Consider the following 288358-nt stretch of genomic DNA (forward strand, 5'->3'; position numbering starts at 1 on the left):
TCCCAGTAGAGGCAGGCAAAAACTGTGATTTCCTTCTTGTGTACCGCACCCGCATGGCTGTTCTCTTGGTTGCTTGTGCCCCTCGGCTGGGTGGCATCACTCAAGAGGGGTATTTCGTATGCAATACCAAGGTATCACAGCCCAAGCCCATCTAGGGTGCGAGCTAATTTGAAACATGTGAATTTGGACTTTCTAATGCGTTTTATAAGGTTAAGGACAAGAGTAATGCTGTGTTTTGGACTTGCATTGCTTACACAATAGGGTCTACAGTTAATCGAGAATTTAATATTTTGGCACAATTTGTGTTTGTGGAAAAAGCCTGCAAACAAGCTGACAGAGCAATCAAGTGTATATGGTAGGAATGATAACATACATGGTATTTTTGCCAAAATATTCATTTGAAGTGGTTTTCTCAAATTAAATTTCACCCTAATTTCTGTTAAGGACAAATCCTGAAAAACACTGTAAACCTCTTTGCAAGGGGACCCCAGGTCCTCCCATTGCCATCGACTTCCCATGACCTCCAGAACAATGAGAGTCTTCTGACACGATCATCATCTTCATCCATAGGAATGTGTTTGTGATTTGCCACAAATTAGGCAATGATAGGCAAAGAAATGCAGAAAATGTCTCTCATTTTTTAAAAAATTCCAGTGTCAACAGCTGGTTTTCATACAGCACTCTGTCCCCTCCCTGCTTCAGCCTTTGCAATTGAATCCACAAGTGAAACTTAACTGTAAATAAAAATGAAATCAACTTGATTATCCAATCTGAGATTTTAAAAAAAAAAAAAGTATAAGCTGACAGAAGCACAGAAGCCAAATGGATCATGTGGTGGGGTGTTCTGGTTTTTTTCTTTATTAATAGGATTTTCAACTCTCAACTTGAGCAAGTACATTTATTTTTAGCCCATTTATTTGGGCTGTTAAAGTCACACCATCTTTCTAATGAAGCATTGAGTATGGTAACAATTGGGATAAACAAACCTGTAATACAAGACAAGATTGTTTTAAAAAGTGCAGGCACTGCAGCGCCACAGCACTAGATCTCCCTGCTGCTGGAGGTAAGAGCAGGAGGCTTCAGTCCTGAAAGAGAAACCTGCAATTTCAGCCTCCTGCTGCCCCAACCACCTTCTGGAATAAGACTCACTCACATCGTGGGGCCACTCGTTGTGGTATGCTTTTACAAAAAGTCTCACACAGCAAATTGGACGAGGGGTAACGGTTTTAAATTGAAAGAGGGGAAATTTAGATTAGACATCAGGGAGAAATTTCTTACTGTGAGGTGATATTGTGTACGTTATCATTCCTACCATATCCATTTGATTGCTCTGGCAGGTTGTTTTCAGGCTTTTTTCACAAACACAAATTGTGCCAAAATATTAAATTCTCAATTAACTGTACAGTCTTTATTGCGTAAGCAATCCAAGTCCAAACAACCGGAACAGGTTGCCCAGAGAAGTTGTGGACGCCCCTTCCCTGGAGGTGTTCAAGGCCAGGCTGGATGGGGCTTTGAGCAGCCTGGTCTAGTGGGAGGTGTCCCTGCCCATGGCAGGGGGGTTGGAACTAGATGATCTTTGAGGTCGCATCCAAACCAAACCATTCTATGATTCATCCTCAGCCTGTTGAAGCCCAGGGAGATGGCTCCTAATTATTTCAACTGGTGCTGGAGGAGGGATATTACTGCACCTAACAGGAAAATGAGAAATTTCTGAGGAATCCATGCTAGCTTCCAAAAGGTACATTGTCATGCATACGGTGAAGAAGGTTTCCTACATAAGGGACAATTGTCTGCAAAGCTTGTTACCACAAACCCCACAAACAAAAACCAAACAAAAAAGCCAACAACAAAACAACCACAAACCCCAAAATACCCAAACACCAAAACCCCCACCACCCCCAAAAAGACAACCGCAGAGTAGTTACCTGGGTAAGAATGTGCAGAACTGCACTAGTGTGTGTTAGCAAAATTCAGAAATGCCTGCATCAGTAGCTGAAGGAATCCCCAAATATTGGAGATGGGTAAGAGATCAGGTCAGGTAACCCCATATTTAACCACTTCTTGATTTATACATGAGAGTTGTATTTCCCCAGGGGAAGAGCAGCAAGCTAGTTGAACAGAAACTTGCTCAGTTGCTCCTTTGTCCGCAAAACCACCCATCTGCTCCATGTAAAATTTCCAGGTTTGTTACCCCTACTGCCCCTCGTGATGGGAGAAGATGAGCAGAAAGTTGGCGGTGCAGTTCTTGGTCATCTCGTAAAAAGGATCCTTCAGTCTCAGTAATTGCCTTTGAAGGCCCAAAACAAATTGTGGAGGTGTGAAGGGGCAAAAAGATAAAGGGCAGAGGAAGGAGAAAGTGGGATTTTTTGTTTCTCACATAAGAAGTGAAAGGATTGGTTGGTGTGATGGGACAAATGAATGCCCACCCTGAGCACCCTATACCTGCAGCCTTGCTTGGTCTTCCCTTACGCGGGGACTTATCCATCATCTATGGGATTTATTTCTTGTGGAAGGATGGTTTGGGTAAAATAAGGCACTTCATGCATTTACATGAGGAAAACAAATGCTTTTAAGGGCATAATCTCCATCTTTAGAGATACTCAAAGGTGTTCTGGATGTGGGCAACAACCTCTAGGTGACCCTGCTTGAACAGGGGGGTTTGACCTGATGATCTCCACAGGTCCCTTCCCACTTCAACCGTGCTGATGGGTTTTCACTGAAAGCTTGCAAGGAGTCCATGTCTTCATGAGGAAATGGTGGGCGCCAGTTTCCAATGCGAGAAAGAGAAAAATAACAAAGAAAAGAATGGCAGAGTCTTTTCAACGCCTCAGGGTAATGAAAAGTGAACTCCCTTTGTTTTAAACCATGCTGTAGTAATTGTGTGCGCGCTTTCCGTCTTGATGAATGTCTCCCTAGCTCTGTCTGCAGCTTCTCATAACAGGAATATCGGGGAAAAAGATTAAATATGCATCTAGCAGCACAACTAAACTAACAAAAAAACCCACCCTCAATGCAGCCTTTTCCAACCCAAAGCCTGGAACACAAAAGGGGAAAGCATGCCAGAATCCACTCCATTCCTCTAAAAGCTGTCCGTTCTCTACAATTTTACTTGCTCTGGAGGAACTACAGGAAAGACATGACTTTGACATTTTTTTAAAGTTCTTTTTCAATGTCGGGTACTGTCTGCCTAGGTTTTCTTTGAGCCTTGCAATGCACACAGTGTTCGTTAAGTTAGAGAAAGACGTGATCAGTCCCCCTACATCTGACAAGAGCAATGGCTGAGGCAAGTAATTAATGGATACCTGCTGGTATCAACTTTTCCCTCTTTGCTGCTGAACAAATTGCTGAAGGTCCAGGAGACATAAGAGCAGGCTTTGCCAAAGACAATGTAGGGTAGGCACTTTATTTTGGAGAGAAGTGGCATGGTAAGCCAAGGACTAGTTGGAAAATATTTGAATCCCGGATGAAAAGTTGAAACCCTACTACAAGCAGAGCATTCTTGGTTCTCGCAGTTTTGCAAAGAAGTTTTTTCGCAGAAGTCTAGAACTGCACCAGCCCAAACTTTTCTGTAACCCTGTATGTGGCCCATTTCCTTCTCCTGCTGGAAAAAGAAAATAAAAAAAAAAAAAGAAAAAAATATTTTAATCTGTCACTTAAGGATAGCGGGGAGTTTGGTGGCATCTTTGCTTTCTTGCTGGGGAAGCATGAGATGTGGCAGCAGGGAACAATGTTGTGGAGTGACTAATGGAAAGGGAGGTACTGTGATTTGGCATCTTCCATGGCACACAAGCAGTCCTTTTAGAGACGCTTTTTCCGTAGGGATGAGTGTCAGCATTGCTAGCAGTTTTTTCTTCTCTAGCTGTAATCAGCGCTGTGAACAAGACCCAAAACTGTATTCACAAGTGACTATACGTATAAGCATGGCATACAATAGATGTGCAGGCTTGAAAATGAAATTCAAAGAACTGAATCGTCTTTGTGATTGTTCTTGTTATAAAACAATCTTATGATGATTCCAGTATTTTACTGAAGGGATGATGTGTTCTTTCCCAAGGAGAAAAAAAAAAAAAAAAAGAAAAGCTGCTCTGTCACTGTTTCATTTCCCCGGGAAATGAAATGTAGAGTTTTCCACCTGGCAGATCAATAGCTTTTCAACCTCTTCCTTTTTCTTGCGTTTCCCGAATGCGTGCCTGTTATTTGGAAGCATAACAGAAATAAGACAGAAAATGACTGCAGGAAAATTTGAAGCGAAGTCTTTCATTTAAGCAACGGCAATACAAGAAGCAGCAATGGAATCTGATTTTTTGTTTTGTTTCTTTGTAGTGAAGAATGCTATGTTACGGCACAACATTCTTGGTTTGTGGGTGTTGGGCTGAGCAGGTCCTTTTCTAATGGCAGGCAAATAGCCGGAGTTGGTGTCTTGGCATGCCACAAGAGTGGCATTTCCAAAACATTTAACAAAGATGTCCCCAGCTTTTGCTAGTTACCTGGTACTGAATGCTCTGGGTAGGTTTTGGTGGTGTTTTTATATGGACACCTGAGTGGATGCAAAGAAAAAAAAAATGGTTTTACCCATGGCTGCAGAGAGGTCTCCGGGAAAGTCTGAGTTCTGCTCAGAGGGAGGAAGAGAATCTGGCTGAGTTGTTCAAGCAATAATGCAAGGACATTTGTCATTCTAAAACCTGTCAGTCAACTCGATCCTTTTGGGGGAACAGAGTTGCCTACATGTTTTTCCTTTTCCGGCTTTATACTCATCTGCGGCGCTGCACCTCTAACCTGATACGTTCGTTTGCCTCCTGCATCCTCCCTGCTCATGTGCAGCCCTGCTTTGCTGGTGATGCCCATCCACTGGTGTGAGCAGAATAGCCTTGCGCAAAAGTGCATCTGCCAGGGGTGTTAGAGCGGCATGGTGTTTTCAGGGAGTTAACAAAGCAACGTGGATGTGTGGTATGACCAGCAGCGGTCAGGGAGCAATTAATGGGGCTACACAGAAGTGGAAACTAATTTAAAAGCGTGGCCAAGCCCAGTACTCTTGCCCTACCAGGTCTTTGAGTGGCCATAGTGGGGTGGTTGCTTTGCTGAACAGATGGGTGGGTGGTAGGAGGGTTGTTGGATGCTCTGACAGTAAGATTTGGAGTGAGGGGGTGCCTCACCTGGATGGCTAAGGAGATGCCAGCAAAGAACCTGCAGACCCAATGGCCGCATACGTGCCAGGCCACACTGCCCTGCTACCCACTGGGCCTTAGGTGGATGACTGTTTGCAAGGAAGAGGGATCTGGTCACCAAAGTGTACGTGGTGCAAGGGCAGCACCTCAGAACTGCTTAGTTCCTGGGGCAAGTAGCTTGTTCTCGTATGGAAGTGGGGACTGGTGTCTAAGACAGGGCTGCAACAAGCTCCCAGCTGCCTGGAAACCCCTGAGATGGTCAGAAAGGCTGGGTCTGACCCTGATGCCACAGCATAGAGACTGGTCGTTACATTATTCACTCTCAGTCCTTCTCTTTGGGAGAAGGGAGTTGCTCCCCCATGGTGCCAGGGGCGGCAGATTGCCCAGAAAAGTTGTGGATGCCCCATCCCTGGAGGTGTTCAAGGCCAGGCTGGATGGGGCTTTGAGCAGCCTGGTCTAGTGGGAGGTGTCCCTGCCCATGGCAGGGGGGTTGGAACTACATGATCTTTGAGGTCCCTTCCAACCCAAACCATTCTATGATTTTACGACCCAAAGAGAAGACCTGCACAAGTGACAAAGCAACAGTTGTAGCAGGCAACCACAGCCCACCCTGGACAAATCTGACAGAGCCACTGCAGAAAGGCGCTGGTCCTGGAAAGTGTCCTTGGTGCAGGAGCAAAAGGAGCCACCCCCCAGGAAGCAGGGCTCCGCAGCCGCAGACAGTTTCCTTAGGGGAAGCGCGTGCCGCTCAGGAATGTCAGGGGTATTTTTACACTGCCTTTCCCCAGCACCTGCTCTCTACTGACCCCACTATCCAGAGGCGGAAGGAAAACAGAAATGCCAAGGGCTGGAGTGGGGAATGCCTGAGGAAGGTGCAGAAATCCGGGAAGGATGAGGAGGAGCTTGGGTGAGCACCGTGGAGCACAGATGGGCTGTGGCAGCATCCTCTGGTGGGTGGGGACCTCTTGCAGGGCCAGGTGAGACTGGTCTAAGGGGTGAGCAGGACTGCTTCATGCAGACCCTACCAACCCCTCAGCCTCCTTCCATAAGCTGTTCCCCTTAACCTTCCCACAAGGCCTAGTGGTACCTGCTTGACCCTGAAGCAGAGAAGGGCTCAGATCATCCATCAGTGCACCTGTCCTCAGCTTATGACCACGGTCAGCTAGTATATGTTTGGTATTTGCACCTCCCTCTGATTTCATTTGATTTCATTTTAAAACCTCTGAGCAGCAAAAGGTTTTGCCTGCCTCTGGTGGGTAAGCCACAAAGGAGGGTGAGGAGACTGCTGGAGGGGGAAAAGCAATGAATTTGGGTTTCAAAAACATCTGGTGGGTGGTTTTGAGGACACAAAAGGGAGATGATTTAAGGAGAGATGGTTTTCAGCAGGCTGTGGGCCACTTTGGCTATATAAGGCTTATGAGGCAAGACTTGAAGTCACTAAAGTTTGCATTTCCAATCTTGGCTATGTTTTATACTAGCCATCACCCTGGATGAATGTTGCCTTTTATTCGGGACAAGTTGTCTTTTCAGCAGTGTTTAAATGTATTCTTAATGTGAATTATCATGTTTTATGGTGCAGCCTCTGAAAAAAAGAGAGGGGCTTTAAGAAGGCTTTTTGCTGGCAGTAAATTAGATCCAAGTTTCTGCGATAAGCTGTAATAGTTCTTCAGAGCAGATGTATTTTATCAATTTAAGAACACAGACTGAGAAAACGTGCTACGCTCAGGCTTTTAAAAATGTATTTTCATGTTAGTGTGTACATAGTCAACAATAAATCTATAGAAGCTATTATTGTCTTTCAGTTAAACATGATGCAGCTTGCACTGTGTCCAGTATTTACATATAGGGTGACAGAGGCACTTTTCAAGCCACACGTTGCTGCTTAAGGCAAAACTGGGTACTGGTGGAAATGATGGGCTATTGGCCCAGGTTTGGTCGAGGGAAAACGCACCCTCCAAGGCAGATAACCCACATGCTATTTTTTAGACCCACAGTACATGGGAGACACATCTCATAGAATCATAGAATCATAGAATGTGTTGGGTCGGAAGGGACATTTCAAGGTCATCTAGTCCAACCCCCCTGCAGTAAGCAGGGACGTCTTTAACTAGACCAGGTTGCTCAGAGCCTCATCAAGACTGGCCTTAAATGTCTCCAGGGATGGGGCCTCCACCACCTCTTTGGGCAACCTGTGCCAGTGTCTCACCATCCTCACGGTTCTCTGCAATCCAGTTTTCTGGCATGGAAGCCGTCTCAGCTGCTGCGGTTGCTGATACACATGGTGTGAGATGTGCCACTGACACCACCTTCCTCCTCCTACTCTTCCACCTCCACCCAAACATCTGTGCTCCCAGCCCTCAGGAGGGGAGGCTGGCATTAGCTGCCAGTTTGGGTTGTGTGGACCCGAAGCCGCATCCCTCATGCCAGCAACGCGTGTGCATCCCACCTCACCTGGGGACAGCTCTGATGGTGATAAGGCTGTAGGTGGTGTGGGAAATGACAGCTAGGTTGTCCAGCCCTGTACTGCTGGTCCCCTGAAGAGTCGACATAGTCCCAGTCTCCCAGGTGCTTCTCTGGCAGCTCACGTTTGTCTGAGGTTTTTCAGAGGAAGCAGATTCACCTCTTCTGGTGTTATACAGTAGGTGTGGGACATGGCCCTCTCCATTGCCTTGTCATCTTCTTATCTTTCAGTGTTGATCTGTAAGCGAAGGTGGTTTTGCTCACCCCAGCTATAAGGGTTGGTGAACACTGCCAACCATCATTTTTCTTGCTTTTAAAATATTTTTTTTCTTGAGAAGAGCGTATTTTCAAGAGAAGGCTGCTCAGTTTTGCAGAAATTTTTATCTGTTTTTCAACCGGGCTGTGAAAATAGTCAACAGAATTTTCATGATGTATTCTCATCAAAAAAAGCAGGCAAACGGGGGAAGGTTTTGCTAAAAGAAGGATTGATTTCAGCATCTCTGTGGAACGCAGAGAACCTGTAAATTGAGACAGAGGCCTTGAATCTCTGGGGTCTTGCCGATACAGCCTGAGTGACTTCTGTGAACTGAACAGTTTTCCAGTTGTAAAGGCAAACTAGTGAGCTAGAATTAGAGAATTAAGAGAACAGAAAAGCAGCTACTTGAATTTTATTATTTTCTAGCATGGTTTTCCTAAGGAAGCATCTCTTACTGAATCATGTTGGCTGCCTGGCTTGGACCTCTCAATGTTTAAATCCTTTGGTCATTTTCAGGCACATTTTTCAGAGGGGAAAAGGTCTGAGACATTAATAAATTCCATCAGTTATATGAAAATTAGAGCCCCTGTAAAATAAAAAGACAAGATGTCCACCCCGGTTCAGGCAGCATCTGCAACATGATCTCATATGGTGTTAACTGCTTGAGCACCCACATGAGAGAGAGACTTTATGAATGTCCCAACCACAGGAAAAGCCTCCCTGGGAGGCTGAAATCAACCACAAGACACAGATCTGCAAGGAGCCAGAGTGACTTCTGTGAATTGAAGTGTTGGATTGGGGTGTATGAGGGAGTAGTTTTCAAATGTCTCCGTTGCCAGTGCTATCCCTGTGTCATTTGATTCACTCTGCCTCCCTGAGAAATTCGCTCGGATCTCGAACATCTAAGAGAGATTTCCCTAAGCAAGATAATAGATGCTGATAGGTGTGCACATTTGGAGCACGCAAGGAATTTTTCAGAAACCCTGCTGAGCTGTGGTCAAGCGGAGTGAGAAGGTATTTTATCTCTTTCTTTGTTCCCTCATTCAGTCTTCTCCATTCTTCCTCCAGGGCAGGCAGACCTGGCTTCTAAGGTTTCCAGGCCAGCTCCACTGACGTGACATTACTCTGGCTGTGTCATTTCCTCCCATAATCACATTTGTTTCTGTTTCACTCTGCGGTTGGACAAAGACGGGTTGCCCGGGGTTGGGGCTCTCAGCTTCAGTTCCTCCTTTCAGTGTGGAGGAAACTTGCAACTTCTCCTTATGGCATGACGTGATGTGGATCACGACTATCTCCACGAAAACCCTTTGCTTGTTCTATTCCGCCTTAAGCTTCACGAGAGCGACCAAACCAGATCTGTTCACGCTTCACTATTTGCACAGAGTAGAACAGCTCCAACTAGAAATGCTGAACCTTAAGGCAGAGTAACCAGCAGCCCGGTCGTTCGGGCATCGCTGGGGAAGGCCCATGTTAAAATCCCCTGTCTGGAGCGGTAACTTGAAGTGGGTCTGTCTGCTGGGGAGCCCATCACTGCCGGGGTGAGGGCTGCTGTCCATCGGACAGCCCTTCTTCCTTGAGGATAATAAGCTTTAGACCAGGCTTGGGTCAAGACCACACAAGCCAGTAAACGCCCGTATCGTGCCTAGGAGGAAGAGCCCATGCCAAAGAAAGCCACAGAAAACATAGCTTCACTTCATCCCGCCCCTGCTCCATCCGTGTCTGATCTGGCCACTCAGGCTGCTGGGCTGAGTCATCGTGGGCACGTTTCCTCACCAAACTGGGCTTCTCTTTTCTTCTCTCTGCTTAGACTCTGGTGCTCCTCAGGACAAGTGTTGCCTCATATGATGGGTTTCTGTAGGGTCTGTCACTGCAGGCACATTCTAAAATGCAGAATAACAGCCCCCACAGGCTCTGTTAGTTGCCTGTAGAGGCCTGGCGGGTGTCTGAATAGGCTTGGGAGGAGAAAAAACTGCTTGCTTCTTTCTGGGCTGAATAGCCTTCTGGGTGGCCGGGAGCTTTGCTGGCAGTGAAATGTGACATTTGCCTTTTTTTCCTTTACCGCATTTGGCCCCAAGGGGCAGCAGCCGGAGGCTGTGGTTTCTGCAGTTGGTGATTCAGTTTCCTAAATCACTGGTCCTGGCAGACAGGTGTATCTACATATCTACTCCGAAATGTGGTGATGAGGTGCTTCTCCCTCAAGGTGCTCTCTAAGGACTAAAGATTTGCAAAATTCCAGTGCTCGTTTGGCATTAAATTCGGGGCAGGAATTTCATTTTCCTTTAGATGCAACCACCATTTAAAACAAAATCCTGACTTTGGGGTTCCAGAAGGAAAAGAAAAATAAATTAGTCACATAGTCGTAGTTGTACAACACCATTAACTCTATTTTCTGCAACAGCTGAAACTTTCCAAGAGACAGCAGTTGTAGAGCTCAGACAGATAAAGCTTCTTGTTCTCAAGCATTAAGTATCTTCTAGACATGTCAAAGAAAATAGAGTTCAGAGGCGTGAATCCTCTGTGATCTGAGAGGGAGAGAGTTAGAAGACTTTCTTACAAGGACTAAACTTCATACATCATAACAAGTCCCCCCCACCAGAGAAGGACGTTTGCTTGTTAAATACCTCCAGCATCGAGGGTGTTACTGCTGCTGCTAAAAGGTTGAGACTTGTGTCAGAGTTTGCATAGGAATCCCTTAACTAGAGCAAGTGAAATGGTAAACTCAAAATGGCCCAAAAAAATTCTTGGCAAAGCTACAGGATATTATTGTGTTTGGGAAAATTCAGGGACACGCAACCTCAGGATGAAGGGAGCCAGAATTCCTCTTAGATTAGGGGCAGACCTCCTCTAAAAGCTCCTGTCACAAATACAAACAGCAGATGACCTAGCATCAGAGAGAGCAGAAATAGTTTTCTGGACATCTTTCTATTCACAGGTTCTCCCAGGATCAATTTTTTTAATTGAAAAAGCCCTTGAAAAACCTGGATTACTTTCTAGTGTTTAGCCTAAAACTGCTCTGCAGGTCTACGTACGACACGCGTGTGTTCTACGTGTCAATCACAGCTTCGCACACACAAGGTCTCTCTCCCACCATTGCTCTGCACAGGAGACGGAGGAGCCCCGGCCGTTGCTGAGTCACCACCGTTGCACAAACAGGTTCTCTGTTCTCACCGGTGGGAAAATATTCGTCCTGGTGGTGTTTGGACTTTCCGTAGCTCCAAGGACGCTTGTGGTGTTATAAATAGCAGCGGTGGGGCTACTAAAGAGCGTAGGGCTGTGACTAATGCTCTGTTTGAATAGCGCGCTCTCTGTGGCAGATTTATGTTTTTATTTCCAGTGTACATCCAACATTTATAACCTTCCCTTCCTGGAGTTCATGATGAATTTGGAAGGGAGAAGACTTGACTGCTCATTTCGTGAACTGGAACGATCCTGGTACGTTGGGCCTGTTACAGATCTCTGCCCAAATATAAAGCAGTGTACTTTATCCTCCTCCTTTTTTTTCTTGGTTGCTTTAAAGTGTGCATTTCACCAGACAAGCCTGAGTGCTACTTCTCTGCCGACTGTCTCTGAATCTCACCCTCCCACATGTCATCTCTGACAGCGTATAGAGGAGTCTCCCCCTTCCTGAGGGCTGGGAAAGAGGCATGCTGAAGGGAAGAAAGCCTCTGCCAGAGGCTGTAGTTGAAGCAGGCAGTGTCTGATCTGCAACACGTGGCAGGTCACACTCGAGCACGGGAAGGTCTGAACTTGGCGTAGGACGTGGTGAAGCTGCTGGGTGCCTCCACAGCTGGCAGGGTGCAGGCGCAGACGGCATTGCCCATGGCTGGGAGCCCTCCCTGCAGTGGTTTGTGGGGCTGCTGCTGGAGTGGCAGGGGAGGAGAAGGAACTGAAATCCAGGATTTCCCCAGTGCAGCCAGGCACGCCAGGGGAGGCTGGGACCCGGCAGCGCGCAACACCAGGACCAGGCTGACACTGAAGAGGTAAAGCACCAGGGACATGCCAGGTCTCTCCCTCTACACACAGCTAGTGCCCAAGGTACCTCTTCTTGTGAGCTCATCTGACAAACAAAATTGGAAAAAACACTACAAAACTCAATGCAGACGAGCTGATGCAGATTAGACCTCAGCATTAGGTAAAATATTCAGCAAGATTCCCTCCTGCTGGGTTAGCTTAAAAAAAAAAAAAAAAAAAAAAGAGGAACAAAAATTAAGTGCAAAGGAAGAGTATAGATTTCTAGATACGGATGTGTGGACTTGAAAAGCCTCTTCCTTTAAGTGAGAAGGACTCTAGGGTGATATACAGACTAAAATATAATCTGGAATATTACTCAGAAAGATACACAGATGTTAAAGTATCTTTCAGGATTGGACTTTCAGTGTTTTTTGTAATTAAGTGGAGCTGAGAAGCCCTACTGGCACAGACCTCATCTAGCAAGAAACAGTCTAATGATTCCTCAAGATTTATGGCTTTTAATGAAGATCTCAAACCTCAGCAACAGGAATGGAAATATCCATCGGAAAACATATTCTTCATCCTCTCAAATGAACATAGAAATCCCCGCTTCTTAGTGGGATCAAGGCTGGCCTTTGAGGGACAACTGCAAGCAAATAGGATTGTTAGAAACACCTTTGAAAAAGCCAACAATGACATCTTCGCCCCAAATTTTCCCATGTGTTTCACATAGGCACCATTTTATTAATGCATACGAGTGTTACCAATTGCACCCTAAGAAAGAATGTCTAGTCAAGCAGAAATCTAGTTTACATACTTTGCTTTCACCTCTCTCTGATTATTTTGCTCTCTATTAAATGGTTAGTTGGATTACTAATTAGAAGGCAAAAAAAGGCTTTCCATTTGCAATCGTTTTGGAGCCTTAATTTCCTCGGGGGTCTAACAGCGTGTACTGTTGACACAGCTCAAACATTCACGTCTTGGTTATCCTGAAAAAGCACTGCAAATACGATAATGAACTTAGCACGTGTATCAACGTGAGAAGTCGGAGAGGTCGACTCCAACCTGTTGCGCTCCTCCAGCAGGAAACGCTGGAGGAACATGCCTGTCACGGGAACATCTGTGAAAACGAACGCCACCACGGCTATCAAGAGACATCCTGCCCCACTTCAGTGCTGCGCTTTGTCACCAGGGGCTGTCACCAGCCTGCATCGTGGCCCACAGCCTTGCGGGATGCTGAGCTCTGGGGACGCGTTGTAGGGTGGCAGCTGTTTTCCCACGGACATGACGGGGTGGGTGAGGAAAGGAAAGCCCTGCAGTTACCCCAGTGAGACCAGCAGAAGATACTGGCAAGGCGTGAGACCATCTGGCGAATGTGGCACAGAGGCTTCCCGTTGCATTTCGCAGAATCACAGAATGGTAGGGGTTGGAAGGGACCTCTGGAGATCACCTAGTCCAACCCCCTGCTAGAGCAGGGTCACCTAGAGCAGGTTGCACAGGAACGCGTCCAGGCGGGTTTTGAATGTCTCCAGAGACGGAGATTCCACCACCTCCTTGGGAAGCCTGTTCCAGTGCTCTGCCACCCTCAAAGTAAAGAAGTTCCTCCTCATGTTGAGATGGAATTTCCTGTGTTCTAGCTTACTTGTCTTATTCTGTCTTATTTTAAAGCACGTTAGCAGGTCTGCGTGTGAGCTCATACCTGCTCAGCTCTCTTGTCAGTGAGCAGGCTTTGCCAAAACACACCATTGCTGCTGTGGGACATATTATTTCCTTCTGCAGAGACCATGATCCGGTGGCTGTGACCACTCTTCAGACTGATACGAGTCAAGAGCTTGTAAAGCCTGACAGAACTGAGCTCTCTATGGAGGCGAGAAGTGAAGTTGCAGGGGCAGGAAAGTGGAGCTCCCCAAAGGCAGTTGCTCTCTGGTAAAAAATCAGTGTGCTTAATTGTGCCCTTACTGTAGCTCGGTCCTGGGGGTCTTCTGCCATCACGCAGGAGGCTCCAGGCAAGGTATGCCTGAGCTGGCTGCCCCTGAGCCAGCGGGACACCCCACCGGGGGCGGCTGGGCGGGGAAGAACAGCTGCGATCTGAAGCTCTCGGCTTCTCTGCCAGGTTGCAAGCGCAGGTTGTGGGGAAGTGAGATAGTGACTGGTAACCCTGGTCCCGCAGACTCTGGCGCTGGGGGATCGCTGACAGGCTCCTGGTGGCCTCTGTACGCCTTGTGTCCCTAAATGTTGTGAAGGGTCCTGAGGGGGATGGCGGGGGGTGTGTGTGTGTCTTTGTCAGTTATTGATCGCAGCCCTCCAGCCTCTTCAGTGCAAGCCATGCGTCTGACCCTGAGGCTGAAGAGCACGGATGTTTGCTCTCGTGATGCAAGACAGGTGAGATCATTGCTCAGGGATTGCCAGACAGTGCTGTAATAGTTTCACATGTTCATCTTCTGCACGTGCTAGTTTTGCTGAAGCTTCAGAAGACAACCTTCTTGTCACCTGCAAGGTGGTTTCTTTCCAGAGAAGCTGATGCAAATGGCAATAAAATTTGCCTTCTGTTCTCTGCTTTCCAGATAAGTGATTCTCAGGTCAGGGTAGCACCCTATGGGCAGCCAAGCACTGCAGTGATTTGTGGCTTGAGGGCTGCCTGACTGCCATTGCCACCAGCTCTGCCCAAGGAGGGCTGTGTAGCTCTTAAATAACACAGCTCTATTCAGAAGACAACCCAAATCCAAGCTGCTCAAGTGCCTTTCGCACTGTCCGGCTTGGTAGGAGAAATGGAGGTGGATTATCAGCAGAAAGGGGATGTATTCTGCCTACCAAGCTGCCAGCGCAGTGATCATGGGTCAGGGATCATCATCCCACGCTGCATGGGATAGTTATTCGCTGGCCTAGAGATAACTGTGCAAGTGTATTCACTTTTCCTGGACAAAAACGGGCTTGTAGTCAACATTCCAGTTAATGTCCCAATACCCAGGCTTCAGAGGGGAAGGCAGAAAGACCCCAGTGGTCACACTGTCACCTCTACGCTGTTGGCTATGGCCTCTGGGTGATGCTCGCTCACGTCCCCAAGGACAGTGTAGATGTCCAAGACGGTGGCCAAATGCTCTAAGCCCCTGTGCAAACGGGGAGGAGCAGTGCTGCCCTGGGCAAGGTTTAAGGCATGAGAAGGAGTAGGAGAGAAGATGGAATCTGCTGAAATGGGATCTGCTGATAGAGAAATGGTCACAAGGGACCACAGCGACAGTGTGGCCAAGCTTAGCTCAGAGTCCAGCCCTGTGGCTGGGCATTACGAGTGACAGGGGCTCATTTGTGAGTCCAGCCTCTACGGTGTGTGTTTTTATAAATGTACGTACTGCCCCCAGGTCACAGTACTGATTTCGGCCAAATTTCTGAGAAAGGAAAAGGTCCTAATCGTGCCCAGTTTACCACACATTGCTCTAGTTCTGTTTATTATTATTATACTGAAGCAATTTCTTTCACTAGGTCACTTCCTCTTTTCCAAAAAAAAAGAGCGTCCTGACCAGATCATACATTATTCAGCAAATATTCTCGGTTTTGTTACATAATTTATTTAGCTTTTTTTTTTTCCTTACTATTCAACCGGCTCCAAAATTTACATTGAGGAAATTAATTTCAAGAGCTGTTTTTCTCCCTACCTTTGAACTATTGAATGCCAATACAGCTGCAGGTTCCTGTTTCATAAAAACGGATTAAAGATAATGTGGAGTGTAACCTCCTTTGTGCCCAAATAGAAGTTAGTGGAATTTCATTGTTTCACTCTCCTATGGTTATAAAAGTGCTGCTTTATGTTGAAGTCTGCGAAAGCATAAATAAATCTGTGTATTTATACACATAGCTGGTCACATAACAGGTTCAGAGGAAAGGATCTTCCAAGATTTCTTGTCTGGGTACAGGAAAAAAAATTATGAGTAATGCTCCATGTGATGCAAAGTTAAAGCAGCAGCAAAATAGCAATTCTAAGTACCCTACACTAAAATACCAAATGCATGTAGTAATTGGTATTCGCTCCACTGTCTCGCAGTGGATAATGTTACAATATGCTTTTGTCTCTGTTGGGATACATTTTGCCACGGCACAAGCGTGAGGAAATAGTGCATTACAGGTAATACCTTACTTTGAATTGTCGATAACCAGCTTTACTTGGACGTATGTGACTTCTGCGGGTCCCCGGTCATGCAAAGGGTAAGCATAAGAATAACAGTGCAGTCCTTCTGTCTGAGCTGATTTACTGCACGAGTAAGTCTATCACTAATAATAGAGCAACTGAAGCCAAGGAGAACTGTAAGGCAAAGTAGGGATTTACAGCAACCAGAAAGCAAGGATTTAAAGCAGCCAGGAAAAGAGATAATTGCAAGTTGTGGCATAATGAAGTCTTAGCGTCAGGTGCAAAGCGTTAAGGAGCTAACCTAATGGCATGTATCCGTGCAGACTCGCACAAAACGCTTGTCTGTTTCTTAAGCGTTTTGTTGGCATCCACCTCAACAATCCCCCAATACAGCCTGAGAAGAGATCTAATCCAGCAAGGCCCCAGACGTCCCCAAGGACATACTTGCAGGTTGAGAGCTCTCGGCATCCTGCAGTGCCAACCTCCCGTTTAGGATTGATTTGACTACTCAAACGTTCTGTTAAAATTGCTTTGTTAATAGATCCGTCTGGATAGATGAGCTTTATTTACTAGGCAGACAGTCCTCTTGCCATATGCACTTTCATAGTTGATGCATGTAAGATATCCTACCACTGGAGAAGACCACACTTCATGGCGGATTTTAAAACAGAACAGTTATTAGTAACTTGGAAAAGAAAAAAAAAAAGAAGCCATTTCAATAGCCATTTGTCTTTCAGGACTCCATTGTCACCACTCCCTGTTACTTAGCATCAGGAAAGGACTCTCTTTGTAATTTTTATTCTGCATTATGAGAGCTGAATGCTGGTTTCTGGTCTCTGGTATGGCACTGCTTGAGGCTGCTGTTTTTTTCTGCTTTGGATGATCTACACTTCAATTTACTGCTGCGCTTGTAGAGAAAGCCTTGGAACATGCCCCTTTTTGTCCACCTATTTTGGGGTTTTCTCTGTTTACTAACTATACGTGTATAAAAGCAATGGCTTTTAGCTTAGTTTTCTATTAAGAAACAGAAGTCTTTGAGTTGCTGTTGCTGTGCAGGAGCAATCTGGCTACTACAAATTAAGGCAAATTTTAAAAATACTCATGGGCAGCCTGCCTTTGAGAAGCGCTCAGACAAAGACTTGGAGAAAAAAAGAATAAAGACGGCAGAATAACAATGCAGGGACTTAAAAGCGCAGGATCTATCTCCTTAAAAATGCTCGCTACTTTTAGCACTAAAAAAATTGTTAAAATAACAACGCCGCTGCTGTGACGTGCCATGCTGTGTTGCACGCTGGCCTCAGAGGATGGTACGGAGGGTGATATATGTCATGGGGAAAGATGGGGCACAGGACCAGGGCTCTCGTCCCCGCTTGAATTTGCCCACTGAACTCGAGTGGGTCAGTCAAGCCTAAATGTACAAACCTGCCTTAGAGTCAAGCCCCCACGGCCACACACGAGAGGTTGACCTCCAGAGGTGCTAGGACTTTGCAGCTCCTCTGGAAATCTGCTTTTTTTTCTGGTGGAAGGCAATCCTGTATTTGCTCAGCGGCGCTGAAGTTACAGATCTTTTTTTTTTATTTTTATTGCTGCTGTGTGTCAATTCCCTATAAACTATTGAGTAGGACAGAAAAATTTTCTTCTTGGAAAAATGACTCAGTTGCTCATTTAGAGGGATGAGAGCTGTAACCTAATCTCTGATCCAGCATAGTTTTGTTTTCCTAATACCAGGCCTAGTCAGAAAAGCTGCTGAGCTGAAACTCTTTCTTGCTTAGATCTATCAGGCCACGCATCAGCTGGTGATGCCCTACCCAAAACATATTTAAGCGATTCTCTCCCTGTCTCAGAAATGATTAGTTTTGTCAAATTAACCCCTTGGGCAGTACGCCACGTCAGCGTTTCTGGCCACACAGACTTTATCTAAACACGTTGGCAAACTAGTGCCAACAAATCAATGTTTCTATGCCAAATCTTCACCTGGTTTAAATAGACATGATTTTATCTATTTTAAAGCTATGCTGGTTTACACCAGTCAATATAATAGCTCTTTCTTCCCAGCAAGGCTTCCTGAAAGCTTTATTAGACTGAACTTAACTGAGATGTACCTCCCAGATGATTTTGCAAAATCATCCATGCTATCTTAATCCAGAAAAAAAGGAATTTTACTGTTATTGTATTAAGTTCTTTTGTTTTTATCTTGTCAGGGTAATTATTTCACTTGATTATCATACAAGAATTTCATCTGACATTGAGTTTAGGTGTACCTGAATTCATTATACTGTCTAATTTATATTTGATATAAAATGACAATAGCTTGAAACTGTATTGACAGATCTTTATTGAAGATAATTACTCAACAGGAATCATTTTGAATGAATTAATCAGATTGAAAATTCACTTCAATTTTACAGCACTCCAGCGGTAAGAAATATAACTATACACATTTCCTTTGCTAAATTGTAGCTATAATTTTGTTTAAAACTCTTTGAATTCTTTCAGGTAAATTTGAGCTCCCCAGAGAAGCCTGTAACACCTAAGCTCAACTTCTGAGATTTGATTAATTCACGATTCAAGATGATACTGCTACAGACAGATGTCTCGCTCGTTTCCCTGGGATGGCAGGCTGTCACTTGTTTCAGGGAGATGGTTTAGCAGGAAGGGTGGGAGAAGCGACCACCTTCCCTGCTGTTATCAGGAAGAGGGTTTGTTCCCCGTTTGTGGAGCAGGTGGGAAACCGGCCACCGCCACGTGGGTCTGGCGGTGTCTCTCCCTCCATCCAACCCCAGGGAGGAGCTGGGGGGCCCAGGTTGCACCCCCCAGCCCCTCTCATCTGATGACTTCAGTCACTGACCTCCATGGGATCAGCCATAGGGTCATTTTTAAGCATCTGCATAACTTGCTTCAGGATTTCAGGAGCCTTATGCTCAGCGCTTCCACAGAAATTAGAAATACTGCTTGTAACTTCAGTGGCTGCACACATTGTACCTCAGTAGATTGTAATAGTTCGTTCTCTCTATTTTGATCTATTTCCACTAAAAAGAGTTGCCGTAAGTGAAAACCTAAAAATTATGCCTTCTATTTTCTTAATGTATTAAAATTCATTTGGTAACACAGGTCACATGTGTGATGTAATGGGTGTTCTCCATCTTTTATTCTTTGGCTGGAAACTGGCATGTATGGAACTATATCTCTGATAATTACCTTCTAGAGAAATTTTCTAGAAATGATATTCAGCCAGGATATAAAACAGCATAAAGGAGAAAAAAAATTGAACAGTAAACCATGGTGGGCAGGGAAGAAAGATGAAAATCTGGCAGTGCATCTGAGATACGGCTGTGGTGTGTTCACACAGAGGCGGCATTCAGCGGCCACAATAGCTTATGTATGCTTGACCTAGTAAGTGGTGTAATTGCCACTCAGACACATTGAAATAGTACTTATTTCATGTCATATTTAAAAATGAATTGAGTCACAAAAGTGAGAAATGAAGAATAGTTGAAAACAGGAATATAGAGGTAGAAGACAGACAAAGAGGGAATGATCATGCTGAGAAATCACATTGAGAGTAAGTGTGCTATGGATAAGTTAATTCTTTCATAGGCTATTAATTAAAGGTTTAACTCTTTGTGTTGAAGCCTCATTGTCCTAATGTGCTTAGACAGAGAGGAAGAAAAAGAAAGGATGGGGTGGATGCACCATCAGGAGAAGAAAGCCACTCCGTGTAACGCAGTCCCTCCTTCCACGCATTCTGTCTCTCTCTCCTCTCCCAGTAAAACATTTTTAGATTCTCCTCAGCATCTTGGAAATCATTTATATTACTGTGCTTCAGCTGGTTTATTTGTATTCATTTTCCTCTTAGCCAAATGGGATTGTTTATTGGGAAGCATTACAGCACATCACTGTGTACTTCAGTTATTTTAGTTTGGCTGTGGTTGCTTCCTGCAGGTCTCGAAGGTTGCCAGCTGATTTTTCTAAGGGTCTGAGCCAGCAAATTATCAGTACCCACCTTAACATTGATTGCTGAACTCTATATGGCTCTTCACAGAAATGAGCACGAAAAGCTCCTGTGATTTTTGTGTTGCTATTGCACGTTGTACCAGCCCTGCAAAACCCTTCATGAGGGATCCTACCCGCAAGGCACCATCTTTGTGGGGAAGAGATGAAGGTGATCATTGCCTTAGAGGCTGTGCAAATGCCCTTTCCTTGTTCTTCACCCCCAGAATGCTCATGGGACAGCTTGTCTGCTCTCCACTCTAGTTTTAGTCTGCTGGCTTAAGTGAAGTTCTCCTGATCTGTACCATTGTGAGCAATGAGAGGAACACTGGTCTTTTAAATACACACTGATACCAGTCCTCCTCTTGCTAACAGCACTTGGACAGCTGTGTAATTCTATTAATTTCAGTTGAATAAGTTGATCGGTGCTGATTTAGGCAAGAAGAGAATCAATCTTGCTACTGCAAAAGTTGCTAATAGATTTGCATTACTTTATATCACATTTACTTTCCTGACTTAATATGGTTTTGCAGAATTTCCAGTAGACCCTGATAAACCAACTGAATATATTGTGTGAATTTGTTCAGTCTTTCCAGGAAAAGAAATAAAAATATTACGTAGGATTATGCAAAGGCATTTTCCATACATTTAGGCTAAGCACAGGTGTAAAACATGGAATCTGATGTGGGAAGCTGGCTCTGTGCTTTCCCTTGCTTTCACAGCCCTAATTACAGACTGGTACAGACGCAGGGGAAGCTAAATTTCTCAGCTGCACTGATGAACTCTGCGTCACGTTTTACTGCTAGTCAAGTATTTTCACACATGAGTTATTATATAAAACCTCTAAACCACAGAAGGAGAAAGCAGAAACCTCAATGGAGAAAGGTGCCTGTGTGTTGCCAGCTGTTGTCCCACCAGGAACCAATTTCCTTCCAGTACCAATTTCATTGTAGAAGCTAATTTGGAAGCTGCTAAACTTTTATCCACACAGATATTGGAAATAGAAGGTGAGGACAAATGGCCCACAGTTCATCAGATTAACTTAGTCTGCTCTGTGGAAGACAGGAGCTGGTGGAGAATTCTCAGATGTCTTAAAGAAAAAAAATAGTAGACATAGTCTAGTCAAATATTTGGTATTCCACTGATACAGTGTAAGTCTGGCTTCAGCAGAACTGCTGGTCCGTAAACTGTGTTCTACATCTTTGCACAAGGAAATGTAACCTGGCTTAGCCCAGTAACGCTGTATTTTAGAAGCATGATTTTAAAATACAAGATAAAAATCAAATAAATTTTAAAATTTTTTAGATCCTACGGAGACACTTCTTACAGGGAGAAAAAAAATCAACCACCACCCCTGAACAGAATCTTAGAGAGCAGGAATATCATTGGGTGAAAAAGGGAGCATGGACTCCAGGATGTCTAGTAGGCGCAAGGGCCAGGAGATTATTTCAATCAAACCATCAGAAAATTAAAATTCTGCTGTATTAAGCCAATAAAAAGAAATTAAACTACAGCAGGAGGTATGGAGGGAGGGAATCAGAAGAGCTAAAACAGAAGGGTCAAGTGTCAGAAATATTTAAGGGGAAGAAGCACAAAACTGAAAAAAGGGTAGCAAGAAATCCTTGAAGTGTATGAGGAGGACAGAACTTGGAAAAGAGTTGGATTACGGCCAGTTAAAAGGATCGGTTCAGAAACATGGATGTCACTGAGCTTTGAGAAGGCACCTACTCTAGGATGATTTATTTTTCTTTTTTTTCTGATGGTAGCTAGAGGTACCATTCAAAACTATACAGAAGAAAAGGTGCTGAAAGAAATGGACGAACTAGAAAGCAGAAGATCTCTAGACCTCTTGAGCCTGCTGAAACACAAATATGATGAAAGGGCTGAGTTAGTAGTAAAAGCGTTCATCCGTTGTCCAAACAAGCATTATGCTGGGATGCTAGAAGGTGTCAAATGTCCTTGATGTTTGAAAGGCTCTTCTGGGGAGTAACACGACTGCAAAGGACAGTGTCTTATTTGTGAACTTGGCAACTTAAATCACAAAAGATCACAGAACAATTGGAACATATGGTAATCAGATAATTTGACAAGCAAGTAACGAGATGGTATTGTAAGACATGTTCAACAGGAAAATCACAACTGGGAGTAAAAGGTAGATGAAGGAAATGGTGGAGAATAAATGGAGAGAATGAATGTATTTGTTCCTCAAGAAGACCTTGGCAAAACAGTTCTCACTATTAGAATCCAGAAGCTAGGCTTTTCACATTGTCTTTCTTTGTCTCTCTGTGTTTAAACCTTTCCAACCTCAACTGGTCTAGGACAGATAAGTCAAAAAAAAAAAAAAAAAAAAAGAATATGGCACTGTAGTGAGGAGTATTTGCAGAAAGGCTGCAGAAAAGCTGAACAGAGTTAAGCTGGCATTCATAGATGGTGAAATTGTGCTGGTGGCTTCCTTTGGGTTTGGCATTTGGTGAAAAGAAGCTCAAGAGATCCTAGAGTACTTCAAAGGGTGGATGTGAGGGTTTGGGGTTTTTAAACAAATCCGTACTTGGAAGAGAAGACAGCATAGTAGATCCCTGCATTTTCATTTCCGTGTGTCTTGCAGGTTTGTAATAAAGTGTGCTCTATTAAGTGAACAATTTTAAAAATGAAAGTGATTTTAGAACATTGTGAATGATGGATATGCCTTCACCTGGGACATAACATTGAATTTTAGCTAGCCCTTGTTGAAAGAGACAGAGCACGTAGATTTGAGGGAGAGGAGAAGAAAACAGCTGAGTTTTGGCAAGACTATAAATTCTTCTTCCCCAAGATGTGTGGGCACATTTGACTGATGGAGCATTAGAAAGAAATTTTTGTAGGAAGAAGGCATCCCCTAGTTGTCCACCACAGAATTTCTTGTGTGTCCTGCGACACTACTTGTATCATGGCAATACAACTTCCAGCAAAGGAATTTTGATGGAAACTTTTACGCTGCATGTTCCCACTGAATGGTAGTTTAAGCTGCAAAGCACCATGTGACAAAAGTAGAGATTCAGATTGTGCCCTTTATTTTTATTACTCAGTCTGTTCTACAGCACTGCCCAAGTCAAATTTGCAAGATTAGGCTCTGAGTTACTCACGCTTTATGATAAATCTGAGACTAGCACTGAGGTTTAAGGCTTTCATCCCTTTGCTAACATTCTTATCTTTCAAGGTCTGTGATAAAGAGTTGGACCTACCCAGGGTCCCCTGCATCACTATCTGTGTTTGAGGCAAGTCATTCTTGGGAGCGTGGATATAATTCTACTTGATTTCGGTATGAGTTTGCCTCTTGTTTTTATTGGAAAGAGCATTGGAATCAGCTTATGTTCTAAAACATTTTATCTTGTGGTTGAAAACTGGACTTTTGAATTGTATATATGTTTTTGCTTAAACTCGTATCACACCATATGTGGACTTTCTGAACTATTTCTGTGGAGATTTGGTAATTTACTACTCAAAACAACTAACAAGTTAAATCCATGAGATCCAAAATTATTTCAGGTGTTGTCTTACAGATGAGGAATCTCGTACTGAAAGAATTAGAGGTAATTTGTGTGGTTTAACTGGCAACTAAGTCACTGACGTTGATCTTACAATGTGCTGGGCAGGCAGTATTTCTCCAGATTGTTGTGGACATACTTTTTCTTACCTTGACTTGTACAGAGATATTCCAGGAATTGAAGGGCTGAAGGCCAGATGCTGAGATCAGATGACATGAAGGATGTGTAACTACTGCACAATAATGGCTTTAACATAAAATAAATACCTATTAAGAGAGTGAAGAACATCTGTGCTGGAAATGCCCTACGATCTGATCTTGGTTTATGGTAGAGCTTAACTGGTTAACCCCCAGCTTTTTTCAAATGCAATTATGCCAAACTATCAAACTGAAGTATACTGTTTAGTAGCAGTAGTCAGACAATGCACTAAAGATGTACCAGCACTGAGATGCGCAGTGCATTTCAGAAAACCAAAAAGCACAACAGCTTCCCATGGACCATCCCCTCATATTCTTTAAAGAGGTAAAGTCCTTTATTTGCCCTAACTGGAGTAAGGGCAAACTGCCGAAGTAAGAAATATGGGGCTGGGTTATGTATATGTTATCAACCTCCCCCTCACCCTGCCTGAAATGATCCAGCCCAGCTTGTCTGGTAGCAGAAACTTATGAGTCATTTTTGCACTACTTGACCTCAACACCAGCAAATAAATCCCTTGGGCTGGAAGGGACAGTTAGAGTGAGAAGAACGAGAAAACATAGGGCCAGATGAAGAGATGTGTCTGGTGTGTAATCTGAAGAAACAGACCTTCAGATTTTCCCTCTTGCTCTGAAAATGCTACTCTTAATCTTCCTACTGCCACGGAAAAGCTTGGTCACCCTTCGCAGATAAAGCAGTCTACTTATCTCATCAATTCCCACTCACCCATTATTTATTTCACAAGTTAGAAAGCTGTCAGCATTGCGTAAGAACCATCAGCATGAATATTTGATGACCACAACTCCCATAAGCATAACAAATCTGATATACTGCTAGCAGCCATTAAAAATTCTGTTTACTCCATAAATGTACGTTTTTAGAAATCTGTTGAGAGACACTGTCCAAGGAGATTTGAAGCTGGGTATTTATTATGAATCTTAGTTTTGAATATAAATTATACACTTCCCTGGGAGTCTAGTCAACATTTACATCCTCAGTGCATATTTCTACATTTAATGAATGCTTAGAACGCGACATCCCTTTTGCTTCTGGCTATTGTGCGATGAGATGCAATGGCTTTTCAGTTTACGCTCTACTGGGATTCATTGGAAAGCAACATGAATGTACCTGAGTTTTAATAGGCACCAGTATTTTTAAAAGGTGGAATAACTTTAAATTGTATTTTGTGCAATACTTGGTTGTAATTGCATATTTTTGTAATTTTTAATCCTTTTAAAACTTTAGCAGCTTTGCCTTTATGCAAGAAAATCTCTCTGGATTTGTAAGCGGACTTCTTCATGGTTTGCTATCTCTGCTTAATGCAGCAGAGATTTCATTTATCTGCGCTGAAATGTACACCTCCAATGACTGCGTGTGAATAACACCAGCTCTTTTTCTGAAGTTTGGAGTTACTTTTAGATCTAAAAAAATTAAATTTGCAACCTGATTTGGATTATATTTATGATTACATTATTATTATTTATTATGTTATTATTATTTAATATTTTTATTACAGAACTGAAAAATTTGTTAATGGTTCCAACCAGAAAGCCAGTCAGGAGCGTTTGTTAGGGACCGGTGCTCAGCTTGTGTTAAGTGATGATGCGAAATGGGGACAACGAGGGGAAGAAGGTTTGTCACTCAGTAATTCCCCCATAGAGAAGCTGTTGAGCTTTTTTGAAAACCCGGCCTTTATTTTAGTAAGGATGTTGGCTACCAAGTATTTCTGAAAATATTTTCATTCTGGCCCAAGAATGAAAATAGTTTGCCCAGGAGCCTGGGAAAACAGGGAATAAAAAAGGACAGTACGTAGCCAGGCAGAGCAGGCAGAGATGGTTTTCCAGGAGGTACCAAAATGAGCACCACACACAAATTGGTGATTTACAATGATGTCCACCATCCCCACGCCCATGGAGAAGGGCAATGGTATTGTCTGAAGCTTTTACATTTTTTCCCAAAGGCTACAAGACTGAAAGGAAAATCAATCTGGTGATACTTAGCTTGCAAGTTTTACCATAACCGATGAAAAGTTCTTTCAAACAATATTTTTGTATTGACAGATTCCAAAAATTGCCACATTTTCCAGAAACGTCTGTAAACTTTTTAGCCACACTCACTGCTTTGCATACATCTATAGACTTTTGTGGCAGCATTTATGACAGACATTCTGCAGCTAATATCAGATTTTTTTCGTGAATTTTGTGTGAAATCTGGTGTGACTAATGTGCAATTAGGTGTATGCAGTTTAAAAGGCTGGAGCAATGAGCAGAGTTACCTGCACCTTATTCTTAGTGCTCATCAAAAGAAAAAAAAATTCTCTGGTTCAACTACATGCGTCAAAAACCAGGGCAACGGTGGCAACCTGGATACATTGCGCCATGTTGCCTCTCAGGAACACAAGCCTTTTCTTCTTTGCAAACAAAGACTATGGAGCTGATTGAGATGGATATTTTAAATCTGCACCTTTTGAAAAAAAATTGTTGACACCTTTTTAGTAGACAGGGAAAACAATGCAAAACATTCAGAAATGAAAGTGAAGTATCAGTTGTACCTTTTAAAATGTTTTTTTTCTCCTCCTTGCCAGTGTTTCTAGCATCGCTCTAGGAGTCTGAAATTAAACCATTTCCCTGTTGATTTGGGTTGGCTTTTTCCAACTGGAAAGAAAGAAAAGAATATGCTTTCCTCTTTTCTTCTTTTCCTATCATTGCAAAAGCCCCGCAAGGATTCCCTTCAAAGAAATCTGATCAGTGATTTAACACAATATAAAATGTTATGTAAAAGCACTAAGAAATATTCTCATAGAAGCCATTGGGGAACAAAAAGAGACAAAAACAAATGTTTCAGCCACATTTCCAAAGGAAGACCTGTCATTTTTATGATTATTATTTTTAGACTCAATTTTTTTCCTCATTCAAGCACACGAAGAATTGACTTTTCATACGTGTCTCGGGCCAGAACCCAAGCTGGGAACAAGGTGTCTGTCTGGTCTTCAGCATTTGATATGGTGGACCTGAGGATCCTGAGGAGAGGTAACAAGGCTTAGAAGCAAGATTACAACTCTGGACTTCAGGAGAGCAGGCTTGGGCCTCTTCAGGGATCTGCTTGGAAGAATTCTGCAGGAAATGTCCCTGGAAAGATGAAGGGTCCAGGAGAGCTTGTTGATTTTCAAGGATCACTTCCTCCCAGCTCCAGAATGATCCATCCCAATGAGCAGGAAATCAAGCAAAGGTGGCAGGAGGTCTGCATGGATGAACAAGGAGCTCCTGACAAAATTAAAATGTAAAAAGGAAGTGTGAAAGAAGTGGAAGTAGGGCAGATGACCCAGGAGGAATATGGAGACACTGTCTGAGTATGCAAAAATCGGATAAGAAAAATCAAAGCCCACTTGGAGTTGAATCTGGTGAGGGACGTGAAGGGCAACAAGAAGAACTTCTCCAGGCTCATTAGCAGGAAAGGGAAGACGAGGAAAAATATAAGCCTGATGACAAAGGACATGGTAAAGGTCAAAGTTCCCAATGCGTTCTTCCCCTTGGTTTTTACTGTAAGACTGGCCTTCAGCAACCGTAGTCATATAATTGTTAGGGTTGGAAGGGACCTCAAAGATCATCTCGTTCCAACCCCCCTGCCATGGGCAGGGACACCTCCCACTAGACCAGGCTGCTCAAAGCCCCATCCAGCCTGACCTTGAACACTTCCAGGGATGGGGCATTGACAGCTTCCCTGGGCAACCTGTTCCAGTGCCTCACCACCCTCTCAGACCAGAGGGAAAGTCTAAAGCAAAGACTTGCCTTCAGTGGAGAAGGACTGGATGAGGAAGCGCTTACACAAATTGGAGACACTCAAGTCCATGGGACCTGAAGGGATGCACTCAGGAGCGCTGGGGGAGCTGACTGATAAAATTGCGAAGCCACTCTTGATAACCTTTGAAAAGGCATGGTGTTTGAGACAGGTTCCTTAGGACTGGAAGAAAACAAATGTCACCCCCTGTCTTCAAGAAGGAGGATCTGGGGAACTACAGCCCAGCCAACCTCACTTAGACCCCTGGGAAGATGAGGGAAAAAGTCCTCTTGGAAATAATTTCCAAACATACAAAACGCAAGAAGGTGGCTGGGAGTAGCCAGTATGGACTTAAGAAAGAGAAACTGTGCTCAACCAACCTGATAACCTTCTACAATGAAATAACTGGCTCACTGTGTTAGGTTATGTGATAAAGATCATCTACACACCCACAAAGGTGCTCAGGGAGACAATGGCAGCGGGGGAGCCTGGATTATATCCTTCTGGGCTACACCCAGAGCCATCAACCCATCAAAGGCCCATCTGCACAAATCCAGAGGAGCACAGGGGCACAATGGCAGGTGGGAACCCGGATTGAGGACTCCTGAGGAACCACCATCTTGCCTGGGCCCCTCCCAGGGCTGTCCCAGCAGATTCTCAGCCCCAGTGTCTAGGAGTGAAACCCATCACCATGAGTCATTGGGAGTATCTTTCTTCATGTCTCAGGGGCTCTCTACAGTCTCAGGGAGTTGCTATCTAGGGGTGGGATATTTTATGAAATACAGGGGAAAAGCAGTTCGTGATCACACAGGACTTTTTACGGCAAGTTTAGAGGAGGAACTAAAGGCAGGAGAAAGGAGGGTTTAGAATGATTTTGGGAGGAACAAGAGTGGGAAAATAGAGGGGTAAAGGTATAAAAAGAGCTGGTTGCGTATAAACAGTTGACTGGTCGGTACGCTTGTCTGGCCGTGTCCTGCACCTGCAGTCTGTCCTGAGCGTCCTGGGGCTGTTTCATCTATAGAAAAGCAGGCTCTTATCGATGTGTATAAATACCTGAAGGAGAGGTGTAAAGAGACATGCTCTTTTCGGCATTTCCCAGTGACAGGACAAGAGGCAATGAGCACAGATTTAAATAGAGGAAATTCCATTTAAGCCTAAGTAAAAGCTTTTTTTCACTCTGAGGGTGGCTGACTACTGGGACAAGTTCCCAGGGAGGCTGTGGAGTCTCCATCCTTGCAGACATTCAAAACCCAACTGGACATGGCGCTCAGAAACTGGCCGTAGTTGCCCCAGCTTTGAGCAGGGAGATCGAACTGGTTGATCTCCCCAAGTCCCTGCCCACCTCGACAGTTTTACAATTCTGTGACTGTGGGTGTAGCTGGGGTGCAGCACAGCATCAGTTGGGGATGCAAAACATCCCCTCCGGTGCTGTCACCTACCAAAGGAATGGGTGAGGGCGTCGCTTGCCTCTGAAGGAAGGAACAGAAGAGGTAACAAGGAAGAGCTGCAGCCTGCCCCCCTTCCTGGGGCCACACATGATGGCAGGGATGCTCCGGCTGCGCTCCCGGGGCTGCTGCACACCTCTGCCCCTCACCCTGCCCCAGCCCCAAGGAACAGCTGCCTCTTGGCTTGGGCACGGGCGCAGAGCCTCCTGCTTTTAGATGGGTCAGGGCGTCCAGGGGTGCTGCAACAAAAATAAAATCCAGGCGCGAGCGGCTTCCCGGCTTTGCAGAAGGCGATGCAGCCAGGAGGGTTTCCCAGCCCGGCGGTGTCAGGGCAGCAGCTGCCCTTCCCTGGCCACGCTGCTTGGTCCGGAGGGAGAGGTCAGCCATGAGGGTCTGGCTGCCCTTCACACCCCCTTGCCAGCCACAGGCCAGGCTCCTCTCTGGAGACTTCCCGCTTTAGCACAGGGTAAACATTATTTAACCTAGTAAAATTCCCCTAGATAGCTCCAGACTGTTATAAAAATAAAATATATAAAAAAGAAAAAAAAAAAGAAAAGAAAAGCTGACAGCTAATTTTGGGCGGTCGTTACTGAGAGAGTTAAAACCATGGGGAATTTTATTGGCCTGCTGTGATACAAGTTAAATATAGGGGCACTAGGAATTTCCCTCTGGGCCAGATAAGTCCCACATAAAATATTTGAACTTTGCAGGCATGCACACCCCATAAGGCAATGCCGAGCATTTCATGTGAGTAATAATATAATGAGGACCTGCTCTCCAGTATTGCAGCAGCCCTGTGTGAGAGGGTGGCAGATTCCTTTTGTCTGCATTTTATTATGTTGCTATGCATGAGGTCTGTACACCATCCTCCTTACTCCTGCCTGTGCACTCCTCTTCTTTGATCCTTCCCAGCACCCTGGAACCTAATTCACACTTACTCCTTTGTGTGGAATTACTTCAATAATTTCACCTGGGTTACCAGCACACCTGAGAGAGTAATCAGTTTATTTACCTATTCTTTAAAGTTCCAGAGTTCACACTCTCATTTCTTACAACTCCAGGGGAGGCGTTCATTTTGCTTGGCGTTCAGTGTAAAGTTAAATTACAATAAAACAATAAAAGAGAAAAGATAAGGAATAAAAGAGAACATAAAAGAAGAAAAGAATGGCTAGCTACATTTCCCACTCCTAAATGAAGCAGCTAATTGGTCTGTCCTGGAAGCGCTCCTCTTTGGATAAATCACAGACCTTCACTCCCTGCTCAGATACCTAGAAGTCCCTGGAAAAATGTTACTGTTCCAGTGTAAACTACTACTCGTGTAAGTACTCACGGACAGCTTACAGCCCGAAGAGGACAGGAACAAAAGATGTCTGGTATGAAAGAGCAGGTCAATGGAATTATTCCTAGAAACTTTTCAGATGTTTTTAAAATGAGCTCACTGTGTTAATTGCTACTGCTTTTTTTTTTTTTTTTTTAATGGCTGTGAACTCTGGTAGGGTAGAGGAGGAGTGTGCTACAGCCATGCACTTGGATTTTTTTGTGCCTTACAACCTCGGCCAAAGAGAAATTCCTGACTTTTTTTTTTTTATAGGTTATTTAGGGGTTAACTGAGATCCGAGATTCCACTGAAAAGATACGTATTGCTCCAAACAGTACCTGTCTTGGTAGCAAGATACTAAGTGGATTAAACGTATAATGTTTCCCAAAGGAAGGAGTATGTGTGTAACAAATATGACTCTTAAAACCCGATATTTCTGAGGGATAAAGGAAGACAAACAGTTCCCATTAGCTTTCCTCCCTCCAACATGTACATGTCACTGTGAATGAAAGTTCCCAAGTAATTAGATACCATAAGGATGAGGCGAAGTTCCCAGAGAATATTGATTTTTAAGCGGTGAACATATTTTCTTGCTTACATTATTCAATACAGACTTCCCCTTTTCTGACTGCAAAAAACCTCACTGGAAGCATGTTCTTTTGTTCGCCTTGCCCATCTGGATGTGAGCAGGGTGACACAGGAGAGAGGTCTATGCCCAACGCGAGTGCTCGGTTTAAGGGTGGGCTGCAGGGCTGGGGCTCGCACTGTAGAACTGCATCCTGAAAAGGAGCATTTCGGGGGGGCATAGAGAAGAGGGGGGTGCTGTACCGACGAACACCCACAGTTTAACTGATTTTAAACGATTTGGAGCATTTTGTCATTTGGTGTCTCAAGAAGAATCTTAAAAGAATCTAAATCATAGTGGGTTATTTATTTCATTGACACCTATATGAAATCTGTGCTGCCTGTGCGTGAGTGGCTCGGAGGAACAGATTGTGCCCCAGTTCCCTTAGATGGGGAATTTCTTCAAGGGGGACCCATTTCTGCTCTTCTTTTAGGGGAACGTTGTCCACTTTGTTGTCGCTGCTGGAGCTAAATGGATTAATAAGGGGAACAAATGTGGAAAATCATAGCAAGCTAGCAACGCCTACGACAAAACTGACAATGTCTACATGTAATTAAACTCAGGATTTCTTCCAGAGGTGAATATCTCGAGAAAAAAAAAAAGAAAACATACAAGCCTGATTCTTTGTTTTGTAAGCTGTATTTTTTCAAAACACATCATTTAAAGTTTATGCTTATTCTCTTTTAATCTTCTTCCAGCAAAATAAAAGGTAAAAATTAAATATTCTTAACCTCTCCTTGTGCCTCCAGCTCTTGGTACTTAAACGGAAGTGAGTTTAAATTAATCATCTTGTACAGCATGGGAAAAGTTGTATTGTCTCAATCATGTCTGCAGGTTTTCCGTTTCAAAAATATTACTCTGCAGCATTCTCCTGAGCCTGCAGATAGTAATAACACTGTGTCGTTCAGACCGGACTATCAAATGAATTTACCAAACTAACTGCAGAGTCGAATTAATTGAACCTTCCTCAGAGTCGAGTATCTTATCATCCCTACACAGGAGGTAAGCTGGGCAACTGCTGGAAAAACTGAAGCCACGTGCGTGTGTTTAACAGTGATAAACGGAAGTAATTAGTGTGCAAAAACACTTGGTGCAACATTCCTTCGTCTACAGAATTCCTCCACCCTCGGTTCACATATTCGCTCTCTGCCTTCAATCAGATACTTTTACCGGTGAAAATAGGATGACCAAAATGAAGGAGCAGACGAGGAACAAACCTGCTCGCTGCCACGCCGCCACCTTGCCCACCTGCTCCCTGATCAAGTGCACGGGGACGCGTTGCAAAACTTCTTGCAGACAACGCACAAAGCAGCCGACTGCTCTGACCTCAGCCGCACCACATACTCACCGAAATTATGGTAGTATTACTGCCGGTGGCATGAAAACAGTGGCACCGAAAGAACCAGGTTGTAGAGCAGAGGGAAAGAGACTCTCACTGTGGTTTCCTCAGACCAGGTGCCCCAAGAAGCAATGAGCCAGCAATGTGCCCTTGTGGCCAAGAAGGCCAATGGCATCCTGGGGTGCATCAAGAAGAGTGTGGCCAGCAGGTTGAGGGAGGTCATCCTCTCCCTCTACTCTGCCTTGGTGAGGCCGTATCTGGAGTACTGTGTCCAGTTCTGGGCTCCCCAGTTCAAGAGGGACAGGGAACTGCTGGAGAGGGTGCAGCAGAGAGCTACCAAGATGATTAGGGGACTGGAACACCTCTCTTATGAAGAAAGACTGAGGGATTTGGGTCTCTTCAGTCTGGAAAAAAGATGGTTGAGGGGGGATCTTATCAACACTTTTAAATACTTAAAGGCTGGGTGTCAGGAGGATGGGGCCAGGCTCTTTTCAGTGGTGCTCAGTGACAGGACAAGAGGTAACAGGCACAAACTTGAGCATCGGAAGTTCCACCTAAACATGAGGAGGAACTTCTTTACTTTGAGGGTGGCAGAGCACTGGAACAGGCTGCCCAGGGAGGCGGTGGAGTCTCCGTCTCTGGAGACATTCAAAACCCACCTGGACGCGTTCCTGTGCAACCTGCTCTAGGTGACCCTGCTCTGGCAGGGGGGTTGGACTAGATGATCTCCAGAGGTCCCTTCTAACCCCTACCATTCTGTGAGAAGGGAAGGTGCAGCGTGTGAACCCGACCTCCCCAGAGAACATGTCAGACCAGCGGCAGCGCCCACCGCAAAACATATGACATTTTGCTGATGCTCTGCCCCATTTCGTTTGCTCGCCGCCTTCCTGCAAAACTGCAGATGTCAGTTTTGCAGTTAATGGTGCTCTTGAAAGTGACAGACCAGGAAATTCTGATTGAAACGCCCGCTTAGGAGGTTCTTCTCAGTTACACGCAGTCTGCATCAATCAGCAAAGCTGTGCCATGAAAAGTCATTTCATTTTGTGGAGGATTTCGATATAGCAAAATCTGGTTTCATTCCAATTTGGAATGAGACCTAAATTTCAACATTTTCCATGAAAGGGAAAACCCTTGGGGTCACTGAATTTCTGGCAGGCTGCTGGAAAAGGGAGGGTGCTGGAAACCCTGGGTCTCCCATCTCGGGGCTTACTATCTGACTGGCAGGACTGGGACCAGTGAGCCTGAAAACGGGGTCTCTCACTTTCCTGGGAAGCTGCAAGGCTGCAAGCAGGTGATTCAGCTCATGGTTCCCCAGCAGTCTGCATGGTGAGCTCTGGAGAGCTTGGTGCTGTAGCCCTAGCTCTTCTCTCCCTCCTCTGTGTGTGAGTTGGTCCAGCCTGCTGCATCTGTTTGCTTCATGGCTTTGGATTTCTAGACGTGTTCCCAAAGTGCTGACCCTCTCTGATCAACCCCTTCTGAGAACTGAGACCTTCATATCCAGCTCCGTAGGGGTTTTGGAGTCGAGTGCCAAGTTCATGTGCAAAAAACATTGCAGCTGATTTGTCTTTGGTGCCAGCTCAAATCTTTGTCAGGGCTGAACTTGACCTCCATGTAATGGGTTCCTGTCACTGATGCAGGGCCTGAGACTGGTGTCAGGTCTCAGAGACTCCCTGATGGCTTAATCAACCCCTTTCCCAGAGCACCAGTTCTGTGGGTTTTCTGGCAGATTGCCTCTTCAGGGACACATGATAGCTGAAGTGTATACTGCAGCCTTTGCATGAGGTTTCCAACCACATCCCAGTCTTCCCCTTTATCGCCCCCTCCACACTATTTATTTTAGGCAGCGCAAGAGAGACACAGATCTAGGCAAAACAATAACATATCTGTGTGCCATATCCATGCCTCAGTTTTCTCATCATACTAGGACATTCTTGAGTGCTTTCAGGGGCCGTGCTCTTGGGAACACAGAGCCTCTTCTCTCTGGACCTGACTCTACAACGTGGTCCACAGCAGTTTTCCTCTGCCTTTGGTGAGTTCTAACCTCTTCTTTCTTCCAGCATTAACATCAGTCAGTCAAAATGATGCTACTTGGCACTATTTTCTTTAGCACATCTATCGCACTGTCTAAACCTATTGAAAGTGTCAGTGACCCATCCAGTCCCTTACGTAAGATAGACCTTCACCTCTCTTTCACATTTATACTTCATCCATCCACCCATCTCCTAAACACTAGCCCCAGGAACAACCTCTGAAAGCAAGAGGTCACGTAGCAAACAAGAACTAGACATTTTCTGTAATAAGAGTCTCTTCAGTGGATTTGGTGTAGGTGAGTCAACGTTCTCCAATGGGCAGAAAATACTTCCTTCAGACAGTTTCTGACCGCAGAGAACTATTAAGTGCTGTACTTGTGATTCACGCTGAGAATGAGCATGCCACGTTGAAGTGACTGGAAGAGGGAAAAAGGTTTCTGAAGATGTGAAACGTTGCCACCATTTTTAATTTTAAATGTCCCTGAGGGCATGAGGTGTCCTGTTAGAATCTTGCGTCAATGTAGACAGACTCTACATCTACCTCAAGAGACAAATCATGCTTTTAAGGGCCCTGTCTGAGCATCTTCAGCTCCACCTGAAGTCAATGAGGGTTGATGCTGCTTAAAATTTCTGAAAAATAGGCCTAACATGCGCTGGGTTGTGTTGGTGTTTAGCCAAGAGCTTAGGAAGCACAGTCGTCTCCCTCCCTCTGCAGCTCTGGGGCAATCTGTTTTCCCGCAACAGTACAGAACAGAACAGAAGAGTACTAAGAATTTATATGTTTTTTGAATGGTGGCAGACATTTGATGGAAACCTCCATATGTAGGTCTGGATACAGGTCTGTGTTTTGGTGTTGTTTTTTTTTCTTTTCATTTGACCATCTAGAAACTTTCAATGGGAGGACACCAGAAGAGTTTATCTTGTTTACCTTGTCAAAACCCAGGCTGCAAGAGGTTATGGGAGTGGTGTATAAATACTGGGTAAACAGTGGAAAGATCATTGGCGCTAAAGGACGATGTTTGCTAAGAAAAGCTCAAGCTGGAAACGAGGCGTTTCTAAATGGACAGTATCTTTCGAAGGGAAATAATAGAGTTTTCCACCCCCTTCATTTTAAAGACAGAGCTTTATAATTTTTTCAGATTCAGATACAGTATGCCTGGCAGCCACAGCAGGGAACAAAAATCAGACACCCAGAAAATCTTCCCAGCTTTAAGGTCCTCTAAGTATCTTTTCTGCAAAAGCCTGTGCTATTCAACTGATAGAAAGCTGCCAGAAAAGGAACGCTATTTGAGCCTAAGCCTGCTCATGGTGAATTCATTTGAAAATTCAAGCAGATGATTTCAGGGTAATTATTATTATGTTGCTTGCTTAGCTGCAGCTGTGATTTGCTTTTTGCATAGTGTAGACAGAGCTTTACAGAATGTTTCCCAGCACCTTCTGTGGTAATTGACAGCTATATGTAAACCCTGCCTATTGTTTCAGATAGCACAACATGTTCTTAATTGCATGTTTCAGATTAGAAACGGATTGAAAAATGAAACGACAAATAACGCAATAAAAACTTCAGAATTTGTTTCACTCTTTCACTTTTTATATATACTCCTGGGTATACTCTCGTCCTGTCACGTGCATGTGAACTCAACTGGTGTTTAACAGAAGCCTTGTGAAAGAGCTGAGAAAAGACCATACTTCCCCAAAATTCAAGCGGTACTTTTATATCGGGTTGTACGTGAATATATGAGAGAATTTTTCTATCCAAAGGAATACTCTTGGTGTTATTTCCTTTGCCCTATTATCTTTGGAGATTATTGATGTTTAATAAAGTGATGACATCAAAAAAATTCAGGCCTAGATTGTGCCACCTACGCAGAATGGTGTGTAGGAGTCTAATGATGTTTTTTTCTCAAAAGAAGGTCCCACAAGCGTGCAACCTGCCCCTTGGATGACCCTTGCTAGGATGAAGGCTAAAGACACACAAGCCCCCTGCAGAAGGTTTGCCGTAGTTGTTTAAGACATTAATCTGTAGGAGATAACGAAATCATGGCCTCTATTGAGAGAGACCTGCAAGCATTGGTCAAGGCTCCGTGTCCAAGCTACACCACCTCAGGAGCAACTGCCTAAGCTTACGTCACTGCCATGGCTAATCCCCACCCCAATTAGCTAAAATGGAGACTTTGCTGAAGCATGTTTGAGGAGAACTGTGTAAATGCGTGAAAGTAATGCAGTGAGGAGACATGAGGAGCAGGTGGAGATGACAAAAAGAAAGTTTTGGACGCAGACACCCTCCACCATTAAGAGAATGCTTGCAACACAGGCTTGAATGGAGGAGGGAGGGACTTATTTTTTCAAATTGGAAAACAAAAAAAATAAAATTGAAACACCATCACTAACCCAGTAGACCAGCAATAATCAGAAAGCCAGAGAATACTGTATGACACTGGAAAGGATTTTATGCAGATGATGTCATTCTGTCTTTGAATGAATGCTATTAATCTGCATCTGAAGCGTAAAACCATGAGGTAATGGAATACATTAATTGCTGCAAGCTGCCAGTGTCTCTAGGCCCGTAGATACCAACATTTTTGGAGCCAGCCTCTTAGCACTTTTCCTCCCCACCCTCGTCCCCAGCGCATAACTTCCACCTTTGCTCACAGGTTCCCATGTCAGCTTTCCACCAGCCAGAGCCTTTGCTGCTACCTCCTCTCCTGTGTCCCATCTCCCCACGCTCCTGCTGCTTTTTCCTACAGCCAGCTCCAGGGACAAGAGCACAGACCCCCAGCAGAACTTGTCCACTTGGCCCCTGTGCTCTGCTGAGCCGCACCTTCAACATGGGCATTCCCTGCTGCTCAGGAAAGGAAGTCCTAAGTTGCCTGAATCGTCCTTCTAGCTCAACTGCAATGGGGAAAGGGAAGGTGAAAGCAGAGAATCCGAGTGGCATTTTTTTTCCATCGCAAATTGAAGTGTGTGGGAGCTCTTTGGTTCAGGTGGGAGCTCATTATTGCATTTTTTCCAGGTTCTCGGCTTTTGCTCGGGAGGGAACCTCAGGGGATTTTCAAAGCGTTGTGTAAATGACCTTGCAGAGCAAGCTATTAGCATTCACTGAGTATGCCCAATAGTAGTAACTTGCACTAAGGTAATAACACTTCCATTAATGTTTGGATGGTTTTGGGGGTTGGGTTTTTTTTGGGCGGGGGGAATGTCTAGTTAGATTGTACATCCTTTGGAGAAGATTCTTCTTTGTCTAATATAAGTACAGGCAGATAACTGATACTCAAGACAGGTTTTATAGTAATGTATTAGAAGGACAAAGATAGTCCTGGCTATTTTTACAGTGGTATAGGCGCCAGGTCATACTGACCCCAAGGTCTGGGCTGCCATTCCCTGAGGACCAGAGCTCAGACCAGAGCTCAAACTCTGTATCTCAAGTCGTAAGCAAGCAAGAGAATTTTATTTGTGCAGCTGACATGCTAAGGTACTTAAGGTGTCTGAGACCCGGTTAAGATGTCTGGACACAGCCAGCAGCGGCTCCCACACAGGCCTGGGGTGAAAGGGGCAAAACCAGACTGCTTCTGTAGTTCCTGCTGCAGGCTTTTTTGGACAGAGCTAATTACCAAAATCTTCAGAGCCCCCTTCTCTCCATCCCTGGTAATCCATCCGCATGCTGGCAGCCAAGCAGTCTGGAGAGAGAAGTTGTGGAAGAGGAGGCTGGGATCCAGACTTTAAAGGGTGACCGAGATAGACGAAGCTAAGAGGAAGATAACAAGCTTGATAAGGAGATGGAGCCTAATGAAAACAGAGGAAGAAAATGGGAGCTGGGAGAGGGGAGTCAGAACTGGTTCACCAATGTGAGACTGATTGGAAAATCAGTCTGGCAGTGGGACGGGATAAGGAGTTAGGATGAGACAAGGTAGAAGCCTGGAGTTGGATGAAGGATCTACAGAGGGATCCTAGTGGGCTGAGAGCTTTGGGGTAGAGCTGGGCAAAGAGGGAGAAGGCAGAGAATCCATCTGGGGCAGGGAGACTGTACAATAAGGGGATGCTGGTGAAGAAGAAGGACTGAAGGGAGGAAGAGACTAAGTGACGGGAAAGCGTAGTTGGGCAAGGAGCCTGGGATGGAGATTTGCAGTCTAAAGGAGGAAGGAAGAGATTCGACTGGTAAGGAGGAACGGATAGGGATGAAGAGTGCATTGACGGAGAAGAATCAAAACAGGAGCATTATAGTGGGGTGGGACAGAGTCAATCAAGCGTGGGAAGGAAAAGCAGAAGAGCATGTGCCTCTTGTAGCGCATCTTTCTTTGGTTCATCCTTTTTGATGTTAGCAAATAGCACTGAAAACCACTGGCGAAGTGCGCATCTGTATGTGTGTCATACACACACACACACACACACACACACGTACGCAGAGAGAGATCCTGTCAGATATATAGGGCAATGGTCAAATTCTGGTGGAAGCTGTCCTTCAGCTCATGTGGCAGATGTCTTCAAGAACATCATTATGCCAGTTCCTGTGTGCTGGATTACTGAGAGACAACAAAAGCATTTTTCTAGGCTTTCAACGTGCCTTTATAAGCCTAGGAAATAACGCTCATGTCATTTTAGTTTTTATTTTATTAATGTTTAAAAAAAACATGTTCTTAGTCATTGGGCAATACTAGAAATTAAGGTTGCCCATGCAGCAAAATCCTCTCATCCATGAGACTCACGCGGCTAATTGGATGATCGTACATACCTTCTCCCCTCAGAACTCTTCTTTGCTAAAGGTGCAGGGTAGATCTGCTCTGGGATGGATCCAATCTTTACAGGGTTCCCTGCTTTGTTTGATATACAAATTGGCAGATGTGTATTGCCTGAGACAAAGGACTGAGGAAGGGGATTGTCAGAGCTGTATCTTGGCCTGGAAAAATAAAAGTCTGTCCTTGGTTCTGCTCTAATTCCTATATGAAGTTAATCAAGTTTTGCCAGTTTGACAACTTATTTAAGAAAGTGTGTTTCTTACATTCTATATTCCAAACTTCAGGTGCTGATGCTTATGCTTGCAACAAAAGTCAATGTAAGTCATTCCCCGATCAAGTCAAGTGCTGTATAATGCTAAAGCTTCTGAAAAAAATCAAACCGGGCATTTAAAATTAATGAACAAATGGGTATTTGTGATACTACAGTGGTGGGTGTTACAGATATTAGTAATTCTGTCTCCACCACAGGGTTTGAATGGTACCATTACTAAGGCTTTGGTACCATGCCTTGAGCAATATGGTGAAAAAGAAATATTGAACACGAGCTCATTAATGGTGCAATCAGACACAATGTTCTGGCTGCAGTGGATCCTGTCTCATGGGTTGCTGATCCCCCAGATCTGCTGGCAGAATAGCACATCTCGCTGTTCCTCAGCTCTGCAAAAATGATCTGTCTTAGCAGGGGCACTGTTATGCCTGCCCTTTAAAAGCATATACACTCTCCCTCCTCTCCTCAAAAACGAGATCATTTGACAGAATTTGAGTTAGGAAATGACTACAGATGGAGCTGTGCTGGCAGATCGGAAAGTGTGATTATATCCCTGGCAGAGAAGGGGTGATGAGTAGCTGGCAGTAGGGCCAGGGCAGTAGACTCTTACTTGGGATGAGCTGTAATCAAAACACGACTGACCCTGCTCCGCTGGAGTCCCACCACCAGTGACAGGCAGGCCTTCACCCAGAGCAAAGGAGCACAACGTTGGTCTCCAGTACTAGTTCCGCATGAGTAACCTTTCTTGTAGTGTTTCCTAACTACTGAGCGGTGAACTTTACAGTTCGAATAGTGTTTTCTGAGCATGCTTTTGTGCGTAAGTACACACAGAGATATGTGATACATAAAATATGTGTACTATGCATTTGTATGACTTTCCACAGAAAACCATATCTTTTGCTACCTTTTCTTTGCCATGCATTAGGAAATACTCGAGGGGCAGATGAATCAGTCCTACGGCACGGCCAAAATCACGATGAGTCTATCAAGTGGACCTCACAGGGAACATTTAAATCCCATAGGTATTTTAGAGACACTTAGTAACTTCTGGTGCTCCTTAAATATTAACAGCTGATCTGGACTGTTGGATGAATGGTAGTTTGGAAAGCTTTATGTGCAGATCCATGACATAACTGTCTCAGCTGAAGAGGAATGCTTCCTTTAATCAAATCATTGTGTAACACGTCTGATTCACCATGGAGTTGCTAAGTACTGTGTCCCAAGTGTCTGCAGCAGATACAAGGCATAATTTGGGGGTGGAAGTGGAAAAGGGAAATGTGGTTTTTTAAGCCATGCTCACACTCTGAATCTTAGGCCGGTGAACAAAAACAGTTTCCTGACTTAAACTGGGGTCTGAAGGCTTCTTTGATTTGTCCCAATTGCTCGTGGCCCCCAAGAATAGTTTGAAAGGAGAAGTAAACACGCTGAGTGCAGCAACCAAGCATTGACTGGCAGGGGGGATGTCCTAGTCTAAATCCTAATGCCATCCTCAGAGAAGGTATGAGGATACATACGGTGCTCTGCTAACTTTGTGATAGCGAGTTAGGGAACTCCCCCAGAGCAAAGCCGGATGTCTTTCAGAACATTTTGAGTTGTCTCTGTTATTTCAAAAGGCTGCAATGCAGATATGTGGGCTAAGCTGGGAAACCTGCCCCTCTGCTGTGGTGTTCCTTGAGTGATATTCGTGTATAAAATGCTTCTGTTTTGATTGAGAAGGCTTTACCAACTGAAAGGAGGTTTAACATTGGCAGAACTACAATTTCCACCAACTGGTATGGCTTTTCTGCACTGAAAGAAGGATTAAAAGGTAGTTACACCTCAAGATCCATTTTATGGAAGTTTAAAGTCATACGAGTAGAGGCTGAGAGAGCTGGGCATGTTTAGCTTGGAGAAGAGGAGGCTGAGGGGAGACCTCATTGCCCTCTACAACTACCTGAAAGGAGGTTGGAGAGAGGTGGGTGTTGGCCTCTTCTCCCAAGTGAATAATGACAGGACCAGAGGGAATGGTCTGAAGCTGCGGCAGGGGAGGTTTAGATTAGATATTAGAAAGAATTACCAAAAGAGTGGTCAGGCACTGGAACAGCCTGCCCAGGGCGGTGGTTGGGTCACCATCCCTAGAGGTGTTTAAGAAACATGTAGATTTGGCACTTCAGGGCATGCTCTAGTGGCAGAGATTGTAGGGGGTTCTTTTGTGTGTGTGTATGGTTGGACTCGATGATCTCAAAGGTCCCTTCCAGCCATGAAGATTCTATGATTCTATGATTCAAAAAGGCAACAAGAGCTGTAACTCTAGGCACAGGTGTTGTGTGCAGGTCTTGAAATGGCTTACAAGACCAAGAGGGCTTGGGACACATTACCAGCACTTACACCTCCCCTACATCTAATTTTGCCTGTTGGGAGAAAAATAATCTATTCTCCTTTGAAAGATAAAACTGAGTTTAAAAATGGAAATGGGCTCCTGATAAACAGTACCGTAAAGCTGGAGAAAGCTTCCTGGGGCACGCTGGATGTGATAACCTGGAATAAATGTCGGTTGGTTGAAGTGTCTATCCACATGGTAACCATTCAAGCCGTGTACAAGTGGTGCGATTGATTTTTGTAATCCCAGACAAAAGAAGACTCTTCTGAAGCGTTGTCAGCCTGTGAAAAGCTTCCAAAGACCAAAGCCAGTGCTGAAAAGCCAATGGGGTGGCCAGCTTCCAGCTTGGCATCTACTGCTAATGTTCCATCTACCTAAAATTGCGATTATAACATAGTTAGAAAAGGCGTTTTTCATTTCCTGCTCCGCACTGATGTGTAGAGTTACTGTGTGCTGTTAGCAGCTAAGTGCTGGTTTTCACTTCAGAAACAGATGCCTTTTATTGAAGGCTGGATCCTGGCAGCCCCTCCATGACTACGGAGATGGAAAAGGGTGCATGTAGCTGCCTGGACACAAATGTGCATGTACGGTTCTCTTTCCATCAAGCTTGGTTTTCTTTTTCCACTCTCCTCAGCTTTAGTTTCTCTGATGTGAGGTCTCTACCCTGGCATGACCACACTCACGCAGTGTGAAGAGGAGCACTCACTGGATCTCTCTGGCATGTAAAGAGCGCTCCAGGATGCGCTTAGCTGCAGTCCCTGCCCAGACCTTCTTCCTACGTGAAATGGTTGGTGTAAGCGCCGTTGGCTGCTCTGTCATTTCTAAAATATTTCAGACCTCCTCCATTAAGACGTGCTATGCAGCAGCCAGTCTCTACAGGTCAGAGCAGGATGGACACTCGCGGTGGCCGGAGTTCAGTCTGAACCCAATTCGTTTTCTCTGAAGCTGTTTCAGAAGATGAAACTGCCCTTCTCCTCTCCCTGGATAATCCCCTTCTGCCAGTGGTCATGAATCACCCTTGAATAATTCTTCCGTATAGATGGTTTTGAAGTTCTGTCGAGTCATTTGTGCAAGCTGGGAGGGTTTGCTGTACACTGGCTCTACACCTGCGTTTTCCAGAACAACCCAGAGGAAACTGCCCTGCGTGGCTGCTCGTGGTGTCCCACAACACTCCCATGCAGCACCGTGCATCATTCTTCTTTGTCACCCCCACCTCTCTTTTCAAAGCTTAACGCAGCTTTTGCAGCAATCTTGCGTTCCAGGTTTTAGTTGAGTTAGGTCATAAGCATGTGTTTACTTCCCGACTATCTCTGCCGGTTGAAGATGTTGCTGCCCCAAGGTTCCCATTCCCACTGATCTGCCATCTGGTGAAAATGTGTTTGCACACACCGTTTGCTTCTCTACAGAATTAACTGGGTTAACTTAAACCACGAAAGAAGGCAGTCTGAGCTAGCCCACATGCAATGGAGCAGCAAGCTCTTCTGCTGGCACAGCAGGAGCTGTGAACTCCACGCGGGATTTAATGCACTCAATCCCAATCCCTAAAAAGTAGAGCTAGTAGAAGACATTTTTCCCTAGCCTTGAAATCCGGCTGCCTTCAACTTGGACCGCTGGTGGAGGTGCTGCTAGGGTATGGATGGGATTTTAAATATTAAATAATTCCAACATAAACTAAATTAAAATCTAATTACACAAATTTGCAATGAAGAGGGAAGAATAAATGTAATATCTGAACTCTATTAAAGGATTTGCTTTTGTGTAGGAAAATTTGCAAAATTAAATGTTTTAAAAATTGTTTCAGATTATTTGACCAGGAATAATTATGACATAAAACCAGACTGTGAATACCGAGAAAACCAAATTAAGCTGGGACATGAGGTAAAGGAAGTTACTTATAACTGTTTTATATTCCATATACCTTTTTTTCAGCAGCCCTGAGATGTCTTACTGCAGGATAATTAGAATATAACCTTGTCCCAGGAAACCAAACAGTTGCGAGCATGGTCCTCTGTGTGTGTGCGCGCATGTCTGCCTGTACACTGCTTGTAACAACCCAACCGATGGCAAGGGTGACTCCTGGGAATGGAAATTTTTCTCAAAATTCAGGCTATTTCAGGATTCACTGTGGAGTCCAACCTGGTCTCCTAGTGAGAGGAGAGAAAAGGCAAACAGCACGTGAATTAATTTTTCAGTTGATTTTTAACTTAGGAAGGACTACTGGTGCCACTGAAGACCACAAGTAATAGAGAACAGCTTAGAAAGGTTACACTTGTGGAATGGAAAGATCAAAGGGAGAATCAACTTAGGGAAAATAGTCTAAAAAATGAACATAACAGGTAGTAGTGGGAGTCGAAAGCAGTAATGCAAATAAAAAGCAAGGATGTAGGAAGGATGTAGGAAGTGCAGAAGTATTCTTTCCAGATTTATAATGATTTGTAGCCAGAAAAAGTCCCTGAAGAAATTTTAAAGTAGCCTGGATGTAAATTTGAATGCAGGCCATATTATCTGCAGCTTGGAGTTTTTGTCTAAAAGTACTTGTGGTCCCTTTATTGCAGCTGCGGCTTTCTTTAACTTCTGAATCTTCTTCTTGCTGTGTGGCATCAGATACATTTTTAGAATTAAGGTCTATTCCAAGCCTTAGAGGATCTAAAATCATAAGCCAGATGCTTGGAAATGAAGAGAGTACACTTAAGAAACAGAATGTTAACATGGTGACATGTATATGCTATATGTACATACATGCGTGTGTTATATAAACACAAGTATGTTTTGCAATTTCTTTTGCTCATTCTCTCCCTCCAATCCTTGAAACCACTGAGAGTCCTTAATGGCCCTGACCAGCCTCACCTGGGACCTCCACCCACCCACCTTAAAAGGGCCCAGAAACTCTTTTAAGTTCAGCTGGGGACCATTAGCCACTGCCTGAGCTATTTGGAGAAATGCTGGTCTACAGCTTTGGCTGGTTATGGTAGTTCTTTTCTCTGGAACTTGACACATAGATTGGTTTCCCAGCCTGAACCCGGCTCTATCTTGTTACCATGGCCCTACCTGAAGATCACTGGACCTGACTTGTGAACTGGCTTCTTGGCTTAAACTTGGGACTGCCCTATCACCGTGCTTTTGCCTTACGGTCTGGACTTTTGGTTGGACCTGGCCACAGTCTCTGGGCCTGTCCTGCTTTGCTCACCTGGAGCTATGGGGCAGGCTATGGGATCACCTCAGCTCCTGGCTTGCCATCCTGTGGGGAACAGACCCGCTTTCTGACATGGTCCTCAAATATGTATGTGAGCGTGTAAGGATGAGCTAGTGTGGCCATCACTACCAAAATGACAGAAGATGGTGACTGTTGTCCCCTCTGCAGAAGTGCTGTAACAAAAGTCACCTTTTTGCCTAATGAAGGAGTTGTCTCTCACTGGCTCCTCTTCCTCTGGAGGCAGGAAAGTGACAAAAGAAGGTAAAAGAACGGAAGTCTCTGGCGGCATTGCTGTAATAACTGCAGCGCAGGAGAAAATCTAGATAAGGCTTTTATTTTCAGATGTGAAGATCTGTGGTTCAGATTTGGCTAGAGGAATTTGCCCACAAATAAAGATAATCCTGTTTTCAATGTTTCACGTCATTGGCTTGAGCCTGTGAAGCATTGCTTGTCTAGGTAAGAAATGTGCACGGATGTGGTTCATGTGAGTGTTTCCAGAGCTTGGCGTTTGGGTTGTACTCGCTGTTTCTTATCAGTCAGACCAGCGCACTTGTGTTTTACAGGTCAAGAGGACTGGGACTCCATAGCTGATGGTATTTCTGCAGTGGAGTTCCAGAATCAGCTTTTGATTACTCTTTGTCACTTCATCCAGCCAACTCCACAATATGAAGGAATGGTTTTGGTCTCAGCAGTAACAGGACTGGGCAGTGGGTCCCAGATTTTAAAACAAGGAAGAGTCGTTTTGTACCTCCATGTCCTTTCTGTGCTCCTGTTGAGAGCTCCTTAAGAGGTATGCGCCAAACGGTCAGCCAAGGGGAAGGATGATAGAGAAGTGAGTGAAGGAAGCTTCTGTCTTTCCTAACCTGCAGCTTCTCAAAAAGACGCATCCAGATTGGCGGAAAATAAGGTGGAACACCTATCTCCCCGTGTAACCTGGGTAGGGAAAAGGTGCTGTGGAGTTGGGAGAGAAGTAGTGTGGGGAAGAACTAGATAAAGAGACAAAACACACAACAGCAAGATGGGCCCTGGGAATGGGAGGAGGGAATGAAAGCATAATTTTTAAAAGTGTGTAAAAGGAAAGGGTATTAAAAAAAAAAAAGAAGAAAAAAACCCCAAAACACACAAAAACCCCTTTTGTTTTTATAGGCAGCTTGTTTTATAGGCAGCTTGTAGGGAAAAGGAGAGATGCAAAGGTGGGTACCATGAGCTTGGCCTCCTTAAACCAGGCTGAAATTATCATGCTTACTTCATTCTACAGCCCATAGCAGTGGAGTGAAGTGTTTCTGCATCTCTTGGTTTGTGTGATTAAAATGTTCTTGGCATCAGCTTTGGTTTTAATGTGATTGGTTTTTAAACATAATTAGAAGGGTTTTTACAGCTTTGTGTATTCCTATTTAAGACACAACAAAAGTAATGCACAGTTGTGTTTTTTTAGCAGAGAAGGATCTCTAAAGCACTACACCAGCACGGCACTGCAGCCTTGATAATGAGATCATGCGTGGAGAAGCATTGCAGAACAGGCCCTGAATGTTTGCAGACAATGCCTCTGACTCAACGAAAAGCGCAACCTGTGGTTTGCTAGCCCCATTGATCTCGGTGCCTCGTTGTGCAAGCTGTTCACAGGATCAGATACACAAAATGGAGCCTTAGATGGGGGGGAGGAGGGGTTTGGTTACGTTTCAGTTCCCTGTGAACCTTGTTTGATTTAGTAATATTCACTTTCTTTTTCCGTTTGAAGTTTACTGCTGAGGCTATGGCAAGATCATCAGGGGCTCGAGGCACGAGGGGTCCCACTAAGCCAAGGGGATAACTCGCGTGCTTAAACGGTGCCTGTAAAACTTGATATGAGAAACCCTCAAGCATATGCTGTGGCTTTCTGCGGGCGCGCTCGCTGGCATTAGCGGGACTTAACAGACACGCAAATTCTTTCCTGAAGATAGACACAGGAAAAATTACTCCATGAGGGAAATACCTCCCTAGAGAGGGATCCACAGCTGTGCTGCATACTCTTCCCCGTCTCTGCACACTGGTGCCCGAAGCCTTTAGGGAGATGAGCTGTTCTTTGCCAGTTCCTCTCCTACCTCCACCCCCAGCGTCTCCCTCCCATGGCTGGGTCTCTATCTCAGCAGGTCTGGCCTCCAAGCTGGATTTCTTCTGGTCCACTATTGACCTGGGCTCCTGTCACCCGTGCCAAACTTGGTATTTTTCAGAGGTGAGCACGTGCCGTGTTTGTGGTTTTATGGGCTGGCCAGCCGCTCCTTCTGTAGGATTTCTATGGCAATGATATAATGTACATATCTTGGAGAAACTAGGCCAATTTAAGCCAGTGGAGGATCTGATGTCTTAACTTTTGCCTTCCCTGCGTTGCCATGAGCTTACCTGCAAGCTTCATTGTGCATCGGTGTCAGATTCTCCTCCCACAAATGTATGCACATTTGATCCTCCAGTATGGCTGTTCCACAGTTTGACTGAAATAAGATATATGTAATATTTCTGTGATGTAGAAAAGGCCTTAACGCTTGCTGTAAAGACAAGGCTGGGGAATGATTCACCTTTGAAGTAAACAAAGTGTACTTTTTCTGTTGTACCATTTCTTAAGCCAACAGACAAACAGCTTTGAGGCCGGCTGTTGCACCCTAGACCACATTTTGGTGTTGCCTTTCAAGACATTACAGTGTTTAAACAGAAGACATAGTCAGTTGTGAAATGTCTTATCCCTTGTTGGTGAAAAGGGGCTTCAGCTGGGACGCGATGAGCCCACGGCACAACTTTCTGGAAGAGGTCTGCAACAGGCAACTGGACCTGAAGCCCAAGAGGAGACTTCCAAGCCAGCCTGGAGCAAGAGCCCAGCCAGGTGGGAAAGAGGGCTGGATGTCGGCTCCCTGGGCTACCTAGCAGCCTTCGGCTGATCCATGAAAAAACAAACCCAAAATATTTCTCTCCTTTCTGCAGCGAGAAGCCAGCCTTGAAACAGGTCTCTTTTATTTATATCATCATTGCTCTCCTACGCCTCGTTTTCCTCTGTCTTGTACGCTACGTGGGTAATTGTTTATTGATGTGTGAAAATGGGTATAGGATGCAGTCATGCTGCTGTGATAGGATTTTGGAAAATGAGATCCATGGCTTCTACAGTGGCAGCCTTGTGAAATTTTGGGACAGCTGCAAGACTGCAAGTGCCGTGTTTTCGACTTGCATTCATTTGCTGAAGTGTGTTTTGAAAATTTTCTACAGTCCTCGGCATTGGAGCCTGACACTTGTTAGCCTTAGTTTAAAAAGAATTAACAGAATCGCTGGCCACAGCTAGAGGAAACGATTTTTCAGGGGACTCCACAAAGAGAGGAAATTACATAGCAGGATTATTAAGAGAAAGGCACTGAAATAATTCAAAACAAAACCATACATCTAGTTATTGTTGTAGACATTTGGATTTAAGGAGGACTGAACATCTTTAAATGACAGAAATAGCACAGCTTACAAAAAAGAGGTGCTATCTGTCTGGCTTTTGAAGCACCACTGCAAATACTCCGTATATGACTTTGTTGCGTGAAAAGGGGCCAAGCAGTTTTGGCAGAAGATAAACCCCCTTGCGTTCTAACACTCCTCACCCAGGCGGGAGGCTAGGTGTGGCTAGGTTTAAATTCTGAGTGATGCCCAATTCAGCACTATCAGTCCAATCGTGTTTAATATGTATTAAACTATTACGATTTGGATACACTAGTAGTGGACTGCACCTTCAGTCTAGTCATGCTCCTGAACTAGCACGGCCTCTCTCGAGTTTTGGTCGCGTTCAGTGAGAAAGCGAAATGACTAGTTACTCAAACAGTGCAGTTTATTTAAGCAACAGATATACAGGTTCTTTAGGATTGCCGGTGATAAATACACTGTCTGCAAAGCACGTGCAAATAAAGATATTGTTAAGTATACAAACGCACGACAAATTATAAACGATACAGCCTGGCTATAAATGTAGGGTAGAGATTCTCTAGAGAAATTTCTAGGTCCCCGAGAAAGCGCTCGGTGTAATCGAAGTCTTACCCAAAGGCGTCCCTATGGGGGGGAAGAAAGGCTCAGCCCGTCGACTGATCCCAGAAATCAGCAACGGAATTCTTCGCAATGGTGTCTTCCCCGGCATCCCCTCTCTCTCGGGCTATTTTATACTATTTTTTATCTTCAAAGTGGAGTTTGAGTGACTTTAGTCATACGTACTTTTATTATGATTAATGTATTCAAGGAGGAGTGTTCACACCTCGGGGGCGGATAGCCTCCGGGATGGAGGTGTGTTTTGGTACATTGTGGTGAGCAAAGTTCGCACAAAGGACAGCATTTCATCAACATTTGACGAAATGTTGGCTTGGGTAGTGTGTAGGCCGCTTATCTGTTCCGTAGTACCATCTCGTCCCCATATCTGCTATTCGTCACAAGGGAAGGCCACGGAACAAGTGCGTTCTGTTCCATCCCTCGTGTAGTTTCGCAAATAACCTTGTACAGGGAATCACAGATGTGGCATTCTTCGCGTGCTAGCTGCGGCTGTATTCTACCTCAGAAGCCTCTTGATTTTATGACTTTCCTTAATGTGTGAACAATGCTGTATTTTTGTATTCTTGGCCAATTTAGTAATTATTCCACAGACTTGTATGACACTGCACAGTCAGGGGAACAAGGCTAAAGGAACTTGAAGCTTTGTTGTTGATCTGTGCCTAATGATCTGCAATATGCCTAGCAAAGTAAACATACCAGTAATCAAAGAAATTTTAACTTGTGTGAGATTTTTCAATAGAATGGGGAACAGAATAGAATCGAATCCTCTCTGTGGATTTCTGATATTCATGTCTGTACTGGGAGGGAGGCAAGGGAAAGCATTTCCAGAGAAAATAATGATGTTTTGCTTATTTCCTTTTAACCCTGCAACCTTTGAGCTGCTAAGCTAACTTAATGTGCTCAGAAGGTGATATTTAGAAGATCTCTCCCATGCGTGTCTGTGGCAAACACCAAATGAGAGTGCCACAGAATGGCAAAAATACTTGTGGAAGAAGGCACGGGATGAAATGCTTTTTAATCATTCAGATATGTTGAAGTGTTTATGGTTGAATCTAAAGAAAAAGCATACCACTGAAAGCATCTTGGCAAGATGCACTTGCGTTAAATGCATGTGTCTTCTGTTTCTTTAACAGATAAAATAAAAGGCTTAGCAAAAAAAAAAAAAATGCTGGCAAACCACACCGTATTTAAATGAACAGTTCAGAACCTAGAGCTACTGAGAAAGAAAGATCAGAGTGATCTGGCGAGCTGAGGTGAAGGGGAGATGCAGTGGAAAATATGAGCAACTTCATGAAAAAGTTCAGAGATGGCAAGAGGCCTGTCTACCTCAGTTAGGAGTAAAAATAATGGGTGCAAGGGAGTAAAAGGGCTGTAAAAGCACAGAGCCTGCAGAGAAACTGTTCTTTCTGAAAAGACAGAAGCAATTTTCAGTGGAAAGCCAAAAGGTCTGTGACTCGCTTTTCGTGGCTACATCTACGCTAACTTCAGAGCACCGGCCCAAGCTCAAACTTGCCTCGTGTTTGGACACAAGACTGTGCTCAGGGCCTTGGGTGAGCTCCATCTTGGGGAGGAGGAAGGGAGTCTGAGCTGGGCTCAGCCCTTTAATATAACCCCAATGGGATGGTATCCTGCGCTGCCGGTGAGCCTTTGCCTTCTCCCGAATCCTCCACCTCTCACAATTCTGCGTGGCAATCACGTCCCTCCCAGAAGGGCTTGATGTCACGTCCCACAAAGCCCTGCCAGGCGTGTGGTGTGCTGAGTACGAGGCATTCATCACATGGCGGTGGTCCAGCCTGCTCCTCATGCTCCTCAGCGCAGGGCAGCAGCAGCGGCATAGGCACAGCATATGCCAGCCACTGGGGCTGCCTCTTGGAGAAAAAGGCAGCACTGGTTTAACCAGTTTGGGTTTAATTTCTTCCTTTTTTTTTTTTTCTCCTTAGACTTTGGCATGCCATCATGGGAGGTTTGGACGGGCAGGGAGGGCGGCCAGCCGGCAAAGTGTGCTGAGGATGAGTCTCTTGCTCTTGGCCTCGTCCAGTGTCTCTGCAGGGAGGATGCTGCAGGTGGTGTGGGCACGGCGCTAGTCTCGCCAGAGCTTGTAGAACCAAAGGAGACCTCGAAGGAACTCTGCTAGAAGGCATTCTCCTCAGCAGCTGCTTCGCTCTGCGACCGGTCTCTTGTCTGATCTCTTGTCCTGTGACCAGAGACGTGAGGTCTCGTGTGCTGGGAGGAAAGAAGGCTGAGGTCAGGCTGTGGTGGTGGTTTAGGTAGGGTGAGGATTGCTTCCCCTGCCTGGAGGAGCTGTTGTGGAGAGAGCTCCTCCATCATTACCCCTGGGGGAGCACCACAGCAGTTGGGGCTCTTCCAAGGAGGGAGGAGGACAAATAGTCACCAAAAGAGTTTTTAGCACAGCACCTTAGACACAGGGATTCTTGTCTGAGACACTCTGATATCATTAAGATGAACATGGTGTAAATAACTAGATATGGCATCGGCGATCATGAAGTTCATTGAAATGTCTGGTTGATAATGACTGGGAAAAAGATGACACTCTGTCAGTAAATTGTGCCCTAGATCACTTGCTTAACCTAAAGCTGGACAGATGTGCACCTTCCCTTGGCCGCTGGGGTCCACGCCAGTGACCACCACACAGAGCTGCGGTGTATGTGTGTAAGTAAAATGTAAGGCTGGGCCAAAATTCTTTGGAATAGAACACGTCTCCATTATATAATGCCAGTTTCTCCAAATCCGAAGGAAGAGATTTGATTTAGGGGACTAAGGGATGTCTCCCTTTAGGACATCCTGCCAGGCGAGGAGATACAGGACGCTGCCATACAAAATGTCCCAGCCAGGACCATCTCCTTGCTGGGAGCAGCAGGCTGCGGGGAGCAGGGCACGGCCAGGTCCCTGCTGTCATCTTTGCCTGCCTCCAGGGAAGCGTCTGGCCGCTGCTGACAAGGGAGAGTTGCGAGTATCTGGGGTGACAGCTACGGCTGGAGAAAAGAGGGGAAAAAATGACCTCCCCCGGCAGCAGCGGTTGCTGCCCTATCTCTCCGGCCCTGCTGCAGGGGCGACAAGCTCTGGAAACGCTCTGAGCATCGGCTCCTTATGCCAGGTAAGCCAAGATCCTCTGGCTTTCATCTGAATAGCGCCGAGTGAGGAGCCTCAGAGCACAAGCTAATAGATAGCATTTCTTTTAGCGAAACCTTTATGTTAATTCAATACAGACTACTTATGGAATTTCCCTTCTCTGAGAAAGTCTCAACATCTATAGAGAAATAGTGCTCAGTCTTGGGTTTTGGGTTTGTTTTTTTTTTTTTTCTTTTCAGAACTTCAGAAGTTCCCTCAAAAATTCCCTGAAGCCTTAATAACAAAGATTCTCGGTTGCGTGTCAGGATGTAATGTACAATTTAAAATCTTCACATTTGATGCTCAGCATAGTTGAATTTGCCACAGTGCTTCACATTCAATATATACCAAGAGTTCTAGCAAAATCACATGCTGTTCAACTAGAGATTTATCATGGGGTGCTTAACAATGAATTATTTAAAAGTACCTAATGTATCATGGTTTCTTGAGAGCCTAATGTGTGTATGTGTATATACTTATACATAAAATACCTGTGAGCCATTACAGAATACTAGTTTCTGAGCGTAGGGGTTTTGAGCGTAAATCTAGAGGATGTTTAAAAATAGGTGTCCTCCTGAAAATGCAGTGGAGTTTTAGAAAGAAAAAAAAAAGCCTTAATAATCTTCCCCGTTCAGATACAGACACAGTCATTTAAAGGGCTCCTTTTAGGTGAAATTTTAAAAGTATCTAAATTCTGCCACAAAGGATTTTTTTTTTTCCAGTGTGCATATTGATGTGGCATTTTAGGTCTTGCTGCGAACTTTTAAAGAATTCCACTCGTTTGCAGGTTTGAGAAGATTACGATGTGCCTCCTACTAGCAATCATCCGCAGTACTTTGGGAAAAGTACTTCCCTGAGTGGGTATGCGCTTCCTTTTTGCTGATGGAAAAACACAGAAAAAGACGAAGCGGTCTGCTCTGCCTGGGATGAACAGCCTGGTATTGCCATCTCTTCCAAGCTTTCCCAAGGCTGCCCTTGGGACTGTATTTTCTACTTGCTGGGGCAGGTAGGGGAGCTGCTGGAGCAACCCGGAGCTGGGCTGGAGGTGGCTCTTCAGCCCTTAGCTCTGCTGGCTGGAGGTGCACAGGCTGAGCGTCGCCAGCTCACAGCTGCCTCCTCGTCCACTTCTTCCGACGGCCGTGGGAATAACCTCACGGGGCCAGACTTTCAGTTCTGCGTTTTTGTCCTCTGACCCAAACTGACCTTGAGATGGCTGGGTTTAAGTTCAAGGGTGGATCAGCTGGCACCATCTGACGTGCCCCAAGCCTCCCTGGGGACCTGTCTCCTCTGACATCTCATTGAGTCATTCTTGTAACTTGTGCTCGTTTGTGGAGTAAGGGCACCTATTATATTCCTGTGCATATCCATGTGGTGAGAGCAACACGTTTTCACGCTGCTGGGCGGGATGCAGTTTGACTACCTTTAGTAGAAGAACAGTTTCCCGCTGGCTCCAGGGGGTTTGCTGTCGTCCTTCATTTCAACCTGCATGTTGGAGCTCCTACTCTGAACTTATTCAGGTCCGTGGCAAAGAGCTGGGTGACCTAGGACTTCCTTCAGCAGCAGCTGCGGCGAATCCTCTTTTCTGAGGCATCTCGTGAGGAAGGGCCAGCATCTAATGCTTCCTCCCTGATGACAACAACCTGAAGCTTTCAGACAATGAGTAGGAGAAGAAAGAGCCAGATGCCATGTATTGCAAAGGCCAGTGGGACAGGCTCGCTGGGGCAGCTGGCCAGAACAAGTCGAGGTCTAGACATCGTTTCAGAGGTCACTCGACCTCAGGTTTGTGACTGGTCAGACTTGGTATGCCAATTTAAGCTTAGGGCACCTGCAGGATCACATTCATATCGATGCGTTCACGCTAACGGCAACTCTGTTCTTCAGCACATCAGAGCCCTAAGTCTGACAACCAGAAGGGGAGACAAGCACAGTTGCTAACAAAAAAAAAAAAGTCATCGCTTTCTTCTCTAACTGGGGTAGTAGTACAACATTTCTCCTGGAAGATACTCTTTGAGGGTCTGGTTTTTCATAAATCTCTAATTCTATGATGAATACCGTCTCTGTCCCTAACCGCCAAGTTGCAGAGCAGCCAGGCAGGGTGAAGGCAGGTTGTCCACTGCCTTTTTGCCCTCTGTGTAGTGAATACTTCTGTTGCCTCCAGGCAGGAGGCAGGACAGGTTACCCACAGCAGAGAACCTGCCACCACTGTAAGCCATAAATGTTTTCAAACGGTAATTTAAGTGAAGTCAAGAGGAAAAATAGCCCAGAGACACGGTGCCTGTGGCCAGAAGCGGTCTCGTGTCTGTGTACAGCTCTGCACTGAGCTACTCTGCATCCTCCTGCCTTGGTTTCTCCCATGTGAAATGGGGGTGAAAGTACTTGCCTGTCTTAAGAAAACCTGGCGTGATTAAATGGGGCTTGAAAGAAGGCCCTCGGAAAAACTCAAAGTCTCTGGAAACGGTGGTCACGTTCTCTTAAGGCAGGCGCTGGTCAGGGTCTGGCATGGACACCAAACTCACAAGGGAAGGCGGTAGGGTGGTCACAGCTGAGGACAACAAGGGCTGCCAGGGGCACGCAGACACGGGAGGCGGAAGGACAGCAATATTTAATTGGGTTTATTTGCTAAACCCATCACGTGCTGCCTCTGAACGCCAAAAAAAAAAAAAAAAAAAAAGATGGAAAACCCGAGTGGTCACGAAAAGCTGCCAGCACTTCTTTGTCACGGACTTTGGATTTTTTTTTTAAATAATTAGAATACAAAAGGCCCCCCCCCACTTCCTCCTCAGTGCTAAAAAGCCCAGGCCCCCCCTTCCCTTTTTTTTTTTTTTGGGGGGGGGGGGGGGATGTTGGCGCGGACGGACAGAGGGACACAGACCACACACACCCCACGCACAGCTGATGCAGGAGCCCGGCGTCCAGGCCAGGCCACGCCACGGCCGGGCCCCCACCGCCTAAACCCCCGCCGTCCGGGCCAAAAAAGGGGCGCCGCGGCGGAGAGGACGAGGCGCCTCCTCCTCGTATTTCCTCCCCCGCCCACTTCCAGCGGCGGCGGCGGCGGCCGAGGGGCTCTGGCTGCTGCTGCTGCTGCTGCCGCTGCCGCTGCCGCCCGGCATGAAAAGTTACCGCCGCGGCGGGCAGGATGCGCGGCGCCACGGTGAGTGTCCCCGACGGGGCGCGGCGGGGCCGTGCGGCGGGGGCGTGTTGTGGGGGGGGAAGCCCGGCCGGGCAGGCGGGGAGGAACCTCCGGGATCTCCGCGTCAGCCCCGGCTCCCTGCGTGTGTGCGTGTCCGGCCGTGCCGGTGCCCCCGGGGGCGGGGGGGTGGTGGTGTGTGGGGGGAACCGGGCGGCGGCAGGGGGGAGCGCGACGCGTACCGGCGCGGCGCTCGCAGCGCCCAGACGCAACTTTTGCCCGCGGGGGCGGCGGTACCGGGACCCCCCCAAGGAGACACACATACCCACCCACCCACCCCCCGGGGCTGCGGCGACGAGGGGCGGCGAGGATCCCCCCCCACTGTCCCGGGGCACCGCACAGCCCCAGTGCCGGTGTTTGTGTGTGTGTGACCCGGGATGCCAACCGGGGAAGCGGGGGGGTGGCGGCGGGGAAGCCTCTGTTGTGCCTCGCGCGGCGCCGCCCGTCCCTCCCCTCCCCCCACCGGGCCGCGAGGAAACCCCCTCGGTGACCCCTCCCCCCGACCCCTCCCCCCACCCCCCACCCCCCCGCCCCGGGGCCGGGGAAGGGTGGGGGCGGGGCCGGGAGACCCGGTGACGTCACTGCTCCCCGGCCCCTGCTTCCTGCAATAGAAAGTGAGAAAAGGGTAAAATACCCTCCCCCCCCTCATCCCCCCCCCCCCCCCGCCTCCACCTCACCCCGCCCCCGCGGCCCGCGCGCCGCCGCCTCCCGCCCCTCCCCCCACCAGTGACCGGGGCGCCCGGGGATAGGGGGGGGAGGGGCGGGGCGGGGGGGGGGGAGGGGCAGCGCGTCTCTCCCCGAGGGGAGCCCGGCGGATGCGGCGGGCCCGCCCCGCCCCTCGGGGGAGGCTCCGTGTGTCCCGTGTCGTGTCCGTCTCCCTCCCCCTCCATCATGTCGTGTGTCCGTCCCCCCCCACCGCCCCGCGGGACGGTGAAGGCGGGGGGGGGGGGGGGTGCGGGGTCGGTCCGCTCCCGTGCGGGACATGGCGGGGGGGGGGAGGGGTCTGCCCGGGGGCGGGGGGGGCCGTGCCGGGGGGCGGTGCCTTGGCCGGCCCCCGGTGGGGGGGACGGGGACGGTGCATGGAGGAGGGGTGGGTGTCGGTGCCGGGCTCGGTGCGTGCGCGGCGGCGGCGCTGGGTCATGTTTGTGTTTGAGGTTGTCAAGTGAAGGAGGCTCCTGGCCCCCCCAACCCCCCCCCCGCTCCGCTCCGCTCCCCTCCTCCCTTCCCAGTCACACCCCCCCCCCCCCGTTTCTCCCGCCGCCGCCGCCGCGCAGGGGTCGCCGCGCTCCCCGCCGCCGCCATCAACCGCCGCGCCGGCCCCTCCGCCAGGTTTGCAGCGGGCCCCGCCGGGAGCGGGGGGAGGGGGGGGGGGTGGGGGGCTCGGGGGGGTGCGGTGGGGAGGGGACGACGCGGGGGGTGCGGGGCGGGACGGGCGCTCCCCGCCGCGGCCGGAGCTTCTCTTCCAACCCCCCCCCCCCCCATCCCTGCGCGGAGCTGCGGCAGCCACAACACAATGTGTCCTCCGCCGGTGGCGGCGGCGGCGGCGGAGGGGGGCGGGTGGGGATGGGGAGGACCGCAGGCCCCGCTTCCCCCCTTCTACACCCCCCCACCCCCCTCCCCAGTCCCTTCCGCCGGGACGCGCGGGGACTCCGCTCTTCCCTCCCGGGGGTGCCCAGGCGGGCAGCGCTCGGGGGGTGGTGTGTGTGTGTGTGTCGAGGGGGGGGGGGGGTTTATCTGTGTGCCCCCCCTCCAGGATTTGGGGGGAGGTGGGTACCGCGGACCCCCGGCCGCGCTCCTCCCGCCCTCCCCGGCCCTGGCCCCGCTGGGTGCCGGGCTGCGGCCCCCCCCCCCCGCCCCCCCCGGGCTTCTCCCCCCCCCCCCCCGCCGGCATGTGTGCAGCGCTTTGTTCGGTGCGGCGTTGCAGAGGGGTTTTCCCAGGCTCCTCCCTCTTTATTCATTCATGTTTTTTTTTTTTTTTTCCTCCTTCCCTCTCTCCCTTTCCTTTTGCAGCCGCACATACCGACGGCTCTCGGGGCCCCGGGGGCTGCCTGCCTCCCCTAATCTGCTTTTTTTTTAATTATTTTTTTTTTTTTTTGCGGGGCGGGGTGGGGGGGATGTGACCGCTGCGTTTGCAAAGGCCGGTTTCACCTTCTCCCCCCCCTTTTTTTTTTTTTTTTTTTTTTTTTTTTTTTTTTTTTTGGTTCAAATTAAGGAGGGAATGACTTCTTCCCTGCGCGGTGTGTTTCAGCCGTGGCTTTCGCACGGCCATCTCTTCCCCCCCCCCCCCGCGAAAGGATGAGTCCTGCTGATGAACCGGCCGGGGGGGGGGTGGTGGGGGTGGAGGAAATTGGGTGGTTTTGGAGCGTAATTAAGATGTCATTTGTGCTGCAGGGGAGCATCGGGAGGTGCTTGTGATTTAGGGGGTACCCGGGGGATTTCAAACTCCTGCTCCAGACAGCTTGCATAAAGAAGCGACGGTGTTTATGATAATCTTTAAAAAAAAAAAAAAACCCAAAAAACAAAACCAAACCTCAGCCCGGCAGCACCCAGAGGAAGGGGGGGGACTTGGGGTTCAGGGGGTGCTTGTTGCTTCAAGCCTTTCAGCCACTCCTCTGCCTTTCCAGTTGGCGTCCGCGCCCGGGAAAACGGACCTGTTAGCATAAGGTTTTATTTAATTTCTAAATCTTTCTGTTATCCTCACAGATAAAGTGGTATGAGCGAGCAACTTGACAAGATGTGTGCTCTGTTTTGGATTTTTCCCTGTTTTTCCTTTACCGTGCAGTAATACCCTTAGTGAAGAACCATTAGTCAGAATAACATTTTCCAGCCTTCCTTTGTGTCAGTTGCAGTCAGTTTCTTCTCCTGTTTGGGTCCTTTTATGCAGCAACAGACAAAAGAAACATTAAAAATTAATGATTGTATTCCTCAACAGTCTGTAGACTGAAGGGGTGGTTGCAAGTAGTCTATTTTAAGTGGGTTTGAATTCCATTTTTATAAAAACTGCTTGTCTTAAAAAAAAATGTGGGAAAAAACCCCCAAAAAACAAACACCCACCCCCAATTAATACTTACTAAAAATCCTACATACTTCTTCCTTCAAGTAGCTATCCTTAATCAGCTTGTCCATATTAGGGGCCACTCTGAAGTTTATATGAATTTTTAAAATTTCTTCCTAGTGTTTATTAAAAAAAAATAATTAATCTCTTAACATGAGGTGGTATTAGTATTTAAAAAGAAAAAGTGGAAAGTGTTAAATTTTTTATTTTGTTTAGCTAGGAGAGTGGAATTACGCCAGTCATTTTCTTTTTTAAGTTCTTGTGCGTAAGTAGTTTGCCATAGTTCCGTGGGAGATATCGCATCCCATAGGATTTCAGAAACTAAACGAAATGCTCCTTAAACCGGAGGCAAATCCTAAGAGTATTTGAGAAGTGGGGAAGTTTTGTTAATCTTGAAAGAGATGCAGGTTTGGGGATGCAAATGTAGGTTTGTGCCGATTTAGCAGCAAACCTGAGTGTGAGGCTACTAAAGAAGTCCCTGGTCCGTGGGGTTTATCTGTAGCGGGGCTTTCCTGGCTGCGGCCTCCTGTAAATGCAGGAGGCAGGACCACGCCAAGGGCAGAAACTTGCTGCGCAACAGCTTGCAGGTGGGTCAAGAGCCGGTGGGATTCTCTGCTGTAAACTGATTTTTCGGCAGAAATATCCCATGGGGGGGAGGTCTTCTGGACTTCCACGCTCCACGTAAGGCACCCAGAGGCAGCTGATGTTACGAGGAGGGCGGATTATTGCCTTTGCCCTCCGCTCTGCTCTCCCCCCGCTCCGAGATGAAGATCCGTATCTTGAAGCCTGATGTCAAAATTTTGTTTAGTTTTCTGGATTTATTTGCATGGGACGCGAGTTGTTGGAAGACGTTTTCTGGCTAGAAAACAGCTGACAAATGTGGAAAAGTGTCTTGGTTTTCTCATGCTTCCTGAGTAATCCCAAAAGGAGTTTCACCCTCATGTAGTTTTCTTAAGATATTGGAACATTTCACTCTGTAAAAGGATAGGTACAGAAATACTTCTTGCTCATCGCTAATTTCTGTGGCCGTTTGAGGATGGAAGGGAGCAGATAGGTATCTTTGTTTTCCTTATTAATGCATGAGTCTCATAACTTTTCTTTCTCTCTTCTTTTTTAGCATACGGATTAACTGACCCCTTTGACAAGTTTATGGAGCTGCCATCTCTCTGCTTGCTGTACTTTCCATTTCTGAGAGGAGAAAGTGGTGTATGAGATTAGAGGAAAATGCCTCGGACAAAGCAGATACATCCCAGAAATCTGAGAGGTATGTAGCTCTCAGCTGAGAAAGAAAAGCTCTTGGGAAACTCGGTTGCAGTTTCAATTACGAGGTTAAGGGAATACGTATTTAAGAAGTCTGTTTTGATCCAAAAATAGTTTGCAAGCAAGTTTTGGGAGTCGGCCGCGAGACAGCTCTAATTTTGAGAGAAATAAGTGGAATCTGTTCTTATTCTCGCAGTCTGTGTGCTTGACAGCGTTCTTGATATCCTTCAGCTTACAGCAATAACCAGCATGAACGTTGAGAATGCGAAGGAAGACGTAGTTTTCTTACCAGAGAATTTACGGTTGAAATAATACGGGGAGGTGGGAAACGCATGTAGCGTAGAAGCAGCACGAGCACTGATGGCCGGTAGTTGTTTTTGTTAATAGCAATCAGTTTGGCTTGCTTTTGAGGGCATCAGACTCTCCTCCTGTGCATGCCTCCCCGCTATTTATCATCTGCCACCCACGCTAGGTTTGACCTTGGTCTTCTGGGTCTCCTCACTGTGCTTTGCCTTCGCCGTAGCTTGTTGGCTATGGAAAGCAGCAAGCGGGCAAGTGACCCGCTCCACAAACTGGCAAGCTTATGTGTCCGGGCGTTTCCTTGAACAAAAATCCCAGTGCGCTTAACCCGGCGCGGGACTGGCAGATGAATGTGAGGAGTCTGATGCTCCGGTTATTTGTTACTGTCTTGGTAGAAGTGGCCCCGGAGGGTTTAAATGAGGGGGAAAAAAGACAGGTCATTTGTTGAGCGGATGCGTGTGTCGAGGGAGGACACGCTGCCATCCCCACCCCGGTACGCAGCTTTTGGGAGAACATGCTTCCACCTGCGCCCTCACGTGTAGCTGTCATCAGCTTTTTTTTTTTTTTTTTTTAATGTGCATTTTACAGTTGCAGTATGGAAGCGTCCCTTCGGAGAATAAAAGCGATTACAAAACCACAAACGTCAACATAAAGTTTTAGGGGCAGGAACAGCATTTGATTCCGGTTTCAACTTTTTTTTTTTTTTTTTTTTATGCCAAAACCCAACAAACATCCGTGTGTGTTTCAGTCGGTTTATAGTTGAGAAGCTCTCAAGTGCCAGTGCATGCAGCTGTATCCGAGGCCTCATGGTTGCGGACTGTTATCACTGCTACCACTAACAGCCTCTGCTGGAGAAGACATTTTTGCAGTGTTTTTATTCAGGAAGTGCCTTGTTTCGTGTGATGGATAAGCCTCCATCACAGATCGGGAATTTCACATTTAGGTGATGCCGTTTCCCCTTCTCACTGAACGCGAAGCGATGAATTAGAGCCCAGTTTTTAATATTGCTGCTTACTAAGCTGCTGACATAGCTGAGCTTATGTTTTCTGATCAAATATGAGGGTGATCTAGTTCTAGTACTCTGTCTGATATCTACTCTTGTGTTGCTTGAAACTTAATAGGAGTTAAGTCTATTGTAAAGCTTTCTATTCACTTAAATAAATGCATTTAAAATAAATAATCTAATTAAACTCTTAATTGTGTAAGAAATTAATTGTTTTTTTTTTCTTTGCATAATTTCCCCAGTCATTTAGCTTTTATCGCCCCCTGTAATAGCAGTTTTCATGAGTTCCTATTTTTCCACAACTAACGGAGTTCTTGAATGAATTAAGATGGGTTAAATGTTGAGAAGGGAAACAGAGGTATACAGTGAGACCAAGGTTTGAAATGATGTCCGAATGGTTACGTGATTGTTAAAACTACACAGGTGCTGCAAACTTCATCACGTTGTGAGCATGTATTGCTACTATCAGGGGTTATTAGAGGTGAAGTGATTTGAAAAATCAGTTTATTTCCAATTAGTTATGCCCTATTTCCATTTTTAGTCTAGATAATGAGGAAAACTGGATTTCAGTTTCTTTAGTCATTTTATCAGTCTGAGAATATTGCAGAAAACATTTGCTTAAACCCTCAGTTTTTGCTGGAACTTGAGGAGGCTGAAACATTTTGCAGGTCTGCTTTCTGACAGCTTATGTTTATGTATGTGAAGTTAGACCCATCTTAAGTTGACACTCTTAACCATTAAAACTTTAAAAACTGTGGGGTTTTTTAAATGCTGTGGTTTAATCCACGGCAATTAACATCGATGATAACTGAATCTGCAAAAAGAATAAATGTCTGTGGTCGAAGGTGAAACTCGTCAAACTCTTATGTTTTATAGCTTTTGGAAGACTTAAGATGTACGATTAAGTAACCTGTACTTATTGGTTAAAAGGTGTTTTTTAAGTTGTCTTAACCTGATTGTCACCTTTTGTACTACGTACAAAGAATGCTCCGTGGCCCCACCTGGCTTCTGCCTCCCTTGTCCCAACTCCTCTGGTTGCCCCATGGCCATCAAGTCGCTTTAACGGGACTTGTCCGGAGCCCGTCAATGTTTAACTTCTTTGAGAGATCGCTGTTGACCAGCCCTTGACGCTCTCTATCCTGCTGTGTGTTGGCTGAGTTGCTTGGGTTGCGCTCGCAGTCCGAGTCTGCCTGAGAAAACAACCAAGTCCAAGAAACTGAAGTATTTTCACCTAAAAAAAACCCCACCCCAACTCAATCCCTCTCTCCTTCCCCCTGCACCTCACCCCCCCCACCCCCCAAAAAAAAAAAAAAAACCACACGGAAAAACCCCTACCATAAACATCCCCCACGCAAAAAAAAAAAAAAAAAAAAAAAAAAAAAACACAACACAATTTGAGGTTTGCTGCAGCATAGGAATAAGTTGTGAAGGTTTTAATATTGCCTGTGTTTACCGTAAGCAACCTTATTGTCTGGGGAAAATGAAGTAGCGTTGTTTAATACAGAGAGCTAAATTTAAGATTTTGGCAGGAAACCTTAAGGCTCTTCTTTTTGTGACATGGCTTGATTTTACTCATTTTGTATGCTTCTGAGAGAGCTGACAGCCTTTGGCAGATTAGCAGGTGCCCCTGAAGTATCAGGATCAGTGAAGATCAAATTTATTTCTTATGGGTTTTTTTTTGTATGTGCTGAGGTCCTCTCCCCTCTCCCCCTTCTTGGCTTTCACTGTCTTTTTATAGATGAGTCAATATAGTGCTATACTAACTTCATTTTCCTGCTGTAAAAAAAACCCACACTGTATCAAGAGGGCAGGATATGGGAAGCATTATTTTGCAAATAATAAAAAAATTAAATTAGTTGGCCATTTGTTTTCGTGACTGTGTGCTAACGACATGGTTTTAATGCCTGACGCTGGCAGAATCAGCGTGTTGGGTCTGAAGGGTACCGAAAAGGCATCTGCTGTGCTGCGCTCGTTTCGTGGTGGTTTTGTGTCGCATCAGCCTTCCCTGCTTCTGTGTCCTTGCGTGAAAAGCCTTACCCTCGTCACCAAGTGGTCTGCTTTGGTAAGAGGAGCTGTGCACTGTGTCCGACTCGGTCTCCTGGCCAACTTAATAGTCGTGGGCAGCCCTAGCAGAAGGGCTAGAATTGGAGAGAAATTCCAGTTTCGCATGTCTCAACAGGAGAGAGTTTGGATGCACGCAAGTTCCAAAAAATGCTTAATAGTTGCGAAGGCCAAAGGCACACCTTGGAAGAGCCTGGCGTGGGTTACCTGTCAGCTCTGTGGCTGCAACTGAGTTTCCAAGCAGGTCTTCCTGATGTTGTCTTAGCCTCTTAAATATCAAATACATGTATCGCGTTGCTAATCAAAAGCGTCATCACTCCAGAAAACAAGTGTGCTGCAAAAGAGGAAAATATCCGTCTTACTCTGACACCCGGAGGTCGTCTTTTCTTGACGTGTTTTATTTGTTGTATGAAGTTTTATCTCGCTGAGACTAACGAAAAGACTACTTTGCGTGCGGCTGCGCCCTGTGTTTACATGGCCAATTGATACACTGGTGTACCAAAACATTTCATCGGAGCTGTAATGTATTCCCAGAAGTACAGTTACATTAGAGAATCATGCTTTTAGCAGGGCTGAGTGGGCTTGGTTTGCTGTCGGGTGGTTGTGAGGATATAGAAGCAAAAACAGCTCATGTTTTTGTTTACATAGAGGTACCCAGTTGCAGAGTTTAAAATGAAACCTCATTTGTCATGGTGTACGGTGTTTAGCACAGTGCTCTGATTCACCAATACAAAACTGTAACAGAAATATTTTGAACTTTGTCTCTTCCTAGATAAGCTTTCTGTTATTTTTAACGAAACAAGTCCTTGCTGTTTCTGTTTTTCCTTCTCAGTCAAACACTCCTATTTGACACAAATGGCGGATGGGCCCGTAAAGTTCAACAGCCGTCTCCAAATCTTTTAACGCTTTGCATTTAATAAGGAAATGCAAGTATACTATGAAGAACTGTGCTCAGTAGCTTGATAGCTTTGCGGTAATCTGAAAAGCGTGCTTAAGTTTGCTGGAAAACTGGATAAGTTCTGGGTCTTACGAAGTCCAGAAGAGCCAGGCACCTGCTATGCCTTAAGTGTGATTTAGCTCTTTGAGTTGGTTTAAAATTCTGCTGTGCTTTCAGTACTGAAACAGGCCTGTCTACACTGAAAGCTGACAGGTTGGTATTTCTTATTACTGTTTGGCCGCGTAGTCTATAAAACTTGGTAATTGATTGGTGTGTTCTGCTTTAGTTCATGATTTATATCAAAAGACTTTAAAAAGCCTCTGAAATTTCTTAAGGCTCACTTCTGTAACTCGTGCTTGCTTGGTTCAAAAGAAACGTGCAAGCACAACGTCTGACTTCTGAGTGTTGGTGGTGTTTCTGACACAAAAATAACGCTCTGCTCCAGGGTATTTCTGAGGGGCTGTTGGTGCACTATAGGTGCATCAGAAGTGCTAGTAGTGTGCGCTCTGTGACATACCTGTGGACATCTGTAAAGGTGTTGCGTATGCGTCTTGCTTAAATTTCCGGGACATGAGTGAGACACAGGTGGGACAAGAAGTCAGAGTTTTGACTCAGTGACTTTGTTGTAGAAGCATCCCTTCATTTGGCAGCAGTTCTTGTTTCTGTGTATCAAATTGTTTTCTCCTATAATTTCTTCTACAAACCAAATTTGAGCCCGAAGCCTCTCTCATGAAGGTCAAGAGAATGAATGGCTCTGTTGGTGTACCGTCAGCTGGAATACCAGCAGATCCACCTGTAATGCAATGAATAGAGCAGATCTCTTGTAGACCGTAGAAGTACTCTCTCGGTGCCTTGTATTTCTCATCTGGGATGTGGAATGATAATGTTTCTCTTCTTCTGTTTGTTTGTTTTTGTTTTACTAGCTTAGAGTGTAAGATCTTTAGGCTGTTTCTTATGGTATGTATGGCCCAACATCTGGCACATTAGAGATCATCTTGACTGCAGCCATTAAATTCTGTTGTAATATGAATAATGTCTATATTTACATGTGAAAAGCTGCCTAAAATATTCTGCAGTGTAAGAAAGGCTGGATTTCAAGTTGTAACTTGCCGCCCTTTCCCATCGCCTGTCCTGTCCCTGTCTCCCTGTTACCTGTCCCTAAACTTGTTGATGTGTTTTCAAAAGGCTCTGGTCCTGCTCACTGCACGGGGTGGTTGGGGCTTAAGTCAGTGGCCACAGGTGATGGACAAAAGCCTGCCGAGAGTGGACTGCAAGAGGGAAAAGAATAGTAGGGTGGGTAACACTGTTCAGTGTTGCCTCGAGACAGCTGCGTTGAATTCCTGCCTCCACCGCTGAGTTTCTTGTGTGAGACGGAGCAATTGTGTTACACCGAAACTTTGCAGCCAGCCACTAATTGTGTATTCTGCGTTTTGCCCAAATTGAGATGCCCAGGCAAAAATTCTGAGTTTTTTTGCAACTGCACAGTCGGTCCACTATGGATACGATTTGGATGGAAAACACCGCAAAAGGGCTAAGTACCTTTAAAAAAAAAATCAAAAAAAAAAAAATCAAGGTCTAGGTGACTGAAGTTGTAGATCCAAGATTAGCCAACACTTTTGGCAAATCTTTTAGTCTCTCTAGGCCTCTGTTTGCTGCCTGCAAATTGGAGATGCCAGTACCACATTGGCTCCTAAGGGCTCAGAAGATAAAGTTGTTAGTGTTGTGAAGGAGCCGCTCGGTGGATAAATAATGGAAAAGATGATGAAGTAACTGGTAGTCAACAGAGCCAAGCGGTGAGCACAGCCCATTTTGTGCACTGGTTTAGTTTTCGTAAACACCCTTACTTTTGGCATTCTTCAGCTTCTTACTGCTTTGCCTCACAATCTTAACATTTAGAGGGTGTTCTTAAAGGTTACTGCCTAGCTTTTAAAATAGCAGAACTAAAAAACCAAGAAATTCCACCGTATCGAACCACAACGCTTCTCCTGTGAGTCATCAGCGTGTTGGGACCTCAAACTGCAAGGCGGGCTGCTGCCGCCAGAGCCGAGCAGCGTGCTGATGGACCTCGCCTGCACCCGGCGCCGGAGAGGGGAGAAGGAAATCGGTCCCACAGGCGAGCGTTCATCATCGCGTGGCAGAGTTTGGGGCTGGTGCTGAGAAAGCCCCAGCAGCCAGGAGGGAATGCTCGCTGCGGGAGAAGTCTCTAGAGAGGAACGTCGTTAATGTCATCGTTTCCCAGCTGGTTTCGAGCCGGGTTGAAGCCATTGCCCCTGGAGGAGGAGGAGGAATTGAAGAGGTCCTACCTTCCCCCACCCTGACACTCGTTCCCTGCTTCGTGTTGCCCTCCTCGCTCGTGTATTTGCAGTGGAAGAAGCAGCGGTACCCAGAGTGAGTTACGCTGGCATCACGGGCGGGGGGTGATTTTTGCTCTGGGTCGGTGGGTGCCCTGGTGCCGTACACCCACCCCGCTGCTGGTGGCAGCCTGGGACGGGAGGGACGGCACAGAAGCAGGGTTGTCCCGAGCCTCTTGCTTGAACTCATTGTGAAACTATGTTGGAAATCTCTTCATTTGCCATGTGTGAGCAGCAGGCTTTCTGAGCTTCTTTAATTGCCCAGAGACAGGTATAGATTTTCCTACGGATAACAAAAGGTGTGTTCCTCATTTCTGGTTTCTTTGTTTTTCCCTGCAGACCCCTCCCCTCTCCCCTTCTGTCGACAAATTTCAAAACTGGAAAGCGGTGGAGGTTCTTAATGGATGATTTTAAGAATTTTAGCGTACTGGTAAAGCATCAGGAAACTGAACTGGTTACGGTTGACACCTTCATTAAAAATAAAATAAAACACTCCCTCTAAAACCTGGCATTGAACTTTCATTCAGAATGAACAAAATTTGGCTAAGATTTAAGCAATTAAAAAGAGGTCCGGAAAACCGAAATTGATTGTAGCTGGCACAGTCAGCTTTGAATATGTATTTATAGATTTCTGCATATGCATGCTAAATAGTAGGAAAAGATAATGGGGCTAGTGCAAAGAGAGTTTGCTGGATACAGTCAGTGGCAAAAATAGGTGCTTTCAGAGGGAGTTAAAATAATGTGAAGGAGAGGGGTAAAAGAATGGTATTCCAGCTAACAGGATTGCAAAGAAATACCTGCAAGAATGAGTGCTGATGAAAGAAAAAGAATGGAGGAAGCAGTTTAGTTCTGTTCTCTTGATAGTAGAAAACAACAAATTCTATTTCTTAGGGAATATAAAATCATTGTAATTGCAGTTAGAATCAGGCTCGAGCTGAAAGAAATTGGTGAAGGGTAAGGTTTAAAAAAAAAATAGGGAATTCATACAGAAATGAAAAAGCAGCAATTGAACTGGGCTGGAAAGCTATGTATAAGCCAGTTAGATTTCTTTCAGAATACAGTGAAGTGGAAACCGTGCGGATCTGTAATTCCGCCTCACCTTTACATCCTGTATCTTCTTTATTGCTAATTGAGCGTGGAGTAAGAAATGCTACAGAATTTGGCGTTTGCTGAAGCATGAACTTCAGTGTGTTAGGAAGGTCATGAAGAAAACCACAGCTGTGAAAAGAGAAACAGTAAGATTTCAGCAGTTGCTCTTTCAAACATTTCTATTAAAGCAGGCAGCTGGCTCTGGGATGAAACTGGGTCCAGTCTTTTGAGCCCAGGAGAAATTGCATTTTGTAAGAGTCCGACTTTCTTACGAGCGTTTAGAAGAATATGACTTTTTGGTTTTCTAAATCTTTGCATCTCAGAACAGATTTTTGGTTTGCTGTGAGTGTATATGCCAGGTAGGTAAGGTACCTGTTTTAATGTGGGAGATGTATGTGTCTGTGTGTGTGAACAAACAAAAAACAAACGAGCGAAATCCCAGCAGCCATTTCTAATATGTAACCATTAGAAATTAAAGCGTAAATAGAAAAATCCTGTATAGGCTGGAGAAGCTTGCTTAAGAGAGCCTCCTTGCAGGTTTATGGTCATCTTACATGGCTGTTATGAAAAAAGCAAAGGCTTATGATCTCATGTTTTTCTTAATTGACTTTTTCCGGCTTGAAAACTATGCAAGTTTCTCTGTTGGCGCTCTGATCAGCGTTTTCAGACTTTGAAGGCATCAGTCGACTAGGCTTTGCAGTTGTGGGCTGTGTTACTGCGACAGGTCTTATGTGTAGCCCAACAGACTTTCCCAGAGCTTTGTTATCATTCAAAAATCCCTTGTTACAATGAATTCTCTGTAATAAAAAAAGGGACCAAAGGAATTTGCAGCACAGTACTGTTTCTTTCAGACCGTTCACTGTGCCTGTGCTGGGATGCTCGGAAGGGTTTGTGCCGTGAGTGCTTACCTGCTGCTCCAGGCGAGGGCTCCTGGGCTGCGGGAAGAATTCCCGGTCCTTCGCAGGGCAGACAGGCGCAGGGACCTTGCACAGGGCGCTGGGTAACAACACACAGTTGCCTGCCTGTTAGGGGGTAGTGTGTGTTTCACCTAACGCTTTGCGAAATTGCTGAAGAGGTGAAAGTTATGTTTTTTCCCTAACCACGGTCAGTCATTATCACCAAAACAGTCACCCTGTCGCCCACCTTGGTGTACTTGGGAAGCTTGGGGGGGGGGGAGGGAAGACTGTAGTTTGGGGGTAAAGGTATTTTGGTTTGGTTTTTAATCCTGAAATTATTCCCTTTCATGGCATGTATTTTGAGGGTTTTTTCTTAAGATCGGGCAATTTGGTTTCAAATTGAGAACTGCTGTAAATATTTATGCTGGAAAATGTAAAGGAGACTTCCTAGAGCTACGCGTTTTCAAAGAGCTAGTTATACCAGTATGTGTTTACTAGACTTGTTCATTCTTTGGTATGCTGGACTCCTGTAGTAAGCTTTTTAGTTCGATAATGGCTTATGAGATTACGGAGAGAGAAACTCAGGCTCTTACCCAGTTGGAAAAGTAAGATTTTCCTTGCTATGTTAAAACAGACGAATAAACTGGACTTTACGTTTCCAAATTAGATGAGTTGGGCAAAGTGCAGTCTTTCCCTCCACTTGCTTAAATGTAGCATAACTCAGAGTATTTACAAGAAGAAGAAAGGGGGGAAATCCCCTAGGGCAGGTGTTTGGAGCCTTGGGTGAGGCATTTGTGGGGGCAGTGGGGAAGCTCTGGGTCAGTAGGCGAGGCAGTGCTGTTTGGTTTTTATACAAAAACTTTTAAAATGCCCTTTAAAGCGTCTCTCAGAAAGAGGCTGTTGGGAGAATATGCTGACTTAGCGATTCCCGCGTGGCCTGTGGTGGCAGACTGAAGAAGCAGCGTCTTTGTAACGATCCACGGGTCGTGAAAGGCGGAAGGGGGATTTTGGCGAAGGCAAAGCTGAAAAAGTCCGTGTACTTGAAAACTTCGTCTTTAGATTTTGTTGATACTCATATAATTGAATCCGGTTAACGGCAGTACGCTGGTTTTAGCATCTTTGGTTGCCAGCAGAAGCAGCGAGTAGGGCGCGCGTGTTCATCTGTTAAATACCTTGTGAACTTCCCACCCCTCCCTCACCCCCTTGAAATCCCCTGGGTTTAGAAGGTAAGTTCCCACCAAGTCCCCTTGGTAAATCCCGGGGCAGACCTCCCGGGCTGAAATGGCGAAAGGCTTGGGAGGAGCCGCGGGGAGGAAAAGCAGCGGTTCAGCAGGAGCCTGTGGTGCAGCGTCGCTACAAAACAACCCCCTGTGTGTCCCTAGTTACCTATGAAATATGTGGCTTACGCCCTGCCAGCAGTGGTAGTCATGGAATATCCAGAGCACACCGCATGATTTCCTCTCGTTTTTGGCCTAATTTCGGGGGGTGGGAAGTAGGGTAAGTTAATGTTGAACCGTATTGTTTTTAACCACTGAGCTCCGCCGAGTCAGATGGGAGATTGGACGCTTGTTCTTTCCCTAAAGGCTGCAATGCAGACACAATACGGAGCCAGGAAAAGAAAGAAAGTGTTTAGAAATGGCATTTAAACTGTAATTTCTGTGGTGGTTTTGCTATGCCGTTACCTATAAGGAATCTCTAGCCGCTGTGCTTTTTGAAGAGGAATGCATGTGTCTTGCACAGTAGATGCACGGATTTTACCTTTCTCCCTACTTCAGGATTTCTTACAGAAGGAAGTGTTTCTGTCCCAGATCTGTGGAGGGAACACAAGGGTGTATGTATTAATTTGGTCTGAAATATTTTACTCTAATTTTTATTAGCAAAATACAGAACATTCAAAAATGTTCCTGGAATTCTCAGTTGTCAAGAGGGAGAGCTAAGTATGTATACTGTAATAGTTTAATGCCTCAAATCTTAAAAGAGAATTGCCTTCTTCAGTGCACGGGCAATGCTTTTGTGGCCAAGAGGCAGTTTAGCAACTATGAAAATAGTAAACTTTACTCCAGGGAAGATTTAATAATTTTCAAACAAATCTTTATGTAGCGTACACAGAGGGCTTGCCGTATTTGTCTTAAGTATTGCATGCATTTGTTAGGGGGCTGGGATCATACCCTTTTTTGTGATGACAATTTATGGAACATTTCATTATGTTTTTCCCTGGTGTTTTTTTTTTCTTTCTTTTAAAAAAAATATATATATTCTTGTGCCAATGAAATCTTACATTTATTTTAGAACGCTGTGTATGTATGTCTAAGTGTATGTGTCTATCAACATGTTTCAAAGTAGCGTTTTCTTTATGTGCTTTTTCCTGTTTTTCTTTGAATTCTAGAACATAACCTGAAATAGCAATGTAACTTCTGGAGGTACCAAAGGAATTTGCTGTTCTGGTACAAGGATGATTTTACTTCTGACCCGTGAAATGCAGTTTGTCTTAAGTACCTCTTCAAGACGGTTTGGTCCACGGGTTGCTGTAGAATCTGGCTGCTCACAATCAAGTCACCCATTGCTGCAGTGGCAGAAAGAAAGAGCCAGTTTTTGTTGTCTGGCTGCTAACCCTGTTGAAATGGTCAGTCTTCTCTCTTTTAGGCTCGTTAATTAGGCTAGTCGTTAGGCTTGCTCAGAAGCCCAGCAGCCTTAACAGTTTATGGTTTTCTGAAGCTTTCAGCTGTCTTGGTGTATTATCTGCGTGTACAAGAGTAATGTCAAGGCAAACTCTGAAATTCCCTGATGGAGCAGGTTGGGATCCCCTGCTTGGAGCCTTTGCCGGAGGGATCCCAGATCCCAGAGTGAGCGGGCACCGTAAGCAGATCGGGGCATGTCCCAGAGCTCGTGGGAATTCTCACAGACATCTAGGGAGGGGTATGGCCTTGGCACAAAACAGGTTTTAATTGTTAATGTTTTTCCAGTATCTTATGGCTGGCTTCTGTCATGCCTTTTCAAAAATAAATGAACGGCACACTCCTCTTAAAGACTACAATTTTAACTTTTTTTGTTCATAACTTTTCTTTTTACCCCCCAGTGGTGTGTCTGTGATTTTTTTTTTCCCCTCCTCTGTGCTTTTTTTCTTCTCTCGTTCTGTTTCTCCAGAGTGACTTCCAGTTCTCGCTGTCTATGGCCATTGCTTCTCTACCGTTCTGCCTGCTAATGGATGTATAACCAACAGTCTAGTGGGCATCTGGGAAACAGGCAAATTCATAGTGTCGTCTTACTTCTCCCTGGTTTTTCCTCCTGTTCTTAAGCCTCACAAACCTTTGATATTGCTAACACCTTAGATGCTCCGGTTTGCTCCCTGAAGAAAGTTGTAGGTATAAAGACATTTCTGCTGAAGTGACCTTGAGTTTACATGATGAGGCCTTGAAAATACGGTTAACAAAGTGTGTTCCTCTGGAATAACATCTTTACAGTGCTTTGAGAAAGCAGAACAAGAAATTTGCTAAAGAGAAGCATGTTGTATTAAGAATACAGGTTCAGAGGGTTGAAGAATGTAGTATCTGTCTGTAAAGTGCTCAGGGAGCACTGCCAAGTAATGGATTTTCAATATATCTGAAAACCCAATTATTTTAGGCAGTATTTCTACAAACAGTGTCTCCAAGATGAAAAAGCAAGTGTGCAAATGGTTGCATTTCTCATAGGTCTGTATAAACACATTTATGACCATTTGGAAGTGTAAAAAATGAGCTAATATTGAAATGTTTTTCCCAACTTTTACAGTTATTTCTGTGCTTTTTTCTTCCTTTTTTTTTTTTTTTCTTCTTTTTTTCTGTTTGGTAGACATTCTTGATTTGCCCATCCTGTAGGAGTTTCTCATTCTAGCAGCTTTTCTTTTGAAAGCTCAACCTCCATGCTTAGTAAAACGCCGTCGAGGTTTGCACAGTAGATCTCTCCTGTTTACCGTCTTGGGACCGTCAAAAGGAACTTCGGCAGGGAAAGAGGGGGGTGTGATGAGGAGGATGGCGTGCCCCACACGCCTCGCAGCATCCTTTCCCCTGCCTCTTTGCAGCATCGAGGGTAAAAGACAGATAGAACCTGTCGATATCTTTCCTCGTGGACCTTAGTACGTCATCTGCAGTCAGGCATTAAGAGCTTACAAATGGAGCTTGTGAATTTCTTCTGATTTTCCATTTGGCTGGGAAATCACAATTTGCACAGCGTGGCCAGTGACAGTCTTAGCTCACTGAGGTTGGCCTTCTGTAGTTGGGTGTATTAATTATAAAAAGCTCTTTAAAAATACTTAGAAGCAGGGAGGAATCTGAACGTTAATGCCTTATTGTTGGGAAATAATGGCCTGAAAAGGATGTGGTGGTCAGTGTTTTCCAGAGCTGAAAGTTTCTGGTTAACCACGTATTTCTGCAAGGGCGTACAGAAATTTGAAATGCCTAAAAATCTACCGATGGGAGAAAAAGGGGCAGAGGAGACACAGCCCATTTTTAAGCTAACAGAAAGGTTGAACGTAGATGGACAATTATTTACTGGTTACCTGCAAGTTAATTTCAGTCCTGCATTTCTAGTAAACGCTGATGTAAAACATGTCTCTTGAGCCAATGCTATAACTAATCAGCTTTTTCTCTGAGAGGCTTTAAAAACACAGTTTTGGCAACAGTAACTAAGATGATATTTTACAGAAGAACCCCCAGTAAATGGAGAGAAAGCTGGTAATCAGTTTTGATTAACGGATCTGCATTCTGTTATTTGAATGTTTACATCCTGATTAGCATATATGCCGCATTTAAATATGCGATTTTACTTTAGCAAAATTTGAGGCATGGAGAATGGAGATAATCTTTCAGATGCTAAAGGCTGGGGACGTGAGGTAAAAAACACGCAGGAGATTGCGCCCACCTCCCTCAGCCTTGTAAAGTGATGCCGATGTGACTGGTATTTTTCACTTAGTTGTGGGATTATGGAGTTTCTTAATCAGATAGGAGTAAAGGAAAAAGTGTGTGGTTGGTTTTATTTTGTTTTGGGGTTTTTGCAAATTCTGCTTAGTCTACAACAGACTTAAATTTTATTAAGGCTTTTGTTCACGGTCTGTCTCCTGCCCCTCGTTTTGTTGAAGACAAGGCGAGTTGGGCGTGTACAAAAATTTGTGAGATTTTTCTGGATTATTTTAAGAATTGCCAATTCATGATAGCATGTGATCAAACGGGTGGCATTTCCATTGTGATATTTGCTTCATATATGTGTGCAGAATAGTTGCTATTTCTTACCTTGTTCATAATGTGTGTTTTTTTTTTTTCACATGTAAAAGCACTGTTTCTGGTAACAGTTGTTCGGTACCAGAATATAGTGGTTTGCTTTGCCGACTCACTTCTGCTGCAAAGTTGAGACTTTTGGCCAAAAGAACATGTACGTCCTTCTGGGTTGCAGATCCTGGCTTTGTGAAAAACTGACTGATTCAACAGAAAGGTTGGCCTGCCACGTAAGCACGCCATAAAAAACGAGCATCTGACAGCTCTGTGGCTTCAAGTAGTGGATCTGACACAGGCATATGGAAAATTCATGCAACGGGGATACTGTATCAAAACAATTGCTGCAGGGAGGCAAAACCGAATCCTTTCCCTCCCTCCTTTGCTTTCCCATGACTCCCTGTTTTTACGTTGTTCGCTTCTCACCTTTTGCCGTTTAAATGATTTCTCTTTAAAAATCAGCATCTTACACAAGGATTGAACAGTTCCTCAAAGAATTTTTAGGTAGAAGGAACAAACGAACTTTGGAGGGGAATATACATATGGAGATAGCATCAGGAAGGTGGGATGCTTTTTAAAAGCCCTGGTTCCTCTTCCACTTAATGTGACTATCCGAAAGGAGAGATGATGTACTACGCTCATCTATCGGAAAGAGGATTCCTGCATAGAATAATTTGACTTTTGTTTTTCCAAAGGAAACTCTTATTTTCTTTCGGTGCCCCCTGATGACACAGACCTTTTCCCCCCTCCACTCGGTATATTTTTGTTGTATTAGTTTTGCTATCCTCTGCAAGGTTTTCTTTTAGTCTTCTACCTGGGCTTGTAGAGCAAAGACTTCGGTGTGCACAGAAGGGCTTCTCTTGTTGTTGTTGGACTGGCAGAGGTTTTGAGAACTGTGGAGGGATGGAAAGTAAACACAGGCAAGCAACAAATAAAACAATCGCCTTTGTCTCATAGCAAGCTAGTCTGTAACTGATCTCGTGGATTTACTTTGGGTGCTCTGTGTTTTTGTTATTGCGTTGGTGTTGGAGTACAGTTCGTGCAGCCTGCTTTCTTCTCTCTCTGACAGAGAAAAATGAAGAGAATAGCTGGAGCTGACTTAGGTGTTCATCCTGTCATTTTTCTCTGTCCTCCTTGACGTGGTCCAAAATCAAAACAATTCAATAGTAAGATTTTTCACCAACTGTCGTTGGGGCTTCCGTATTTTTTGTTGCGCTTCTTTCAACGGACCTTTCAAAATAAGGCATTTCTGTTGCAACTATTGCAAAGTCAAGAAGCAGAAGCGCAGGAGGATTAAGAGACCAGCTTAACCGAGGTGTGTAGGCACCTCCTCTCCACCAGCGCCTGGGGAGTTCTTGCACCCAAAGCCCTTGCTGGATCAGGCCCTGGAACGGTTGTTGAGGGTCATCCTGTGGGATGAAGCCAAGTCTCTCCTGGCTGCCCTGGGTAGCAGTGGTCTCCGCCGACTTGGGGTTTTCCAACAGAACCCTTCCCTAAGATTTTTTGAGCTGTGTGGCTGTCTTCGCAAGACTCCCCACCCCGGCATGTATTTGTGCCAGCAGGACATGACTCCGAAGAGCATCACCAGTTCCAGGAGCTGCCCGGCCTGCTCTTCCCTCTTAGGAGTTTCATTTGAGGGAAACTCTCTGTGGTGAATGAATTATTGAAACGAAGTGCCTGAAGATACAGTTAGACTTTCGTTCATCCTGAGAAGTAATTAACAGCTGGATGTCTCACCGCTGAGAATTAATTCCCTTTGGTAGTGGCCAAGCCCTCCTCTGTGTCCCTGCCACTGCGCTGGTGTGTCTTCGGTTCAGCTGGGCTGTTGGGGTGGATATGGCAGATCCGTGTCTGTGGCAAGGCCGTGCAGTGGACTAGGGCTCATACTCTTAATTTCTGAAGCCTAGCAGGTTCAGGGGAGCCTGGCTCCAGTTACGTACAGGCTGTGGATTTCTGATCTGGCTGCAGCCTCCCAGAAGCAGCCGACTTCATGCCCGGGGAACCGCATGAGCCTGGGAACCACCAAACATGAATTACGGGATTAGAGCCTCATGGCAAGATAAAGGGAACAGACTTCTGGCTGTCCAAAGGTTGGAAAAGTTATTCTCCGTCACTGTTGTTGCCATCTCTATGCCCGGGAGCGCCGAGGAACTTGGCGTGACGCTGTGTGGTGGAAGTTGACGTGGGTTTATCCTTTATATGTTGCCCGCGTGAGAAAAGTGCGTTCAGTAAACAAAGTTTAAGACGCTTGGTTTGCTCCTTCTGCTTCGTATGTAAATCCCAACGTGGGAACTGCATATATGCTTACTTGGCATTTTAGAGCTGTAGAAGGCTAACGATGCTGCAGCATGGGTGCGTGGAGCCAGGCTGTGGCTCTTTGCGTCGTATCAGTGACCGGGGTGTGCAAACCATCCAGGAGTCTGCGGACGCCAGGAGGAAGGGGCTGTCCCTCTCCCGGCGCGTTACTCCTTTGCTCCCCTGGTGAAACTCTGCCTGATACACACACTGCTTTGCTTGTTTCAGTGCTCTTACAAGCTATACTAAATAAGCATTTTAATAACAACATAGACTTTTTGACTGGAAAAAAAAAAAAGTCCACTGGAAAAAAAGCTGAATTTTTTCCGGAGACAGAACCAGTCACCCCACCCATTTTCTCACTTCAGAAACTGGAGCTGAGGAATTGCTACAGAGATGCTTTTCCAAGTCACGGTGGTTGCTCCATCCCCTTCCTAGTAACTGTGCTCCAGTGGTGGTGAGGAAGTACAGCAATGCTCCCAAGCTCGGTGTATACAAAATCCTCCATACAGTCACAAAAAAAGTTTTAATTTGCAGTTAAGTGGGTAAATTCATTCCCCAAGGAAAACTTTGTCCACACCTGTCTGTAACCGATTAGCACTAATGTCAGAGCATGCAGCTGAGAGGAAGAGGGAGGTAAATATTCTGTCCGAGTCATTTTTCCTTCTTCCTGATTTTCCCTTTCCACTCATGCTTAATGCCCATGGAAATATTTTTTCTTACAGGTTATTTTATTTGCTTTTCTGTTATTTTTCCCCTCAGAAAAATCATATACAGATTATATAAATTGTATACAGAATGCCTTACCTTAAAAACTAGATTAAAAGAACGTATTTGTGCAACTAAGACAAGAAGTGGGAATTAGAAGAGCAGATTTTTGGCTTTTCATTCAATGTTGATTCATTTTATGTCTATTCCTGTCCTGCATTGAGCTGAGGCCTTTGCTCTGCAGAAAGAGAGAAGCATGTACTCATGTCAAGAGCATAATTCCCAGTTATTTTCAGCAGGTGCTTAAACACATTTGTAAAATTCCAGCTTATAGCTGAGCAATTCACCCTCTACCCCCTGTATGTAAATTCGCAGCGGAGGACACAATGAGGGGTTTGAGTGTATAAATTATAACCTTTTTTTTCAGCCTGGAATTCCCATCGAGAGGCCGGGCCTAAAAATACCAAATGTTTCCACAAACAACCCCCATGCGCTGTGTGTTGAATAATCCAGCTACAACCAAGGAGAGTGCTTCTGCTGACCGTTTCCCAAATGAATGCAGGACTCCAAGCTGAGCTAGTTTATATATAGTTTTTATTATTGGTCATACGCTCTTACCAGAAATCCAGATGTGCTTGAATCATGCAGCAGATTAATGACACAAAATGACTGTGGCTGCAGGAGGAAGGTTTCTTTTGTGTACCATAGCGGATACGGTAACTTCCAGTTAATGACTTCCAAAATATTTTACAGAATGCAAATGAGCAAGTTAAGGCACGTAAACAAAAGTTGTCAGACTGCTTTTCAAGGTAAGCGTGTGAATTACGTCCTATTGAAATGTGTGACTTGATTTAAAGAAATAATTTTGTATCAGCGCTGTCCTTCACTGAGGAGTATTTCAACAAATAAATAAAAATTTTAAAAAAAAAAACAACCTCAGAACATTCTCAGCAAATAAAAGGAAATTCAAAAAGTAGAAGGCAAAAGCGAGTGGGGGAACTTTACAGGGCAAGCAGTGATCCTGCTAAAATAGAAAATCTTGTATAATAGAACCTGGAGTGCTTCATTTTAGGAATGTTTCAACATAACAGAAATTTGAGGGGGTGCTAATTTGAAGTTCAACATGAAAGATAGTAAACTTATGAGTTCAGATATTTCTGAGTGCTCGCATCCAGTAGCCGTATAGATGTGTTTGTGCACCATCAAAAAGCTTAATTTTTCTTTCTCTTGCTGCTGCCGTACTGTACTTTCCTTGGGAAAAATCCTGGTCTCGTGATTGTGGAGTTTCACATCAAAGTATGCCCTCTCCAAATTAAATCCCTGCAGCAGCAGGCGAGTGGTGTATGGAACCTGTTTTGTCATGGCTACATCCACCAGCTACAAGTTTTCTTGTTGCTGAGGGTGGTAGAAGCAGGTCTTTTCGCTCACCTGGACCATTTACTCGTTTGTTTGGCAAAGAAATTGATGCAAGTGATGCTGTCACTGAGCTGGTTTCATCAGTATCTTTATTTCTGTCAGAATGGTTTCAAGTACGATATGCAACTGGAAGCAGCATGGAGGGCACCCAGGTCAGTAACTGTGGCTCAGAGTCCACTCAGGTCTGATGTTTCTGCTCAAACAAATCCAGTTTAAAACCAGCATCAGGCACTACTCACACCAGCAGCTGTTGTAGCTCAACACATGCCCATGAGTAGCCGTATTTTCCACTCGGTCTAAGCTGTAAATAATGCTCGAACTCTTTCTAAGCTTATTTCCAGCTAATTTTTTTGTGGCGTATTTAGGTTGTTGTCAGACTGGGATGGGCAGTGTGTGTTTCTGCTGTGTTGTGAAGCTTTCACGTAGCGACTTGCTGCTCATCTCAACTTCTGTAGAAATCCACTTCCCAGAAACGGGTGGCATTTGCACCAAACTCTCTGCTTCCTTTGGAAACACAGAAAAAGGAGAATGTTTTTCCTGTTAGTGACTGGTCTAATTTGTATTTCTGCTTGCATGAGAATAAATCCCAAATTTAGAGAGAGGGATTTGTTTCGGGGTCCTGTTAACCTGAGAACTCTTGGGTGGTTTTTTTTTGTTCCTGGCAGTAGAATTATATTGACTGTTACTCCTATTTCAAATCTAATTTCTAAACTTTGTGGGAACTGTAATGTAATCGTCTCCATGAAATGTCAGGTTGCCATTTATAAGAGACACTTTGGGGTTTTTTGGGGTTGTTTGCTTAACCAGTGGCTCATCTAGGCTGGGGATGAGTGGGGCTGCTGAGCCAGAGGCACTGGTGGCAGCGCTGGGGATGCTCAGGTATCCTTTAGCCTTTGATCATTGCGCTAGTTAATGCTGTTCTCTTTAGTACTGATAAAGCTTACTGAAAATGGTCAGATGTTTGTGCATACGAGCATTATATTTTTATCTAAAGGTAATAAGGGTGCTGATAGGCATTTCTTTGTCCCTAAGGCAAGCACAGTATTGATACAGCAGTGTTTTCTCTTGGGGCATCAGAATGAAGGCTGGTTTATGTTTTTTCTGTACGCATACCTGTCCTTCCAGGCTTGCAATATTCTCTGGAATTCCCACAGTTTTCTGCAAACAGCTTTATTATTAGATGTGTGCTTTCTGAAGTCTCCACTTCGGTTCGCTTCAGTATCATGACAATATTGAGGTCACAGCTAGCAGCCAGACAGCCCAGGTCACGTATATGTGGGGAAAAGGGAGGGGCGGGCAGGGAACAGGGGTAGAACAAGGGGTTGTCGGGGGAATCGGGACTGTATAATTTACTTACCTGGACAGGAAATGTCTACATCTAGTTGTAAATGAAGCTTTCTTAGATCTTTCCCCAAAATTGATTTCCTTTTGTGTTTGCCTGAAATAAAGATAGTGGAGAGAGATATGACATTACTAGAGACTGTGGAGCAGATTCTCCTCGGAGTATAGATTATGCCGTTCCGGAGCAGATTATTTTTTAAATTATTGATGTGCTTGAACAGCAGCTCTGAAAGAGAAGAAAAGGTAAGAATGAGGATAGATGGTTGATGGGGAAAAAACACCCCAAAAAATTGGATTCAGATGGAGGAAGTGGGATCTACGTTCTTGAGCTGTGGAAAGGCTTTCCCATGTTTATCCCCATTTCCCATTATTTTCAGCACAGTGTGAGGAACTCTCTGCTACGTTTCTGTGTTGGAACCGAGAGTAAGAAAGCAGTAGTGAGCCCGTTGTCGGCGTGTTGTGCTTTCTTTAAATCACAGCATCATCGCTGTGCTGTGCTGCCACAGGGGACAGAATATGGCCTTTGTCCCTGCTGGACGTTAGCGGAACCAAGCGTGATGCACACAGTTGGCAAAGCCTTGGACAACAGAGTCCCCATTCATTGCTGCAGAGTAGTTTGTTTTAGCTGTGTTACAAAAGCCATTTGTGGTATAACTCGGGACGTCGCACGGAATAATATTGGGCATGGATATCCATCTGTTGTACGAGGTAGCGAGAACGGGAAAAAGATACTGTATTGCAGTCGGTTGCTGGGATAGGCCTTCAAAAGCTAGCTGGGTTGAAGTGTGACGACCCATTCCCTTAGCGACATCCTATGGCAAATGCTAGAAGCAGTAATGAGCAACTGTCCTACTTGCACAGAAATATTCAGTTTTACCCTTTATGAACCTAAAGCCAACTTATATGTCTTTTGTGAGTTATACACGGTCTGGGCTGGTAAGAGAAAGTTTTCTCTGAAAATACTACATGAGTTACCAACCTCATGGCATAATGGTGATCTCTTATTGGGGCCGTAGGATCTATAAAGCAAATAAAGGTTGTTGTCATTGAGCTCTGAAAAGTTACTGCCACTAGGTATTGTGTTGCCTGAAAGTAAATCCACCTGCCTTTTGTAATTAACATTCTGCCCAAGAGTGTGCAAAATATTATAAAGTAGAATGTTTTCACTTGCAGCGGAACAAAGGAAAAAGAGCAGCTGAAATACAACAGAAGTTGGTGATGCCGCCCTGACTGCTGTCTGACAAAGAAGTATAAAGCTCTCTTCGGTTAAAGTGATGGGTCTCTGCATTTTGTTTTGGAGGATTTTTAAAAAAAATAAAGAAGTGAAGGCAGGCATTTCCCAGAGTCATGGTTTGCCTTTGCCTTTGTTTTGTCTGCCCTTTGCCAGGGAGGCACGAGATACTGCCTGCTTGGCAAAACATCTTGCTTGTGCTTGGCATTTGATACCACTACTCCTCAGCGTGACCTTGCAAAGTGACTAGAGATGCCGGAGAAACTTCAAGCAAAAACTTGAAGTTTTATTTCAGCCAGGTGGTGGGTTATGTTCTTGATTACTGAGTTAGCACAAACAAAAACTGTAAAGCGTGACAGCAGAGTACAGACTCAGATGCTGTTGCTGTATGCTCTGTTCAACCTGTTTCTCTGGGATTTTGTCCAAGGTGGTGTATAGCTACAGAAATCTGAGGATCCAGCTCTGCTTAGGTGCTCTTTGCCTTTATAGTGCTCCCTTTCTAAAGGGGAGCCTGTGCCTAGAATTAAGGGAAGAAAATTTCAGGTCACGTTTCTGTTGATTTTTTTAGAAGCTCCTGTCTTCTGTTTTGTTGTCTTTAGTTATGTGGCAAGCAAGATGTTAATCATATCATATTCTTTAAGCCTACCTGGGAACCAGTCTTGATGAGGAGCAGCCTTAAAATTCCTGTATTTTACCTCTTAATAATTCAGTTACATCCTGTACTGGAAGAGTTTTATTGGATCGTGTAGCACTTTGTCTTCTAGAGCTATAACACTTTATTGTGATTATGTATGACATTAACATGCACTGTTAGTTTTAGTTAGAGACCAAACCTGACTTATTATATCGATGATGGACTTGGCCTTGGAGGGTAGTATTTCTCAGTTGTCCTCAACTACTAGCCTCTTCTATAGTTAGTCACTTTTGGGGGCTCTGGCCATCACAGTGATGAATTACTGAAAGCAATTTGAGAGTCTGTTGTAACTACAGATTTTTGTATTCATAAATATATATGGGTAGGAAGTGCTGATAAAAATGCTTGGTCATTTTTCACGGCTTTGGGGGCTTCTTTCAGTTGGCTGTAAAATTGAAAATACCCAGTTGAATCGGTTTAGGAGAAGGCAGCATTCATTCCTTATACGTATAATCAAGTCTTTTGTAGCATCGTCGTTTGGGCCACACAAAAAAAGAAAATGGGTACTTTTTTTGCATTTGGAAACTAATTTGAATTTAAAGGAGGTATAAGTGTAAAATTCAGGGAACGTTCCAGCTCTGTGGACATACTTATTCTGGGCCCCCCCAAAAAAGCACTCTGTGTCTGTTCAGCTTTACCCATTTTTTGAAATAGAATACTTAAGTGAGAATAGCTATTAGCTGTGCATAGCTAGGCTTTCACTGTGCGACATTTCTGTGTGTCTTATTTGAGTTCCTAAGGAGGCATTACCCAAGTATTATTTAAGTATCCGATTTCAGGCTGAATATTTTCAGTCTGCTTGTTTTGCAAGCACCTAAAATTACTGTAACTGAGAGAAAGGAAAAAAGTGTAGTTTGTGCTTTTGATAACAGTATGTATGTAATCAACACCTCCTGGTTAATGAATTAGTTGGCTGTTTCTTTCATACGGCAATAGGAGGGAAAACTGCTGGGATAATCAGCAAGTGTTGGCAGAAGGATTCAGGAACATATATATCAGTTAATATTTCCTTTAAATAGTTTTCAAGTAGACTAGAACAAAATTTTGAATATGTCCCCCTATGTGTCTAATTATTTTCCAGAAGCTGACGCAAATTAAATGTTATAAACTGTATTTAATTACTTTCTTAAACCTTGAGGAAGCACACTGAATGGTTTTATTTCCCTTTTACAACGCAATCACAGCCTGCAGAATAAACTCTCAATTTTATTTTAAAAAATTGAACATGTTTGAAGGCTTTTTTTTTTCCAAAGACTTCTGTGATGTCAATATAAGTATATTTTTATTACTAAGTGCTGATAAGAATATGTTCTTTCTGCAGGTATCTGTTGCAATTGCAACGTAGTGAGTGCTTTGAGCCCAACCATGTGTGCAGAAGCCCTGTTACAATTTAGAGTTCATTGCTTAGAGGCCGTGCAGAATCCAGGTATTAAGAGGTAGATGCATCAGCAGAGAATAAATTTATCTTTGGTGATGGCTACTAAACCTGTGCCCTCAATTGACTGTGTTACGTTCCAGCACCCAGACTTGTCATTAAACATTGTCTCTTACCAACTGGACTGAAAAATGAGCCAAAGGGGCCACGGGTCCATTCCCTGAGCAACAAAGAGAGGACAGCACGTGGCTGGCCACCAAGTGATGATGGCCACCAAGTGATGGCCGCCCCTTCCACACGGCAAGAGGTGGAGCAGTTTTGAGAGGAAAAGCAGCATACAAAAAGTTGCGGTTTCGGGGAGGTTGTTCTGCTGCCCTGGGTCCGGTGCTTGGCTCCCCAGCCCCACAGTGTTCTTCAACGTGGGTCTGCTCGTGCGTAATACCATATTTTCGCTCGTGCTCCCCAACACAGGAGAGGGAAGCGCTGGTGAGGAGGGGAACCAGGCAGCTCCGTGGATGGGCTGGGCTTTAGCATCAGGGGGACAGGCAAAGCAGCTTACAGGGGGTGTTTGGTGGGAGCTTCCTCTTGTTATCCACATTTAAATACACACTCCTGCTGATGGCAGGGGGTTTGGGGGGCTTTTCTGTTTGGTTTGGGCATTTGGATTGGTTTGGTAGGTCTTTCTGTTTTGTTTTGTTTTTTTTTTTTATTTTGTAGGGGTTGGTGTTTTGTTTTGTTTTTTTTTTTAATGGAGCCGACAGCACATTTTTGTTTAAAAAACCCCAGTGCTGTAAGGTTAAGCTGTGATTCTTTCATCTTGGCTGTAACAAAACGAATGAGAAAACCATCAAGCCACTCAGCTACCTTGGAGCAGGTGTGTTTTTCCCAGTTAGGAAGCCTCACCGCTAGCGTGATGTCTTTGTGGAGGGTTTGTTATTTGCTGTACATGAATGTGAGGGACAGGTCCCTGGCTCGGTCGTGGCAGCTGTCACACGAGGACGTGGGCGCTGGGGAGCGGAGGCTCTTTGCCGACAGTCGGGGACTTTTCCTGAGCCGGGCTGTCCCCTCAGGAAGCCTATACCTGCCTGAGCTGGGAGAAAGGCTTCATCAAGCGCAGGAGGCGTTGCCGGCTTTTGTTTTGGGAGGATCTGAAATCTCCGTGCCGCTCTGACCTGTGAAGGTAGTTTAAAACATTTCAGTTTTACCTCGGGGGGGATGTCTCTGCCCTGCTTTCTCTTGGGTGGTAGAGACCAGTTCCTGGTGCGTTCTGGTGAGTTGGTGCGACCACTTTTCCCTCTCTACTTTATTGGAAACCCAATGATAACTCATTTATTATTTTCTGTTTACCAACCATACTTTCCTTCTGCAAGGGTGTGCTAACAACGTAGTGAATTATGTCAGTATTTTTATCAACCGTCCAGTAAAAATCAGTTTCTGGAAGCACTCAGAATTGTGGGGATGTGTTTCGCCAGCATCATTTTCTAGTGCAATAATGCTACAGTAGAGCGAACGATGCTATCTATTTTATATTAAAAGTAAGGATGGTTTAAGCTACAAATAACTGTAGAAGTTGGGGTCACCAATACAGAAAAAATGGCCCATGCAAACGACTTAAAATTTTGAGTCTGATGGCATTTGTACTCTTCTCATGTCTGAAGGCTGCCAAATTCGAGATGCCGTCTTTCCTGGGAACTAACCAATGCACTCTGGCATGATTTTTGCTTCCCCTTATGTCTATATTTGAAAAAGCATATGTGTAGTCCCTAAATGAATATAGCGGTTAACAAGCTATGGATTACAACCCACAAAACATATTTGCTAAAGTAAGTTTCATAATGCCTAATGGAAAACAAATACCAGAGCTACTAAAACAGGGATATTGCTAGACATGTATATATTTCATACATGAGAAAAGCTGAAGGAAAAAATCCCCTTCTGAGTTTTTCTTGAGCACGCTTTTTCCTGGTGGAGTTAAGTTACTGGAACTCTGGGGACAGAGTTTGGTTCTTTGGCACATGTTTATATTTTGCCTGGTAGGGCAGGACACCGCTGTATGGCAGGAACGGCTAGTTACTGTCATTATATGAGCAGTGGTTTCATCCTTCGTAGCTATATCCTGAGGAAGTAACGCCAGTAGCGTCCCCCTAAAGCAGGGCTGTTGAGAAGTCATTCTGTAGTCAGCAGCATCTCTGTTGTTCCTAAAATAAAAGAGGCCACGCAAAGTTTTCGAGCCCTCTACAATGTGCGTTGGGCACAAGTGACGGGACATGATTGATGCTTGAGCAGCTCGATGAAGGACTGGAGCCTTTGGAGAACAGCCCTGCCTTACAACCAGGGAATCCGTCTCGGGGACAGGTGGGGACCAGACCCTGGCTGGGAAGGAGTGTGCTGGGATACAGCAAATTTTTCCCCGGTCTTCAACGTCAGATTGCCATCGGTGCATGCAGCCCTTGCTGCCCAACTTGGGTAGCACTGAACTCGGGAGCTAATTCAGCTAGTAACTGCTAGCTTGAACACAGCACAAAATTAGAGGTTTGATTACAAAACACGAATGCTTAGTAGTGTTCTTAACCTCAGGTGCTCAGTCTTGAGCCAGAGCTCCCTGAAGTTGGCTTAAACTATTAGATTTTTTAAAATTAAAAAGGAACTTGAAATCTGTTTACTTGCCTTCTTATATCTGGTACTTTCACATTCACTTCTTCCACATGATTGCACTGCTGTGAAGGTTAGGAACCTAAGAAGAAAAACTGAGATTTCTGTAACCTCTTGCTTCCTCTATCAAATCCCTTAATAAAGAATCAAACACTGCCAAGGTTTATGATGTAATTAAAGACTTACTAACACCTTTTATAACTGCCTAATGCTCCAAGTAGAAGAAACTCAGTTGCCACATGTTGTGTGACCAAGCTCACTGGCTTGCATCTTCAAAAACAGAATTTGAAGTACGTTTTTTCAAATTAACTTTTAGATGCCTACATAGATACACTTAGTTCTGCTGATGTCAGTGGAAATCGTTAGGTGGGCAGCGCTTCTTCTGATCTGAACTGCACCTTTGTTTTCTTTTTTTTTTCCCCCCTTTAATTGTGGTCATTAGTTTCTCAATAGTTTATTGATATTGTGCACTTTGCATTTAGGAAACGGGAGGCAATTTCCATATTATCTGCCTGGTTTTGGTAGAGCAGCTATTGCAGAACGTCCACCCTTCTGCCAGCGTGCAGCCCATGATGTTCTCTATTTTGTGTTTAAGGAAATAGCTTTGTACATGTATGCGTATCTAAATATATTAATGGGGTTTTTTATTCCCCTAAGAATGTTTGTTACTTAACTGCTGTGGGAACTTTCTGTGGTTTTTCTGATAACCTTTACGCGGAGCAGGAAGAAATGGCCTTTCTCATTGCCAAATGAGTTGAGGCATGGCTGCCAGGTACTTGCCAAGTGAGCGCAGCATGACATCTCGCACATCCAGCCCGTACCAACCTCGCTCAGTCCAGCTGTTCTTGCCCTGCCCAGTATGTCCCATGAAGCCAGAGGCCATTATCTGCCATGCACTTGCACAAGGTTTTGGGTACTCCAGAGAAAATTAGGATTGCTGTGGCTGGTGTAAATACAAGTATGACCACAGCTTACCTTTCTGTTTATTTTCCTTGGAGTTTGGAGCTTATGTGCCTGTGTGGGATACGCATACATATAGAAACTTTCCATCAAGCAAAGCCCAGTATTACAACAATCCTAATGCACCTGCATGGAACAACAAAAGGAAATAAACTTTTCAGTTCAAGCACCCTTGGTCCTGGCTGTACAACAAAAAACTGGGTGTCAGCCCAGGAATGGTTCTGATAAATGGTTTGTCAAAAGCTGCTGCGGTTAAACTCAGCAGTTGCTTTCCACGAGATATGACTCCAAAACAAGTTGCTGAAACTTAGTTATGCGTGAGCTGTGGACAGGGGTTTGCTAAGGGAAGAGTACGTTAGTAACGTAATTACCGAGGTGTTCTGCTCTGCCTGAATTGTTTTCTCGGAGAGAAACTTTCTGTGTTGCTGGTAAAAGGAAAAGCCGAAGGAACATGTATGTGCGGTAGCCGAGATCTTCACCAGAACTGCGGTCCTGTCCATTTTCACAAAAAAATTTAGAACAGTTTTAATAGGATCATTGACATCTCCCTGGCTTGGAGAACCTGCTTCAGCCCAGGACTCCTTGCAAGCCATGCGGTGGAAGGCACGAGTGTGTCAGGGGCCTCCAGCCATTAGGATACAACAGTTTGTACGCCATGGTCAGCATAAACCAGGCAGGCTGCAGGCATCCAGGTCACGTCAGGGTCCCTCCAACCCCCACAGCGGCCCAGAGGCAGGAGAACACAAAACTTTTTTGAAGTCTCCTGTGTTGTTCAACAAGTTGATTGGGATAAAAATCGCAGTATTTTTTCACATCCTTGCAACAGGGTGGCTGCGTCTGTAACTTTTCCATGGGTGCTTCTGTGTTACCCACAAGACTAGCACAAATTGTGTACCTCTCTGCATCTTCAGTTAGTCCTTCAGGCTTTCTTCTTTTTTTCCACCCTCTGTATGTGAAATATTTCTTGATTTAGTCAACCTTGATATGAGAGCAAAACCTGATGTTGCCCTTGGTGTTTCAGTATTAGTCTGTGCTGCTGTTGCTGATGGATCAGTGAAGCTTGGAGACCTTTGCTTTGAAATGTCTGGAGGAGGAGGACACCAGGAGTGTCCCCATTTTACTGGAACTCAGTGTGCTTGTCCCACTGCTTTTCTTCCTCTGCCTTCCACCCTGTGACGTGGTGTAGAGAAATTAGGAGTGGCAGTGGAGAAGAGCAGCTAGTGGAGAACAGAAAAGGTTGGAAGGAAAAAAGAGAGAAGAGGAGAAGAAGGGGAAAAGGTCAGATAAAAAAAAAAAAAACAACACCATGGAAACTTAAAAGAAAGTTGTGGGAGAACCGGGGAAAAAAGGTGACTTCTTTAGATTGAACCCAAACTTGGAGTTGTAGCTAAATCACAGTGAGGTGGGAGACGCAACTTGCTTGTTGGCACAGCTGATGAGTGGTCCATGCTTATAATCAACAGAGAGAGATCCCTGTTTTTCAAGGGAAGGTGTAAGTAAGTAAAATAGTTTTTACCCCAAACTGCTAGTAATCTGTGTAGATAAAATACACATAGGAGAGGGAAAAGCCATGTACTTTATTGAGAAGCAGGGTGCACGGAAGCTGATGTCCTCAAATAATACGCATCATGTGCCGGTCCGGTATATAGAAGCGAAAGGTGGCGTTCCAGCAGATTTTTGCCCTTTCCTATTTGCAGACCTCTTAACATCTAGCTGCGAACCCCTGCTTTTATTTTCTCCGTAGCTGATTGCATGGACTTGGGGTTTTTTTTTGGTGCAGTTCAGGTGACTTGCAGTACTCCACACAGCTACGTCATTGTTTATCGCTCTGCCTTAGACTTGGTGTTCAGGGCAGGCTGTACCTGACCTTTGCCCAGGCTTACCAGGGACAGCAGGACCAAAGCCTCTCTTCTGTCCGTGTTTTAAAACAAAGGGACTGCTCCTCTCATAGGCCTCAGCGGGCACTTGGTGCTGGGAAAAGGGTGAGGTGCTTTGCCTGCATGCAGCATCACAGGGCTCAACCGGGTCCCCAAGAAATGATCTAACCCACTTACCCTAATACAGGGTTGGCAAAGCCTTGGTCATTTCTGACGGCAACTGCCATCTTCATATGTAGATAGATGTTCTCATCCTACTAAAAAGATACTGTATATCTATATGATGTATGTGTATATGTGTGTGTATATATATATCTCATATATATTCTATTCAAGCGCTTTTCTTTCTGTCAGAAAGCTTTTCGCACTGTCTTGGTAAAGTCTTTCTTCTTGTAATTTGAAAATAAGTTCCTTTCCTCTTTGCATCCTCCTCCTGAACAACTGAAGATTGTTACCTTGTCTCCCTTCAGTTTCCTTTTGTTTAGATTAGATACGTAATCCATCCTTTTCCTACTCTTCCCTGAACGTCTTCCGACTTGCCCACATGTTTCATGGAGTGCAGCAGTGAAACTTGACCAAAAGGCTCCTGCTGACGTTCCCGGTAACGGTGAGTACAGCAGAAGGCTTTCCTCATGGACCTCCGCTGCTGTCTGTCTGTTCCAGCACGATGTTTGCTTTTTTGCAAGAGTGCGATACTGTTGTCCAGCTTATTGAACGCTGTGACCTCCAGCTCTCTTCCACAGAACTCCCGCTCAGCTGGGAGAGGGAAAGATGGAAAATTGGTTGTGAGGCTAGCATGGGATAACGAAATAGAAGGAGGGATAACAATCACTCAGAGGAAAACTACTAGACTAAAGAAGCTGTAAAAATATTTCTCTGGAAAAAAAAAAAGACAAAACTTGGAATGTTTTATTCCACAGTTGCTAGATCTGGTGCCAAAAGGATTTTGGCAAGAAATGTGCTAAAATTTAGTTTGGGTGTCAAGGTTATAACCTGATTGAGGCTAGGAGATAGCCAAATGAATCTGGTTTTCTTGCATATATGAGGGAGTATTATTATTAATACAGACATTTGCTTGCTTGCATTGGTGCATGCTGAAATCTGTCACTTGGCAGCCCAAGTTGCTTTTCTGTGTGACTTTTCATATTCTTTGTGCAAAGTAAAAATCGGTTTAAGTGGTTTTTCTGTAAAGCATTAGGTGAATTCAGTTGGTTTCGTTTGTGTGTGTTTTCTTTTAACACCAGTAATTTTGTAAGTTTCAAGAAGTGGTACTTTAAACTTTTCCGTAGGTTTTTTTATCCCACATTTCGAATGGCAGGGTTACTTGTGCAGTGTCCAGGGTGGGTGCCTGTGCAGAACAACTCCCATGATGCTTTTGGTTATTTAGGATGTGCCACGCGTGCCCGGCCAGTTTTTCGTGTCTGAAAAGAGGGGAAATCCTCACTCATTGAAACAATTTGTCTTCCAGATTGGACAAAAAAACTGTGGGTCTTTGTAGTGGGCTAAAATCCTACAAAATTTCACCACTGTATTTTTTCCAGTGATCCCAAGATTGTTTATTCAGCTGCTTTTATTCAGTGTAGCACTTAATGTGAGTATTTGGAAAAAAAAAAAAAAAAAAAGAGGTGGTTAAAGCGTGGAACTTTTTGGTTTTTAAGTTCTTTGACATATACTTGTTGTTTCAAACTCCTTTCCGTGTCCACATGGCTGATTTTGTGTGCGTGTAAAGGAGTTTGCTGGGTATGTGAGCACTCCCAGGAGGGATGTCAGCAGTTTGTGCTCCTGAGTCATCAGAAGACGCTGGAAAAGGGACAGAAGTGTGGTAACGACTGCGGCGAATGCCACAGTTCGCGTTGTGTTGTCTGATCCTGATTATGGACCTTAAGCCCCTACTGACAGCCGCAATCCCCTTGTTTATGAATCTGTTCCTTAAATGCTTGCTTTCGGAGAGTCACACGGCTATGATTGCACCCAGGTTCATTTCAAGATTTCCTCGTGATCTTTAAGGCAGCTCTCTCACAACCTGCTTCCATCGTCGGCGTGACAGGGATGTGGTTTGACAGAGCTGCGTGAGGACCAGGGGCTGGGACGGACTGGGGAGCAGGAGGGATGGGGGCTCCTCCCAGCCATACCCAGCGCAAAAGGAAAGGTGGAGGCTGAGTCTGACTTGTTCACTAATGGACTCCTGCCTTTATTTACAATGGGGGGGGGGGGGGGGGGGGGGGGAAATGAATTTTCTGTTGGCTGGAAGTATGTGTTGTCAAATACAGGCTGTATTGGTTTGTAATATCTGACCCAGCTGTTACTGAATTGGCCGAGGACTGGGTCGAAATCATACAGGAATCTGGGAGCTTTATTTCTCCTTTGGTCTTTTCACTTTGTGCTATTTCAACCCAAAGCTTCAAAAGATGAATAGAAATATCGTGTGTAATTTAACATTTTTTTTTTTCCGCTCCTGCTGTGGTCTGGGTTAGGGGTTTGTTTGCTTTTGGTTTGTTTGTTTTTTAAAGAAACAACCACCTGAATCCGCAAGGCAGTACACTTAGTAACCCTACGATGCTTCTACCCTTGAGCAAGCGTCCACCTACGAAGGGACACTGGGCTGTAGAATTGACCCGTGCTTCGTCTTTCAAGGCCTGCTCATCGGTGACTACGTTATTTGTTGTTTAGCGTGTTCTGTGATCGGTGCTAAAATTTGAGTTGCACGCTGTGCAGAAATGCTGAGTAACTGCTGTTTCCCTTTTATTTTGTTTTAAATAATTCAAAAAGATGCTTATACAAAGCTGTGGGCGCCCTGCTGCATAATTAATGCTACAACAAAACCACAGCAGCATTAAAATAATTAGTCAAAAAAGGAGCTCTGCCTGTCTTGCTACCGACAGAGAAGATTCCGTCCTACCTTTTTATCGTTCTGGAAATGTAGATCCAGGTCTCTCCACAAAGGGTTTAAAATAGATGGCTTTTGCTGAAGTCCCTCTGTTGAAATTTAAGGAGGGGTAAAAAGAGCCAGAAGCAAAGAGCTGACGTGCCCCCGGATTGCTCAAAGGAGACCCTCCGAAAGGACCAGTGGGTGCGAGGGGAAATCAAGTCATCGCTCTCAGGAAGGCGGGATCTCTATCCATCGGTTTTAGTAAAGGTACAGAAGGCTTTGAGCCGCAGGTGGAGCAGGATGCGATAAGGCGGGTGCTGGGGTCACCCCGGCAAGTTACACGGCCACCATCTTTTCCCAAATTGTTTGCAGAAGAACCCGATGCAAAATCCAGATTGCGGCTGAATTGTTAACTTTTTTTGGAGTCCTATGCTGAATACTTTTGATACAGGAGTTGGAAGGTAACAGTGTTTCCTTTGTGTAGCAGCCCCTTTTGAAGTAGAGCACCCTGTATCCACAAGAAAACATTATGCAGAGGGATAAATTCTGCTTTTAGGTCTGTATGTTATATATAAGTGTCTTATGAATTTTTTTAGCACAATATATGTTAGCATGAATATTTACATATGAAAAGGGAATAAGACTTTAAACTATTTACTTGAATACGTAAGTATCCCTGTCCTTGTTGGATTTTTTTTTTTCTTTTTCCCCTCCAGATAATCAGCAGAGGACTTCAAGGCTGTGGCATTTCATTCCCTTCTCACAGTAATTTCAGTCCTTATTGAGTGCTGATGCTTGGTTCTGTCTCAGCTATTTGATACTGAAGTTTCTCAGAAAGCTTTTACATCCATATGCACTGGTCAGAAACTGCTTGGCAGCTTTCTTGAAGTCCCCATCTCAACTTCTGTCACAACATTTCCTAAACCATTTCACATCCTGTGTTTTTGGCTAGGAAAAAAGCTGTGGCTGGAAACCCTGGTGCCATAGCCAGCAACCCCATGGTGGAGCCATGACCCGGTGAGATGCTCTTCCACAGGCTGGTCCAAGGACATCAGCAGTGGTGATGGTCACCTCTCCTAAACCCAGTTTAGCACCGAGCACAAGGGAACCACCAGGGCCGTGCAACCACAGCCGCCTCCGGCCCTTGTTGGGCTGCATTGTCTCATGTCATGCAATGCTGCTGTTGGTTATTAAAGGCATCCTCTCATGTTGGCAGCCTACCGGCCTGGCTTCTTCCAGCTGAGCCTTTAGGCTTATTCCACCAGAGCTGGAGAGAGAGAGACGTGCCTGCCTTAGCTGTGTGCTGCTGCTGTCAGTCAGACAGGGGCGATGTGGAAGAACAGGCCGCTCTTTACCATGTATTATGTACCTGACCTAAGGGCACCAGCAGATCATCATTCAGGAGAGCAATGTGTACGGCAGCCGCTCAGTGACACGGTTGAAACCTCAGCCCTGGTGGCGGTGAGAAGAGGTACTGTTTGCTGGTTGCCTGCAGTTGGACTGACCCATGACAGGGATACACCAAGAACTTGCAATGAATCCTATGAGTCCAGAGGAGGGCAACAAAGCTGGTGAGGGGCCTGGAGAACAAGTCTTGTGGGGAGCGGCTGAGGGAGCTGGGGTTGTTTAGCCTGGAGAAAAGGAGACTGAGGGGTGACCTTATCACTCTTAACAACTAGCCAAAAGGAGGTTGTAGAGAGGTGGGGTTGGTCTCTTCTCCCGAGTAACAGGCCATAGGACAAGAGGAAACGGCCTCAAGTTGCACCAGAGGAGGTTTAGACTGGTGTTTGGAAAAATTTCTTCACTGAAAGGGTTATTAAGCATTGGAACAGGCTGCCCGGGGAAGTGGTTGAGTCAGCATCCATGGAGGTATTTAAAAGACGGGTAGACATAGTGCTTAGAGATGTGGTTTAGCGATGGTTTTTGTCAGAGTTAGGTTGATGGTTGGACTAGATGATCTGAAAGGTCCCTTCCAACGTAGGCGGTTCTATGATTACTTTTTGGCATGTTGGTTTCCTTTAACTTTGCGCTCGGAGGGAGCCCAAGCACAGCCCCGGAGACTCCTACCTTCTTCACCCTCCATGGAAAACACCTCTGTGTGATCTGGGCAGGCAGGACATGATGACTGGACGAGGGGACCTTGGTTGTGACCACCTAAGGAGCAAGCAGTGTAGAAACCCGTCCTGGAGAACGAGCATTAGCGCAGGGTGAGCAGCCGTTCTCTTGTCATCTTCCACGAAGTAACGGGAAAGCTGTGTCATAAATGCTTGTGGCTCCAAACGTCCCTGCAGAATACGCTGTGTGACAGACAGCCTTGCTTAGGGGTCTGTATCTTAGGGATTGTGTTGAGTCATACAGTTGATTATTTAAATGTAAATAATAATTGACACACATTAAAATTTGAATTTCATTAGGTGGAGGATTTTAGACTTAGGCAAATGACTTTTTTTTGTATAACACTGTAACATGCTTACTAGCTTTGACAATGAGTTTTTCCCCCCGATACAGATAGCAGATAATAATAAACAAGCAGACAAGGTTATGAAACAAGGGGATATTTTAATCATTTTTGTTTTGGAGAAGACGGGCCAGCGTGAGGTACCTACCCCTTAGAATCCATCTACTTCACTGATACCTTGCTTCAAGAGATTGACAGCATCTTGGAAAAGAAAATAAGTGTTTGCTATTCCTGTCGTAGACTTCTTTCAATCACTGCGACAGATGTTCCAAGCATGTTGTTCCTCTGTTAGCTTTCTTTAGTAGTAAAAATACTGCGGTCTAAATATGGTTTAAATTGGTTGAGATACCTTGTTTGAATATGATTCAAAATTGCATTATACCTGGTTTAAATCATAGTGTAGCAGGACAAAACCATTGGAAAGACTATTTAAGATTATTTCAAATCAGGTAGGAATTTTTATTCTATCATATTTAAAGTGGTTCCAAAGAAGTGCTATCTTTTTCTAACATACCTTTCAATCTCATTTAGGATGAAAGCTAGATAGCGTTCTTCTCCCCCTATTCATTATTTAGAATTACCTTTGATAAAAATGGAAAAAATACTTAGTTAAATAGTTTTCTTTTCCTGTATCTGCAGTGTTGTCTCTCCTGTGACAGCTGTATGTTATACATAAGGAATACAGAGATTTTGTTTTCCTTGTTTTTTCAATTGAAACGGAGTTTAGCATTCAGGAACAGCTGAAGTGGCTGAGAGTAGAGAGAGAGCCAACACGCATACGCAATGTACCCGTTTTTCCTTTGGGGAATCTGCCAGGTGAGAAGCCTGTAGCCCTTATGACCCCCCCATTTCTCTCTGCCAGCGAGTTCCAGTTCAGAGCTCTTCTCCCTCATCTCTCCTGCTCACTCGCTCCTGGGAGAGCTAACAAGATGATGCAGGCTGAGTTCTGCTGAACGTGTTGATGGTAAATAGCCCCTCTTTTTTATTCTCCTTAATATCTGGGTGGCTGCTTGCTGTTCATGGGACCCGCTTTTGGAGGCCACTGGGTTGGCAGCACAGCCGCCTGCTTGGCGTCAGGTCGCGGTGGTGTGACAGTAACTGCGGTGGCGTCCCTTACGATTACAAGCGTGATTCCGGTCAGTGGCATTGATCCGGGGGAACACTCTCACTTGGATGCTGGCTGGCTGGAGGCTTTCTGCTCCCTCTCTTTGACATCTGGCATGGGGACACGTATATGGATGAAGGTGCTAAACTGCGGTGTTTGGGACGAGGTGCTCTTTCCAAAAATGATGAGTAGGGCAATGCTAGGACACAGTTCAAGGTTTATTTCGTCACTTGGACTTTCGCTCCCGTGGAAGAGATTGGGATTGCAACTTTAGAAAATGGAGATCATCAGTTTGTAATCTATTTTTGTTTCATTACTAGTTAATTTTTTAATAGACTGTTAAAATACTCCTCCAAGAAGGAGGTGTAGGGAAATACAGGTGCTGTGATCTTCAGTCACTTATGACTGAAAACAGTTAGCGTCCTTCATTTTGTGCCCCTTTTTGGGGCAGGAGAGAGAAGCTCACTCGGTAATCGCATGCTGCCAGGTCCCTGCTGTGAATCAGGTGGACGCAGAAAACAGTCTCTTGTAGGTCCCGCTCCTGCGGGGAAAACTCGGTGGTAGTTGACTTGAGCATCCAGCTTTGAGCCTTCACAGGAGAGAGCGGTTCACGTACGCTTTGCCTTGAAGCCGTTTGGGCCCTGCTATGATCTCATGTAAGGAGACATTTTCTTCTAGGTTTGTTTTACAAATTTAAAGTTAGGATTGTTCATACCGATCTGTCTTTTTTTTGGTTTGTTTTTTTTTTTTTTGCTTTCAAGCTTCTCTGCACAGCGGTGATGATTGCAGTTACTTTCTTACTCATTTCTTCATGTTGCTTGTGTTGCTTTAGTGCCCGTAGGTCTTTAAGTTGTGGGAACGGTGGGAAAGACTTTGAACATCTTAATTTCTCCCCCTTTTTGCAGCATTGTTCTTCTGATGAAACAAAAGTCCTATAGCATTCACCCCAGGAGGCACTTTATACAGTTCAGGGGTAATTTTATTTTCCATGGGCAGCTGAATGTACTTCCATTTTTTTGCAGCATGATCATGGCCTTCTCTTAATTGTTTTTATGAATGATTGTTTTGTTTTGTTTTGTTTTGGGTTTTTTTAATGAAAGAAGATAATTAATGTACTACTTAGGTTTGCTTTCCTGTTTCAAGAGCTGAGCAGGGCACATCAGGACAGTTGTGGCGTTGGGGTTTCAAACTTCCATCTCTTTTGTCTGGCTCCCATGCCAAGGTATAGGAGCATGGCGAGACCTTTATTTTCTGTCAGGTAAATTGGTCATTTAGGGACAGACATCTGAGGTTCTTCTTGATTTCTTTGTTCTTACCCATTTATAGCAATAAGGTTTCCAGCAACATGATGGTGCCTTTAGCTCAGGATTTAGCAAGGCAAATTACAGCAAGTGAGGCGAAGAGGTGAAGTTTCTTGGACCTTCAGGCTCTTTTGGAAAGAGCCACAACCGCTGACTCACTGGTTTCTTCGTGAGGTTTCTTCCTCCAATAGGGGATACAGGTTCTTGGTAAGAAATGGGTGGCGGAGAACTCTGAGGAGGGGCAGTAGGCTGTGGAACAGAAACCCAAGCAGTTGCAGACATGGTACCTCCCTGTTGAACATTAATGAACTGTAGCATTTACACGTCAGTTTTGTGGCTTGTTGTGTATGCTTAGCTTGTCAAAAGTTTCTCAGGGCATTAAGGGCAGACAGTGTCATTTGTGCAATAGGCAAAGCCCTCTGCCTGTGTATGGAACAGTGACCTTACTTGAACTGATAAATAGCTGTCTTATCCACGACCTTTAATAGCTGAAATACGTTCGCCATCTACAGCGTTTTAAGGTTTGCCTCGAAAGAGATCAGTGGATAAAGCATATGTATGTATGCATTGCTCCCTGTGATCCTTTCTGGCTTGTAACAGCACATCAAGGGAATTCTAGAGCTCAGGGGTAGCAGAGCAATTGGTTTTCCGTGTGCTCTCTTCTTCCTCACAAAAGGTGCTCGTTGATAGGGATGCATGGTGTTGCGCAGCCTGTTGCTCTTAAAGAAAATAAAAAAAAAAAAAAAAGAAGAAAAAAGCCCAAACACGATAGAATGTAAAGTTGGGGTTTATCCTCTTAATGTAAAATAAGACTTATTTTCTGTTCGCATTCTCTTGTTTGATTTGGAAGAAGACAGAGGGCAGTTCATTTTGTTGGTTCACAGCGGCTCGGATTTAGAAGGGGGCGGGGGGGGGGAACCCACCCAACCCTTAATCAGCACAGGACTTAAGGGCTCCCGCGTAAGAACGTTACGCTTAACCTTCAGCAAACGCTTATGGGCTGCCCTGAATAGTAAATGGGTTTAAGCACATGCTTAAGTGTTTTCCTGAAGGAAGCCCTCAGCGTCTTGGCCGGCGTTGTATTGAGGGCTTCCGTTTAGCTTCGATGGTGCATGCCGGCGCCGGAGGCACGCTTTTCTGTCACCTCTCGGCGGGCACACCTGGGTGCGTGGGTTTTGCCACCTGGGCTGTGACCTCCCGCCGAGCTCCGCACGGGCGGGAAGGATGGGGAAGGATGGGGGGGGGGGGGAAGGGGGGCCGTCCAACTCCGCACCCCCCCTTTTTTCCCCACCCCCTCCGCCAGCAATTACCCGCCTTCCCGGGGTTGTTCGTCGGGAGAAGCGAAAAGGGGCGACCGAATTCCCGGTGGGAATCTTGCGTGGCGGGGGGGCGGAGGGGGGGACGGACGTCGGCCTGCCTCGTTGCGTAAGAGGCGGCCCCGTCATCCCGGTGGCTGCCGTTGCCATGGCGAAGGTGGCGGCGGGGGAGGGAGGGGGGGAGGGAGGATGCCTGGGATCCATCCGTAAGCCGTTGGGGGGTGGGAAGAGAGAGAGAGAGAAAAAAAAAGAAAAAGAGATATTACGTCTTCACCCGGCACTCTGCTGCGCCCAACGTGATGCGGCGGCGGGGTCCCCGGGGGAGGCGGAGGTGGGGGGAACCCGGCGGTGGCCGGTTACGGGAGGCGACCGGCAGCCCCCGAGCGGTGCGGGCGTCGTTTTAAATAAAATAAAGCTCTACGGGGCCGGGTGGGAAGGAGGCGGGGGGGTGGGGGAGCTGTCGGGGTAAAGAGGATTAGGTGCGTCTGCATGGGGGCTCGGCTGAGAAAAAATATCGCAGGAGTCGAAAATACCGCAGGAGTTTGAGGGGAGGTTGGTTTTGGGGTGCCACAGACCCATAGGTGGGGTTGGAAGGGACCTTCAAGAGGGAGGCAGACGTGGGTTATGAGTATTCCTAGCGACAGCCAAGAACTGGCTGTCATGTGCTGGGAGGGGGTGCTTTTGGTTTTACATCTGCATATTCTGTTATCGCAGTTAGTTGTCGTTTTAATTGTAAACGGTGCTCTATAGACACAACCTGAACATCTCTAAGCAGTTAGCAAGCAGCAAGTCTAAATCTTAGCTCTATGCTGGTATCTAGCCTAGATCAAGTCATTGAGACATGTCTTTAACATGAGCGGAAGGAATGACGGAAGAAGACATCAGTGTCTGCGTTGGTAAGTTTTCTCTCCGCTATCTTTAATTATTAGTGTTTTACTCCACCTCTTGCTTAGCGTCAATTGCCACTGATGGGGTCTTTTCGTGGCTTTGAGCTTTTTCCTACTCTTTGCCTGCTTGAGTTCCTAGAAGCAGGTGAGAATTTATCAAGTCCTGTCACTGTGGTCTCTTTTGTCGCCGCAAGGAAATCATTAGTGCAGGCGAAAACTTTATAAATCCTGATGTTTGGTTTCAAGTTTGGAAAAGATGATGTATGGTCTAGAAGAAAGCATGAAAAATGCCATGCTGCAAAAGTCTATCTTGTAAACATGTTTCTTACGAGAACAAACCCTATCTGGGTTAATAATAATACTCGTTGCCAGAAAACAAATGCGTATGGGGGAAAAAAAAAAGCCTAAGTAAATTTAACATTCTTAAACTGTTTTACAGCAGTGGGGTAGGAAATGTGTTAGGATGTAAGAGAGCACGCTACTGGGAAATGAGCTTGCATTACACCCACAGAGCATTTACTGTACATTAGTTATAACCCCGTTGTTTTTGTTGTCTGCAATTAATTGAGTAATTTCTTCCATGCCTGAAACTGCAGGTTAAGCATGTTTGCTTTGAAAGACAGTCTTCGGAATCCAGACGGCTTTTGCACTTACCATATTAACAAGCTCTCGCAAAGCACATTTTGTGCACTATGGTTATAAATTCCTGAAAGGTATCGGTGGGGGTTAATTCACTGTTACATAAACAGCCAATAACAGCATTTCATTGTACTGGAATTGCTCTAAAATAGTTATTAGTTTCTAGGCTATTACCGGGAAAAAGGCTCTGTTTGGTCTACGTGAACAAAAGACACTCTGCTTTTGCAAATATTGTTTGTATGAAAAAGACAGAAATGGGCTACAGGAACTTTAAAGCATTAAAGTAAGGATGCTGTATAAATAGGCAAAGCCTGACCTTGGGCTGTAGTGTAGCTTTAGCATTGGGTTTTGAGCTGTGACAAGATCTTAACCTCCAAGTTGTACTGGAGGAAGGCGGGGGGGAGCCCAACAAAATCACAACCAAACCAGTTTTCCAGAAGCCGAGTATTTATTGTATAAAGACATTTAACAGCATCGTTGTTTTAATTAGCAAAGCTTACCTGCTATCTGCGTGTGTGTGCGCGTAGCTATTCTAAAAACGCTGAAGTCAGAGCTGGCAACGCATAAAGCCGAATAGTAGAGCCGTCCCAAAGCCTGCAAGCACCGGTGCAGGACGGGGAGCTGGAAGATGGGATTTATTGCAGCAGGGTTATGCAACAGTTCAGCAAGGAAATACCCAAGAGAAGCACTTTCTGAGCGACTGAGAGCCCTGGCCTGGAAACAGGGGTGCCTGCCGGTCACTGCAGGGTGGCAGAGAAGACATCTGCAGCCCTTTCTGATGCCTTCTGGTTCAGGAATTCACTCGATACTTTTGTTGTTGGGAGTCTTTTATGTAGCAAAGCAGGCCTGGTACCTGTTGAAGGAGCCTGCACAGCTGGTGCCGTCGTCTATCAGGTGCGAGCAACCAGGGTTTGCTCAGAGGACTTGAAGCATTTGGGTACGAGAACTTTGCTGGCGTTCGTCCTTTGTTGAGAGACATCCTCGGTTGCCCCCAGACTAGCTTACAGCTGTTCTTTTTGGGAACTGGAAATATTGCTTCTGCTGCATTTCTGTAAGTAAAGAGTACAGCCAAGGGTTTTTCTTTTTTTGTGTGTGCATAGTTCAGCTGGTTTTTGCATATGTCTGACATTCGTTAATATTGACAAGTGCTTTCCAAGAGATAAAGCAACTTTTATTTTGGTTGTTTCAGCTATAGGGATTTGACTCTTGTTCATTTTAAAATGTAGTATTGTTCTGCATCACCAGCAGTTATTTATTGAGACTCGCAAGGAAAACACAGGACTTGGCATTATTAACCTTTCTTTCCCTCCCATCTCATCTCCCCCAACCCCAAAGTAGTTCAGCCTGAAACTTGATAAGTTAGTTGCAGTTACCTGGCAAAATCGGAAACAAATGAAGACGGATGAAGCTTGACCTTAAAATTATTTTGGATAGGCCAGGCCTATGCAGCTGAAAGCATTAATTGCTGCTGTTTCGGCAGCTGCCTTTGACAGCGTAGGGTTTCAGTAAATGCTTCCTCCTTGAAGCAAGTGAGATGTGCCCCGTCATCTGCTTCACTTCTGGAGCCTTTCTGAAGCTCTCTGGATTTATAAGAAGTCTTAATTAATGTTGTGTAGCTCTGCCTTTTGGATATTTTCACTTCCCTGACATGGAACTAGTGTCAGCTTATCTCTGTATCTTTATTTCGGTACGCGTGTGCTTGTCACAGGGAATTAAGTGTTTGTGCACCCTTTAAAAATGGCAGACCTTTATGACAGTCAATATAATTATAATGGAATTAATGACATCTTAAATTAAGAAGAATTTTTGCTCATTTGTCTGTTATGTACCATGATCTGATTATAAATCCCAGCAGCGCTGATGGCCTCGGATATGATAGATGACAGGACGCAGTACGTACTGGAGGATCCGCTATTAATTGGTTCTCCCAGTCCTGGTTTATATTGTGAAAAGACATCGAGAAAGCTCCTATAACTCAACTGGGGAATTTACTTATAAGGAGACTCCAGAAGAAAACCCAAATGTTCCCTTTAATGCGTTTGGAAAGCTTTTCGCTGTATTAAAACTGATGGTGTAAGTTTGTGTAGCATATTTTACCAAAAGTGATCCTAAACCTTTGCAAGTTGTCTTTCATCTAGAAAGTGGGTAGCACAGGGAGATTGAGAAGCAGGGAAAAGGCTTTTGGATCTTAGGGAAGGTCATTCTACTAGCTCAGCCAGCGGGGAAATGTCAGGTTGGAGGACGAGCTGGTGTTAAAGTAACTCATGGGTTTCTTTTGGTGTGGTCTAAGAGTTCATATGAGACACTGTATAGGTGTACCAAACTGTTTCCATCTTTACTGTTTGGGTTTCGTATGTTATAAAGTGTATGGTCACAAACCAGTTCATGCTGAGCACAGTAAGATATTATTCTGGTTGAATATCCGTGCTTTATTATAGGTCTTTATTGTCATTGAAAGATAAATATCAGGTTTTTATTACTTAATAATGTCTTATCTTTAAAGATCATTTTCCAAAAGATTGAAACGGGTTGTTACCTCACCTAAGAGTTATGAGTGTGATTGTCAGGAGCACTTGGAAATTGAATTAGATGAACGCTGTTTTAATTGGCAGGAGTTTTATCATCAGCTTCTGTGGGAAAATTAGTTAAAACCCATCACCAACGTCATAGTGCCTTTGAAAATTCTCAACTGTATTATGAAGATTTTTGACTTTGGAATTAATTGCTACAAGTTGGAAGAAGAGGCGGTTTTCTAACTGCCGTAATTTTGTGTTGTTCGTACAATAGTTAGTTTACGCTGTATTTAGGAGGTGCACACAGAAGTCAGGCGTGTTTTTGCAGAAGGGTTTTCCGCAGCTAGCTTTGTGTGGGCCCCATCTGAGACAATTTAGTAGGAGGGTCTGATTTTCAGAAAGTCCCTTGCTGAAAACCAGGCTGGTTTCAGAGAACTGGGCACTTTGATTCAAGAGAACTTGATTTAAGATTTCTTGATTTAAGAGAACTGGGCACTGCTTTTGAAGTCATTGGTCTAATTATTTAGTATCACCTGTCAGAATGTGTAAGGAGGAGTTCATGCCCCTGCTTTCGATGTAGTAGTAACGTGTGATGAAATAGCAACAAATCAAGCTGCCTTTAAATTTTTGTGCGCCATGGGACAAGGCACCAGTAAATGAGCAGATAAGCTCAGGAGGGCGTCTAAGGGGTTAATTCAAGAAAATGTTCTATGAAAGTAGTTGGCAATAAACTATCTAAATATCTCTGTAGGAATTCATGTGTGCAGCAACTGTATTCCTTAGAAACATAAATTATCTTTCCAATAAATCCTTGGCGCATGGAAACATTGTTTTATGGACTGGAGCTAAGGCACGCAGGAAGGTTGTGGTGGGTGCCAGTACCGAACTCGCATATTCCACGATAAGTTCCATAACCCTGAGACCCAACTTTGCCCCCCGCCCATAAGTGGGTGCCCTGTGGCATTTCACCCTCGCCTCTCCAGCATCATCCCACATATTCTCTTCTGCCCTCCCAGCACTGAGCTGTGTGGTCGAAAACAAGTATCACAGAATGGTAAGAGTTGGAAGGGACCTCTGGAGATCATCTAGTCCAACCCCCCTGCCAGAGCAGGGTCACCTAGAGCAGGTTGGACAGGAACGTGTCCAGGCGGGTTTTGAATGTCTCCAGAGACGGAGACTCCACCACCTCCCTGGGCAGCCTGTTCCAGTGCTCTGCCACCCTCGAAGTAAAGAAGTTTTTCCTCATGTTGAGATGGAATTTCCTATGTTCCAGCTTGTGTCCCCTTGTCCTGTTGCCGGGCACCACTGAAAAGAGCCTGGCCCCATCCTCCTGACACCCCCTCTTTAGGTATTTATAAGCATTGGTAAGATCCCCTCTCAGTCTTCTCCAGGCTAAACAGATGCAGGTCTCTTAGCCTTTCTTCGTAAGAGAGGTGCTCCAGTCCCTTGATCATCTTTGTAGCCCTCCGCTCGACTCTCTCCAGCAGTTCCCTGTCCTTCTTGAACTGGGGGGCCCAGAACTGGACACAGTACTCCAGATGTGGCCTCACCAGGGTTCCCGCTCGCCACAGAAGAGAAAATTTTGTGCTGCTGGTAGGCGTCTTGCTACCTGTTTGGGTTTGGCTTTTTTTCATATTGCTGTGGATTTTTTTTATTGGATGCTGTCCAAGGCAGCCAGTCCTCGCTTTTCATCTACGCCCTGGGATTCCAGAGGAGCGACGAAGAAGCAAACCTTTGTGTGAGATTTGGCTGGTTTGCAGAGTCGCTTGCCACAGGGGAATGGAAGTCATAACAAGGGAGTTCCCACAGATAGGTGGATGTTGTGGGGTTGTGCCAGGAAGTTTTGGTTTCCTAATAAAACTGTGAGATGAAATTCTGGTTCTCTTAAAATCGCTTGGGAGCCTTATAGTCAGCCTCAGCATGGTCTGAATTTCAGTGAAGTAGTATGGGGTTTTCTGGGTTAACCGTTTTTTTTATATATATATATATATATATATATTTTTAGGCTTCCCACTGCTCTGGAGATATTTAAATTCGGAGGTTGGGCTCTTTATCTGACATCCTCTGTTGGTAGTGTCTTGGTGGGGGAATCGGACACTCACCCGAGATTGGAGCATGGGGTTGGGGAAGGGATTTCAGCTTCATCTAATTTATCCCATACAACAGAGGACAGGTGTAGACACGATAAAGAGAAAGACCAGCATTGTGAGATCCTTAACCAAGTTTGTAGCTTTACAATGGGTGTCGTGTTGTTTGTGCAAAACGCAAAATGTATCCCTATTGAAGTCACGTAAAGTAAAATACTTTCAGAATGAATCCTCTGAACATTAGTAAATTCATTCATTGATTTGAGTGAACAATGGATGTTAAATCCACGCTTAATAAGCCTGTGCCAAGTCATTCCTTGTGGGTATGTCAGATGATCTTCAGAGTAGGTTTGTACTCTGTTCAAACATCCATAATTAAAACTCACTGAAATTCATAGGTCATCGTTGATGTTATTTTTAGAAGCCTGTCTTTGTTTTCCTTTGTAACTTGTGTTTAATGTGAAAAAGCAAGAAAAACTGTCAGAAAACTCAAAACGTGTCACACTTCTGTATTTTTTTGAAATGAAAATGTGTTAATCAGTTTCATTGTTACAAATTTTAAATACACTCGAATTTGACTTTTCAAAGTCTGAATGGCTTTTTTTTTTAGTGTAGATTAATCAAAAATTTGAAACAAACCTTTGGATAAAATGTTTTTTTGGTGTGTGTGGGGTTTTTTTTGGTTTTGGGGGTTTTTTGATTTTTTTTGGTTTTTTTTGTTTGTTTGTTTGTTTTTTTAAGAAAGATGAAACTGACCATTCTAGAAAATATTTCTTCATGTAAAACTTGATGAAACTCATCCTTTCCACAAATATCGTAGGTTCCGGTAATGAATTTTCTGCCTGGAAAAGTTTCTTGGCAGATTCCCCCTAGCAGCATCCTCTTGTAGGCACAGGAGCCTACAATTTTCCTGGGGAAGCTAAGCCTCAGCCTAACTTAGGCCATTTTAAGCTGTAGAAAATTAATTAACTGGTGCAGCCTAACGATGCTATCTATGCCCTTTGGTAATATTAGAATGGGAGAAATGGCCAGTAGATCATTAAAGAAAATTTAATTTAGGGTTTCAGAACACCGGAATATCTTAATGAGAGTCCCAGCATTGACTCCGGTGTTAATCAGGCTCTGTGTACCTTAACAGTGCATTTCCCAACCATAACGTCTTTCAATTTATTTTGCTCTGGTTTTATAGATGTGTGTTACTTGCTTTGGGGATAATTGTGAGGATAATGTGCTGTATAATGCGTTTTACTCTCCAGTACTAACACGTAATGTCAACTTGATTTCTTAAAACCTGTTTTTTATATAGGGAATTTCAAAGGACAGTAGATGGTTTGATATGCTTCATTCAGTTCTTGTTACACAGGATTTGCAGTGTAATGCTTAAAGCCCCTTTGATAATAACAGCACAGAGATTCTTACTGGCCTGTACAAGGTATTCCCGATTTGTTTACTAGTGCGGTTTACTGCAGCCTCCTGGTTTTCCTTGGCATTGTGCCTTAAGGAAGCTTTACTGTTCCACTGTTTGGTTTCAAGTTTTACTTCTTAAATGTAAATTAGACGTGATATATTCATAAAGTAAAAATTTGTAAAATTAATATGGCCAGCCATCTCAAATCTGAACTACAAATGAAATATTGCGATTAAAGTTTCGTTTGCTTTGCCTAAGTCTTATGGAATTGTATGAGAAGGGAGGTATCATTTCCTTCAGCAGTCAACAGTATATCAAGTCTGATCAGTTATTTACTTTTTGTTTTCTCTCCTATACATCTTATGTCAACAGCATTCAAGAGGATTGTAGCATGGTTATTTCTAATGTATCTTTCTTGGTTGCATAGATCAAAACATAAGCGGTTTTATGGAGGTTGCATTTTTACATCCTGACAGCTTCACATTTGTGCTTGTTCCTATTAAAACGTTTAATTTCCCTCAGACGACTTAACCTTTTTCTTCCACTTGAAATAATGACAACGACAATATTTGTCAACATCCCTGCAACCCGATGGTTTCTTTGCTCCTTCAGTATCTTGGAGGTCTGGAAAAGCGTTTCTGCCCCTTCCTGCAGCCGAGGGGGTGGCCGGAGGTGGGAATGCCCCTGTCTGCCTCCGTCTCTGCAGCAGCTCTGGTGGTGATGTGCAACTGCCAGGGTATCACAGAATCATAGAATAGTTTGGGTTGGAAGGGACCTTAAAGATCATCTAGTTCCAACCCCCCTGCCATGGGCAGGGACACCTCCCACTAGACCAGGCTGCTCAAAGCCCCATCCAGCCTGGCCTTGAACACCTCCAGGGATGGGGCATCCACAGCTTCCCTGGGCAACCTGTTCCAGTGTCTCACCACCCTCACAGTGAAGGATTTCTTCCTGATAGCTAATCTGAATCTACCCTCTTTCAGTTTAAAACCATTACCTCTTGTCCTGTCACTACACTCCCTGATAAAAGAGTCCCTCCCTATCTTCCCCATAGGCCCCCTTTAGCTACTGGAAGACTGCCATAAGGTCTCCCACCAGGTCAGAGGGCCAGCAGGAGAGCTTGCCTCACCCACCTTCACAAAGCCCCGGGTGGGGGGCTGTGGCCAAGAGCAGGCTGCAGATCGGTTACCTGTTGCGTCTTCCTTTCTCCCGACATGACCCTGTGTTGTACCAGACCTGTCAGCTGTAACGGGGTGTAACGTAGCCATGAAGCGAGGAACTTTTACAGTGCCTCCAAACACAGGATGGCTGTGAAGTTACTCTACTTTGCTTTTGGATAAAATGATTAAAAATAGTGGTTTGGGTGAAAGAATGAACGATACCTGAACAGCCGCAATGACTTTGCAAGGATGTTTAGGACCTCGAGCAGAGGTGTGGATTTTGGGAAACTGTAATGCCTGTGAATAGAATCAGTATTTTTTAATAGTATATTTAAGTTAAACTTCTTGGGGGAAGGTGACTAACTCCTCCGCCCCTCCTCCCCTTTTATATGTGTGTAGTGGTGTAGCGCACTGCTCAGTAAATAGGGTCCTGATCCTTCACTAGCAGACGGGGATTTCCCAGTGTTGCCTTCAGACCCGTGTGGTTGTAATCCTACATTGTCAGCGTTGGGGTGACTGGGATTCCGTTGTGCTTTTAACTGCCCAGGTTGCCAGTTAAAAAGGCCCATTTCTACTTAAAAGTGATCAAAGATCTCTGTCACAGTCTGCCTGGCACAGACCTACTGATGATGGATGTCACTGGTACCTTCACAGCATGTTCGTGCTGTGTCTTGCCCAAAGGGAAGGTTTCCACGGTTTTCCAATGGCTTTCAGCCGAAGACCTGTTCAGGAGGGAGAAGGTATTTTAAGGCAACTGTGGCAGGTACAAATCCTTGTAATAAGGCTCTTGTGGCCTGTGTCTGTGCTGCCTGACAGATCTGTATTCGACTTCAGTGATGGCTATTCAAATGCAGAGGTCAATTTTCTAGATCTGACTGCAGTTGATCCTGCCTTGATTGCAGGTGTCTCCCCACGCAATGTCCCGTTGCCTTTTCATGGGCAAATACTGGCTTAATTGTCTGTGTCCTGCTCTTTGCCACTGTCTTTCTCTTGTAAAATGAGTTGAAGTGTTGCATTTAGGAAGAATACAGTCAAATATTTGGTGCTGTGAAATGGCAGAAAGGGCACTTGTTTCTGGTGGTGGGGCTTGCTGGCGTGGGTAGCTGTCTTGCACGGCTTTGGGAAGAATGCTCAGCAGGAACTTGAGGACCTGCTGTAGGAGGAGAAAGGTGTGCGGGTGAAAACGGAGGAGGTTCTTGGGAACGTCGAGGTCTCTTGCAAGCCTGGAGCTCAGCCTACGTTCCCGTACATAGAGAGAGAGAGAGATGCGCTGCCAAGAAATTAATGTCTACTTTATGGGGATACTGAGGGTCTTGGTTGACCACATTCAGAGCGCTCCTGTGGCTTTGCTTACAGACCTAAGTTTGAAAAAAAAAAAAAAAATAAAAAAAATGTTCCAGCTGGAAAGAAAGTAATTTTTCTTTAATAAAAAAAAAAAAGCTTTGGAGTGCCTTGGGTGTGTTGGGTAATTGCGTACTCAAGAAATGAAGTTACATAAGTGAAGACACTCCTGTAACCCCAGCCTGCCAGGGAGACGGGCGCTGCAGAAAAACCACTCGTCACAGAACAGCCCCAGTAGATGCAAAAGGGAAGAAGCTTTCTCCTTTGTGCTATATTCACAAAGAGAAGTTGTTTTTGGCATGTCTGTCTGGCACCAGAGGAGTCCCCATTTTTATCCTGTGGAGCTGCTTTTTTCTTCTGGGTGTTGTGGGCAGAAGTTTCCTTTTCCGACGTGGAAGGGGAGAGGTCTGGGTATTTTCCATAGTTCATCGCGAGGCTTCGCCGCCGCTGGTTGAAAGAGGCCAGGTAAGCTCCTTCTGGAGGCAGGGTGGGAGTCGGAAGCCAAATCTTGGGCCAGCGGCTCTGGTGGCTTCCATCCTACTGCTGTCTGGGGAGGGGGAGGAAGGAACTGGAGGGACGCAGAGGTGGCACGTAGCAGGGCACGGTGTGTAGGACGCCGGTCTGTGTTTCCCACTTCAGTGAGGAAGACCCACGCAAATCCTAAACAGCAGACGACGATGTCCGCATCTACCTTTCGTGCTTACTGGTGTCTTTTTAGAGGAGGTTTAAAAGAAGGATGCTTTCTGGGCAAAACTGGGCTATACTGCATTTACTAAGTCTGTACGCTTTCAGTTAACATAGTTTATGCAACATATGGGCAGGCCTTTGTGTTGGCTTACATAGTTTGTTGTACAAATGTCAAAGGTAACTGCGTGTGAAACTCTATTTCATGTATTTATTTCAAATGCAATTTGATTTTTACAGTGCAAACATTTCACGAGTTAAGTTTGGGACGTGCAGCAGAACGACAAAGATATTTAATACTTTGCTTAATTTAGAAAAATGACCTTTCAGAGGAAAAGCACTGTGCTTGTCAAAAATACACTGATGAATTAATTTCTTGTGATGCCAGCGTGTTAGTTGACTTTTGAGAGCAACCTTATAGATAATGAGTTTTATTTTTATCTTAGATCAGTCTGATTGTAGTGCCTCTCGCAAATCAAGTGACTTTACTGACTTTTATGGTTATAAATACATAGCAAAATCTGCAAGAAAAAAAAAATAGAAAGGAAAAAACCAAACCGAAACAACCCAAAGCTGTCTGGTCAGCATGGAAGCATGGATACCTGGACTGTTAAACAATATTGCAGTTGTAAGATCAGTACCCCCATTCTCCACCCCACCCCGACTCCAGCCCTCCCCTTGCAGGATCTGGAAATACCCTACTTTTGTTCTGATTTTAAATGGCCCCAATAGAAACTACGTTGCTGTGACAGCAATGTTGTCTTGCATTAGAAAATACTTTGTTTCCACCGACTAAGTCAACGACTTTCCATTTGTAAAAGTCTGCAAGGCATTTGAAAGCAACTTTAGTACTTCTTGTAGGTTTCTGACTGCTTAAATTGATTTATGTTTAGAAGCTAATCTTGCTCACTTTGACAAAGCTGGCAACTTCAGTGGGTTTATTTGTGCAGATAGAGTGAGAAAGATTCAGCTTTTGATATAAATACTTTAGCTGTCTGGTTTTGGAGAACTATTTTCTTACAGTTAATTATGCATCCTTAAAAATGTGTACATTCATACACATATGTGGAGGGAGAGATGGCAGTCTAGTTTGCAAACTATTGAGCTTCGCTTTGCCTATCGATGTTTTTAATTTTAGGTTGAGTCAGAACAATCTCCAAAATGTTAAGACAGACTCAGATCAAGAGAGTTACAAGTCGGGTCATGGATATTGTCCCATGTAGCGTTATATATATACTGTCTATAGGTGGCTATTACCAGAACATCGGCGTATTTCAATATATTGCTTTAAAAGTTATTGCCGGGTTGGTTTGAAGTGTTCCTTTGAGTGATGTTCACTTGGGCAGGGACAAATGTCGGAACAGGAGGTTTGTGTTCTTGGGAGCCATCGGCAGCTGCTGGGACTCGGGGCCGGTAACCGGGAGAGGGATGTGGGAGATGGATCGGCATGGATCGGGCTTAGGAACCGGTTTGTGGGAGCTAAAATATTGCCAAAAAAAGGAAAAAAAAGAATTCCTTTCCGTGCTTGACTTCTAATGATTAAGATGGTTTTAGGTGGAGGGGTGCCAGCTTCAAAGCAAACAACTTTTACAGGTTTTGAAGTCTGTGTTCAAAAGAAATACTGAAGGGTCAGTAGTCAGGTAGGCTTGTGACCAGGACCGAAGCGTCTGTATGAGCAGACAAAGTGAGTCTGAGTGCAGCAGCCTAAAAGGTTGCAATGTGAGTGAAACACTAAAACATTTCAGTGAACATTTGAGTAATGCTTAAAACACATGATAAACCCACATGGTTTTAGCTTAAATCATGAAATTTTAGTAGTATCTTAGTGTTCGTCTATTAAAAATGTCATCTCAATAATTTGGGTTGAGTATTGCATTTGCTGAAAATACAGTTAGCTGCAAATTGCCGTTGAAAGTAGAAAAGCCCGTATTGCTATTTTGACTGCCGTGTTTTTGCTGGAGTCGGTGGGCAGTGAGTTACTGTCCTGTTTTGGTGGTTACCGTCAGGTCACTCCAAACTCGGCTTGGCTGAGCATTTTTGGTAATACTGCAAATATACTCCAACTTTGCAACGGCAAACTTACTGTAAATCTGTGGTGATCTCTTTTTGGGTGGTAGTTTCTCAGAATAGCTTTAGTTATTGTTGGAAGAGTGGCAAGTTTAAAGGGTATTGCATGCCTGTAATGGTATTTCATCTCAACCAAAACAAAGGATGTCAGTTTCTAAAGCAACCAGAATTATTTTTAACTCTTTCCTCATTTCTTTAAAACAAACCCAGAGTGATTCATCAGTATCCTGTCTCAAAGTGGCCCCTGCAAAGTGTTTCAGAGGGAGAATAACAAGGGGTTCAGTAGGCAATTTTGCAAGAACTGGCTGTGGACCGCGGTGTTTTGTTTTGTGGGTTTTTTTAACCTTTCTTGCAGTGCAATTAGTAGCTGGGTGGTGTTCTGGAAATCACATTTGATCTCCATCAAGAACGTTATCTGTTTGTCCTTACACCAGGGTGTGTTCTTCTTAATAAAGTGAGTATTGAGATTCCCCGGTGCACAGCTTCGGTATTTCGTGACAAAAGCCCCAAGAGCTAATATCTCATTGAAACACAATGGGTTTCTCTTTAGTGTTTTCAAACAGAATTGATCAATGAATTCATTTGCAGTGGGAAAGCTAAATCGCAAATGCATCCATTTTAAATACCTGCCTGAAAGCAGGGAGGAAACGAGAGCAGAGATAAATTGGTAAGACAAAACCGGTGAGAAGTTCAGCTCCTACGACCCACATCTTGATAGCAGAAGTAAGAGTTAAGAGGTTTCAGTTTGGTCTTTTTTTCCAGTAGTGCTCAGTTTTACCTTCCTTGTTACATTTATTATTCTATATACCCGTATTATGTCAAATATTTTCCACCTCTCTGTAAATTAAACTGCTATAATCTTTTAGACTCTTATACAGAATCATCCGCAGGCTCCTAAGTATTTGTATTGCTCTTTGAACTTTTTCTATTTCTGAAATACTTGTATTATTATTGTCTATATAATTCCTGAAGCAGCCCAACATTTTACCTGCAAATACCGCCTCCTCCCACAAAGAATTAAGAAAATAAATCAGCAAAGTGCCCAGGAATGAACCTTGTGCACTATGTGGTTTTTTTCAGAGAATCATTGAGACCTGCAGGTCAGTTCCTCAGTGCCGCGCACCCAACAGGTCATAAATTGAATGTATGAGTAGTTTAAACAACTGCAGGGATTCGACCTATTTATTTCTTTCTGCATTTCAGCGTTTTGATCGTGGCTTTTTGCCTTAGCAGGCATGTTGTAGCACAGCATTCCAGGTCCAAACACTTTGCCACAGCCTGCAGTTTAGGCTGTTAATGTCCTGGTTGGGTTGCATTGCTCTAGCTGTCCTATGAGGAGGTGGCTCCTAAGGTGTCATATGATAGACTGTAGTTAAACCATGAATTAAACCAGGAGCTTAAACTGTTTGTGTGCTCAGAACTGTATCCTGGTAATAATTTAAAAACGGTGTCTGGTTTTCCATATTTCGATCCCAATTTTACAGGGGTTTCTTAATGAGCACCATTGGGTTTGTCCCTGCTGTTGTGCTAGATTTGGAGTAACAATTTCCAAATCTTCTGTTTGCTGTAGCACGTGAGGTAATGAAATTGCAGCCACCAAAATCTTCAAAATTATCTGCTAGGAGTGTGAAAGTGTAAATTTTATCCAGTTGATAATTGGTAATTAAGGTCAGATTCTTGTTACTGTATCCTGGCTTGAGTTGTTAATGAATACTTGGTGAGTATTCAGTTTGACTAAAACTTAATTTCTGGAAGTTCTTAAAAATAAAACTGTCACAGTTTAAATCAGTTGAAAGTAATTATTAAATCGCTTAAAACAAATGAGAACTAAGGTGTTAAAACACCTAAATCATAAACTTGACGTGAACGGGGAGTGATGGTTTGGGCTTTTGTGTGTCGGGTTTGCTTATTTCTTTACTTTTAAAGTATTATATGTTTAAAATCTATTCTAAAACATGAAGCCAAAAGCCAAATACCTGACTACCCATAAGAAATTGGTTAATCTTGCCTCAGGATTAACCTGAGGTTATTTGGTTTGTAATTATGAACTGTAGCTACAGAAAATGAGAAGCTGGACAGAAAGACTGCCAAAGACAGGAAAGTGTCAGGTCATCTCCTGTGACAGTGTGTATTTTAATTAAACTTAGTCACCAATGAAATACTATCCAATTTTTATTTACAAGGGAAAAGAAATGGGAAGTCATGTGTTTAGTATTTTCCTACTTGCTGTGATTTCTCCTAAGTAGAGTCCTCAAAGTGTGAACTGATCTATCATCTCAGGAAGAAGAAAGCAAAAGGAGAAGAAAATACTTTAAGTGCATCATTTCTGCAGCGTAGACACTGTTTATTGGCTTTGTGTTGTACTTCATCATTTCCTTAGGTTTTTTTCCCCTGTACTATCTTTCATCCTGCCTTTGTTCTCCTGGCTCCTTTCCTTCTCCCTCACCCGTTTCAACGTGGAGCAAACTATTTGCCTGTATTTTTGAGAACCACAAAGAGAGAGAAATGCTTTCTGAGCTCTGTGCACAGCCTGAGGTCTTCCCCAGGTCGGAGGCATCGGAAGCCTTTGACCTACTGTGGTTCACACAGCAAGTGCCAGACGTGTGCATTCGGTGGACGCCCACCTTGTACGTACTACCACTCACAGCCTTGAATATCAGCAGCAGGTGAGTTTGGTGGCAGTAGAGGGGAGCGGAAAGGTCTTGCTGATGTGATTCTTGGCATAGGAGGGGTCAGCAAAAGAGGAAACCTGAGAGAGGTTGAGGAGCATCGAGCCCAGCCTTGCTCCTGGAAAATCTAGTCATTCCAGCAGTTTTGCATGACGGTTTATAACCATGAACAAAGTGAATCTGGAGAAGATAATAAGCATTAGGGAGAAGAATAAGTATTTGGAGAAGAGTAGGTGTTAGGGAAGCAGCACTTGTTCCTTGGCAGGCAATCACTAATGGTTTGTCAAGGAAGTCCAAGGAAAGAGCCCCCAAAGTGCAGAGGCAGACGGTGTCCACCACCAGTGAGATCTGCCACCGGCTGCTGTCCCGCTCCCCCCGGTACCTGACCGTGGGCCTGGCTCAGCCGTGTGCGTCTGTGCAAAGTGATGCATCCCTTGTCTTCCATTGCAGGGTGCCATCCGGGGAAAGTGTCAGATTGACAGCTGTGGACTGTTTGTTCCTCTCCTCTTCTCTTTTCTCTTCCCTTGGGTAATGCCCCTTCAGTATAATATTAGGTTTGGTTGAAACGTTCTTGGTGTTTAGTAGGGCTCTCCTAAGCTTCAGCAAGAAGTTGGCAGAGCCTTTTCCTTCAACGCAACTCCAGGTGTCTAGGTCAGGGGGACTCGGTGCTTTAGTAGCCACTGTGAACCTCCTCGGAGAAGAGAAATTAAAGAGCGAGAGAGGTTGTCTGGTCGGCCTCATTCTCTCCTCCTTCCCTTCTTTGTGTGTGCAAAGTTTCCAATGTTATTTTTCTTCCTATTAACCATGCACAATTTTTGTCTCTGTTAGCTTTTCTCTGGCTGGAAATGTGGAAACTTTGAGCAGAAATGTATTTTAGCTGAGTTGTTGAAAAAGAAAATTGAGAAAAATACTTCTGTAAATAGGTAAGACACATTTGAAACTGAAATAAACAGTTTAGGGGTATATATGGGGGAAATGCCTCTTAAAATCTTAATAGTTTGGGAAATTTGGGGCTGATTCTTAGGTCATTAATTTTAGTGCTACCAAGAAAACGTCCAAACAGGCATGTTAAAAACAAAACCGAAAAGCAGTTCCAGGGCATTATACTGGGTTTGTATTTTCATTGTTTTAGTCAAGGAGCACATTCTAATAATTTCTTCTCCCACTCACCATATTTTCCAGAAGTCATTGTTCCAGCAAAACACACCAAGCCAAAAAAAAAAAAATCTTACTGTAAATGAGTTAATAAAGTTGGATGCAAGTCTTTCAACTCTGTTGTGGCACGGGGTTGACTTGTGTAAAATCTTTTTGTCCAAGGCCAAAAAATAAAATCTGTTTGAGGACTTGAAGTCCCTGAATGCTCACTTTCGGCTCATCGCTTCTGAAGCGAGCGAGCTCCAGGCTTAATTGTTGGGTTCCAAGTGCAGGGTGGGATGGTGTGTGCGGCAGCTTGCCGTGGCTTTCTCCCCCACGTTCCTCACCGCCCCCTCATCTTCCATCAGACGATGCAAAATTGAGCGTGAAAAATTCTAAATAAAAAAGGAAAAAACAGCCGGGCGATGTTCAGATTGCAGAGTGCTATCATTTTGTAGGTGTATAAGAAGCAGCTAGTTAATTATCTTCCTAAGCTTGCAAGTAGAGAAAGAAAATTTCGCCAGTGAACCGAGATAAAGGAGGGAAGAGGGCTAGGCTTAGGTTTTGGTTTAATTTTACTTGTGGTTTGTTTTGGGGTTTTTTTGGTTTTTTTTAAGAAATCATAATGGTTTGCTGTTCCACAGCAATAGGAACTGTACTTACTGTGGGATGAGGTGAATGTGAGTGGATCTATATAATTTTTGCTTCATTTTTCAAAACATTGTTTAGCATATTAGTAATACACGTAACTATCTGTATACTACCATGTTTGTTTCCTATTCTTTATTTGCTAAACAAAACCTTCTCAGCTTCTTGTAATAACTAGCTTTTTGTATCAAAATTAATTGTCAACATTTGTATAAAAATTAAGTGTCAAGGTTCCAGGTGTGGTTTTGTTGGGTTTTTTTTTCCCCAAGAGTTTATTTGTTGTCTAAGGGTCTCTTAGGGATAATCAAAAAAGGAATGCCAGGAAGATACCTCAGCCTACTTTCTTTTATGTCTTGGGGAGAGAAAGAGAGAGAGAGAGAGACAGCGTATTTCGATTTTGTTTCTTCACGTTTGATGCTGATTACAATCCAGAGCACATAGCAAATGTTTTAACAACTCCCAGCCCCACAAAAAAAAGAAAAAGAAGCAAAATCAGTTTCGGTCAGGACTCTGCTTTGGAGGAGTCATTAAAGATTTCACCGATTTATTCCTTTTCTCTGTAAATCCAGCCCCGGAAAAGACCTTCTGGGGCTCTGTTGCAACACATTTTTGGTTGTCAGCAGTGCTGATAAATCATGCTGGCTTCTTCCTCTCTGCTCCCTTTTTACCAGGCTTGTGTGACCTGAACAATTTTGACTTTTTGCAGCGGTTGGGGATGGGGCAGTGCTGGCCCTGGCACAGCTGGGGTGGGCAGGGTGCCTGCGGGTGGCAACAGAAACAGGGTACCAGCATTGTCGGTGTCCCCCTGGGACCAGCCTCTGCTCCCGGGAGCAGCCAGAGCAAGCACGGAGGAGGAGGAGGAGGAGAGAAGGCAGGATGGGAGCAGGCTGCGCCAGAGACAGGTTTTAACAAGTGCCTTGGGACCAGCACAGCTCTGCTCCGAGCGGAAATCTTCATTTTATGGGACTTGGGGAAGAAGAGCTTGAAAACGGCTCGTGCGGCTTGCAGGGGAACCAGGTGGGTGCTTAAAGCTGAACACTGCCATAGCAGGCTGGTGTGTGGCTGTGACCATAAAATAATCCCCTCCTAATAACGTGGGCATTTGTCACTTGGCCTCCTGTGAAGAGAAAGCTTCAAGTCCTCTGTTTTTCCTGAAGAAATGGATACCTGTTTAGATGGGAGGTTACCAGCTGGCAGGACACGGGCTGAATCTGGTCCCCAGGATGTTTTCATAGAATCATGGAATGGTCTGGGTAGGAAGGGACCTTAAAGATCATCTGGTTCCAACCCCCCTGCCATGGGCAGGGACACCTCCCACTAGACCAGGCTGCTCAAAGATTTTCCTACGCTCCGTTCCCTCTCCCTGAAATAAAAAGCGGTTGTTTCATATGTCCTCATCTTCAAAGGTTTGTCTGCCATTCAGCCCCCTGAATAAGCAACCCAAGTAGCAGGACACCCAGGTTTTTGTGTTGCAGGAGGGATATAGTGTAGGACCCGTTGCTGTGTGCTGTGGGTCGCCCTGCAAGGTCAGCTCGCAATTTCTACCTCAGTTAATAGTGACTTAGTAACTCATGTATAACAGCTCTTTAAAAGTAGTAAAATAACAAAGCTGCTGCATTGCTTTTCATTTCAGCTCATCCTCATTTTCTGGGAGTGTGTTGGTGAATTACACAGTCCATTTTAATTTCCTTTCGGTACGGAACATCACCCTTATGTGCCTGATTTCCTCTCGGCGTGCCTGCCGAATGGCCCCCTCCTTCCCAAAGTAGCACCTTGGGAAGTGCCTGGCGAATCTGCATGATTTAGGGTCATCGACCCACAACTTCCCTGCTTAACCCTGTGTAGGGCATGCACAGTTTCTGGAGAGGTTGTTTGTCCTTGCTTCCACCGCCTTGGGTGGGAATGGCTCACAGACTGAAGAACACCACATGTTCAATGGGGTACTTGATTTTCATCTCAGGTCTTGGGGGAGGATGGGAGCAGGTAGAGGAGAACAGTGAAATAAATCACTGCAGTGAGTTATTGGCTCAATATGTATATTTTCCACCCCTGATTTGTGTTTGCCCTGAGAAGGGAACATGAACTGCCTAGGGCTGTTTTGTTCGTAAGCCTCTTAGAGTGGCTAAGCCTCAGTTCATGGCTGGAGCATGCTATTAACAATATCATATCTTTGTGCCTTCCCTCAAGTTTTGTCTTTCAGGTTACACCTAGTCCTACATCAGCTTGTATTGACTAGTTTTTCAAAGGCGTTTTTCTTTTCGTCGGTCCAATTTCTGTTGCTGTTTTTCACTTTAAAGCTGCAGCTAGTAACGTTTCATTCAGCATATAAAAAAACGAGGGCAAAACCGGAAGATTAGTATGGAAAGATAAACTTGCAGAGTCCACAGAGCAAGGTTTACCGTAACAAGTTAATTATGGATTTTTTTTATTTTGTTTGGTTTTTAACACTAAGACCCAGTGATGCCATTCCTAGTGTTCATATGTTGGACTGTATTCACAGACTTTGGCTTGTAATACTAATTTCTTGGAAAAACAAGCAAGCAAAAAATGAGATACCTTTGTTAAATTAACTAAAAGCTTCAACTTTGCATTTAATGTTTAGGGATGCTAAGGAAGGATTTTGAATTTGAAGGTGAGCGTGATTTTTGCAGCCCTGTTCAAAAGGTGGATTTACCAAATAGCGTAAAATTGCAGCTGACTGTTGACCTGGAAGAAGTCCTAAGCTATGTGTTATAAAGAAGGTACACAGAGATGCTTCCAGTGGCGAGGAGGGATGGGCAGGGTGGCTGGAGGTGATGACCCAGAGGCAGCTTCTTTGAGCTGCATGGTGAAGGGAGGATGGTGTCCGGGGAGGCTGGGTTTTACAGACAACCTGGAAATAAGGACGGGATTTTAAAGAGAAAAGACAGAGCATCGAGTGAACTTCCCCTACACACCCCAGAAGAAAAATCTCTTGTGTGTTAAGTTTATTGAGAGGCTGATATTTACCCATTTTGCAGTCGATACTCATTCCACAGCAGACAAACACTGCCTGCCGCTTTACAGTTAATAAAAATGTGTCTCTGTCGATTCTCATTCTTTTGAGTGATCCGGGCAAGAGCACGACGGTGAAGTGGCAGCGTTGCTGATTTGATGGAGTTATCCATGGTGGTAAAGATGAAGATGCAAATGAAAATGCAAAGGATTGCAAAATGACATTAGGTTGCTGTGCAACCGTATTATGAAATGACAAATGAAATTCAGAGTGGATAAATGCAAAGTGATGTCCACAGGAAAAAATATTCTAACTTTTCATGTAAATCGAGTTGCTTGTTAGCACTCTGGCATGAGATCTGGGGGTCATATATTTGTGTGGAGAAGTCAACTGTATACTCGCTAGCTGTCAAAAAGCAAGTAAAACATTAGGAATGTTTATGGCATAAGTAGAGAAAAACATACCTGTCACGGTATGTGTCTGTGATGTGCCTTCATCTGGAATAGTGGGATCGATTCTGGCATCTTCCTCCTAACTGTCTCCCCTTTCCTCACTTCCACCTCCAAAGAGGATAAAATAGTACTTGCAAAAGCTGCAAAGGTTCTAAGTCTATTGAATAGCTTTTGTATAAGGAATGGCTGAGTAGACGAGGCCCTGCACTTTGGAGGAGAGTGATGTGAAAAGCTCACACGGATTCAAAGTACACTTGGAGAAACTAATGTAGGAGTAATCGGTGGGACCCATGAGGTTCAAACACAGCTTCTGAGACATGCTTTAGAGCTGCATGGTTTTAGAGTCTGGGCCTTGCCACGTGTCCTCTTCTGCTTCTCCCTCAACTTCTGCTCTTGGCTGCTGCTGGAGGCAAGGCATTGGGCTGGGCTTTTGACTTGAATTGTAGGCTTCTGCTTTGCTTCATTTTTCATTAGTGTCATCAAAAAAGTATTTTTTTTCATAGCCCTCTTGGCCATCTTAATATCAGGTAATTATAAGAACTTCAGTATCTAAAGTCCTACTAAAGGTCTAATTATTTAAGCCACTTCCATCACGATTTCAGGATCTCAGTAGAGAGGTATTTTTTAAGGTATGCTAAGCTTAAGAGAATGAAGCTGGTTTTGAGCTGCGTTGTTGGTACTTTAGGTTCCTCCGTGCTGAATTTATCTACCTACATGATTTCTGCCTTGTAAACTCCGTAGCATTTGAGGAACTCCAGAAATAGAAGAAGAAATTGCAGAGCAGTTTGACCCCTCGGAGAACTTGAAGAAAGCCTCTGCTCTGTTGTCTCAGGTGATGAAACATCAGCCCTTGATGTTGTTCTACCTGTTGAACCAGTTTAGTGCCTTTCTGCAGTTGGGCAAGCCCTCCCTCAGCAGCCTCGCAGTTGAGGACGAGTGCTTTCGGAGTACCGGAAAGATGGATGGAAAGTTTTTTCCCCTGTTTGGCTGGGGAGTGGCTGGCTCGACTGTTTGCTGCTTTGGTATAGGATCTGCATTTGAGAAAATACAGAAATTAAAGAAATCTTTTGGGCCCCACCTGTTGTTATTTTTGCATATGTTTCTGGTGAGTGGAAAAGTTTTGTTTGGTTTTTTAGGGTTTTTTTTGGTTTTGTTTTTTTTTTTTTTAATGCTTGCGGGGGTTTCACTGGCATTTATTCCATTTGTGTCAGGCTTTAAAAAAATGAAAACATGAAAAACACAGTTTTTTCCAGGTTTTGGGACGTAAGATCAAAGGCCAGTAAACCTATCAGGGGGAGGGAACCTGTCCCAGTGCGGAAGGTGTGAGGGTGCTCCTGGCAGCAGCTTGGAGAAGGTGGTGAGCTGGAGGCGACTGGTGGTGGGCTTTGATATTTTGTTTTAGTTTTTAACCCCGATGCTGGTTTAGGTATAGAAAAAAAAAAAAAAAGAAAAATTAAAAGCCAGAAAGCCAAAATTAAGCCTGGAACAGTGAATACCCTAGAGGCTGTTAAATAATTATTAAGCAGCTTTTAGTGATAGCGATCACCCTGTCCTAGGTACACACAGCTGGAATTTGGCAGTCGGGGCAGAACAATGCTCCGGCATCAGCATAGCAATGGGGTAATTACTGTGCTAGGTGGCTGATTAGGAGCTATGCAAATGGCACTGCAATCAGTACCTGTGTTTGTGCTTTGTTGCGGGGAATGAGACAACGTGTAGATGCGTTATCTCTGGTGGCACAGCTCCTGCCGCTGGGAAGAACGCACGGGGTCTGAGGGTGGCCCCGCTTTGTGGGGCAGGTGGCAAAGGGGCCGGCTGTGGGAAGTGCCGCCCTTGCACGGTGGCTTGCACCGGCTGAAAAGGTGGCCAGCAGGAGATGTTGCCGAAGATGCTTCACCTGCACTTCGGATTTTTTTTTTTTTTTTTTTTTTTTGTGCGTGGCAGCTCCTGTGCCTGTCCCCAGCGGTGCGTCCCTCTTCCCTGTATCCCTTCTGCCACCAGTGCTGCAAGGCCACAGCCATCCAAAAACCCCCACCCCACCCCCCAGGTTCAGTTTTTAGAGAGTTTAAAAGCCTCATAATAAAAAATTCAAATCATGTAAACGAACAAACAAACAAAAAGTTGTGAATCGATGACATGGTGACACAGGGACTGAGTTTGGGTTCGTATGCAAAGTGCTTCTGCAACGTATGTGCATATACCTCATCAGCCCTTCCATGCTTAAGCAATATGTGTGATGGCAAAGATAAAGCTATTATATATTTAATTTATATACAACCTCTCCATTGACTGTTTTATTATATGTTCAGTGTAGCTTTTCATTGCTGGTACTAATTTAATCTGCAGATTACGGATCGTATTTTCAAATATGCAAGCCTCTTTTTTTCTTAAAATGAAGAAGACGAGGAGGATGGTTTTTGTCTTCTATTTTCAACGGGGTTATGTAAAGTATCTGTCATGGGTTTTTCATTTTTAAATGCAAATAATTATATATGGCAGGGAGTATGATGAGCATTCAAAGTTGACATTAAAATGAAAATGCATAAAATTTTCCCGAAAAACTGATCAAACAGGTCATTAGTCAAGTTTATAATGACTAGTAGAACATTTAAAGATGGTTTAAATCTCATTTAAGATGTTTAAAAAAGTAATTGATGGATTTTAAAATGACAGCTGCTCCTGTATCGTCCTACTAGTTGCTGAGAGTTTTAAATTCACATCATTTTTAAGAGGTCTTTTTCTCCCCCCACCGTCTCTTACAACTGTACAAGCAACCTTCAAGCGCAGTAGCATCTGACAAACTGAGATTTAATCTGTTTTACCTTGCGTTTATGGTTGGCTGGGGACATTCGTGCTATCAGGCTCAGTGTTTGGCAACCCACTAAGCCATGGTGCCATGATTCTCTAAGCCCCAAACTGGAAAGGAGAAACCACAAAACAAACCGTATGCCAAAAGGTGTCGAGTTCCCACACTGTAAAATTAAAGGAGAGGTAGGGACGGTTTCTTCCTCATCTGATCTTTTCCTTTTAATCTTGAGGGCTCCTCAGTAAATTAGAAAAGGGAAATATACGGGGACAGAAGAGTGGTTTCTAATTAAAAGTAGATTTAAATTTGAGTGGGAACAGTGCATCGTCCTATGGGTTTCATCGACTGCCTTTTGCTCCTGTTTGCCAGCTCTGTCAGTGTTCATTTTGTGGCAGCGGTGGGACCTCTGGGCCATCAAATGCTTCCTCAGGTGCCCACCTCTGCCAGCTCCTGCACCTCCTGGCCACCGGGTCCCCTCCTTCTGCACCGAGGGTGGCCAGTGCTGCCATCCCTCCTTCCCGTTGTGAGCCCGGGGTGCATTGCGACCTGCTCCCCCGGCTCTGCCGCCTGGGTTTCAGGTTTGGAGGCTGCTCCGGGAAAGCCTGCGTGCAGGGGCCTGCCGAGCCTCCACTCTTCCTGAGGGACGGGCAGGAGGCAGCATCCCGCCGACTGCCCCACCAGCTGCGCTGCGCTCTCAATTAACCTAATGGGCTCCTTGTACAGACAAGACTCTTGGTTGGGGTTTTTTTGGTCTAGTTTTTTTTTTAAATTAGCTGGTTGAAGGAAGTCTTGGGATTCATCTCAGTTAACCACAACGCATTAGGACTGTGGCGTTCTCGTTTTAGCAGGTTGTAAAGAACCTTTCCTCCTAGTGAAAGGGAGAAGCCGAGCATCGCAGCCTCCTCTCAGTGGGGCACGGCGGCTTCTCCATCCTCCCCAGCCCCTGGTGGGTACCGCAGACAGGCTGCCTTGGGATTAAACGCTGCCTCTGGTGCTGCCATGGTTCCCGCTGGGATGGAGTTAACTTTCTTGCTAGCAGCTGGCGTTGTGCTGTGTTTTGGATTTGGGATGAGAAATTGTGTTGATAGCACGCTGGTGGGTTTGGTTGTTGCTGAGCAGTCAAGGCCTTTTTCACTCCTCACACTGCTCCACCAGTGGGTAGGCTGGGGGTGCACAAAAAGTTGGGAGGAGACGTGGCCAGGACATCTAACCCCAACTGACCGAAGGGATGTTCCATGCCATGTGACATTGTGCTCAGCCTATAAAGGTGGGTGAAGAAGAAGAAAGGAGGAAGATGTTCAGAGTTATGGCATTTTTCTCTTCCCAAGTAACTGTTATGCCTTATCCCAAGTAACCAAAAGCCCTGCTTTCCTGGAGATGTCTGAACACCTGCCTGCCGATGGGAAGCAGTGAAGGAATTCTTTGTTTTGCTTTGCTTGCGTGCACAGCTTTTGCTTTACTTATTAAACTCGCTTTATTTCAACCCGAGGCTTTTCCCACTTTTACTCTTCCAGTTCTCTTCCCCATCCCAACACAGGGCAGTGAGTGAGCAGCTGCATGGTCCTAGTTGCCGGCTGGGGCTAAACCACGACGGGTGCTGAGGGATCCCGCCACCCGGGGAAGCTCTCCAAGCTTGCATCAGCTTGGCGTGGTGCATCATCTTGGCACGGCTGCCCTCCCCGCCCGCCCTGCCACCTGGACACGGGTGCTGGAAGCACAAGGCTTTCCTCTGGGAGAGGTGTGACATGGTTCCAGTGGGATGAGGGGGTGGGCTTGCGTCCTTCTGTGTCAAATCTGAGCTCTTCTTCATGCACCGTGCTGGTCTACACCATCCACCTAGTGCTCAGGGCATTTTTTTTATTATTATTATTATCCATTTATTTATTTATTTATTTATATGTGGTGGTCTTCTGATGCTTTCAGAATCACTTCTCATCCAGTGAAATGCAAAGGACTTTGTTTCTGGTGCGTTAGCCTGGTGGGTTTCGGTAGTCAGGAGGCGGAGATTTCCGCACGAGAGTCTCAGCCTTGTTTCACTTGCTCTCTGAATTTAAGTAGCGATGGGAAACGCCGTGTTTTAAACTTTTGTCGGTCGTTTTCTCAAGCGGTGCCTCTCCCCCCAAAAAGAAACCCCACTTATGATCTTGTTTTCAGTAATACTTCCCAATGTGCACAGGGTGATTGCATTAATATACTTCAGCTGAAGAATATTTTGTCCCTGCAGTTCTCTTCTCTGCTAGTGATCCAGATGATCAATGCAGGAAAATATAATGGAAGTGATATCTTTCTTTGTGTCTATTGAGGAACACGCAGAATGATTTTGAAAATTACTTTTCAGATGTCTTCTGATGAAGTAAGGTAAGAGAGAGTGTGTTTTTTGAGAAAGCAACAAGAAAAAAAACTGTTGCCATCTGAAGCTGTTTTGCTGGAGGTATTTTTAGGATGACTCAGGCGTAAGGCCCGAGAGTTGTTGTTGCCTTTAACTGAAGGGAAAAAAAAAGATGCTGACATTTTCCTTCCAGCTGTTTTGGTTAAATATTTGAATATAAAACCCTAGCCTTTCAGGCAAGATATAAACTCATATTTTTTAAAGGTTTGATAAAATAGCCTGTTCTTAGCATCCAATATGGTGTAAATCTGCTAATTTCCCACTTACCCATAGAGTACAGGAGATTAAAAAAATAAAAACAAAGCCCCTTGTATTGTTTTAGAGCAGAAGTTTTGCGTCTTCATCAAGATGCCAAAAAAAAGCCTTTTTACAGTGATACAGATACGTGCAAATATGGACAATGAAAAATATTCGTGTTTGGGCGTTTTGCTTGTGTTCAATGAACATTTCCCACCCACCACCCCCATGTAAGCGTTCCTGGTGGCTTAAAAATATTCCTCCTCAGTGACCGCCGCTCCATTCCTCTGTGTGTTGTCACTGCACAGGGTGACTTGTTCAGCAGGACAAAGTCATCTCACTACGCTGGCATGGAGCCTCTTTCATAAGCAAAAGAGAGAGGAATTTTCTTACGTCCTTTAAAAGAAAAACACAAAAAAACAAAACCCACAACGGGAAGATTTAGTTTGCTCCAGCTTAAATTGCCGTCAGGAGTTACTGGTATCATATTTTGCAAACCTTACACTTTTCGTTATTTCTGCTTTCCTTGCTGAAATTCCTAAACCTTTATTTTTCTTCCTTAACTGACCATATAAATAAGGCCTTTATACATTTTCTTGAAAATTCCTAATGCATTTCTAATACATGTAAACATGTTCAAGTTTGTATATGTTGATATGCTGATGTCTTTTAAAAAAAAAAAAGATCTTTATAAACTGCGTTTTATTTCTGGTATAATTAAAAACTGTGAGGTTATATCTCTCAGTGAAGATAAAAACTAAAGAATGCAAAGCTGGTGAAAAAATCCGGTTTATTTTTTCATTTCAAAACCTACCACAGCACCACCGTATCTAACTGAGACTGTTGGTATCCATTTAATGATCTATCACAGCAGGAGACGTGTAAAACAAGAAGCACATTTTACTGCGTGCCAATCTCTTTCCTTGCATTCCTAAAAAGCGCAGTTACATTATATATTTAAAACCCCAAGGAATTTGATGATATTTCCACGCGGCACATACCTGCTGTGAGAGCTGTATTGGACAATAACGTGAAAAGGTTTAATAGTGGAGAAAGAAAAGCCATTGCATCCATGTTGTTTCTTTTTATTTTACACGTATGCGCATATATATATGTGTGCGTGTGTGTGTATATATAAGCATATAAAAAAACCTATTATATGATGTTACCTGTACTTTGCTTTTTTTGGGATGCCAAGATGCTGGCTCCTTGGGTTGTGACACTGCTATCATATGGAATCTCCTCTCTATGCAGCAGCACATATGAAGATTTCCTCTTTTATTATGGCTCTGCTTTTCCCTCCTCTAATAAGCACTTAGTGAGAGGTGTCCCGTCTTAAGTGAGAGCGTGTCTGTCACCATCATCATTTGCTTTTAGAGGTGTGCTGCTCCAGAAGGCTGTCTGCCAAAGGTTGGGGACAATAGGATAGGTCTTACAAAAATCCAGTTGTCAAGGCCAGGCTGGATGGGGCTTTGAGCAGCCTGATCTAGTGGGAGGTGTCCCTGCCCATGGCAGGGGGTTGGAACGAGGTGATCTTTAAGGTCCCTTCCAACTCTAGCCATTCTGTGATTCTATGGTTATTCAGTCATTTTATGGGAAATAAAGAGGGTGCCGTGCCTGCCATGTATTAGAAATTTCCAGTAGTTGAATTACTTTCTCTTATCCTAGTAGAAGTAAATAATACTCCAGTGATAAAGAAATACTTCCTTCGTAAAATTTTCAGGTTGGACAGTATGTTCAGGATCACAGGTTTAAATCTGAAATAATACTAAAGCAAGTGAGTGTTATCAGATAATCGGGTAATATTATTTGCAATTAATAGTGGACTTTGCAGTTTTCAGTTCCTCCTGAGTTTTGCAGATGTAATGTATTTTTGCTTATAAAGAGTTTTCAAAGGTGTGTACTGTTAGAGAATCTATAATATAATTACGAAAGAACACGGTACGTTGTCTGAAATAATTCGCCTCAAAATGTTTCACGTGAGGCTAATTTAATGACACAATGAGTGGATAATACGAATTTGCCAGTAGTTAGGAAGTTATTGTTAGGAGTTGTGAGAGGAGCCAGGGGGGCCGCGTTTCGGTGCTAGGGTTCAGATCACGTTGTGTTACAGATCATGTAGGATCTGTAGGTGTGAAACGCGGCAGGCTGGCAAGCAGCTGCCACCAGTTTTGCTCAACAGTATTAAACCTGCCTTGGTGCCATAAGAAGTGGGGATAGCTGTGAGATACGGGTGGTTACAAGGATGTAGTCCTCAATGGAACCCACGTTAACACCCGTGTGTCTCATCTACAGTCAAAATCAGTGTTCCGCTTTCCAGAACCTACGTTGAATTTTTTGGGGTGTTCGTGGTGCTTGGAAGCGCTCTGCACACACCTCCCTGGGAAGGAAGACGTATCTGCAACAAATATAATTCATTGGGGAAACTCATTCAGGAGACGCAGGAAGTGCAGGAGACTTTCTGGCTGTGCACCAAGCATATGTTTACCTAGTTATTATTCCTGTTATCTGTGTTTCTTTGTTTGGGCTTACAGTCTGAGAAAGAAGTGGTTGGGAATTTCTGATAGGAGCTCGATTTTATGTATATATATTTTTTTTAAATAAAAGAGAGAGAATTCAGCTAGGGGAGATCAAAGCATTTAATCTTTCTGGCAATCTAATGTAGCGTGCTTCCAAAATCCTTAAGTGATTTTTCTCTATAAAATAGGATGAGCGTGAATTTAAATGCATACGTTCATTGTAGCATTTATATGAAATATGAACATAATTCTTTTAATAATGAAACTGCAGTTGTCTGTGTACTTAGGTATACATTTCGGTGACAAATCTTTTGCATCCTCTCAAAAGATAAACACCAAGTCTTGTACCTTAGGTACGTCTCTAAACAGAGGGGAAATGGGTTTTCTAGCCGATCTATGTTTCTGATTGCATGTCGCTTTTTGTCAAATCTTACAACTCCATTTACAGGGTTAATTTATTGATGTTTATTTTTTTCCTGCGTGTTCATGTATGTCATCAGCTGTCACGCAACTTTGTAAGTTGCTTATTCCACCACCTTTCTGTAAGCAATAATCTGTGGGAAAACAGTATTAAGATTGTTAGATACGCTTTCCTCTAATAGCATTAGTGGCACATGTATCTAAAAGATGCTTTGTTTATGTTTCCTCTTCTTTTTGTTAGAAATGGTTATTTACAGCCTTTTCTATACAAAAAAAAATGTATAGATACATAACAGTATTTCAGCTGTAGCTGAAATCCAGGAAGATGTTAAATATCAATTCTGCATTGTTTAAAGTCAGCCTGCGTAACTGGGTTGGTAAAGAGCTTGTGAAGGGTTGTTCTCTTTGAGTTGCTTGTGTTTGTCTTGAGCAGCCGGTAAGTCAGTACAAAAGAGCCTGTGTATAAAAACTTCACTTTAAATATATACGTATGTCTTGCTAACCTTAGAGGAACAAGGAAGAAGTTTAGCTTTTAAGATTGCGGTGGTGGTCTTTCTCATTAGCAGCTTCATTTGCTTTGGCTCTGGGCGTCTGCCCGGTCAGCATCCTTGTGAGATGTTTTGGTGCATTCTGTGGGACAACGTACTGGAGAGAAATGATGGAGCTTTAGTGAGGAAGGGAACCTGGTACTAGTTTTCAAAGGCAAAAACGCAGAACTGGAGCGAGCCGAACAAAAGTCAGTCTTAAAACCCGTGAGAAGGGTTTGCTTCTGTTATAATTTTTTGCTCCTACTGAGAAAATAATTGGAAAACAATTTCAGGCTTCAAATGTGAACACATGGTTCCAACGTACTTGAGTGGTTCAGCTCATTAATATTAGGGAAGTCATTTAAACCCACTGATTTAAAAGTCCGTTGAAGAAAGGACCCATTTTCCAGAAACCTTGTGTTGTACAGGAACAGTGACTAAAAGTCAGACCGAGTAACAGCCTCCATCCACGCTTGTGAAGAAAGAGGTGAGGGCTTTGCAGAGCTGTCCTCCTTCTACATATGGCAGCGGAGAAGTCTGCTATTTCCAGAGTCGTGCCAGCACAATCGGAAAGGTTTAGGGTGAATCCAGTTATGTTCTAAATTGCACTGCGTGGGAATTTCAGGTAGTTTCACAGAGGAATAAGCAGGGGGCTGCTGCTCACCCTCAGCTACTCCCGTGTGAGAGCATCAGCTCTGTTGCTTCACATTGCAAATCCTGTTTGCTCTTTGTATCCCTGTGTTTAATGCTGCATTGTCTTGTTCTAACAGCATTTTTTCAAAAACGTATTAAAATACTCTGTAATGCACCATAATATCTATTCCAAAGAGTCCCCTGACTGCATAAATTATTGCAGATGGTACAAAACTACGGCGGGATTAGCTGTTGACTGCAGATCCAATGCCAGTGCTTTCCTTTATGCTGTTCCGTGTAATTTAACATGTCAATAGCCTTGCTGGTAAAACATGACAGAATTTTATATGGCCGTTTTACTCATAACGTGCTGCATATTTACGTGTGAATGGCATCGCTCCTAAATATAAATACATACCTCAAGACAGATTTCAGTAAATGACTTTTTAAAATCGTGGGGGTTTTATATATGTATTTTAATCATGACTTCTCTTTCTTGCAGACAAAATTGAAGAAGCACAAAAACAACTTAATGGAACGGAAGACCAACAGAGAGGTAATAAACAACCCCAAAAAATGAAATGGCGGGGGCGGGGGGGAACCAAACCTCTAGGGGCTGATCCGAAGCTTTCCTGCATGAATGAAAAGACTCCGCTGGGCTGGGTGCTGGATGCGGCCCCGGGCGCGTCCATCTGCAGAGCAGGGGCTGTGATCTGTAACGCCCCAATTTTGCTGAGACACGCAGGCTTTGCTTTAACCACTTGGGTAGCTGCGTTGACCTTGACGAGACGGCTGAAGCTGTAGCGTGAGGCATGTGCACAAGTTACCGACTACAGCCTGCGCTAACCACTTGTTGGTTCATTATGTGATTTACCTAATCATTAATCACCGCATTTCGTTTATGGCAAGCAATATGTGATGATTTCTAACAGATGCTGAAGGGGGATCGATCATCACAGGTTATTTTAAGAAACAGACGACCTGTGACAGATTCAATCCGTGTGTTAGAGCTTAGAAAGCTGGTGGAGAGTCATTGCGTTTCGAGGCTGGCTGCCTGCCTGCAGCGGTACCTGTTTGCTTGTGTGATAAAGCTCATCTGCATACCCGCGGAGGAGCCCAGAGAGACATCAGTGGAGGGAGCCCAAACAACACCATGACGGTGTTCCCATGAAAGGTCCATATCCACAAGCCCAGAGGAGCACAGGGGCAGGTGGAAACACAAATTAAGGACACAGAAGAAGGGAGACCCTGTCCAGTCCCCTCCCAGGGCTGTCCCAGCAGTGTCCAGGTGTGAAATCCGTCACCATGAGCCGTTGGGGGCAGCTCCCCGGGTTGATTTTTAGACTAAGGGCATTGCTAGCTGGGGATGTGGGATATGTCGGGGGATGCAAGGGAAGAGCTTTTGGGGAATTGCACAGGACTTATTACAGAATGCCTAAAGGAGGAACCAAAGGTGGGAAAAGGGAGGAATTTAAGTGATATAGGGAGGAATAAAAGTGGGAAGTAGAGGGATAACAGAATAAAAGCATCTGTTTGCATGTAGCAGGGGCTGGCCAGGATGCTTGTCTGGCGACGCCTTGCTTCCAACCAGCATCATCTGCCCTGTCTCATTAAACTCCACCTTCAGCTGTGTTCCAGTGGGGGTCTTTTTACTCCCTGTGTGTGTATGGGGTCTGTGGTGCAGCAAACTGAGCGAATGTGGGAGCGTGGGTGTTAGCAAGGATCGAGCTGGACGAGACAGCGAGTAGGCGAAGTGGGCCGGGGGCCGGGATGGGTGTGGAGGTCTCTAAAGGTCAGCTCTGGGTGTCTGTAGGGGTGAGAGCGCAGGGGGACCAGCTTTGCGTGTGTGTCGATGTGTCTGCCTGCCCGCAGCCTCGAGGGCTCGTATGTCCAGGTAGCAGCAACTGGGGAGACCGGGATCCAAGCATGGCTACTGGGCAGACTGAGTGTCTGAGCCCAGCTGCTGGAGGGGTCCACCTTGGACGTATAGATATATTCCCACTAGCGGACTTCCATCCTGTTCAGCTGGAGCGGGAAGCAGGATGATGCTGTGAGTGTTGGTGTGAGTGCTCTGAGTGTCTGTCGGGGATCTGTATGGCTGGCCGTATATATATATGTATGGATGTGATGTGCATGTGTGCTCTGTGTGTGTGCGCCTGTTGGAAAAACTTGTTCAGCCTCACTACTGGTCGGACCTGGGGGTGCGGAGTGGCAGCAGCCTCGACTCTCTCAGGTTGCCGGATTCGGCTTGAGATACTTTCCTCTAAGCCTACCCTGAGTCAGTGCTTTCTCTGGTTCTGGGTAGGCATTCACCTCTTGTGGTAGTGAGCTGTCGTCCTGCCCTGTGACACGTCTGGGAACACCTTTGTAGGCTGTTGATGCTCTGTCCTGGAATCAAAGTTTATTATCCTTTGAAACAGTGAAACTTTTTGAAGATTGGAGAGCATAAAAAATGCCCGAGCGGATCTCAGCAGAGTCCATCTGGCCCAGCATTCTGCCTTCAGTGGAGGCAATAGGACATACTGTTTAAGGACGGCACATAAGCCTGGGCGCTTGCTGCAGTCCGTTCCCCTCATGCTGTCCACAGACGTTGGGTTAGGGATGTTGTCCTCGTTCCTTTAGTAGCTGGGCATTTTTGGACCTGTTATCCATGAATCTTTTTGATTAAATGCTGTCTGCTTCCAGCATAGTCTAGCAGCAAACTGCAGAAGTTCACGACCAATCATGTTAAAAAGTACATTATTTCACCTTCTTTCTTCTTGATTCCCAACTAGTTTCAACAGGTGTCCCCTGGTTCAAGGATTGTGCGATTCGTTAAATAGCAGCCCTACATTTGCCTTATCCACTGCCTCCGTGATTTTATGAACCTCATCCACGTCCAACTTGGCTTTCTTTTCTCCAGATTCATGACTGGTTTAGTTTTTCAAGGGAAGGTTTGATACAATCTTTCTTTTACGGGCATCGGGACTGTGATGTTGCTCTAGGTATTTGTAAAAGGTGGAAGAGAAAAAAAAATAAGTGGCTAGGTGCTAATAGCAGTCCTTCAAACACTCTACAAAGACTTTTCAACAAACTAGACCTTCTACTAAATAGTCGGGACGTATTTTTGTTCAGCGGATGGTAGATAAGTGGTACTGTCATCCAAACATAAAAAAAACTTGTGTGAAGTATTGCTGTCTGCTCTTGTTGCTGTTGGTCTTGCAGAAGTAATGTTGGTCTGGGTCACTTTTTGTGATGGACATATTCAAAGTAAAGATGAGCTAACCTCTGCTTCCAGGCGTTTGTTCTCACATATGTCTCAGTGACACCTTTGCACAAAGGAAGACTCCTTCTCTCATGTAAACTTAATGTACTTGGGAAAGGATGGGGTTGCAAAGATTTATGTGATGGTAACACTCACCTTTCAGCGTCTCAGAAGTCAGAGAGATCATTACTTAATTTTTGACTCCTGATCTAAATTCATATAGCTGACAATTGAAAAATAAATTTTTACATAGAAAATTGATATAGAAATAACTGAGATAATAAGACTACTCTTCAAATTAAAAATGTTCACTGACTTTTTTTTTTGTTTCTTAGAGGTCTGGATAGATTTCTTGGTAATATGCAGTAAAGGGAATTATTTCTTTGAAGCTTTAGAGTCTGAAGGCCACTGCAAAAAGAAAATGCATGTTTTGAGCTAAACAAGTAAACAAAAATGTGTCCATAGTCACATAAGCTATTTTAAATCACAATCCAGTGTATGCAGATTCACGTGAAGTATGGTTATGTATTTTTGTTCTTTGTTCATTTATTTTGTCTTTTAGTTTGTCTAGATCACTTTAGATTTGTTTATTTCCTATCTGAAATGTATAGCGAATGTAATTCTGTGGAATTTATCATAAGTTAACTACTGCTCTGTCAGTACCGAGGCTGTCAGTGGCACAGCATATTTGCAGGGAGGAATTTTTTGTAAGTTTAATCATGCCGGGTTTCTGCTGACTAGCGTTGTGCACTGATACGTCATAACTTTATACATGTGTGGGATTTAAGTTAAATTTAATTGACTACTAAAAGATATGTATTTAACACCTCATTTTGCCATTAGCTGTAGTAATCCAATTAAGTGCAAGTTGGAATAGGTCTCTGTTTAAGCACGAAGGAGACAGTAAATGAGCAGACGTAGTTTTCAAGTTTGCAGACTTTGGTTATTTAGTATAAAGTTGCAACTGGAAGGCCTACCCTTTTATTTTTTTGGAGTGATAGTCCACAAATACATTCAGATTATGGATATTCACGTGGCCTGCCGCTTGAGACCAGAAACATGTTCATTAGGGGCCATCCTCACCTTCCTGCTCAGTGAGTATGTAAGGTGGATAATTCTTGTGTTGTTTCATTTTCACTCAATTGCCCAATTGCTGCTATGAATTTTCATTTGGAGAAGATGTGCTTCTCTTTAGCTTTGATGGTATCTCCCGCGGCTGTTTTACACCCTGGGTGTACCCCTGCTTTGGGGTTGAATTTCATCTTCTGACACACGTGCAGGGCTTCATTAGTGTGATGGAGAAGGTCTTGCTCCCCACAAGTGCTCCACGTGGCGCTCTTTAAAACCTGATGGTGAGCTTGAACTACAGAATATTTCTCCTTAAGAAGGCAGGGAAAGCTTTCTCTGTGTGGGATCCAGCGGGTATCATGGGCTGGAAGGCATCCAGCCGAATGTGGCTGCTTTGTCTTCGCTCTACCGCTGGCCATCATCCTAAGACAGCCATCCCAAGAAAGTCTCTCTGTCTCTCCCTTCCAGACTGGTAAAGTCAAGTCCTCTTACATCCTTATGGTTACCACAGAGGCTTCTGATTGGGTCATCCCCAGAACCAGTTCAGCCACTGAAGGCCAATATGAAGCGCTGTAAGCATTTGTTTTCTTCTTTATCTGTTGCAGCAGTTCTCTGCCTACCACAGCAATTGGGGTCCAAGGTATATCAGCTCCAACACCACTGTCATTGCATTCTTTAGGACTAGTGGAACTAACTTGGTTATCTCCATACTTGGCACCAGAGATGCTAAGACTGACACCTAAATCTCTACCTCAGCTTCTGAAACTGTTCAGGGAACTAAAGTTGGTGACAAACTCCAGCAACACCAAGATTTGCCATAAAGTGGATGGTAGATCCCCAAAAGAACCACCTCATGGCTTGATGTATACTCTGCATTGCCCACCAATCCTGGGGTCTCTCTGGCTGTTAGGAGCACTATTCTGGACTCAGCTACATTATTTCAGATAGCTGCTTCATGCCACGTTACAGCCGAAAGGATCAATGATAGATCAGATGGAAGGTGGATTTCTTCATTCTACTTCTCAGTCATGGCAATTGGTGTGTCCTCAGAGTATAAGGTGGCTTGGGATGGTCTGGGGACACGCATGTGTTCCTCAGCCTCACCGCAGTTTAGACTTGCAAACTGTCATAGTTGTTTGTCGGGTATGAATTCATCCCTCTGAATAAGCTGCTGTTCTTGATTGAATTTCTACTCAAGTTTTTGACTTTCTGCAGCGTCGTGGGTTAACCCCAGCTGGCAACTAAGCCCCACGCAGCCGCTCACTCGCTCTCCCACAGTGGGATGGGGAAGAGAATCGGAAGGCTAAAAGTAAGAAAAATTGTGGATTGAGATAAAGACCGTTTAATAGGTAAAGCAAAAGCTATGCACGCAAGCAAAGCAAAATAAGGAACTCCTCCACCACTTCCCACTGTCAGGCAGGCGTTCAGACATCTCCAGGAAAGCAGGGCTTTTGGTTACTTGTGTTAAGGTGTAACGGTTACTTGGGAAGACAAAATGCCATCACTCCAAACGTTCCCCTTTCCTCCTTCTTCTCCCAGCTTTTTATTGCTGAGCATGACGTCATATGGCATGGAATATCCCTTTGGTCATCTGGGGGCAGCTGTCCTGGTCGTGTCTCCTCCCAACTCCTTGTGCACCCCCAGCCTACTCACTGGTGGGGTGGGGTGAGGAGCAGAATAGGCCTTGGCTGTGTGTTAGCACTGCTCAGCAATATGTAAAGCATCCCTGTGTTATCAACACTGTTTTCAGCACAAATCCAAAACATGGGCCCATTCTAGCTATTATTAAGAAAATTAACTCTATTTCAGCTAAAACCAGCACATGCAGGACAGGGGGAGATGCCTAGACTGTCTTTACCTATTTCTTCAATAGGTAAAATTTTAAATAGTTTACTGTTTGTCTCTGCAACCTGTATGCAATATAACAAATCCATCCTGAACTCAGACTTCTACCAGTCTCCTCGCCTGATCTCTTCTCAGGACTGGCAGGTCCCTCTCTGTCTAGCTTCAAGAAGCAGCCTGTTTTCAACCTATCTTAGTAGGGACCAGAGGCTTTTTATTATCCTGCTGCCTCAACAATTGCAGCTGACTTTACTCAGGCATAGCATGGGAAGATTCACCTGTTCTACACCACCTTTCCTTCAAGGTCTACACTCCCTAGCATGGACCAGGATCCATGTTCTGGTGGCTCTCTTTCTTACAGTGCTCCTGGTCCCACCCCTAGAAGAGACAGTGTCATAAATCACAGAAAGGAATAAGCTGTCAGTTGAGTTTCAGATCAGTGTGTTATGTTGATCACCTCCAACTCTGATAGAGTGAGTAGTCATTTGGGAGTACCCGCTTGAGCTAAAGGGATCGGGTATGTCCTTAAGCTGTGTTAAGGTCTGTTTAGCACCTGTTTGAGTCTGTCATTTGCCTATCAACCAAGTTGCTATACTGTCTCACTCCATCATTTTCACGTTCCTTAAAGAGCATTTTCAGTTTCTTGCCTGCTGCTGGAGATGCTGCATGTTGAATTTGAAGACTATGCTATGTATTCTCCTCCGTCCTCCGTTTCAGATCCTCAGCATAGCTGTTCGCTTCTTGGTCTGTGAAGGTGGATTTCTAGGTTGCTCTCACTTCTTCCAGAAGTCTCGAGCTGTTGTGACAGATAGAGTTCCCTTCCAGAGGTACCGCAAGTTTCTCCCTAAGACAGTATCAGAATTTCACCCAGATCGGTTCTCTTTCCATAGTCTCATGCTTCGCTCGTAGTAGTGTCCTCTTCATTTGCATCCTTAGGTACAGAAACATTGTTGGCAGGTCCAAGAGTTTTGTCTGACTTGATCAATGGTTGTTTAAATGGCAGGGGGCTCTGTCAGTATTTGCTGGGCAACCACCAAGACAGAACCATTCAAAGCCCCAGGTTGGACTCCAGCAAGGTCCAAGCAACTTCTGGGGTGCTGTTCAAAAATACCTTTGTTTCCAGCCTCTGTCATGGGGCTACTTAAAGTCTGCACTTTCAGCGGTTGCTAATCTGTCTCTGAAGCCTTACGGTTGACACGGCATTTGGTGGAGTGGCTCTGAAGTCACTGTTTTTGCATGCAGGACTGAGACTGTCCGTTCACTGGTTTACGTCCACGTATAACTGTGCAGAACCACCCATCATGTCAATATGCGTTTGAGCTATCGTGGAAAGAAAGAGGAAAGAAAGGAGAGATTACGTTCCAGCAGCAAATATTCTCCAAGATGCACAATCCACATGCACATATGTTCCCCTCCCACACTTGCAGTCCCTTCAAAGTAGCGTGTTGGCATGGAGGAGACGCAACTGAAATTAAATGCCCTTTACCTTGTTTGCCCATCTGCTGTTTTTTTTAACCGGAATGTTATTTTCCTAGTAAATTGAACGGCAATGAGATTTAGGTGAGGAAGTTTGTCATTATAAATGGAAGCATGAGACATTAGTTCAAAAATGTAGATTCTGCTGCAAGATTCATGGTAGACGTATTTTGTCTCTTCTGAGTTCTTCCGAACCTTCCCTACCTTATCATCCCTCCTGTTACATGAGTGCATGTTGTAGACAAAATTATAGAGGGAGTTTCAAATCCATTATTATAAATATACCAGCATTCTCCCTAGGTAAACAAAACGTTGCCTATGTCTTACCCTAAAGATTGATGCCCTTTTTGTGTTGCCACGTCCCAGCGTACAGCCGACTCTCCTCGGCCCACCATCTGGCCTCAAAGGAGCGGCCAGGTCCCTTCCCTCCTCTCCCCTCCCCGCAGGCACTCCCGATCCCGCTTCCTGCCACCGCACCTCTCCCTGCCAAAAAGCAGGGGGAAGCGCTGCGTGCGGGTGGTGTACCCTGCTCCCCGGGTCTCGGCTGTGGGCAATACTCTGTTCTTTCCTTCAAGGGAAATAGGAAATAGGATGAGAAGGGGAGAGATCAAACAAAAAAATCTGGAAACGTGGTACTAAACAATTTAAGCATTTTGATTTACCAGCTTAGAGTGACCACATCCTCCACAGATGTTTCCCTGAATTTTTCCTGTAGGTTTGCAAGCATGCGAGCTTTCTGGATTGTTTGCTGCTGTGGTACCCACGTACTGTCATTAGTCCAAAACAGTTTCTTTCCATTTTGTTATTTGTAGGAAACTCTGCCTTACTTTTTGGGCAAGACTTGTAACCAAGATCCAAAGTTCCGTTTGATTCTTTTCATCTTTCCGTCCTTATCTTCAGCAACCATATGGGCTAGAAATGCAGTCGCTCTAAATGGAAGTATATAATCTTCAAAAGTAGCAAGTTACAGTAGCATCCTGTTTGCTACTTAACACCGGTGAGAGGATTAGCTTGCCTTTTTATATTTCTGTTGACTTACACCAGAGCTACCTACCTTTTACTTTCCAAATGTTCAAAAATGCAAGCTAGCAGTGGTATCTCATGCAATTCGGTTGTGCATTTTCTTGATGTCTGATTTCATAAAGTGTTTGTATCTGCATGAAAATACGTCAATACATGTGTCTGAGCGGTAATTTATTTAAATTGTTCCGTGTACGTCAAACTATAAGGCTTTAAATCAAGACTGAATTATCTTCCTAAAATATTTACAGCAGCTCGGGCAGTCGTGATTGCCTTAATGCAGGAACTGTTGGTGTCTGTAGCTCATGTCACTCAAGATCTCGCATTTTCACGAAGTCCCGTCTCTGGTGTTTTCACACGGAGGAAACATTGCATGCTGCTAATAACAACAATGACGACTTGAAAGGTTCTTTCTGTCTTCAGGCACATTCGGTGCAGGGTTTTGTGCCCACGAAGGACAGTGAGAAAACTCTCCTGACTTCCATGGGAGCAGGAATAGTCTCTGCTATCGTTTAACCTCATTTTTCATTGCTTTTGTCTTCAATAGTTAAGTAGATTTTAATGTCCTCATTTTACCAGTGGGGGCAAACTGATAAGAATGGAGGTGTTTACGTGTTCTTTGCTCTGAGAAACAACGTTAGAATATGGGAAGTTTTCTGGCTCCTGTAAACCTCCTGGGTTGTGAGTCAATGTCTCTATCTGTTATTTCTATATTAATTTTCTTTGGTTAGTACATTTAGTTTAGACTACTAGCAGCTGAAATCTGCTTGGTAAATCCACTGCTGGTGCTAGACACAGCAAGAACTGGTATTGTTTTGACAGGCAGACAAACAGATTTACAGTTTTAAATGGAACATTTCATCGTTTGGAGCTATTATGAGAACTTGGTTAAAGCATTAATGGGATGTTAAAGTAATAGTATTTTGACTTTTTCTGACAAGTATAGCAAGTTTTTTGAGTGTCAGTTCAGCAAAAGAGATTCCAACCTGCAAGTATCATTTTCCAAGGGACATTATTCAAATTACCTTTGTAAAACAATTGTTGAAAAAGCTTCTTCCTGATAGTAAATGGAAAGTGGCTATTCCAAATCACGGTACAGTGCGTTGGGGCTGTTTTCAGACGCAGTAACATTTTGAGCTTGACCGTGCTTGAATAGAAGGATTTCTTGCAAGTTTCTAAAATCTGAGGTCAGAACAAGCTTATTTTTGTGGCGGGAGTGTGCTGAGCTAACGAACTAGCTAACTCACGAGGCATACCTACGCGCCTGTAGTAAATGCAGTAGGTGGCTAATTTTAGCTGACGTGAATTGGGACCAAGCCAGTTGTGGAAATGCAAGATTTTTCACTTGTTCGCTTCCTTGTAGTCTGCCTTGCTTATGAGTAATGAGTGGGGGTTTTTTTAACACTTTCCAGATACTCCTTTAGCTCCTTTGGCTTCCTTCTGAAGGGAAAATATAATATATAAATGAATGGTGAGTTAGGTATGGCGTGCCACTCTCTGGTAGTTATATGCTACTGGCTGCCCTGGATGGAGTCTTTCACAGGAATCTCCTGAGAAGGTGCCCGGGTGTGTGTGTGGGAGGGAGAAAAGAGAGACTGTGTGCATCTCTGGAAAAGGACAAGCGGGGATGGGGAAAGAAAAGAGCTCGGAGTAGCTCAGAGGCCTCGGCATTGAGGACCTCCCACTGATGCGGAAGCAAACCTACCCTGGGGGAGATCACCCTTCCCACCTCTAGCACGCCAGACCGAGTGTCCACAGTTAGGACACTCCTCCTGTCTAGATTTCCATCAAATCAACTTCTCCTGCTTTTGTCACATTCACAGCGCCGTTTAGTCCTCAGAGAAAAGACCTGCTGTGTAAGACTTTTCCCGCTCGCCTTGGCAGAGCTCCTATTCCTTTCTCTGTTTTTGAACAGCATGGTTGTTAGGTCTGAGCTCTTTGCTGCTCTTCGTTCCTCTTCGCTTGCTACAGGCAGTATGGAAATTGCTCCATTTGATCCCTGCTTTTCAAATGGAAGATTATATTAAAGAAATGCAGAGAATCTGACTAAGGAGCTTGTTCTGTTTGAACATTGTTATGTGCAAAGAGAGTTTAGTTAACATCTTGTTCCTTTCATTTCTGTTTTTTCCCCTCAGACTCATGTTTGGGGATTTTATATTCAGTATCTCGTCGGACCAGATAGCAGTTGTTCGTCGCTGATAACCCTTAAACTGGTTGCTGTTTCATGAGCCATTCTGTAATTCTGTTTTAATGGCCATTCTTCATCTGTGTTTAAGGCATAGAAGTTGTTCTAATGATTTATTAGCCGAATCCTAACTTCCCAGTAATGAGTGATAATCCTTCACTTGCAAACAGATAATTTAGTCGTGAAACTGTTCACAACATTGCCTGACATTCTAGGAAGATTTCCAGATGTCCCTGAGGTATTTTAGTTAATTTCTGGCAACATACTTTCTCTACCTGGTTATATTTAAATGGCTTTATTCTTACATGGATAACTGGGTGGAACTGATTTCTGATTAGGCTGTGACTGGGAGCTCGTTAATTTGCCCTTGGGGAGGCATCCTGGCTTTTTTCATGTCTTTAGAGTGTCCAGCAAGGAAGAACTTTTCAGGCTAGCATTGCTGGTGATGTTAGTTACCGTAACGCTGTCTCTCCACCTGCTCATAGTCAACACGCTTTATCTTAACAGCACTTAAGTGGTGATTACTTTTCTTAGTTTAATATTAAAGCTTCTGTGTAGATTAGGAATATAGTGTTGTTAAATGGCTGTAATGCAAAGCCCAACTTCATAGGGCTACTTAATATAGCAAATATTTTTAATTTTTTTCAGTATGTTTAAAATACTGTAGTACATTCCCGTGCTCAATGTTCATATGTTGACATTTTGTGTGGGTAGTTAGGCGTTAACTAGAGGTTGTGTGGTAGGTGTTTGCTGTTCTTGTGTTACCTTTTCTCTGTCTTTCAACGGAGTGCTGTGAAACTTTTCAGTGGTTCACCCTCTGCTGGTTTCTTACATACGTAATGGTGGGAAATCTCAATCGGTATCAAATGTCATGTTTCATTTAACGTGCTTCATGCTGGGCTGGAAATTAACTCTTTTTATGGGGAAAAAAAAATCCATGTCACCTTGGTCAGAGAATTTCAGATGTGCTGAAATGTTGCATTTGATTCCTGTTCACATGTGGATGTTGGCATTTCTCTGCTGAGGCTCTAGTGTTACCTCAGCAGTCCAATGTTTATTGCTGTTCGATCGTCATGGTCTTCCTCATCAAGCATAGTGGTTTTGTGGCTAAAAATCTGCTGGTTGTTACTTTTTTTACTCAAGCCAAGAAGCTAAATGCACAAAACAAGACCAAACTCTTATAAAGAACGTCTTTCTGGATCTCATTAGCGTAGGGTAGTCATGTCCTTACACTCCATCAGAAGTCTCGCCATCGAGGTTGTCTCGATGTGAGTAGCCACGACTTGAAAAGAAGCTGTCAGAAAGACAGCCCCAGACTGCAAAGCGTCATTTACTCTTTACCTATCCCAAGGCCAGACGAGAGTTGGCAGGCTCTCACGTCTGGCATGAAACTGTATCGCAGGGGAGCTCCCTGATAACGCCAAGCTGCGTGCCTCGGGGCGAAGGTGTCTCGCTTACCTTATGCTAAAGTGTTATTGCACAATTCATAAAGCTAATCCGCTCTGCCCTCGCTAATGGTGCCGCGGTCTTTCGTGAAGTGCGTGAGGAGTAGCCCACAAATGCGTCTTTCTGGGTGGCTGCACCTTTAAACCTATCATTCGCTTTATTTCACTTACTAGGTTGTATGTATTCTTGGTTCTCCGGGAAGAAACTTTTATGTTTTGAATTAATGAGTCCAATATTTCTGTATCTATTTACCCTAGCTTCCGTCAGTCCAGAAGGTTATCCTGCCCTTTCAGCTTTAGAGTATCTTTGCAACTCAAAGACTGGTGAGAGAGGTGCCGAAATGTGGGGTCTGAGTAGCCTCTTCCAAACTCCCTCCCCAGCTCTTGTCTCTCTCAGGCTAGTTTGAAATACAGGCAGGCCTGTTATTTCAGGAAAATGTTACTCAAAGGCAAGAAATACTTCTTCCTTTTCCCAATGTTACCTTCAAAGTGACAGTTCACTCCTGGTAATACAGAATTAGTGGAAACAGTGGATTGTACAGTTTAAAAATTACATTTTGTACTGAGCTTGATGAAACAATTTTTGCCTGTTCTTAATTATTACTTACTTTCGGTAGCCAACAATATGGGTATTCCTTAGAACTTATTTCTTTGAAAACCTATCAATTGCATACGAATAGACTTAGATATAAAGCAATGCTGGCCACATCTGTAGTTGCTAAAGCATCAGGTGGAACAAAGTGAACGTTTTTGGATTGCATTGCTTTTGTTGAGGTGCCTGTTAGTTTTGCCATCACTGAGATGAAGTGTGCGCAGAATTTGCTGATGTGATTTGTTTGGTAGTGGAAGTTGGGAATGGGAAGAGGAATTAAGCAACAAGAAAACTGGAAAACAGAATTCCTGGGGGATGCTATTCTCCATGTAGACAGAGATGGTATGTATTCTGATCCAGATGGCTTATTCAGATGAAGATCTATAGAAGCATGCAAACAGTGTATTGGGTATAAATGTGAGCAAAAGTGCTTTGCAGACCTTCAGCATGATGTATTCCAATCTCATAACAATGGAAATGGATGAAAACTGTGATAAAATGACTATGATAAAATGGCTTCTAATATAAAGTGACTAGATATGGGGACAAGGGGAGAGCAGTGGATGTCATTTTTTATCCTGACTTCAACAAGGCCTTTGACACTGTCTCCCGCTACATTCTTGTATCCGAGTTAGGGTGTTAAGGTCTGGATAGGTGGACAACCAGAGGAGTAGTAAGTCTGGTTTCAACAGGTACAAATGCAAATCCCTGCACCTGGGAAGGAGGAGACCCTGCAGTGAGACCAGCTGGGGACTTACTGATCAGGGAGCAGCTCTGTGGAAAGGCCCATGGTGGTGCGGTGGGCAGCGAGCTGGGCGTGAGCCAGCAGCATGGCTGACAGCAAGGGAGGCAACATCCTGGGCTGTATGGATGAAAGTACGACCAGGAGATCAAGGGAAGGGATTATCTTCCCCTACTCAGCAATCCTTAGATGTCATTTAGATACTGTGTCCAGTTTTGGGCCCTCCAGTGGAGGAGGAACATCAGAAACCTGGAGTGAGTTCAGCGTTGGGACACCACAACCGTCAGGGCTGTAGCACTTGGCCTGTGAGGAGAAGTTGAGGGACTGGGACTCATTCAGCCTTGAGAAGAGGTGGGTTTTGGGAGGGTTGTCATGAAGATGGAGTCAGACTCTTCACAGGGGAGCATGGTGGGAGGATGAGAGGCAATAGGAATAAGCTGAAACAAGAGAGGCACGGACTGGCTTGTTCTCCATGAGGACAGTCAAGCAGTGGAAGATGTTGCTCACAGAGGCTGTGTAGACTCTCTCCTTGGGGGTTTCCAAGACCCAACTGGACAAAGCCCTAAGGACCCTGATCTGGTCCCATAGCTGGCCCTGATTTGAGCAGGAGGTTGGACTAGAGATTTGCTGAGGTTTTTTCCCACCTGAATTATCTTGTGATGTACGTTATGAAATACTAATTTTTAAATTTGGGAAACTTATTTAGTGGTAGAGGTACTAGGTATAATTTCTTGGTGTATATATCAATATACATTTTCTCTACAATTACCTTTAATATATGAACGTGAGATACAGTGATTTTATGGGCTTGCCAGGGTGTGATGGTAGAGAGCATTAAAATTTAATTTGACTTTACAAAAATGCATGCTGTCATTGAGGTTAATGGCACTATTCAAATGAGTGCTGGTACCACATATTAACACAGGCGCACCTTTCCCAGAGCTTGTGTTAGTAGGACTTCTGCTATTTTGGTTAATAATGAGAAATTATGCTAATACAGTAGTCTTTCCAGTACAAAAACCTGATGTGAAATGACCCATAAAAGAGGATTGGGGAACCTCTCTCTTGCTGACAGCCCATACAATGCCTTTGGTGGGTCACATATCAACCCAGAGCTTAGCGTTGTCTGTTAAAAACACCAAGAAAAATAATCATGTGTTTGCAGGCAGTATGAAATCATGAAACCACACTTACCTTATCCGTGCCTTATGGAATGGTCCGGTATTTTCTGATACGAACAAAAGGACCAGACACTGACAAAGGTGAACACTTGATCCAATCCCTATCAGACTGCTTTAGCCTTTGAAGGTCAAAACTTCCGACACACCCTTTTTTAATGAATTAATGTCACATTGTGCTTGACGTACAGATCAAGTGGTTTTTAAGGATATGTTTGGACTGGTGTTCTCAGCAATAAAAGCTCTTAAGCATAGGTTAAGCCTACTGACAGAGGTTTTCAAATATCACCGCTGACTTGGAGTGCCATTAAGTTCTTAGACTTGCCTCCTGACCTCTGAAAGAGGGAGTGACCACCATGTGGCCAACTCAAGAAGCCTGAAGTTAGGCACCTGAGATAAGGCCATTAAAATTGTTGGTGACTGACTTTCAAATCAGTCACCAACCATCAATAAGCACTATTTGTGCTTAAAATTAGGCACGGCGCTTGGGTTAATCTTGTTCAAATCTTTCTGTTGACTTGTTGACTGCAAACATTTTCATAGTTGTATGTGTGGTTTATGTAATCAAGGGAGGCTTTTTTTGGGTTTGTTTTTTTTTTTATTTACAGCTGTACTTAGCATGTAGGAGGCAGTATGCAGCTAAAGAGCTAATTTAATAAAAAATGAAACTTTAGTTATTCCTTGCTGCATTTAATGTAAGTTCTGGTGGCCTTATATTTGCTGGCAAGACTTATTTCTTTATCTCATAATCATGTTCTTTACTTATTTGTGGAAACAGACCCAGTGGAGTGATTCACGAGTGCTTTCAATAGTTTCTGTCAAATCAAAATTAAATAAGTATCAGATGAAAAGAATAAGAATATTTTCAGTATCTAAAGACAGTGGGAAGCTTTGCTTTAATCAGAATTAGATCCTGAGTAATGGTCTCTCTTTTTTGAATAGCCTTCCACCTTTGAATCCCTACCATTGATAAGTGTCAGAGTAACCGTTTAGCTTTGCATTTAAGGTATCAATTAGTATTTTAACACTTTCAGAAGAGGCTTGATCTTACTTGCAGTGCCCTGGGAGCGAAGTACAGATTTAGGAGCTGAAGTTTAGGCACTTGGATTTGAAAACCTGGTCTCTGTATGTAAATCTACAGTGATTTTTTATTTTTTTTTTTTTTTTAATTCTGCAACATAAAGTGAGGACATGAGATGAAAATTGTGCCTTTCATTGGACTGTAGTAGCAGGTCGTGGTTGCTTGCTCTGCGTTTCACAGGGTAGCCCTGAGGGAGAAGGGAGCTTGGTGCCTTGCTTCAGTTCCCTCTTATTCTCTTCCTTCTTCTTAAGTACAAGCACGTAGCTCTATTAGAAGGGAGAGAAAGAGAGTGGGTGTTATAATAACACGTAGGCTTTGAGACAGGCAGTTCTGAAAGTTACTTAAACAAAACCATTGAGATCATTTTGTCAAGGTACTGTCTAATTCACCAGTGAATGCTACGGAAGCAAAAAATCAGATCGCTTATACCTTTTCTTTATTTGCTGCATGAGTTACTCCGCCAGATTGCCGTCTACACCATCACACTTGTGTTCTTTTGCTCTGTTGCCTGTGCAAAGTGCAGCAGAGAAATTACAGGTGAACAAAGTCATGTTTAGAAACATCAGTTTTTCCTGTCATGTTTTGAGTGCAGAATTCATACTGAGGCAAAAGAATTAAGCAGAGAGTCCTGATGGCAAAGCAGAACAAAGCCAACCAGGGAAAGCATGAAAGAGATGCAGCGGTGTCCCCGGGATGTGAAAAGTGAGGCGCTGAGCACAATGGCATTGTTTCCTCTCCTCTTGGGCTGGGTAACTTAGTCTGATTTGATGTAATACAGCATATGAAAAAGCTACTTTTTAGGCGTCTGAGGTGACAGCACTTCTCAACAGCACCACTTCACCGCCTGAGAAGAAGGGGAATTACCGCCCAACGATGAGAAGGGCTTTGTGATTGCAGAGGGAGGTGAGCAGAGCGCGTGGAGTGGCAGGGAGGGAAAGGAAAGCGGATCAACTTCGTATTTTCTTTTCACATGAGGACGTTTTTACATTCTCTTTGTTCAGTGTCAGCTTGTTGATGTGGGCACAGGACCCCGGCGAGTTATCACGCTCCTGAAAGTTTGTCACTCTGAAAGGCCAGAGGAGTGTTTAGCGTTCTGGGACTGATGCTTTCCATCAGTTTTGTTGTTGCCTCTGGAAATACTGGTGCAGTTATTCTTTGTGCAAGCGCGTAACTGCAGATTAACGAACGTGGAATGGAATATCTTCAGCATGAACTGGGAATTCAAAAAGAAGACTTAAACAAAAGGAATGAAAAGCTAAAAACAAGTGAAACGAAGTTGTCAGGGATTCCTTTTTTCCCCAAATGTGATAGAAATTTGGTTGTTAGCAAACATAAGGTGAATATTTCTGTTAACGGTAAGGGTTTCTGGATTATCCAGGAGTGAAGCAGAGCACAGGACATAAACTATTGTTAAGCCTTGTAAAGCCGTTGTCAAGGAAGTACATTTTACGACATTTTCAAAAAGTAAAGCAGTAAATAGATTATGGAGAATTCTGATCTTGAATTCATAATGAACTCATATTTTTAATTGCTTGATTGGTAGATGAGAGATACATTTTTACTTTCTTTAAAGCTTTCTTAAGCCTCATTACATCTTTCAGCTGTGTTGGTTTCCAGTTCACTAGCATGGTGTGGGTTGAGTGTGCTTGTTCCTCTGCACTATATGGTAGAAAGCCAGGAATATTAGTTATTTAATATTCTGAGGCATCAGGGAATGGCACATTATTTGATCGTTCAATTTCTGCAGTATAAAACACCCTGGCTTTTTTGTGTACCTTTGTTTGCTTGGTTGTCCGCAATCCCTGGCGCTCTTATCTTCCTAGCTCTGTGTAATCTGCCCAGCTCTTCCCGTAGCACTCCGGTACAAACACCAGCAGTATGATCGGTGTGGAGGCGTGATTGTGATGGGATAAAAGCTGCAGCGTGTGCATAAAAGGAACCAAATTACTTACGCTCAATTAGCGTGGCTGTGCTTCAGAGAGATCACCAAACCATGGCTAAAAGCACCCTTTTATATAATTACCTTGTTATTTTCTCTTTGATTCATGTAAAATTGTTTTTTGTTGTTATTGAAGAAAAAACAGTTGCAGTAGACTATGAATTGTAAAGAAATCACCATTAATAATGCTGACGAAAGCTTACCTAGTGTAAACCACTCGTTTAATTGTGAAGCAACGGAAAGGACAAAACATCATGGTGGGAGACTGCTCAGCTTTGAATATGTTAAATCCAGTCTAATATGAATAGGTTTTGGTGACAAAGCAATAAATGCAAAGTTCATTTAAAGGCTAAGTGAATGATTACTGCAGAAATTTCTTTCTGGATGCACAAGAGGAGCACGAAGTCCTCATAACCAGGATTCAGAACCAGTGGGTCTGTCAAGGGTTTCTTGTGTCTCTTTTATGGGACTGCAGAATGTGACAAAACAGTCTCTTAGTCTTCACAGTTAAATTTGCTCTAGTTGGCCTGTGAGAGCAATGGGTCAGGCTCTGCAGAACTTCCACACTTGCAATACATTAGGTGGGATGTGTAGTCTTTAATCTTTCAGTTTGCAAGGAAATCTCCTGAATATCCATTCACCCTAAGTGAATATGTGTGTACATTAAGTTGGCATCAAGTTGGAAATGGGATTTTGAATTTCCAAGTGTCTGGCATTAGCCACACATCCCAGTGGGGTTACGCTCTGGCATGGAGAATGCATAACATCTTCTCGCCTTTCTTTTCCTACTGGTCGCTTTGCATTCTCTTCTGCTAGACAAGCTTTAGGCATTGCCTGGGTTTCCTTGACATGGAGCAGGAATTTCGCCCTGGATTCATCAGCTCCAGTATCTCTTGTCAGATGCATGCTATGCATTGGCTTTCCTCCTAGCGTGGTACAGAAGCCAGCCGGTGTTTCTGCAAGAGGATGCCACTCAAAGGGGGCCGTAGGGTCGATGGGTTCTGGGAAGTCTGAGCTTTCTCCATGTAGCTCTTTGTGAAGTTGCCCATGAGAATTTTGTCCCTTTATACATTGTCTTAAGGCTGTTCTTGACCTAGAAGTGCACAGAAACCTCTCTTCCTGAGTAGCTGTATGTGCAGGTAAACATACTACATGGAGTTACTCTGTACCGTTCCCAAAATGTGTATGCAGCTGCACCTTTTCAGAGGCATCAGCCCTCTAGTCACATTGGATTCTTCCCTTGCTTTGAATATTGGCAATCGGATGAATATGGGTTTGGCTAACAGCCTAATGAACGAGTTGTAAAATTTAAGAAAATGGATTTATGACCATTTAACATTTGGCTTCCTCTGCACTACCGGTGATGGTAGCTGAGGCAGTGGATGTTAGGAAAGAAGTAAAAAAAAAAAAATTTAAAAATCAACTAACAGATTAAATATCACACTGTTGAGGTAAACAAAGTACCTCTGTTTACCTGAGTAAAGTACCTGAGTAAAATCAGGTATCTATAAAAAAAACCAACCTTGTAAGTATCAATGCTGAAATTCACTCTATATGTACTTTTTTCTTATAGAAATTGGACTCTCTACAAATACAAGTACTTGCTACAAAATTATTCTGCTGAATAATATTGCAGTTCATTTGCTCTTCACTACACTCCTGAAACTCTGCGTGCATACCTGCTTAAAATCAGCAACAAGTGTAGCTAGTAATGAACTAATTCAAATTTAGTTTATTTTGTTTCATGATGCACAAATAGAAAATCACTTAAGTGTGGCTGATTTTATTCATCCACAGCAGTTGCTCATCTGAAATGCTATTGAAGTTCAGTAATTGGAGCTCTGAAATACAGTATTTGACAGATGGTGTGGGTGGTTGTGCCATTTCCATGATAAATCTACTTACAAATATAACCATGAGGAAGTTGTCTTCATTCCTTGACTACTGCAACATATAGATGGAAGAAGTGACAAACACGACTTGAAAACAGATTTCTGTCTTGGTTCTTCATTTTCCTGCTATAATGATTTGAATTTTTAAACAAGTGCAAGAGAGAGATTTCTTTTTACTTTATCTCAAAAGAAGTAGCTATAAATGCTGAAATATTCTTTCAGTAGCTTTTCTTTACTTACATTTCCTTTGAGGCTTTTCCTATAGTGAATTAGTTTTGTAATGTCTTGCAGCATGAGTTACAAAGCATTGCTCTTTTAGATGAAAACTAAATAGATCTTCACTACGATAGAATTACTGTTTAAAAAAGGCTGAAGAAATGGACAGTCCTGTTCCCCAGGGCTTGCTGTTTAATCTTAGAGATGGTAACATGGTATAAATAAAAATATACTGCGTTATCCGGTTTTAACATACTTTTTTATTCTCTTTGTGTTTTAACAGAAATCACTGATGCTGGTACTAGAGGAACCCAAGATGCAATTAAGGGTGTGAAAAGAAAAAAGATTGTGACTGAAAACCATCTAAAAAAAATACCAAAATCGCCTTTGAGAAGCCCCGCCGAAACCAAGGTTAAGCAAAATGTAGACCCTCCGCCGCTAAAAGCTCTTCCGGATGCCTCCGAACACACCACAGCACAGGATCACCTACCCGTGCAAAATGGAAATCAGTGTACCAAACAAAACGGGGGAGCACTTAGTAGCGAGATAAGTGCTGAAACAACCAAATCTGAGACATCAATGCAGACAAAGCTCTCGTTGACGCATCAGTCCTTAGATTTGGGTAAACAGGCAGCGGAGGATACTGATGCAAACCAACTGAACTCACCAGAGAAGAAGTCTCTCTCAAACTCCTCATCAAGTAAAACAAAGACTGACAGTAATGAATGTATTAATTTTGTTGATTGCAGTACGTCATCCCCGTGTACACGTACTGCATTCGATGTCTTATTAAAAGCTATGGAGCCTGAACTGAACACCTTAGCACAAGAGTGCCCCCCTTACGGGATGCAGATAGAGAAACTGAGACCAAATAGAACTGTAAGCACCTCTTCTAGTCTCACGTCCAATACAATGAGCGTCCAAAATCAGTCTGCTTTGCCGCAGCGTGAGTTTGCAACTGGACCTCACTATTACCCGTGTGCGTTAAACAATGTGCATGTAGCAACAACAACCAAAACTGGACAAGCACAAGGCCAATCAGTTTCTCATTCACAAGACCTTATTACTAAAACCAGTCAACAAAATCACCAGGTTGTTATGTGTCCAAGTTTCACTAGGTCGCTGGTGCAACAGCAGAGTCAAGAAAACCCCAAGGTCCAGCAGATATACAGCATAGCAGTAACTTCGTCTGTCGTTCACACCTCATCTTCCACTGTAACTCAGGTTTTTCCGCAAAGCCAGTTAGTAGCTAGTTCGTCTACACCTTTGTCAATTAGCACATCGAGTTCAACGCACTTGTCTATAGGTCCCATGTATAATTCAGCCCAGATAGCATCAGTTGTAAACCATGGTGTAGAACAAATATGTAACCTCTTGAAAGACCAGAAGCCTAAAAAGCTAGGGAAATACGTCTGTGAGTATTGCAATCGGGCCTGTGCCAAGCCCAGTGTTCTCCAAAAGCACATCCGATCCCATACTGGAGAGCGACCGTATCCTTGTGTGACATGTGGGTTTTCATTTAAAACCAAAAGCAATCTGTACAAGCACAAAAAATCTCATGCACATGCTATCAAACTTGGACTTGTCCTACAACCAGATTCGGGTGGCCTCTTCTTATCTCATGACTCGGACAAAGCACTTAGCATTCATTCAGATGTGGAAGAAAGCGGTGAAAGCGAAGATGAAGGCACTGCTGATGAAAGGCAAGATGACCAAGAACTGGAACCTGCGCAAATAGTGAAAGTCATTTCGAGTGCAGAAACGTTGCGGAAAGGAAGCCCCATTCCATTAAGTAACCCAGATTGTATACCAGGTGACTCTTCCTTACATGACACAGAACCTCAAGTAAGGGCAGCTTTACCAAAAGTAGTGGTTCATCCTGTAAATGTTTCTCCGTTAAGGGCCGATAGCCCGAAAGTAACAGAACCAGCACCTGAGCTTGCTGCAGCACAGAGAAAAGGAGATTTTAAAGTGACAGCTCTTCCGTCAACACATACAGCCTCATACAAGGAGAATGACATAAAGCAACATCAGAAAGTAGAAATGGGCCTATTAGAGGAACAGCTGGGATCTGCGGTCGGAGCAGTGCACGCTCAGCTCCAGAGACAGCAGGCAACTGATGGTTCCCAAGACCAGCAAGGAAAATGTCTTTTGAGCCCTAGAAGTTTAGGTAGTACTGATTCTGGTTATTTCTCTCGTTCTGAAAGTGCCGAGCAAACAATGAGCCCACCAGCTCCTTTCGTAAGAGGATTGTTGACCTCTGAGAAAGATCCAAATAAAAACCTGCCCTGTGTGCCGCGCGCAAGTGGCGTGGTAGCATCAGTGGTACAGACTGTTTGTGCTGAAAAAAATCTGATTCTCTCTGGCCAAATGCGACCTCCCATGGCAACAAAAACACTTGAGGAGCGTATCTCAAAGTTAATTTCTGATAATGAAGCCGTTGTGGATGACAAACAGTTAGATAGTGTGAAACCAAGAAGAACATCTCTTTCGAGAAGAGGCAGCATAGATTCACCAAAATCCTACATATTTAAGGACTCTTTCCAGTTTGATTTAAAGCCCATGGGAAGAAGAACTAGCTCAAGCTCTGATATACCAAAGTCTCCTTTCACACCCACTGAGAAATCAAAGCAAGTTTTTCTTCTTTCTGTACCATCCCTTGACTGTTTACCTATAACACGAAGTAATTCCATGCCTACTACCAGTTACTCAGCAGTACCTCCAAATGTAATACCTCCCTCTCATCCCCTTCGAGGAAGTCAGTCGTTTGATGATAAAATTGGCTCTTTATACGATGATGTTTTTGTATCAGGACCTGCTACTCCACTGAACCAAGGTGGACATCCTCGGACCCTTGTTAGACAGGCAGCAATAGAAGATTCTTCTACTGGCGAAAGCCAAGTTCTTGGACCGGTGCGATCCGTAGAAGAAAGTTATCTGGGGTGTAATGTATCAAGTGAATCTTTACTGCAAAGGAGCAAGTCCCTGGCGCAGGGATCAAATTTAGAAAAAACAAAGAAGTCCCCTCAGGTGCGAGGAACAATGTTTGAGTGTGAAACCTGCAGAAACCGATACAGAAAACTGGAAAATTTTGAAAACCACAAGAAATTCTATTGTTCGGAGTTGCATGGACCTAAAACTAAAGCAGCAATCCGAGAGCCTGAGCATAAAACTGTTCCAAACAGTACACAGCCTCAAATTCTACACTACAGAGTCACTACTTCAACTGGCGTCTGGGAGCAGACACCCCAGATAAGAAAAAGAAGGAAAATGAAGAGTGTTGGTGATGATGATGACCCACAGCAAAATGATACCAGCATACCATCAAAGAACACAGAAAGCCAGAGCAAGCCAGTAAATTCTTCCAGTCTGCTAAAACACAGTGCAACAACAGTGGTAGGATCGCAACAGCCAAGCAACCTTCTACTTCAAAGTTCCCAAATTCAGCTTGTGGCTCGAGGCACAGATCAGACTACGGAGCCAAAGATGGCTCCGCTCATTGAAAAGCAGGCAAGTTCAGCTGTGCAAGAAAAGGTGGAGTTGAAAAGACAAGGGACTGGTATTTCAGTAATACAGCACACCAATTCACTGAGCAGAAACAGCTCATTTGAGAAATCAGAGTCGTTTGAAAGAGTATCACCAGTTTCTTCTCAAGAGCCCAACAAGGTTGCAAAGCCCCGCTCTATGAATACAGTTGTCATCCAAGAGGATAGACATTCTCATCTGAATACTCCCCAGCATCATCAACCCCTGTCATCAGAAGCACCTAGAGGGGAAGTTCAGGGAGGCCAAATAGCTTCCAGTGAGAGAAGCGTACCGCTTCAGCCGTCGAGACTTGTTCGCCAGCATAACATCCAGGTTCCTGAAATACTGGTCACAGAAGAACCAGACAGGGACCAAGAAAACCAATGCAGCGATCAGGAAAAGACAGAGAGGTTTAATTGGCCACAGCGCAGTGAAACACTGTCAAAATTGCCAACAGAAAAGCTTCCGCCAAAGAAGAAAAGAATTCGCTTGGCTGAAATGGAGCACTCGTCTGCCGAATCAAGCGTTGATTCCACGCTTTCCAGAAGCCTAAGTCGGGAGAGTAGCTTGTCTCATGCCTCCAGTTTCTCAGCTTCACTCGATAAAGATGAAACTTCGAAGGCTGAGAACCCTTCCAAAGCAGAGCTCGTCAGTAAGTCGTCAGAGTTCCTCATGATTCCCGCTGGCTCGCATGCACTGGCTGTGCCTGGCCCTCATTACCGGGAAATGAGACGTGCCGCATCGGAGCAAATCAGCTGCACGCAGCCGTCGATGGAGGTTGTGGACTACAGGAGTAAGTCTTTTGACTGTGGAAGCATGTCTCCGTCAAAACCTGCCTCGCTCGTAGAGACAGCCGCTCCAAAAGTGTCGTCTGCAAATGGAGTTACTGGACATGTGCCTCTGCTAGAAAGGAGGAGGGGACCATTTGTAAGACAGATATCTTTAAATATTGCTCCAGAAAGTCATCAGCCTCAAGCTAAATCGAATTCTTCATTTCAGACAGCTCATGCTACGGATGTGCCCACAGTGCCATTGCACAGGCTGCAGACCTCCGGCAGTTCTTCGGTGGAGTTTCCATCCAGTACTCAGCCTTCACAGACTCACTCCAGGCCTCACTCGGCAATTCCAAATTGTAATCCCGTTAGCCTGTCTTCGGTTCAGCAGCCTCTAGATCACGTGTTGAATAATCAAGGACAGCCATCCTCGACGCATCAGCCTTCCCAGACATCGACTAAAACATCAGCCCATGGGGCACAACTGAGCACATATGCGCTCTCTTGTCATCCCGATGAAAAAAAGGATTGTTTTGCTCCGAAGTATCAACTTCAAGTTAAAACATTACATATAGGTCAGCCATACTCTTCTAAATTGCTAAAAAATACTTTGTCAGCTCAGGCTACTCAAGGTCAAGTTGGGGTGGACCAGAATGCATCCTCCTTTGAATTGCAGACTAAACTGTCTGACATGTCTAATCCGTACTCTGTGCCTCCTCTGAAGCAAATTGTCCCTAATAACTGCAGCAGTCAAATTCATCCGATTCCTCCTTTCGTGGTTCCCGTCCGCATTCACAGCAGCGTGCCATCCTATGGCTTTGCAACTGTTACGCCCCTCCCTCACATTTTGGTGACCCAGGATCAGGTAAATCAATCTGTTTGCAAAACAAATGTTGCGACGGTGCCAACGCTTGAAGGCAAAACTCAGCTGCCAAAATCTCACAAAGATCATCAGAGGACTTTGCCAAATTCATTTGAATTTGAAAATTCACTACCGGAAAGCGGAACCAGAAATTCACCTTTGTCAAGCTCTTTGAATATTATTCAGAAAGTGCCAGTTAGCGGACTCTTCCCTCAACAAGAAGCTACAGCTTCAAGTAAACGAATGCTTTCCCCAGCTAACAGTTTAGATATTGCCATGGAAAAACAGCAAAAACGTGTGAAAGATGAGAGTGGAGCTGCCTGCATGACAGATGCTAGACCATTGCATTCACTGAACGTTAGATCAAATGACCCTACTAGTAAGCAGAAGAAACCAGTTTTGGTAAGACAGGTTTGCACCACAGAGCCCCTTGAAAATCACCTCTTGGATCCCGATGGTGTTGCCCAGCATGAAAAAAGCAGCAAAGCTAGTACTTCAGACCTGGGGCTGCCTGACCATCATTCATCTGACACTGGGGTTTCAGAAACCCTAAAGGAGTCACCAGAATCTGAAGACCTGAAGTCTTCAGCATCGCCGGTGTTTGTAGTTAGAAAACCGTCTGAATTGTCTCCCGTGAATAATCAGAGTTCTCTTCTCAAGGCTGTAAGTAGCAGCCAAGAAAGAAGGTCCCCAGGTAGCAGTAATGAGAGCAAGCACATCAGTAGCCAGGGCCAAGCAAAGCCTGTGACTACCTTGGCCGCGATGAATGCGGGAGAAATGCAGAGGTTGTCCTTTCCAAGCCTCAAGACCTCAACGAGTTTTACCTGGTGTTACCTCTTGAAGAGAAAACCATTGCATCTGCTGCAAAACGATCAGAAAATCTCAGCCTATTCTACCTGGACCATTAGCCCCAACAATCCCAATCCACTTGGTTTGTCGACAAAGGTGGCTCTCTCCCTCCTCAATTCAAAACAAAAAGTTGAAAAACCACTGTACACTCAAGCCAGAACTACTCATCCCAGATCCGATGTATTGGTGTATTCAAGCAAGTGGAAGAACAGCTTAACCAAGGTACTTAAGCTATGCTTGATGTATACTGGTCGTTTACAGAGGATTTGCTTTGGAAAATGATGCTTATTCATATTTTCGGGAATGTAAAATGCCTGACATGTATAGTCTATGTGCTTATTTATTTTAGTTATGCTGGATCAAACTGCTAAAAAGATCTTAAGTAATTCCATTAAGAAACCTGTTCATAAGGATTTATCGCTTTTCATGGAAATCAGTTCCTGGGTTTGAATCTGTTTATGAAGTGTTTATCGTGGCAGGAATGTCTCTGGCTATTTTTTAAATGCAAAGGGTAGGACAAAAATAGTTCTGATATAAATATATTTTTAAACACTTTTAACTTACAACAGGTTAATTTAAGATCATAATTGCATATTTTGCCTTAAAAATCAGCTGGTATTTTCTGTTATAAAAGAGTGCTCAGCCTGAACAGGTGTCCATGGATACGCCATGGAAATATTTTTCACCATCGCTGATCATCTAACTGTGAGGGAGCGGTGAGACGCTTCCCTCTCTCCCACCTAGGTTAATCGGTGGTGTGAAATAATGACAAAAATAGCCAAGTTTAAAACAAAATTACAGCTGCCATAAAAACACTGACAACTTCTTGGATCGATACGACTCCAAAGATGACGTTAAATCTTACGCAGTGGAATATACTCAGGGCAATGTTTGTGACCCACGCAAAACTCTACGTCATTCCAGAGTCAGACATGGAAGAGCAAAGCAGTTGCTTGTCATTTCCTTGGCTGTCTCGGGGCTGCATGCATCTGTGGTCAGGATCTCACTCACTGGACAGTTTTGTTGTGTACAGGACCAAAGCTGTGCTGGTTTGCACTGGATTTGGTGTTCCTTAGTAACTGGACTGCCTCTGTGAATGGGTGAATGGGGTGGCTGACACACGGGAAGGCTGTGCTGCCGTACAGAGAGACCTGGACAGGCTGGAGAACTGGGCAAAGAGGAACCTTATGAAATTCAACAAGGGCAAGTGGAGGGTGCTGCACCTTGGGAGGAATAACCCCATGCACCAGTACAGGTTGGGGGCTGACCTGCTGCAGAGCAGCTCGGTGGGAGTCCTGGTGGACAACAGGATGACCATGAGCCAGCAATGTGCCCTTGTGGCCAAGAAGGCCAATGGCATCCTGGGGTGCATCAACGAGAGTGTGGCAAGCAGGTTGAGGGAGGTCATCCTCTCCCTCTACTCTGCCTTGGTGAGGCCGCACCTGGAGCACTGTGTCCAGTTCTGGGCTCCCCGGTTCAAGAAGGACAGGGAACTGATGGAGAGGGTGCAGCAGAGAGCTACCAAGATGATTAGGGGACTGGAACACCTCTCTTATGAAGAAAGGCTGAGGGATTTGGGTCTCTTCAGGCTGGAAAAAAGATGGCTGAGGGGGGATCTTATCAACACTTATAAATACTTAAAGAGTGGGTGTCAGGAGGATGGGGCCAGGCTCTTTTCAGTGGTGCCCGGGGACAGGACAAGAGGTAATGGGCACAAATTTGAGCATCAGAAGTTCCACCTAAACATGAGGAGGAACTTCTTTACTTTGAGGGTGGCAGAGCACTGGAACAGGCTGCCCAGGGAGGTGGTGGAGTCTCCGTCTCTGGAGACATTCAAACCCCACCTGGACACGTTCCTGTGCAACCTGCTCTAGGTGACCCTGCTCTGGCAGGGGCGTTGGACTAGATGATCTCCAGAGGTCCCTTCCAACCCTACCATTCTGCGATTCTATGAAGGTGCCTCTCTGCCCTATAGCATGGCAAGAGGTGGACATGTCTATTTAATGGGTCCGGTACCAGCTTTTATTGTCCCATGTAGTGAAGCCATAAAGCTTTCCAAAGAGAGCCTCAGGGTACCGCACGGTTTCATGCTCTTCTTTCCTCTTTGCTGTGTACACTGTGTGTGTGATGCTGAACTTTGGAGCTGGCGAAAACGGCATTAGCCATGGACCTCCCTTTCTCCAGAGTCCTTCAGGACATAGAAATCTTTTTTGGGAGGGAGGGTGGGGGGGTAAAAGCAATTGTAACTTGTCCTAATCCTGCAGCCTGCCATCAGCGAAACTTTCCAGGCATCAGGCTGGGAATCGTGGTCCGTAGAGCCGGCAGTCACTCTAGAGGAGACATACCACAGCCTTGGGAAAAGAGGTGTATTTCTGTGGATGTTGAGTGACAGAGGCTGTTGCTGTCAGCGGTCACCCTGGGGTCTTTCTGTGTTTGCTAAATGTTTTGCTGAGGTACAGGGTCGTCGGTGGGGAAAAGAGCAATAGGATGAGAAACTGTGTAAAAGGAAGAAATAGTTTCAGAATTACAGGAGGGGTCAGGAAAATAGGCTGAAACCCATCAGGCCAAAAGAGCATTAGAGTTAAACCTGGTCCTCCTGAAATCAGTGGGAGGCTTTGCTAACATTTATATCAGGGGTCAAAACTTTATCTGTAGCGTTTCATGGCAGAAAGTACGTACAGGCTGCTGGCTTTGGGTTAGCGCTAGAACTGATTTGAGTTGTTGGTTCCACGTTAGCATGCCGCCTTTGTTTAAACCCATATTACCTTTTTCAGCCTGCTCCCTCATACGCTTCATGAGTTGTTGTACTTAAATAGGGCTAAATTTAAAAAAACGACAAAAAAACCACCAGGATTCGAAGATTTAGCTTGTTTTATTGTACACAGTTGAACAATTCTTTCTAAGGCAAGTCTCACATCAGTCGTGTCATTGCCTCATGTTTGTTTTATTTTTAAAGAACAGCGTATTAGAAGAAATTCTCTGATAACAAAGCTACTGCGTGCCTCTTGAAGAATAAATTTTGTCTACAAACAAATTCTGTTTAGAATATAAATAATGGATAATAATATTTTGAAAAAATATTTTGACAGCACCCTTTTAAACACTCCAGGAGTACTTAAATGCTGTAATAGGCAGCTGTCAGGTACATTTACAGTGCTTCTGCCACAAAAGAACCACAGTTACTAATCTTTCTTCAGTCTTTCTTGCTGATGTTTTGAATGAAGCACACGAGCATGGGGAAAATGAAGAGTTCTTCAGCTCTGCTTGCGGCTGATTTACAGGTTTTACTCCGAGCCATTATGAAGGAAGAAAGTGCAGCGAGAAAGCACCAATTAAAGTTTAATTGGCGTCTCAGATTGTACGAGCAAGGTATAGGATGGCAGAAATTAAAAATTTCAAAGACCTGATGTGACCTAACACCTCCAGAATTTGTCTGCTTTCCCTTTTGATGACTCAGGCAGCAGGGCTTCAGCCACTTTCCAGGATGATGATGATGATACCGTTACAATATACCTCTGTATTACCGGTCTCCAGTTAGAGCTGGTAATGGAATAACCAGTGCCAACTCAGAAACTTCTTCAGAGAAGCCATGTTTAAAGAAAGCAAAATCTGAAATTCCTCATTCGGTTCATGCCCAGTGATTCTACTGTTTTTTCTGGTTGAGACTGAGGATGGAGAACATTGGAGGTCCTTTTGGAAATTAATATTCCATTGGAAAAAAAAAAAAAACAAACCAACGAAAAAGCCAACAAACAGATTAACAAATAATTCTCAAAAAAATATTTATTGATTTCCTGCTTAAAAGCATGGCAGGGTCCTGAGTTCCTTCGGGTACTACAGTTCAGGCGGCAAGTCTCTGGGGATTGTATTTGCTCAAGTGGTTTGCACATTTTCACTCTGACCTGACGGGGAGCTTTGAGTGCTACTGTCGCCCAATTTATAAATAATAACAAAAACGCAGCACTCTTACGCCTCACCTCCTCTCTCGCAGACGTGGCCCTTTCCAGAGTGATTTGGCTGATTCTGCTCGTGGGGCTATAACTGCCGATCTCCTCACCAAAAAATAAAGCCACTTCCTGAACTGTTCCTGGGTTTGCCCCCAGAGCTGAGTCGTGTTTACAGAGATCTCACGCTGCTGCATAACCGCTACTAATCACAGCCACAAAAAAAAAAAAAAAAAGGCAGTTCTTTCAACAATAGACGCCATGGGAAATGAAGAGACATGTGAACAAAGTGCAAACAACAAGGAACCCCAGGACTTTGTTTGCTCTTCACAACTCGCTGCTCAGAGGCAATAGGTTGAAGTTGCCACGTTCCAGTGATTCAGAGAACAAACCACAAAATGTTATTGTGAAAGAAGCTCCTGGAATGAGTATAACACGTTAAAAAGTAACAGGAGGTTCACCTGTATGGAAGGGGCTTATTTTCACAGAATCGCAGAATGGTAGGGGTTGGAAGAGACCTCTGGAGATCATCTAGTCCAACCCCCTGCCAGAGCAGGGTCACCTAGAGCAGGTTGCACAGGAACGTGTCCAGGCGGGTTTTGAATGTCTCCAGAGACGGAGACTCCACCACCTCCCTGGGCAGCCTGTTCCAGTGCTCTGCCACCCTCAAAGTAAAGGAGTTCTTCCTCATGTTTAGGTGGAACTTCCTATGTTCAAGTTTGTGCCCGTTACCCCTTGTCCTGTCACTAAGCACCACTGAAAAGAGCCTGGCCCCATCCTCCTGACACCCACCCTTTAAGTATTTTATCTCCTTGCTCTTTACATTTTATTGTTTTATTTTATTTATTATTATTTTTCACCAGTTTTCCTCACCTGAAATTACTGGTGGTGTATCAGGAGCCCTTTCATAAGCCCCCGCATTGATCTTGGCTTCCCTCTCTGAAGCGAATCCATAATGTGTGCAGTGTTCCAGATTTTCAGGCAAGAAAAGGCTGAAGAATGGAAAGTTTGTCCTAACTGGAAAGCATTCCTTTCTTGGATGATATGCCACAACAGTCCAGCTCACCACTGGAAAGTAGTTAAATGCAGAAGATTTTTATGTGTAAACTAGTAAAAGTTTAAAGATATTAAAAACATTTTCCTCAAGTGGCTATGTGCCAATGGGAAAAATGTCTAATGAATATTAAAATCTGAAATTTATAACTTTGATGATTCAGGCTGCGAGCATGTTTTTTTTTTTTTTCCAAGGGATTTTATAAAGTACCAGAAGTATCTGTTGAACTCTGGTCTCTGGGCAGCCCTAAGAGCAGGGTTTTTTCTAGTTTTATACCAGTAATTGAAGACAGTGGAGTTAAATTGGAGCAAAACGAGTAAAGTAGAAATGAATCATGATCCTTGTCTCTATGGGAGAGAGAAGACTGTGTTAGAAACGGAAGGCATAAGTAATCGTGGAGAGGAACCTTTTACAACACTGCCATTTTTCTACCCTTTCCACCAGTATGTGTGGCTTTTGGGGGCCTTTAGGTGAAGTACATTAAAGGATTTCCACACAAGAAACCCGTGGCCCTTAGGGCCTGGATGGTCTTTAAAATTTTCAGAGGACCCAGGATCAATTTGGAATTTTTCATAAAAACTAAAAAGGCTGCTTTTTTTCATTACCGGTGAGCATTTCTGTAGATTTTTGTGACACAAACTCGGTGTTCCTATTAGAGCATCTCTGTGATAGCGGCATTTTGCATGTTTAAGACTCTGAAACAACTGCTAAAATAGCATATAACTAGTAAATTAAAGTACATCAGTGGGAGGCAGATAGTAATTTGAACACCTATTTTAGACTATCTTCTCTCTATACATAAACGTTTGTGTTAAAAATAAGGGGGGGGGGTAGAATCCAGAGGTATTTGGTCTTATGTTAGTTTTTGCACTCTATGAGCTTTTGTGAATATACAATATATTATAACGCAGTTTCACCATAGCTTGGATAACAACATGAGCCAAATATTTCTGGGATCTTTTGCCTTTGTCTTTTCATTCTTGAATATTAAATCTGGAAAGAATACTTAGTATTTAAGTTTGAAAGATCAGGCACTTAAAGATTGCATTATTCCAGCTTTGGGAATATTTATGTGGTTTTGGACTTATTGCACATATTCAGTATTTTCCACTCCTCTTTCCCTTGTTAAATTATAAATGTCACCTTGTTACTCTTTGTTTGCAGTGGAAACAAAAGCAATTCATGTGCCAGGTGTAATGTACAGGCACTACAACATGGTTGGGTTGCAATTCACGAGAGTAAGTTCCACATCTGATATTTCTCATCCAGCACATCTTCTCCTTTCACCTTGTGTGAATGCTGTTAAAACATGCAGGGTGAAATTTCTTTCTTCCTACACACAGGCAGAGCTGTCATGTATGCTTTGGTAGAACTGCTCAGTTGATTTGGAAATTCAGCCCGAATCAATCAGAGGGCTGCGTGAAAGCGCAGGGATTGGAGTAGTGCTTGCAGGCTGTGTGGATTCCCAGGGCTTTGAATGGAACAGCAAGATGCTTTTCCTCTGGTCTCAGTTAATTCCTCAGCAGCCACATGGAGGACTCTGGGCAAGGACAGGGTGCCAGAGTGATGTCACCCTTCAACATATGTAATGACCAGTGTAATTTATCAGTCATTTTAAGTCAGCCCATGAAGTCACTCCTCTTGCCAAGAATTCGCAAGCTTACAACATTAAATTTTATAACGAGTAGAAAACACAAGGCCAGACTTTTTTTCTCTCACCATTTTATTCACTTATCAATATGAGCAAATGTGGTAAGTGTGCCAGCTACGTGGGTAGAACAGTTTATAAATACAGCAGCAATAATTGCTGGCTAATTGGATCATTGCTTCATTGTTGCCCATTTTATAAATATCCTAGACTTGGAAGGAGTCGATTTTAATTGGCAAATGTTGGGGGACCTTGTCCTCCTTTAAAATAAAAAAAAAAGGTTCCTTAATTAATAATCAGGGGAAATGGAGAAACGTAGTTTTCTTCTGCTAGACAACCGGTACGCTTGTTCATCTAATTTGGTCTGATGGTGGGAATTAAGTGTGGAGCCCTGCCTCGGAAGGGTTCTGGAGCCCCTGTTAAAAACCTCACCACATTGGGAGCAATCAGTTCCCACACCTGCAGCCGTGGGATGGAGAGCACTCAGGGAAGTGTCCCTGCCCTGCTGTGGTAGACACCGGGCAGCTGGAGCTGGGATGGGCTATTGCAACATCAAGACTGGAGCAGTGGGGAAGGAGCATGAATAACTGAGTGTGCACTGAAGTTTTCCCCTTTTTGTCAAATGCGGAGAGGGCAGTGTGTCGCATAGCTGCAGAGCCCCATCTGTATGGTCCACGTGTCGCATCGGCGAAACTGGAGCTATTCAGGAAGCAATTGGGCTTCATTGTAAGCATCTTTTCTCTGTAGAAGGGCTACCTCTGAGCTAAGACATGTCGCCTTCACCTTCCCCGAAGAAGGAGGAGGCATCTCCTACTGTAAAGTCAGAGCACTCCTGCTTTCCTACAGTGCCATAATCTCCATCTCAATTTGCCAGTCCACAAATATTCAATGCGTAGTAGAGAAGTTGTTTAGCAAAAGATATTTAATTTCATGTATCTCAACATTTTTTTTTAAATTAGTTATTACAATTGTGACTTTTATGCTGCTTTTATTCATCGTAACTTGCAGGTTTGAATGGTATATGAAAGATACTAACTTTAATGATGTGCGTATCTCATTTTCTTTCAGCGAGCATTAAATAGAAAAAAATTGACTGCAACTGAATTCAGCAATAAGGAAAACTCTGAATCAAGCACTGAGCATGATAAAGAAAACTCCTTTGTCAAAACTGAACCAAGAAGAATTAAAATATTTGATGGAGGGCAAGTATTGTACTTTGTATACTAGATATCGGTCCGAAGATATTTTTTCCTTGATTCTAGACTTTGCAGAGATGTTGCTTCCTGCTTGATTTATTTTAAACAAAAGTTCCCATACTGTGGTCTGTGGATGTTGGTTTATGTTTCCAAGAAAAATGGAAAGTTATCAGAAGCATGGAGCCATGAGGGTTACCCGGGGGGGCAGTGAAATAAAGAACAGTAGGCAGTGCAATTCATTTTTTTTTTTTTTTCCAAAGGACGAACATTAATCAGCAGTAAAGGCAGCTAGATACAGACATAGATGTAAATTCTTTTCCTATATTTCTCTTAAGTGATAAATAATACCTATTCTGCAATAAGGTTGTATAACTGTAGCCAGAGAGGATATAGTCCAGGGGCTAAGCAGCAGACTGCGGTACAGTCTCTGGCAGTTCGCTGTGGCATACACAGCTTGGAGAACTCCTGATGTGAAAAACGCCATGGAAATATTTACTGAGAGTCCTCGTCCCTGCACTGTAATTCATTAAATCGATTGCCTGATATGAATAACAGTTGCTTTAGCCACAGTGTTGTGCCATGTATAACGTCTTATAAAACAGATTTTTTTTTAGTAGAAAAGTGCCAGTGACACTTCTAAAAATTTTGAGCACAAATGGTGCATATTTTATTATTCCTGTAATTGATGGCTGGCTCTAGGGCTTTCCATTTATTGTTTCCCAGTTCGAATCCAGTCTAGGCCAGCAGTTAAGCCATTACCAGCTGCCCAGGTAAAACACTGCTACGTGTCTCTGCTCAGATCCAAACGTTGCAGGGGCCAGGTGACAAAAGCTAAAGCACAACCTTTGGCATCCTCTAGCAGAGATTTGAAGGGTGTAGTTGAATCTGAATGACTTTTTCTATCTAGAGGCAATCCCAGTAGGCTGAGAGTCCAGAGCACATTGATAGGGAATTTTAAAGACTTTCCCATTGTCGTAACGGATGTTGCTCCTTTTCTGCATCCAACGCAGAGCCTCAAAGATGCTCTTTTAAAGCCTCCTCACAGTGCCCAAACCCGCTTCCAAGAACTGATGCTTTTAAAAAGTATGTTCCTGTGTTGTGAAGAGGAAATTTGAAATATGTTTAGTGTCAAATGGTACCTTTATTAAAAAAGATGTACCGTTTTTCTTAAACAAGTCTATGATTACCTACTGAAAAATCTAGATGTGAGATGAACAAATAAATGCCTAAGTTGAGCAGAAAAAGAGCATGATTGGTTTTGTCAGCCATTCGTTTTTAAATATAATTTTTAACATTCTGGCAGATTATGGTTTCTAACGAGAATCATTTTCCCTTTACAACTAATTGCCTTACTCTTACGGTACTGTTACTAGGTACAAATCAAATGAAGACTATGTGTATGTTCGGGGGAGAGGGAGAGGGAAGTACATCTGTGAAGAATGTGGAATACGTTGCAAGAAGCCCAGCATGCTGAAGAAGCATATTCGCACACACACCGATGTCCGTCCTTACCATTGCAATTACTGCAACTTTTCCTTCAAAACTAAAGGTAGGAGCACATTTCAGTGTGCATTTTCCCCATTTTTTTCTTTCTACTTTGAAGTATAATTCTTTTCTTTTCACGCTTGGCTGTTCATAAGCTAAAGAAGTTGCCTCTCTGTGGAGTTTTATTGTCTCATGTTTCAAATATTTGTAGTTTCTGATTTCCTTCTTTTTCCTCTGTCTTCTCTATGTTTATTCAGATAATCACATCTTTATATGAATGTGGCAACTATGTGGCATGCCACAGTGGGTGAGAAATTGGAGCGGAAGAGGGAAATCATATGGGAGTATGATTAAAGTTAGGTGAGGTGAGCTGGTTAGCTGCTCACCCTAGGTTGGGATGGGAACACAGAATTTTAAGTCCCCAGCAGTGATCTTTTTGAGGTATGACATTGACGTATATATTAATACTCCTATTAGCACTCAACAAATTGCTCTGTGAAAAAAAAATTGGCCTGTATTAAATTACCTTATTAAAATATTTTTTATACCCTTGAAGGACAAGGTTCACTCTCCACTTGACCTTCTGACACCCAAAGATGGACCCCTACTTTTCAAAACCTGTTACACCAGATACTGAAATGCATCCTAGTTTAAGCAGCCAGTATATTAAACAGTGGTAGGTCCAGGATTCAAAATAAGTGAAACAGACAGGAAAAGTTCACAGCCAAAATACTTTCAGCAAGAAAATTATATGCAGTAAAATTTTTCTTGGCTTTGAACATCATTTAGCAATAATCCCCCCAGCTGTAACCTCAGAAACATTTGTATTTTTAGTGGGTTTGAGACTGCTCGACACCAGAAATAACCCAGTGCTGCAGAAAGTGGGATGGGGAGTCTTTAGATGTGTCATAACCTATCGCTGCATCCTGGCACGCCGGGTCGTCATGTTGCCTTTAAGATGAAAGGCCGGAGTGTGAACCCAGTAAATCCCGATTGTGGTTTTTGCAGAGTAGGCGTGCTGGCCAAGTCCAAGGAATTAAGTGCTGCCCGTTTGAAATTCTCCTCGGTTTCAGTTGTGGCAGATGCTTGTATTTGCTTCCTCTTCTGCAGTTGCTATGCCCGACCGCTGCCATTACTGCTGGCAGAGTCAGTCACACAGTTGGGTGCTTGACGTTTGGTAAACCACCCTTCATGAGAGGACAGTTTGGTTTCATGTAGCATGTACAGCTGGGGAATTTGCTATTTGTGAGTCAGTATAGTCATGTAGCTTCATAACAATTATTTCAAAATTTGGGGTGAACTCCTGGCTTTATTTCGAAGCAGGAATGAAGTACTCCATAACTATAGAAGAGTCACCATTTCACCCATTGTAATTTCTTCCATTTGAATGCCTCAAAGAAACAGGTTTTTGAGAGACAATAGGAAATTTAAGTAAGCGAGCAGTTACTTGTAATAATATACATTTCACAAATACCGTCATTTACAGATGTCTGATCTACTCTTAACCTTTTCTTGATTATATTCGTCATAATTTTTTTTCTCAAAGGAGAAGGGGAGAGCAGCCTGTGGGGCCTCTCAGCAGTTATGCATTCGCTTTTGAGATTCAGATAGAATATGTTCTTGCTCTGATTTTGAATAAAATTAATCTGTTTGTTTAGGTTGGCAGTGAAAATGATTACACTAAAAATAGAATCCGTTAAATACTAGAAGAGCTGCAAGATAGAAACTTTAGTTTCACGCAGTAGTTTTCTTTCAACCTGACTTTGAAGACTGGATCAGCCTTTTTTATACTTTGCCATAAACAAATAAGGGATCTTTTACGCCAATGCAAAATACATCATCACCTAGGGTTTCCACCCTATTCTATTTTATCTCAATAAAGAAGTTCATGAAACGTAGCCAGAGAGCTAGTGGCGTTCAGGATGGTGAATCTGCCGCAGCCCTTGACAGCTTGCATTGAGGGGCAAGGTTCTATCAAGCACGAAATCAAATTGTACAGTTGGTTATAAATGTAGCTGAATAAGATATAGACGTGTTGAGTGTGTGTTCGTATAGTCACAGAGCAGGTAATTTTTTTTCATTTTTTCTTAAGGAAATTTAACAAAACATATGAAGTCAAAGGCACATAGCAAGAAATGCATGGATTTGGGAGTCTCGGTAGGCTTAATAGATGACCAGGATGGAGAAGAAGAATTCGGTAAGAAATAAAAATCTTCTTTTCTTTACTGCATTTTTGTATTTATTTTGTCATTCCAGTTTCTTACCTTTTCTTTTCCAAAGCTTTTAAATTCTTGTACGGGGAATAGATACAGAGGTAAAAATCTTAGAAGCTAGTCCAAGGGCGTAAGAAATACTGGGAAAACCTTCACCAAAAGAAATGGCAAGCATATGCTGAATTCTTCACAAAGTGTTATGCAGTTTAACTTTATCATTTTCACAGATAAATATAAGAAGACTGAAAATACCAGAAAAACAGCTGTTCGCCTAGGAAAAAATATAGTCAAATGTAGTGTTTCTTTCAAAATAGTTGTGCATGAAATTGTCAAAGTTTTGAGATGCGCATTTCATAAAAATTATATCATTAACATGCCACCCAAATCACAAATACATTGCTGAGTGCTTTGTGAGGAGGCTAATCATCTTCCAGTGTAGAGTTCTGTCCTCCTTCACAAATAATTGGGCATAAATCAGCAGATAGAGCTCATTTAGAAATTATGAACATTTTTCAGCTTGACCTGTTTTCCTTCTCCGTTAGTGATGAGAGTGTTATCAAAATGAATGTATTTGCTAATAATTGGAATTTGGCACTTCCCGCATCCCAAGGTGGCTCCGCTGAAGAGGAGGTGAGATGGAGGACAGTCAAAGAGGGACAAACCGGGTTCACGCGGGTTTGGCTCAGCTTGATAAGAAACATGTAGCTGCCCCAGGCCCAGTGAGATGGGGGACAGAGTTGCGCATTTGGACTCTCTTTCAGATCTCGGCACGTCTCCGAGCAGTGGCGGCATTTTCTCCGTCCTCCCGTTTCTCAGCAGGGAGAAGAGTCCTGTTGCCTTGCCTTGTTGTATTTTTCTTCCTTCAGTGGAATAGTTTATTAGATTGCGGATGAGGTTTTGAGAAAAGAAAGCAGTGGGATCTTTATTTAAACAGTAAAGGGCAAGAAAGATGAATGCACTTGCTCCCATATGACATCCGCTAGCAGAATAAGCGAATCAGCTTGAACCTAATTCTAAATAATGCTGGGAATATGACTCAGCTCGTATGATTCAGTAGTGCGCTAGGTACAAAGAAAACCTGCATTTTCCTTTTTTTTGGCATTCTTCGACAGATTCCTTTTTGGTAAGCTAAAAAACATGTTCCCCTTCGCAATTTGAGGTAGCAAATAAATAACACAGAAGATAAGCGGCAGTACAAATTACTGTCCTTTTCTCACAGAGGAACAGTTTTCATTAACATTTTCAGCCTTCACATGACAGAAAAATCGTTGCAACTTTTTAAAGCAACGTTCTATAGCTTTCGGCATTTCATTTCATTTTATAAACTACAGCTGAACAGGTACTTCCCTTTACTAGGAACTGAAAACATTTTATTGATTGATAAATCGATATTCCTGATTGCATACATTAAAATCTGCCTCTGTGGTTATATGTAATGGGAAATGTTTCAGATGTTAACAGAATTATCAGTAACACCCAGTAGAAGTAAACAATTTCAAAAGTTTGTTGAAAGATAGCTTTTCTTTGGCTTTAAGACTACTTAATTGAGAGAGAGACACAGACACTGTCTTTTTTACATAACGTGTATGGGTGTGTGTAACCATAGTACAAATATATTATATATTCCCTGAAATAAGTTCTTTGTTTCAGCACAGTAATTACTTAAGAAAATAAATACCCTATTTTGGAAAGAAAGCAAGACAAACATTCAACAGGATCTGCCACATAATCCATGAAACATTTCCAGAAATTTAATTTTAAGACTGCAATGGGTTTTTTTGGGTGGGTCATTTTGGTGGTTTGTTGTTGTTTTTTTTTCAAAATAGAGCAGGTAACACTTCTTTCTTTAACTAAGAACCCCAAAACAAAAAGCAACTTGGTGATAAAATCCGTATCTCCTCTAAATGATCTGGCTCAGGTACCCATAGCAAAACCAGCTGTGCAGCACAAAGCTCAGCCCAAAAGTCCCATCCAAGAAGCAGGATAATTAAGCCCATGATAAACACATGCTTGCTGCAGCCAAACCAGTCCAGCCTCTCCCGTTGCTGCCTAACAGAGTGCATTTACAATTATCTATGTAAATTCAATGAGTAACTGTATGCTTTAAAAACGCAATTTCATCTCTCAGCTCACCTAGTTACACTTGGAAGTATTTCTTATCATAATTCAGAAACTTGCTTGTTGGCCGATTTTTAAGGCAAAGAGTCAGGAGGGGGGAAAAAAAAGTGTGAAGTATTTGCATACTTGGTTTTTCAAACGTAGGTGGTTCTGCTGCCCTCTCTGAAATCCTGTACATGCTAATTTTTTGGCTACATTTGAATGTGATTGAATATATTTTTTTTTTTTGAGGTGTCTAGGCAGTCTCAGTTACCAAAGCGGCGTCGACCACCTCTTTAGCTGCCCTTTCCCCAGGGCAGCGCAGTGGAGCTCACATTTGGGGCAGCACCTCTAGGGACAGCCCTGCCAGCAGTATGTCACCCACGAAGGAAAACGTGATGGGCTTTGGGTATTGAGCTGCATTCCTGGCGTTACATCTTCGGCCCTTTCGCCCCTCCTCCCTCTGGCGGGTTTGTGGCGGGTTTCCTTTTGGTGCTTTAAAAAATGACATCTTTAAAACATATGCATTTTTCACTCCAGGACTTGCGTGGTGGTTAAAAATGACCTCTTTCTTAGAGAGTGGTCTGCCCAGTCCCATCTCTTTCCTCAGCTGGAAGGCAATGTGAGATGATGTAGAGGAAGGTGCAGAAAATCTGATAAGAAATAATTACGACCTCAGAAAGAAATTTTCTTCTTCCCGTAGGCCGTGTGAGATTGGCCTGTTTCCTGATCCAGAGAATGTCTGTCTGTCAGTCTGTAACTAATTTGTTATCCAAATGCTTGGAATACTGATCACTCTTACGGCAATAAAAACATCTACACTTTTGCTTAAAGTAACTAAGCTGTTTGTCTTCCACCAGCCTTCGAATTGGAGAATTAGCCAGAAAGTTAACAGCCACCAATCTTTCATTTACTAAGGAATTTGCTGGTTCTGTTTTTATGTATTTTTTTTAAAGCATAGGCAAACACAATTATTTGGATGTATAATTTTTTAGATTCATATGAGAAGTCAGCGTTGACCTGAGAGCAGTACAGACTAATAGTACACACGGATTGAATAAGGACTGTAAAATTGTGGAGAGTCCTGAATGCAGGCCCATGCACACGCAGAGCGTGGTTTTTCAGTAATCTGAGAAGCTGAAATTTTGTTGTGCTGTAGCGTCTAGGAAAAAAAGAAAGAGATGCTCTCTAGCTTGAGACTACATGTGATCAGAGCTTTTAACATAGTATTCTTTGTATTTGGACTTGTCATCATTTGGGTATTAGTAAATACTTTCTGGCATGGCTTTTTGTATTCAAAACCATTGCCTCATCCATTTATCTTTCATCTTCTGCTCTGTGGAATGTTCTTGTCACCAAAATACAGGGTTACAATGTAAGGAATGTTAATATCTGAATTAAATTGTCAGATGAGGTGAACTGTTTAGTGTGACAGACTGCAACTGGGGATATCCTCCTCGGCCATGTTGACCCAACATTTTGCTATGCAGTCTTAAAAACAACAATAATTTGTCTTCAAAGTACAACAGTTACGAACTTTAAACCAGTAATATTTCATATGTAAGCTAATATATGAATGGTATGGTACGCCTGAGTAAACTTGCACAAGATAGTTATTTAATAATGAAATCAGTAGATGGGCAGGACTTATTTAAATGGTCTCTGCAGAGAAATTTTATCTGAAAATATTCATTACTTTACCAGTGAAAAGACCTAATTGTAAGTTTCAGATATGTATTTATATATATATATGCACACACACACATATATATTTAAAAAAAAAAAAACAAACACACTCTCATTTTCTCCGGTATTAAATAAACCCTTCTGAAGATACAATGGTTCAAAGTTAATTAGCTGTATATTAACTTATAGTAGATCTTAAGTGAGTTTCCATGGCTCTTCATTAGCTTAATCATGACTCAGTCTGTGTGTGTTTTCCCTGCACCTACATTTTTGGAGTGAAAATAAATGAAAATCCTTGCAATAATATCCTCCATTTGCAAATAGAATGGAAGACTGCTTCGGTATAACTTATGCAAAATATTTTTTAATTCTTTTCTTTTTTTTTTTTACTGCCAGTGTCTGATCTTCAACTAGATGTACATTAAGCATGCTGGAGCCCTGCACCTACAGTCTGGGAATAAAGTTGCTAATGCTAGTTGCTAATGCTTGATTTACAATGTACAGGTTGTCCAGGAAGGCTTAGGTGTAAAAAAAAATCTCTTCAAAGAAGCGGCGGTTACTCTTGCTTTTGTTGTTAGTTTTGTTTTGCTACTTACCATACTCTCAGGAATGAAAGTCGAAATCCCACAGTTGTTTTTTCTCGTTTCTGAGGAGCACTGGCTATTACCAGTCTGAATTTAACCCAGTAGATGTCACTGTGAGTCCTGTTTGATGGTGATGAGCAGTGGACAGTAGCTGAAGCGTGACTGAAATCAGTCAAGTAAAGCCTATGAGCAGAATTAGAAAGACAAGGAGAGGGCACGTTTGGGTATAGATGCTAGTGTTGTTTCACAGTACTATGTTTATCCTTACTTTTTAAAATTTGTTTAAATGGTTGTGGAACGGTCTGTTGTAAGACTAATACAACAGGTAAAAAAGGCAAGTCTAAGTTTGTAATTGTTGAGAAAAATAGTGCATTGATGACTTGATTACTTTCAAGTTTATGCTAACATGATGACAGACTAAAAAATATATTTCTACCTTTGTTGCTGTGTATGGTTGGGTTTTTTTCTTGAGTTTAATGGAGAATAAATAATATAGAACAGACACTTTAGTATTAAATGCTTTTATGTAGATAGTAATCCATAACTGAAGATGCTTCCGCAATTTGAGGTCATAAACGCTGCTTTCAATTACTCAGGTGCTAAAACCCAATAAATTTAGTAAATAAAAATTTAAATGGGGATAGTGAACAGACCAACAGATACTTAGTAAGCTATGTCTTTAATCTGTATAAGAGCTAATAGTGATACCCGTAGTTATCTGTGTAACTGTCCATTTGCTTAGGAACGTGTAAAACTTCAGCAGTCTGGACTTACATTTTCAGTTCTTTCTTATCTTCCTGCCAATGAAAGAATGAAAATTAACATTTTGCTCTTTATGTGAAAATCTACCTACATATGATTCAGTTATAAACAAATATGATTAAGTTTTAAGCCGTTGAACTTGATCCCTGGATGTGGTGCAGAAATTGCTAAGTCTGTAGCGGGGTCTGATAAGTCAGGTCATGTGATGGACTAAGTGGTGATAATATCACAGTTAAAAGTCGTAAGTTGAGATTCTGAAGAACCTTGCTAATGCTAGCGTTGATTTACAATGTACAGGTTACCCAGGAAAGCTTAGGTGTAAATAATTGCTTCAAAGAAGCAGGGGTTACTCTTACTTTCTTGGTTAGTTTTATTTTATTATTTTCCATATCCTTAGGAATGAAAGTCAAAAGCCCACAGTACTTTGCAGTATGACGATAATTAGATAACCGTTGTTAAAATCATGTACAGTAAGGATTCCTGTAGGAAAAAAGCTTTTAAAATAAAGTACGTAGAGAGACCTACTTCAGTTACCGAGTTCATAGCATCACAACTGGAAAAAGCAGTTTGTGGACTTACAAGCCCCAGGCGCTTCACTCACTAATGGACATATTAGGATGCTGATAAGTCCAGCTAATGCTATTGTGCTAAAGAACTTGAAGCTTTTTCTTTCCCCCGCTTTGAGGTAAAATGTCAGTATAGCAGGGCCTTAGCCAACAAGCTCACCAACACCACAGACACAATACAGAGCTGGTGAACTAACTGAGGACTGGCAACAAAATAAATGACGGACTAAGATGAGTTTTGCCCATGATTTGTATAACGCTTACTTCGATACCTAGGATTAAAAACTCAATTTTATTAAATATGATTATAGCTGGCATGTGAGCAAAATCACCAATCAAAAGTCGTGTCCGCATTTCTATTATACCTTTATTTCCAGCTGTTCCTAATTTTTGCAGAGCTCATGTCTGTAGCCAAAAGTTTCCCTTTCTCCTGTGAAGTCCAGGAAGAAGAAAGAAGGGGTTTAAAAGAACAGATTGCAACAGTTGACAGAGGATGAGAGACATTCCCTACTCTTCCAAAAACACTCTTTATCAAAGAATGAGGCGGTCTTGTAAAATGGTGAAAGTTACAAATTTGAAAGAGAAGTAGCTTTCATAAAGCAGAACAGTCTTCAGTTAATAATGTGAAACTGTTTTCCTGTTTCCTTTTTTTTAAAAAAACAACTGTGAACTTTCATGCCAAAAGCCATTTCCCCATATGCCAGCGGCCTTTAAATTTATGACACATCCTTCATTCAAAAATATCCCACACTGCTTTACAACCTCACACAAAGTTAAACACAGAAGTCATTTTGTTCCCCTTGGAAATTGAGTCAGTTGTAGTTATATATATATATGAGCTACATAAGCATATGGTTATAATTGTGCATAGTTTAAGATAGGAAGCGAAGAATTAATTTTTCCCCAATTAAAACTGCAAGGGAACTTTAGTAGGCAGTGTACCATTACTAAAGTGGATGGGGGCCAATACTACTTGGTTAACGAGACAGTGCTTGAAAAAGAGTCTTTCAGCAGAAGGAGTGGCCACAGCCTCAGCTCGATGCCTCATTCGGAGAAGACCCGTAACCTGCCCGGGTCTTCCACCACTTAAAACTCCAGCATCGGGCCCTCTCGCAACGCCACTGATTTACAGCAGTGCTTAAGTGGAACACTAATTACAAAAGTTTCTGCACCTGTTGTTTCAGCAAACACGCACACAGGTAAAAAAGCCAGAGCAGAGCGTTCCTTCATGCATTGCCAGAGCAAGTGAGTTAGGAATGGGTTTTTTTTTTTAAACCTGATGTTTCGAAGCAGTGTGGGAGGAAGGGAACCACATTCATCGCTGTCACCTCGCCTACGCTGCAGGCTCTGGCTCCAGGTAACCACACTTAAATAGAAGCTGGCAAGTACACAAAGGGTGGAGGTAAACAGGGAAACAATAGAGGGAAATGATATCCCACGGAGTCCTGCATGTAAGGAATCTGTGTCCCGCACACGGTTCCCCTTTCCCTTTCCATGGTTTTATTCTAGAAAGCCGAGATGTATGCAGATTTCTACATAAGCAGCATTTGCTAGTAAATCCTGTAGAGTTTTTAAATGTTCATCTGGAAAAAGATAGTTTCTTATTTTAAACCAGGGCATTGTTTAAGCGTATGTTTTCCTTGCTTTACAAACGTGACGAGTCAGTCTAATCACTTCAGGTAGTTCTCTTGCCAGTGGAGACAGTCATTGGTGATTGGCATCAACTTTCACAGAAAACGTGATTCATGTGGAGAGAGGGAATAAAAAGAAAAGAAACAGTAGGATTTGCCAGAGAATAGTTGTGTGACGTTGGTAAAGACACCAAAGTTAAGAGGAAGTCCGGACCAAAATCCAAGATTTTGCAGTGCCCCCATACATTATTTAGAGAGTTGCAGGAAATGTATGGGTCACCCTTTAGATGTAACGCATAGAGAAGTCTTTGAGATCTGTTAAAGAGGCATTGAGGGAAATTATTTCCATTCAGAAATCAAACATATGTAGAGGTTCTAACATTTTAGATGTGTTTGCTTTGCAAATTAATAATGAAGAAACACCATGTGAAGAAGAGAAATGACTGCAGTATAGAGAAAAAAAATGTTTCATAACTCCATGTGGCTTTGTTAATAATATTTTCAACAATCCTACTTGCCATATTTTTGGAATGGACCATAACAAATTAATTTTTCCACTAAAATGTATTTTCTTTTTTGAACAGCTTTGTCTGTAGATGAGAATTATAAATGAAGACTATTTAAAATTCTAAAAAATATTTTTGTTAGCATCGTTCCAATGACCTGGAGGATCTGGGGTACTTTTAATAACATTTCAGTTTCAGGCCTGCTGTAGTAAATGTAGAAAACGTACAGTTTCCATATTTAGTTAATGTACAAATTACTGTGCATGCAAAGAGGGGCAAAATCATTATAGAGGGATTTTTTCAAAGAAGCTATTAGTCTTGTTCCTAATTGCATTGCTCATTTGAAACCATAAAGGCTTATAATGGTAAGTTACTTATTGAGAGGTAGCTCAATTAAACCCATTTACTTTACCTGGAGTTCAAGATGTGTATTTTGGTTTTGGTAACATAGCAGCCTAAGGTATTGATAATACACTCAAATTCTTTTAAGGGTCTGATTTTTTTTCAGAATCGTTCAGTTTGATGGTAAGTTGCTGTGTAGATTTCCCTCGAATAGGATCTCTGAGATTTTAACTAAGCAACCATTATTGCTTTTGCAGAGCCAAATGATTTTTATGGTGATATTTTTTTTGGACAGCTCAGCAGACAGACCTTTAATCGAATATAAAATATTAGTGCATTCAAAGCGTTTTGTCTTTTATAAAATACGATCCCAGACAGTCTGGCTTGGAATCAGATACAGCAGATGGGATTTTCTGTCTCTTTACTAAAGAGGATTCTTTCTTTCCAAGTTATGATATAAAAGAAGGTGAAAAGCTACAGTAGAGCTGTGTTTTGTAGAGAAATTTACCACTAGACAGCAGTTTGGCTTTAAGACTTGAAATCAGGAGGGCTTCGTCATGCGAGCAAAGTTTCACGCATAGGTAAGTTTTGATAGGATTAGGGCTTTCTTGCCTCCTAGGACACCTTTCAAAACAGGAGCAAAGTGAAGAAATCTGCTAAGGTCTAATTTTGGTCTCTTTTGCCTGTTAACGAGACAGATTCCTGACTAACAGCCTCCAGTCTTTCTGTTTGCATCCTTCAAAAACCTTTGCAGCAGTGATTCATATTAGGTACAAGGACACCCACTTATGAGTCAGAACCAGCTAGAGAATATCCCACCGCTCAGGTTGGCAGGCCAGCTTCGTATGTCGTCACTGGGAACTTAATGAACCAGGAATCTGCTCACTTCTCCCCAGGCAAAAGAGTGAAGGGTGACTTTGAGCAAATGGTTATAAATGGCTTTAAAGAAAACAGCCAAATCCAGAAGGTTAAAAACAACACGGAAGCAGAAAGTGAACGATTATGTAGCTGTATAATTAAGTATGTACCCTAGAAAATACAACGAAAAATTAATATCTTCCCTGTTCCTTTGATGCAATCGAATGTGACTGAAAAATGCACGACGTGTGTTTTTGGTGTTTCTAATTCCTGCCTCCCACCTCCTCTCCCAATTAGTCCAGGACCTCCATCGGCTTACCTTCTCATTCCCACTTTTGCAGGTGAGAAGCAAAGATTTGGCTATGACCGGTCAGGATATGATGTGGAGGAGTCTGATGGTGCGGATGAAGATGAAAATGACAATGAAGACGATGATGAAGACAGTCAGGCTGAGTCAGTCCTATCCACAACCCCCTCGGTGACGGCCAGCCCCCAGCATCACCCCTCTCGACATGGCCTGCAGGACACCCCTGGTGCTGACGAAGACATCAGGCTTCCAGACTGTTTTTCTGGGGTTCACACGGACTCTATGGATGGTCTGCCAAAAGCGCTGCTGACGAAGATGACCGTCCTTAGCGCAGTCCAGTCGGTTAGCAGGACCTCCAGGTCACCAGCAGAATTCACCCATCAGGAAGCACATGAGGATAAAGCCCAGGAGAGAGGAGCGGGTCCCCACAGTGCTGGGGATGTTGCTCCTACATCTCCAGGTCGCCAGATGTCTGTGGACTACCCCGATCCAGAAGTAGCCTTGGGCCACTCCTTACTATCAACTGCAGCTCTTGCAAAGGTAGGAGTGTCTGACTCCGGGGGAGAGAGCAGGATTTTAAATCCTCCTTTTAAAGATCTTTTTGGAGATTTTTCAAAGATCAAAATGTTTGCCCTTCCCTTCATTCTTAGAGTTGTTGTCTGATCAGTCGTTAAGAGAGTTGACAGTAAACGAAGCACAGATGTGTAGGACTCTAGAAACAACGATGATGTAGGAACACTGTCAAACTCTTAGTTTTGATTGTAGTCTCCCTGAAAGGATTAATTGTAGTATGGTCATTTCAGCTGAAGTTTGGAGCTGGTAGATTGTATTTCAAATAAGAAGGGATATAACAGATATGCTGAATGAACATATGGTGGTGGTTATGAAGTTTTCAGAGGAAAGTGATAGGATTCAGAAGCCATTTTACTCTGAAATATGACGATAGAATCGTTGGTAATTCCCAAGGGAAATTAATCTAGTCCCAAAGGTTTTTGCTTTATCACTATAACAAAATTGTGCAATTGCTTATCTCTCCTCCAAATATGCTTGGTAGTAGAATTAGAAGGAGCACCAGATGTTCAAGGAAACTAGGAGATTGCCCTTGCACAGTAACAAAAGGAGAGACAAGCGCAGAACTGAGACCTGAGTTCTCAGTGCTCTCTTTTTTTCTCCAACCTGAAAGAACATTTTCATCAGAAAAGGATCAGTTTTGCCCACGTCTGTTCTAGACACATGGCTCTCCAGAGCATGCAGAAAGATGAGGTCAATCTGCATGGAAGGCAGCAGGAACGTTCAGTAATTTTGACGACTATTGTCTTTAAAACTCCGCTGAGGAAATCACAGAGGGGAACTGGCAGGTGTTAAGCCTTTTACAATTCAGCAATATTTTAATGGACTGTAATGGAGATGATACAAGTCACATACATGATTGACCCTAAGGATTTCTCTTAGAAGTTTTGAATTCTTACTGCAGACCGTAAAGGCATTAGAACTTTCCAGAATAATGCTCAGAAAAATGTGATGCAAAACGTAGTTTAAATAAAGGAGTAATTACTGCCTTCTTTGTGATGAATGCAATATTTACAAAACTTATATGCATACAGTTATAGAAAAATAAGCAGCAGGAAATTTTCAAAAGCATAAACAGCAAGTAAAGAATTCATTCTAGTTTAAGTACTTAGTGGCTTGTTTTTTCTTTGAAAATCTGTACTACAATCTGTATTTTTTACAAAATTGAAGATAGTGAACTATTGATGAGGAAAAACAGTAAAAATTATTGCTGCTTTTCATTGTTTGACACAGGTTAATTCCTGCTTTTAAGAACTGTGAGTCTGTATGACAAATGTAAATTGGTGCAATTTTGTGGTATGACAGATAATAAAATGTAGTGGTCTCTGATCACTGTATATACCTGCCACAAAAGGGGTAGGATCTTAATATTTGGATTTGGGGTTTCAGTTGTTGCCAATAGATAGCAGAAGGTCAGTTGACTGAGTTTATTCCTTCATCGAACAGAGCCACTGAAGCCTGAAGAAAATACTCACACGATTAAAAATGTTGAAAGGTCTTCATTAATATAGCTCTAATAATTGTCTACATTGATATATTTTCAAAAAAGGCATCTAAGTAATACAAGGCAGTAATTCCTTTCCAGACTGCCTCCTTTCCCAGACCAAAAGAAGTGGCAACCGTGTGCCTGATGGTTAATCTACATTCTTTTCCTGTTGTGAGTGGCTGTGGATCCCACTTCTTGCAATCGAGACAAGGGGTCAAGACAGCTCAGGAATGCTGTATGTTCCTTCGAAAGCATTCATACCCGTTATCAGGATTTCTTGTGAGGTGTCAGGCAGGACTTAATTCTGAGAAAGATGTTGTCTTCATTCTCACACCCATCTTCCCATTTAGACTGGTCAGCACTGCAGTGTCAGTAAATCATATTCTGTTTTAAGCAATACGTTTCCTACCAGCAGTTTTCCAAAGCATTTCTGTTTGGGTTTCGGTTTTGTGCCTGCTCTAGAGATTTCTTGAGAGTTTGGCCAAAACCACAGAATTACCATTTAGGACTATATAAACTAAATAAGGCTCTACCACTCTATGTGTTATGAATATGCCTGAAACTAAAAGACACGACGAGAATGAAATTGCAGTTTAAGACTTCTCCTTTTAGGAGTTTTTAGGAAAGGAGTTGCCAGCCTTGGACAGTAACACAGGCTATATGAGAAGAAAAGGGAGCATATAAATATGATTGTCAGGCCAGGTTTGAGCACTAAATCACAGCGAGCTGAGGCGGCAGCAGAATGTGGGTCCCACGTCTCACTCCAGTATCCGCCCATCACCTCTGCTTCTGTGGGTGCTGTAGTTGTCATCCATCTCTTCTAATTGCTTATTGCCCATCTTCCACATAAGAAGCACCTACAGAAAAACATGCTGTGATGCTGCCTCTGTCTGCCGGAGGCTGTAATGGCTCCAGGAGAGGAACCCAGTGCATCAAAAATGCCATCTTATGCTTATTTAACCTTCTTGCCTGAGGTGATTTCCACAGAAAACAGTTCTCCAAAGCCTTCTCGCTCTTTAGAAAACACATACAAAGGATATTCAGCAATGTTTTCGAGTACTAGTGCTCAAGACAAATTAGCCAAGGATAATTAGGAGAGGAAAATTCAATTAGTGGGCGAGGAAGGAGTTGGAAAAAGAAAGGAAGGAAATTAGTTCATTGTTCGAGCTGGGCAGTATATACTGTGAACCAGTTTGATGTTGTTTTTTCTTAAAAGGCGCTGTGGGAAGCACTCCCAGCTACCTTGCGTTTTCATTTCACCCGACGATAGCAGCGGCCGTCGCACTAACACGCCTGTGTTGTTCTTTCCCAGAGCACGCCCTCCGTCAGCTCCCCCTCCTCGCCGGTGGACCGCAGCATGCCGACGACAGCGCCGTCCTCCTACGCCGAAATCCCAGAGGAGAGGCTGGCCGGGTGCCCGCAGCAGGCCACCGAGCTGAGGGCTCCCCAGACTCACCTCTTCAGCCACCTCCCCCTCCATTCCCAGCGGCAAGCCAAGGCACCCTATGGCACGCCGGCACCGCTCGGGGGGATTCAGGTGGTCCCCGCCGGCCTGGCCACCTACTCCACCTTCGTTCCCATCCAGGCGGGGCCGGTGCAGCTCACTATCCCTGCCGTGAGCGTGATCCACAGAACTACCAGCGCCCTCGGCGAGACGGGCGGCCCGGCCGCCGGCGCTGCCGCCGCCCCCAATCCCATGGGAATCGCCGAGGTGAACAGCGTCGTGCCCTGCATTCCCATCGGCCAGGTGAGCGTGCCGGGCATCCAGGGCCTCGGGGCGCCCAGCCTGCATCCTCTGCCGCCGCTGGGCATGGAGACGGTAAACATCTTGGGCCTGGCGAACGCAAACATCGCCCCGCAGATGCGGCCTCCGGGAATTACCCTCAACGCCGTGGGCCTCCAGGTTTTGGCGGCTGGCGCAGCCCCGCAGGGCAGCCCCAGCCCGCAGGCCCACATTCCCAGCTTGCAGATACTGAACATCGCCCTGCCCACCCTCATCCCCTCCGTCAGCCCCCTGGGCGCCGAGGGGCAAGGAGCCTCCGAGGTGCCCGCCTCAGGCAGCGAGGCCCAGCTGGAGCCGGCACCCGTTGGCTTCCCCACTGCCGAGGTCAGCCAGGCCGGCAGGGCCGCTTCTCCGTCTCCTCCTCCTCCTCCTCCTCCTCAGCGGTACGGTGGGAAGAGCCATCCCGAGCCCGCCCCACCGCTGACCGACAGCCCGGGGAAAGCGGATCCTGAAAAGACTGACCTGGCGAACCCGGCCAAGCCAAAGCGCGATGTCCCTTCCCTCCCGGTGAAGAGGGCCGCCCCGGCAGAGCCCCGCTCCAAGGCGAATCCCGAGGCGTTAACCAAGTCCTCCCCGGTCCACCGAACTGTTTCCCCGGACAGACAGGTACACAGGCCAGCCGCCTTGCCCCGGCGGCAAAACACGGTGCAGTTTAGCGATGGCAGCAGTGACGATGAGGATAGACTTGTAATAGCAACCTAGTTTTTGTTTTTCATTGTGTTTTTATTTTTTGGGTTGTTTTTTTTTGTTTCGTTTTGTTTTGGTTTTTTTATAACACTTACAGGTTTCTTTGCAAACCTCCCTTTCCTTAAAGCACATTTTTCTGACACAAACCCATTACTAATCTTCGTGCAATCATGAACTCTTGACCAATAATTGTTGTTTCTTGTCAGCTCCAGCCATTTTTGTACATGTTGTATAGACGATTGTGCCTTTTTGGAGTTTTATGTTTAGAAACCTGTACAGATTGTTGAATATATATATATAAAATATATATATATAAAATATGTATATTAAAACCAGGTAGTTGCTTGTGTTTAGTAAGTAAACATCCTATGTCAGATAAATAAAGGATTAAATTATATGTTGCACTGTTAAATGTAAATTTTTATGGCTGTGGGACAAAGTTTCTGTGTACAGATCTAGTATGTAAAACTCCATATTTATTGTATCCATATTAGTCTTGGAAAAGGGTCTGTCCATCTTTCTTGTGTAAGACGGTAGCTTTACACTTAAAAGAGAAATACAGTATCTGTGTTATGAAATATTACAGTAAAATTTTGTTTACTGACTTTACCATTGCTTATGTTGTGCCTTCTTGATGCAGCCCCGGTAGTCGGAGAGGCGCTTGACTCCTTCCTTTTAGTACCCTTCCAGCTGCGTTCAGCTTGAAAGGATCCGGTGGTGGTGTATGCCCACGTGGTTTCACCTGCCACGAGAGAAAGCAGACGCTCTTCAGGCTCTCTTGGAGCAAAACCTTCCATTTCAAAACATCCGGCGATGGCAAAGTGGGGAGGGAGTCCTTCAGCTTTTTGTAGAGCGAGCATCCATCCACCTCGTGTTTTTAACACTTCCTAACTAACATTTGAAGACTTCCCTGAGGGAAAATAGCAAAAGGGTCAAGATGAAATATTTTTTTATTTGTAATCTTGAACTATAAAACCACTTTTTATTGACATTAAAATGTTGTTACGCAAGAAAGGAATAATTCTTTGTGTGTTCTTAATTACAAAATCCACCATACAGTTGGTGAAAATGGTACTGCTGTAATGAGGATTTGGCATTACCAATTACCATCAACTTCTTATGAGACTGCATTTCACGTGATCTTCATTTACAGGTAGACAAAGCCAATTTCTCCCTAAATACGGCCTTGTCTTATTCATGCAGGGGAAAAAAAGGGACTATAAGTCTTACACATAGAATTAATGTGCCCTTATATCAACAAACTCGTCATTATGGGATACAAGACGTGTATGGATCCCAGAATAATGAAATTTAATAAAATTCTGTTTGCACATAGTGAAAACAATTTAAAGTTACCAATAAATTTTTAAGGTGTTCAACTACTGCAGGAGATAAGTCTTACACGTCACAGGGCTACACGTTTCTGAAAGTTTCAAATTGGCCTGGGATTCGTGCTGTAATTTTTAAATAGAGTTGGTTTGCTGCTGTGTCTTTACATCACATTCTTACAGAAGTTTATAAAACCATTTTAACAACCACACTCCAGTAGAAAACTGGAAGATGTAAATTTAAGTCATGATCACCTTTATGGAAATAACAAGGTTGAGACACATATAAAACAACTGGAAGAAACGGGTAGGAAGCGAATCTTGGAGAAAAAAAATCAAGAGTGAACCTGAATGTGAGCTGGGCTGCGTTGTTCACAGATTAACTCCTGTACCCAGCTCAAAGAAGTAATTCATACCTTGTACTGCTCGTATTCAAGAACAGCACTATCCTAGATCCATTTTTAACTTTACTTCGGCTTTTGTACTATACTCACATTGTACTCATTACATTATTCCATTACGGTGTGTTGTAAAACTGTAGGCGATGTCGAGTGAGCTTTATTAACTTTCAGAATGAGCACTTCAGTACTAGAAAATCATTTATATTACTGTGATTATCAGCCAATTGTACTAATCCAGCAATTAGGAACGCACGTACTAGAAAGGAGAAATTACTCTCGGCTCAGACGTGAATGTTGGTATAATTCCTTACTGTGCAGAGCCTCGCTGAGGGCCCGAGCACCTGAACCACGAAGCACTCTCAACTCGCATTGAATTTAATGAGAGTTGAGAGTACTCGGCACCCCACAGCGACGGACTTCAAATTTGTGGGTGTCTTACGTGCAACCGCTGTGTAAACTGTCAACTGTGCATTCGTATGTTCTTTTTATAAACATGTAGTGATGTCAACGTGTCTTACATCGTTATCATTTATACCAAATGTGAAATTACCTGAACCAGCCAAAGCTAAAAAAACCCAAATCATTGCTGCATTACATACACTTTGAGAGCCCGAAATTTTTGGTAGTATAATCAGGTGAAGGCTTATAGTTAATGAACTCAAGAAATTCTGCATCAGTTTTAGCATCTTTAAAATGGACGCTTACCAGTAAATTAGAACTATGCTAATTAATTTGAGCATGTTTGTCTACAGCATGACAAAAACCACAACAACTGGATCAAATAGGTTTACAGCAAAGTAAAACTATCTCCAAAATTTTGAATGCCATCACAAGTATTACCATTTCTCTGAGTTTTATAAGGAAGCAGGGAGTGAGAAATTGCTGTTTCACATGCCCCGAAGTCCTGATTTTAATAACCGTTTAGAAACTCCAGAGATTTACTCTATATACATCTTAAATATTTACTTGACTAGCAATTGGTGGTGTGCTCATATTCTAAGAATTAATTCGAGGAAGTCATTAATTTAACAGAAAATTCAACCTGGTGAATCAGCCAAACTACCTGTGTCTCTTTTCTGTTCTAGGTGTTTTGAAGACATCAGGGTGAAGAGGTGGAAGCAGTATCTTGGAGAATAAGAATGACAAGACAACAGATATGTCATAAAGAGGAATGTTAAGACATGTGTCATTTGGTAAGTTAATAGCAGGGCAATAGAGAGAAAGGACCAAGAGAATGAGTACTGATTGATAGTGAGCAATCTTCACACTGCCAGGCAAAGCACAAGCCGTACTTGAAGGAGGATCTCCACTACCAATGAAAACATTAGCGGGTAGTTGCAGATATATCTAACCTTGCTCAAATGGAATTGGGAGGAAATCACACTTTTCTGGAAGATAGATGTTTGTGGTCCTGAACATTATATTGTTTCCCGTCCCTCTAGCATGTTTCCAAATGGATATTACTTGAGGTGCCTCTACAACTTGTGCAACTGGAAAAAAAAAAAAAAAAACCCACAACAAACTAGGAGTGTGACCAGACCTGAGAGAAGGTTAAACTCCATACCTCTCCTCCATTAGGGTCTAGCAGTTTCATTTTAATCATGCATGTAACCAACATCTGTACTATGTGTCAGTGTACATGGGTGTCCTGCATCGGCGCAAGCCTGTGACCACTGTGTTAGTGATTTTGCTTTCATTCTGAATTAATTCCTTTTGTTTTAAATTGCGTGGTATCTTTACTGTCTTGTCCTGAGTCATTAGTGGTGGGGAAATTGCGCTCCCCTTGCCAAAGAATCCTTCTGTTTAAGTCAACAGCAAACACCTCAGAGATTTTGCCAGTGCAGGATTAGGCGGCTCTTCAGATGGTGTAAATTATCACAGCTGAATTGGAGTAAATAGCACCGGGCCTGTTTACTCAGGGATCAATTTTTGACAACTCCGTCAGACACCCTCTGGCAAATCCAGCACAGCTGTTTAAACATTAAAAGGCCAGGGCAAGTGTTGCTCCTCAGTGCACCCAGGCAGAGTCTGGCATCTTCCCACAACCTATACTCGTGAAGAGGGTGCAAGCAGGTGCTAGCTAAAGGCTGAGTACAAATACAGCTACAGTAAGGATATGGCATGGTCAGCTTCTGGGAGACCCACGCAGATGCTTCCCTGTTATCTGCCAAAAGCCCTCACTAGAAAAAGAATCAACAAGTAGCCTGTAGCTCTTCTCTTTCAACTCAGATCTCGATTGATTTCTCATTGCAATATGTGCTGTTCGCTGGTGATGTGGGTATCTGATTTTGAAGGCAGCGTGTTCCCCTGCTCTCCATATAACAATATCGGTTTTGGAATGTGGACTCTATTAAATGTGTCTACATTCCCCGTGTGGGCTTTAATAAACTACAGCATGACCTACCTGTCGCTTCTTAGGACAAGACCTAAACCAGAGACAGCCACTTTTACTGCACCTGCTCTCAGATTTCTTGATCTGTAGCATTACAACCCCAGACGCGATTCTCAACTTCTGGGCCATAGCTGAAATAAAACAAACTTACTAGGTTCGGGTATGCCCTGCCCTGCATTGATTACTGCTGCTGTTCACACTTTTGCTCCATAAATTATGCCCTGAGGCTAGAGTAGCCCACAATTGGTCCATATCAGCCAGCCCCCTGCCCGAAAGTCTGACAGCAGTGTTTTGCATACAAGCAAAGTCAAATGCACATCACATGTGTTTCATTTCAGACAACGTACGTACTTAGGCTGAACGCATTCTGGCCCACCCCAAAAAACAAAGAAATACCATAAAACAAAGACATACCATGCTTTACACTTAGCTAAACATTCTGTATGGGTTCTTAATAAACAGATTTATCAGGCCTTGAGTTTACTGACATATATATTAAGCAGAATATAAAATGAATTTGTCACTATACAGCTTATTCCAGAAGTCCTCATTTTTTGCAAGATAATCCTCACTAACAGTTTATAAACACTTTAGTTTAAACCTGTAAACTGCTTTTCAAACATATGTTTAACATGGGGATGGTTTCATCAAATCTGAATAAAAAATGCTGAGTTTTAGCACAAGTGACTTGCCAAAAGCCAGGGAAACCAAACAATGTACAAGTAAAAGTGCTTGCTCAAGGTAGCCTTCCGCTGATTTATCTGACAGGCCACTGCTGCTGTTGCTTTTGAAAGATCCTCTGAGACCAGTTACATCTCATAGCAGGGAGTCCTTACCTTGCTTTCACGGTTTATAATACGAACGATAGGTGTTCATCCATTTTAGGTGATGGTCGGTCTTGTGGTCAGTCTCTAGTTAGGAATGTTAAATTATGAATGTCTTAAAAAAATGTGTCTAGAATTGTCTTTCCATGTCTTAAGGAATTTTGTAAGGAGCACCTTACAAGCAGTCTCGGCACCTACGGATGGCCATTTTTAATGATACATAAAATACCAGAGACTTAAACCACACAGAAACCATTTGTGGCTTACATCTTTGAGGATGAGACTGCTGTCTTAGGTCTAGACACTGGATTGCTAACTCTATTACTGGCTTAGGATAAAAACAAGCTACTTTAAAATACTTCAAATTTATTATTAGGTAATTTTATGTGGAATGTCCGTGGGTGGATGAGCAAACAGCAACAAGAATGTAATAGCATATAATTAATTGATTTGGTGTTCGTGTTTCATCCCAGAAATGCTGAATCAAAAAACAACCCCTTATGGCAAAGATGTTGCTGGTGTTATGTTTGTCCCTCCGCATCTGCTCTCTCTACTGGCCAGAGTACTCAAAATGTTGAAAATGTTAGGAGGTGGATGGTGATTTTCAGATATTCTGTGTGAGATCTGAGGAAACCATGCTGGCTGGATGATGGCAAGGCTTTACATTCCTACAGTTCAGTCATGGAAACAAGACTTGTCCTAAGATGAGTCAATTAGCTCGGCATGCTTAGTTTTCTTTGGTAATAGTAGGCTTGTTTTCCCCAATAAGGTCAAATGTTAAGGCCTGTTTGGTTTTGTGGCTGTACTCTTTAGTGTATTTGAAATCCATTACCATGCGTGAGGCATTTTTCTAAAAACAGGCCAACTGCAGGCTGTTTGTAGTCAAATACCCCTAGCATTTCCTCTTTTTGTTAAGTTATGTGGTTACAACATCCCTCTGGGGCTTTAGAAGTTCCATGGAAACCAGTTGCAGGTCATTCACGTCTAAGGTGCGTTGGTGTTGGTACCTAAATAGGATTCCTCCTTCTGCAAAACAAAACATTATTTGACATAGGTGATACAGGTGCATCTCATATACAGCAGCTCTCTAATAAAATGGTTGGCCATTAAGAGTCCTTCCCCACCCCATCAGCTCACTGCTCCGTATGCAGCCATGGAAGTGAGTTCGCAGCCCTCTCGCTAGCACAGGGCTTGTGCTTGTGAAAGCACCACTTTCATGACTGGCGTTCCCCCGGATGCCCGTGCGAGGCAGGAGTGATGGCTGGACCTGCACACGCAGTGAGGGACCAGCACAGAGGCAGCACCACCGCAAACCTCCACCCACACCCAAGGAGCACAGGGCCATGGTGTGCCAGGAGGGATTGTGCTCAGCGCTGGGCCTCGCGCAGGGGCAGATTTCGAAAAAGGAGTTAGGCACCATCAACAGGCCCTACCCAGAACTTAGGTGGTCAAATGGAAAGCCACGATCTTGAGACTTCCCCCGCTTCCCATCCCTTATGACCAAGGCACATTAAGTTTTGACTTTTCTGTCAAAAGGGAGGATTAAAAGGCACCTTCTGACAGAAATTTTTGACAGATCAATTTTGAATAGAAAATCCCTACAGCTCTCTTCCTGGTAACACTGAAATACTCCCTGGCCTGAGCTGCTGCCCTTCTGGCAGCCGGCTGTCCACCACAGGACCTAGCAACACTGCAGCTTGGTTCTGCATGGCTCTCCATGCCTCGGGCAGACTTTGCGTGCAGGGAGATCATGTCCTTCATACAAAGCAACCACAAGGGCTTTTCTCTGAAAATGTGAGTGTAAGGAAAAAGAGAGAAACTGGGCTGCAAGGCAGAGCAAGCCAGGGAGAGCACTGCACTGTAACCAGGCTCTTGGGTTTGTCCGGGCGCAGGAAGGCAGCGTCCTGTATTCCAGCCCTGTTACCCAGCATTAGGTGTGTCCCTGGTTTGCAAAAACAACCTAGGAGCCAGAACAGAAGCAAATGTTGAAACAGTGCCTCTTTGCAAAACAGAAGTCATGTTTTCATCTGGACACCGGAGAGTTTTGCTCCACCAACAAGTCAAGTGGGTGATTCAGAAACCGTTTTTGACACTGAGGGGTTTAAATTGTATTTCTCTCTTTCTTTATTTATTCCCATACCTATAATCATCTGTGACTCTTTCTTATTTACAGTGTTACAGAGCAAGAGCTCACACACCTAATGCTGATTAATTCTGCTGGACTGGGTAACTGGCTCCCCTGTGGATATCCTGTTTTCCTGTGAATCATCGTTCTTCCTTGAGACATCCTCCAACTCAGATCAAAGATCCAGAATGTATTAGATATGAAGACATCAGACAGCTCAAACATATTAGAAAAGACACACACAAAGAAAAGCATCCCGGTTTCTCCCTCTTGTCCTGCTGAAAATTGGCATGGTGAACACAATCCTAAGCAATAAAAGAAACAGCAGGCAGGAAAAAAAAAAGGAGAAAAAAAAAAAAAAAGAGGCTTTGGAAATTGTTTAGTTTACACAGAATCTCCTACAAATTACCCTTTCGAAGTATTTGCACTTTTGTACTTACTTAGTTCTCCCTTGCAGTTGGAAGCTCTTCAGGCTAGATCCTCATCTGATGGAAGATGACATCCGTAAGCTTCAGCAGAGCTGCACTGACTGCGCAGCAGAGGACTTGGTACTATCCATTTAAGTATTGAGCCTTGCCTACAAACACGCAAATTAAAGGAACATGAAAACACATGATCTGTTTTTTTCACGTTTATGCAGTCTGTTGTGTTCTTGATGGTTTTATTCGATTTTCCATTTATCTATACGAATGACTGAAAAGATTCTGTACCAGTGAAATGCCAAAACCTAAGGTCGTGAGGTCAAACTAGATTATCTGAGAGTAGTCTCTTCTCCCCTTACAATCTTTGAACGCAGGTTTTATCTGATAAAGCAGTTAAAGCTGAAACCATGACAAGTCTTCATTTCAGCAGCTTTTGATCTTGAAGATTGCACAAATAATTAGTCTTTTAAGATTCTGAACTTTTTTTAAAAATAGATTTTTAAACTCTCCTTTTAATGGGTGTTTTTTAATCCTTATGTTTAAGTGTAAGAGCCGTGTTTGATCCAAGACAACGGACAATGTGTTTAAATAGTTGGAGAGACCATTTTTATGGAAGTGTTTGAACAATATATTGTGTTTTTCAAGAAGTTGTTCCTCCAGTCAGTGGAAATAGCTCAATGAAGGACTAAAGGACTGTCCTTTTTCTGTCATTAAGCTCATATAAAAGGAAGATAAAATGTGCTGCTCTTACATCTTAGAGTGGATTGTATTGGGCTTTTAGTCCTACACTTTTCTTGTATTAGCCTCTGTGCTTGGAGGGGAAAAGAAACACTTTTAACCTTATGCACTGTGAACACTCGCTGGAAGGCAATGGAGGGAAGAATACCCAGCAGGAATACGCTCTGCAAATACTCAGCAAAATCATTAGATCCGCATATTCTTAATCAATGAGAATTAAGGGTGTTGTTTTTAATCCAGACTATAGTTTGTCCAAGTCCTTAGGTGGGGTTCAGCTGTTGATGTTTTCTTCAAGGAAAAAATGTCAGCAAGGTCTGATGCCGAGTTGTTCTCTGCCCCCCAAAAAAACCCCGGTGTAGGAGTATCAGCATGCGGCACGGTTGTGAGAGGCACGTGAACTCAGACCAGAGTTTGCCCCTCGCTGTAATGTCCCTGGTTGGGGCAGCTGTCAGGGCCACTGCAACCATCCGAGGATGGTGGGTCTGGGTTTGAAGGAACAAGGGCCAAATAACATGAAAAAGATCCTCCTTCTGCATAGAGACAGAAACCTCATTGTCCAGTCCTGAGAAGAAATGGATAATCTTTTCATTTTTCATAATCTATGGTATTTCTGTTGTTTTCGTGACCTTCTGCCTTTAGTTGGACCATGTAATTAGCAATGCATCACAAATGACTGGTAACATCGTTTTCCAACATTCGAGAGAAAGAGGAGCGGGCAGTTGCTGGTCTGTCCAATCTGGAAAGCAGGTTTTAGGTGGCAGGTAAGCATGCCAGAACAAGTGGTTGAAACTCTGCTGGGCATGTAGGATATTATACCTGATCCTCTGCCTCACCTGATGCTGTCACTTCATCCAGGGCAGTGGTGAGGCAGCAGAGGACTCATGGCTTTTTAACCGGGTGCCAGCTAGTGCCTTGAAAGAGTTCAAACTCCTACTTCATCCTATTAGGGACCATTTATTGAGCACATTTTGTGTTTTGTGTGTGTACGATAATGCAATTTTTGTCAGCCCCATGTTGGAGTGCTGACCAGACTATAAGCTGTCCGCATAATGATGGTGCCAAACTGGGGGGAAATAGAGCTCAATCTAGGTTTGTGCACGTCTCTCTAGGAATTATCTTGTGACTTTCTGGCACTGGCATAAAAAAGGGAGCCGTCTGGGAAGCGGTTGGACTTTGGTGCTTTGGAGGGTGAGGGAGAATACTTTTAAAATAATTGTTTGGGCCAGAAAATTAAGACAAAGCCTGGCCTCAGTGTTGTCAGGAGCAACCTCCTACTGCCTTCAGGAGGGCCAGGATTTGACTCATGGATTTTTAAGGCATGGGTTTTCCTGGCATGATGGGGCTTGCTGTTAATGACACCGGTAAGTGGTTTTTTGTGGTTTTTTTTTTTTTAACCTGGCATTGCTCCTTCAAGCAAATTAAAGTCGATACATTTGCATTTCTACATGTCATTAACCCAGACACCTACTGCAGGGCCTAAAGCTCGTGTCTGCTGGCACGACTAAATCCTACTAATGCGCTTTTCCTAATGCACTGAGGGAATCTGGAGTCTCTCCTTTTGAAGCTGACTTGCTATTTTGACTAATTGCTTCTAGTAACAGTTAATAGCATCTTGCAAAGGCACTTCATCTGCTGACAGCAGATTGATGTAAGGAAGGGACACAGTTCACGTTTCCAAAGGGAGCATCGGGAAACCCATTACCAGCTTCATTAATCTGTTAATAATAAAATTAAAGTACAAATAAAATGTGACAAATTGGGTTCTGTTGTGAAAGTCACTTTAACAGGAGGCTCTGAATAAAGGTCAAAACAGACTCTGATTTCTGCTGTGTTTTAATAGTAGAATAAGAGGAGAGCATTGTAGAAACACTGTAATTAATCTGGCGATACTATAATTGTCCCCAAACGATACAGAAAGAGTTTGACAAGTGATTTTTTTTTTTCTTGAGAACATCTACAAAACCTGGAACATAAAGCTTTGTCACACAACATTTAACTGCTAATCCAATTTCACAGGAAGCTTTCGACAATGTAGGAACAGTAGGCAGGCTCACTTGCCCTGCCTGCGTACTTGCGGCTGCCACCCCAGTCAAAACTCAGGTTTACCCAGCACAGGGGCAAATGAGAGGAGAAAAGCCCTGCAGGTGCAGATCTTGTAGCAGCAGTCACTGAAATGACCCTGACGCTGAAAACAGGTTTTATCGCAGAGTTAATAAACCAGATCAGACATCCCTTTTCTGGCAAGGACAGCATTGGCTTGTCAGGAGTCCTTATTTAAAATGAAAACTGTATAAAATTAGCTTACCGTCCATCCCTTCTTTTAGGGCTATGCCCCGAAACTCTTGGTGCTCCCTGCATCTTTAACATCAGCCTTCCTAGCTACATCCTAGGTTAGCGGGATATCTTAGCCTGGCCTCTACACTTAAGTAATCCTCCTGCTGGGATCTTCAGCTAATACTGCAGAAACAAAACTGCTAAGAATGAGACCGATGCCAGCCTCTCTGAGGCACGGTGTTAAGGGGTTCTGTAGGAAAACATCCGATTTATGCTAAGTTCCTGCTTATTACAGTTGAGCAATTGCCCCAGAAGCAATGAGTCGCAGAACATAATTTGGGGACGCAGCTGCAATGAATGGAGAGCTTCCTGCAGGCTGGCAGAGCAGCGGTCTGCTGGGAGCACCTGAACCAAAGGCACACTTGGTGAAGAACCCAGCCAGGCAAACAAATATATAAACATGTTAATGTGAAGTCTTTGAAGAGAATGGCTCATTAAGTCAGGCAGGATGACTATATGGAAAACTGATAGCTCTATTTTAAAAATCAGCAGGAGGAAAAGGAGAAGGATGTCCTTTCAATTTATACAAGCCTAGAGGAGTCTGTACAGCCTTCCTCTCCTCCAGTCATTTTAGAGATAATCTCAGGCTCCGAAGACACCAGATTTGCAGTTTGAGAAGCACCACATGGAGTTAGTTACGTCAGGAAAGAAGTGAGGGGAGGGGGAGGATAAAGAGGAGGGGAAGGAGGACACGCTTGACACCTGGTCTGCGAGAGGAGTCTGCAGTCACTCGTAGGAGGTGTGAACAGTGTGCTGAGGAATTGCCCCAATGTTGATGGGCTGGGGGCCTGGGAACGGTGAGAAGCCTAGAGCAGATGCCCATCAGCGGGAAAAAGCTGATTGGCTGGAAATCGGATATAAACTGGGCTTAAAGGCCAGGAACTGTGTGGGTTGCGAGATGAGCCGTTAAGCAGAGAGGCAGAGTATGGGAGGGAGAGAGGGGAGCAAGAAGGCAGCCTGCTCTGGATGGAGTAACCTTTCATGAGTGCAGCGCTCTCTCAGAGGAAGGGGTAGGACAGAGGCTCACACAGAGGAGCAGATTTTTTGCCACAACACGTAGCAAGAGTCTTTCTTGTGCTCAGCCTGACTTTAGCTGCTTGCTTTATGCTTAGTTTCATGTTTAAGATCTATTGGCTATTAACGTCAAGTCAGATCTGAAATTCTTGTTCTAGTGATTTGAGCTCTACAAAGGCAGCTATCAATCCAGTTCAGTTTGGGTTCATGGAGAGCTAAGTTGTCCGTGCCTGGGGGAAGATTTTGGGCAAAGCGATGACAGGCAGGTCTAGGATTGCAGATGCCTTGGGAGCTGGCGGTTGCTTGATTTGAATTTAGTTAGTTGAGGACTCTCTGCTGCCTGTCATCTGCTCAGCCAGAGCTCACGGAGCACTGCTCCTGCTAACAGAGTGCTATTTCCTACTCCTTGTTCCCATTTCCTATCACTATCCCCGTTCCTGTCCTTCTGAAATGGGCCTCTCTCTCGTGCAGTGTTTGTACAAGGAAGGCTGAATAAGAGAGGCAGTCTCCACTTGGTTTCTGTTTTTCCTCCTGCAAGTATCTCTTCTGTCTAGCAGAAATTTGTGCATACTTGGCCCAGTGTAAGCCTGAGGAAGATGGTCAGAACAATTGTAAAAGATTGTCGCCAGCATCGTTTGATACCTACCAGGTTGCTGAGTCTTCCTTGAAGTCTTTGCTAGCCACATCTGCTGCATCACAAGGAGGGGAGCTGCATACTGCTGTTGCCTATGCGTAGGATCCTGCAGCTGCCTGTTGTAAAGGCAATCGTGCCCCAGGCTTTTCTTCTGTTCCTTTCTATATAGTATATGCCTCGTTCATAATTGCTTCCTCTTTCTCAAAGAGTTCTGCCTTGTAAAATATTAGAGAGAATAATCCTATGCAGAGAATTAATATCAAATAGGGATGACCACAGGCCTGAATGCCCAAACACGGCTCCTTTAGTCCAGTCAATAGAGTATAACTTCAGGATCAGCACTTGCTTTAAGTAATTCCAGCTCTATATTTTTCTTCTTCAAAGGCAGCAAACTGCAAAAGCAAAATCCTGGCCTTGATTTTTGGGGTGCCTCTAGTCTTTTGAACATATCTGTCAGAATGTTAAGAACGGACAGGATAAACTATAACCAGCCCAAGAGAAATCTGGCATCTGTTGCTTTAACAGTTTTATTGCCACCTTCTTTTTGTTCCTCTTTGGACTGTAAATGTTGACTAAAAGGCATTTTTAATCAAGGTTTATGTATTCTGTAACCCTCTAAAATACATTTATCCATAAAGGTAAAAGAAGACGCTAGGGAAAAACTCTGCCTTTGTGTTCAAATACTCGTTGCTCGTGGGCAACAGCACTGAACTTCATTTTTTGTTGTCTCTTCAGACAGTGAATAACAGGGCACATGTACCATTCTGCATGGAGGATTGGGATTAGAATAAACAAAGCAAAGAAACATTTATTGCATGTTGAAAAATTAAGGATCAGAATGTTTATTTAGAGAGCTAATTGCTTTTTTGTTTTTCCTTTGTTTTTTAGCAGTGGCAGTGTCTCAGCACGGTGCCCACAATGCACTTACAGTTTTCGTCTGTTCCTCCACACATATGCTCTACATCATAAACCCAGATGCCTCCTGCTCTACAGACGTTTCTTTCAACTGTGCTGTGGAACAGCAACTGACAGCAAAGTGAGCATGGCACCAGGGCCAGTGGGGTTGGGGTTTCATGAATGAGCAAGAGGTGCAGTCCCACAGCCCCGAGCAGGGAGGCAGCCCAGAGTCCAGATCTCTGGGCAAGTCCACTGCAGCCAGACAGGTCCAAGTTGAAACCAAGACATCAGCCCGTGGGTTGGGGTCAGGGTTGAAATGGTCCTTGGCCAGGCAGGAGCACAGATGCAACCAGTGCAGGTGGGACCAAGGACCAGAGCCTCAGCTGAAGTTCAGTGTTCAAGCTCAGCATCTACATGCATATCTGTTGTGCCAGGTTTATTATAGGACCAATGTATACCACAAAACTTCCCATACAGTCTAACCGTCTGCTGTCTCTCCTTCGAGATGCTCTTTCTTAGCTTGCCGGGGCTTCTTACAGTAAAACAAAACAGTAGGAAATAGAAAATAAATAAGCTTTTTGCAACAAAATAGTAGCCCACCCAAGGGAGAGTAGAGAGTAATTTGGAAAACGAAGCTATTATAGGAAGATATGAATTATCCCTCATATTCCAAATGAGGGATTTGGGGGAGCAGGGAGAAAAGGGCTTATTCAATCTGGCAAAGAACAAAGAAGAAGCAAAAAACAAAATCTGGAAGCTTAAGTGAGACATGCATTGTTACAAAGATAGAAGGCAAATGAGGATACATAGCCAATATGAGAACAGTTTAATATGGGCTGTTCCCCATTCCTTTCAGTCTTATGTCAATATTTGGATAACTTTCTCCAGGGCTGAATCAGAACTTCTGCGCTAGATGCAGAATTTGTTGAATGAGACTTTTTGGCCTGTATTAAACAGAAGATAGAGCAGAGAGTCCTAATGCTCCCCGTGGCTGTAAAATTTATGAGCATATGAATTTATGGGACTGAAGTTTACTTTTAAGATCTAAGTCTCTGGCTGGTTGCCTGGCTGGGATGGGGAAAGGACATATCACCTGGAGGCATATGTGTTGGACACCGCGCTGTTACTGCTCTCAAGGCACTCAATCTGTCACCAGTATCCTCAGCTGAGAGCTGGACCCAACTGAGTATTTTCAACCCATTTTCTAAGGGAGAGTTTCTATTTTAAAGTCCAAGCCTGAAACCTTCCATAATTTATGTGTTTGCTGCACTACAAGTAGTGCCACTGAGAGAATTGAGGAACGGTCACCAAGTCAATCGCAAACTGTAACAACAGATGTGTATCAAGTCAAAGGGACAACTCATTGCTGCTAAGACCAAAATTCAGCAAGATGAGTGAGTCTTTGAAGCGTCATTGAAGGATCAGAACAAGTATAGATGAGAAAATGCCATTGAGCCCTGTTTTCCAGACATGGGCACTGCGGTCTCTTAACCAGTTTAAAAACATAGATTACACCTTGATGCTGGAGGCGTAAGGGAAGATCCATTGTGAGAAAAGATACTAATAAATGCTGGATGGGGTTTCCTCTTCACCAGTGGAAGGTAGCATCTCCCAGGCTTGGCAGGATCCCTGGTTGAATTCCCCCAGGCAGCAACACAAGGCTATCAGCTGGGACATGGGGACAGGCCTGCAAGAAGAGGATCACCGGTGGCAGGCCCAGGCCTGAAATGCTGGTGTCCTTGTGCCTAGAAGAAGGAAGGTGTCATCAGAGTCAGGAGTGCGGCCAGAGGATGGGAAGAAAGGAAGGACCGCTAGGGTAAAGAGCTTGGGGGTCAGCAAGCCTGAACATTTCAGAGCAAAGGCGTGGTTCAGGGAAGCAGGACTTTATAACCTGTCTCTTGCTCTGTAAGTAAAGTCACACCAGACACATATGTGTATTTATATGTACAGGTCTCTGCCTCAGTTGGCTCCCTCTAAGGAGGAAGAAAGGCAGTCAAGCCCCAGATTAGCAAGTGCTTTGGCAGCCCAACATCTGTGAGAAACATACGGCTGGGATCCAACTATTAAGTCTTCATCAGGACCGTGAGACCATCCCTAATGGGATTCTCTTCCCCTTTCCCTCCCCTCTCCTCTTACACTTGCCAGTCTTAATTTCATTTTAGCTGTAAGAGTCTCTTTGCTTCTGACATTTCCTCATGTCTTCCCTAAGTAAACCTATGTTTATGACATTAAATACATTCACCGTGTATTGGTATCAAGCAATTGCTTTTAAAAGATAATCTTCCCCTTTCTGTTATTACCCCTTTATTTCCTCTGCTATTTTTCTTGGTGAGTTATATGGGGAAGAAATTACTGCTATTTTGTCTCGAGGTTTCCCTGAGGAACCTTGTCAAAATGAACAGTCCTTTTACTAAGCTTTCCTGTACAGATTGAGCAGAAATAAAACAAAATAATTAAATGGCTCCTGAAAGAATTCAGTGCCTCAAACCCTGGGGGAAAATAATGGTTTCATCTATGCCATTGTGAAAGCCTTTATTGCAGCGCAGCATTTATGTTCTGCATAGGGTCTTACAGTGTCATCAGCATCACCATCAGATCTGAGTGCTTTCCGGGCGTGCAGCTAAGTGACGCGACTAACAAGTGTCGTCTGTTTGTTCTCACAGCCTCTCCCCACTGGGAGAAACCTGTGTGGTTGAGAGCCTTGTTTTGGAAGTATATTGCTTTTGTTTGAGGCTTATTTTTGTTCTGGGGTTTAGTATACTTGTTATCATCTGTTTCTGTTAAAGAAGTTTAGTGGCACGCAGGGAACGAGCGTGCTTCCTAGCTGCCTGTTCTCCTGAGTGCTTTGTTCTTCAATAGGAGATTGAGAAAAAAATGAGTATTTTGAAAGTTTTTCTCAAGTTAGAAGTTAGAGGCTGAATTTCACACTAGTGATACACATAATCTGTGCCTACAAACTGGCACGATGAATAATGTCTTGGCTTGCTCTGCTGTGCAAAAATATCCTGCATCCTTGCAAAGTTATGGTTACCATAGCCCCAAGCAGAGTTGCAGTATGGAAACCCTGAACTCGCTTTGTCTTTTTTTTTTCTTACAAAGCGCATGAGGGTTCCTCGACTTTGGAATTTGCCCTTCTCATTGGATCAAACAGTCCGAAGCTGTTTAGTTTTCTGGTTCATCTGTTCCCCCCCCTACTTCTCAGAGAAAAAGAATTAATGGGCTCAGTCCTGCAAAACACTGATCTTTCTGGCACAGGTTCAGCAAACCACTTATACAAGTGTTTAAATTTTAACCACGCATAGGAGCTGAGTCACTGAGGTCAATGGGACTGCAGCAGGGACTGCGGTGGGATCATCTTCCCTGACCCCACGGCCTGACCTGCCGACATCCCTCTGACTCCCACGCTGCCATAACTTGGGGGTGACTTCAGCACACGTTTGTTTATCCTGGAGTTAAAATGAGTATACGGGGACTTTGCTGGATCTGCCTTAGACTGCCCGGCCCTAAAGTTCAGATCTCCATAGAGCAGTCACCATGGAAAAGCAGATGGGTGGAATCGGCCCTATGATTTTGTCCGATGGCAGCCAACTACCTTGGCCATGAACCCCTTCGGGGACTTATGACATGGGCAGCCTCCTGGGACAGTGGGTCTTTCTCACTGACCCCACTACATTTTCTGAAGGGTTTTTTGCCTTCCCAAGGGGTTGTGTGGTGCAGGGAGGTGAGGCTGGCACCGTGGTTTGGGTACTTGCGCTTATGGGGATCTGGACCTCAGTGGTTTCCTCCAGTGCCATGTTGTAATGGCAAAGGGAGAAGCCGCTACCCCGAGCAACGACTGCAGCACAAACAGGAGCTCTCACGAGTTCTTTGTTCTGTATAGAAACAACAACAAAATTCATCTTAGGCATGATCACTCACAAAAGTTATAAACCTTCTGAGGCAGCCAAAATTGACCCATCCTTTTTCTTGAGGGGGGTGGGGGAAACAAGCTCCAGTGGTCCCAATTACTCTGTTCGCTAGAAAAAAATATTTTTGTGTAATGACCTCAGTAGGGAGTGAGTGGCTCCTTTTGTGTATTAAATTAAAATCTCTGGGGGAACATTAGGCCCTGTAATTTGTATTTCTCAGATGCAATTTAAGTCTTTCATCAAAAAAACCTCATAATAACTGAGCTCTCTGATACCCAGTAGATTCATTTTCATGTGAAGGATGAAAATAGCCAGCAACATCTTAACAAATTCCACAGGGAGACCAATTGTAATGATAAAAATAATCTGACGTGGGCATGAATTTGCAAATACAGTGCTTTATGGATCACTGAAAAGGAAAAGGCTGTCTTAAACATTTTCTTTATATTAAGATAGAGGTAGGGAAAAACTCCCTAGCCTCCTCATTAAGAATGGAGTACATGAGCAATTTCCAAAGAACAGAGGCCCAAAATGATGCATCTCTATATCTTATTTAGAAAAAATCCCATGTACCAGGAAGACTGCTTGTATAAGTTGTCATCACTTCTACTGTATCAAATTGACTGTGAAAAGGAGAGGTCTGCACGAGTAACAACTTTCACATACTTGTAACTGCAGAGAAGAACATAGTTTCCTGCGCAAGTAACTGATACTGGATCAAACCTCATGTTTTGAGGAGCACATGTATAATTTCCAAGGTTTTGGGGCTTTTCCAAGAATTGCCTGTGAGTGTAGGAGAGCCCAAGCCTCAAGATGCTTCCTCTGCCTGCCTCCTGGGAGAGCACTGCTATGTCAGAAAATGTCAGGAGAAATGGACCTTAGCCCCTGGGGTGGGTAGGCATTTTCTGGTGGGAAAAGCAGCGTTCCTCCCCCTCCAGCTGGAAACCTTATCTAACACCATTGCTTACTAAAGCACATTGATGGATGCACGCCTCTGCAGCGGTTCACCTCCTAAGGAGAAGCAGAGCCTTTGGTAGGGCTCTCAGCAGCACCACTCAGAGCAGGGGCTGTTTCTGTGCAACCACGGCCTGAATGTAAAGCTCCCAGACAATAGCCCAGGCCAAGGAGAGGGAGGATACGGCTGGCCGTAAAGAGGGAGATGGGAGAATGGAAGAAAATATAACGAATTATTTATCAAAGTGACAGATACAGTCTGCGCGCTATGTTGCAGATCAAGTGACAGCAAAACATCTGGCAGTCTCAAAGAAGGACAATGTCTTTGCCAGTATATTAGCAGCTTTGCCTAAAATAATTTTAATTATGATTTTAAGCATAAAAAACTGTTTTAGCAGGATTCATCATCTGCTGTTGAAACATTTTCCACTGGAACCCTTGGTTTTTGCAATCCCTAGATATTTACTGCTATTAAAGTAACTCATGAAAAGATGCTCATTAGTCCCATCCAAAACATATTTTGTTGCATACAAATGCTTTAGTCTATTTTTGTAGTTAATCATCTATAAATAAGCAAACTAAGACCCAGTCCCATAGTACATAGGCAAGCCATGCGTACTTCAGGTACTAATTTTCAGCACACACTTGATTTGTCAAAAAATTGAGCAGGATAAGCTTCCTAAGCCCTGGTTATTAGAAAATTGGACTGAGGTAGAGTACGGTTATAGTGGCCTATGAAAAGTAGAACAGGAGATCAAGCCTGTGTTATATATTTTTCCTCCTGGAGCTATGAAGAAACAAATTTTGCAAGGAGATATGGCTGGTGAATGATGCAGCTACACTAGAAAAATTACCTGGAGCAGACAAAGCTGGAAAGCATGGACCTACAGGTACAGGTTATTCTGCTGCGGTAAGTTATACTGGCAAAAAAAAAATAATTGTGCCTCTGCTAAAAGTCTTTTCCAGAGATAGTACAGACTGAGAAAGCCTAACACAAACAGATGTGGCCCAAGTTATGCAGTTAACCCTTTAAAGAGCAATCATGACTCACCATCGTTCGCTCCTAAACTTCTTATCTTTCACAAGATTGTGAGTGAAATTATTTGTTTTACCAAATCCTGTCAAATCACTTTATCCCCAGAAAGCTGTCTGGAAAACCGTGGAGGAAGTGTAACAGGCATGCGTGCCCACAGGCAGGGGAGAAGCCAGCTCCCGTTTTCCCAGGCAGAGCCAGCTGAAGCCACCTGAGAAAGAAGGGGCAGATTGCCGTAGTACTCATAACAAGTTCTTATTTTCATCATTGCAAGGGATATTAGCCATTTCCTTCTGCTTTCTTCTTCTCTCTAACTGTGGATACCGTAATGTTGACTTTATACAACTCGGTTTATGCAGAGATGATCAACAGGCTGTTCCTGCTGTAATTCCCTCCACCAGCTTGCACTGGGAGAGCACCAAAAAAACAAGCCCAAAGACCCAGGAGGAGGTGAACTGGCAGAGAAAAAGGCCGGTGTGTTATATAGGAGTTTCTTTGTAAGCAAGAATATTAAAAGGACGAAAATCGATTCATAATGAATTCAGGAGGCTCTCTCTACATATTTTAACTGCTTGGTGTTATCTCATTGAGAAGGCACTCCAGGCTCACTAATGTACATTGTTACACAAGCAAAGCACTCCAGCATTGATTTTTCTCATGCAAAGGATTATGAATCAACATGATTTAAGTAACTCTATGGCTGAGTGTAATGACCAGTCCCTGAAAGTTTAGCCAAGTACAGTAACTGGACAGAAGCAGTTTTGCATCAGTACTTTTAATTACGTTTGAAGACATAGGTTGCCCATTAATATTTGACCTCTAATTATGTTTTTAAGAGGTGGCTCTATTGAAAAACAGTTATATCATGAAGATGTGTGCAGAAGCTTAAACCAAAGCAATTTGTTTTTTTTTTTTTCCTCTGCAGCCCTTCCAGGAACCTTTGCTTGAATGAGCAGATCTGCTTTTACAGAAGCAGAGGCCAGAGGAGCTAAAACGCATGCACCACCACTCAGGTCCCAGGGGCTTGTGAACCTCATGGGGATGTCGTAGGTATATATGCTACAAGGGTCTAAGCTAAAAAGCAAGTAGCTTTGCTTGCATCTGGAGGCACTGAATGGTAGCTGCGAAGTGCAACAGCCGCAGCAGGCTCCACTCCGCCTGCACGCTGCATCCCATGGATTTCCTATCAGCAGGACAGAGCAGAGGTTGGTCCAAGGCGTCCAGCGCCTGCCTGTTGTGCAATACTTCTTACTTAGGCAAGAGGGGGAACAAACCCTCCCTCCACAGATCCCCGAGAGCATAAATACAAACCGTAGCCATGGAGTAAGCATTTAGTGCTGGAATCACAAACGAATTTGCTTGGCCTTGCGCTTCCCACTGCGGCAATCAGCTGCTATTTGCTGTCTGTGATGGCTGCCAAATTCAGTGACCTTTTGGACAGCAGAGAGCCAGGCAGGGCCCTCCTGGTTCTCTCTCCAGGATCCCACTACCTGCCCTAAGCTGAGAAAACCCCGAGTTTGCCCTTCTGTTTGTCTCCTCTTTCCTCAAAACTCCCCAGTCTCCAAGCTGTCCAGATGTGTTGATATCATCCAGCGGACCTTGCATAACTTCCCTCTTGAAAAAAAAAAAAAAAGAAAAAAGAAAAGTGCTGCAGTAGCAGTTCCTATGGAAATTTATTATTTTAATAAGATCCTCTGAAGCACTCAAAGCCAAACTAACAGCTGTTCGGAGACCGGTTGTTTCCCCTGAATTCATTGAATTTCTGGGTGAGTATGGACATTTGGGATGTAAATTTGAACACTTCTAAAACTGAAGCTCAAAAAAGCATTCAAACCTGAAACAATATCTTGATGAAGCTGAAAAATGGATTTAGCGCTCACGTCCCCATTTTCTTTTCCCTCTGGACAGGGCAGGAAAGATCATTGGTTTATTGCTGTGTTACAAATGTCACCAAACAGATTTAGGTGTAACATAAGGAAATCTCTTGTGTCAGATTCAGGGCCAAATTGCAGGTGTAAGCCAGAGCTTGCATTAAGAAACTGCACAGCCATATTCTCTTCTGTGCTTCCTGTACAGCCTCTGGAGACTACACCATGTTCCTTCTGACTTAGACCAGCACAGAACAAAGGGAAACCGGTCCCAGTATGGCAGGGATGACTGCAGGGCTGTGACAGCAGTCTACAAATCTCCGTGCATCAGGAAGGAGGTATGTAATGGTCCTCCATGACAGGAACTAAGGATCATAAAGCAATGACCAGGCAGCAGGTTTGAAATGAACTAAAGGATGTACTTTCTTCACACCAAATACAAGTGAGCCATAGAAATTTGCCATAAGATGTTGTGAACACTAAAGCTCATCTCTTTTTCAGAAAACTAGGTAACTCAGTGGAATAGGCATCCATGGAAGGCCATTATATTCAAAAGCACCACCTCTGGCTCAGGAAGCCTTCAAGTCACAGACTCATGGGGATGTCTCAAGCTATTACTTTCCCTGTTCTTATACTGTTTCCTGGGAATCTGCCTTGGGCTGATGCTGGAGGCTTTTGGTCTGATCCAGCAGAGCTGTCCCTGTGTGTGGAAAGGGAGTGTGGCAGCATGACACCCTTCCCTTAACAAAAATTCCAGGCCAGAACAGGATGCACAAGGGATTTTAATGGATGCACAAGGGATTTGAAGGGGATGCAGTGTAGCACCTGGACCCTGGGAAAGGGTGAGCAAGGTGAGATAACCCTCTGGGGGAGGACTCAGCCCAAAATCTCATGTGCCTTTTTTGTTTCCCATCTTCTGGTTGTCACAAACCCTCCAGGATCCCACTGAGGACCCCCATGGCAGCTCAGCCCTTCTTGGATTTTGACTTCAAGGTACAAGCTTCAGAATCACAGAATCACAGAACGGTTTGGGTTGGAAGGGACCTTAAAGGTCATCTAGTTCCAACCCCCCTGCCATGGGCAGGGACACCTCCCACTAGAGCAGGCTGCTCAAAGCCCCATCCAGCCTGGCCTTGAACACCTCCAGGGATGGGGCATCCACAGCTTCCCTGGGCAACCTGTTCCAGTGTCTCACCACCGTTACAGTAAAGAATTTCTTCCTGATCTCCAATCTAAATCTGCCCTCTTTCAGTTTGAAACCATTGCCCCTCGTCCTGTCACTCCCCTCCCTGATAAAGAGTCCCTCCCCATCCTTCCTGTAGGCCCCCTTTAGGTACTGGAAGGCTGCTATAAGGTCTCCCTGGAGTTTTCCCTTCTCCAGGCTGAACAACCCCAACTCTCTCAGCCTGTCCTCACAGGAGAGGTGCTCCAGCCCTCTGATCATCTTCGTGGCCCTCTGCCGGACCCACTCCAACAGGTCCATGTCCTTCTTGTGCTGAGGACTCCAGAGCTGGATGCAGTACTGCAGGTGGGGTCTCACCAGAGCAGAGTAGAGGGGCAGAAGCTTCAAAGACTTGCCAAAATTTCAGGGTTCTTTTTTCAAATATTAACAATGCTGAGGATGATATTTACCATACTTAATTTAACTGCATTTGGTGCAGAGACTGTAGGAGTTTTTTTCATACCCAGATATCCTTAAGAATTAATCAGGCTCTTTCCCCTACTGCCTGGAAAAAGCAAAAAGCATCCTGTCTTAGGATGCTGTCTTTTTGTGAAGATTTTTCCATGTTCTACTTTGTTTTGTTTTTCAATTAGACAAGTCACTGGACAGCATGACAGATGTGAAAAAGCTGTTTCCTTTATATTGTACATTCAGATGGAATTTATTTCCCCATGCATCATGTGTGATTAAGCCCAAAACCTTGGTCTTACAGCAGGTCTGTATAAATGCCATAGATCTGTGACATCTTCCTTCACAGGTATGCAAAGGAGTGTGAGAACTGGCTACCGCCTTCGCTCACACAGAAAGTGACTGCGTGAGAGTGTAATCTGTTCAGAAGCTGTGACCCTGGCAGAGTTTTATTTGTAGAAGGAAAGTAGACGAACTTTCTGGGATGTGTAGAAAAATATCCATGCCTTTTCAAGTTTGGCAGTGGTGTCCTTCTGCAGGGGTGTGGGATGAGCTACTGAGATAACTCTGCTCCTCTCTGTCCCCTTAGGTGTCCCTGTTTTGGGTTGGATTGGGCATTGCCTTCCTCCTCCTCCATGTTCAGTTCTTGCACCATCACACAATGAATGTGTGCAGCTGCTGTCCTCGGCATTCCGATGTCCTTTCTGTGTATTCCCTCTCTGACAAACTTTCCCTAGAGGAGAATGGGAGAAAGCTGACAGTCCCCAAAATGGTGCTGGAGAGCTAACCTTTTCTTACCTAGAGCCAAGGAAACACCTCAGCATATTTTGCCATCTAAAGGTCAGCCTACCATGCAGTCACTCGTTTTCATATACCGCAATTGTGAGAGATGGGGAAAAAGGATTTTTCCAATTCAAATACGCTTAAACCATCTTTCTTGAGAGAAAAGCTTGAGTATATACTTAACTTTAAAGGCAACGTTAATTCACAAGGAACTCAGCTAACTATAAGAATTTAAGCAAGGCACCACACAATGCTCTGCACAGTCCCTGCATTTCCTCCACACAGAAGTTTGAAGATGAACTGCAGAAGGAAGCATATCGATCTGTCTGCATAAAGACCTAAGCCCAGAAGAATATGTATGGACTAATTATTCCTCTACTGCACCAGTGTGAAATGCTTTTAAAGAGCTACTTACGATCCTCTTATTTCAGCCACCGACGGCAGAGGAAGCCAAGGAGACAGTGGGTTACCCATCTTTGGGAAAAAAACACAGCATGTGCTCACCCTCTGGCTGCAGCTGACTGAACCTCCCTATGGATATGCCATTAGTTCGGTTGCTTCCTACAGGACCTCAAAATTATGTGAGCTGAATCAAGGCCTACAAAAGACATCCTCACGCAGCTTTTGGTGACCATACTTGCAGTGATTTTAGGAGGTTCTGCGTCTCCTCCATACTCCAGGTCCTTAAGATATTTCATAGAATCATAGAATCATAGAATCATTTAGGTTGGAAAAGACCCTTGGGATCATCGAGTCCAACCATCAACTCCACTCTACAAAGTTCTCCCTTACACCATATCCCTTAACACCACATCTAAGTTATGTGATCACCTCCACAGCCATCTCTTCCCCAGGGCCCTCTCCAGCTTTCTCCTTTTCCTCCCTGTCCCATCCACACCACAGCTGTATCTGGCCACAGTTACCAGCTGCAATTTTCTTTTTTTCAGGTTTCTTTTCTTCCTCTTTCAGAACTGCACAACCCTTTGGGTTTGCCAGCTGTGGTGAGGGACGAAGAACCTAAATTAAGGGAAAAGAAGTCAGACGTATTTCTTATTATTTATCATAAAAGCCTAAGTTTGGATTTAGCCCCAAAAATAATTCAAATTGCAAGACTAACACCCTCATGAAGTAGCACCCTGAAATAAGCACAGTCCCAGGTACAGCCCAGTGGAAGGAAGGAGCCAGACCTGACAGCTAATTACCCAGCCCACCAGAAAAGCTGCTGCAGGCTCTTAAAACATGTCCGAGGAGATAAACAACAAAAGGCGATCTGGTGGGACTGGGAGTTTGCGGGGGGGTGGGGTGGTGGAGGGAGTAATAGGTTATTTCAGAAGGATTAAAAGGTCAAAGGACTCGATGTGGAGAAGTCAGCCTAAATCTACCCAAAGCTGTTAGCATGGGATCATCTGAAAAACAAATCCAAGGGCTAATCCTTTAGCCTGTTCAGGAGAGCAGTGCATGTCAGAGATGTTCCCTCTCCTCCCGCTGGCCACGTCCTGCTTCAGGGATGTACTCTCGTGATGACCCTCCTCGGATGTCCCTCCAGCTGTGACACCACCTCCTCCTTTGTCCCAGGCTTGCTCCCTCCTTAAACGTAAGTACATGGAAACCTGCAGGGGCAAGGAGGAAGCCCAAGGGCAAATTCTTCCTCCCTTACCAAATACAGGGCATTGTCATTCCTCTGAAGAGGAGGGTATAGCGGGAGAGAAAATAGCAAGCCTCCCAAGACAGCTCCTGTCTTCCCAAGGAGCCAGGGAGCTGTTATTCCAGTGTGAGGAGGACATATATGAATACAGTATGCGTAGGTGGGAGTTCGGCAGTCTCAGCCGTGTCAGGGATGATTTGGACTTTGCATGGCTACATGTACCAAACAGTTTGCTTCAAAACAGAGGGTGTGTTCTGCTTCCTAGTTGTGTAGCAGAAAAGGAGAAGACATGATGAAGACCATGTGCTGTGATCATCCCAAGGCTGTGAACCTCCCTGGTGGATGCCCCTCACCTCAAAGATGTAAAGAGAAACGCGAAGAACTGCTTTCTCCACACATAATAAACTCAGTGTACCTTTCCAATTCCAATCCCTAATATTGCCCTTCCTCCTAATGGAGGATAGGGAATAGCTCTATACCAGCTACAGGCATCCTTTGCTCCACAGGTGTTTCCAACAGTTGTTCCTGCTTCACACACAGACTTTTCACACAGCCCAGGTTAGTGAAATAGGCTGCAGAGCATGGAAGAAATAGACACCCACTCCCGCTGATGACCCACGAGTCTGCCCGTTTCATTTATCTCTTCTAACGCTTCAGTTTGAAGGGTACAGACTTGGTTACATCTCCTTACAGACACACCAGTTCTTTAGATGACAGGGCTTTTCAGCAGACTCAAAGCAAAGCAACGGGTGGTTTTCTTCGGGATTAGGGGCCTGAACCGCACTGCCTTTAAATGAAGGTGTCTCGGTCAGCTCTGGATGAAGTCTGTATGTGGGGTTCGGATGAGCTGCAGACATGCCCGTTGCTGGGGGGATCCCTCTAGTTCTAGCTGTGGCTTCTTTGCCTAAAGCAAATCTACTTTTCTAGCAATATTTCGGTGAAAAGGGCTCAGCAGGACTGCCCGCTTTGCTCCCTCCACCACCCACGGGAAGGTCACGGTGGCTGATGTGGCTGCTGGCACCACTTGCTGGCCAAAAACCCAGCCAGAGGCTGCTGCTCCCCCAGCTCCTGGCACTAAACTTTAGAGGGAGGCACCACCTAGAGGCCTGCGGGCTGCTGCAAGGCTGGAAGGAGATAAGCACGGCCGGGCTCCAGCTCTTTTCGGCGACAACGTCGCACGGCGCCTATCAGAAACTAAAAGCCTCAGCGTTCCCCTTTTCCTGTTCCGCATTTTATCAAACCAGGTTGATTAGTTTGAACAATAAATGCAAATCTGGAAGCCCGCCGAGAGAGCAAGCCGCGGTCGGAGGGACTGGGAGGGGAAATTCAGCCCAACAGCAAAAAGAGGCCTGTGGGACTCTTTAATTGGGGTATCTCCATAATCCAGGCAAGACGTGCTCAGTTTACTAGTTACTTGTTTTAAGGTTTGGTTGTTTTGTTTGTTTGTTTGTTTTTGCGAAAGTCCCAACCTCAATTTTTAGCTATTAAGCAAACGCAGATTTTTGCAATTGCATGTTGTCATCATCCACAACATCACAGCTTTTTAGTCTTGAGTAGCTGAGCAGCCTCTCCCAGCCAGAACAGACCAGGACTATAGCACTACTGAGGAAAAGAGCTATTTCTGTCTTCTCCTCATGCAAGTAATTTCCTTTGGGACTTTGATGGTGAGCCGAGGTATCGATTCCCTGCTCTGAACCCTCTGAGCTCCTCTCCTTGCATTCAGATCCACGCTCCAGAACCTGGTGAGCAAGTTCCTTCAGAAAACAGATCCATATGCTTTAACTTTTCTACCTCCTTCTCATTTTCTTCTTTTCAGGTTAGCCTTTTCCTTTCTGCAACCTCTTTTTCCACTATAAACCTGTTGCTGGGCTCTCCCAAATGAGAACTTAAAAAATAATTGCTGGGTCTATGAAGGCAGAGTTGGCTGCATTTGTTTTGTGCCATAGGGTATGTGTCATGAAGTTTATTGCATCACTGAAGTCTGCTATTATGATGAAGTTGCTCTCCATAATAGTAACTGTAGCACAACTGGAGACGAGCCCTGGATCTATCTGTGCCTCCCAGTTGGTATTTTCCTACATTGTGTCTTCCTCTGCCGGGACAAACTTTCAAAGAAACGCCAAAGACCACTTTTAAGATCCAGAATAGCAGCCTGTGTAATATTTCTAATATCCCCAGACTAAATCCTTGTGGTGAATGAACCACACCTCTGTCAGAGCTGAATGGGGAAAAAAGTAATATTCCCTGAAGCCCCTTAGGCGAAGATTAAACCTCCTAAAAAAAGGATAAATGCCCCCTGCTGAATGAAGCTTCTCAGCTTTGGATTTTATATGCCAGGGGCACACTCCACAACAGGCAGGTGACCACAGCAGGGTGACCATATGCACCCGTGAGCCCAGAAACATGAATTTCCTTTTGTAGTATTCACAAGGATGCAATACTTTTAGAGATGTTTGAAATACTTCTGTCACCTGCACTCTGCCATGTACCGGCACCCCATGAAAGGAGGCACATCCGACCCTCATTCTGCAAGTGCTTGAGCATGTGCCTAAAGATATTCTCGAAGTCAGTGAACTGGTCACGCAGTTAACACCACTGAGCACAGGTTACATGTTCAAATGAGCCCAGCAGCAGGGACCTCGCAATTTTGGCAGCTGAATGGATCTTCTGTTGGAAATGTCCCTTTTGAATGGCCCCCCAAAACGCATATTTCTTCTTCGTGCCCTGTTTTAAGCTTGACCCCCTGGGATTTTCAATTTGTATGCCTCTTTCATAGTTCATGCTGCTCTGGGACTAAGTTAAATGTCCATGTTACATTGTGTAGAGGATACAGCACCTTGTAGTTCCTTCATTGCTTAGCTGTATTTCTCGTGCAGCAGGCCAACACGACTGCTTCAGGACTCTGGGCTCCCAAATAACCTTTGAGAAAACCATGCCCTTGGTGATAAGACCAAAAAGGGGGCAAAAAAAAAAAAAAGGCTTTTTATTTTAAGGAACAGCAGTTTAGATTGCAGGCAACTAATCAGCACCTTCCTTTGCTACAGTGTACTTTGCTACAAGGAGAGGGACGGCAGGTTCCCGATCTCGGAGCTGCAGTTTACCGTAACTGTTCTGCAGGAGGAGGACGGGAGAGGGAGCGCTGGCTCCCAGGGTCCCCCTCACCGCTCTGCACCGCTGTCCTCTTTTGGGGAGGCCTCGCAGCGCGGCCCTTCGTGGTAAGGGTGTTCTCTTCCTTCCCAGCAGCAGCTTTGGAGATGGGCAATGCTGGCCCTGGTTGCTTATTTCCCAGAATTTCTCATCGCACGGTGTTATTTGCAAGGTCCGAGAAGCCGGCTGATTTACTCCAGCTGAGTTTCCACTGGTTTTATTTTCCATACAGCACACGTGCCTACAGTGGCACACGCACAGCAAATGAGCTCTGAGTTGAGGATGATTGTTTCCAGTAAAAACATCTCTTTCCTACCAGTGTTGGAAATCCCACCTTCTCATTGTACAGAATACCCTACACAAGCCCAAACAAACTTCAAGGAAAACAGGATGCTATTGTCATTCAAGCATCATCACTGATATATATGGGGAGAGAAGAGACAGAATGGAAAACCTGTGAATAGTAACTGCAGCAAAAGGTAGGTGCCCTTTGGTGCCCTGCCTCCTCCTTTTCTTATAACAAGGGCAGTGGAAGAAAATGAAATAGGCATCTTCTAATTAACATCGTGTAATTTCTCTAGAAAAAGGAAGTGGGGATTTCTGGTTTGCCTAATCCTGAACCAGTTTCCTGTGAAGGTAAGTGGGCTTTGAGAGGGTCACTTTGCCTTGTTGCTTTTGACTTCCACTTTGCCAGGGAAGCAAGCAAGCTGCAAATAAACAGACAAAGCCTTAAGCTGTGTCATAAGGTCCCATTCAAAGAGCAAGTATCAGCAAAGGAAGCAAGGCGTTTTACTTCTTTTTTCCATTATGCAAAATGAGACATTTTCATATTTAGTGCCAGCTCTTCTTCTGGGAAAAGTTACAGTTCTGGTCACCAGTGGCTGGAGAAAGGTTAAAAAATTTGGTGTCCAGGAGAAAAGCCCCTTGAAAAATCCGGTCTTTGAATCATGTTTCTTGTGTTTGGCTTAGACTTTCTCTCAATTAAGTTTCATTGTTCTCGAGAAAAGTGTGATTTTGAAGCCGTTTTAAAAGCTAGGAACAAAACTGTATGGATAACTCACTGCTGAAATGTTCTGAAAACAAAGTGCTAAACTTTGTTTCAGTCAGGTTTGAACCCTCCTTACTATTCTGCCCTCCTAAACTGTTTCTGCTTGGTTTCAGCTGGTGAGGAACTAGCTTAGCTTTTCAGGAAGAGTCTTTTCACCGAAAAAAAAGAAATATATTTGCAAGAATTTGAGAAAAGCTGGTCTGCTCTGTCAGCTGATGGCTAGAACTCTACTGTGTGATATATACAGTTCCTATTTTCACAAGACTCATCCTAAACCCGGTGTAAGAAACAGCTCTTCCTAGCTGTGTCAGTTGAAATTGAAACCAATACTACAGTTTTACAGCATAATCCTGTTAGGAAAGGTGGAATATGTTTGTCTTTAAATAAGAAGAAGATGTCATTAAAAACTGTGAAGCGATGATAAATGTTGGGGGAAATGACACTAGGGAACAATTCTTAAGGCAATAGCTGCTCACTTAAAAGTTACACCAATAGTAACAGGATAGCTACAACTCAGAGTCAGCCAATCTGAACAGGTTTAGTAAAAGGACGAGTGGTTTTCTGCATGTACAGTACTGGTAGTAAAGGTGGAAAAATTCTCTATCACCCATAAACAGGTTTAGTCAAAGCACAGCCCTGCGTTTGCTCTGTACCGTGCCATACCAGCCCATCAGAGCAAAGGTCCCCTGTGATACCTTCCCTACTGAGGCTTCTACCACTTCAGCTGAACGCCTGCAACTATAATGCTGAACACATACAGGAAACTGAGGAATTTGCGTTGCCTTTTTTTGCAAGCAAATCTGCTTGGAAGATTTTTGCAAGTACATCTGCTTGGAATAACAAGAACAGAAAGGTCTGGCTGCAGGCAACAAGCCTGCAGAGGGGTTCCCAGTGGTACCAACTTGGGTTCTGCCGAGTAGCCAAAATGGAAACGGCTGGTGAAAAATTCCTTATAGAGACATGCCTCAAGGATGCTTACTGAAAGCAGCCAGAAAAACTGGCCTCATTCCTACATGCTATATGTCATGTGTGGCAAATGTCGACATACAGCCCTGTTAGGCATCTTGGTTTTTCAGCTGCTCACAGGAACCTGGAGTCATATATAGACCTTTCCCTTTCAGAGGCTTCTCACCCCCTCGTATTTCCCAGGCTTGTTCTTGCAACTGAAGGACATACGGTGATCTTAGCTCAGTGCTGGGGCGTTGGCGATTCTGAAGCTGCTCTTCCTCTTTTTCCTGGTAATGAAATCTCCTTCTTGTAGGTGTCACCAGAGAGTAACTGCCATAACAACCCCTGAATCTGTGTGGTCCACATTTTACCTCAGACACAGAGCAGATATTTTAATGTGTATATGTCGCTTGAAAAATAAGAGGGTGTCCCTCTTATTGTTCCTTTAAAAATAAGGAGAGCTTCTGAATGTTATTTCATTTTTGTTTATTGTAGTTTATCTAAAGCTTCTCTCCTCTGACAGCTTTTGGTGTAACTTGTTCAAGCTGAGACTGGGTGCAAGAAACAGCTGGAGCGTGTTTAATGCAATGTTTCCTCACAAAGCTGCCTTCTCCTGGGAGAAACAAGGGCAGATAAAGACTAGGAACTGCAGCTGGAGAAAGTCCGTCAGCATTTCTTTTACAGGCAAAGTATGCCCCGGTCAAAAAAAAAAATAATAGACAGACACAAGCATGTGCCCAAATGGACAATGAGCAGATCTTCAATGCTAGGAGCACTGGTTCATATGAAGCTACTTTCCTATCCACCTTCCAGGCAATGATGCACGGAAGCATAGTGGATTTGGGAGCAAAGCAAGTATCTGGAACAAGTAACTAAAGAAAAACAAACCCACACCTATGGCTCAGGCTGCATCTAAACCCATGGTGTTTGCTAGCACATGCTTGTTTCTCTCACAGAGAAAACAGTGGAACCAGCAAGCCCACTCATCCAACCACAGGCTCAAAATGGAGGTGGCAAAGCAGTCATGGGGGGGCTACATGTGGTAGTGAAAGGGCTGTGCTGTAAGGAAAGTTCAACACCATTCTTGGAACAATGCCTTTGCTAATTACCTTCATTTCAGCACGGCTTTTATGCACTCAGGAAAGGGTAGAGCCAGTTAGCTCTCAGAAATCTACTAACTTGAGTCTTTGGAGACGGGCTCATTCAAAGGTGGAGCAAGCCACACGATAGGTGGAAAAAACAGGCATGAAAAGTCAATTAAATTCATTAATTCGAAGAAGCGCCTCTGAGCGAGCTGCATGAAATGAAGATCTCTCAAGTACCTTTTCTGAGAAAAGCAAGATCATATCCCAGAGATGGACAAATCAAAACAGCTAAAAAGTCAGTTTTGATAAGCAAACCTCTGTGCACTGGAGAGGGCTGATAGTGTTGCGGGCAGGATGCAGGACACAGGTTTGAGGAACTCAGCTCACTTCTCCACTCCCCCTGTAATTTCTCATGGCACCCTGGGCAGGCCACCGACTTGGATTCACCCCCAGCTAACTCTAGACATTAAGAGGAGGATGGTGCCTAAATTTAGGACTGTCAGCACCTTAGGCCCCTTTCCATAGTCTAGAGAGCAATTTGGACACCAGGTGAGCTAAGATGTTCATCTAATTTAGAAACCGTAGCAGAGTATCTACTGTTAGATAGGACGAGTCCTGGCCTCCTTGCTTCAATTCACAACTCTGAGCATGGGGATGGCATCACCGATTCTTTGCCAAGACTATAGGAAAGTGCCATTTATTAAAGAACACAAAACTCCGAAATGCACTGTCAATAGGAGCAAGACGATCAGTCAGAGAGCTGTGCGCTGCTCTTAGTGATTTGCTTCGGAAGATTTTCTAATTGGATGCTTTGGGTTTGACTTCCTTGCAAGCCAGACTTGCCAAGAAATAAGTAAACAAACCTGATAAAGCACATTTTCCACTAACTGTTATTTGCAAATAAGTATTCTGTCATATGCTGCCGTATTCATAGAAGAGATTGTATACGGAACCAGATCTGGTTTTCTACAAGTGACAGTTTCTGTTCTGTATTTTTCTTTTCTTCACTAAACACTTCTGTTGCAGTCTTTGCACTAATCTCTTGTATTTATTGATGATAATCCTTCTTATACTTAAACCCTTGCTTGTGTAACCCATTCTTAAGAGGCTGATTATTGACACGTGTAACCTTTTACCATCTTTTCACACTTCTAAAAGAATTCATACCGCTTGTATTTTGAACTTGACTGATGGAATGGAGCTGAAGACCATGCAGAAATTTTTTTTTCAAAACTAACTTAGAGTTCAAGCATAGCTATGAGAATACATCACAGTCCCATGGGATCACACTATCCAGCCCAGCATTTTGTGTCTGACACAGCCGATGGTGGATGTGTCTGCAAAAGCACAGGGATAAGACATGGGGCTCCTTCCCCAGAATACTTCCCCAGACTTCAGCAATTTGAGATTTTCTGGGCCAGAATTGAGGTCTTTGCCTTATAACTTCTACTAGTACTGTCAGTAACATGAGAAAAATCTCAGGTCAATTAAAAAATTAAACCCAAGTTGAGCGCCACAGTGGAAACTGTTTATAACGCCAAAGAGCTAGGGATTGAAATCCTTCAGGGTCTCCGCATGCAGGATCCTGAGCTACCACAGCAGAAACAACCACCCGCCTGAGCCTGCGGGTCAGGGTGCCACCTTGGCACTGCACAGGGCACATCCTCAGCAGTACAGGTCACCCCTGTCACCCACGCAAGGCCTGGGAGAAAGGGCTCTGGTCGCCTGCCCCGTGTTACATCCACAGAGCTTAACCTTTTGCCTTGCTCCTGATACTCTGCTTGCTGGTCCTGCACAAAAGCAAGCACAGAGTAAAAGATGGAAACAGGAGGAGCTGCTACAGCCTGCTGAGACGGGGGATGGCCAAGCGCCTCCAGCACCCCTGTGGCTCGCTTCAATGAGAAGTGGACACCCTTTCTCCCATGACATCCAGAGACGGGTGGTAAAACTAGGGGGAAAGTTCCTGTTAACTCTCACCTAAAAGTTACATGGATTCTTTATCCCCGGATTATTTAAACCTTTTCCCTTTTCCCACCTGATGTTTCCCCTCATCTAAAAATTGGCTTGGCTTCCAGCGAAACATTTCCCTGACGCTTCCAGTTTCTTTGTTGTAGAAAGTAAAAGCATGAGGAAGGTTTCACAACAGTACCTCTGAAACCGGAATCTTTGCAAATTGTCCTTCTTGTGTTCCTGGTAACAATATTAGCCCTAGGAGAAACTGTGACCTTTGCTCAGTAAAGTTGATTTTTCTCCTCTGAGCTCTAGGCTGCTTTTGATTTCTGTATTTTAAATGGCATCTAATCATCGCCACCTGGTGCCAGGCCACACATGGTATGGAAGAGCTTTCTTTTCTCATCTGATGACGGCTCTTGTGTGCTAAGCGCCATATAGCTGCCACCTTCCTCCCCAGTTAAAATAGGATTTTGTATGTGGAGTGAATTCTGGAAGGAAAATAACCATCGATGGGACTGAGGTGGGGAGAGGATCCATCCACGTGCTACAAACAGGTGGGGCAGAGGTTGCTGGATTAGTGGCTGACCCTCCTCTTCCCCTCAGCACTTTAAGAGGTTACAAGTGTAGCGTGAGAGAGGCACCTACGTCCTTTCATAAACCTCATCGGCTGGAGATGGGGAGAAATGAAGAAAGTTTGTTTTCCAGAAATTATGCTTCTGCCCAAGGACCATGACATCTGTCAAGGGAACTAGATACACTGTGGGCTGGGTAGTGAGAGATGAGAATAAGGTCGCTTCCGAGAAGCCTAAATTAGTTAGTTCTTTAACTTGTGTGTTACGTAAGTGAGGAGGTGGAACCTCCTCTTGTGTAAGGAGGGGCACAGGGCGACCCTGAGAGGAAAGTGAGGTGCAAGAGGGGCAGCAAGTGAGGTAAAGGGACAAGTTATACAACTTTCACTTAATTGAGAATTGTGTTTCAAATCTGCAGAAAACAGCGTGTTGCTCCCCTTGTTCCCTGGACAGAAAGGCACAGTTTTACAATCTCCTTTTATTGTTTTGCTGATAAGCAGGCATTTCACATTACTGACACTATACAAAATGTCCTTTAGAAAACTCAGTTGGTGCCACGGCCTTTTCCAGCTGGAACATTAAAACCAGAGCCTGGCTGGCTGGCTAAGATTTCACCCCACAACACAGTGTCTCAGCTGTGGCTGGCCAAGGTACCCCAGCTACAAGAAAGGGGAAAAGCCTGCTGGAGGAGCAGCCAGCTTCAACTCCTGCTGCCACCCTCGCCCAAACGGGCAGCAGTGCAAACACAAGGCAAACTCCCCAGCCCTTGGGGCAAGCTGGCTTGGTGCGCACCGGGACGACTTGTTGAGTACATGACTTTGTACGATCGCGCATGACTTTGTATTTCCATTCTGCAAACACTGACTGCTAGCCAAAGCTCAGTCCTCTTCTGCTTATTTTATAAGACCCCTACTGTGACCCACACTGTTACAGACTCCTACTATAAACAGCTATAGAGTGAGCAACTCTTCCTTCTTTGGCAAAACTCCCAAAGGGTATTTCTGCGTGGCACAGACCTGCCCAGTGCCTCCCAGTGTCCAAGGAAGGATCAGGGGGTTACCCCTTCCTGGGGAAACCCACCTCCTGGCCCAGCAACCCCTGCATCCCGAAATGACCCGCCCCGGCCACTGGCAACTCAACATAAATTTGTTTTTGCATTACTTGAACAGCAACAGGAATAGCTTGATTCTGGTTAGTCTCAAGATCTGAAAGCAGAGCTATCAGAAATCGCTGAATCAGAGGATATGGATCTCCGACAACAATAATATTTATGAATCCTTACCAAAAACTGCTGAAGATGTTTTTGTTTTGTTTTTTTTTTAAAAAAAAAGAATAGCACCTTCAGACGACCCTGCGATATGTTTGTGCTTTGTTACTCAAAGGAAACATGCATGCCATTTTTGCCAGCTAACGAAATATTTTTTTCTAACAAGGCATTTTGACAAAGCTGAAAATATCTTACACCAATGTGAATCATTTTGGCTTCAAGTGCACATCTTAGAAAAAGGAATCTCTGAAAAAAATCTTTTTTAAGTAAGTGCTGGCATGAAAAACGGTCTTTAAGTGACAGGCCTGGAAAGGCTATGCATATTTGTGTTCTATACAGAAACGATAGCTATCTTTCAACCCACACAACTGCTTTGTGTTTTTTCTTTCTTTTTTTTTTCTTAAATACCAAGAAGGCAAAAAAAAAAAAAAGTCACCTAATTTCTTTCCCAACTTTTGGGTACAGATGAAGTTCATCACTTCATTGGGCTACGATTACTTTTTATATGTAGCTAGGTGACCTCTGCTGGTAGATTCTTATCATAACGGCAATAATTCATACACACAGGTAGAGAGATACATTGGTATTCTGTTAAGTGCTGCCCTACATACACAAGAAGACATAATACACAAGAAGATACAATCCCTGCTCTGAAAAATAAACTCCCACGCTGGAAAGGTGTAAAAAGAAGTTTTCATATAACCCAGCTTTCTCCACTTACAGATCTTTTATAGGCCAGTTTTTAGAGAACCTTTGATAACAAGGTATGACCGTCTTAGGATGAGGCCAGTGGTGTTTATTCAGCATAATGGTCTAAATGCTCGCTATTGCTTGGAAAGCCCCTAAACTTCATCCTGCTGTAAGCAGGGAGATTATACCGAGGAAAGGATTATTCTCTAGTCGCATTCCTTTCTTGTATTCTTTCTCATACCATCTACTAACAGCCATTGTAGGAGAAACGATACCAGTTAAATGGACCTTTATTCTGACTCAGCACGGTTGTAGACAGCCTGTCCGCTATGATACAGCTGCACAGTATAATTTGATACTTTAAAAAAATGGCCATTCACCTGAGAAATCACAATGCGACTTGCAGCTAACAGCCTTGGTCTTTGTGATATCCAAGGTCACTTCTATTATTACAGCACAGTGCACGGAAATACCACAAATACCAAGAGAGTCTTATCTATTTATCATAGGTGAAATTGGCACGCTTTGCAGTCCAACGGCTCCACGTCGGATCACAGGCATTCAAGTTCATTTGAGTTTATATTCAGAGGCTGCCTTTCTTACTTAGGAGCTCAGTGGGTTTCACGCATGTCTACATTTACAATGTCATATCGCCGTGGCCATTTCTCAAGTGTCCAGCTTCCACGCTGACAGCTACTGCCTCGCAGCACAAGGCAGCAAATATAAACATGCCGAAAAAAACCTCACCCTGGCCTTGCCAGAGGTAGTCGCAGGAGCCAAAGGCAAAGGCCTTTGGTCTTGGAAGACACAGGTCTTCGGTCTTGGAAGACACAGGTCTTCCCTCCTCCTGACCACACATCCCTGGCTTTACACGCCCGCTGCTCCTTGCGCTGCCTGGACCCAAAGAACACGCTCTGTGGCATGGCACCCTGCGTGAAATGGAGGAGAAGAGGGGTTATACCCACACGCCTCACCACTGCGGCCAAACACAAGCCCCTGAGACCCCTCCAGAGCCCACCCCGTCGGGCCTGCGGACAGCGGGTGGAGATCGGGCCCACTGGGCCGCGCTCACCCCTGCCGCCCCCGGCCACCCCCTCGGGCGCTGCCCGTGCGGCCCCGGCCCTCCGGCCGCCGCCGGCTGGGGAAGGCCCAGAGGGGACGCTCGCCGGGTTCTTCCCCCGGGACAGCGGCGGGAGCAACGGGCCGAGCCAGAACAACACCCCCTCAACGGCCGCCGCCATGCCCGAGGGGCGGCCGTGACACCTCCACCGCGGGCGGCACCGCGCCTGCCGCCGCCCGTCCCGTCCTGCCCCGCTCTTAATAATAACAGCAACACCGACGCTGACAATAATCGCCATAATTGCTCCTGTTATGGCGAGGCCGGTGCTGCCCCGCCGGCGGAGGCAGGGCGGCCGCCTGGCCCCCTCAGGTGCGAGGCACAGGGCGGTAGGGCGCCCCCTGGCGGCCCGCCCTCGGCGGCGGCGGCGGCGGCGGCGCCCCCCGCCCGGCCCGGCCCCTCCCGGTCACCCCCCCTCCCGGCCCGCCGCCCGCCGCCGCCGCCGCTCTGAAGTTCGCAGGCGATTTCCTTTCCAGCCCGGCCTTATCTCGGCCCGCACGTTGCCGCGCCGGTGACTAATAGCAGAATAACATTGTCTCGGGATAAAATAGCGCCGGGGCTGTTTACCCGCTCCATGGGGGTTCGCTATAAAAGGCCGCCGGGGACCGCCGCGCCAGCCAGACGCGCTGGGGCGCACCGAGCCGCCGGTTACCCCCGCAGGGCACTGGACACGGCTCTCCGTCCCGACGCTGGGAGAAACTTTCCCCCCTTTTTTCTCTTTTATTAATTTTCCCCCCTTTTTTTTCTTCTTTTTTTTCCTCCGTTCCCCTTTTTTTTTTATTTTTATTTTTTTTTCCCGTCCGCTCTCCGCTGCCTGCTATGGATTATTCCCAGATGATCGTCTCGCTGCTCTTCGTCCTCTGCCCGGGGCTGCTGCCGGCAGGTAGGTGCCGGTACCCAGCCGCTCGCCGCCTCCTGGGTCCGGGGGGAGCCGCCGGTCGGGCTCCGCGCCGCCGGGCAGCCCCGGAGGGGAGGGCGTCCCGGAGGGATGCGTCGGGAGATGCGCGGGGTGCGTGTTTTCCGCGGGTGCTGAGCTCTGCCCGCTCCCTTCCCGCAGCCCCCGGAGCCGAGGTGGGCGCCGCGCCCTCACCCCCAGCAGCCGCCGCCGCCGCCGGGCACCGTCGCGCCCGGCGCTGCTCCTGCTCCTCGCTGCTGGACGAGGAGTGCGTCTACTTCTGCCACCTCGACATCATCTGGATCAACACCCCCGAGTGAGTGAGGGGACCGGGACGTGGCGGGGAGTGGGGGGGGGCGACGACGACACGAGATTTCGGCAGTCGCCGAGCGCTGGGTTCGGTTTTGGTTGGAAAAAAGCGGGGGGAGGAGGGAAAAAAAAAATTAAGAACCACTAACCCACCTGCAGAAATGTGAAGGAGAGGAAGGAATAGTTATTTGCACGGTGTCTCCTATTGCTTTCCCCCCTCTCCTGCCTTTCTGCCTAGTTTAGGAGCGAGACTGCTCAGTGGGAGAGAAAGCAAGTAGGATTTGGCCACCGAGATTGAGCAGATAGCTGCTAACAGCCCCAGCACACCTGCGTTCCTAAAATGTGGGCAGAAGTATTTCCTTTGGGCGCTGCTCAGCAAAAGGCTGCGGGATGCTTTTCACTATGAATCAGAACCAGACAAAATGCCAAAAATATGATTTTGCCGGCCTGAATTTTTCTGACCGTTTTTTTCTTTGTGACAAGTTAGGAGGCTAGAAGGTTTACTTTCACACGGGGTGGCTCCTTGCTGCCTCTTGCTGCTCTTTACTGCAAATTAATGCATCCCACATGTTAAAAGAGTTATGTGTAGGGTCCATTTCTACGCTGTCCTCACCAAAAAGTAGTGAGCCAGAGCCTCACCTAGCGCTGCAAACACTGATTCTGGTGATTTGTTTGGCTGCTGGTGTTCCTCTGAGCGCAGAGGTTCTGTTCCTCGCTTTTATTGCTTCTTTCGGTCTTGGCAGTTACCAAAGTTCAAAGAGATGAGGTTTTATTGCTTTCTATCGCAGAGGGAGGCACAGCAGCTTTATGAAATCACAATTAAAAGGTCATTAGCCTTCTCAGTAGCCATGCTAATGAATATGTTGGAGGATCATCAGAAGCATTTGCATGGAAACTATGACCAACAAGGCATTCCCAATCCCACAGCCTTTACTCATGCAATCAATCCCATTGATAAGATTGCCCAAAATACCCCACTGTTTTGATGCCACGGAATTATTTGAATGACTTTCATGTTGTCTCTTTGATCATAGGAAGACTGTTCCCTACGGTCTTGGAGGCCCCTCTCGATCCAGAAGATCACTGAAGGACATGGTGCCAGAGATGCTCACTGAACCTGGCAGCAGATGCCGATGTGCCAACCAGAAGGACAAGAAATGTCTGAACTTCTGCCAGACAGGAAAAGATCTCTGGTGCGTCTGTTGTTGCTACTCTTTAAAAGGCAGTGCATGTAAAAGGGATGGATTGTGGTAGACTTACTCATTTTGGCACTTGCTGAGCAAATCATCTCCCCAAAGCCTTGCCTCCTACCTGAGTGCTCACACTGCTATGATACATACTATGGTTTGGCCCAGAAAGATCACTTGTTACGTGCCTTGAGAAGTGGTTGATGAGATGCCTCACCTTGTGGACTGCAGACTTGGGGTTTTTTTAACAGCAGCACCTTTTCACTTTTAACAGGGCTCAGTCCACAGTGGAGAAAACCTCGCATCACCGCAACAAAGCTGGCAATTGCATCGGACCCAAATGCATGAACCGACAGCTTGTTGACAGCAAGAAAATGAAGCGGTGAGTTTCTTCTCTCTGTTGTAGTTCCCCGGAGCAGCAATAGAGAGCACAGTTCACCTGCCGTCGGGTCAGCCTGGGCTTAGCTGGTGATTTCAGCTTGAGAGTTTCAGAGGAATCCGTGAGGATATCTGGAGGGCTTTTCTTGATGCCATGGGTTTTTAGCACACGAGTGCTGAGCTCTGCCTGGCATCCTCCGTCCATTCCTTAGAGGAAGCAGGCTTAGTTGTAGGCCTGAAGATACACCAAACTTCAGAAGAGTATGAAATCATGAAATACTGACAGAAATAAATAGACCCTATCATTTCAGTGTGTTCATGCACTCTCTTAACTACTTAAAAATATTATGTCCCAACTATTCCAATACGAAATTGACTCAGAATGCCTTTCTTTAGATACTTTACTCCATTTTACTGGAGGGGAAACAAAAAAAAAAAGATTGTCCATCTATCCAGATTTTGAATATATTGTTTCTTCTGGCTGGCGTTGCTGGCTTTTTAGAATGCAGGAGGCAGATTTCTACCTGCCTTGTCTCATACGTTGCCCGCTAAATCTGTGTAAAATGAGTACAGGATGTTAGTGATGGAAACGCCTGCAAAAAGGTTGAGGAAAGGGAAAATGAAGACTAAATCAGTATTTGAGCCCAGTTTAGTATTTGAGATTAGGAGTAAATTTCAGGACTGTCTTTTGAGGTCCATGCATAGTAAGTTGAGTGGCAGTAGGCAGCAGTAGCACTCCACAGAGTGGCAGTTCAGAGAGGCATGCGTTGGAATTGGTGCAGCAGTGAACCCTGCAGAGGGGAAGTCAGCTTTGAAGCTGAGTGTTGTTAGAGCTACATCAGCTCCAGCGTTCGGTGTTCGGCCATGTAAAAGTATGGCCTACAGAAGTTTGCCCACACAAAAGACGACTCTTTAGTGCTACTTTCAAAAGCAGATCAGGGTTTATGGGAGCAGGCAGCCTGATGATTTTGAGTGAGACTTAGGCCCTGGAAGTCTTAAATCATTTTTTGATTACTTACTTGGAAAAAGCACCCATTCATTGGAACCAGGATCATATTAACCTAAAAGAAACAAAACAGCCGAAAAGAGTAACACTGAAGACCTCTTGATTGGATGCGTGCTGTTTAAGGAAGTCTAGGGCATCTATATTTGAATCCATATTTTAACTTATTTTAATGTTTACATTTAAAATCTGAATCCAATATTTCAAGTGGCTTAAGTTAGCGTAATTCTGACAGAGGTATAGCAATCAGCAGTTACTGAGGATGCCATGGCAGAAATCTAGAGTGAGGCTTATTTAATCAAAAACTGAATGTCTGCACACTGGAGATGCATCTTCATTATTGTAACAATTAATGTATATTTCTTATTTTTTGCAGGCTGGAAGCCATTGGTAACAGTATCAAAGCTTCCTTCAGTATTGCGAAGCTGAAGGCTGAGCTCCAGAAAGGGCAGAAGCTGAAACATAACAGGGCGAACAAACGGCAAAGCATCTGGGAAAGCCTGAAAGCATCCTAGTGGGAAGATCACCTGACTCTTTCTCCATCACACTTGCTGACAAAGCATCACCAAAACTCTTTCTTGACTTCTGACATTCCACGACGGCGAAGGACCTCTCTGTCCACGTGTTTGCACAGCAGAGCAAAACACTAAGGAAGTCCCATATTTGGAAGTATAAAAGCAAAGGATTTCACTATTTTGGAATTCAGATGGATGGGTAGAGGGGCTGAAGGGGAGTCGGCAGTAACACACATAGAAAGCCATCTTTCTGAAGAAATATTTGAATATCGCTTCTGGAATGTTACCCATCAATTGAGCAGCTTTCAGGGTCTACATCAAAAGCATCTTGCAAGGAAGACCTCACAGATTTGTTTAGAAAGGACAGAAAGCAAGATCTGAGTGGACAGACTTCAAAGCGAAAAACTCTACCGTATTAAAATGCAAAAATGAAAGCCACAGTGCTACTTTAGTCAGGACTTACTGCATATATACATGTCTACCTCGCATACTGTTTGTTGCACTCCTGCTAGAGTATTTTTACACCTTTTTATTGCCTTTACTAATCAGCTGCAACCCTTTGCCTTTTTTCAGAAGTCTAGTTTACTTGTACAACCAGAGTTATCTGAACGTGGGTTAGACACTGTGGTTGTTTGCATAGTCAATGTCCTTTGGTTTTGGATGCCAAAGGACTCTTCAACATAAAATAAAAGTTAGAGGACACTACTAGGTTTCCCATAACAAGGATATTTGGCTAACTGAAGTTCTAATAATAGAGGTTGTTGTGTCTTACATGCCACCAAAAATGCACTGAAGTGGGGATGTACCAGAGCCTGTTGTGAGATTTATTCAGTGCCTTGTTTGGTGGAAATGCGTTGAGACAAAGGGTTGTTTTGAATTATGTCAAAAGGCCAATATTGGGTGAATGTTTATAGCAGTGAATTTGTTCACATTGTTGAATTTGCTGACAGGTTGAATCTTATGTGCTTATTTTTTGTGGTTTGTATTTATATTCACACAAGTTCTTCATTATATTTACCATGTTGAATACACATTGAAGTAGGCCATATTGGTCTATGCATGTTTTATGTATTTCTGTATGAAATTGGGAAATGCTTTATGCCTATCAAGGTAAATACCTTCAGAAATAAATATTTTTAATTACTGTATTGGCCTGTTTTTCAACAAGCCTGCTTTTCCGTAGACTGTGGCTCCGTGATCACGGAGGTAGATTGCCCCACATACAAAGCTGACCTAGATGAAGTGTGTGCGCCTGATTGCCTTTCTGTCAGATTAGCCAGATCACGACACAGAAAGGTTACGCCAAACGTGAGACAACAGATAATACTTGTTCTAGCTTCAAGCTTCCTCATCAAAACTTCACAGCAAAATTTGAATTGGCCAAATGAATTTGTCCTGGAGCAGCACTCTCACATGTCTTCTTCATCCAGTAGTACAAATTCTAATGTTGGATTTACTGTACCATTAAAATATGGCCAATAAGGGGTTGGATATTGATGAACTAGAGGACAACATGCACACAGTGGATGCTATATTGGACTATGCTGTGTTATGTTACTTATTACCACACTATCCCAAAGATTCTCAGCCCAGGACAGTTAAAGATGGAAACCTCAGTGGAGCCTGGCCCAAGCCCAGGAAAGAGCCAGAGTGGTAGTCAAGCTTCACGTGTCTCCAAACATTGGCCTAAAGTGGTTATAGCTGGAAAGATGCTTAAAGCAAATAAATAGATTTAATCATCTCTGATCCTATAGGAAAAACAGCACAAGAGTTAGTCCATGGATAAAACTGAGTGTTTTGGATTTTTTTTAAAAAAACAAACTTTTACAAACAAATGCAATACAAGACATATGTCACTTGCAAACACTGACAGCATTCACCATTAAAAATTTCTGAAATTGTTTGGAATTTCTTGGCAATATTTATTCATTTGCAGCATTTTTCACACCCAAACACCAGAAGGCTAAATAAAGCCCATATCATGTTTCCTTCACGCTGCTCTGCGGCGTTTTGAGGCAGCAATTCAGTGGAGAGGTGGCAGTGCTGGTGGCTGGGGTCTGACAGGAGAGCCTGTCCCAGGCAGCAGGAAGGAATGGGGAGCCCCCTCGCTTCTGCAGGGCAGGATGCAGCCTCCGGAGACACTCTTTGATCCCCACATTGCCCGCACTAACTGCTTGGGATGCGCACGGACCAGTGACCTCACTCAGGTGTGAGGAGATGTCACTAACGCTCCCTGGCTTTCCATTTCTACCCCTGTTGGTGCTTGCCTTTGGCACGGAAAATAAACAAGCAAGTAGTTGAGGCACTGCCTCTCACCCAGCCAATGCGGCAGGCAAGGGGGTGGTGTGGGGTGCCCCTGCTAGGGAAGGGGCCGTGCATTGGCATCCCCATCCCAGTTGCTCCTGTTTTCTCTCCTGGGAGAGTGCGGCAGGAGAGGAGTGATTCTGGGAGTGGAGCAGTGCTGCAGCAGTGCCTGTGCTGTTATTAAGGCTGGCTATCTGGACTTTGTAGGTGGCTGGGCTAAATGGTGCTGTGGGTGGGCTGTAGTAGCCCAAATTCCTGGCCAGCTGCTTAAGGAATTCTTGAGAGAACCATCCTAAAAATAAACCTGTTCCTTCTAGGGTTTACTCTGCTCATGCCTGGACTTGAAAGCTGGCTTTCATCCTCCTTTCCTTCCCCCTAAACTGACCCTGCTGCTTGCTCATGCTGCAGCTTTGCATTTTGGGGAAGGCACGGTCCCCGGAGCCCTGCAAGGTAAAGTAAGAACCCTGCACAGCACCAAGCCTGAGCGGCAGTGCAAAGAGGACAAGGTTAGACGCCCTGATGCCAGGGGCTTGCAGGCTTTGGGAAGAGTGTCCGAAGCCATTCCATGTTGCCCCTGCCCCTCACCCCGTGCTATTTACCTTCTGGCATAGGAGCATAAACTGCCGCTTACCCTGGCTTGCATTAATGAGCTGGACTGAAAACCAGAATTTAACAGTCTGTTTGTCTCACTGAATAAGCAAAAGGGAACATGAAGCATTTTATCTTAAGGCTGGCTCTCATACAAGTACTAGGGTCTGTCCCAGAGGTTTGCTCCTTCTCAAAGCGAGCTCCATTGCAGAAAGAGATTCAATAACTCAGGCCAGAACCCCCGGTGAAAAAAGAGAGGCATGGTATGTGCTGGGATTTATGGCACTGAGCACAGAGCAGTGTAAAAGTACATTCTTACTTATAACAAACGACAACGAGCGAAAAAATATTCTACCTGAAGCCAATGGAAACATTGTGCTAACTGCAGAGGCAAGGCTGCAGAGTCAGGGCTCTCATTCTTCTACCTAGAACTAATCTCACTTCTCTTAAAAAGTAAACCTTTCATGGCTATGATCTATCTCCTTTTTAAGTGAGAGGTTCTTTTAATCCAGGATGAAGGACGAAGGGAAGCACATGGAGAAGAGGGCCACCACTTTCCAGCGTGGCCATACTCTAACGGTGCCAATATACACCTGACATAGGGCTGAAATTCCAGCTGGGATAAAAAGCAAGGAAAGGCCCCATTCCTGAGCTGTTACCTAATTGTATCTCCCTCCTCTGTTTTTTCCTGGGTTCTGCATGGCCATTTCTGAACTTGCAAAAAGTTTCACAGGAAAAGACAACTATTTATCTTAATTTTTTAGCTTGCTGTACTTATTTTTATTCAACGTGGTGTGTAATTCTTTTTTGCTTAGCTGCTTTATTTTTATTTTCTCTGGATAAAGGCTGCTTTGACTATATATCAAAACAAGGTATACAATAAAACAAAGCTTTGACAAGTGAGTCAGGCTTCAAGTCAGGAAAGTACTACAATGCTACTGAAATTCTTTCCATCTTATCTACATATTTCTGACCTAATTTTTCCAGAAATGGCAACTCTAATCTGTACCATGTTATCGTGAACTGCCCCAAAATAATTCACGCGGGATGTCCTAATGTTGCCTATAGAAGTTACCAAATACCAGCCTCTTTGTTCATGTTTCCTTACATTAGGATAAATTTAGCCACCACAACACACTTCTATATTTACAAACACAGAATGAGCTGGATAAACCGCTGCTTGAAGGCTATCTGACGTTTACTTTTCTTCACACTCAACTGTTTGCCTCTGTGTATATAAAACCATATCAATTTTGACTTGGTCTGCATCATGATGCTATTATTAGGTTCCTTGTGTAGAAATCCAGCTTCCATTCACAGCCGATATCTTAATTTGATTTACTGTTCTTCCTTCGTGACCTAGGAAACAAAAGGAAGGAGGTTTTGATTAATTAGATGAGAATGCTTGGAAGCTGCGATGGTGAGTGTAAGTATGCGAAGAGACCGAGCGCCACAGATAAAGTACAAAGATAGAGGCAGGATCGCTTTTCCTGAGGTAAACATCGTGCGAATGACATTTCGGAAACTTAGCCAGAATGGGCGTTCGTGTCTTACTTTATTTTATATCTCCAATCAAATCTGAGCTAGGTGAAAAATGATAGGGAAGCCTGTTTTGCCATTTCTCAATATGGTTAAACAATCAGCTGGTATGTCTTAGCGGTGTGCCTGGGACAAGTTCCTCTGCTCAGATCAGGTCAAGGAGACCTGAATTCTGCCTGAAATCCACCGGTCAGTCGGTCAGCCAACAATTCCCTCAGCTTTAGAGGCATCGTTTATGCCAGTGAAAACGAGAGCTGAATTTGACACAGAAAGGCTTTATTCTTTCTGATATTGCCATGACAGGGGCAAATGGACACCGATTTGCTGATGCTAGCACAGGGCTCCAGCGACTCTTGCTCCTTTTGGTCTGGGTTCGGGGTTGGGTTTTTGTTTTTTTTCCCCCCACAAGCATCTTCTAGTAACAAATTAGATAAATATCACTTTGGTAAACAATGGGGCAGTTTGCCTCTGGCTCAAGAAAGCTGCATTCAGAAATGGATGAGCCCCATGGAGTTTGTGGTTTCATTGACCTCTCCAACTATTTTGGGGTCTGCAGAAATGATTCGTTCACCAACTGTAATTCAAGCCCACACTGTTGTTGTTGTGTTTTTCCCCCCAAGGAAATAAAAAAAACCAACAACCCTAAACCTAACTTTTTTCTAGCTAAAGGAAAAATGCATGTTACGTGCCAGTCACTAGAAACAAATCCAGCCTCTAGTCTGGTAAGAAGAAAGCAGCACTGTATTTTGGTCATATATATTGGATTTACATTTTCCTCTGCTTTCTCCATCTCTTTTCACAGACACAATTCAGCCAAGCACTTAGTGAAGCGTCCATCATGAAAAATTAGCCAGTGCCCTAAGGACTTCTTGTGCAAAGGTAGCCACATGCATTGAATGTTTTGACGGGTCAGAGCTTCTCCTCTTGTCGTCTTTTTCGTCTTCATGTCAGTCCTGTTGTTGCAAGAAATCTGTTTTGCTTCTTATTTTCACCTTCTCTTATCTCTAACAGGAGTATAAAGCAGTGATATTCACAAACTAGATAGGAAGCTAAAGTGGACTGAAAAATTGTGCAAATGTTGCCTGTCATATTCTCATCAGAAACATGGAGGCCTTTAAGTTGTATATTTGCCTGTGGAAGGATTTCCAAATAGATGAGACCTCTTACAAGTGATTTAACCAACAATGTTCAGCCCTGCGAAGAGTTAAACTCTGTGGCCATCAGCTCCTCATGAAAATGTGGTCAAGTAAATGTATTTTTAGCTTTTTAGAAGCTCCCTTCCTGGGAGCTTCTAAGGATCTGAGGTGCTGGGTACTTGGCAGAACCAAACTCCCTCCTTGATGAAGTAAGGACTTCTCCTCTACGTTCTCATATCCCGAACTTGATCACCCACTTTGGTGAGCATCCCTCGAGTAGCATAAGCAAGCACAAAACACGAACCATGACATTATCTGCAGGAGAGGTGTCTTGAGAGTGCCCTGTGGGTTCTTCCCTCATGACTGTACGACTCGTCTGACCTCAAGGGAGACATCTCTTTCCTCACACATGGGCTGCCCAGCACATCTGTCAGGCAGCTGACTTCATTATGTGGCAAGGCAAGCGGGGATCAAAGAACCCATGCTGCTGAAAAGAGTGATCATCGCTAGGCTGTGCAGAGCTTACCCTGTGTGATGCTGCTGCCGGCATGCTCCGAGGGGGACGGGAGAGAGGGTGGCTGCAAGTCACAAATCACACCAGCATCCCTGCTCTGTCCCCTGGCAATGCAAACCACCCTTCCCAGCCGGCTGCGGGTTTGCCCTGGGTAACGCCACACAGGCTGCTTTGCGATGGTGGCAGCTCCCCTTTGACACGTATGGTCTCAAAATGACCCCCCAGGTTTTATCAGTGTCTTCTAGCAGATTTTTCTGAGAAAGCATTTCAGTCGGAAGAGCTGTCCACTCATCCCAGTTTCCCTCCGGATGGACTAAACTGGTGTCACTCGGGTGAGTTTGGAGGAACACCACTAATTTCAGCATCCCAGAGGTTTTTCAGGTTATCAGTCATGCAGATCCAGCCTACGACTGTGAAGTCCACAGATCCCTCTACAGAGGCTCCCTTGTCCTTGCTTCTTCTATGTATTCATAAGAATAAAATTTTCATAATTTTTCCAATGACTTTACTCCTCTATTTTTCTAAAAATCTTGTGGCTTTTGCTGAGGACTTGGCCCGCTGTTTTTCCTCCTGGGTCTCTGCTAACCATTACCTCATTCTCGATATGCATCCAGCAGGACGATTTGCAGCAATGTCCTTTCCAGTGGCTTCCAAACAATCTGCATTAAGGTTGCTAATTTAATTCTACTTCACCTTGAGTCTGCTTCGCCATAAGCACAAGGATGCCCTTCACCTGGCTGAAAAGTGAAGTGCCTGTGAGTGCCATCCTTTGACCTGAATTGGCAATGGATTATGGATTACTGGTTCTGGTGTGGACTCTTTAGGCAAGGCAGAAAGTTGGCTGGATATTACTATAAAGCAAAATTTTATTCTTTGAACTAACCACTTTCTGATGAGTAATTATTTTTCTCCGCAAATATTTCTAAAAATGCCTATACATGCACAGGGCTCAACTTTCTAAGCAAACTACAGCCTTTCCTTCCCCATCCTTTATTTTTCTTCTCTGAAGCCTTCCTGTGTCGTTCCTGTGGCCAAACACAGCTTTTGTGAGCTACTTCTGTATGAAGCTGTGATCATAACTGTTTTTTCAGCCTGTGATCTGTGAACATCTGAAGAGCCATGAAATGTGATTAAGGGATGCAAGTTCATATGTGCTTTACAACAACCTGCATATGTGAAATTCCTGGAACAGTCTGCACTTCCATTGGAAATTTTTTGGTGGTCCACATTACAAATTGATTAAACCCGTGTCTCATACATGGAAAGTATTGGAAAAAAGTTCTAAAATGAAGTTGTCAGCATAGGAAAGTGCAGAATTGAGTCCAGCCGCAAAGCAAATAAGAAAAATACTGTTCTGATAAAAAGGTATGTGTTTGTATAACTACATTATAGGGTTTTGCAAAGTGTGTGTGCACCAGGGTACGTCAGAGAAAAATTCAAACATTTACCTATTCTGCACATGTACTTGTTAGCGCGGAAGTGTGTATATATATAATGTAACGTAGCGTAATGTAACAAAGGTAATTTTGAATCCACTTCCCATTGTCAGAAAACTGCAGACTCGGGGGCTCTCTGTGTTGATGTCCATCTTTTTTATCCCTGTTTAATCTAGCAAAGCTCTGGCCAGGATAGGCAAATTCTGTAGGTGCCCTTGCAAAAGATGCTTTGCAAAGGGCGCTGATATTCACTGTTATGCAGAATGGTTGCTTTTGCCTGCAATGCTAGTCTGTTCAACTAAGCTCAGTTGTTTACGTGGATTTTTTTACTATGAGGTCTACAAGGAGAGAGAGTATATTTGCCCCCAGTTTTCCCTCTCTGGACAGCACAGTTGGAGAGCTCTGAATGGTTTATAGGCCAATTAAAAACAGACCACAGGTTTTGGTTGAGGTTTTTTTTTTTTCTTCTTCTTCTTGCTGCATTCCAGTTTGTTTAGCTGCTCCGCAGGGATTTGACAGGGGCATTGTTAAGAAGACAAAGGACCTCTGGCTTGGGTGACATTAGTGTGCTAAGAGATGCCTCCTTTTCACCTGACAGCCTAACCAAATTGGATCAGGTATCGGAAAGACTGAGAAGACATCAGAGGACATGAAATATTCAGCAAATGACTGACCTGCACATCCTACCTGGCTCTGGCTACAGTAACAGCTTTGCAGGGGAGCTGATGCAGAACTGCCCTTCTCTCTCCACCTGACAAACTCAAACAGCTGATAAATTACCAGAACTAATTGTTGCCCTGACAGGCCTTTGATCCCTGGAAGAGTCAATTTATAAATGATGAGCTCCTTTTACATGCCACTGCTGATGGAGCTGTTGAAATTGTTATAAAATCAATAATCCCTGCAGTCTGGGGATCCTTTAGTTTTCTCCCATTTACTCAGGAGACAGTTCAAAGTGTCTGCAAATGCTCATTTCCGCCTCTCCCCAGCAACCTGCCCAGAAAAAGTCAGGCGTTGCCACAGGAGTGAGGCTTGGTAAGAGAGAGAGTGAGCATCTGAAAAGCAGGCTAGTCCAGATAAACACTGATCAGGAAGCAGGATGGTGTCCAGGTTTTACTCTCAGCCACTTGGGATGGTCTTCCCAGGAAGAGAAAATTGTCAGAAATAAGGGCAGAAAGGCAAGGGGGGAAAATCTTGGTTGATAAGCAGCATCATGGGGAATGGCAGCATCTTCAGGGTGGCAGTGGAACAGAAATATCACGTATAGCTCCTAGAGTCCAGCCTCTACAGGGAGCCAGCTGGTCTGATCCCCTGGGGCATGCTGCCTCTCCCAGAGGCAGAGCTCCTGGTGGCCTGCCAGCACATATCTCCTTCACCTGCGGCCACCTGGTTACAGTACAGCAGAGCTGGGATAAAAAATTCTGCTACAGGCTTGTCTTCATGTGGCTTTAAGTGGCCAGAGTCCACCCTACCCAACAATGATTGTACTTTCTGGTCTTGTTGAGTGCAAACCAACTTGAAGGAACAAGCCAATATTTAGCCAAATAGAGTCCCCGTGGGTGGGATCTCATGCGCAGAATTTGGTCTTAGAGCTGTATTGCAAGAGCACATCATGGCCACCACATGATACAGAACCCAATGAAATCTCGCTTTTGGGCTGTTTGAGTGGGTTGCTAGCTCTTTGCAACAGACCCCTTTACAGAGTGGTTACAATATTCCAGAAGTCGTGTTTCTCACACAGTTATTTGACGGCTTCCTTTATCTCATCTTTTTTTTTGTGGAAAATGTATACCTAAGTATAGAAGGATACTTAAGAGGAGATCTAGAAGAGCTGTCTTCAGCTCTCACAAGTCAGCATAGCAACAATGATCGGAGCTTGATGGACCTCTAGCAAGAGGCATCAGCAGAGCAGAAATGGTCCTCCCATTCTACAGGCCTTCCCTAGGCCAGAGGCTCCTCTGAGGCCTGCAGGTGTGAGAGGAACAATGGCTGTCACCAACGGTGGCCATGCAGAGGGAGGGAAAATGTTTCCTTTCAACTGGAAGGAAAATTTAGCCGAATTCCAGTGAGCACCTTCACAGCCACACCTGTCATGTTTAAACAGGAGACAGAAAGGGCAATGCTCACTGCTCAGCACCCAGCATGAGGAGCACTTGGCACCCAGCAGCCCAGCTCGCAGGGATTGTGAGCACCACCACTGGGGTCATCTGGGACTCCATTTTCCTTGGGCCACTAGGATTAAAGGACAACTTAGAAGAACCGTGCAATAATAGCACTTGGATTTGAAGAAAAGGCCTTGGCCTGCTCTTGCTTTGCTCATTTTCCAGTTGTGGTAACACAATGGGGCCACACTAACAGGCCCTGGCTTATGCCTGGGAACAAAGTTTGCAGGCCTGGACCCAGCGTTGTTACCACTCACCAATTTTTGAAAACACGGCCAAGAAACCATCAGTCTGCCTCATATCTGGAAACTTTATTTACACACAATCCTGTCTTTCAGTACAATTGCTTTTCCTGTGCCTGATTATTCTGATGAGAGAGTACTCATTAGAAAAATGGAACCCCACAACCCAAGTGCATTCATGAGGCTGGAACAATATGAGGTGCTGACTGATGCTTCACTTTCCGTTCTCCCCTGAAAGCTTGTACACAAATGTGAGGTTTTGCAATGTGGTTCAATGTGGTTACTCCAAAGCTGTCTGGGGCCTGGCCACCAAGGCTTGTCCTCACCACAGGCAGAAGAGGTGCTCCCTAAGAGTGAAATTCCCCTCTGGCATCCTCCGGACTGAGGACACTTGAACTGAATCACAACATCTGTTACAAAAAGAAATAACTGAGATGTTATTAACTGCAACTAGCTGTTACTAACTGAGTGAAGGAAATGGCACGTGCACATGGCTTATACAGTGAAACCCTGCTCTTTTCCAGCCTAGTTCCTCACTGTCTTACCAACCTTGAACGTTCTTCAGACCTTCAACCTGGGTAAGAGTGCAAGTGATCCATAGGGAGATTTTTCTTCAGGCCACAAGTAGGCCTTAGGGCTGGGAAATAAACATGAAAAAGTTCCTTAATTAAAGTTGAATGGAGTTAGATGCAGTGTGCAGTGTTCCACTGGAGGGAGAACTGAAGCTTTTTGCAATGTGAAAAAGGGTTTGAGGATGGCTTTGCATCACCACCTTGTGTAGTAAACTGACACGAAGCTTCTGTAAATTGACAGCCCTAGAGGAAAAGAGGAATCTACCTCAAAAATATGGTTTCTGAAACTAGGTCCGGAGGACAGCCTTAATCACTGTGCACTCTAGGGAACTACATCTTGAAAAGGCAACAAGACAGAGGTAGGAGCAACACAAGAGCAAAATGAGACTGAAGACACTCAGGCTATACAACCTCTTGTTGTAAGTTACTTTCTGACCCTAAAGGTCCCATGAAACTCCCAACAAGGAAGCACCTTCCGAAACAGGGAGGGCAACAAGAATGCATCGAGATGAGCAGAGCAGGGCGATCAGCTCAAAGTCCTCAGCCTGGAATTAATTTAGCGGCAATTCGATACTGAGAAATTTATTCTCAGGGTGTTATTCACCCTGAAGTACCAGTATACTTCCCAGCTGAGTAAAGGGTTTAGAAGCAGACACAATTTCAGATTAGTTAGCATCCATTAAGCAAGCAATGAGGGTGGAGCAAAGGAAAGGCACAGCTAGCTTAATTTTAGGAGAAATTATTAAGTGCAAAGAGTCTAGGAGATCTTCTCCAAGGAAATGAGATTGCTCCCAAGACATTATGCCATGTGTGTATGATAAAAGAGGTGGGTATGGACCAGGAGGACGGGTTGATATGGAGAGGCCTGAAATAGGACAGCAGGGTAAATGTGCAGGAAGGATCTACTGGCAATATGGAGACACAGTGGGAAAAAAATGCCTAGTTTAATCCTACCTAATTTACGTAGATGAGTAATGCATCTGAACTGAGATGAGTTTTCCTCTGGAGGTGCTGGGCTTTCTTCCTTCACCTCGTGAAGGAGCCTACAGAGGGCTGGCAGTCACAGAGGTGAAGTTATGACCACATCCACCTTATCTTCATGAAGTAGCATTTGAGGGATGCAACCATATTAAACAGATGAAAATGATTTTGGGCCCTCTGTATTCAGTATCTTATTTTCTTATGGGAAATATGAATTTTCCACAGAAGAATAGCAGGGCAGCTATTTATCAATTGTTTTCCCATAGAAAAAAAGAGTAATCTTCCAATGTGTTCCAAGAGGTAAGCAAGAGCGAGATGCACTGTACAACAGCTATGCAATAAACTGAAGGTGTGGTGAAGAAAATAGCATAAAGGAAGCTCTTCTTGTTTCTAGGACAGGCGTAATTAACGTGAATTACCTCCAGGAGATTACATCCTGAGGAGGCAACAGCACAGAAGCAAGAAAGAAGCAAGAGAGAAACTAAGCTGAAGACAATTTGATTCCCATGAAATATTGATTGAGGATAGCTCCTGCAGCCTGGCCTACCACCCTCACACAGGGTGACTCAGGAGGAAGAGATGACTAGTTTTGATTATCATATTGAGGAAAAAAATTAATTTCTTCACACTTTTTTCTGACTTAGTCAGCTGTTTGGAGAGCCTGTCACACCCAGGAGATGTTATTTATATCATACACTTCCAGGACAATATTTCATTGGGAAATCTTCTGCCCTGAAAAAGGGGAAGTGTAAAATAATTAAAGGATGCAGTTCAAAAATAAGATTACTGGAAAATTGTAATTTCAATGTGGTTAGAAAGGATGTAGGAACAGCGCTGAAGCTATTGCTCTCAATACATGCCTGGAGTACATGCCAGGATCTCACTGAAGATCAGTTCTCACAGCACTCACTAGTAGTTTGAAGAAACCTTGTGAATGCGTGCCACGTGTGACTACTATTGGAAAGTCAGATCATTTAGACAGCATTGGCATTCTTTGACAGAACTAGTTTAAGCCCTGTTTCTCAATGAGAATTTGGCTGGTGAGAAAGTCAAAGTCTGGATGGGTCAGCTGAAGTTTCCAGAATAGTATCAAACATGAGAATCAAGCAGGTCCAGGCCCACCACACTCTGACCTGAAATATCTAGGTGACATCAGTGAATAGTTATGACAGCTTTGAGCCAGGTGAGTACTCAGTGAAACCCGATGAAGTGACTTTCTGTGTGGAAGATAGAGAACAAAGCTGTGAGATGGGGCCAGCTTGATTTGAATCAATTTCTCGTTAATGTTTGACAACAGAGAGTGCTGCCAGCTGCTGCAAAAAAACTATTGTAATGGTAAAAAAGTTTTCTCCTCAGGTGTCTAATATTCACAGCCAATCACGTGTGAGATATGTGTCTGTTATTACTTTGGATAAACCAAAATGTTTTTTTTTTCCTCTTCACTGGATGAGATGATCAAGATACAGATAACTTCTAAATTGATCTTGACCTTTCACTGCAGATGAAAACAAGGGAAAGGACAATAGTCTATCTCTTGTGCTCTTATGAACAAGCGCACATAAACTTTTGTTGACTTGTATCCTAATCCAGAGACCTGTATGCAGCTGCAAAGATGGAGCAAGCTTAGCTTATCTCCTGTTTGTTTGATAAGCAGTTTACCCAGTAGAGATGCTGCCCTCAAGTTCACAGGCACCCATGTTTGTGTTTCGCAGCAATGACACAAAGAGCTCTGTTGAGGTACAGGGAACTGTGTTACTCATTGTTGGTGACTGTTGTTGAAAATGTTGACGCAATGCTCGTAGACTTGAATAACAGTAAGGATGGTACTTACTAGAAGTGAGTTCTCCTGTCAGGCATCATCCTTCAGCACCTCCCAGGACAGTGGTGACACCATCACTAAAAGCAATAGAAGGTGGTTAGAGGGATAAAAAACATAGTCAGTATTCATGTCCAACCAACCCAATTTCCAAAATGTTTGTGACTGTACGAAAGAGCAGAAGGTAGACAGGGAGGGCATGGGAGTTACACACTAAGATGCCAGAGGTGTTATGAGAAGTCCGAGATACTAGCGATATATGCTGGCTGCAAGAAAATAGGACTAAAGCATCACATTTCACAGAAAATATATCAGTCTGGAAATCCTGCAAGAAGCAGATTTCTTTTGAGGTTCTGGGTAATGCCTGGTCCTAACCCACTGGCAGATAATAAAATATTAGTTGAAAGCTGGAGTTGCAAAGTCTGCAGTGACTTCAGCGAGCCCCACACTTCTTGTACTCTTCAAGTCACATTGATTCCAGTGAGACTTCAGCCTGTGCCAAAAAGTATCAGAGATGACTTTTTATAGGTGCTTCAAGAATTCATTGAACTGGGGTGCAAAGTCATGGGGGAGAGCTAGACAGACCCAGCCCCACTGTTTATAGCTCCCAGTGAAGTGCACAATTGCTAAGAATTTACATCACTCTTTTCCAGCTGCTGATACCAACCCTTCCATACTTGTCTGAGTAATGCCACCATTTCTTCAATGTTGATACTTCTCTGTTTCCCAGTTTACCTATTTATCTTTCAAGAATTTAATTTTACTAACACATTCATAACAGTTTGTCGTTCAGTACCAGATTTTCACTAGTGATAGGGATAGTCAGTTAAATTGAAACGGAGACTTGAGTCTTCAGCCTTGGCCTTAAATGCTTGCAGTGACACCTTAGATATATATAACCATTTTTCTGGTAATATTTGAGTCAAAAAGTCTGCTTTGGGCTGATTTGTTTGGGAAATTTGGTTTCAAGCTCACATTCTTCCTCAAGGGTTTCAGCGGGTTGCGTCACAAAAGATACATTTCGTTATGTAATTTTGCATTCAGACATAGATGAAAACTGATGTGCAAAGCTGAGTGAACTGAAATGCTTCCGTGTTGCATTTCCAACACGTGATGCTGTTCTGGGAAAGAGAGAACTGGTGAGAAAGCAACGTTATCGTAAAAGAAAGTTTTCGGTACCACAGCTCTTAATTCGGAATAAAGTAATGCTAACATGAGGCACAAAAATATTTTCCATTGTGAATCAGGTGCTTTGGCCAAGTCTGGAAAGATCTGAATTCTTGTTCTCTTTATATTTGAAAATGAAAAAATATACTTTTATCAGGACTTGTCATAAAAATAGGCGCATTGTATTTAATGTGTCAGCACTTGCTTATTTTACAACTCTGCAGTATTCTGAATATGTTTTTTCTGACTTGTTAACTAAGTTTCCAGTGCAAATGAGTTACAACTCAAGAACTTGACATTCAAGGTTGCTAAAATTTTGCAATTTTGTGGTATATGAATGCACCATCTGTTCTTCCTAATAAGTAGCTCTTTTAAAATTATATTTTATATGGTTTCTCTTTGAGGAAGAGCCTAGGAAACAGCTTAGTAAACTGTGACACACCAGACAGAAATAACTTTAAAAGAATTTTTATGAATGTTTCCCTCCAAATACAGGAGTATTCCGTCACACTGAGTTACTCATAATGTATGTTGTTTAGCAGATACTCACGTATTTGCAAGGTACAGAACCTATTTTCAGCAGTTTATTTAACAGAGCTAGTGCATGATTTTCAAACAAAATACTTTTTATTACGTACTGGATTCTTTGGGAAATAAAAAAGATGCCCCAAAATTTGGTTTTCAAAATATTTCTGTATTTTTTTGAAGAAATGGAAGTAACTTTTTCTTTCAGGAACTTTGCCTACATTATTTATTTCCTCTGTATTATTTTGCTAGTATTTTCCTGCTTTTTCGTTAATGAAATGGTTAAATGTGGGGAGAGGGAAAGGAAAGAGGAATAACAGTTGAGAACAGAGAAGGGAGTAAAAGTTTCAATCCTGGTTTGTTGTTAAAAATAGGCCAGTCTGTTACAATGATCCTCTCCCTTGTTGCAATTACTGGTGTAGCAGCAGCAAGCTTTTAGAGAACTGATAGGAAAAAGTCACTTTATTGCTGCTGTGCCTCAAGGACTCTCCTCCTATTTTAGGTCATCTTGATAATTTTGTTTAGGTAGACCAGAAAGACCTGGGAAGTTTTATTTGGAATAGCTGTGCAAAATTCAGCTTCCTGAAGATCTCAGATTTCTGAGAAAATGAGACAAACTAAGGGTTCAGTCTTGCCCTCCTCCGTTTTCTCAGCTGGCTGCATCTCTCTCTTGTACTTCTTGGGAGGGTACCATCTCTCCCCTACTGAAGGCCATTCAAGGCCAGGCTTGATGAGGCTCTAAGCAACCTGATCTAGTTAAAGATGTCGCTGCTTACTGCAGGGGCGTTGGACTAGATGACCTTTAAAGGTCCCTTCCAACCCAACACATTCTATGATTCTATGACGCTGTCTTCACCCTGCGCCTTGCTCATCTGTTTGGGATAGAGGCAGCGAAGGCGTGAAAGCTGGATTCCACCTTGAGAAATGTTCTTGACCATGGGCCCTCAGGGATGCCCACAACTGGCAGGAGCTGTAGGCAGACCACCACACCAACAATGGGACCTGCCGAGGTCACTCTTCAGGGACACCAGAGGAGTGGGAGGTGTGCAGAGGAATACATCAACAGAGGTCAGAGAACTGGAGAAATGAGATAGAGATGTGATGTACCCATCTGCAGATTGAGCTGTAGTGCCAATGGGAACTGGAGACAAGGCTTTTAGGAAAATTAGAGCACAGAGCATATATCACTCTTTCTCCAGCTTGCCTGGAATATGTCATTTCCTAATCAGCCTCCCATTTCACAGCTGTGACTTTTTCATCATGTTCTTTTCAAAAGAAAGCAGATCTGGCCCCTAAAGAAGACTTACCACAGTCCAGCGCCGAGTGCCCCCCTCTAGCTGGTCTCTCTCTCTTCCAGCTGTCCATCTCTTGGTTTTAATGAACTGAAGCCATAACAAAGTCCGGACAACACAAGGGCAATTCAGTACTGGATTTCTTTCAACAGTGCTAATTCCTCTGGCCTTTACAGGGGCATTGAACCAGAAACACACCTCAAATGGGTAGAGGGTAAAACAACCCAAACAAACAAGTAGGGGAAACAAACTGGAAGGTTAAAGAAAAGATAACCTGTGCCTGTTCTTGGGAAAGTAGTGTTTTCTTCCAGCTCAATTCACCCCATGGCCAGGCAGGTCAGGACTGCTGGTACTGGGTAGCTCACCTATGAAAACAAATATTCCCTTGTTGGATAAAGTGCCGTACTGTTGATATTCAATGCCTTTTCAGGTTTTAAGGCTCTCCAGACCAAGTAAAAATCACCCAGGCTAATTAGCGTGTGCGAGTCTTTTGTCCTGATTGTGTTTTGTGTACCAACGTACATGTAAGAAAGCAGGACCTCCAGGAAGGTGCAAGAGCATGCAAGAGAGAGAGAGAGGAGGAGATGACTGCGTGTGAATGCACAACTGACAAACAAGTGTGTGTATGTGAAAGACAAAGGGAGACCAAGGAGCCTTTTCTTATCATCAAAGATACATTAGAAAATCTCTTCTTTTTAAAGAATGACCACAATGACACACGATAAATAAATACAGATAACAGGGCGTTTCACTCATATAACTCACTCCAGTGAGCTATATAAATCATATTGCCTGTGCATGACTTATTCTGGAAATGATGAAGAGAGATAACAGATAAGAGCACAAGTCAGTAGCTTCTGCAAAGTGATACACAGGGCTGTAGATTTCCTTCCCAGCTGGAAGTCAGGCATGCCAAGTATCTGTGCAGCAGAAGCTGCTGTCTTACCTGGAGGCAAAATGCCACCACACACAGGACAGGTTGAGATTTAGCAGCAGCAGTGCGCTGTCTGTGTGTGCAACAGCTCCTGCCTCCCACCAAACCCAAAACTGAGCAGATGTGGGGAGGCAGAAGCTGCCATCTCTCAAAGACACCACTTGCGAAATACAGTGACTCGCAGCTGCTTGCTGGCCCTACTGTGCATTGTTCAAAATCTGGGCACCCTTTGGCACTCCTTTGGCAGGTTGCGTGCCCATAATTTTTGGACAAAAAGTGACTCAATGTTAAAAGATGCCTCTAAAGTGTGTAAGAAACAACGCGTGCATTATTGTCCTTGCCTGAGATCATCAACCCGGTCTACATAGTCTGACAAAGAGTTATTGGGTTAACAGTTTAATTCTTTCTCAGTTCAGCTTGCGCCTGACATGGTATCATGTAAGGGAATTATTTCTAATGCCACTTTTGGGTTTCCATTGTATTCTTGCCTGCCAAAAGAGGACTCTCCTGGATATACAGGCACAGTTTATTGTATGTAGATCAGCGTTATTTTGGAAAACACCAGAACTCTTCCCTGGCGATAAAAATCTATGAGCTCGCCTGCAGACTTTTTAGGTGAGTCACTAAATCTAGGGAGATTGAGAGCCAGTCTGCACGCAAAACTGGAGAAATACAACATCACTAAAATCAGTGTATTATAGTGCAAGTCTACAGCTGAACATGGACTCAAGGTTCACAGGCAGGAAGATTCACTCACACTACTTACTGCAGTTCTGAAAGGCATGCATAACTAAGAAAAATAAAAAACCTCTAAAAACAGGAAGGAAGCTCTTATTCCAGAATGAAATATAGTATTTTGATGCACCTGAAAATGATACCAAAAAAGTCAAACTGAGTGTGGAGAATGGCTGAGGCAAAACAGCATCCATGTAGTTACTCAGCAAAACAAATCGAGTCGTTGGTTAAAATGGCTTTGTTTCTAGCAGTGAGTGTTTTTACATTGATTAAAAACCTTAAGAAGATGTGTATGCTGGAACTGCGTCCCCTGTGACATTCCAGCTTTACACATTGCGTGCTGACATACTCCTGCTTGAGCAGAGTGAAAAATGAAGCTTGGCATATCCATCCCCAGGTTTCTACACAGCTGGCTGAGATGTCTCATACCACAAAATTGTAAGAGCCATAACAAGGGAGACTCAGCCCTGTTTCTCTTCACTGTTTCCCGCAAGGTATGTTTGATGGGCATGTTCCAGATGAGTCTGGGCTGAAACACCAGGGTTGGTTGAAGGCTCAGCTGTTTCCTTGCCTCTTGCTGTCTGAAGTGAGGCTGACGAAATTCCTTGACCATGCCAATCAGTTGAGCGGTGAGGAGGCTGCTTACCGGAAGGACAGCCAAACACAGATAGGAGATGAGCCTGGAAGACAACTCCTGACAACTTCCTCCTGTCAGAAGCCTCAAACCAGAAAATCTGCTTGCTAGCAGGGGAAGTGAGGAGGGGTAACTTTTGGTTTTATTTCCCTTCTGATGCAACAGAGACCTGATACTCCATAACAAAATACTTCGTTGAAATGCTGCCCTTAATGTGCAGAACATGTACCTAACCACAAACACATGCATAAATATATTTGTATGTATTTATACATACTTATGTTCATGCATATATATATGTGCATGTGTGTAAAAACTGTTTGCATTGGACCTGACCATCAATTAATTGAAGAAAAAAGTTCTCTGTCTCAGAATGTTACTTGCAGCTATTCTTTAGACTACACCTGGATTGGGATTCAGGCCCTTTCCCAGCTGTCACATGAACTTGGGGTCTGCTTTTTGCCAAGCATTCAACCGTCTCACTGGCTTGCACAGAGGAACAATGGTGATTCATGCACGGACACTGAAATAAACTGACTTCAGACTCGTTTAGCTTCTGCAACCAAGCAATATCACAGCCACAGGTCTTTATCAGGAAAGAATGTAGTTGCTCCCCCTCTTGAAGGCCCTTTTCCGCAGTCTGTGTGGATTCAGTCTTTGGCAGAAGTCATGGTAAAATCAATGCATGCTTTCCTGCAACAAGACATGTAGTAATGAAAGAAAGGGCCCTATGCTTAGTTATCCAGTTATTTCTGCTCTGTGGAAAACCTGGCATAATTTGAGCATCAGCTAAGCACATCCCTGGCCCACACTGTCAGAGGTCGCTTGTGCCCTGCACCACAAACACAGTAAGAATGCGTATACCTTCCTGTATCCAAACTGTGTTTCTCCTAGCAGAAAAAAAAAGTACATGAAAAAAGAGGTAGAGAAGAAATAGAAAAGAATTGAAACAAGGCACTAACTGGGAAAACAGAGATTTGCATAATTTACATAATCTGAGGCCTTCTGGTTGCTTTCTTGTTACTTTTTTACCCTGAATTGTTGCTATTTCAGCATGAAAGCTCAGTCTGGGCCCTATCAACAGCACTGAGCAATTTTGGCTCTGCTGAAACTTCAAATTCTTCATCAGAGCAATTCTGTTCCTTTGCAGAAATGACAAAATATCATTCCTGATCAAGGATACAAGTTTCAACAAATGTTGGCGGGAGTGTTACCCTGTGCGAATGGGAAATACAAGAGCCTTGCACACCTTCGGTGCTTTGTTGTCATTCTGCTGTGTTGTGCTGTTCCTGAGAAACCTGCTACCTCTCAATACAGAGCCCAGGTACCTTGTTAGTCTCATCTGCGTCGTTAAAACAGCTGCTGTCTGTGATCTTCTGCAAGAAAGCAGCACATCCTTTGGGGTTTTTTGCTACTTTGCCAGAAATTGAGACTTTTCACCAGCTAAGAGTCCCTCCCAAGAAATGTTGGGACAATTTCCCTGTGGATAGCTTTTACATACAATCAGGGGACCTAGTCAAAACTTTCTAGTTCTTTGTTTCATCTCCAGAGTATCCTTTATCCTGTCCTAAATTATACCTGTTAGCAAAGCCCTCTGCTGCTATGTTTCCAGATAGTTTGACCCTTCCTCCAGCACCTCCTTTCTCCCCTACGGTATGTAAGACTCATAACACAGAAATTTCTTCCACTTCCTTCTGGGATTCCCCCATTTCAGGAAGGTCTCCAGAAAACTGCTTTCTCAGCTGGTGTTGTAAAATGAGCCAAATGATACCAAAAGGGAGAAGCAGAGATGGGATTCTTCTTCTGTGTCTCTGGTTTTAATGCAGGAAGTCATGGTCAGCTGACTCAGACATCGCTTTGTATGACCGTCTTTTTGCTAACTTCTGCCTTCCAGAAATTTTTTTAAAAAAATAAATAAATCATTGTCCAACACACAAGATCTGCCTTCCACAAGATTTGGTAATCTGGGAAATATTTGTGACTGTCGTGTATGACCTCAGTAAAATGCCTCGAGGAAAGCTACCCAAAGTTATTGTGCTGGGGCTTGCACAGGTAAAGAGCCAGCTTTTTCTCTGTGGGAGGTCTGAAATGTGTTGACTCAAAGGCCATGATGCAACAGCCTTGAGGAGGAGCAGAAAGCATCCTGCTCACCTCCACCTCCCCGCTCTCACCCAGATCAAGTTCCACTTGGAGAGCTGAATGCAGAAAGGCACAACAGGCACCCTCGGAGGGATAAGGGGAAAACTTCGTTAGTTGGGACAGCCTGAATTTGAGCGTGAACCTTTTGGCGTACGGCCATCATAATAACTGTCTGGTTTTCTAACTTTTTCTGTGCTGCTTCCAAAATAGCACAGACTACGTGTCTCTACATGGCTGACTGCCTATCACTGCAATTGGTGGCTTATTCTGAACAGGACATGGTAGCTAATCTGCTGCAGCAAGTTCTGCTTAACAAAGTAGTGTGAAGCACTTTTTCCAGTTGAACTTACTATGGGAAACTTGGTATAAATGGATAAAACCTGATTGCTTGAGTTGATATTCTGTTTAAATCCTGATACAGCCAGAGGGCATCCATGCATACCACTGCAGTTCTGTTGGCTTCACACACAGAGTATCCTCAAGGCAAGTAATGAGATATCAGCAATAGCAAGAAGCGGTCAGAATCCATTCTGGGCTGTATTTTACCTGGAAGACAGCTGTAAAATAAGAACATAAATTTGTCTCATGCAATTAGTCAATCCACTTGTGTGGTCATCAGCAAATGTTCAGGGAAAGAGTGTAGAACCAGGCAAACAGCTATCTGCTCCCTACAGCGGGATGCTTCTACCTTCAATCAATTCAGTTTATGGTTAAATAGGAGGATGCATCTTCCATGACTTTGTTTTTGTGAACTACTTTATACTTTTGTCTGTCACAAATTCTGGAGTGTCAAGGAGCTCTAGAGCTTGGTTATGCTTTTGCGAGGAAAAAAAAGTACTTTCTTTTGTTTGTCCTAAAACTTCTGCTTGGTAAGTTGATGTAGTATGTGATAGCATGTCAGATACAAGCTCATCAAGAAGTCTCTAATGGTCAGCATTTTTCACAGACCATTTTTCCTGGTTCTACCCAGAGATCTGCAATGTAGTTCCCAATGTTTCTTTGCAATTCATAGAGTGCATGATGGATGCTCAAAGTCGATTAGTTAGTGTGCACACATGCAACTGTGTACACTACACTGGCTCACATGTGAAAGAGCAATCAAAACCCATTGTATAGTAGACATGCTGTAAGACAGAGGTGAACACAGCCCAGCCAATTGTCCAGTATCATTCCTTGTGTGAATCCCTACTCCAAGCTGTTGTGTCATTGTGCCTTGGAACCCGGTTGTGATGGGATGACTTTTACTTCCTGGGAATGGCAGACAATAGGGTAGAGCTCACACTGGAGATTCTGGAAAGGAAAGCAAAGGAAGCTTGCTGAGGTGAGTGCGCTGCTCTGAAAAAGTATTATTCCTTGTCCTTAGACATCACTAGCCACAAACACATGGGTAGAGAGCTTGTCAAATGCAAGATAGATACCTAGCTAATCATAGTTGGTACAGATATTGTCAGCTACCGAGATGTCACCATTAATTGTTGTGCACTAACAATTTAGGAGACAGAAGGTAGGGAGTGTAATGAAAGCCTAGCACAGCAGAAAATATCCACAGCAGGCTGAGGAGACCCTGGCACACAGACTTAGATGATGTCTGTCCTCACTTTGCTAACTGCCAGTGCCTCGTGCACCAAGACTAGGAAAAGAGGGGTGACAGCTAATTTGTGTGTTCTTATTTTGCCAGATATCATTCTGAGTGCCTAAGATGTGTGTCTCTTTATTTGTGAGGCTCATCTCCCCAGTGAGAGGGAGGGAATGCCCATCTTCAATAGATGCCATTTCCAGGGCCTGTGAAGACAGAGCATGCACTCAGGAGTCCTGTCACTGGTATTACCAGGATCTTCTGTAGCAGAGCTCATCAAAGAGTTTTGTGCTGGAGGATAGAGAGTGCTGCTTTGAGACTGTGTGCTCTCAGGCTAAGATACTCCTCTCTACAAATGGGGAATGGTGCCGACAGGGCTGGTTTCCCAGCTGCTGAAATGCAGAGCTTTGCCAGTTTGCATAGGAAGAGAAGACCAGCCAGGTCCCTGTCATCACAAACAAGCCAAGCAGTAAATGTTTAATCTCAACAGGGCCCTAGAGCATCACCTCCACATGCCACTGACTGTTAGAGGCTTCAAAATATTTTCCTAATACTCTCTGACAAATTAAGACCTATGGTAAAGACCGAGAGCCAGTACAAATCATGTAGTATGTAAAGGGAGAAGAAGAGACCCATGGGAAGCCCATGTCCAGAAACAATGATGCAGTAGGAAAATTGTTACTTAAAAGTCTAAAATAGCGCTAGGAAACAGGTTGTATCTCACACACTACAGAAGAAAGCAATATTCCTCTCCCTGGAATTGGTCTTTCTTGGCCCCAAATCAGGTGATTGGCTTAACCCAGACATCAGGAACAAGACACTCCACAAGATTTGATGCTACTAGGACCTGCGATACACGCTGCCATATCAGTATTATACCTAGGACCTCAGCAGTTTCACATGTTTTCCCAGTACTTATTTTCAGCACTTCCTTAGCACCCTACTGACAGTGTTTATGATCTCAGACTGCCCAGGCCACAGGCGAGCGAACAATTCAGCCCTTGCAAAGTCACTTCTGTTGGCATTGCATAGTCCTAGGGAGCTAATCCAGAGTTAATCTGAACTACATGCTAGGTCTTTGTTTCCAGTGCTGGAGAATCAAAGCGGGGCAGTATTCAGTGTCCAGTAGTGGTTCAGTGCATTCGCAGGTGGATGTTCCCACAGGTGGACATCCCTCTTTGAAATCTCTGCTATTCACCAGGTCTTTATACTTCTCCTCACACTCTTGGAGGTGGCTTACAAATCAGGTCCAGCAAAAGCAAAAAAAATCACACAGATACATGAGTTAGCTGCATGGCAGTGTTATACATCCCCTGTCTGTCCCCCTCACGTCCTGAATGCAATGCCAACATGCATCTCAGCACTCGGAACATGGGGCAAGGGACTTGCCATGGGATCTTGCATTTGTTAGTCATGGCTAAATTTTCTGCAGTGGGTGACAAATACACAGTGACTGTGAGGCCATGAAGGGGAAAACTCAAAGGTGCCCTGTGAAGGTGTCCCCACCACAGCTACTCCTCACTGGTAACCCAGGATGGTTTCACCTTGTTACTTCCCAGCTACCAAAAGGGCTATTCTGGAAACCAAGTATTACTATGTGCTTATCCCTGGACGACCTTGCAGCAAGAAACTGACATCTGCAACGGCCTTCTCTCCACAGACTTTCCACATTGTGAACTGTACCTTCCCTGACTTCAGGTGTACCTACCACTGCAAGTCATGTCTTTACACGCAGGAAAAACTAGCACTGAGTCAAGAGAAATCATATCTCTAATTCTACCTCATATATTTTCAAAACTTTTCCTTTTGTTTTTTGTTTGTTTGTTTGTTTAAATGAGACCAAAATGAACACAGGTGAAAAATCTGCTGACCTCTTGGGGGAGTTTGGCTGCAGTGCTGGATCTTCATCTCCCACTGGGGTTGCCTCACTGAGCCCAGTGTTTTCAGGAAGTTGAAGTCAAGGCAGCTCTGCTAGCTCACACCCACTGTATATCAGATTTACACAATGACACCTTACAAGCTGGCAGGTGGCTGACTTCATTGTAGCTGCAATTAAATCTGGAGTTTATTAGTATTCCAAATGATTTTATAGATTTACTTAGGCAATTTCACTCACTTGCCTTTTAAGACAGGTTTTCCTTGCAATCCATGCGTATATCCATTTGAGAACATCTTTATTTCTTAATGCAGAATCAAAGTCTAGATTTTAATTTGAAGTAAGCCTTAATGCATCTCTCTGTTGGAGCAAAAAACCAGCAAAACAGTATATTTTCTCCCATAATACCTGTGGGGTTTTTTTCCAGTCACAGAATTTGCCTTCTAACCCTAGGGCACAATCACTGTGTGGTAGTCTACTGCTTGTTACTGGTGAGGTTGTTGGCCACTGAGTCTGTCCAGTATGCACAACCGTTATGCAAAGCTGTGCGGCATGTGATGAATAAAAGTTAATTGCAAGTGCAGTCCTGCTGTGGACTCTCCCAACTAAATTTCTCACTTCAGACAGTGATTGAATGAACAAGACTAAAACACCTCAGCCTGGTGTCTTCTGCAGTCGTTTGGCTCTGGGAAAGTTGACCTCTTCTCCACCACAAGCCATTTCTAGGGCACGCGCTAGGAAATAGCCCAGTGGGAGACACCTCACTTTTTATGGATACTTAGCTCCAGACTTAGGTCTGGATATTTCAATGGAGGAGACAGGGTATATGGGCAAAATGGACCACTATGTCATCTATATGCTGTTGCTTATGACAGAGAAGAATCATGGGTACAGTATACCTATACAGAGTATAAATGTTAGAAAAACAGTTACAGAATCACAGAATCACATAATGGTTCGGGTTGGAAGGGACCTTAAAGATCATCTAGTTCCAACCCCCCTGCCACAGGCAGGGACACCTCCCACTAGACCAGGCTGCTCAAAGCCCCATCCAGCTTGGCCTTGAACACTTCCAGGGATGGGGCATCCACAGCTTCCCTGGGCAACCTGTTCCAGTGTCTCACCACTCTTACAGTAAAGAATTTCTTCCTGATCTCCAATCTAAATCTGCCCTCTTTCAGTTTGAAACTGTTGCCCCTTGTCCTGTCATTCCCCTCCCTGATAGAGTCCCTCCCTATCCTTCCTGTAGGCCCCCTTTAGGTACTGGAAGGCTGCTATAAGGTCTCCCTGGAGCCTTCTCTTCTCCAGGCTGAACAACCCCAACTCTCTCAGCCTGTCCTCACAGGAGAGGTGCTCCAGCCCTCTGATCATCTCCATGGCCCTCTGCTGGACCCGTTCCAACAGGTCCATGTCCTTCTTGTGGTGAGGACTCCAGAGCTGGACGCAGTACTGCAGGTGGGGTCTCACCAGAGCAGAGTAGAGGGGCAGAATCACCTCCCTCGACCTGCTGGCCACGCTGCTTTTGATTCAGCCCAGGATGCGGTTGGCTTTCTGGGCTGCAAGTGCGCATTTCCTGCTCATGTTGAGCTTCTGATCCACCAGCACCCCGAAGTCCTTTTCGTCAGGGCTGCTCTCAAGCCATTCTCGGCCCAACCTGTATTTGTGCCTGGGATTGCCATGACCCAGGTGCAAGACCTTGCACTTGGCCTGGTTGAACTTCATGAGGTTCGCACAAGCCCACCTCTCAAGCCTGTCCAGGTCCCTCTGGATGGCATCCCTTCACTCCAGCATGTTGACAGTGCCACACAGCTTGGTGTCGTCAGCTGTGGTAACTTTCAGAGGCTGTTCTAACTTTCCTTAAAGGCATGCATTGCTAAAGATGCTGCAGAGCATGGGGCTCACCATGGTGAAATATGACTATTCTTGCTCCGTCCTGAGCTAAGAGAAGGGAAGTAATCCACACTCGGGAGAGAGAAAGCAAAACAGAGGGAAAATATGGCAGATCCAAAATTCCCCATTCATTTACCTTGAGTGGAACCAGTGTGTCCTCGTTAACAGCTGACATTATTTTGCATAGCAGCAGGTACAATAAAAATGACCAAGGCAAGGGAGAAGTCAAGTACCATGAAAAGATGTTTCTGCGAATCAGCTGCAGATTCAATTCCGCTATGGTAAATATTAAAGCTGCTAATGTCTCCACATGCTGGTGTTAGCAAAACACTGTTGTTTCTTTCAAAACAGCGTCTAGCAACTGGTGGCACTTGCAGCAAAGCACTGCCCAAAGACTCTTCTTGGGATGTGGTTCAGTACCTCTCCACACGTGCTCTGTACTTTGGCTGCACTTTCTCCATGAGACTGATTCCACCTTATAAGGAACCTCTCCCATGTTGGCTAAAACAGCATTCCTACAAGGCACCCTTCTTCTGCAGGGGCAATTTTGTGTTGCAACAAGCAAAGAATGGAGATGGTCTTTCCAGGACTCCTGTGCCATCTGCCGTACTTCTCTGCTCCTGCTCTTTCTCAGCCAGCCAGGGCCGATGAGTAAGTTAACCTAGGGAATGGTATGTACTGTATGCCTAACCACAGTCCTCTGATGCGTCAACACCTTTGACTGATATAGTATCTATGAGGAAGAGAGATGTAGTCATAGAGTTGGTACATGTCTTTGTAAGGATACTCAAAAAGAATAGAAATTTTACAGTTTTATCTACAAAATGCCTGAGCTGGGAGAAAGTCACAAGTAGTACTTTTCTTTTTTGGGTGTGAAGAGAGAGAACAAGTATTCCCATTTGTGCTGCATTCACAGTTCATCTCAATTAGCCTGTAGTCCCTGCCTGTTAACTTCAGCCTTGGCTACAGCACTCCCAGACCACAGTGATGGGCCAGCAAAGGGCTCAAAGACTGAAGGCAAGAGATGGACATCACCTCCCACAGTTGGTGTTAAACCCGTGACTCGTTCAGCTCCTACTGAGTCCTCTCTACCTGCCCTTTTGAGGATACTGGGACCCATGACTACTCCACTACTGTTGAGGGTAAGTAGTCAGTCATCCCCAGCCCACCATGTTGGCTCCTCTCCAGAGTTCTTAAAAATCAAGCTGGTTTTAACCATGCAATGCTTCTGTGGAATAAGTATCTTTATTCCAAGCAAACACAGAGGGAGACCAAGGCACAGTGTAAACCATCATACGACATTTCTTTTAATGGAAGGCTATTTGCCATGTGTCTACTGAAACATGCCTTAATTTCTTCCATGTTTGACCTGGACCTGCATAACATTCTTATAATGGTGGATTTTCAAAGTATGCTGGAACCTAGAGGCCACAGGGAAAAGCTGACCAGTGGCAAGGCCTGAATGGGAGATGGAAATCTTTTCAAGATGCTTTTTGTCTTTGAAGTGATCTTTGCAGTGAAAAGGATCTTTTTTTTTTTTTTGGTTGAGACAATTTCAATATCTTTCATAATGCTGATCATTTTTGAAAATGTGTCTCGTACTACTTTACAGAAGTGACATTCCCACCTTAGGTGTAAAACAACAGGGAGGACCCTTAGACCACTGAATCCCCTAGGATGTCTTGTCACAGTGCATGGTCTGAGATTTTGCTCTATACCCGCATGGACACCAGGTTACGTTAAATGACAAGTATGATTTTTTTTACCTTAGTTGACTGCTCTTTTTAGAGTGACCTCACATCTTAGAGTGACCTCCATTTAAAAAAAAATCGCAAAACCTGGCACATGATCAGTTGTAAATAATTCAAACCAAATCTGCACAATTACTTTAGAACCATTACTTTTACTTTAACACAAAAATAGGACCAAAAAGAGTCTAAAGGTCTGATCATATACTTTCATAATGACTATCTATCTGTAACATATTTTGTACTACAAGTTCTGGCAAATGTCTTTTCCAGTGTACTTTATCCTGACCTGTCATTTTTGATAACTTACTGGTTCATCCCAAGATCTTTCTTTCATCTTTTAATATATATGCGAATTTCCTGGATAAAGGCAAATCACTATTAGATCATCGTCTATCTCCACATCATGAAAGTAAATTCCTTGCCAACCCTAAGCCAGCATTAGTTGTCCACAAGCCATTAATCCAAAAAGCTTAGAAAAGGTCAATTTTTTAAGCTAATAGTATAAAACCCACATAATATAACATTCAGATAGAAAGTTTAGGAAGTCTCTTTTGCAACTTAATTTAAATCCCCTGTAGACCAAAACGTCTGGATAAAGCCCACAAAAGATTAAAGACACTGGAGGACCTGATTTTCTAACCCATTGCATTTTCTATCCCCGTGCAAATCCACACAAATCTTTACCTCTTTGAAGTCGCTAGCAAATCTCTTGGTCTTTTCAATAGGACTTACAACTTCACTTCTGGTAATTACATCAGCCTGCCACTGTGGAACATCACTCCCGGGAAATGTTAATAATATAAAGCTGGCCACTGCCAGATCCTCTTTGTACCAAAGCCATTTAATTTAAGCAGTTTTTTCTTTTCCTTGTTGAAGACGCAAGGATGTTACAGGCTTCACAGATGCACAAATCGTCTCAGAAAGGGACAGGCTGACCCTTTTAATACGAGTTTGAACCCTGACGATATGAGAGCAGATCATGGCTAGGCAGTCAGCTCCCAGTGGATATTCCTTCTCCAAGGCACAGCTTTCCTACACCTCCTACTCTCTCTGCATGTGCCTGTCGTAAGACTGTTCTGCAAATTACTGTTATCAGCTACATATCTCACCCCTCTTTCCCCTAGGAACCATGTTTGTGCCCAGTGAGTCCGTGGGGGCTCATCAAACCTGCCAGTCTGCGCCCTTCCCCTGCCCAGCTCTGATGCCGTCTACATTTGCCACGCTTCCAGGGATGCTCCCGCTCTTTCTGTGCACCCTGATGGCTCAGCAAAACATGGAATACAAATATGGCTGTGTAAGAAAGTAGGTCACCTTTTATCAGCTGCCTGGGCACCCTGATAAATCTTTCCTTTGTGAACCTCTCCAAGTTAGTATGTTGCAGTGGCAGGTTACGCTGGCTGAGGAGCTAATGCCTGTCCAGGGGTACTTCCCATTCCTCACTGCTCTGCGTCCACATAACGAAAGGCCACCTGCTCATGGCAGCCTGAAGGGCAAGAAAGGGGAAACAGAAAATGAAAAATGAGTTGCAAGGACGGGAAACATACTGTTGAGTCCCCTTGTTTTGCTGATTAAACTTCCAGACAAAAAATTCCATTAATGGAAGCATTGTGCTTTGGTCTTAGTGTTTGTTTGTTTTGTTATATTTCTCCATTAATTTATACACAGGCACAAATGCACAAAGGAAAATCAAGCAAAAATTAAACAAAATGTTTGACTAAAATTCCGGGGTTTCTGGTGGATCTTGAGAAAGTTCGATTGCAAACACTGAACCCCGCGATGTTTTTATCGCCAAACTGTTGCCTGAGGTGGAATTCACTGTAATCCCATTGCTGAAAGTTGCCCAAAGGCTCTCTTCTTCTTCAGTAACAAAGCGCCTTCCTATTTTAAATGGCACGTTTCTATGGCCTCGCAGGTTGCTAAAGCAAAAAGCTTCTTGTGTGCTGCAGGCTGCTGTTACTATTGCTGTTGCCATTTCTTTTCTCTACGGGGGAACTGTTGACAGAGCAGATGATAAGTCAAAGCCCAGATGATGATCTGGGTGTTGACAGATAAGATCAACGGGTTTGTTGTCTCAACCCAGGCGCTGTTTACCCAGTACAATGGGGGGCTAATTTCACTGGCGCTGGCTCTATGCTAATGTCCTGCCATAAAAGAGTTATTACAATTCCACCTGAAAACTGGTGCTGCTCCTCCCTTTCTCCTCTCCCTCCCACCATTCCTCCCCCTCCCAGCCAGGTATATGTCAGTTGAAATGCCAGATGCAGAGATGGCAGGCTCCATGGTTTGTTTTGACCTATGTGGATTTGCTCAGAGTACTAAAATGACGCCAGTCTGCCATTATATCAGCTGCAGGTACTCCTCACCGAACGAGAATCTCTGTTTGCGAGATTTAAGGCATATCACTCCCTAGGCATCAAGAAAAGCATAGTATAATTTGAGGCTGGAATTACTCTCAATTACATATTAAATCCTCTGTTATTCCAACACGTTTGATGACTTTGCAGTGGATGTAGGCTAGTGCTGCTGAAGGTGAAAACAGGAAAAAAAGGCCTGTTTTCTGTAATCACAAATACAATCTTTTGGGAACAGCAAATCATTTGCATGTCTGCGTGACAAAGAATTATTAAACAGAAGAGATAATTAAAAGCATCACTTCATAGTTCTCATTTGAGTCACTTAATTAGTTTTGTTCCAGGTGATAAATGAGGGCTTTGCCAGGAAGGAAACAGTGTTTTCTTATTTTTCGCCAGAAACCATTTGCTGAATTATGTCAAATCTCTTACTACTATCTTCTTTGACAAGTCCTTGTAATCTCTTTACTTCTACAAAAGATATCCCCCTGAAATCATCAGCATGAGATAAGGTCTGTTCCTCAAGTGCCTCGCTCACGCCTCTCCATTCATCACATTGCTCTGAGATTTATGCCCTTGGCGATAATCCCAGAAAGATGCTCACTTCTTAATCTCAGCATCAGAAATATGTCTGAAGCAACGTCCAATCCCATCAGCAGCGACATCGATTAGGAAGTAGCTGCTGGAAAGTGATGAATATGTAGAGGTGCTTTTGTTACGCTTGCAAATCGTAATTAGAGCTGAATGGAAAATATAAGTAGCTTGCCGAGAAGCTGAATTTGCATTTTCTTAATGAATTCCCTCTGATGGTATCTATGCTTCTTTCTAATGTTTGTGTTGCACAAACGCCTGAGTGATAAGGATTTTTTTTATCCACGCAAGCCTAGGCTTGGTGAACCAGATTCGGCATTGCTCCTAATTTCCAAAGAGGCTGAAGGGGAGGCGAGAAAAGCATCAACCCGGCTGCAGGGGACTGGGCTTCCAGCCACTGCGGTGGCAAGTGCCAGCTCCAGAAAAGGTACAGCAGTGCATTATATATAATCTAGAAGTCTTTAAGGCTTCTCTATAGTACAGGGGACAATCATTGGGCGATTGCCCTACCAGGCAAGACGCACCTCTCCTGCATTAGCTCCTGTGTCCATGCTTGTGAACTTCAGGCTAAGCAGAGCAGCCTAATTTTACGGTCATGCAGGAATTATGTCCTTTAACTGTTTCAGATTCTGTGAGGCATAATTGTTTTAAGCTCCTAGGATAAGAGGTAATAAATACATGTTACCGCACAATTATCATCAATGTTTGCTGGTTTATTTATAGAATCATTTTGCTGTAACTTCTGGTAAACCGTTTTCCTTCCTTTTATGAAAAAAAATAAAGGTTGAGCCTGCCTATGCTAAAAATTGTAACAGTCAGCTGTGTTGTTTTTTTGTTAATAAACATTGCTAACTGGAAAATTAAACTTCTTTTATTTATCAGACTGAGTCAGAACTTTAAAGCAGCAACTAGCTTTGAAGTGGGGCCCAAAGTAAGAAAAAAAACAAAAACCACAACGAAACCTTTAATGTTTTATCTGCAGGTTTGCTGACCAAATCCATCTGCTTTATTTGACAACTGATAAAGACTGGCAGGTGCTTTAATGAGCCGGCTTTGGCTGCACTTGCAGATCATCCTTTTGAAACCCGCAGCAATGCCGTTCTCCAAATAGCTGAAAGACATGATTGACCTCCATGTCAAATGTCTCGGTGGATGTGTGCATGACCATTCTTGTGAGTATGTGTAAAACACCCTCCCGCAGCCCCCTTGCTGCAGCTCCCTGACCCCTGCTCCTCTTTGCCCTACGCACACGCAAGCCTTGCCACTGTATTTTGGGTTTTCCCTCTTCCATTTTGGGCCCCGTCCTTCCCGCAACAGCAATTCATCTGTAAAAATCCACACCTGAATGAAAACTTGCAAAATGGCCCATGTCAGCCCTGGGCATGCGCTACAAGGGGATGCCAGTGCCCTGGCCTCTGGGTGCTGTTCTTATTTAGGTAACAGAGCTTTATCATTAAAAAAGAGCAAGATTTATGGGAAGAGGTAGCACAAAATCACAGATCTCCAAGAATAACTGAGGTTGGAAGGGACCTCTGAAGGTCACCTGCTCCATGCTCAAAGCAGGCCCAGTTTCAAAGTCAGCATCTTCAGTATCAATATCTTCTGAGACCAACTCATGCACCGTCATCTCTCTGCTCTGCAGCTACCAGCTGGGAATAGCTTTTCTCTCTCATAGTTTATGTGGACAGCATAATCAGGTTAAAATTAGAGCAATTGTTCCCAATTTGTATCTAGCTTTTCAGCTTCTTCTATTTTTGACTCGAAGAAGGACTTCTGTACCCAGACGCTTATTTGCTTTTTCAGCTATATCAGCTAGTCTGATAAAAATATTACCTCCTCCTGCAAATCCTGCTTGTATTCTTAGACTCTCCCAGCAAGAACGTTATCTTCAGTGACAGTTTTGACTCAGCAGCGACCACAGAATTTTTGTCCCTGAGATTACGTGCATTTTATCTCAGACATGCTGCAGAAGCTGTTATTGGAATAAGCAGAGTAATCCAAGATTCAATAACGCTATCTGAAGGCCTAAATGGTACATAAATTAAAAGAAAAACTGAAGCAAAATGTCCAGTACAAAAACAGTGATTCTTTGTTTTGAACATATTTGAAATTTATTTGCCCCAGTTATCAGGCTCTTTTTTTGATAAATTTTATCAAAAACAAATTTTTGCATTTTTTTTGCTGCTGTTGACAACATGTTTGGTTTGCCATTCCAGGTGAGAGGGGGAAAATATTAGGACAGCAGGCTAAAAGAAACAGGGTTGGGTGGAGGTGTCAGTGGTAAGATGTGCTTTGCCTAAAGTTCACTTATCTTAATTATGGTGAACAATTAAAGGACATCACTTCATTCTAATCCCTATACTGACCGTTTCCTCTTAAAAGTAAAAGTTAAACAATTGACACAGGAACAATGCAATTATCTTTAAATTAGCCTTAACAACCAAAAATAAACCCAGTTCATTTTTACTGGGAATACTATGGGAAGCCCAGTGTGGACATTTTACTATGTAGTCCTACTGTTCCTGACATGACTAGGTGCACACACCAAATTTTTCGCTGGAGTATAATCTTGCTGTGATGAATCAAGTCAGAAACTTAAAAAAGCTCCAACCATATCACCCTGAGCAATCCTTGACCCTCGCAATTACATTTTCAAATGCTTGGGGAAAGAAAAAAAATATTAGGATGAGCTGTTCAGGCTGCCCTGAAAGGAATGCAGATTCCATCAGTGTCCATTTGCATCACTCAGTGGAAATGACCCCAAAAAAATGTTCTCAGAATTAATTGCTCGAGCTTCACTTATTGGATTAACCACACTTCTTCCGGGTACCATGTTACTACTGGTTATGATTTAGACCAGTGGATCCCTTCATCGTAGGCACAGTCCATCCTCCACAGAGCTCATAGTCTGATGACAAAACAAATAAAGAACAGGAGACAGGACCTGTTACCAGCGTTTGCAAATGGGGACCTGAGGCACAGAGGGAGGTTTATATCTCAAGGGGCAGCATGTGATGGATTGAAAAAACCACAGAATTAAACTGGCTTGTGTCAAGAAAGGAGAATATGAGAGGGCAGAAATCCCAAGCTCTAGAGCTCTGTCCTGCACCTCGCACTGGGAGCAGCCGAAGGAGCATCCCTGCCCCTGGAGAGAATCTGCTACACTGGGCAAAGTTACTCCACAGCACCAGATCTTCCCTCAAGACAATGCCTCTTGAAATATCCCATCACAAGCAGGTAACCTGCAAGTTCACTGGAGGACTTTCGAATAGGGAATTATTGCTCATGCCACAGGGTACCCCCCTGCTTCACAGTGACAGTTCCCTTTAGCCTCTCTTCCTTCCTCTCCTTTTTGGCCTAACTCCTCCCAACTAATGCTGACAGTGAGGCTTAGACTGAAGAAACAGGAAAGGAATTTTTATTTGCCAGAATAATGCTGGAGAATTTAGTGAGTTGCCTCTTGGACATTACAGTTCACAATTTGAAATGCTGAGGGACAAGTAAGAGCAAGCACGGCAATGGAATTTCTTCCCCTGGTTTCCCCTCACAAATATTAAGTTGAAGTGTGCCAAATAAGTGGACAACTGTAATGCAAGGACAAGGGAAAACAATAACCATTGCTGTTCCTAGAAAACTTATGTCTGAGGGCTGGCCAGATAACCCTAATAACTTCCACTAAGCCATTTGAGCAGTCACATTCAATGTCTAGAAAATTCATCAGCTGTAAAGAGAAGAGCAGTCCTATCCAAAAAAATAATTCATCTCAGGCAAACAAAGCAACTAATGTGGAAATGAGTGGCTGAAATCCCACTGCAATAAAAGTGTGATTATAATGCCAAGACTTTAAGATCTATGAATTTGGTCACAGATTGTATTTGCTCAAAAAATGGTTGTATTCTTCCCTTTGGGTTTTGACTTAAAAATCTGCTGCAGGCCCTAACTGCTTTAGGGTTAAAAGACTCCGGCAATAATCGCTTGCTGTGCGCGGGAGGCACAGGCACAAGGCACAGCCACCACCCATTTGCAGCACTTCTTTGAGCAAATGCAGCGTGGGCGGTGGAATCTCAGTGCAGAACCCACTGACGGTCCTGACCTAGGAATAAAAAGAAGGTGTTGCCTCTGGTGGGTTGAGCACTACGCGTTTCTCAACTGCACGCAGGCTACCATAAAAAGGGTTACTACTAGGAGTCATATAAGGTTACTACGTCAGATGTATGTGGAAACAGCGAGTATGCTCATGTTCAAAGTATTCCTCTAACCAAGTACTTCCTATAGACTTTCTGCTACAGACACTTACTCACACCACTAACCAAGAGCATATGGGATGTCCAGCTGAATTCAGAAGGATGGCTCATAAGCCTTATGTGTTGATAAGGTTCATTGTTCGGTCTTTAAGCAAAATCTTTGGAAAAGATGAATGAAATCAAAGAGACAGAAGTATATGCAGGGGCAGAGTGAGGAGGTAGAGCCTTCTGTAGGTCACAAAAGATCTTGTAACCATATCTTTTGGAATACATGTAGAACCTGAAGGTGCAAGGATGATATATTCCAAACTCAGATTGCAGATGAGACCTGAAATACACCCAGATTTCCCTTATACACCTCATATTCTTTTCTACCAAATGTGCAACACCCAGAGGGGTGTATCTCAGTATTTCAGACATTTTGGGTTCTTGCCAAACCTGTCCCAAATAGAACTTGACCTCTATAATTTCCACACAGGTGCTAGAAGTACTGAGATCATTTTAACCTGAAGTCTTTGGTTTAGGTCTGCTTTTGTCCTGTATCTGGTCCTTTGCAATCCAGAGGGAGGAGCAGCTCCAGCCCTGCGGCCTTTTGTAGCTTCCTGGTTTGGTTCTGGAGAATACAGCTTGACATAGAGAAGCAATGGTACAGCATGAAACGCAGTATGGGAGAAGCCCTCACAAAATCACTTTTGTAATATTGGCTGGGCTTTGCTGTTGGTTTGTTTGTTGGGTTTTTTTTATATATAAAAAATTTCCATGTTGACAAGTATGTTTCATAGGAGAACCATGAGCTCATCATGCAAAATGGACCCCTTAAATCAGTGGGGATTGAAAAGGGCACTGACTGTGAGTAATATATATATTAATTTTAGGAAGTTCAGTCGCCAGAGGCAGCAGAGCTCATCAGATGCTGCACAGAAAGCTGCAGAGGTCTGGGTGGCAGAGCCTGCAAGTTTATACACAGGGTTTGTGGATTCCTCAGGCAAAGCCATCAGCTCCCACAGACTGCCCAAACACGGCAGCTACAAGAGAAGAGGAGTCCACGTTTTCTAGGTGACAGACTCATGGCTACTTGACAGCTCTGGATTTCCTTGCTTTACACCTCTCCTCTCTGCTTAGCTTTCCTTTTAAAAATGAAAAAAAGCTGAAAATCAGGAAAAATCCATCCTTGTGGTCCACGACTAGGCTTAAAACATAAGAGCTGCATATAACAACAAGGGGTTTTTCTTCTGCTCTGGTGCGGATTAGCTGGGGAATCCTTTAACAAGCCTGGTTACAGCGAGACACTGCCCTTTGGCCCTGTTATGTCTTCCTATTGTCCTACATCTTCTGGTCCCTCCTTTGTCCAAGTGAAAGTAGTGCTGTACCTTCCCACACATAGACCTCAGATCCTCATCCCCTCTCTTAGAGCGGCTAATTTTGAAAAGAAAGCCTGCAACTACTCAGGCAAATTCATAACGAGGAGGGAGGGAAAAATTAGGGGTGGATTTGCTGTAGTGGGATAGCAAGCGGGCTCTGGGATTATCCTCAGACGGGAGACCGACAAATTCAATTATGTGACAGACATAAGCCTGCCACTGAGGTCATGCACAGAGGTTAATGAAATAAATGACAGGGGAGGGCCTTTGCTGGCAGAGGTCTGTGGGTGAAGCACCTAGTACCAGCCACATCCTGAAGCTGACGCTCAGGGCACTGGTGCTCCACCATCCCGGGGTCCCTTGTAGAAGGCATGGTGGTGAACCCCAGACTCTGTCCTGGTTCATCGCCCTGCTGGACCCCAGGGGTGGGCAGAGAGCCAGCAACGCCTGGTGCTCAGCATGAGTCTGTTCCTCCATCCTCCAAGCTGCTCCATTAATGAAAACCGAGAGAAAAATGCCTACACTTAGATCAGGGCATTTTGATTTGCTTTGGCACTGGTGGCAGGGGCGCACAAGATTTTTCTTAGAACCATGTACACATGGTCTGTACGACCCATCCTGTCCCATGTGCACCAGTCCTGAGAAATTAATGTGGTAGTGGGCGGATCAGTGGCAGCACCCTAACTTTTCAAACCTGAGTCTATCCGCAGGCAAAGTTCATGGAGGTTGGGGCCCCACATCCTAACTGTCCAATAAACCAGCCTAGAAGATCCTATCACAGGCTTCGACTGAGGTTTATTTCGTAGCTGGGCACTTTTATCCTGACAGGTAAAATGGTCTTGAAGGAAGAAAACAATGACTAAGAATAGACTTCTACAGGAAGAGATGCCCAGACCTTTATGCAAAGCTGTAGCTCTATTTTTTTTTCTTTTTTTAAAAGTGCCTTCAAGTCAGAACAACAAAGTTGTTCCACTCACTGATTCAGACTTTAAATGCTCTTCTGGTGATGACTGCATTGCCACAACTGACCCTACTAAATAAAGGGACTTTGTTTAATGTGGCCCTCAATAAATACTGTACTGTGTCCTTAAACGACAGAACTGTTACCAGCCTCTTGCTAGTTAGCCTCATTTTTCATCTAAAGACAGAAGTGTACTAAACCTCACTTCTCTTAATTTGGTGAGACATTGTTCTATTTTATATAAAACGTGTGTTTTAGGAGAATTAGGTTCAACAGTCCAGCTGCAGCTCACGAGCAAGAAAAAGACATATTATGCAAACCTTTATCCGAAAAAATAGGCAAACTAAATAAACCTACTTCTCTTTAATTGAGTAAGAAAACTGCAGAAAGAAGGTAGCACTGATAATAGGGTAAAGGTAGCAGAAGGAAAGGTATCTGCTAAATAATACCTTGTCAACCAAGCCAGGAGACCTGTGAGCCACTGTAATGGAGTTGTAACAATTGGATGTGCATGTTTGCACACATATATGGAGGAGTAATATGAAAGGTGGTGCAGTCCATTTACTTTGATGTCTACTGGAACCCCGAGTGAAAAACAAAACAGACGAGAGATGCAAATCTGAATTTCTATACTCCGAAGTAACCTGTTACTATAGGATTTGAGCCTCCTGTGGTGTAATTCTGGCTGTAATTACATAGGAACAGCATTTGTGGTAGCGTCAGGACAAATATTACCTGCATTAGGTCTTGAACAAACATGAATTGAGAAGTGTAGGTGTTCTCCAACTTACCATGTCCACGTAACACCAGTTAATTGATTTTATTGGGTCCTATGGGCATCCAACAATTTGGAAAAATTGTGTTTTGAATGCCCTCTAGTGGCTTTTGCTGCTGCAGGTTTCCTTCCTCAGAAACCCTTCGTGGAACCAGAGGCCTGTGGAGCAGGGCTGCAAAGGTGTAGAGGGTTGGCAAGAGGCAAGCGCCAAGTGAGCTGTCTCACTCACTCAAGGCATGGAGAGGGTCTCGGCCTCCATTTTGTTTCAAGAAGTTATAGCTCACCTACAGTGATTTTTAGTAATTCGTTTAATGTTTGTAATCATTAACTTTTGGGGAATGTGATTTGTCATAGAGGAGCGTACACACTCCAACTGCCTCCTGGAGGGAAGAGGAGGGAGAGGGGGAAATACTACAGGCTGCGTTTGAATACATGGAGCCACGGTATTTACTCCTACACCCCCTCATGTCATTTGCCTCACGGCAATTCTCTCTGGATTTTGTACAGCTCCAATTTAAAGCTTATGCCAGCAAATTAGCATTTTTGGGGCAAGAAACATTCTCAGCGAAAATTGCTGCTCTCTGGATTGCACTTGCGTGCAAAGGCAGACCCAACCTGGCTTTGTGCTACACGCTGGTCATCTTTACCGCACAGAGAAACCAAGCTATCTGGGGGAGCTGCGCCCAAAACCATACACAGGCACAGTCCTCGAAGCTTCTCAGAGCTGGCCCTATGAAGTCCTTCCAGCAGCAGATGCAAAATTAGTCTCTATGTTTTAATAATTAACAACAGTGATAAAAGTTTACAAGGTATCTCCAAGGTAATGTAAGACCTTGTCTGCTTAAATAAAGTTTGTAAACTAGACCTCTGTTTTTCCATCTGCTTTTTGATCTGAAGCTTATATTAATATAGTAATCAGCAACAAGCAGGAGGGTGTGTTAGCCTGTTCCATTTGTTAACATTGCTACAGGCGAGAAAATACTTGAACTTTGAGAAAAGAAGCAAAACCTAAACAATAGAGTGAGATCAAAGTGAAATCTCTGATGATTTTTCTTTTGCAGAGAGTTTCCTTCTTTTCCTCCTCATATTTTCAGAGAAGTTTCTGCTCTTGGAGGTGACCCTTAGCTATTCTTTGGAGAAAGATGACACGGGAACGTTGATACAAGCATTAAAGAGATCCCAAAAGGGAATTAATGTAGGACCAGATCTGAGGACAAAGTATCTGCTTCAATCAACATCAACTGTTCCACTCCGCTTGTTTTGCATACGGGAGCCAGCACGGCAGAAGCAGCTCTGAAGGTAAGACATCGCAATATGCGCTGAAGAGGAGAGTTTCACTGAGTGTTCAGCTTTTTCTTCTTTCAGATACCATGTGGCAACACAAATAAATCAAAGTTTAAAGAACAGATTGCTTCCCAGCTGTACCTGCCCCTTAGCAAAGTGGATAAATCCAGCAAAGCTGGTTGTTTAAGTGCGTCTGGACTGACTGTGTAATCTTTCTGAGATTTGAGTCCACAGGCAGAAGTGGTCAACAAATCAGTAGTACCACACACTAGCCATCAGTGGTCCATCTTGATTTTGTTGGAAAAATGTAACCAGTAAAGTAGATTTTATAATTATGTACAAAATTTTAAGGTAGAAGGAGTTGGTGCCATGTCTAGTTGGGATACCGGATTGGCAATAGGAAAGCAGAGTTGTTGTTCTGCCTCTGCTATCAGCCTCTCACAAAGGCAAGTCATTCTACTTCTGTGCATCAGACAGGGAGTCCTGTTCTAAAAGTGCATATAATGAACTGTCTCCTTCTGGAAAGGGCATGGAAACCTGCTGGGTGGGGTGGAGGCAATATCCAAATGCTAAAAGATATTATGATCATACAGTAATATGATGGTACTATGAGGGCAGGACTTAGGCTGATGTCCTGGGAAACACAAAACATGCTATTGGTCCCAGGTTTCTGATCAAAATGTTTTGATTGTTAAATATCAAACATTTGAAGTATACACAAGTGCTTTCAAATGAGCTGCATCCCGGGAAGTTACAAAGCAAATAATTACAGTAAAATTCAAAGCATAAATACACTGCAGAATCCAGCAATCAGGTCAAACTATTCTAGAAGAGAGCAAGGTAAAAATCAATTAAGTAGGCTGTTGATTACCAGGTGCATGTTTAACTGCAGCTGCAAAATAATAACTGTGGAGTAGCAAATGTAGCCTACGTGTGGGTCTTGAGCAGCACCCAGCTCAGGTGATCCACATCATGCTATGCTACATTAAGTCTTCATATAAGTGTGGCTGCTGCTAGGTAATCCTGGTTTCAGTCTCTGGTAGGAGACCAACTAAGGAAGTTTGTGGAGAGCAGATCTGTCTGGAAAATAAGGGCTGGACAGCCCTTGGTGGAACTTGTTAGAAGCAACTCTTGCCCCTCAGCTCTCTGATGGGTTGTGCACTGTGACTCTCAGGTATGTGAAAGCCTTGCTATGGTCTCTGAAGGATCAGAAAGGTTGGTAGTGCATTTCTGTTGACCAGAGGGTGTTAGTTGACTTAGGCTGTGATAGAGGAGATGGTGTTACTATCATGCTAGGGATGGAAAACTGAGGCTTGAGGGGATGTACCCCAGAACAGGAGCTGCAGAAGTAGGTGTTATCCTACTGCTCCATAACAGAAGTGCCTGTGGGAAGCCTTACTTGTGGCATGGCTATATTTGTAGTTTCCCTTGTACCTCTGCAGGCCTGAATCTGCATGTTGGAGCTGATGACCATGGTCATCTCTGTTTTACAGAAAACTGACAGTTACTTGGATCCTACTAAGCTGAAAATGGAGGCTTTTCCTGAGGAAAGCTGTGAGATCTGTATGCTTTAGGGACTGCAAGAGACCCCTAAGATACAGGGACCATGTAGCTTAAACCTATACTCTTTCCTACTTTCTTTAGCCATTTCCTCTGGTTCACTCATATTTAATTAATGTTAGGATTTTTTTCTTTTTATCCCTATCACTTATGTGTTTGACTAAAATATATTGCCAGGCAAAGCTGTTTCACTTAACTATAGCTCAAAAATATATATAAATAAATCTATCACACAGTTAATCTCAAAGTTGTTTTCTAGAATCTCACTATCTCCCTGCCTATCACGGTGAGATTTTGATTCCCTTGTTAAATTCTAGTTTGCTAGTAACTGCAATCTGTCTAACTTTTACAACTTCTTGTTCAGATATGCTTTATTTCAGTGTTTATTTTAATTGCAGTCTGAGGTTACCTGACGATCGTTGCTTGACTTGTCCTGGCACCTACACAAAGGCCCCGCCTAGGGCTGAGGTATGAGAGAAAATAAAGTATAACCTGATTCCATTGCGATGGGGTCATATGAAAACAGTACAACTATGCTTTGCAAGCTTTAGGAAAACTTGAGCTACATGAAGGGGAAAGTCAGATATTTTGCTCCTTTTTGGAATGTTACAGGGGAAAAGACTTGAGAGTAGAGACAGGGAGAGCATTATACTATATTGCAAGGTCTGTTTCCTTTATCACTCAAAAAGAGACACCTATATACTCACTTTTGGGTACCCAAAGTCATCTCAAAATGAAGAAGAAACTAACAAATCAACTTGACTTCATGTAGTGTTTTGACTGCAAGTACATTCTGTGACAGACTGGCAAAAAAGAAAAAATAGGTATACTGTACTGAAAACACTAGGCACTGCAAATAGTATTTTGCCTCTAATGCAGTTTGAGTTATTTGTTCCTTAGTGTCTCTGCTCTTAAAACACATTTTGATTGCATTTTCAAGCTTTGTGCCTCACTGTGGGGGCAAGATGTTCAATTCTTTGTTTGGAAGTGCAATTAGCATTTTGGAAAAAAAACACCTGACTCAAAGTTTTTGAGGAAAAATAAGTCCACAAGCATTGTGTAACTTCATAGGATCATTACAGCTGGTGAGACCAGCTATTTGTAACACAGTCAAAATGTTTCCAAGCGTGATATGGGCCCTTCAAATCTACCCACTGCTAACCTGTGGGTAGCTTTCATGCTTTTTGCATTGTGTGCTGGGTAGAAGAAAGAGAAAGTTTAGGAAATGTTATTGCTTCATGCAATATCTTAATACACATCTACCACCCACTGTGCATATCTAATGCACTATCTACCACCTAGTAGAGCCTGATATTGCACCATAACAAAATTTAACAGCAGTTTGGAAGAAAAATAACATCTCATCTCATGAGTAGGCCTAAGTCTCCCTCTTCTCTCTGTCAGGCAGATCCACGGAAGTCCTACTTGCCCTGCCAGGTCTGAGGTGTTCACTTTTTGTTGATTTATACTTGTGATTACCGGACTGATCCATTCTGATATGCATGCTTTGCATCATCTCTGGAAAGCTAAGGCTTTGTCTTTTACCAGAGTTGCATGCATTCCCTGGACCTCAACTGATTTCAGCAGAATAGTGTCTGTGTGGCTGAAAGGATGCTGTATACAACTGGCAAAAACAAAATTAGGCCATGCAAACTAACCTTCGTGCTGTTAGGTTTATTGTTTGTGCTTACAGTAGCCCTTATAAACCATAGGTGTCAGTTGTTCCAAAATTAAGCATAATACTTTGCTCCAGGTAGCAACTTGATGTAAAAGGCTTGGCAGGTGATTAGTTAATAATATCACTTAATCTGTTTCAGTAATTTAAATATTGTCAGCAGCTGAAAAAGTGCCTATTGCGAAGTAGCTGCTTTAAGGATGCTTAATCTCTTTGTAAAATGTTTTTGAGATCTACTGATGAAAGTTAGGTGGTATTACTATTATTATTGTTGTTGTGTCATAAAATCTGGGCGTATACTACAAAATATTTTCTATGAGTACTCATTTGAATTTAGATTTTAAACAGGCTGTTCTAGCCAACTTGTATTTCTTTCAGGCTTGCTTTCACAAATTTTGCTGGCTGGTAAGCTTACAGGCGATACATTTTAAGTCTGAATTCTGCATTTTCTTTATAAGTCTGACAGTTGAGGTGACTGCTTCACAACCAGAAAACAGCAATGGCAAGCAAAATGTGACAGAGCAGAGAAAGATTGGTCTTTATACAGTGATGGAGTAGCCAAGAAACAAGGGTGGATGAACCCTGCTGTTGAAATTTCCAGTCAGAAACAAACCCAAGTACCTCTCCTAGTCTAAAGCTGTGTAAGCTCTGCCTACCAATATTTGTTAGATTGCCCCTCCAATGGGCTGTGCCTTGTTGTTTTTCCTGGAGCAGAGGCCATACAGGATGCCTCAGGTTGCCATCATGCTTTCTTCTTTGCATGGCTGGGAAAGAAGATCCCAGTCCGTTCAGCGAAGCATTTCAAGTCCTCCACATGCCAACAGGGTAAAACATCATAATTAGTCACATTTCAAGTCTTCTGCTCTTTAGGCAAAAAAGTCTGTGTGAAGAAACCACAAGGGCTCAGGCAGATCCAAGTAGCTGTGTTTACTGAATAAACACAAATGTAGGAGGCTAGAAACCTGCACTGATGAGCTGGTTGGTTTCTGGCACCTTCAGCAACAGAGAGCTGTGAAGGGCCTGACCAGCTGTTTAAAGGCAGAGTACATGAGTAAGAATGTTATGTACAGGTTTAGTGGTGTTTTTGAAACCCATAACAGTAGGACACCAACATAATTTAGTTCCATTTTGAAGCTCTCTTGTGTTTCCAGAATGATACAGATCAGCCACCTTGTGCGCAACCAAAGGGTCTGACTTCTAATTTTGTCTAGAAATGGTTGCTCTGCTCCTGTCCGATAATACAGGTCTGCCATAGAAGACCCTCACTGTGCCCTCTTGGAGAAACTATCTCCCTTACCCTTGTAATTTCTATTCTTCTGACCTGAACAGCTCTAAATGGGCAAGAATACTGTGGGGAAAGTAGAGGGATGCCGTGTTGGATACGGGTGCTTGTGTGCAGGTATCATATGGCTCATGGCTAGACCCAGGAGTGGGTCTTTCTGTGGCTGCTGAGACAGGGCCACACTGATGGGTGAGGCTTGAGCTGTGCTTTTAGTGATAGTCTTAGGTATGAACAACTGGCTGATATCCGTATGCTACAACAGTAGCAGAACACATCTATTGTCCCAGGTGCCCTATATTACTGTACTATCTGGGAAGGCACTGTGGGTTAAGGAAGCTGTGTGTGAGGTGACTGGGAGCAATGACCAAACCTCAGCAGAAGAATCACCTCAGCGGGGCTGCAAGTACAAGGCTGCTTTCTCATCACTTCATGTTGTCCCATGACTCCAAGTCAGGCCCTGAAGATGAGTGACCATTTTCCAGAGGTTTATGATGAATGTGTGGTGTGAGCAGATCATGGAAATGCACAGGGTGCAAAAACCAAATCTCTGTATGTCTGTGACTGTTAGGTGCATCCACGTTGACTACTGAACTCTGTGGGGTTGCACTTGTTGACCGGACTCAGACCCTTCTCTGTGCAAAGCAGACCAGCAAAGTGGCTAACGCTTGCCCGAGTGGGGACAAGCTGACCTTGGACTTACCAGCTCCCCATGCAGAGCAGCCCAGTGATCCTGTGCAGTCTGGCTGAAGGGTAGCGTGAAGAAGAGGCTGGGGTTGCACTGAGCAACACTTCCCGGGGGAAGGCTCTGGTTACCCACCATGATGTGTCTCTAATGATGGCTGGAGGGTGAAAGCGTCTGTAGCCCGTACCCCACCCTGAGAATTCCCCTTGCCTCCCAGGCTCTTTGCTTGCTTTCCACGGAGGCTTTTGGAGCCTCCTGGTAATGAAAAATCGAGGTCTATCAAGTCAAAATGAGACCAACAAAGCAAATAGGATGCCTCAGTGCTTACTCTCCCCTCCGTGGCTCTTCTGGGCTGTGGTTGACTGTGTGAAAGAGCCTTGCTCCATTCCAGGGAACCAAACGCTGTTTATGTGAGGGGAGGAAAAAAATGTGCTAGCAAAGGATTAAAGATTTAGTAGTCATAAAGGAGAAGATGCTCTGTAATAAAGTATCAACACCAATTGACTAGTTTCTGCTGTTTTGATAACTGCTGGGTGTTCTGCAGTAGCATGATCTGCACCTGCCTGTCTTGTTTCAGCGGCACCGAGGTGCTCTCCTCCCTACCGAGCTGTCTCTTGCCTTGCAAATCTCTCCTGAGAAGGGTGAGAGCAGTTTGTGTTTGGTATGTTGTCATAGAACCAGAAACCCCTTTGGGCGGATAGTTGTCATATTTGCCTGTTTGGACAAATGCGGGAGTGCTCCTCAGCAGTTTTGGCCAGGGAGCTGGCCTCAGGGGGGGATCTGTGTGGTGCTCCCCCTGCCCACGCTGCATTCCCCCGTGCCAGGGGCTCAGCAAACCGGGAGCTGGGCCAGCTCCCCAAAGACCTGTGTGTGCCCACTGTACTGTGGCTGGGATGTGTGTGCCTGGGAATTGGGGATGCAGGCTTTGGCTTGTGGATCTCTTCAGCAGCGAGGGGTGGCAGCTGGTGTAGTATCTCGCCACTAGTTTGACTGGGCTTTAGGAGTGACAGTGGCTCGAGTTCAGGAGTGTGTTTGTTTTCTGAATGTCCCTCATGTTCAGAAAATTAATCTTTTAACATAAATATCCTTTCTTTCTGGCACTGACTTCTCTCTACTAGACCCTAAGCACTTTTGACACTCTTTTTGTAGGGTTTTCACCCTTCTGTCTCTGATTGTGTTAAATGTCACATCAGCTCTGTTTGCTCCTAGGTGCTGGTCAGTGCTGGGACATGGATAAGAAAGAATGAGAAAAGCAGCTGATGCTGAGTCTGGATTTGGTTGTTTGTACAGCTATAATAGTCCTGTCCTCTGGCAAATTTCATCACCTGATATGTCTTTCCTCGTGCCTAATCTTCTCCTGCTCCAAGCCTGATGCTTTCCCCAAGCACGCTACGCCCCTTGTATTTCAATACACTGATACCCGTACGTACTGTACTACCAAAGGCTGAAGGAGGAAGCTGTCATTCCTAATATACTTGAAGTTACTGTTCCTAGAAGCTGAGGGTGAGGTCAGACAGCGGAGCCAGGCCAACATCATGCCTTGCCGCTGGTGCAAGGGCTGTCTCCCCATCCCTCCCCCTCCCAGCAATGCTGTTTGGCTCCTTCCTTGCCCCATCTCCTGTGCGTGTCTGTTGGCACAGATTTACTCAGCCTGCTAGACTGGCTGTGGGCTGTTTTTTTCCCCCCCTCCCCGCCTTGGTTTGTTTCCTGCTGAATTACTGGCTTGAATTGGTTTATCGGCCCATCAGCCGCACACTAGAGCCAGCAGGGGAGGGGAGAGGGGCTGGGGTGGGTCCCCTCTCCTGCGGCGTCTGCGAGCCTCAGTGTCAGCCCAGCCCTACCATCTCACCACACCCTCAGACAGAAAAGTGAAGGACACTTCAGCTATTCCCGAGATAGATGCCTAGATAGATCATAACAATAGACAATAAGAGCTGTGTACTGCACACAAGCGTTTTTTTGGCAGATAACAGCAATTCGGATATCAGTGTCTGAAGAGCAATGCTAGGCCTAGCTGTATCTGCAAACCCACGGACACAAAGCCAGGCATATCTGAATGCTTTTTCTTCCCCCCGCCTTTGCTTTCTGTTGCCCTTTACTTTGATGGATAGAATTAATTGCATCCTATTATCATAAAGGTGGCTACTTTGTAACCGCTGGTAATTGCGCTTTAGAAGTACACTACTGAAAGATTGGCACATCTGTTAGAGTTACTACTCCTCCCATCATTACATTTCAAAAACACGTGTGTGTATATATTCAAAACTGGTTTTGAAATCAGATTAATCTGCCATGTTCTTGAGTTTTAGCTGTAAATACAGGAAGATGCACATTTTCTCAGAGATGTTTTTTAAAGGAATAGCTTTCCTATTAAAAATTCAGCTTATCCTTTTGCTCTCTTCCTTCCTTGCTGAGCTGGACCAAATCTAGACTTTCAGAGGTGCAGGTCCAAGCAAGTTTCAACTAAACTTCTCTAAGTGGGTTTATGCAGCAGTAAATGGGATTATGGTTACCAGAAAATCTAAATCTGCCTAGGTTTTGAGAGAAACTAAAATTACCAGAGAAGTGGCCAGTTCCTATGGAGATATGTGAACTGCAGTGACTCTTTGAGAGTCCATAAAAACTGGAGCCTCTCTAATACTTGCATTGGTAAATCAAAGGCTGGCTATGCTTTCTTGCTTGGTCCTTGGTTCAGGAAGCATTTAAACAAATGCATAATCCTATTTCTATTCAGCAGGGCATTTAATTTTAGTAGTGCCGAAGGAAAAAGGGCTTTATCCTATGGCTGATCTTAATGTGGCTGAGAGCTGAAGGATGTTATGATTCGCAGTTTAAAATATTTTCCGTAATGAACTGCTTTCATGCTTGTCTCTAGTGGGCATAAGACCAAATTTGATTCTCATTTAATCTTAACAGTTAAAGCTAAATTCCTAAAACCTAAGCATCTGTGGGATGAACCTTCTTCACAATGGTCAAGCTTTCATAGGTGCTGAGTGTCTCTGCTCCTGTCAGAATTAAGTGTCACAGGCACCCTGTAGAAGAACAAAAAAGGCTTTATAGCCTACTCCTGGCAACCAGCTGCCAGCTCGTAGAGGCAGTTGGCCACTTCTCTTGCAGTGTTTCCAGTGGGTTATGGGGCAATAAAGTAAAGCTTGTTACTGAAGGGCTAAAGTCATAGTCTGATCTTTTTGAGAGCCCGCCTGAATTGTCTGTAATCTTCTGTTTATCAACTATTGCTAAAGTCCATTTATTTATAACCATGACAAATAACCCTCATGTACATTCCTCCAGTGATTTATTGTGCAATTGTTTTGCATTCCTGAAATGTAAAACAAACCATCAAAGTAAGACATGATGCAAGATATTAATTTTTAAGAAACAAATGGAGGAGAATAATTCCTTGAAATGGACAATGCAAAACATAAACCAGCTGCTCATGCACTATGATAAGATTTAAACTAAAGTTACAGTTCCGATGAGCTCTCCATGAGAAGTGCAAGCTGTTTTATTGTAGAATAGATAATTATTATGCCACTTCATCACAATGTCACTTAGCTCTCCAATAATTCATCCTCCTCATCCTCACTGACTATTGCTGGGCAGCTGTGCTCTAGAGCCCGTGTCCCTCATTGACCTGCAGTTGCAGGGAGTGGTTCATGCAACCTGATCCAGTTTCCATTATGGAAAAAGAAGGTTGGATCTGGCATTTGGTGCATGATGTCAGTGGTTGTGTTTATATCTAATCTCCACTTCTTCATCTTCCATTCTTCTAACAGTATGAGCACCAGGAAGCTGAGCTGAAATTAGGACACCATAGGAAAGACAAGGAAGTTGTACTCCTCTCCCCCAAGGTCTTGGGAGACACATAAGACTGGGCCTGCCCAAAGAGTGCCTGCTGTGCAAAGAAGGGTGGTGTTTTCTTTACTGGCTCTGTTTATCTTGTCTGTTCCAATTAAACTCACAAGGCAAGGAAAAGCCCTCAAGTTGCTTAGGGCTTTTGTGTATAAATGAGCACATTGTGTTCACCCAGACACCAATGGGCACCCAGTGCTCTGCACAAAGGGATTCATCTAAGACAAGGTTGGGACCTTCTTCCCAAGTTGCCCAGAGAGGTGGTGGAAGCCCCACCCCTGGAAGTTTTTAAGGCCAGGCTGGATGGGGCTCTGAGCAACCTGATCTAGTGGGAGGTGTCCCTGCCCATGACAGGGGGGTTGGAACTAGACAATCTTTAAGGTCCCTTCCAACCCTAACAATTCTATGATTCTATTAGTTTTGAGAACCCTTGAATTAGCATGACTCCTTCAGCCAGACCTAGGTTATTTGACCAACATGTCATATGGACATATATCAAACATATGGACTGTACTATTACATGGTCTCCTGCGTAATCCAGGTCCTGACCATCAGGATAAGCGGAGCAAGCATGTGATGTTAATTGTGTTACTGTTGATTACGCCATTGGTTTATTCATCTCCATCCCAATTCCACCACCAAGCTGCAGCAGAGCATGGGCACAGTGGGAAGCCTGCTGGGGTTGTTGGGAGCTGGCTGTGAGCTCCTGGGTTTATGACCACACACAGTGGGCCCTGAATTAAGCTTTCCTTGCTCTGTCATGTGCGTTCTCCGTGGAGTTCAGCCTGCAGCCTTTGTGTCAGGCAGCCCTTTTCTGAGATATCTCTTACATTTGACTGTCTTGTTTGCAGGGCCTTACTTATCCTTGTAACCTGTGCCCTTCCGTCAGGCTGGCTGAGATCAATTGGTGGGTTCAAGAGCTACTAGAGAAGGACACACCTACATCTCTGCTGGCAAATACAGGCACACACCCATACAAAAACACATGTGAACAGGCACATTATGAGTATACACACCTATTTTCCTAGAATCCAGATAAAAACCCTATAGACATTTATTGCCCACCCTTGCTACTGCGAGCAGAGTTAGTCTCTCAAGATCCAGGAAGCCTGTAGTGAAAGTGTCTCAGAATTAAACAAATTAAATGGCTGGCTAATGTTAACGTAATCAAGCTTCATCTCAGCAAGAGCTGAAACAATGTACAGAGCCCTCACATTACTGGAAATTTGTGAAATGAGCATGCTGTTTCTTGGTTGTTTTGTTCTGTTTAATACCAATTGTTTAGAAAAGAAAACTTTTCTGAAAAAGGAAATCAAGAGCATTTCTCCATCCCTACTGTTGCTGCAATAACAGGAAGCAAAATTCACATATACAGAGCTTGGCAGATAAGAACTGAATGGTAGTTTGTTTTTTTTATAGCTGGTGGCAAGTGATCCAAAAGAAAATCAAATTGCTTGCCCTTCTAATTCACAGTGAACTGAGCCCTGAGTCCCCTGGGATGTGTGCAGGCACCAGGATGGAGCTCCCCAGGGACGAGAGCTGGAAGAGCCACCTCTTTTGAACTGTCAAAGCGGCTCCAGCTGACCAGTTCACGGTTACCAGTTGGTAGCTGTAGCACCACCTGTGTAAGGGGACCCGGTCACTTACAGAGGGGTGGCTCTGAGCAGCTGGCTGTGCCTCACCCAGAGGTTTCTCTAACTCACAGTCTGTTGCTTTTCTGACAAAATGTCACACAGAGAAGGGAAATTTTCAGCTGACTGGCTGCATGAAAAGTTGTAATCCAGGGAGCCTGTCCGGTCATTGCCTTGGCAGTAAGGCCAGTCAGTGGTCCTCTTCCCTCACGCAGCAAAACTGCAGCATCTCAAATTCTGCAGTTGGCACCACACGGGTTGCCTTGTAAAGCACTTCGGCTGCAAGATGAAGGCTTCTGCAGTGCAGGGAGCAGCTGAAGTCACTGCTATGGTTTGAGGCTTTGGGACAAACACAGGAGCTGCATGTCTCTTCTAAAGCTATCAGCAGCGAAGTACTTAGTAGACTTGACCATTTGCACGTGTTTTCTTGGATGTCAGAGTGTGTTCTCCCTATTAGCAGACTCCCATCTCTTGGGTGGTTTCAGGCTGTCTGCAGAGTTAGAATGAAGGTGCTCTGTTCAGGTATTCCAGATCATATGTATCGCTTTTGGATGAGAAAAATTAGGGTTTAAGATGCTGGAGCCACATTTCTGTGGCACACTCGGGATCATGCTCCACAGCTCTCCCTGTCAGGAGCTATACAATACTTGGCAGTTTCCCTTTAGGCTCTGGTGTCTTGTCACTCCCCTTATATTTTTCCATCTCATTTCTTAGGTTAGTATGTAATATCTTGTTCCACGTTCTGGTTTGCAGATCCTCGAATAATATCAGTGTATTTCATTTAATCCTTCCTTTTTGCCTAGCCCAAAATGTAATCCAGCTCTCTGACAGCACTTTACTGTTGGCTAAAGCTGGCGTTGCTAAAGCATAAAATTTCTGAGTTGGGGCTTGCTTGTCGGCTGGTGCCATTTGGTGTACATGTATGATACTATGTCAGTAAAAGAAATGCGAGATTACATCTTTAACTGTAAAAACCAAAGCATTTTGAACGACTGAAATGCATGCTGAATATGGTGTCTTCTGTCAAGCGTGGGCTCAAGATGTGAGCACTTACTCATTTCTGGGGTTCTAATAGTGGAGAGAGCCTTGAACAAGGCGTCTGCAAACAAGGACCTGTAGGAACTTGGGATTCCTGCCCCGAAGAATTTGCTGTTTAACAAATGTACTTCTATAATGTCTCACCCAAAGGTCCAATCATGCGAGGTGTTTTAAGGGCTGAAATTAAGCTTGATGGGGTAGCTTTATTAAACCATTTGCCTGTTGTTGCCTTTAGGCTGGGCCGCATTACAGACGTGTTTGCTGGCTTAAGTACTTGGAACCAGTTTGCCTGTCTTGACACAGCAGAAAAAAATCTACTGGGTTTTCTCAGAGGTGGTGGAATACTTTGAATAGCATCAGCCGAGCTGGGATTTCTACCCATATGAATTGCACCATTGCTTAAAATGCAGAGATAGAAAACTTGTGTGTGTGTATAAATATATATACATATATGCTGGCAGCTCCTTGCCCCTTTTTTCTGTCCACTTGTTCCCTGTGCTCCCAGTTTCCTCCACGGTATCCTCTATCTGATGTGTTTCCTACCTGGGAATGCATCTTTTACCTACCCTTCATTTGCAAACATGGGATAAAAGTTTTTTCCTCATAAACTATAGAAGCAAGCTCTATTTAAATGTAATGATAAAGCAATGAACAGCCTTATTACTAAAGTTACTTTGGCTACTTGTGAAACAATGGCTGATGCTCCGCTTGATACTTGGGTCATTTGAATTTCGATCAGGTGGGGTTTAACTGGGAAAGCTGCTTGTTGCTGTGACACATGGCTAAGTGATTTTCACCACATCTTATCAGGGAAATACCTACAGCCTGGCCATTTAATTGCTGTTACTTTTTAAAGTTAACTGGGAAATGTGTCATCTTTAAATAATCTGTAGGAAGTATCTGGGCTGGCAGTATTGTTTGTGGAAGGCAACCACTACAAATGTTTGGCATCTCCAGTATTTGTGTTTATTGCTGGTGTATGGATGGCAAGGTGTAAGAGCAAATGGCTGTATCAAATTGGAGCACAATGCAGTGTATTCTGGATAGCTTCTGAAAGCGTATGGGTTTGCAGAGATTTTTCACGCAGTTGAGTCTAGATATCCACTGCAAGAAAATAAGAAAAACAAGAAATAAGCCCAAATCCTTGTCACAGGCCTCAGCATGCAACTTCAGAGCAATGCCTCTCTACTAGTGAATTGTTCTTCTAGAGTAACCCATTTCTACTCATAACCAGGTACACGCTCCTTGCTGTCTGGTGGCTAACTGTAAACTTCAAATGACACCTTCACTGAGACGAGTGCAATTAAATTGTCTTTGATAGATCTAAGTGGCTAAAAACTGGCTGGAGCTGAGTCAGCACTTTTGTGGTGACGCACAAGCTGGGCAAGACCCATTGCCACTTACCACAGTGCTGAGAAACCTCAGCCAAAAAAAAAAAAAAAATCCAGGTGTTGACAAGGCAGGAGAGCTCTCACTGCAAGTAATGAGGAGCTCTGTGAAAACAATTCTTGGTGAATAAATCATTGGAAGCTTTCGTAATGCCCAGTTTAATAGAATTTAAAGAGGATTAAGTGAATAACAGGAAGCATCCTGCAAGAATTTCCCCCAGAGCACTGCGGGTGAGGGAATGAAGCGGGAGAGGGAGCGCACATGTGTTTGCAGTTGAGGAATGCATGCCTCTGAGGGGTGGTGCATGCTCCTGCTCGCTGTATCACACATGAGCACTGCTGGGAGAACCCGGGGCTTGCCGGGGAGCGGGTGGGCAGATCCTGCCTGGTGTTTGATTTGTGAATCACTAAGATGCATTTTTGTCTTGTGTCGTTCTTTTCTGTTCTCCATCCCCTGCAACAAAATCCTTCTCCACAACTCTGAAAGTAAGGCCCCGTTTGCTGGGTAGCTGCTGTAAGGGGCAGGATTTTCAGAGCAATGCTCAGAAGCGACATAACCCGGCAACAAATGTCTTTTACAAAAGATAACATTTTCCTGACCTACTTGAAACCAGCTTAGTTGACAGCACAGCTATCCAGAAAAATAAAAAGGACTGTCTTTCTGCAGGAGCTAAATTAGCATTTTTATTTGCAGCATAAAACATTGATGAGAAATAACAGCTGTAGATATAAAAGGTAGTTAACCAGAGAAAACATGCATACTGCTTAAATAGGGAAGCTTGACAGAGAATAAGTTATCAAAAGCACAATGATGCTTGAAAAATGCCATGAGAATGACAATAACTTTCTGCCACATAAGTGGAATTATGATTCTCCTGAGCCACAGAATATAATAATCTGGAGTAAATCATTCCCTCCCTTTTCAGACAAGCACTTCTCACTGCCAAAAAGGCAACTGTACTGTGGGCAGGGGGGAAAAAAATATTAGTCTGTGAAACCCTGAATAGCACTTTGTCTCCAGATATCAACTTTAAACTGCCATATTAAAGAAGAGTCCTGCTAACATCTTTTTCATTAATGGCCGTTAATCTTGTGGCCCTATTGATAGTGCCAAAACAAACAAATAAGTACATATTATTTTTTCATTCCCAAGGCAAGAGTGTTGTTACAAGAGCTGTATAGCAGCTATGTACAAGGTCCCAAAAGTGCAGGAATGAACAGAATTGCCCTGTGAACTTGGGACTGCAACTGGCATGTCAGTGGGAAAAGGAAGGGGAAAGTGTTTGAATTCTCTTCCCAGATGCTAAAATGCTGCAAAACAATGTTAACTCTCCATTATACGAATGTGACAGGAATATGGAAAAGGCTCAGCTTGCTATCAGCAGTATAGATGTGTAGCCCAGACCTTGATAAAGTGCTTGTATATGTTTGCCAAGCAGTAGTGCACTCCAGATTTTTGTCTGTCCCCTGTGCATCTGTAGCTCCTGTTATTCTGTTAAATTGAGTAAATTTGTGGGGATTTTTTGGCGTTTATCCTTGAAATGTCCCTTAAAATGAGGCAGCGCTAGCCTCCACAGCCAAGGGTAAAAACACCAAGTGACAGGACTCATCTGGAGCAGGGAACTGACCCCACACCTACTGCATCTCCAGCCTTTGTCTCCCCCACTGAATCACTGCTCTCCTTCCTCTGCTTCTTTCTTTGGGTGAGCTTTTCTTTCCTTGTAGATGTGGGAGTTGAGAGCTAGCAACACTTCAGCAAGCCTTGGGGAGAAAGCAATGGTCATAATGGTGTGAAGCAGGTCTGTGCACAATCGGTATCCAGCATGTGCTTGGTTCCTCCATAGATGCGTCCCTGACACAGCCTGGGACACATCCCATAGCAGAATGAGTAGCCAGACCATTCACTATGGGAATGTCAGTGAAGGATTGGGGATAACTCCTCAAACTCACCCCTCTCTCCCAATAAACTGTTATAACTTGCACACATTTTAATATCCCCAAGTTCATTTTTCACCTGCTAGTAAAATTATTCATTGAAATCATAGAATCGCCTCAGTTGGAAGGGACCTTTCAGATCATCTAGTCCAACCATCAACCTAACTCTGACAAAAACCATCACTAAACCACATCTCTAAGCACTATGTCTACCCGTCTTTTAAATACCTCCAGGGGTGGTGCCTCAACCACTTCCCTGGGCAGCCTGTTCCAGTGCTTAATAACACTTTCAGTGTAAAAATTTTTCTTGATATCCAGTCTAAAGCTCCCCTGGTGCAACTTGAAGCCATTTCCTCTAGTCCTATCGCCTGTTACTTGGGAGAAGAGACTGACCCCTACCTTGCTACACCCTCCTTTCAGGTAATTGTAGAGAGCAATAAGGTCTTCCCTCAGCCTCCTTTTCTCCAGGCTAAACAGCCCCAGCTCACTCAGTCGCTCCTCATGAGACTTGTTCTCCAGGCCCCTCACCAGCTTCGTTGCAAAACATTTGGTGAAAAACTGGTAAATCTGAGGTATTGTAGTAGAAAAGCAAAATATCTCTGCATGACATAATTCAGTGCTGCGCGCTGTGAGCTGCAGTGTGAATGTTTCATCCTCCCAGACTTTCTCATGTCTCCTGTGGGGTACCACAGCACAGGGCCTCAGTAGCAGTCATATGGCACCCTAGGGGGAGAAGGGCAGCTAGGGAAAGAAACCTGAGGCACCTGTGTTAAAATGACAGTATGGATTTAAAATCATAGCACTTTGTTATCAAGATCCTTTTTTCTTTCTGGGTGAGAAAAGAAAGGGATGAAATATTTTGCTTTTCAATCAAAGCTCCTTCGGCAATTTTCAAGAGTGCAGATTTTCAGTGAAAAAGAAAAGTTTGCTACGGATGAGTTTTATGGAAAAAAAAAAAACCAAACAACCCACCAACTATATTCTGTAACCAAAACTTAATTTTTTCCCCTCCCATCAGGTAATGTTTGCATCACTTTTAGCCAAAAGGGAACTTCCCCTTCCAAATACTCTAGCTCAAAGGCAAGTTGATATCAATGTGAGGTTTTGTTTATTCAGAGATGTCAGGATCAGGCTTTAAGTCTGTAGAAACAAGAGGCCCTATTACTCTTTTACTTGTAGATGTGCAACTGATGGGTGTTCAGCCTCCAGGAGCTTAGATGACTGAGATAAGGTTTCAGATAAACATCCAAATGTTTAGATCTTTATCTAACCCAAAGCTCTGAACCTTTAAAGGATTACCCACCTCCAGGGATAATCCTGTAGTGATTTCAACACCTGTACTGAGTCAAAGTGAGTTCAGAGTCTCCTGGCCACAAGAAATGGTTCAAGCCCACCCTATCATTTGTTTCGGATGGTTAAAACAGTCTATGTCAGATCTGAACACGATTAGCTGGACACTCTGATTTTTAAATGACTCCATCACAGGATAACTCCAAATAGTCATCAATAGAATCCCTTATTACCAAGGAAAACAACCTGTGACACTATGCTTCTGTGGCCTACACAGCAAATATGCCCTGGATGTTTTTACGGTGAATCAGAAGCTCTGAATACCTCACAGTTTTATAGTCACTTAAATAAGCTGCTTTTCTGTCAGCATTTTGCTATGGAAGCAGACTTTGCTGCTCTTTCTTGCAGCTATCATGAAAATGTGTTCATTTTGCCACACAGCAAAGCTCCACCACAGGTTAGCCAGACTGATCCTAAAAATTGCCTTCCCCAAATACTGAGCAAGATATCCCAGGAGTGACCATTTCCATCTGTTACCACAAGTATACTAGACATACTTAGAGGGAATCCTTTTTTGCTTGTGTTACAGCATCTGTGCAGCACAGAGCCCACGGCAAGTGCCCTGAGGAGCAATGGGGCTTCATTGAGGCTTCTCCTAAACAAAGTAGTAACTCCTATCAGGGTTACTAGAATCCTTCCAACATATCTGACAAATTATTATGGGTTTAGTTTTGGTTTTAGGTGCTATGATCATGCTTCGCAAGCAACCAGGAGTTGGGAGGAAATGAAAAGAATTATGGCCTAACACTTTATACATACCTGTGCTGTTGTGCATACGCATGTGTATGACGCGCATAACTTCAACGTGGATCTGAAAGTGCTTTACAAGTGTTAACCGATCGTGCCACAAAAATCTCCTTTTCCTTATGGAAAAAAAAAAATCAATGGGTATTATTCTGACAACAAAATTATAGACAGAGCACAATCTTCCCTGAGGCCTTTTGGCAAATCTTTTAGCCTTATTTGGGCTGCATCCCCTGTTAGCCTGAAAGGAAGGCAGAGGTTTTTTAATAGAAGGATTGCCCAGTAGACTGAACTGTTTGGCTTTGCTGTTTTGGTTTGTTTTTTTTTTTAATCTAAGCAAGAAAAAGAGGTTTTACTATTCTTCACTTAAGAAGTTCGTCTGCTGTAAACCAACATATCTCTGGAAGCAGCCACTGGCTTTGATCACTCTCCTGAAGTACCATGGTATTTAAGGAAAAGCTGATCTTATTTTAATCACTGGTTCTTCAGATCATCTTTGTAATTAGAAGGAAAGCTTGCCTCAACAGCACTTAGGTGGAATGCATAGGAAACATATGATTAAATGGTGATTCTAAGTTTAGCATTTCACCTCCAGAAAGCAAAACAAGTATTGGGTGGGAAGTGTTTTCCATAATGTCAAGAGACAGTTGAAAGATGAAGTTAATTAACAATGGCCTACATAATAAGCAAAGACAACGGATGAAATAATAGCAAATTAAAGCCAGTTGGGATCTTGCTGTTGTATTCAACAGGGCTAGACGTTCAACCCTCCATTTTTGCACTGGGTCTTCTCTACAGATTTCGTTTTACATTCATGGTGAGGGGGGGTGAGTTGCAGAGAACTTTATCAATAAGAAAAGCAAATACAGACTGGGTTTGCTTTCCTATGCCAGCCCTATCTGATCAGCCTGAAGTAGAAGCTTCTCCCTGTCCTGTTGTGCATCCTACTGCTTGGTAACTTCAGACAAATGTTTTTAACAGAACGATGATTGAGTTCTCCTTAATGTGTCATAAATCCCTGGAAGTGGAGGAGGATGTTTTCCTGGAGAGAACAGACTTGTTTTTCCTTCTAAATACAACTATTCTCTAGTATCTATGCTGTTCTGGCTACTGGCAAGCAGACCTCTCCAAATGTATGTGTTAGGAATGTTTGGAATTAGGAAAAATTAAGTTATGTTGCACTACAAGGTCAACATCTAACTTACTTAGAGATGAAGGTCTGGGGAGTATTTTCATCCACATTATTATCACATGACACCTACTGTTTGTGTCTCTGATTCATTGGTTATTCCCCCACTATCCCAAGAAAGGTTTATCCCTGGTAGGAATTTACCAAAAGTAAGGGGAGAAGTTGCTGCATGAACAGGCAAGGCTGTCTTCGTTATGTTGTGTACCAGGTAATCAAAATGAAACTAGGGGTTCCCAGGAGCTCCTTCAGTTTCTTCAGCAAACGCTTTCCATACCCCTGTGATGTTCTCGTCAACCTGTTTTACCTTAGGATTTCATGCCAAGTGAAGTAAAATCCAATGTGTAGCATCTGAAGAGTGCAAATGCCCAGACAAGTGATATAAAGCCATTCTCAGCTCAGTTTTCTGAAATTATGTTGAATTCATGCTTACTTGTGTTTGTAACAGTAGCTCAAAGGATCATTAGAAAAAAGGTCACTTCTTAAAGTGGATTTTAGAGCCATCACTACAAAATATGACACACAGAGAGTCAGAATCTGTGCTGAATACATAGTTCTGGAATCTGGCAGATATTCAAGTCTGGAGTATTTTCCTTCCCTATCAATAGGAATAAAACATGCGGTCTCAGTTCTTACCTGGTTGGACCATGATGATGGTCTCCAATGGCAAACCATTGGTAGGAAGTAAAATACCAGCTTTTTTCCAACTCTTTTCAAAACTACTTCAGAATGGAAAGTGTTCTTAACAGCAAATTCCCTGAACAATTATTTTAGGCATTTGATAGGTGGCTTGAAGTCTCTAGAGAGAACCAGAGAAAATGTTAAAAGTTTCTTTAACTCAGACAGAAGTTCTGGACTAGACACAGAAGATACTTGCGAGAGGAGAGTTCGAGTGTATAGGAGACAGACTAGATATCCGTGTTTAAGTTCTAGCACATATTAAGTTCAGTTGTTCAAAACGTCTCCTGTTTGGCTGTTTGATTTCAGACTTTGATGTTGGTGTTTTCTTTTGAAGACATTTTCTTTTGAAGACAATAATCTTAGTAAAGGTATATTCAATTCCATTTGTTTCCATTTGCAGAAGAGCTAAGTGTGGGTCAAAAGGCTCTAGGAGTGCCTGACTCGTAGCAAAAGGCAGTCAGCCTTTCCTGAGCGCAGCACACATGACACTAGAGTTCAGAAAATCGAGGAAGAAAGAAACTGATGCACCCGCAGAACGTGCAGAAACTACTTCCCTCCTACCACTTCACTGAGTCTTCCTTTCATTGTGCTCATCCTCATCACCGTGACTCTCATCGAATTACATCAGCCAGGTGCCTGTCTAAAAGGACTGGAGATACTGGGCCTGGCCTGCAAGGTAAAGCAGATTTTTACCTGAAAATGCCATGAAACAAGACAGAGAACATGTATATTTCAGACTTTATAAACCAAGCCTCAGGCTGCATGGTAAATAGTTTTGGATGATAAAGTAGCCTATTGTTGTTACCTGGGTATTTATTACCTGGTGAAGCTTCTATAGCTATTAATTGCATAAGAACGCTTATATTAAATCTGCTGATTGGCAGCGACTAACTACCCCAATCTTCCCTTTCAATTGCATTGCTGCAATATGTTCTTTATCTGACATTTAATTGGAGGGTTTTTGTAATAATGATTTCTTTCTGTTAATTCTATCTATTTACCAGTTATGTTACTGTCTCTTGCTCAAGAGAAGTACTGACATAGTATTGTAGACACATCTACTCGCCCAGTAAATGATAAAATATACTTGTTTTTACACATTTGTTAGGAAAATCTAAATTTTTCAATGCAAAATATTAAGAAAGTTGCTTTGATACCTTCAGTTCCTTGGCAACTTTAATTGAAAAACTTTAATGCACAGAACATCACACTTTATTTATTCATGACAGCAAGCTGAGTGGTGCTGTTGACACATCTGAGGGAAGAGATGCCACGCAGAGGGACAAGCTCAGAAGTGAGTCTGTGTGAACCTCATGAGGTTCAACAAGGCCAAGCGCAAGGTCCTGCACCCGTGTTGGGGCAACCTGGTATCAATACAGGCTGGGAGATGAAGGGACTGAGAGCAACCCTGTAGAGAAACGCTCTGGTGGATGAGAAGCTGGACATGAGTCAACAATGTGCTCTTGCAGCCCAGAAGGCCAACCGTACCCTGGGCTGCATGAAGAGAATAGTGTCCAGCAGGTCGAGGGAGGTGATTTTGCCCCTCTGCTCCACTCTGGTGAGAACCCCCAGAGTACTGCATCCAGCTCTGGGGCCCCCAACGTAAGAAGGACATGGATCTGTTGGAGTGAGCCCAGAGGAGGGCCACAAAGATGATGAGAGGGCTGGAGCACCTCTCCTATGAAGACAGGCTGAGGGAGTTGGGGTTGTCAACCTGGAGAAGAGAATAAGAGACTTTATTGCAGCCTTTGAATAGTTTAAGGGGTCTTATAAAAAAGATAAGGGACAAGCTTTGTAGCAGGGCTTGTTGTGATAGGATGAGGGGTAATGGTTTTAAACTAAAAGAGGGTAGATTTAGACTAGATATAAGGAAGAAAGTTTTTACAATGGGGGTGGTGAAACAGTGGAACAGGTTGCCCAGAGAAGGTGGTAGGTACCCCATCCCTGGAAACATTCAAGGTCAGTTTGGATGGACTCTGAGAAACCTGATCTAGTTGAAGATGTCACTGGTCATTGCAGGGGGGCTGGACTAGATAACCTTTAAAGGTCCCTTCCAACCCAAACTATTTTACGATTCTATGATAGGAAGAGTAAAAGGAGTCTCAAAGAGGCCAGACCATGGCAAAAGTCTTGCTTCTTCATTCTCCAAAGTCAAACAGCCAAAGCAAATACAAATGCTACTAATTTTCAGAATGGCTGTTTGCAGAGCACTCACCTTGCTGACTTGTCTCCTGGGTCATTTGAGTGTAAGATAACAGCTTAAAACTGATAAATTACACATTTTTATGGTACATAGACCAATAAGAAAATATTGGGGGGTGCAGCTGTGGGTCACTCATACCCAACTTGTGAAGTCCAACCATCTCTGCGCCAGTATAGCAATACTTCCTTTTGCAGCTTCTCATATTATGAATGGAGCCTAAAATGTATCCGCCTGACAGGGGAAAGTAAGAGAGGAAGACAAGGAAATGGACAGGAATGCAGGAATGGGAGGAAAAGAAAAATAACAGTGCAGTGCTTTGAAAAGGTAGGCTTGACTCCAGCTTGATTTCAAACACCCCTGAGCTGCGTGGTGGCTCAGCAGCTGGGAGGTTTTCCTAATTATATTGTGTATTGTGCTGGAGTGGCTTCTACCGCTGCGATACAGCCACACTGCTGAAGACTCCGGGGAATTACCTTGGTATTTGATTTGTTGTTATGAAAACAGTGAGTTTGAGTGCAGCAAGAATAGTTTCTTCCCAAACAGTTACCAGAATCCTATTGTTGTTCTCCTTCTTGTTGACATTTTTGCTGGTTTTACGATTATAATAATGATTTTCCTGGTTTTGCTATCTCAGAATTTGTTTGATTTATATTGTGCCAGGAATTCAGAAAGGGAAAAAGCAGCCCATCTCAGGCAGAAGTTCTTCTAAATGAAAGATTTGGGGAAAGTAGTTTTTTTGAATGGAATGTTGATGGGAAGAGCAAAATTTTCCTTGCTTTAAGCGTTTTAATTGTACGTGACTGTCAGAAACATAGGGCCTGTCTTCATCCCCACTGTATGATGCTACCACACAAGCTGGTCAATTGTCTTATTTTTAAATTACATTAAAGGCAAATACTACTACTTTTAGAGTGTAAAAGCTGTGAAAAAGTCTTATAATTCTTTTTGCATCTGTAACTTTGCTGAGATCAATGACTTCCTCACTTAGTTTTTTTTCTTTTCAGAGAGTATTTACTGGGCTTTCTACTCTAACTGCCTGCCCCCCCCCCCCCCCCCCCATGATGTAAAATCCTGAAAGAAAAGCCCTCAAAAAGCAGGTCACAAGTCTGCTTTGGATAGCTACACATAGGCTTTACTCAGGATCCTGTTTGCAGCATCACTGTGTGAAACTTCTTATTGACCTCCTATGAAGGTAAGGGGCGATTAAGTCTGGTTTAGGCTATGCTTTACCCACTTGTGTCACAGGGCACAATGGCATGACCAAATAATGTCCAGTTGTCTTTTCCTATGTCTTCAGAGACCCAGAGTTTTATTTCTCAGAGTGCCCAAGACAGTGGCAATCTTAGGAAGGTGGTGTCTTGGCTGGCACAGAAATAGAACTATTATAAAATTATCTGGGTATGAACTATGACACCAGGGCAGCTTCATGAGCTCCGCCTTGCCCTCTGCTAGTGGCCCATGGCATTGGCATGGGGGAGTGTGTAACTGTGCCTCTGTCTCTGTTCAGCTCATGTCCCCCATTCTATTTTAATGTCTTGCATGATATCCAATACGCAAGCAGCAAGCTGAAAACTAGTGAGTGTCTGTTAACTTAGACACAGATTTTTGTAAATTTGTGATGCTATTTTGAAAGCCAATTATAATAGTGAAAGAATATAAAAGGATTCTTACATCTCCTACCATAAATGCTCTTTATTGTAGATAGTTGACTATATTTGAGGTAACATTTGCATGCAAAACTATGCACCACTATGATAAGATAACATAGTCATTATGATGCTATTTATTGTGTTTGTACAGTATGCTGATTCAGTTCCTGCACATAACTTTTCCTTTACTACTTATGGGCTGTGTTTAAAAAAAAAAAAAAACCCAAACAACAAAACACAGAAAAGTAGTAAATGTTTTTGAATTTTTGTATGAAACTGTTATCTGTGCTCTGCAAAGCTTAGATTTTAATTGACATTTCTTATCTGCAAGGATGTACTTTTCTACAATAAGGGCAGTGTGCCATAAGCTACTTATGAAAGTCCTATTAGGAGACAATTATTTTAATTATTTTCTATATATATTAAGATTAGAGTACTGCTAAAAACATGCTATCCACTTCAGGAACACAAAAAAAGACCTGTCCATCGTACACCCAGTTCTCCCAATAGAGCCTGCAATCCGCAAAGGCAAAGCCAGCAAAGAAGCATATGCAGGAGCTGGGAAATCAGTGTGGCTTCAAGAAAACACAAACACAGTCTTGAATACGTTTTATTTGGACCTAGATGAACAAAGTATAGAAGTACCCAGTCTGCTGTATGTATTTTGTTCTAAAATGAGAGTAACATAAGTGAAAGAAGGCAAACATTAATTGCTGCTTTGCTACCACCTCTTCCAGCAATTGACATATTTCTGTAAAAAAAAAAATGCTTTTCTTTATATCTTCTTTCTTGAATTTTGCACGTAGTAGTTATATATACTGTCCCCGCAGACTCTGTAAAGACGGACCTTATGTGCCCCATAACAGACTTTCTGTTATTTTGTTAGCAAAGGTACCGGCTCATATTAGCCTCTCTTTTTCCATAGGGTTATTCATAGGGATATCTGCAGAAGTAGATTTTTAGCATAAAGCAGGGAAATAGTTCAAGAAGAGCAAAGTGCTGCTGCACTTTAACAAAAGGGTCCAAGCTCCGCGTGAAGAGGCCACAGAACTGCACTCCCACTCGTGTTATTTTGCTCCATTTTCCTCGTCAGCACCATCTAATACTCATCCTCCCAGTGCAGATGGAAATGACTCAGTAAATCTCCACCTGGGGAATATCAAAACCTAGACAGAGTTGAAATATTGCTGAAACAGAGAGACACATATTTAGCAGAAAATCAGGAAAACTAGTCCAACGCTGGAATAGAATTAGTATGCTGCTCTTCCTTCCTCTGCCTCCCCTGGGTTGCCTGAAACCCACATCGAGCATGGGAATTCATTTATTTTAGACTCTTGGAATTTAAGTTTGTGTATGGGAAAGTGAGAATGGGTTTATGGAGCCATGACTCATCCTGACGCACAGAACACTTTTACCTGCACTCTGTCCTCGCTCGAAGTCCATTTCTCAAGGGCAGTCTTGCAATCAGTGGTCTTGAGAAAACATTTGGATCCCTGCTGCCAGACCCAGACAGGTGGACATTGACCCAACCAAACCTCTTCTGGCAAAAGGCTCCTTCCTGACAGACTGCTGAGACCTCAGACCTCAACATGGTAAATGGTGAAACCAAACCGAACACTACCCTTCCTAATGGCCTTCTGGATGCTGCCCTCGAGCAGTAAGAAAAGACCCAAAATATTGTTGGAGCAGAAGGCTACTCTACGTCTGTTGCCAAACAAAATGTTCTCAGCACTCTGGTAAGATTTCTGGGAAAGGATTTTTTCTCTTCACAGAAAGGTCATCTTAACGCTTTGCAGAGCGACTGTCAGGCTGGTGACTGCTTTGATTTTCAGTTCTGTTACATTTTCTTCCTCTGTGCCCACCGGCACATGGAGAAAGCAGATGCGGCTGATGTGCTTAAATATCAGGTGCCACAAGAGGGAAGAACCAGGACATACGAAGCTCTTCCCACCACTCTTTGCAGCCTTTCAACTGGGCTTTCGGTACAGCGGTGCACAAGATAAATGACATGGGGGAAAGCTGCTTGTTTGAGATTGCACAGGTGGCAAAGGGAGGCAAACCCTGGCTGATGTGTTCCTCCTTGTGTGCCAGCACTCAGCTTAGGAGCTGCTTAGTTGCATGGTTCAAGGCAAGACTTATCTTTCCAATTGTGTGTTTGTACAGCGCCTAACACAGTGAAGCCCTTCTCCTTGACTGCAGCTTGGAGACATTATCACAACACTAATAGTAAATAGTAATCAGGTTAAAGATAGCACTGAATTAAACCAGAGCAATATGTCTATTGGAGGCCAAATGGTACACAGTGCCAGCTCAGGCAACCGGCTCTCAAAACTGAAAGAGAACATTCCTCCATGGTAAAATAAACACTATTCTTTTTCTCTTGAGCTAGATAAAGCATTGTGTGTTTCTGATAAATCCATATGGTTTGCTTGCTTGCAGAGGAAAGCTTGAAGAACAACAATTCCCCAGATTTCTTCCTCAGAAGTTGCATTATCAATAAATGCCTGTGATATCAGTCGGGTTCTTTAGCCCACACATCCGGCCAGTATCTTAATTGCAATAACTTCACGTCCCAAAAAGCCAATGCGGTGATGTACAAGGGACCTGATTCCAACCCCTAACCTCTCAGAGCCCGGAAAGTCTTTCAGCATTCCTGCAAACTTACATAAGAGTGAAGGAGCAGATAACATTGTATGCTTGCAGTTAAACATGCAGGATGCTTGTGCCCCCTTGCAGAAAGGAGTGAAAGAATGGCCTCTTAGGAAGTCATTCTGAATTAGAAAATGGCCTTACAACTTAAGAATTTGGAGTGCAAAACCAAGGACCCCTGGGACCGAGTGAATTGGTTTTTTTTCAACTTTCCAAAATTCCTTCATTGCACTTTTTTTCTACAGTCTATGACAACCCAAAAACCTAGTGAATAAACAGACAAAATACTCTATGTGGTCTTTATATATTCTTATTCTTAAGTGGAGAAGGAAATTCTCCTGACCTCAAATGTTTCCTTTAGTTTAATTTAACTTTAAAATTGGGAATTACAGACCAGAACTGGGAAGCCAGACTGGTCCCTGGGAAGATGATAGATGGCCACGCGCATCTCTTGGGGAAAGAGTTGGCTTCTGGGAAGGCAGCGCCTGCCTCTGCATCTCCAGGAGGGTGTTGGTAGCACTAGGGTGAAAGGAATCCCATGAGTATAATTTTCGAAATACCTGATTTTTCAAAAGCCATTTATAAGACTCCACACTGATGGTTATTGAAGACAGTAATTGGCCAGAGGATTATATTCAGCAGTGGAGAGTTCCCAGGAATGGGTGCTGCATCTTTATTGATAATGAAGAGGAGAGAAAGGAGTGAATGGTGAAGTGTGCACGTTTGTGGATAATACTAAGGAATTCTCCACGGGCAAATGTCATGCCAGGTTCAGAAGGACCAAATGAGTGGACAAAAAGGTGGCAGATGAGGTCCAGGTAGGCAAATAAAAGGTAATGCATCTTTGGAGAAGTAATCTAAACTATGCCTTCATGATGCTGAATGCAGGTGGCTCCAGTGCAGGAAAGAGACCTTAGTATCACCAGCGACAGTTCTCAGAGATCGTCCGCTTGGTGTGCAGTGGCAGCCCAAAGAGCCACCAAAGCACTGGCCATGGCGAGGAAGTATATGGATAACGAGAGAAAAAGTGCCATTTTCCTGCTACACAAAACTGCTGTAGCAACAGTACCTGGAGTATGTTTTATGGCTCTGCATCTCAAGGAGGATATAGTGGAGCTAGACAAGGTCCAGGGGAGGGCAAGGAAAACAGCTTAGAGTCTGCTGATTGGATGATATCTTATGAAGAGAGATTAAAAAGATTTAATTGCTTCAAGTTGGAGAGAAGGTTGAGGTGTGTGAGGGGCGAGATGGTAAAAACTTACAAAATCACAAAGGTGCTGGATTAGATGAAGGAAGAAGGGTTATTTACCGAATTCCTTAATGCTAGAACCAGGGGATGCTTGCTGAAATTAGCAGGAAATTAGTTTAACACAGATAAAAGAGTATACTTCTCTTCTGTGGTTAGCAATGAATTTCTGGGATTTGTTGCCACAGAAAGTTTTGGGCAGACGGTGTCTGCAGGTTCAAATAGAGATCAGACAAACTCCGTGACAGTAGGTCCATGAGTAAAGGCTTGTCCCCTACCATTCCTAATACATCCATTGCAGGTCTTGGAGGAGAATGAGCAGAAGAGACTGCAGAAAGTGGTGAGGCCCATTTGCGGTCTTTGAATAGCATGACCTATTTATTACCACCGTCTGAGATGCAATATAGGTCTAGATGCACTGCTGATCTGATGCAGTATGTCTCTTAAGCAGAGACAAATAAGTAGTGATTTTCAAAGCTGTGGAGGGTAGACAGACACATCTTTCATTGATGTTTTATCTAAATCTTTTAGGCTGCTTTGAAAAGCTCTGCTCCGCTTTACACACTGGGTGACTCTTCAGTACTGGATTCATTGGGAGCAGCCAGAGCCATTTGCTGCCAGGTAGGCGCAGTTTGCTCCTCTTCCTCTTGTTCCTTTGCTTCCACTTGCTATTTGATTGGCAAGAAGAGCTGCGCAGCACCATTTCTCTGTCAGTTTGCAGCGAGAACAGCTTATTTTGGGATGATATGAGTATGAAACAATTCAAAATTTGATAGATTGTTTTTCAGGGATAAGGGAGGTACAATGGTGTCAATCAGCATGTCAGCAGCAACATTATAGAAGGTATGGGCTTGTATCTAAGACTTTCTGTTTAGGAGCCGTGGGACGAGTGATGCTGCACTCAAATAGGTCTCCTTTCAGTTATGTTTTCTTCTAAATTACTTTTGCATGTGTTAATGCCACTGAATTTATGGGTATATTAAAGAATGAAGAAGTGAGATGGCATCGCTGTACTTCAGTTAGTAATGAGGGTAGTTAATTACTACACGATTTAAGGGTAAATAATTCTTATTTGAGAAATTTTTGGAAGGGGCCAGTGTGAGGGTCATCTCACAGGTTTTGGTGAGCTAAGGGTCTAACGATGCTTGAGTTTGGTAAGGGGGAATACTGTTTTCTGGACCTGAAAGTTCACCTTGGACTCTTCCTAGGGCTGTAGCTTTGCTCTTTTTTGTCATTCTTGAGGCCGTTATTATCACCCAAAGGGACTTCTGCATTTTGTTGCACTCCTAGGATAGTCTTTGGTTGTGTGGGGCAGGTGGCACCTTACAACGTAATTCCTCAATGCTTGCACGGTCCCTGTGAAAAGGGATCAAGGGCAGGCATAAAATGCTATTAGAGGATCCCTGGCATAAGGAGGGGAAAGTTTGAGTGTTATTTCAATGCAATAAAAAAAATGTGTATCCAATTCTGATCACTATTTGTCTATTGTTAGTAAATGAAAGTATTAGCAGATTTAAAAGGCTGATCTAACCTACAGGACAGGACTGCGGTTCATTTTGTGAAATCTCGGTTAACAGAAAGTGGTATCAATATAGTCAGATCACATCCTGAAGTCAGAGTTTGATATTCAATTTCGAAGCAGAAGAAATTTTTCCATTTTGTTGTCTAGACAAAGTAGTTTTTACCATAATGAAATATTTTTTGTAGCAGAAGGAAGCAAGTTCTTGATTTTAAATATGTCAGCTTTGCAATAATTTGGGTTTGATTTAAAGTTAACACCAAGACCATCTCTCTAGTTACAATGGGTAACTGTTCTATTAAACGTATTAACATTCTCACATTTTATGTCACTTACTACTGCTATTGTTAAGGGTTGGACGTTGTTACCACTGAGTGCTATGCAAGACATTTTTTTTAAAACAGTTCTTTTTCTTGCCCCAAATAGTCCAAACTTTCGTCCAAAGCCATATAAGCAATGTAGCTGGGCCATAGGTATGAATATGAGACAAAATAGAAGATCAAATGTGCTGACTGCCTGGCCAGTTCTGAGTGCTTTTAGAAAGTACAGGACAGGCAAATTTGTGGGTTGCATTAAGTCTTTGGTTTTTACACTTCTGAAGATCTAAGCAATGCTTCTAGTAGTTGTTAAGAAGGAATTTGCTTCTTCCTGGCACTTATTCTGATCTACCAGGTGTGTGTGGTCTCTTCCCTTTCTGAGGTTGCCCTTTTGTTCCGACTTCTTTAGCCAAAAAAAAATAAAAAAAGGGCAGCTGGACAGCTTTAGTCTGTTAAATAGTCCGCATTACTTACACGGCTACTCTCCTCACTGACCCTTAGCAGTTTAGTAGCTATGAACTTTAAGAGGCTCAGTCTTAATCTTCTGTCTTCAAAGGAGCCAGAGCTGCTGCAGAATGTGGCCTTTTGATTGTGGCTTTCCCTGAATTTTAGAAACCCACCTTTGTCAGCTGGTCACTTCCATGCTTTTATCTAGATGCCGACAACAGTAAAATTAACGTAAATTACATAGACTTGTCTGAGGGCTTTCATTACTCCTTGATGCTTTGCTCTCCTCCTGGCACAAGCTCTCTCAAATGGTGTGTTAAATAGCAGGCTGCTACCTAAGGGACAAAATGTTCAGAATCCTTGGATGCACAGCCCAGAGAAAATACTCCGGCTCAAAGAATACAGCTTTTGTATCTTTATTCTGAACTGAGGAAAGGTGACATGCAAGTGATGTGATAAACCTGTGTCTCAATATGTGGTTTCA

The 288358-nt window shown here is 43.9% G+C and overlaps 2 protein-coding genes across 9 annotated transcripts; both read left to right on the forward strand.

Annotated features, from left to right (window-relative positions):
- The first annotated feature begins 54915 nt into the window (after positions 1-54915).
- HIVEP1 (HIVEP zinc finger 1) lies at positions 54916-186104 on the forward strand. 8 transcript variants are annotated; one of them, XM_054193492.1, is made up of 12 exons: positions 54916-55066; positions 59275-59421; positions 127592-127645; positions 147293-153240; positions 160733-160866; positions 162234-162409; positions 164438-164542; positions 173932-174437; positions 177266-179576; positions 180471-180578; positions 181238-181345; positions 185542-186104. In XM_054193492.1, exons 2-9 carry the CDS (start codon positions 59382-59384, stop codon positions 178436-178438), a joined length of 8136 nt encoding a protein of 2711 aa, XP_054049467.1. In that variant the 5' UTR covers positions 54916-55066; positions 59275-59381; the 3' UTR covers positions 178439-179576; positions 180471-180578; positions 181238-181345; positions 185542-186104. The 8 variants fall into 8 exon arrangements, with proteins under 8 accessions (XP_054049467.1, XP_054049474.1, XP_054049466.1 ...); XM_054193499.1 differs by having other exon boundaries at positions 177266-178342; positions 179064-180578; XM_054193491.1 differs by having other exon boundaries at positions 177266-180578.
- Positions 186105-215742: 29638 nt separating this feature from the next.
- Positions 215743-220612, forward strand: EDN1 (endothelin 1). Its single transcript, XM_054193440.1, has 5 exons — positions 215743-216060; positions 216235-216388; positions 217416-217574; positions 217843-217950; positions 219326-220612. The coding sequence occupies exons 1-5, from the start codon at positions 215997-215999 to the stop codon at positions 219462-219464; spliced, it is 624 nt and encodes a 207-aa protein (XP_054049415.1). The 5' UTR covers positions 215743-215996; the 3' UTR covers positions 219465-220612.
- The last annotated feature ends 67746 nt before the right edge of the window (positions 220613-288358 follow it).

This window comes from Rissa tridactyla, chromosome 2 (genome assembly GCF_028500815.1).
Source record: "Rissa tridactyla isolate bRisTri1 chromosome 2, bRisTri1.patW.cur.20221130, whole genome shotgun sequence".
NCBI lineage: Eukaryota > Metazoa > Chordata > Aves > Charadriiformes > Laridae > Rissa > Rissa tridactyla.

Bases quoted from the DNA above. Each gene is read 5' to 3' on its own strand.
- HIVEP1 (XM_054193491.1), top strand. From the start codon at position 59,382: ATGCCTCGGACAAAGCAGATACATCCCAGAAATCTGAGAG. The intron at 127,646-147,292 runs GTAATAAACAAC...GTGTTTTAACAG, and splicing joins AACGGAAGACCAACAGAGAG to AAATCACTGATGCTGGTACT. The intron at 153,241-160,732 runs GTACTTAAGCTA...ATTTTCTTTCAG, and splicing joins GGAAGAACAGCTTAACCAAG to CGAGCATTAAATAGAAAAAA.
- EDN1 (XM_054193440.1), top strand. From the start codon at position 215,997: ATGGATTATTCCCAGATGATCGTCTCGCTGCTCTTCGTCCTCTGCCCG. The intron at 216,389-217,415 runs GTGAGTGAGGGG...CTTTGATCATAG, and splicing joins ATCTGGATCAACACCCCCGA to GAAGACTGTTCCCTACGGTC. The intron at 217,951-219,325 runs GTGAGTTTCTTC...TATTTTTTGCAG, and splicing joins GACAGCAAGAAAATGAAGCG to GCTGGAAGCCATTGGTAACA.